This window comes from Aristolochia californica, unplaced genomic scaffold (assembly GCF_029961685.1).
Source record: "Aristolochia californica isolate CCGP_79_NKW_82.1479 unplaced genomic scaffold, dmAriCali1.0.hap1 SCAF_6, whole genome shotgun sequence".
NCBI lineage: Eukaryota > Viridiplantae > Streptophyta > Magnoliopsida > Piperales > Aristolochiaceae > Aristolochia > Aristolochia californica.
In genome coordinates, this window is record NW_027182257.1 from 37362303 (window position 1) to 37617681 (window position 255379).

General features: G+C 37.4%; 9 protein-coding genes and 1 non-coding gene across 13 annotated transcripts; 4 read left to right on the plus strand and 6 right to left on the minus strand.

The window, feature by feature from the left end:
* Positions 1–9216: 9216 nt before the first annotated feature.
* Positions 9217–12567, minus strand: LOC137935371 (protein-ribulosamine 3-kinase, chloroplastic). The gene is made up of 9 exons (XM_068780029.1): positions 12450–12567; positions 11859–12012; positions 11684–11774; positions 11516–11590; positions 11342–11430; positions 11145–11263; positions 10888–11028; positions 10144–10220; positions 9217–9719 (listed from the first exon to the last, which is right to left on the minus strand). Exons 1-9 carry the CDS (start codon positions 12565–12567, stop codon positions 9573–9575), a joined length of 1011 nt encoding a protein of 336 aa, XP_068636130.1. The 3' UTR covers positions 9217–9572.
* Positions 12568–14089: 1522 nt separating this feature from the next.
* LOC137967105 (RING-H2 finger protein ATL39-like) lies at positions 14090–15157 on the minus strand. The gene is made up of 3 exons (XM_068813541.1): positions 15008–15157; positions 14687–14784; positions 14090–14589 (listed from the first exon to the last, which is right to left on the minus strand). Exons 1-3 carry the CDS (start codon positions 15155–15157, stop codon positions 14235–14237), a joined length of 603 nt encoding a protein of 200 aa, XP_068669642.1. The 3' UTR covers positions 14090–14234.
* Positions 15158–17446: 2289 nt separating this feature from the next.
* LOC137935372 (large ribosomal subunit protein eL28y-like) lies at positions 17447–20522 on the minus strand. Its single transcript, XM_068780030.1, has 3 exons — positions 20375–20522; positions 20141–20304; positions 17447–17575 (listed from the first exon to the last, which is right to left on the minus strand). Exons 1-3 carry the CDS (start codon positions 20520–20522, stop codon positions 17447–17449), a joined length of 441 nt encoding a protein of 146 aa, XP_068636131.1.
* LOC137935565 (small nucleolar RNA R24) lies at positions 19625–19715 on the minus strand. The gene has a single exon (XR_011109267.1). It is a non-coding gene; the product is annotated as a small nucleolar RNA R24 (small nucleolar RNA).
* A 20398-nt stretch (positions 20523–40920) lies between the features above and the next one.
* On the plus strand, positions 40921–100477 carry LOC137934120 (DNA-directed RNA polymerase IV subunit 1). 3 transcript variants are annotated; one of them, XM_068778356.1, is made up of 19 exons: positions 40921–41119; positions 42624–42742; positions 43125–43248; positions 43597–43721; positions 47049–47114; positions 47208–47408; positions 47494–47643; positions 49134–49289; positions 49388–51211; positions 51397–51566; positions 53843–53909; positions 53995–54110; positions 68202–68344; positions 87177–87436; positions 87534–87707; positions 87859–87996; positions 92209–92444; positions 99252–99363; positions 99492–100477. In XM_068778356.1, the coding sequence occupies exons 2-19, from the start codon at positions 42656–42658 to the stop codon at positions 99657–99659; spliced, it is 4317 nt and encodes a 1438-aa protein (XP_068634457.1). In that variant the 5' UTR covers positions 40921–41119; positions 42624–42655; the 3' UTR covers positions 99660–100477. The 3 variants fall into 3 exon arrangements, with proteins under 3 accessions (XP_068634457.1, XP_068634456.1, XP_068634458.1); XM_068778355.1 differs by lacking the exon at positions 40921–41119 and adding an exon at positions 41842–41930; XM_068778357.1 differs by lacking the exons at positions 40921–41119; positions 51397–51566 and adding an exon at positions 41842–41930 and having other exon boundaries at positions 49388–49443.
* A 12823-nt stretch (positions 100478–113300) lies between these two features.
* LOC137935373 (ethylene-responsive transcription factor ERF027) lies at positions 113301–113918 on the minus strand. Its single transcript, XM_068780031.1, has one exon. The coding sequence runs from the start codon at positions 113916–113918 to the stop codon at positions 113301–113303; it is 618 nt and encodes a 205-aa protein (XP_068636132.1).
* A 13132-nt stretch (positions 113919–127050) lies between these two features.
* On the plus strand, positions 127051–130029 carry LOC137935035 (uncharacterized). Of its 2 annotated transcripts, XM_068779669.1 has the most exons (7): positions 127051–127553; positions 128121–128236; positions 128543–128631; positions 128728–128802; positions 128972–129082; positions 129164–129259; positions 129710–130029. In XM_068779669.1, the coding sequence occupies exons 1-7, from the start codon at positions 127138–127140 to the stop codon at positions 129971–129973; spliced, it is 1167 nt and encodes a 388-aa protein (XP_068635770.1). In that variant the 5' UTR covers positions 127051–127137; the 3' UTR covers positions 129974–130029. The 2 variants fall into 2 exon arrangements, with proteins under 2 accessions (XP_068635770.1, XP_068635771.1); XM_068779670.1 differs by lacking the exons at positions 128972–129082; positions 129164–129259.
* Positions 130030–148265: 18236 nt separating this feature from the next.
* LOC137934404 (dehydration-responsive element-binding protein 1E-like) lies at positions 148266–149042 on the plus strand. Its single transcript, XM_068778704.1, has one exon. It carries the CDS (start codon positions 148286–148288, stop codon positions 148961–148963), a length of 678 nt encoding a protein of 225 aa, XP_068634805.1. The 5' UTR covers positions 148266–148285; the 3' UTR covers positions 148964–149042.
* Positions 149043–158470: 9428 nt separating this feature from the next.
* Positions 158471–159091, plus strand: LOC137935374 (dehydration-responsive element-binding protein 1D-like). Its single transcript, XM_068780032.1, has one exon. The coding sequence runs from the start codon at positions 158471–158473 to the stop codon at positions 159089–159091; it is 621 nt and encodes a 206-aa protein (XP_068636133.1).
* An 18837-nt stretch (positions 159092–177928) lies between these two features.
* LOC137934752 (flap endonuclease GEN-like 1) lies at positions 177929–203615 on the minus strand. The gene is made up of 8 exons (XM_068779275.1): positions 203333–203615; positions 203069–203242; positions 202522–202692; positions 189729–189910; positions 189400–189649; positions 189157–189289; positions 180660–181138; positions 177929–178374 (listed from the first exon to the last, which is right to left on the minus strand). The coding sequence occupies exons 1-8, from the start codon at positions 203525–203527 to the stop codon at positions 178129–178131; spliced, it is 1830 nt and encodes a 609-aa protein (XP_068635376.1). The 5' UTR covers positions 203528–203615; the 3' UTR covers positions 177929–178128.
* Positions 203616–255379: the final 51764 nt, after the last annotated feature.

Sequence of the window (255379 nt, forward strand, 5' to 3'; positions counted from 1 at the left end):
TCTTAGGAAGTTAATTGTCTCCAGGGATGTAATATTTTTTAAAGATATATCTTTTTATTCCTCTAAGGATTTATCTCTGGGTCTTTTATTTGTTCCGACGGCTCCGAAGCCTATTGTGACCCTTGGTGCATGTTGAAACTTAGGAATCCATGATGTATAATCACAGTAAAAGAGGATTACAAGGTGAGAAGAAGAAGAAGAGTTGTAGAGAGAAGATTTTAGGTGGAGAAGAGGAAGAGGGACGAATTTGGAGAAAAGAGGAGGGAGATGAGGCTAATGGATTTGTCCACACCCTCCCCCTTAAGCAGTATTTATAGATACCAAAAGTACTAACTTTACAAGAATACTCATTACCTTGTAAGAGTGAATAAGAGACATAAATCATAAACTAATTACAACAATGCCATCTTTATGAGATGACTCTTTATTTATCATCATGCCACCATTGTGTGATCCTTTTCCTTGGTATGTGGCTTGAGCCCATCTTTCACACACTTGGATGTGAGGGCCTTCCTTGGTTGTGTGGACTTGGGCCCATCTTCCAACAATACAAATCTTTCTATTCATCCCCCTGAAGCATTAGCAAATACCACAACTATGGAGTTTACGGATCCTTCCGTGGTTAAAAGAAATCCCCTCTTGTATTTGGTCCACCATTTGATACTAGTCCCATAGCTCTTCGAAATGAACCTCAGACTTGTATTATGACCTCAACTTCTCATCCTATATCAAATTTTACTTCTCGCCATCGTTTGTCTTCTTCTTGCTATCAATTTCTTGCATTTATCTCTTTTATATCTATCTCCCAATCGTATCAGGAGGCTCTAAGACATCTAGGATGGAAGGCAGCAATGGAAGAGAAAATGAATGTCTTATATGAGAATCATACTTGGGCTTTGGTTCCACTTCCTCCTGGAAAGAAACTCGTGGGCCGTTAATGGGTTTTTACTATTAAGCACAATCCCGATGACTTCATAGCTCCCCCACAAGGCCCGTCTAGTAGCTAAGGGTTATACTCAATGCTATGGAGTTGATTGTGAGGAAATTTTCTCCCCAGTGGCCAAGTTATTAAGAATCTTATTATCACTCATTGTAAATTCCTCATGGTTGATATATCAATTAGATGTGAAGAATAACCTTTTTAAATGGTGATATTAAGGAAAATATTCATATGCATCAACCATTTGGCTTTGTGGTTCAGGGGGGGTCGGTATATAGATCGAATAAATCTTTATATGGATAAAATAGTCTCCTCGGGCTTGGTTCGACAAATTTAGCCAAGCAATGTTGCAGTTTGGATTCAACAGGTGCTCATTAGATCATTTTGTCTTTTTCAAGAATACCTTAAAGGGAAGAGTATTACTAGTGGTTTATGTGGATGATATTGTCTTAACTGGCAATGATGCAGACAATATAAAATAAGACAAAGAGAAGATATGCAAGGGATACAAAACGAAAGATCTTGGACATCTTAAATATTTCTTGGGTATTGAGGTCTTCCAATTAAAGCATAGGATCATCTTATCTCAAAGGAAGTATGATCTTGATCTACCTGAGGATACATAGACGATGGGATGTTGACCAACACATACTCCTATGGATGCTAACACAAAGTTATGTGCAAGCTAGCGAAGATGTTGATATTGGTAAATATCATAGACTTGTAGGAAAACTTATCTCCCAATGACCAAACTGGATATATCATATGCAGTAAATATGGTTAGTTAGTATATGCATAAACCACAACTAACCCATTGGCAAACTCTAGAGAAGATCCTTAAGTATTTAAAGGGATCTCCAGGGAAGAAACTTCTATATAAAAATATGCTAAATTTAACATTAAAGGATTTGCGGATGAAAATTGGATTGGATCACCTAATAACAAGAAGTCCACTTTCGAGTATTGTATTTCAGTTGAAGGAAACCTAGTTACATGGAGTAAAAGCAGAATGTTGTTACGAGATTTAGCGCCAAAGCAGAATACAGAGCTATGACCCATGCAGTCAGTGAGCTTCTATGGATCAAATCCCTCCTTACTGAATTATGGTTCCACAAAGAAGCCCCTATGGAACTATATTGTGAAAAATAAAACAACCATCCATTTTGGTTCAAATCCGGTCTTCCACGAGAGAAAAAAAACATATTAAGGTAGATTGCAACTTCATGCAGGAAAATTTTCAAGCCGATATTATATCCCTCGGACATGTTTCATCTCAAGGACATGTGGCAAACATACTTACAAAACCAATCACATCCAAGATCCAAACCCCTATATGCGGCAAGTTGGGTTTCAACGATATTTTTTTCTCCTTTCTTGAGGGGGATTGTTGGAAGATACAACTTATGTGTAATGGCAATGATGTAAATTATCATATATATTTATCCATTTTCATCCCTTCTTAGGGTAAAGGGTGTTGATGTAATTCTTGATATATCAATTGTTATAAATACATGTGAGGGAAGGATTAGGGATAAATTCATTTTCCTAATCCTTCTTTTCCCCTTCTCAAACTCTCTAGTTGTCCATCACGCTCTCTCTCTCTCTCTCTCTCTCTCTCTCTCTCTCTCTCTCTCTCTCTCTCTTTCTCTCTTATTTCTTCCCTTCGGCCTCTCATCTTCCCTTGACTGGTCACTTCACACTCTTCATCGTGGGATCCTAAATTTAAAAACCATTAATTTTTTATAGCATTAATTCATGAAAATCTAATAGGAGCTAAAATCTATATGAGTAATGTCCATCCTAGGATTCAATCTTGAATTTTCAAGTTTGAAATATTTTTTAATTCTTTTCAAGTTTTAAATTTATTTTTAATGGGGATACCCTTAACCATCACTAATCTAGATCTAGCTAGTCTAAGGAGGGTTGTTCATGCCTAATTCTCCTCCTAGGGTAGAGATTCAATCAACTCCAAAGGGCTTGTAAAAATGTCAGCTCACTTTTTTTTTGTGGCAACAAATTCAATTTTGATTGGCCTAATTTGTATCAATTCTCGAGTAAGGTATTGTCCTATTTTAATGTGTTTGCACTAAGATTGATGAGTCAGATTCTTTCTTAACCCGTAGAATTTAGGACTCCTTCATATTGATCACGAGCCAATGAAGGAGAGGAAAATGAGAAGAAGGAGAGGAAGAAGAGAAGAAGAGAGAAAGGAGAGAGAGTAGAGATCTGCTTCCCAGAGAAGGGAGAAGAGAGTTTGGACAAGTTTGAGAAGAGAGAAGAGAACTTAATGCTCTACCTCTTAGCCAAGGGCCTCTATTTATAGTTTTTTTAGTTTATGTTACAATTACTACAATGCCCTTAGGGCTACAACTTTACAAGAGCAGAGACCTAAATAGATAAGTAAATACATCTTTGTGCCATCTTTATGAGAAGTCTTCTTATTTACCAAGATACCCCCTCTTGGACGTGTGAGTTTGAGCGTGTCTTCTACCACTCCCCCTCAAGATGCATGAGAGAAAACATCATAAATACTCAGCTTGTCACATATAAAAGATAGAATCTTAGACGTAACCATTTTAGTAAGAATATCTGCTACTTCCTCTTGTGATGAAACATATTTGAGAGAGATTATACCCGCTCAAAATTTCTCTCGTATAAAGTGGCAGTCCACCTCAATGTGTTTCGTCCTTTCATGGAAGACTAGATTTGAAGTGGTATGAATAACTGTTTGGTTATCATAATATAGACCTACAAAACCTCCTTTATAAAATCCTAATTTTGTAAGAAGGAACCTGATCTATAGGAGTTCACTGATTGTGTGAGCCATAGCCTTGTATTATGCTTCTGCACTAGATCTCGCATCTACATTTTGCTTCTTGCTTCTCCATGTAACTAGGTTTCCTTTAATAAGAGTGCAATATCCTGAAGTAGACTTCCTATCATCAAATGATCCAGTCCAATCTGCATCTGAGAAACCTTCTATGTTGAAGTGACCATTTTTCTTATAAAGTAATCTTCTTCCTGGGGCTCCTTTTAAGTATCTTAATATTCTTTACAAGGTTTGCCAATGGGTATGTTGTGGTTTATGCACGTAATGAGTCACCATACTTACGGCATATGATATGTCTGGTCTAGTTAGCGTGAGGTTGACAAGTTTGCCCACATATCTTTGATACTTGCCAATATCAATATCTTCTCCAGAACTTGCACATAATTTAATATGTGCATCCATAGGTGTGTCAACTGGGCAGCACCCCATCATTCCCATTTCTTCGAGGAAGTCCAAAACATACTTCCTCCGAGATAATATTATCTCATACTGGGACTGAAAAACTTCTATGTCCAAAAAAAAATTAGAAGTCCAAGATCTTTAGTTTTAAATTTGTGATATATCACGTTTTTGACTTCTTGTATGCTATTAGCATCATTGCCGGTTAAGACAGTATCATCAACATACATGGCCAATAATATATTTCCTTCTAAGGTATTTTTAATAAATACTGAATGATCTACTGAGCACCGACGAAATCCAAACTGTAGTAGTGCTTGGCTAAATTTATCAAACCAGGCCTAAGGGGATTGTTTAAGCCCATATAAGGACTTCTTTAAGCGGCGTATGGACTCCTCCTCAACCACATAACCATGTGGTTGAATTATATAAATTTGGTCCCTTATATCACCATTTAAGAAAGCATTTTTTACATTGAGTTGATAGACGGGCCATGAATAGTTAGAGGCAAGTGATAACAGGATATGTACCGAATTTAACTTGGCAACAAGAGAGAAGATCCCCTCATAATCCACTCCATAACATTGAGTGTACACTTTAGCGACAAGGTGGGACTTAAGGTGAGCAACGGACCCATCCAAATTATTTTTCACAATAAAAACCCACCGGTTTCTTACTTGTCAGAAGCGGGGCTAAGTTCCATGTCTGATTTTCATATAAGGCTTGCATTTTCTCATCCATAGCTGTCTTCCATCTTGGATGTTTCAGGGCCTCCTAATAGGACTACGGAATAGAGATGGAAGAAAGAGATGCAAGGAACTTATAACATCTAGAAGACAACCGATGGTGAGACATGTTAAAGAATAATCCCACATGGATTAGTGAGTACAAAGATCTTGAGTTTATTAGTTGGAAATTTTTTTTCCTAAATTGGCTAGTCATTTTAGGATGGGTCTTGGACCCAACTTCACCTGGTATCAGAGTGGGAAATGATCTGAGATGCTACAGGAGAAGACGATTGAGACAAAGATTGAGAGGAAAGGGAGGAAAAAGAAAAAAAAAGTTTCTCATTTTTCCTTAATTTCAAAATTTCTATATTTCATTAGATATTTCACTCTCTTGCCATAGTTTTCATATAGCAAAGTATATACCATTAGAAAGTTATTTGAGTTTTGTTTTCAACTCAAAAAGAATCGTTGAAATCAATTTTTTCTAGAAAGATAAATCGACATCTGAAGCAGGAAAAGTACAGTAGCAAAAAAGTTTCATGCAGCAACATAAAGCTTTAACTTTCCAGTTGTTTTATGCATCAAAAATGATATTTTATATGGATAATTATATATCAAAATAAATATATGTAAATCTATTTTCTTACCTATTCAATTAATTCTCATTCTGAGTTTTTTAGATGGAGATATCAATCTTGGAAAAGTCAACGGTCATACTGGCCAATGAAGAAAAGAGTACTCTATCCACCAAATTATAGAGTCTGAAATCTATCAAAATATTTATCTCGAAATAAGTATGTTTTATGAAGAAAATTTATATTTGGTTGAAAGGTATTTAAGTCTAGTTTCATAAGGAGAAAATTTTATGTCAATTTGATTTATACTTAAGGAGATATTCGTATTTGAATAATCAAAGGTCATGTTGGTATTTTGTTGCATGCGAAGATTTGGATTTAAACAGATTTTTTTGTTTAACTTTTTGAGTTGTTGTTATTAATCAACAATATCAGGAAAATATCTTATGGCATACCCTTGGAAAGTTTATGTTTATTAACTAACAAAATCTGAAAAGAATCTTTATAAGATCATCTTATTTTGAAACTTTCTTTGATTTATTTGTCAAAGATTGCCTTGCCTAAAGATGTCAAGAAAAAAAAAGGCAAGGAAATGTGTATTCTTTGATTGCTAAGTTGACACCAATTGAAGCAAGAAACTACTTTATTTAGAATATTTTTCTAGCCACGAATTTTGTGAGATTTTGTTTTTATTTTGAAAGATTACAAAGAATTTGATTTGGTATCCTTGCCTAAAAAATTGAGTCAAGAAAAGATTGAAATATTTGGCTTGGCTTGAGTTACTTGGTTTACAATATTTGAGTTATTGAAGTTGTTGATACTAACCTTCTTTTACTTAATCATACAAGAGGTAGATTAGCACTTGAGCTTGCAAAATATTTGTTGACTTCAAGCTAGGATCATTGATATTATCTCTTAGCTTGAGGGGGAGAATAGAAGGAGAAGTATGAAGGATGAGCACATTGGTGATTGTTTGTTTACTGATTATCAGACAACACTTGTTCAACTTATTATTGGCAATCTATTACTCGGCTTGACTCACTCACTCACTGTCAAAGCTACTATATGCTATCTGCTACCAACTTGACTCCGACTTGATTATTACTCTGGATTATTACATTGGATTATCCTCAGCTTCCTTATTCAATGATGGACTTGCTGCATATTATTTATGTGTCCTTATTGCTCTTAAGGACTTTTACAATGTACCAGTTATCCGCTGCTAAATACCTGCCTGTTTGGGCCCAGACTCATTTCAACTGATGCTATTGTCTCACTTTGATTGAGACATTATTATTGAAGAACTTCTCAGTTGCTAATTGTTGTCAGCATTGATTATTGTGATGAAGAAGAATGCACATGGTGGCCCCATAATATTATCTTCCAGTGATTACGCCTTACCCCTTTATTAGCAATTTTACTCCTACCATTTGAGAGTCGGTGCCTTGTGTTGGGACACCATGATGGAGGAGTTTATTACTACATTTCTGAGCAAATCTTATAGACCCACTACCTACAAAGGATAGGAGTGTGCTCAATATCTCATGTGAGTCAAGTCTATTAATCACCCAAGAGGTGTTTTTGAGCTACTTTGAGAAAGTGGGTAGACTTTGTACCCCACAGTAGGGTTAGTTTTCTCCAGTGAAATTGAGTAGAAAATATTTTTTATTATGACCACTTGACTGGAGTATGGAGCAATGTCTAATGGCTAGGAGTGATTTTACTCTCTTATATTATGCCAGTTGGGTTCTTGAAAAATAACAAAGAGACAACCAGCTTGAGGGAGAGGGTTGGAAGATTTGGTGGACTGCATTTCATACGAGAAGATCTAATATACCATTTGCTACAAGTTGAGTATTCATGATTTTCTCTCACCCCCAGCTTGAGGGGGAGTATTGGAAGATGGGCCTAAGCCCACACAGCCAAGGAAGGTCCACACGTCTAAGTGTGTGGAAGATGGGTTCAAGCCCACAAACCCACACAGTGGTGGCATGGTGGTAAATAAAGAATCATCTCATAAAATTGAGCTAATGTAATTAGTTTATGATTTATGTCTCTTATTCCCTCTTACTAGGGTGAAGGGTATTCTTGTAATAGTAGTATTTTTGATATCTATAAATAATACTTAAGGGAGAGGGTTTGGACAAGTCCTTTATTTTAATTTTCCTCCTCTTTTCTCCAAATTCGTCACTCTTCCTCTCCTCCTCCTAAAACCTTTTCTCCACTACCTTTCTTCTTCTGCTCACCCCTTAATCCTCTTCTACTGTGATTATACATCATGGAATCCTAAGTTTCAACATAACTTCTTAAAGTTAACATATTATATCATTACCCTTGAATATAAGGATTGGAAATAAGACTAACTCATAAGATATTTTAAAATTGTGTCGCTCTTTTAACTTTATTTAAAGAATCGACCCATGTAGGAAAAGAGTAATGTGTAGGAGTTGATTACAACAAGAAGATTCAACCCCAATTGAAGATAAAGAACAAGGAGGATTCAAAGCCTACAAAAAGGAATTGACCCCTATAGGAAGCAGAAGACTTAGGAACCAAATGAGACAAAAGGATTCAACATCTAAAAGAGTCGTTAGAATAAAAAAAGTTTGACCTCGAACAAAATATTCAACCTCAAACTACATATATTGAAATCCAAGAGTTTTTAGAGGCCATAACTTTGGTTGTAAGTCTTCAATTTCAGTTAGTTACTTACGAAAATAATAAGTGGCATTAGAACTTTTTTGTTGTATTGAGATTGTATCCTATAAATACATAAATCTTTTCTAAACTAAACAACAACTCCAAACAAAACTTTCAAAGTTCCCTTGTAGTGTTGGATTTTGAAGTCTTAAGATTTGAAGGCAATTCGAGATTTAGTCTCAGATACTTAAGTATTCTTGTATTTATTTTCATATCTACTGAATACTTTTCAAAGTGACAAAAGTTTTGATTATATTTTCTATTAAAACTATTATTTTTTAAATTCAAACTTTTGTCAATTAACATTGGACTTTATTTTGATATATGATATAGTGCTACTAAATCACTTGGTTGTTTTACTGAGGAATTTGGTATAACTAGATTTTGTTTTCACATTGATATCTGCATACAAAGAGGCATTTATAAGATTTAATGTAAAAGCAAGTAATCTTTGCTCTTAAATCAATCAAATTAGATTGACCAATTGTATTCTAAATCCCTTTTAGGTCAAGGTACCTGTACCTAAAGCTGTGACCATAGGTCCAAAAGTGTTGGACAGGTACAGCAATTGAACTTTATGGTTATCAATTGTATATATCATTCAATAATTCATAGTAGAAGTTCTACTTCTAGGCTAATGACTCGGGAATAAAATAGTAACCTAAAATAGTGATTGTGAACCACTATAAAAATTCTAATGTAGTGGATGTACTTGTAAATTGCCCCCAAAAAGACAAGTCTATGAGCATACTTTTGACGTACACTATATATAAGAAAGGCTTTAGATAGCTAATACACTCTGCTCTTGGTCGATTCTCTTTCTGAAAAGGGACTCTTATCTATGGGCTGCTGCAGAACAGCTAGTTGGCAGCTGAAATTGGACCCACGGCACTGACATTGAGCAATCTTCAGTTCTTTAAAGTAGAAGTGCTTAAGCTGCCTCTGAACTCAAATTATCAAAACCTGGTTACTTCACTCCTCTAAGGCATCGTTCTCAGAAAAATAAGCACAAACATGACTAGGAAATAACTCTATGCCCTTATATACTGTATCATTATGTAGTACAAAGGATGAAGCTTCTGAATTTTCAGAATCACATCAGACCAGAAGCACTCCATATTTAGCATTTCAACAGACATTTTACAGTTTAAATAAATCATGTACAAGAGCCTACTCAAAGACACTTCGGCCTCACTGTAACTCACGATGTAGAGCTCCATGAGGTTCTCACTTTGCTTTCATCAGCTAAGTACCAGCATGCAGCACTTACCTTTTAAATGAAACATTAAGATAAGTTATGCCACACTGTAACTCACAAGAAGCACAAACAGAGACCCAAATTGTTTTATATCTTCTCCACATGCAATCTCAAAGAATTCCGAATAACCGTAGAGAAAAGCTTAAGCTTTTAACATCTGCAAATAGTCATCTATTATGGACATTGCCGATGACCTGTATCCGGAACCAAAGAGGTTATAGTGATTTAAATAATGATACAGCATATAGAGATCTCTCCTCTTCTCAAAACCTGGTTGTTTAGGCATCACCTGCACACAAACATGATGTGCTTCAATTGTTAAAGTAATTGATTTCTTTCATGCCAATAGCTAAGGTGATATTGTACAAAATTTGATTCTCAGTAATTGTCATATTGAACTTCAGATAAAACCACAATTATGCCTGAACCCCAGAGCCAAGCAAGTAGGAGAATTTGAACCCATACAGTTAACAACTAAAGCAGACTCAAGCATTAAATATATTGATTTAATAAAAAAAACTCTGCCAGGTTCAAGCACATCCTCTAAATTCAGTAAAACAATTTCAACATTTTGCCATAGTTCATATTACAATTTAAAATCCAGAACTATTTAGGTTACTTTACATGAAACCATCTAAGTATCTAGTCGTTTCAAAGAATATATGCTAAAGACTTCTGTCCTTTCTGTCCTAATAAAATGGGAGTGAGGATACCTCAAAATAGGCATTGTAGAATGCTCCACCAAACCCAGCACACCACGACATGCCAAATTCTGCCTCACTGTGTCCATCTATAGCAAGCCACCAATCATAAAAGTGAGTTTATTGTAGCTGCTTCCTTTTAGCCATCGTGTCTTACCACAAAAGGTAGAAAGCAAACGGAAAACAGAATAGAAAATTAGGTGCCATAAGAATGCCACACAGTATGAACTCTTAGTAAAAATATAGTTTTAAAGCTTCAACAACATCATATCTTACTGCCAACAGATAAACATGTTTGTACATTCATATCTTAACAGAAACTACTTCCTCCAACCAACCATCTCAGAACCATTTCTTTTTAACAGGATGCTTTCTTGCAAATGATGCCAAGCAGTCCATGGTCATCCATAGAGTTAACACAAGGACCTTAATGAACAAAGTAGGAAAGAGGTTTTGTAAACAACAAGTGTAAGTTTTGTTTTATTTAACAAACAAAAAAAAAGTGCAAGTACAAGGAAAAGAGAACAATGAGAGAGAGAAGAGAGAGTAAGAGTTTTAGACAAAAACTACATTTTAATGAAAGTTTAACATCATCATTAGAACCTTGTCCCTATTGTGCCAAGGTAGGTCAGCAAACTTGCACAGTTTCAGAAAGTAACTTATGTCTAATTATATAAGGCACCCAAACCAACAGCAACAGGCTGTAAAATTTTAGAAAGTAACTTGTGTCTAATTGTATAAGGCACCCAAACCTACAATAACAGGCAGGGTCCAGAATCACAGGCTCTCCTTTTGTGTCAGAGCTGATATTCCCACTCCATAGATCTCCATGAAGCAAGCATGGTTCGATTGGCACATCTTCGAAAAGTACTCTCATACTCTTCATCAGCCTTTGACCTGAACAAAAGAAAATCTAGAGAGTTTGTACTAGGCTAAACTACATGAGGGAATACTGAAAATAATGAAACTAAAATAATGGTTCCAACATTTCAGAGACTAAATTATTAAGCTACCTTTCTCATAGATGCTAGAATCCCCATACTGCTCCTTTGCTAACTTTAATTGGTAACACAATCTATGTTCTGCAAAGAACTCAACCCAGTCTGACATCCAAGTGTTTATCTGAGGAGTACTACAGACAAATATTATATACATATATGTTAGCACAGAATCTGACCTAGTGCGGAGCAAGGATGGAGCAATATCTAACCTGCCAATTGTGTTATTGACATCAAACCCAAATCCTTTTTCAGATTTTCCCGCTTTGTGCATTTCAGCCAGCTTCCTTCCAAGGAGTGCCTGATGGAAGAGCAAAACCATATCACATTTTGATGTCAATTTTAATAGGTTGGTATTAGGACAGCAATTTGTTCATTTGGATCACCTGATTTCCTCTGGAGGGGCCAAACTCGATGAACTCCATAATAATGTACGACCCACCAAGTGGTAGGGAACCCACCTACATTACTTAAGAAACAATTACATTTATTTTAACAGAAAGCACAAATTCTAAAGCATCTTAAAGATCAAACAAAGATGAAATCTCCCCAACCTTATAGGGTTTAGGTACACGGATTGACTTAGTTTCATACATTGCATTTAAACCGAGAGCCTCTCCCTCAAACATTGAAGGTCCAATGCTCCTAATTGCAAGGAAAAATATATGTTCCTTTACTCTCAAAGTAAAACAGTTTCAAGACTCATAGCTGTCAGATCATGGTTCATACCGATTAGTTTTAACAAAGAAAGAACCTGCATCTGTATCGTATCGACTGGCGAGGTTTATGCAACCGCCACCAACAGACCGGATTCCAGTAATTGTTTCGGCCTTTCCTTCTGTAAGTATCCATTCACGGATTGGGTCCTCACTGGGAGCGGCCACTGTTTGAGTAAATTACATTATTAGTGGAATCATCAAAGCCCAACAAGATCAGGGGATTCTTCTTTCAATTTACGGCGTAGCTGGCGGATTATCAGCGCAGGTTAGTGTTGGTAACAATGAAAATTATTCCCCTCATTCAGGAAAAAAGATTGTCGACTTTCTGTCGTAGAAAACAAGATGGAAATTTCCAAAAAGGAATTGAAAATATCTGCCGTTTAAGAGAGAAATACATGAATTTCGCTTAAAAGCCATCTAATAAGTTGAAAAACAGCAAATGACAGCAGCCTCTGGCAGCAAATATAGCAAAAATGGGAACAAAGTAAGACGCAGAAACGGAGATAAGCTCTTTCTTACTTGCAACCATCCGGTAAAGACGGGGCCTTACACGACGGAAACGGCGAAGACAAGGAGAAGCCAGAGGAGAAAGGACACCCACCTGCGACATTATCTCCAAGCTTCATCCACGCATCGGCATTCGGTAATATGCTTCCAGGTGCCAGTAATACAGCCACCATGTACTCAAGGATCCCGCGAGAACACCGCACGTGTGCCATTATTCATTACCTTATACCTGTAATTCCTCCGATTATTCTGAAGTTTTATTCACTATCTAGATGTAAGCACTTAACCAATATAATCCGAAAAGATAGTCGTTTAAAGTGCGGAAAGCAAGTTTTAACACAGACCACAAACACTATCACCTACCCCCCAAATACAAATACAAAATCCCCTCGTTAAACATACGAACACACAGGGATTCGGACATGGAACGTGGGACAAACCTGCTCCGATACCATATAAGTACCTAACTAATACAACCCGAAAAGACTAGTCGTTTAAGGTGCAAAAAGTTGACACAGACTACAAACACTAACACAAGACACCTAATATGAAATACCACTTGGATAAAAGGAATAAAAGAATTAATCAAGTTTGATATTCAGCGAACTTCTGATCTTTGCAAGTAGTTCCTAAACCATTATATAATATTTGTTAAAATATGGTTTTGAAATTATGAATGTCCTAATCTAAGTGTGCTTAAACAATTAAAGTTTGGTTGGTTATCGACTCACATGACTAGAGTTTTTGAGTTTTTTAATTTGACTTCTACCCTAATCTTAAAATCTTTGTTCTCCTTCTATTTAGTAAGTTTTTCTTCTCAGTAACACAGTCTTCAATGTTGTTTTGTTTCGGGTCTTAACTTGGCAACTTGATTAATCGTCATTTTGTCTTGAACTTTTGCCATAGACCTCATAATATACGTACTGGAAGGTATATGTTTAGAATACACTGATAACACCGTTAATAGCACACTTTCAAGTTATCCATTTTATTATCATCAAAATAGTGGAGAATGGAGATCAATATAATTGTACCATTGGTAGAACATTATAAATATGTTGTAATTTTTTATCATTGTAACCATACTCATGAAAAATTAGGGCTTCAAACCAAATCCAAACTCTAAATTTGAAATCGTTGAAATTAAATTCCAAATATATAGAGGAATGCTAGAGAAACTAACCTCCCATATATATGAATTTTAAAATCCTTCTTAATCTCTCCTCTCAGTTCTATCACGAGTTGGGCGATTTTGTTGTATTATCCTGTTTTAAATAGAATAAAACCAGACATGCGGCCAAAAACTGGATTTCGTATCTCTGGACATCCTCTTCCTATCTTTGATCTTTACTCTTGAACAGAATTTCAATACAGATGAGAGGGCAGGAAGTGTGCGACCGTCCCTTTTGTATTTTATTGGAAGCCGGTCACGTCGATCACTGCAAATCATCTTAATAGAAAACAAGACAAGCCAAGATTTAACGATGAAATCGAGAGTAATTTTCTTGCAGAAGTGGGAGATCTCTGGATATCTCATCTCGCCGTTTAGAGCTTAGGACATAAACACCATGCGGTTGTTCAGTTTATGATTTCACAGGCGAGATTTACCCAGACACCGAAAGAGGCGAATTCAATTTGATTGGACATGGAATGAATCGAAGACAACTGCTCAAAAACGAAACCAAGGCAATCACTGCTTGAGACGATCAAAATGGTCCGGAGTGTTCTGTAAAATGTCATTCGAGACGAGACTCGATGGTTAAGTTTGAAACAATTCCCAGCAGCTTGTCCTGGACCTTCAGGAACCTTATTATCCGCTTCGTTGCACAGGATGAAGTCTAGTTTCAGCACTCTCGGCCGGACTGTTTCCAAGCTCCGGCTATCTAACTCTTCTGTCTGCTCTGGTGAATGTAGCATCCAGGTTCAGGGCATCTGTCCTATCCAGCTCTAGGTTAATTATCATGCTCGATGTGAATTCACGGTTGGGCAAAAGGAATTGATTTGATCGGTCGTTCGTAACCTCAGGGCTGTCCATTGGACGAAGAACGGAGGAGAACATGGGAGATGTCGTGTGTTTGGCTTCGAACGAATCTTGCAAGGATAAACGACAAACTGGACAGGTTGATTGCTTTTGAAGCCATGTGTCGATGCAGGGAAGGTGAAAATTGTGGCCACAGATGGGCATGATTCGTAAGACATCCTTCTCTTCGTACTCCCCTAAACATATCGAACACCTGCAATTGGAAACACAATTAAATCTGCAAATCGTAGCCTCGGAGAAGAAGACCAGTATTGTCTGCCACCGAGACAGAAAATGGGAGCTCCACTTACTGGGCGCCTTCTGCAGAAGGAAAAGCTTCCCGACTGAACTTCATCGTTGGAAATGAAGCAACAACCATTGGCTCCAGGCCTTCGAGAGTCTGCTCCGGCTGCAGTCATATTTTCAAATAACAAGTAAGAGTCTGTACTCCGGAAGAAGATACACAGCCAGCTAGAATTCTCTTTCAGACCAACATCGAAGGAAAAATCAGACACCGATTCAATCACAAAACAAAAACCCACATTTTTAATTCAACGATCTATTATATATACCAGGACTTGGCTACAGATAAACCTTACGAAGAGGGGAACTGGGGCACCTGATCAACTCACCTCGGATCTGAATTCGATACCGGACTCAACCGGCGACTCCTCAGCTCGGACTCTCCAACAGATCAATCTGATACAAACAAACAAGATAAAGGTGATGCTCATCCCAAAACCAATCACTGACGTGATCAGATTCATACCGGGGCCAAACATGGTTACAGCTTAGATCCAACAACGGTAAACGGATCTATCTCTCACTCCCGACGTGAAACGAAAACAAAAACATGAACCAGGAAAGAAAACGAACTTGGTTACAACAAAATCAAAAGCACGATTACCAATTGCAGAGCTGAACTTACGCTGGGGAAAATGGGATATGGATGAGAATGAAAGAAGAAGAAGGACATCTTGTCTCTTTGTTATTGGAATCGCATTCGGGTGGTCGCTGTTGTATGGGACCCTTCAATTGCCTGCCGTTTAAGATTTGGTTCAGAGGGTGTGGAGTTTACTGATTTCTGAACAACCGCGGCAACTTTTTTAATCTATCTGAGAGACTTCTTTTCGAGTTTTAGCTTCTTCTTTAATCTCCTTTTACATTGGCGTGGGTACTTTTCAAAGTACAGACGATCCTGGAATCTTTATATAGTATTACTCGTTCGTTATTTCTGATGTGAAAAGTCAGACATGGTTTCTATGAGTCTACGAGTAGAATATCCTTCGTCCGATGGCTCCCAGAGACGAGCCACGAGGAGAAACCGGAAATTCCAGTTTGACCAAGTTTGACATAAAGAAAGTTTTCCCTGACCAAGTTGGAAGGCGGCAGGGAGGGCAAAAGCCCTCTCTTATCTCCTAGCAATGGCCCCTTCTCCTACATCACAACAACTATTTTTTTTTACAAAAACTGTCAAAAAAATGAAAATTCCACCCAACAATTTCATTAAAATTTTTATAATACTGATTTTTTATTTGGTGATAAAATATTCTACCAATAAAACTTGTTTTTTGTTTTTATTATATACCTATTTGAAACATTTAAACTAATAAAATATTCTGAAAAATAATAAAAAGTAACAAAGACAAAAAATTTAAGATAAATTTTATTGACACACCAAATGAGGATGAATATACAATATATATTCCAAAGTTATTTGTCCAAATAAAAAAAACATATATATAGAAAGCTGATCCAATACGAAAAACCATTTGGTACAAAACATGATCAACTCTTATCTCAATCCTCTTCCTTTTGTACCCTAAAAAAGCCATCATGATCAATAGCCATCTAATCAACGACTTTCTCAGTCATCCGATCAACGATTATCTCTATTGTCTGATCAATGACTATCTTAGCTATTCGATCATGATCGAACGTTGGAGATAGCCGCTTCACATATTTTGCACCAAATGATTTTTCGTATTAGATCAACCGTGTGTGTATATATATATATATATAAATATAGATAGAAAAATAAAGTGCGATACAAAAATTAAAGACAAAAAAGTAGACATGATATGCAAGAGTAGAAAGAAGATGTGCTATGGCATGAAAATGATGTACCATTAAATGTAGAAGGAAGAGTGCTACTCACAACCATGTATTGTGTTATATGAGTCAATCATGCCTCAAGTCAGAGGATTAGCTTGTTCTGCTAACTCATAGACCTTGTATGTGTTATCTTTCCTTTCATTTGTGTTAACTCTATATTTGTCTTCTCCAAGCCCGGTGCCCAAGCTTAAATGTTGTGTGAATATACTTAAAGATGTGGGAAGAAAGGGTGCACCAAGATTATCCCCTTCTCGTAGCCAATCCTAACATCCAATACCTAGTTTACTATCTCCTCATAGTCCAATTCAACATCTATTGCCTTACTGTCTATGATGTTCTCATGCATTTTTTTTTTTTTAAGTTTGTAAATTTATTTCAAAAACTACATAAATCAAGAAATGGACTCTACCCACATATGCAACTCTAGGGGCTTCAGAAGTTGCGTCCCTTTAGTGAGTGCTCTTGAAAATTGACTCTATCTACACCTTCCACTTCAAATATAGCATAAAATAAAGTTAAATCACATTGCAGCAAGGAAGAAATGTTAAACTTTGCTTTATATAACCAAACATTATATGTCATAGATAATGTTAAAGAACAATGTATATTTACTTCGATAGAAGAGAACAATGTATTCGTATTATCTCAAACGTTTAGGAATATACTACTCATAAAAGCTCCGACAAATATTTTGGTGTCTTTTACTTTTTCTATTCCAAGCTTTTTGCATGCATGAATCCATACAACTATCAATCACCAAGCACTTTTGTATAAAAAATGATTGGAGAATCCACCGAATCGACTGTGATAAGAACATCTAATTATCTAAAGAGACAAAAAAGAAATACAAAAATAGTATCGCATTCATCACTGATGGGATCATTAATAGATAGAAAGGAAAATTCCCATTTAATGAAAGCTACCTACAAACCGAACACAACTTATACTTTCTAACATCACTTCCTAACGGTTTGCCTGTTCCTCTTCTTGAGGCCGGATTTTGCAACTTTTAGACTATGATACATTGCACTTACCCTTGCAAGGGCGGCTAGCTTCAAGTCAGATATGTAGTAGATATCAACAACCTGAGTACAAACAAGGAACTAGGTGAGTTACAAGCATTGGAGAATATAAAGTCCCCATAGCTAGGTAATCTAATTTAAATTTGATGCATCTTCACTAATTGTCCATATCCGATACTCACTCAACATATAAGAGCAAATTTCATGAGTTTAAAGCATTTCATAATCCATATCAATATAACTATCACTTCTATCATTATTACTTCCTCCATCATCTCCAATTGCCTTCATCCTCTTATTTTTACTATTTTCTCTTTTCACAATCAAGAATTTGAGAGTCCCACTAAGAGCTACAATAATCACAACTGCTTATGTTGGAAGATGGGCCTAAACCCACATGACCAAGGAAGGCCCACATATCCAAGTGTGTTGGAAGATGGGCCCAAGCCCATAAGACCAAGGAAGACCCACACATTCAAGAGATGTGGAAGGTGGGCTCAAGGTCCATGGACCAAGGAGAAGGCTCACAGGCCCATACAATGATAACAAAAATTGAAGTCTTATTCTTGAGTTGGTATCAGAGCAGGAGAATCCTTCTCCTGTCGCCGAAGAACTGAGCAGCAACTCTGTCCCGTAGCCAAAGAACAGAGTTGCTACCTGATCACCACCGATCTTCTTGCATCATGTTGAAGGAACCAACACCGATTATTCACTTCAATCCGAAAATTCTGGTTTTATTGCCAGCATCATTATTACAAAAGTAAACTACGATGTATGGTCCTAGATCATGGAAATGCAAATTGCAGGACGTGAGAAGCTCGAATATATTACGGAAAAAACACCACTCCCACAAGAAACTGATGTTTCCTATATGAAATGGTATGCTGAAAATCAAAAGGTCAATGGGTGATTGCTAACCTCTATGTCACCAGATATTATAAAGTGCTATATTCGGCTGCGTACCGCACTCAAAATCTGGAATGCTCCGGCAAAAGCTTTCTACGATGGGTCAGATGAATCATAATTATTTTTATTGAATCAAGAACTTTCTCCACCAAACAGACTGGTCGCCCAATGTCAAAGTATTATGGTGATCTTGTGGAAATTTTCCAAGAATTTGATCATCGTGACAGGATTATAATAAAAGATCCTGATGATGTTATCGCCTATAGCAAATCCATTGAAAGATTGTGTATACACATTTTCTTAAACAGATTGGATACTGAATTTGAACAAATCCGAGGCAAAATTTTCATAAAGGACCCGATATTGGATCTTGAAGAAGCATATGCTTACGTACGTAATGACTCTATTCGCAGAACGACTTTAAATAGTGAAGTTGATCGTGTTGGGCTCATATTCCAATACACTCGGATATGTGGGCTTTCCTTGATCTTGGACTTGGGCCCACCTTCCAACAGTCACCCTCAAGCTGGGGTTGAAAGAACATCATGAACTCCCAGCTTGCTGCAAATGGTGTATGAAATCTTCTCATATAAAATGGTTATCGCCCATATCTTCCAACAACTTATTCCTAATTTAAAAGATAGTTTCTGTAACAATTGCCTGACCAAAAATGTGCCTTAACAAGCTAGTGATGAACAGAAGATTGCCTGATTTTTCAGTCACTAATATTGTATTTATACATTTAACTATAGTGTGCTTCACAAAGCAAAAACTTCAAGGAAATGGAAAGGGAGAAGGAAGAGAATGAACAAGTGAACACGAGCTTTTAAAAAAATGGAGGAAGAAAAAGAGGATGCCACCAAGGGAAAGAAAAAAAAAGAATGGAAATCATAATGAGCATATGTGAAGGCTATTTGCCCCTATAAATGGTTATGTACAAAATATAGCACAGTCGTTGATGACATATTCCTTAATGCATCTATTAATAAATTGAAATAAAATATTATTTTAATTACTCTATGAACGAAAATGCCATCCATGTGAAATCTTTAAAAAGTAGAAACTAAAAAGCATCAACAAACAAACAATACATTTAATAGAATAAAATAAGATTAAATTGCTCTAACTTGAGGCCATTTGACCACAAAATGTCAAACATAAATTGCATTGAAATCAAACAAAGATATAAATCCTCTTGCTTATGCAAATTCTTAGAAGCCAAGCGTAACAAAGGTATTTAATTGAAGACCCATTTTACAATGGTGTTTCTTACATGTTAGTTGCTCATCACTGCACAAGAACTTTTTTAACAATGAGAACAATAGGTTTCATCAAACCCACTCTATTTTAATTTGCATTTGTAAATCTCAACAATACAAGTTCCATGTAACCAACACCATAATCTAAACAAGACATCAATATCATGCTTTCACCAGCAGAGCCATCGAAGAGCAAACAAAATAATCTCATTTTGTTTATGCATTGTGGTTACATAAACTTAGTTTATCAAACATGATTATGTATTCATTCCAATGAAACTATTCAGACCACTGCAACGCAAGTTAGGACAACTAGACACTATAATTGGGCACAAAAAAAGTTATAGTATATGAAGATGAAAGAAAATTCAACCTAAATACGAATTTTATCATGGATTTCAAAACGAATAAAAGAAAAAGATGGAGAAGATGAAAGAGAATGCTCACAAATATGTAGATTTACTTGATCGATAACAAGCTTTGTCATGAGACGGAATTCCTTCATCATTACAACTTTATGGAAAAGTTTTACAGGTCGGTTATGCTTTTTTGTCTTGGTAGTTTCAAGCACAACAAAAAGATCTTTTCCATCCAGCCGAATAAAAATAGTCTTCATGTTTGACAAGCCTAAATATATTACCATTACTTCAAAAAACAAGAACAACAATTTAAAAAAACTAAGTTGCCAAGGACATACCAGGATTCTTGTAGGAATTCAAGTTGAAGAAATTTTTCTTCTCCTTGTTGAACAAAACCATTTGGTTGCCACTCCCGAATTCCTTCACAAGGAAGGAATTATTTTTCTTCATGATCTCCCAAATAATATCACCAGGGGCAGAAGCCATTGTACCTTTAGGAAGTAATCGTAGATTCAAAAAATATAAAAGTATAACAACATCGAGGAAAACAACTCCTAGAACAAAGCCATTACAGTCAAAGAGAAGTCTACATATGAGTACTATTATGTATAACTTGGATGCTAACAAGAATTTGAGCTTCTTGCACTTATCAAATAAAAGCCAAGTTCACGAGATGAAACTAGATCATGCACCAAACCGAACAATTCAAGAAGGACACATCTTGGAATCGAATGTAAAGACTCAACTAACAGAAAACACTTACCAAAGAGAAATGCTACCAGAGCCTCTGAATGTCCTCTTCGGCTAGAGTACAATACCTTTGGTGAGATGTGAGAGGTTTTTGAATTTCAAGTTACAAAAAATGAGAGAATTTTTGGGTGGGAATGATAGATTTAGGGTTTAGGTTAGAGAAATTTAGGGTTGATGGTCCAAAATAGGGGGCGGCCAAGATGAGATGAGAGAAATTAGAATCAGTGAGAGGGGCGACGAGGTTGCGATGCTAGGAATTTAGAGAGAGGGGCGGCGAGAGGAACTATGACTTGGGAAAATAGAGAAAACAGAAACGGTAGGAAAAAAAGGCGGTTGAAGAAGAGAGGAAGAAAAACAATTGCAAAGAGGAAGAGAAGACAAGGAGGGATGAGGACACAAAGGAGAACCAAAGAGAGGGTTAGCAAGAAGATGAGAGGCAACAGACAATGGGCAGATGGACAACTAGCAGATTGATGGACACTGAGCGCAGGTACAAGAGAGTGGACAGTGAGAGCCATAAGAGTGAAACTGTTGAGCGTCAAGTGAAATGACAAGTGAAAGTGAATTCACTTTCACTCATTTTGTCACATGATCGACTAAAAGTGAATTACTTGCATAATTCACTTTCATTCCCCACTTACACAATGCACTAACGTTTTTGGGGCCACTTTCTCCAATAAAAGTGAATTCACTTCACTTGCAAAGTGCACTAACATGCCCTCACTTTCCATTTTACTTTCACTTTAAAAGTACACTCTGAAAGTGAAAGTACTTTCACTAGTGAAAATTATCCAAAACCTATTATTGTGCACTGTAAGTGGTGACTGAAAGCGAGTTACCTAAGGGGGGTTAGTCAACTTGATGCAAAAGATGAACCTTCTGCACTTCAGTCGCATTACTCAATTCATCTTCTGACGTCGTTAGTGGAGCACTAGTGCCTGATTCATGTTGATGAATCAGATGAACCTAAAAATTATCTCCACGGTTTAATTTCGGGAATCCGAATTCTGCAGTATATTGAAAATTATTCGGATGAAGTGGGCAGGACGTCTAGAACCCTCGTCAAAATTTTTTTTTCAGTGTCTCTGTTGTCCCCTTCCGTCTCGGTCTCCTTCTTCTCTCATCTCTTCTTCTTCCGAATTTTTTTTCTTCCCTCTCGGCCTCCATCTCCCTTCTCCCTTCTCCCTCTTGCTTCTCTCCTCTCCCTCTCGGCCTCCTGCTCGCTTCTCCCTCTCCCTTATCCGGCCTTTCTCTCTTCTCCCTCTCAGTCTCCCACTCCCTTCTCCCTGTCGCTATTATCTTTTCCCCCAAAACACCTCCTGATTTTGTTCAATTTCCCCCATTTTGATTTCGGTTTTCTTCGATATTTTACATTTCAGTGTCGATTTCTTCAATTCGGCTTTGGTTTTTCCCAAATTTCAGAAGGTATGCCTAAACCCTAATTTTTTTATTAATTTACTGTTGTATTTGATTTAATTTTAATTTATGTGCATAATTTGTATTGATTTTTGCATAATTGTGGGATTTAGGGTTAGGGTTTATGGTATTTATGGTTCAATTTCGTCTTTATAGGGTTTGGTGCTTGGTATTTAAGAGTTTAGGGTTTAGAGTTTTTATTTTTATTTTTTTTAGGGTTCTTGGTTTTTGGGGTTTAGGGTTTAGGTTCTGGAATTAGGGTTTAGGGTTTAGGTTTTAAGGTTCTTTTAAATTTTTTTTGGGTTCTCGGTTAGGGTTTAGAGTTTGGGGCTAGTCTAGTTCAAACAAGGCTGAGTCGCCTAACGGATGTCCATTAGCCAACGAAACCTGACCCCCATCACTGACGAGGTACAGTTCGTCATGATTGCAAAGTCATATGGGGCTCTACCAGCGGTGTTCGATGAATTTGGACTTGATGTGTGTATTTTTGTCGTGTTTAGTGCATTTGCAATGGAAATAGTTTGATTATTTTTTAAATATTTTTGAATATTTTTAAAAAAAATTAAGTTCTATGGAATGATTTTTCCATGTGGTGAGGAGATTCGGGTGTTATAAATATCCACCACATGGTATTTTATTTTTTGTGGTTTATGTTTCTGTGACGGGTAATGGTTGTCTGATAAAGTTTTTTCCATAAGGACCATCTTGGATTTAGATTATAAATGATTGTAAGAAGACCACAAATTGCTCGATCTTATAACATTTGGACCTTCGAAGAAGACAGCAAAATGCTCGACCTCTTGGCCAAACAAGTCAATATAGGGAACAAGTTACCCAACGAGGTTTGGAAACATGAGGTATATATGGATTGTGTCAATAAGTTCAATGAAGGCGCAATCAATAAAAAAACTGTTGAGCAACTCAAGAATCGAACAAGATCATGGAAGAAAATATACCAAACGGTAATAAGTTGTCTCAACACTAGTGGGTTCGATTCAGATGCAACCACACAACAAGTTACTGTATGTCATTCTGTATGGCAAGACTACATAAAGCTTAGTAAATCATGATGTACTTTAAAACATTTTGTATATTTTCCGCATTACTATAACTCTATTCCAAGATGTCTAAATGATATTTTATTCTTGTAGGAGCATAGAGATACTGAAAAGTGTAGACGTGAAGGTTGCCCCTTTCCGACAAATTGGCAATTGTAGTAGAAACTCAATAACCATGGAGACAACAAGTATAACTCCTATATATCTGGGCGATGAACTCCTCCGTGAGTCAGAACATGTCCCGATGGACGAGCTCGAGGATGTGAATGTAGTTAATGAAACTCCATCACCATTCATTAGCGAAAATGAGTCTACAACTGAGCAATCTCGAAGAAGTAATTTGTCATCTTCAAGTCGTCGTAGAAAGAGAAGTGAATTGTCCGTTGCTGACACTGGTAGATTCATTGATTTAATTAAGGACATCACTCAGACATTGAATAATGTTAACAAGCCTAAAGAGGGAGATGTCAAAAGAGATTGGGGCAAAGTCCTCAAGGAAATCCCAGACCTGTCGGCCCACATGAAGTATTGCGCTCTTGAATGGTTGGATATGCCAGGTAAGAAGGTCATGTTTACGGAGATGATAGTGGAAGAGAGGGTTGAGTGGCTTAAATATTGTGCAACAAAATTTTTGTAATGCGTTTTAAGTACACTATCTTCGTTGGGAAGATTGTTATGTATTAATGACGATGTTTGAATTATTATGTTGCAATACTTATGAGTATGGTTAATAATTTTATTTTATATGATTGTTATGTTAATATATTATGTGGATGGATATGGTGGATGAGTATATATGTGGACAATTAAATGGATATGGTTGCGTAGGGTTGTGATTGAAGGTAGGATGTGTGAGCAACAATATGAATATGTGGGAATGTGGATGAATATGGTTGTGTAGAGCTGTGATTGAAAATAGGTTATGATTGAAGATTGATGTTTATTTGTGTTTATGACTTTTAGGAAGAAACATGACTTTTAGGCGATTGAATTTGTAGATTTCCATGGATATTTTTGTCGCCATAGAAAGACAAATTATTCGGTTCACATGTATTCTTGTCGCCATAGAAAGCTACTATCTATGCCATTGCCACGTTCTTATGGGATTAATGGTCTATTGTATTTGCAAAAGGCACTAGACAATTCACCTATTAAATTTTGAAAAGTTTATAGGATGAATCAAATTGTATTTTGCAAATTGGTAGAGATACTTAATAGTAGAGGATTTTTATCAGCCACAAAGACTATCTTTGTGGAAGAACAACTTGCATATTTCCTCATAACTGTTGGTCAATAACAATCCTATAGTGTCATAACAGAGATGTTTAATAGATCGAATTGGACCATAAGTAGGTATTTCAATAAGGTGTTGGATGTTATTTTCAAACTTCACTCTAATTACATCAAATAGCCTTCGGAACGCACACACTCGAAGATTTTAAACAGTTCAATGTTTTATCCACACTTGTAACATCACTTGCCCTCTAACTAAATAATTTTAGATTAATATACAAAGTTAGCCAATATTAATTGAAATGGTACAATTAGGATTGTATTGGGGCTATCGATGGAGCTCATATCAAAGTGAACATCCCACTTGAAGAAAAACAAAGGTTTTGGAACAAAAAGGGTTATCTCTCACAAAATGTGATGGCAACATGTACATTTGACATGCAATTCACGTATATACTTGCTAGATGGGAGGGATCAACAGTTGATTCCCGTGTACTGAAGGATGCATTAACTCGCCGAGATAGACTATTTGACCCTAAAGGTAAATAATATATTTTTATGCATTAATTTTTTTATCTATTTTATCTTCAATTATTTTATGTAGAATATAATTTCTATTGTAAATAAATATTATCTAGTCGATGTCGGTTATGCAAATCTTCCAGGATTTTTGGCTCCATATCAAGGAACATGGTATCATCTGCAAGAATTTGGAGATAATATTCCTAAAAATGAAAAAGAATTACTCAACCAAAGGCACTCATCTTTGCATAATACTATTGAGCGAAATTTTGGTGCGTTAAAAGCTCGATTTCAAATGTTGAAAGGCACTCCTTCATTTTCTTTTAAGATCCAGAAAAAAATTGTAATTGTTTGCTGCATATTGCACAATTATATATATGGAAAGGATTACAATGAAATATTTGAATTGAAAGATGATGATTCAGATGACGAGCTCGGTGGAGGAGGTGATGGGGTCCAATTAGTTGCAACAGATGATGCAGACAACGATGATAACGATGGCCTAGGAGATGAGGATACCCAATCAACAAGCATTCGGAGGTAGCCTACATTAGAATCCACAAGAGCCACACAATTTCAAGATGACATAGCGACTTGCATGTGGAATGATAAATGATGGTTGTATTTTATTACTTTGGAACATGTGTCATCCATATGTACTAAACTTGTAACTTGATGATTTTAATATTAAAGGCATGAACTCGTTATTTGAATAATCTTTCTTAGGTTATTAATAAAAATGCTTTTATATATATATATATATATATATATTATTTAAAATTATTACTATATTGAACAAGATATTTAAGTCTAGTAAATAAAATATAGTTAAAGTATGCATTTGATCAATTAATTATTTTTAATTTTGTGGAAATATATTATTAATTAATACCACAAAAATAATCCATCTTGTGTTATTAATAAAATATTTAATTATTTATTAAATTTAATTTTTTAATTACTGTATTATATTAGTGATTTAATAGTGGTAATTGAAATATTGTTAAATCAAGCATTTGATCAATTATTTAGCTTTAATTAACCCTTTTTTAATTAATAAAATCAATATTTTATAGTGTGTTAAAGTATATAAAGTATATAAAATATATAGTGTGTTATAGTTAGCATTTGATCAATTTTTCCTGTTTAATCATTCTTTTTTATGTTGAAGTATATCATATGTTATTAATAAATTAATAAGTGAAATTATTATATTTGTTTATGTTATTTTTATCGTTATTTTTTTATAATTAATCATGTGCACAGTTAATTGGATCATAATTATTGTATTAATTTATAATAAAATGCAATCATTAAATATTAATTAATTAGGATATTATATATTTTTAGTTTTACATTAAATTACTTATTCGTGTAGTAATCATGTTTGTTTGACCTAATTTGGGGTTTAAGTAGTATGCTTTAATTAAGTATACTGTTACAATTTACTCATTCTCTTATTTTTTATATTTTCTCATGTTGGAGCACTAACACTGGAAACTGTTTTCCAATGCACATGAACTCGTCCACACTAAAACCAAGTTTGAAGATGAAGTTCATGTAGATGAATGAAATGAATTTGAAGCAGGAGATAAATTTGGATTAGTGAGGGGCGGCGAGGTTGCGATGATAGGAATTTAGAGAAAGGGGCGGCGAGAGGAACTATGACTTGGGAAAATAGAGAAAAGAGAGATGGCAGGAAAAAAGGCGGTTGAAGCAGAGAGGAAGAAAAACAATTGCAGAGAGGAAGAGATGTCGAGGAGGGATGAGGACACATAGGAGAACCAAAGAGAGGATTAGCAGGAAGTTGAGAGGTGACCAACGACGGGTAGATGGACAACAAGTAGATTGATGGACGCCGAGCGTAGGTAGAGGAGAGCGGAGAGTGAGAGCCATAAGAGTGAAACTGTCGAGCGTCAAGTGAATTCACTTTCACTCATTTTTTTCACTTGATCGAGTAAAAGTGAATTACTTGCATAATTCAATTTCACTCGCCACTTACACAATGCACTAACGCTTTTGGGGCCACTTTCTCCAATAAAAGTGAATTCACTTCACTTGCAAAGTACACTAACATGCCCTCACTTTTCATTTTACTTTCACTTTAAAAATACACTCTGAAAGTGAAAGTACTTTCACTAGAGAAAATAATTCAAACATGTTAGTGTGCACTGTAAGTGGCGAGTGAAAGCAAGTCACCTTTCACGGCGCTGCGACGAAGAAGACGCTACGCCGGAGGCGCTGCAACAAAGGCACTCTGACCGGGAAAAGGGGCGTTACGAGGGCTGCGACGGAGGCCAAGAGGGAGAGCAAGTGCGAGACAGAAAGAGGTAGGCCGAGAGGATGTTCGTAGCGAGAGGGAGAAGGGAGAAGGAGGCCAAGAGGGAGAAGAAAATACGAGAGGAAGAAGAAACCGAGAGATGAAAAAGGAAACTGAGAGAGAAGAGTGTAGGAAATAGAGGAAAAAAAATTTTGGCCTCCCGCGACGACGCGTCCTGACACTTTATTCAGATGATTTCCAAAAAATTACAGAATCTTGAATCCGGAAATTAAACCTTGGGCATCATCTTCGGATTCATCTGGTTCGTCAACATGAATCAGGTGCTAGTCCACCACTAACAATGTCAAGAGATGAACTAAATAATGCTGCTAAAGTTCATCTCCTAATTCAAGGGGGGTTAGTCGACTTGAACATGAAGATGAACTTTAGCCACATTACTCAGTTCATCTCCTAACGTCGTGAGTGGAGTACCAGACTTCAAGTCATCTCGATGATTAAGATGAAGCAGAACATCATCTCCACGTTATAATTTATGGAATGTGGTTTTCGCCAATCATCCAGATGAAGTAAATGTCGGGGTTCGAACCCTCGACATTTTTTTCCCCTCTCTCTCGCCGCACACCCCTCTCTCGCTCTCTTCTCATTTTCATTTTTTTCTCCCTCTCTCCTGCACCCCCGAGGTCTGTGCTCCCTCTCTTCTCTCGGACTCGCTCTCCGGCCTCCATCTCTCGGTCTTCTCCTTTTCATTTTGTTCGCCCTCTCTCCTGCACCCCCTCTCTCATCTCCGTGCCTCCCTCTCTTCTCTCAGACTCGCTCTCCGGTCTCCCTCTCTCGCTTCCCCCTCTCTCTTATCCCTCTCAGCCTCCCTTTCTTCTGTCTCTCTTCTCCCTTTCGGCCTCCCACTCCCTTCTCTCTCTCGCTATTCTCTTTTCCCCCCAAAACACCTTCCGATTTCGTTCGATTTCCCCCATTTCGATTTCGATTTTCTTCGATTTTAACATTTGGGCATCGATTGTTTAATTTCTACTTCGATTAGGCATCGATTGCCCCATTCGGCTTCGATTTCACCCTTCGGCTTTGATTTTCCCCAAATTTCAGAAGGAATGACTAAACCCTAATTTTTTTCCATTAAATTAGTGTTTTATTTGATTTAATTTTAGTTTCCTTTCCAAATTTGGCGTTTTTTGGTGCATAATTGTGGGATTTAGGGTTACGATTTAGGGTCTAAATTCTTAATTCGGGTTAAGGTTTATTTTTAGGGTTTGGTGATCGGTATTTAAGGGACCTGGAATTAGGGTTTAGGGTTTATGGTTAAGGATTTATGCTATTTTTAGGGTTTAGGGTTTTTAAGGTTTAGGGTATTCAGGGTTTTTAAGGTTGTGGGGTTTTGTGTTTTTAAGGTCTGGGGTTTTTTGGGTTTAGGGTCTGGACTTAGGGTGTAGGGTTTAGGGTTTAGGGCTTTTAAGGTTTATGGGGTCTATGGTTTAGGGTTTTAAGTTCTGGAATTAGTGTTTAAGGTTTAGAGTTTAGTAGGTGATAGGGTTTAGGGTTTAGGGACTTTAGGGTTTGATGGTTTAGGGTTTAGGTTTTATTAGGGGTTTTTTAGTCCAATTCAAACAAGGCTGAGTTGCCTCCTTGGGCATCCATTGGCCAACGAAACCCGACCCCCATCACTGACGAGGTACAGTTCATAGTGACTGTGAATTCATATGGGTCTCTACAAGGGTGTTCGGTGATTTTGGACTTGATGTGTGTGTTGTTGCATTGTTTAGTGCATGTGCAGTAGTGAAAATAGTTTGATTAATTTTGAAATGTTTTAGAATGTCGTTGAGAATTTTTGAAGTGTTATGGAATGTTTTTGTCGTGTGGTGAGGAGATTCTAGTGTTATACATATCCACCACATGGTATTCTATTTTTTATGGTTTGTGTTTCCGTGACGGGTAAAGGTTGTTTGATAAAGTTTTTTCCATGAGAACCATCTCGGATTTAGATTATAAATGGTTGTAAGAAGACAACCAACTGCTCGACCATATGACATTTGGACCTTCGAAGATGACAGCAAAATGTTTGATCTATTGGTCGAGCAAGTCAATATAGGGAACAAGTTGCCTAATAGGGTTTGGAAGCGTGAGGTATATATGGAATGTGTTAATAAGTTCAATGAAGACGCAGTCAATAAAAAAATCGTTGAACAGCTAAAGAATCGAACAAGATCATGGAAGAAAACATACCAAACGGTAACGAGATGTATCAACACTAGTGGGTTCGGTTGGGATTCAACCACACAATGAGTTACTGCATGTAATTTTGTATGACTTGACTACATAAAAGTCAGTAAATCATGATGTCCTATAAAATATTTTTTATGTTTTTCGCGTTAGTATAACTCTATTCCAAGACGTCTAAATGATGTTTTATTCTTGTAGGAGCATAGAGATGCTGAGAAGTACAGACATGAAGGCTGCACCCTGTACTACAAATTAGTTGTGGTGGTGGGAAACACAACAGGGCGATGAACTCATCTGTGAGTCGGAACATGTCTAGATGGATGAGCCCGAGGATGTTGATATAGTTAGGGATATTCCATCGCCATTATTTAGTGGGAATGAGTCGACAGCTAATCAATCTCGAAGAAGTAATCGATCATCTTCAAGTTGTCATAGAAAGAGAAGCGGAATGTCCAGTTATGACACTAGTAGATTCATTGATGCAATGAATCAAATCGCTCAGACATTGAAAGATGGCTCAGACGTTGAAGGATGTCATCAAGCCTAAATAGGCAGATACTGAAAGAGATTGGGTCAAAGCTAGGGGTGGCTTCGAACCGATCTGGTTCGCGAGCCGATCGGTTCGAAGCCGGCTCGGTTCGATTCGTCATTTATCGAGCTTGAGCACTAAAATTGGCTCGTTTACCTTAATGAGTCGAGCTCAACCGAAGCTAGGTTTGGTTCGTCGGCTCGCGAGTCTGCTCGAAGTGAGTCAGATCGAAATGGATCGGTAACGGGATCGCGAACGAGCGGGGGAGCGGGAGCAGGAGCGAGAGCGAGGGGGGGGGGGAGGATTTTTCCTCCCCCCTCGTCACCACCGACCCCTCCCATCGGTTGTTGTCGCCGCCTCTACCATCGTCGTAGCTGTTCGCCAGCCGTCTATACCGCTGTCGCAGCTGCTCGCCGGCCGCCTCTGTGGCCGTCCGTTCGATTTCTTCCTCTCCTCGCCGTCGCCTCTGTTTCCGTCGCCGCCTATCATCCCCGACGATAGGTCCTCCCCGGCGCCGTAACCCCCTTCCCTCCGTGTCGTCTCGGCGGAAAACCAGAACAGGGGAGAAATAATCTCCCCCCTCCCTTGCGAGAATATGATCTCGCACGTGCGAGATCATAAAATAAAAAAATAAAAAATAAAATTTTTCCTCTGGAAAAAATTAAAAATAAATTTTATAGAAATAATTTTCTATAAACTATTAGTGTCTCATTTTTTTTAAACATTTTTCTAATTGAAATTTTTTATTAAAAATCATATAATTTTCTAAGTAAGATTTTTCGTACCAAGATGGGGTAGAAAACTGTATAGAAAATTTTTGAATAAGTATTTAACAGTTGATGCTGTAATACTTTTAGCATGAAGCAATTTTCATTGCAATTTTGTGTTCGATATTTTATTTAATTAAAAATTTATCGATAAGTATAATTATATATTAGATTGATTATTAATTTTTATTTATTTCCTTAGAAGAGACAATAAAGGTCCATTTAACTTTCCTAAGAAAATTTTAATATATTTCCTGTAATTTTCTAATAAGTCAGTAATAGTAATAAGATTTTATTTAAAGGTTTTTTTGGGAATACGTATCATAGGAAAAATATTTTTAGTTTTTCCTAGAATATAAATTTTTATCTAGGGGCACTAAGGAGGCCATAATAAAATATGGCCAGATTCAAAAATTACAAAACAAGCTAGACAACAATTGGAGTAAAAAATATTAATATTGGTGCATTTTAATCCATTATTGAAATTCAATCCTGAACTTCCCCTATCATTATATTTTTTTAAAATGTATGCATAATTTTATATATAATTTATTCAAAGCCACCCCTACATGCGAAATCATAAACAAGGGAAAAAAAAACTCTTTGTCCCTTCCTCATGGCTCTTAAATAAATTGAAAAGATTTTTTAGTAGAAATACATTTCTAGAGACTATTAGTGGTTTTTTCAATAAATGTTGAAAAAATATTTTTAATAGAAATATAGGGACCATTAGTGCTTCATGTTTTTTCAAAATATTTTTCTAATTATAAATTCTTTTTAAAAAATCATATAATTTTCTAAGTAAGATTTTCTTCCCAAGATGGGTTAGAAAACCATATAGAAAAATTTTGAATAAGTATTTGACAGTTGATGATATAATACTTTGAGCATGAGGCAATTTTCATAGCAATTTTGTGTTTAACATTTGATGTGATTAAAAATTTATCGATAAGTATAATAATATATTAGATTAATTATTAATTTTTATTTATTTCCTTAGAAAAGGCAATAAGAGGTCCATTTAACTTTCCTAAGAAAAATTTAAAATATTTTTTGTAATTTTCTAGTAAGTCTGTAATAGTAATAGGATTTTATTTAAAGGATTTATAGTTTTTATTTGGGTGATTGTAAATTGATAGTGATATTTTATTTAATTTTGTTGTGTTTGATTATTGTATGGAGTTTATTTATAATGTTATGCAGTATATGGAGTGTTTAGATTATTTTATGGAGTGTATAAACAATTTCATGAAGTGTTTATGGAATGTATAGACAATTTTACGGAGTGTTTATGGAGTGTTTATGCAGGTATTATGTATATTGATTATGCCCAATTTTAAGTAGAGGTTATGCCGAATTTAATATAAGTATTATATATATAGATTATGCTCAGTTTTAAGTAGAGGTTATGCCCAATCTTATACACATATTATATATATAAGTTATGCCCAATTTTATGTAGAGGTCATGCCCAATTTTATGCAAAATGTATGCATAATTTTATATACATTTTATTCGATATATATTTTTTGAAAAGTTTTAAATGTATGTTGAGGCTTGAGCTTGGTCGAAGCTCGGCTCGAACTCGTTGGGCTCGAGCTCGATAACAATTTTAGGCTCGAGACGAGGCTCGGCTCGAAGCTCGGCTCGGCTCGAAGCTCGGCTCGGCTCGATGCCACCCCTAGTCAAAGCCCTCAGGGAAATCCCCTACCTATTTGTAGACTTGAAGTTTTGTGCTCCTGTATGGTTGGATACACCAAGTAAGAAGGAGTATTTTACGGAGATGACAGTGGAAGAGCGGGTCGAGTGGCTTAAATATTGTGCAACAAACAATTTGTAAAGCGTTTTAAATACACTATCTTCTTTTGGAATATTGTTATGTATTAGGTATGATGTTTGAATTAAAACGTTGCAAGACTTATTATGCGTAGGGATGTGATTGAAGGTAGGATATGGGAATGTGGATGAATATGGTTGTGTATAGGTGTGATTGCAAATAGGTTATGATTGAAGATTGATGTTTATTTATGTTTATGACTTATAGGTGATTGAATTTGTAGATTTCCATGGACATTATGACAAACGAAGAAAAAATTGCAACTATGATTGCATTCACAACTTTCTTTATCGCCATGGGAAGATACTATCTCTACCAGTGCAACAAATGTGCACCACGTTCTTGTGGGATTAATGGTCCATTGTATTTTCAAAATGCACTAGACAAATCACCTGCTATATTTCGAAAAGTTTACAAGATGAATCAAATAGTATTTCGCAAATTGGCAAAGATACTTACTAGTAGAGGGTTTATATCAGCCACAAAGACCATCTCAGTTGAAGAACAATTTGCATATTTTCTCCTAATTGTTGGTCAACAACAATCTTATAGTGTTACAGCAGAGAAGTTTGATAGATCGAACTGGACCATAAGTAGGTATTTCAACAAGGTGTTGGATGCGATCCTCAAACTGCACTCTGATTATGTCATACGGCCTTCGGAGCGCACACACTCGAAGATTTTAACCAGTTCAATATTTTATCCGTACTTCAAGGTAACACCACTTCCTCTAAATAAACAATTTTAGATTAATATACAAAGTTAGTCAATATTAATTAATAATGTATAATTAGGATTGTATTGGGGCTATTGATGGAACTCATATCAAAGCGAACATTCCACTTGAAGAACAACCAAGGTTCTGGAATAGAAAGGGTTATCTCTCACAAAATGTGATGGCAGCATGTTCATTTAACATGCAATTCACTTATGTACTTACTGGATGGGAGGGATCAACAGCTGATTCCCGTGTACTGGAGGACTCATTGACTCGTTGAGATAAAATCTTTGTACCTCAAGGTAAATCATATATTTTTATGCAATCATTTTTTATCTATTTTAGCTTCTATTATTTTATGTGGAATATTGTTTCTATTATAAGTAAATATTATCTAAACGATGCTGGTTATGCAAATCTTCCGAGATTTTTGGCTCCATATCGAGGAACTCAGTATCATCTGCAAGAATTTTGAGATAATATTTCTAGAAATGAAAAAAAATTATTCAACCGAAGACACTCATCTTTGCGGAATACTATTGAGTGAACTTTTGGTGCTTTAAAAGCTCGATTTCAAATGTTGAAAGGCGCTCCTCCATTTTTTTTTAAGATTAAGACAAAAATTGTACTTGTTTGTTGTGTATTGCACAATTATATACGTCGAGAGGATTACGATGATCTATTTGAAGATGAAGATGATCATTCGGGTGGCGAGCTCGGTGGAGGAGGTGATGCGGTCCAATTAGGTGTAATGGATGATACAGACAACGACAACAACGATGGTCTTGAGGATGAGGGTAGCCAAGTAACAATCTTTCGGAGGCAACGTGCATTAGAATCCACAAGAGCCGCACAATTTCAAGATGTCATAGCCACTTCCATGTGGAATGATAAATGATGGTTGTATCTTATAGTTTTTGAACAAGTGTCGTTTATATATACTAAACTTGTAACTTGATGATTTTAATATTAAATGCACGTACTCGTTATTTGAATAATATTTTTTTTAGCTTATTAATAAAGTTTTATACGTATTTATTTAATTTTTTCAAAATTTTATTACTATATTAAACTTAAGATTTAAGTGTGGCAAATAAAATATAGTTAAATATACTTATTTATTTATTAATCATATTTTTTTATTTACTCTATTGTATTAGTGATTTAATAGTGGTAATTAAAATATTTTTAACTCAAGCACTTGGTTTAAGTAACTCATTTTTATAATTAATAAAATCAATGGTTTTAAATTTAATGGAAAATATTATTAAATAATAATATGTAAAAATATATAGAATGTTAAAGTTAGCATTTGATAGATTATTCCTGTTTAATCATGACTTTTTATGTTAACGAATACCATATATTATCAATAAATTAATAACTAATTGTATTATATTTTTTTATTTTTTTTTAACGTTATTTATTTATTTTTTATGAGTAACCATGTGCACAGTTAATTGGCTCACACAATTACTGTATTAATGTACAATAAAAAGTAATCATTAATTAATATAACATATAACTCAATTAATTAGTATATTAATATATCTTAGTTATACATTAAATTAGTTATTCGTGTAGTAATAATATTTATTTTACCTAATTTAATGTTTAAGTATTATATTTTAATTAAATATACTATTACAAGTTATTAATTCTCTTATTTTGCACGTTTTTCTCATTTGGGGGCACTAACACTGGAAACTGGTTTCCAATGCACATAAACTCATCCACACTAACACCCATTTCGAAGATCAAGTTCATATGGATGATTGAAATGAAGATGAAGATGAACTTCAAATTTTATGTTCGTTGACTAACCCCCCAAGTAATTCACTTTTAGTCATTCTTAAGAAAAACGAGTGAAAGTGAAATCACTCCCTAAGGCTAATGAATTCACTTTCACTCTTGTTATGCACATTCTGCCCTCTCACTCTTGCATTTTGATATAATAAAATTAAGTATATGTTTAATTATTTTATTTTATACATTTAATTAAGTTAAAAATCTTAATTTATTTTTAATTATTTATCAATTTAAACAAGTTAAAATTTATTTTAGTTCATTAATAGAATAGTTAAATAAAATTATCTTATAAAAATAAATCTATCAGAGTAATTGTATATAATTAAATTCCCTATTTTTATTTATATAAAATAATGATTTTAATATAATATTTGATTTCTAATTTAATAGCGAAAATTTAAATATTAAAAAAATAACAATTTGATAAAGAATTTGGATATTATAAAATTAATTATTTTTACGATCATTTTATTTTTCTATTTAACCAACAAAATAATTATTTTTAAAATTATTTATTAATTGAAAACAAGTTAAAATTTATTTTAGTTTTTTTTAACTAAAACTATCTAAAATAAAAGTTAAATCTATTAAATTAATTATATATAATAAAATATTATTTTCTATTTATTTATATTGCTTATTTTTAATATTATATTTAATGAATATTTCAAAAGTGAGAATTTAGATATTGTAAAGTAACAATTTGATTGACATTTATCTATATTATAATTATATGGATTTTTTTAATCATTTTATTAATCTTAATTTATTTTAATTATTTATTAATTTAAAAATTATTTTAGTTTAGTTAAATAAAACTATCTTATAAAATTAAATTTTGTGCAATAAAATGGCTTCTTTATTATTTTCATAAATTATATTTTTAATATTATTTTTAATTTATATTTTTTTAGTGAGAATTTAGATTTTAAAGAAGTAACAATTTGGTTAAGAATTTAGATATTATAAAAGTAAAATTTGATTAAGTATTTTATTTTTAATAAATAAATAAATTCATTTAATTTAATTTTTAATTATTTATTAAATTCATACGAGTTAAAATCTCTCTTAACCTTTTAATAGAAAATTTAAATAAAAAATATCTTGTAAAATTAAATCTATTAAAATATTTTATTAATAAATTTCTTTTCACTACACTTTATATATTTTATATATTTTCCACTACACTTTTCACTATACATTAACACAAAAAAATAATTTTTATTATATTTTTTATTATGCACATTAATTTAATTTAATTTTTAATTTTAAATAATTCTTTTATTTTCTCTCTGTTTTTACTTATATTTCATTTTTAATGCACTTTGAGGGGGGTTAGTCCACAATGAACTTGAATTGAAGTGAATAATTAAATTGAACATATATGAATTGATTCAACTTCAACTCATCCTTGGGTGTTAGTGTACACGAGTTCAAGGGCACTGGAAAACAGATTCCAGTGTTAGTACCCCCAAATGAAAAGCATGATATAAATAAGGGAATGAGTAATATTTTATAATATATTTAAATAAAACAAATATCTAAACAGATAATTAACCAAATAAACATGGTTACTACACTTATATTAATATCCTAATTAACGAAAAACTATATTATATTACTTAATGATTATATTTTAATATAAATTAATACAATAATTACATGTGACTAGAATAAATTATTAAAAATAAATAAATAAAAATAAAAATAACATAAGCGAATATAATAAATAAATAAATTATTTTTTAATAACATAAGATACGTTTTAACTTGAAAAACCACTAATTTAATACAATAATAAAAAAACTAATATAATAAATAAATATATATTTATCAATAACATAATATATATTTTTATGTATTATTAATTAATAATATATTGTCACAAAATTTAAAACCATTGGTTTAATTAATTATAGCAAAGGGATAATTAAACTAAAATAATTTATCAAATATATTTAAATAAATAAAATTAATTGTTTTATAAATAAAAATTCTAAATTATTATTTTAATGACGATGGTTTAATTTTTCCTAACTTAGAAAAAATTAAACCATCGTCTTCCTCAGCTGCAAGCCAGCCGACAACGGCTGCGGGCCACGACGGTACGCCAAGAGTGAAAAGACGGAGGCCGAGAGGCTCTACGATAGGGGCTCGACGTTTCGTACTCTACAACGGAGGACGAGAGGGAGGCCGAGAGGGAGGAACGACAGGGGCTCGACCTTTTGTACTCTGCAACGGAGGACGAGAGGGAGAGGAGAGGGAGGCCAGGAGAGGCCAGGAGGGAGAGGAGAGGGAGGCCAAGAGGGAGGATGGCCGACAGGAGAGAGGGAGGGAGAAAGAGAAAAAAAAAATTTGCACGCAACGCGCGCTTCAATTGGTTGATTCGAAAAATAGGTGTGAATCCAAATTCCCCAATTTTTGCCTGAGAGAATTAAGTGACATAATTCACTTGAAGAGTAATTCATTCTATACTAACCAATTTATCTAATAAACTAGGTAATGCGAAGGGAATTCATTCCACTTCATTTTTGCCTAAAGACTCTTTTAGGCCCTGTTAGTGCCCAATGTAAGTGAAATATTCACTTACGCTGGGTAAAATATGCCAAAAGCCGTTAGTGCCTAGGGTAAGTACAGGGGGAAAATAAAATACAAATGTATTTCACTTTCCCCTGTTTTAGGCATAATGAGAGGGAAAGTGAATTCAAAGGGGTCGAGCTCTGAATTCACTTTCCCTTTCTCAATTACATCGGGCTCGAGCTGTCGGGAAGGAAGGCTCTGTCGAACGAAGGTTTCGGAGAAAAAATAAATTTCTCTCTCGCTCGCGACCGACCTTCAGCGATTTCAATCGCCCTTTGTGTGATATATCTCTGGCGTTCGACTCCCTTCCTCTCGTCGTCCCCAACACCGACAACCTTTGATGACATCTCTCCCCTCTCTGCAATCTCTCCAACTCCTCCCTCGCTTGCGATCGTCGGCGATTTCAATCACCCCCTTTGCGACCTCTCCCCGACGCTTGACTCTCTTCCTCTCGCCGTCCCCAGCACCGACGACCGTCGGCCACTTCTCTCCCCTCTCTACAACCTCTCCAACTCTATTCGAAAGAAAATAGGGTAAAAATTTCTTTATTTAAATCGATGGTTAATTGGTCATTGTAGGTCTTTGCTTAGAGCATTAGCTATTAAAAATCATTATTAGTATTTAATAAAAGCAATATATTTTACATAGTTAAGCATGTATGGGGGTATGTCTCTAATTTACAATAACCTAATCCTCGTCCATGGTTGGCTTGACTGAACAAGGAATAAGGAGTTTCGCTGTGGTAACTTCTGTTTACTATAAGCTCTGCAACTTCTGTTTATAAGCTCTACAACTTCTGTTCTGGTGGAGAATATTGTGAAGATAACAATGAAAGTGAAAATGAAGATATCGATAGTAGTGATGATGTTGAGGATGATGTGGATACTCAAAGAAGTACTCAAAGATAATTGCAGTAAAATCTGCAAGAGCATCATATTATCAAGATGTTTTAGCAATTCAGATGTGGCAAAATTATTAAATATTATGTTTTAATGCCACTAAATATTTTTTGTGTTGTATTTTTTTATGTACAGTTGTAATTTTTTTATATTAAAAAGGTGATTGAGTTATATTTGTGTTATTTTTATTTTTATTATTATGATGTTTGTGTAGTACGCTCTGTAGTACGATATTTGTATAATTATTTCATATTTAGATATTACAAAATTAAAACTTGATTACAATTTTAATAATATAAAAGTAAGCATTTGTGTAATTGTTATATTTAATATATTTTAATTATTAAATAATACTAATTTAATTTTCTAAAAGTCAGATATATCAAAATATTTTATTTAATAAATAATCTATCTGCACTTTACATCACGCTTTCCATCGTGTACACTAACACAAACAAGTACTTTACACTATATTTTACATTGTGCACACTAACACAAACAAGTACTTTACAGGGGGGGGTGGGGGGTTAGTCTACAATGAACTTGAATTGAAGTGAAAAATTGAATTGAACTTAAATGAATTGATTCAACTTCAACTCATCCTTGGGTGTTAGTGTAGACGAGTTCAAGTGCACTAGAAAACAGATTCTTGTGTTAGTGCCCCCAAATGAAAAGTACAATATAAAGAAGAGAATGAGTAACCTTTTATAATATACTTAAATAGAACATATACCTAAACAGATAATTAACCAAAATAAACATGGATACTACACTTATAATATATTAAAATATATTAATATCCTAATTAATGAAAAATTATATTATATTACTTAATGATTATATTTTATTATAAATTAAAACAATAATTACGTGTGATTAGAAAAAAATATTAAAAATTAATAAAAAAAGTAAAAAATAACATAAGCGAATATAATAAATAAATAAATTATTTTTTAATAACATAAGATATATTTTAACATTAAAACTCACCATTTTAATACAAAATAAAAAATACATAATAAATAAAAAAATATATTAATTTATCAATAACATAATATATATTTTTATGTATTATTAATTAGTAATATATTGGCACAAAATGTAAAATCAATGGTTTAATTAATTATAGCAATTGGATAATTAAGCCAATTAATGATTACAATATATTATAAATTAATATACTAATTACGTGTGACTAGAATAAATTATTTAAAATAAATAAAATTTTAAAATAACATAAGAAAATATAATAAATAAATAAATCATTTTGTAATGACATAAGATATATTTTAAAATTAAAACTCTCTATTTTAATACAAAATAAAACATAATAAATAAATAAATATATTAATTTATCAAAAACATAATATATATTTTTGCGTATTATTAATTAATAATATATTAACACAAAATATAAATCCAGTGGTTTAATTAATTATAGTAATTGAATAATTAAACTAATTAATCATTAAAGTTTATTATAAATTAATATACTAATTACGTGTGATTAGAATAAATTTTTAAAAAGTGAAAAAAGTTAAAAATAAAAGTTGTCGTCATCGAAGAGCCCTGCCGCGAAAAAGCCCTTCGATTTCGGATTTCCCAGACGGCTCCGAGACCTTCAAAATTGCTATGAAATTCTGTTATCAACCTCACGGCAACAAATGTCGCTCCGCTGCTCTGCACAGATGCCGATGGTAGAAACCCTAGGTATTGCACAAAGAGAGAGATAGGATGAATGAAACTGGGGCAAACGGAGAAAGCATAGAGCAAAAATAAGAGATGACAAGAGAAAGCAAAGAAAGTAGAGAGAGCGAAGACGAGAGGAAGAAAAGGAGCAAAAAAAATCGTCGGGAGAGGGAGAGGAGAAACGAAAATGACAAGAAATTTTTCCTTTTGGAGGGGAGAGGGGGGGGGGGGGGGAGGGGGAGGGGGGGAGGGGGAGGGGGAAGAAGCAACGCGCGTCGCACGCTTCAAGTGGTTGATTCAGAAAATCGGGCTAAATTCAAATTCCCTGATTTTTGCCTGAGAGAATGAAGTGATATAATCTCACTTCAATATAATTCATCCTACACTGATGTAATTTAATGAACTAAGTAATACAGGGGGAATTTATTCAACTTCACTGTTGACTAACTCCCCCTACAGTACACTTTCCATTGCGCATACTTATAAAAACAAATACTTCACTTTCCCTCCCACTTTCCGTTCACTTTCACTCCCACTTTCCCCCGGCACTTTTACATCGTGCACTAACCCCCTAAAAGTGAAAGCCTGAAAGACTGTCTGCTCCTACCAGGCAAGCCCAACTACGGTTGGAGGAGGAAATCGACGTCGTGCTCTGTTTGTCTTTCGGCGTCCTGTTTCGTTTCCGTGTAATTGTGTCCTTTTCGTCTTCGTTATCGGTGGTTCGGTTCTTTGACTTCTGGAAAGAATCTTAACCCCAGTACCGAGGGTACGTAACAGAGAGCTCTTCTTTTGTGCTGTTAGTGTTATGTGTTCTTTGGCTTTTCTTCTCTCACTTATTGATTTTGGAAGACATTCTTGAATGTACTTTTTCCTTTTTCTGTTTATTCGACTGTTCAGTCTGCATGTTTCTTGTGTGTCACTTCTGCCTTTTGTATTTCTTCTTTCTGCAAGTGATAGTCTCTTGACTTGCATGCAACATGTTTTTGCTCTGTCTGTTCTTTATCCGTGTATTTTCGGTAGGTTTACTGAGAGCTTTCCTAGGTTTTGTTGATTCATGGGTTTACTGAGAGCATTATGGTTTTGGAAGACACGGAACGCGGTATTAGATAGTAAGGTGTCTTGATTGAGTTTGCTAGTGGTGTTGGCTGAGGTACTTATCACTAATCAAAGGGGGTTTATTTAGTCCAGACGTGTTCTACTAGTCCAATTAAAGGACTGCTACTAGTTTGGGTTTTAGCAGTTTGAATGTGAACGAAGCTCAGAATCTAATTCTCTTAAGGAATTCAAATTTAAATAATTCGGTTATATAAATATTGTTTCCACGTGTCAAAATTGGCTTCTCCTGGAATCTTGCATACGATGCTAATTTAAGAATTCTCAAGTTACAAATGTTTACAAATGGGTATTTGTGACTCTTGTGGAGACGGAACTTCATGCACTACTTCCTGGACTGTCTTTATCAGGAATATCTCTCATCCTTTCTTGTTGGTGAAGGAGACAGCGGTGGCGAGCAGTTGCTTCTCAGCTCTGTCAAGGTCTTCCTGGCGCTTGATGTCTGTTTATAATGAGATTTGGAGGTTGTGCTATTGTTTGGTTATCTGGCATTGCGTAGAGAAGTGCCAATTACATTGCTGATTCCCTAGCTAGAAATGGTCGCTTCTTTGTCGCATATTGTTGAGTGTGATTCCTATGTGCTGGATACGTGTTGATTTTTTTGTTTTTTGGTTTCTAGAGGCTTTGGGCCTCAGCCTTTCATGTATTGTCTTTATTTACTTTATTGCCCTGTTTGTTGACCTTGCATTTGTAATTTTGTGCATTCTTCTTCTTAATGAAATTTTCACCATTTTGAAACAAATGTCAGTCTCTTTCTGAAGGAATTCAAACTTAATAATCTGGTTTTAAAAATGTCATTTTCCATGTCTTCTTCAACCTGGAACTTGAATGAAATGGTACTTTAAAAATTCAGAAATTTTAAATGCTTTATCATATAAAACTGGAAGACAAAGTGCTCACTTTCAGAAGGTTATAGTACATGAAATTACTGGTCTCTGTCCATAATAGCTTGGTTTCCAATTATCATGAATATCATCAGTGTGTGAGTTGTGACAATGAATAATGATTAATTTTGAGAACTGAACCTCAATTGATGTTCTTGGTCTGTGGGTTAAGAGATTTGACCCCACTCAGAGCAGCCACTTAGCTAATAATTCTGCTTTTGCATCATCTTATATTATACTTACATTTTTGTGCGGGAGCATTTGAATTTGCAGGCTTGATTACAGTTAAAATTTTTGGTTTAAAAATGGATAATGGGAGAATTACAGAGCAACAGGTGCCGTCAGGAAATATAGCCGGTTTAAAACTTGAACTTTTGACTGCAGGCAGTATAGTAAGTTCACAGTTTCCATTTCTTTATTTCTCTCTCTCTCTCTCTCTCTTTCTCTCTCTCTCTTTCTTTTCTCTTTTATTTCCTGTTTACTATTGCCACCTAATGACACACAAACATTTTTTTTGCATTTTATGCTGTTTATTTCTGAAAAGTTTTTCTGGCAGTGGTTATACTATTAATATTCTGGTTTTTTTGGTAAGGTCATATTTCAAAAAATTATTGGTTGTTATACTGTTGATTAATGAGATATTACTCTAACTATCATAGATTAGTTTAATAATCTGTTCTGTTGTTTGGATACATTGTGTTTCACTTTCCTTTCAGATGTATTATGTTCCATTTGAGTTACTAATGGTGCATTTATTTTGTAAAATCTTTTCAGGACTTGTTTTCTAACATAGTAATTACTGAGAACAGTGATCTAACTGGTCCTAAATTAGGAGTGCCTAATGAGCTCTCATCCCATTGTTATACATGTGGTGCATCTGATACAAAACATTGTGATGGTGAGTGCATTTATTTCTCAGCCTCTCTAGGTTTTTCATTGATTAGCATAAATCTCCGAAGATTGGTTTGTTGGATAATATTACTTGTGGCTGATGGATCTGGTTGCTCTCCACACCCATGCCTTGGAATCACAAATTTATTATAATTTAGTCACTTGGATCTTTTTATATACTTATGGGCCTACCATTTTACATCCCTTTATGTTAAAATTTTGTTGCGTTAAGGCCTGATAATGTAGTTGGACCCATTTTTCTCTTATTACTGCATTGAAAAGGAAAGGGGAAGAATTGATGGGTTGGGCCTGAAAGTTAGATAGTTGGTCTGAAACACTAATTAAATTTTTGCAGGTCATTATGGATATATTGAATTGCCTGCTAACATTTGTCATCCATACAATGTTCCCAAAATTGTACAGCTTTTGAATAAGTTGTGTCCTGGATGTGGATCTGTAAAGTTGAGCAAGAAAACTAAGGTAAATGTCATTCATGCTATTTTTTTGATGCATTTGTTTTGGGTTCTAATGATTAAGCATGTAAAATATAAGAAAGAGTAGAAGAAATAGAAGGCTAAAAGCAGCAAGGATTGAAACAAGAAGAAGAGATGAGGGAAATAGATGCAAGAGGTCAGTAGCCTCCTCTGAGTTTGTACAATTAGGTAAGTAGAAGAGTAGAGAGACTATTTACAAGAGAGAAGAGAAAGAGTCAAGCATGAGGAACGAGTGTTTTCTGGTTCTTGACAGAAAGACTACACTCAATTAAGGGTCAGAAGTCGATCCCGACTAACTTGTGTTCCAATCAGGAAAAGTACAAACAGGCCTTTCTTACTAATATAGAATCTCTTATATCTCCTTGTTACGGAAAAACCAAAATATACCTAATATAAACATTCTTCTAAGTTAGCTAAGTGAGAGGGTGACTAAATTACTCATTCACCTGTAAGCATAAGGACTAAAATACCCCTGAAAGATACATTATTCAATGGAGTTTCTTCCTGTATGTTACTAATTCTGAAATAATAACATAAAAATCATTTAAAAATAATAACTTAAAATTACTATATGTCCCTACATCTTCAACTAAAGAAAATTATAAAGTGAAGGGACAGAACTACCCATCACACCAAAAATCACACTTCATCAATGTTGACAGTAGTTTCCACCTTAAAACAGTTAATGTCATAATTTCATTTCATACTATTTGAAAAAGTTCTCGTGTTTTCTGCTGTTTTTCGTTGATATTTCTAGAGAAATTAGAGGGAGCATTTCTGTTAGTCTATTTATATAGGCAGCATAGGTACTAGGAACCCTCTCGGAGGTAACTTACGATTTTAAAGAGGGTAGACACTTAACCATCATCCATTAAGGAGGAAGAGGCAGTTAGATCATTACCCTAACGGTGAAAGCACAAAAGGAATGCAACCTGGAAGGCTTTTGCAGTCACACATGACCTGGAGGACTGGCACAGGCCTGGGAAGAGGAAAGTGAGAAAGAAGGAAGAGAAAAATAAAGTGCATCTGATCAGATTGATTTTTTTTTTAATTGAAATACGCTTTGATACTGTGTACAATTGGAAAATTCAATATTTGGAGAAGAACTCGAAACCTGTCAACTTTGGTAGTTGCTGCAGTCTTTGATTAATTGAGAGAATTAGGGAAAAGCTCAATGCCTAGTCTCTTAAGCACCAGACAAAGTTCCCAATTACATAAATACCCCTCGACAAGTAAAATACCTCTAATTCATGCCACTCAATAAAAGAACATTATAATTGCAAAGTTACTCTAGAACCTTACAACTCTCAAAACTCACTTACTCAAACAAAAAAAAAAAAAAAAGGAAGAAAGCTCCTCCTCTCCCTTCCTCCTAAATACAACGGAAGAAAGAAGAAAATGGTAGTGAAAGAATATTGGATTTTTTTTTGTTTTTTTTTTTTTTTTTGGGGGGGGTGGGGGGGGAGGGGAGGGGGTGGCTGCTTGCTAATTGTTGAAGGGTTGAGTTTGATCTCCCAACCTAACCTGCCTGCTTCCAGTCTGAGTTGATGCAGGTGAGTCACAAAACCATGCTTATAATATGATATAAACTAAGAGGCAATGTCACTACTCTCGAAGCCAATTTAGCTGTCTGGGAAAGAATGGGGAGCACCGGAAGCCTTATAGACAATTATAACAAAGTGTTCCTCAACCAAAAATCTTGGAAAAAAGGATCACTGAAAACATTAAAACCTTGAAGGAGGGCTCCCAACTCAGCTTTAATCGAGTCAATGATAATGAAAGGAGTAGAGTATACAAATAAGACCATCCCCAAGTTATCATCAATCATTCCTCAACCACCTGTTGGACCTAGCTTATCTTTTAAGCTATCATTTCCTTTTTTGACAATGACTTTTTAAGCTATCATCAAAATTTAATATCAATTACCAATTCTTAAGAAAGGTCTTTTTATAAGCCACACCTTGCTGACAAGCTAATTATTATTTAAAATAGTGACTCCAAACGGACGAGAGATGGCAATGGAACATAGGCAGTAGACAATTTTGAGACTTGATAACAAAGCCAATTTCAACATTGCAAGGGGGGTTCAGGCAAAATTTGCAACGAAATGCACCTACCATAGTTTAACAACTCAAAAAGTTTTCCTAGTTTTTTGAGAACGAGAGATGGCAATGGAACATAGGCAGTAGACAATTTTGAGACTTGATAACAAAGCCAGTTGCAACATCGCAAGGGGGGTTCAGGCAAAATTTGCAACAAAATGCACCTACCATAGTTTAACAACTCAAAAAGTTTTCCTAGTTGTTTAGCTCTTTTATACTTGACCTTCCAAATTACTTCAAAAGAATCTTCAAAATTTTGGTAGAAAGGAAATTACACAACATATCCAAATAAGGACTTCCATATGAAGATATTTCGTTGTAGGAGGTCGTCACCTTGTGTGTGTGCTGCTAAAGATAAATTAATAATTTGAGTGTCCTCTAAGGAGTGAATAGCTGCTTGGATGGGGCGCCTCTGTGTGAGTTCATGGACTTATTTGCTTCCAAGTTTTGAAACATGTGCTCTATTTCAAAAAAATCTGCTGGTCCCTGAGAATGTTCAGCAATCCAAGTCCAAGCCCGAAAATTTGAACCCTTTGAGCTTGACCCATCTGACCTTCGGCACCTGTTCTACTGACACCTTCATCAAGACCTGTTGACAAGTTCTCTCATATCTGTCTGTTCCAATCTGGGAGTCCACAATATGTACTCTCCAACTTCAAGGGGGGTTGTTAGAGATGTCAGATAGAGTATTTCTGGTCGTGCAGAGTGAACAAGTCCTAGTTATAATGGAACATTTAATTATATTGAACTTAAAACGAGTGGATACAAACAATACAAGAACGGTCAACTGTTGTTGTCTTTTTTTTGTGTTGTTTGTATTGCTTAATGAAATTCTTATCATTTTTCACAAAAAAAATGTACTTAAAAAGTATACTGGTTGTATGTTAGTGTAGAAGTTGTTTGAGTATTTTAGTTAATAGTTGATATGCAAACCAGAATTGACTTGGAACCAACAAGTCATGTCCGAGTAGTAATCCTATGATCAGTCTATTTGGATTGTAATTTGAGTAGTTGTGCAGGGGGGTCAACCTGTCCAAGTACTAGTCTGAAAGATCCCCTATTTCTTTTCTTTCAGAACTGCCATCCTATTCTCTTCTCCCACTTTGTCTTCTTTATACTTTTGTTTCTTTAGATATCATTTTTTTACTTTCTGATGATTACCTCTATGGCACGCAGTGATTGTCTCATTGATCTTCTTGTGTTTGTGGTAGGATGTGGGCTTGAGTCCATTATTAAAGCAAAGGAAGTATAGGAATATGGGTTGTAAGTACTGCTCTGTAAGTCTTGATCTTTTCCTACACTTTGTTATTGTAATGTTCTTTTAATTGAATGTTTTTATATAATATATTTTGCTACATCTTCTTCAAAAGGGGAAATCCATTGAGAGGTACCCCCAACTGAAATATAAATACAGAAAGAGAACACTGGAAATATTTGCTATAGTCAATGAAGAGAAATTTCGGAGTAAATATGATTGTGAAAAGTTACCTGACGATTATTGGGATTTTGTCCCGAAAGTTCAACAACCACAAAGTGCTTCATCCTTTGAGATGACTTTCTCTCCTTACCAGGTAAGATAATTTATGCTAGTTCCTGAAATCTCTTCTTAATGGCATACATTTTGCAGTCATTAACCTTTTACTGTTCGTTCACTAGGTGTATTGCTTGATAAAAGATCTTCATCCAGATTTGCTTTCAAAATTTTCTTTGACGAAGGAGTTGATGTTTATTCGACGTTTTCCTGTTACTGCTAATTGCAGCCGTGTGATGGAGAAGATGGAAGATGGGTCTCAAGCTTGGCATTTTGTCTGTCTTTCTTTTCCTTTTCTTTTTTGCTGTATTCTTTCTTTTTATGTTCTTTCCATTTTATGCTCACGATCTTAAAGAATTTAACTTTCTTTCAATGTTATAAAGCATGACTTAGAAAGATGATTAGGTCCACTTGAACCTAGGTCAATTGGTCTACCTTTCGGTTGATCTGGTTCTGATATAAGCAGAGGTCATTAAAAAAAATATTTTAAACAATAATATAATTTTATTATTATGTAAATGATAAATTAATTTAAATATTATTTAAAATATCTTTTTATCCTGTAAAAACATATTTTTGGTAAAATTTAAGATAATTTTTTTTAAAAAATTTTTAAAAATCTAAATTTTGGTACTCAGCTCATTACTTACTCCGACCCTCTGGGAATTACAGATTCTACCACCACCGAGCTTTAGGCTCTCTTCATATCGAGGGTGACTCCGGGTGGTGGTCTCACATTCTAGGTCTGCTAATTCTGTTGCTGATTTGCTTGCTAAGCAGGAAGCTTCCCTCCAATCCCTTGTTGTAAAGGGAGTGCTCGTGTAGTTTGCTTGCTTGTTGTTTCTTTGTTTGTTGAATAAAACTTCACTTCCTCAAAAAAAAAAAAAAAAAAATAGAACAATAACTTGTGCAAACTCCTATGGGTCCCACTCTAATCAACTACTAGGGCACCTCATTACACTTCCAGCACCACAAATAGAGTACAGGATGCAAATAGACAAGTAAAAACAACCAAAATTACAACTATCCAACTTCTAATGGCTTTTGCAAGCACTACATGCAACCCAATACTGATGGCACAGGCATAGATCCGGTCCAGACCTTACTTCCACAATAGTTTTGACTCTCTAGGGACACAACCATACTTAACTACTGTTCAAGCAGTAGCACAAAGCCAATAACTCTTAGGCTATGGTACAAAAAGAGAAATCTGCCGAGGGCAGGTGTAGAACTCACTTTCCTAGCCTCGTAGATTGAGAAGAACAGGAAGAACAGCCTCCAAACTCCTCCATTATGGACTTATTGCTCTTATACCATGTTGGATTGAGTCTGCTTCAATCCCAAAAAGGCTAGCAACTAAGGGGGCTATTCCTTCACCTCATAAATCAATAATGTTTCTTAACATTTATCAGTGTGGGATTTTTCCTATTGTTCAAAAAAAAAAAAAAATTGGGATTTTTCCTACTCAACATTAAACAATTAATTGAAGATTATAAGAAATGAGAAACCCTATACTCCAACACGTTCATATGTGTCAATAACAGAGGAAAATAAAAGACTCTTATACTCTTGTCACTACTTGACTTCTATGTAAACTAGTGGGACAATGTAACGTGTGTAAAATGACAGTAATACCCTTAACTTCAACGTGCACAAAAAAACTGAAAATATTTCATATTAGTCTAAGACAGAAATAAAAGTGGAAGGGCGAAGGTAGGAACACAATCTGTATTATGTTTTCTAATTTCTTGTTAAATGGATGCAGGATGATCTAACAAAGGCATACAAACGATTAGTAGACATAAAGCGGCGTGTTGACGTTTTTGGGCCCAGGAGTGTTCAGTCTCTCTGTGTTGGCCAAGGTTCTTCAATTCCAACTGAAGTAGGAAATCGGCTTTGGGATTGCATAAAAGTGTCCAAGGCAAGCCAAGCTATAACTGCTAGATTCTTGAGACTGTTAGTGCCATATATTTCTTTTTGTCACAGCCAATTGTTAATGTCTGGATTTTATTGTTGCAGTTGTTTAATAGGAGCTCCTCTAGCACAAAAACCGATTCCCAAGGGTCTGGTTTGAGGTGGGTTAAGGATACTGTTCTTGGAAAGAGATCAGATAATACATTTCGTATGGTGGTTGTTGGTGACCCCAAGATTAGATTGGGGGAAATTGGAATACCAAATAATATTTCAGGAGAATTGGTAATTGCTGAGTATGTCAACTCTCAAAACATGGAAAAATTACAGGAGTTTGGCAAAAATGCATACGTGCTTAAAAAAGGTGGCATTTTTTCTCTGAGGGGTGTCAAAAACCTTCAATTAGGCGATAGAGTAGATAGACCTCTGCGAGATGGTGATATTGTATTGATAAACAGGCCTCCATCTGTTCATCACCATTCCCTACTTGCATTTTCTGTAAAGATCCTTCCCAAAGATTCTGTAGTTTCTATAAATCCTCTTTCTTGTGCTCCATTTAAAGGGGATTTTGATGGAGATTGCCTGCATGGATTTATTCCTCAATCAGTTGAATGCAGGGTAGAACTCTCAGAACTGCTCTCACTGAATCAACAATTGGCTAATGAACAAAATGGTCATGATCTACTATCTTTGACTCATGATAGTTTGACTGCAGCTTATTTGCTGACAAGTGACAATATCTTCTTAAACAAATTCCAAATTCAGCAGATGCAAATGTTAGGTCACCATTACTTCCTGGACCCTACCATTTATAGAACACCGGTGACTAACAAATTACTTTGGACTGGGAAACGGTTATTCAGCTTGGTCCTTCCCCAGAGCTTTAATTTTGTATTTCCATCTAATGGAGTCCATATCAAGGAAGGCCACTTACTTACCTCGTCTAATAGATCTGCTTGGCTGAGAAATACACAAGGTAGTCTTTTTTCAAGTTTGATCAAAAGCTATCCATGTCAAGGTCTTGAATTCCTGTTTATTGCTCAGGATATCCTTTGTGAGTGGATTTCATCAAGAGGATTGAGTGTATCATTGTTAGATTTTTACCTTATTCCTGATTCAAATGCAAGAAGGAAAATTATGGAAGAAGTTGGTTTAAGTTTAGGAGAAGTAGAAAGCATTTGCCATACACAAGACAGGATCATGGCTAGCGCAGAGCAACATCTTCTCATGCATGATGAAAGCGGTCAAGATCGATCTTTTGACTTCAAGTCTCATTTCAATAAACAGAAGGTGTGCTTCAACCTTGGTATTTCAGCCTACAAAGAAATGAATCAAGAATTCCAAAGTATGATCTGTGACTATGCATTCAAGGACAACTCAATACTGGCGATGGTAAATGCTGGTAGCAATGGTAATTTGACAAAACTCGTTCAGCAATCCTTGTGCCTTGGCTTGCAACAATCAACAACTCCATTATCTTTTAGGATCCCATCCAAGCTTGACTCCAGAATCCTGGATCAAGAAATGTTTGGGGGGTTGCATGAGAAGACTGCTTATTATGGATTTGTGAGGAGCTCATTTCTTGGTGGCTTGAATCCATTAGAGTGCTTTGTCCATGCCCTATCAAGTCGAGGTACACTTTTTAGTGATAATGCAGATCTTCCTGGCACTCTGACACGAAAACTAATGTTTTACATGCGGGACATATCTGTTGCATATGATGGTACAGTAAGAAGTGCTTATGGTAATAAGATAATACAGTTCTCTTATGGTACTTCTACGGATAACCCTGATAGTGAATGTTCAGTGGAATGTCGCGGGGCAGGTGGGCAACCTGTTGGTGCACTAGCTGCATGTTCCGTTTCTGAAGCTGCATATAGTGCTCTAGATCAACCTATAACGACAGAAACATCTCCACTGGTTAACCTGAAGGTGAATCTTCTTAATGCTTGTCCATCTGAATCTTTTGAGGAATTGCATTCATAAAATTTTAATGAAGTGTTTAGTTACTTTACGTGGACAGTTAAATATCACATTTTCAAAAAAAAAAAAAATCACATTTAAAAAAAAAAAAAAAAACAGCTGTATGTAGAATTAATACTTTGTGAGCTATGCAGAAGCTGATGGAATGTAGTGGGAAAGGATCTTCTGGACCTCAGACAATATCCATTTACCTCTCTGACAAATTAAGGAGATGGAATAATGGTCAGGAGCTTGGAGCTTTGGAAGTTAAGAGCCATCTTGAAAGAGTTTTATTTTCAGATATTGTAGCAACTGTCATGATTGTGTAAGTCGTTTATAATTTTTAATTTTTTAATTTTTTGTTTTAAAGATAGTGATAATTTTATTAGGAACAAAAGCCAAACAGCATTACATCCCAAAAGAGGGATAAATACAGCAGTACTATAAACCCAGAGTGGTCATTCATTTATGAAAGAATTAATAGAAAAAGGAAGGGATGACCATACACATCGAGATATTTCTGGTTAGCTTCCTGTTTAGCTAGCCTAGTTGCAAGATTCTTTGCAAACCTAGGAGTTTACAAATCATCATATTAGCCAATCTTTGTTCTTGTGAATTTCATCCAGAATGTTTGAATCTTCAGAGCAGTTGTGCTTTGGACTTGCACCAGCTGATAACTTCCAAGGAATTGCCTTCAATGACCCAAGGGGCCAGAAATTGCTTGAAAAAAGTGTAATTTCAGCAAGCATAGATCTCACCTCAGCTTCATTTGGGTCGATGGATTCTGATGAACTAAAATTAGTAGGAAGAATATTCTTTACTGACCTTCTAAAGACCATGCCACAATAAGCAGCTCCATGTTTTTCTTTGGAACTACTACCGAAGTATTGCTTGATGGGACTATCACCAAGGGGATTCCATGAAAGAATAGTTGGAGGTTGAGTAGGAGATATAATAGTAGAACTCCATTTCCTTCTCAAAAGAGCACCGTATCTCTTAAAACCCATCCATGAGCCCGATCATGAAACTGTAGCAGGAAGCTTCTCAGTGAAGCTGCCCATAGTTTTCTTGTTATTTGGAAACCATTTGATTCTTTTCCTTCCACATGTGCTGTAGAACCTTTTTTTTTTTTTTGTTTGAGAAAAGGTGTGAATATATTATTGAGAGAGAAAAAAAATACAAACCTTACTAAACAGGAACTTCCTCCACAACAAGATATTGGAGAAAAACTCCTGATTTAGCCCGACTATCCGCCAAGTGATTTGCGGATCTAGGAATACAATTCCACATACATTGTAATTGAGAAGTTAAAGTACATATATCATCAAAAAGATCCCAGTGATGCCAAGGAGGTTTACATGTCCTCTTACACCAATTGATGACAACTTGAGAATTGCCTTCGACATATAAAGGTCCTACCATCCTCCTATGAAACAGTTCCTGGCCATTAAACAACCCAGATAACTCGGCTGTAGTTGAGTTTGATATTCCAATTGGCATGGAAAAAGAAAGGAGCAAAGTTCCTTTATCGTCATGAATGACCCCTTCATATCCAGAAGGTCCCGGATAACCCAATGCACTTCCATCAAAATTTAGCTTAAAGAATCCAATTGGGGGAAGAGACCAAGTCTCCATAGTCAGTGGGCGTGGGAGATGAGACATTTTTGCAACAAGATCCCAATTCTCTCGAAAGTTGGTCCCTTCAAGACTTTTAAATTCTTTTCTCATACGAATCCAAGAGGTGACTTGCCCAACAATTTGATTGCTAAGAATATTGTCAGGAAGGGATTTTTTGTTAAACCTTCTGTTATTCCATTTTTTCCAAAGGGCCTAGATAATGTGACCGACGCTATAGGAGATTAATAACTTTCCAATTTTAGGGAGATTAACCTTTGTAATCGCGTGGATCGTAGATACGAGATTTTGGGAGGAACAGTATTGCAAGCCAATTTTGCTGATGAGTTTTGTCCATACCGAGTGCGCATAATTACAATGCAAAAGTATATGATCCGCAGTTTCAGTGGAGGACAGGCAGAACGGGCAAAGAGGGTCCAAAACATGCGTTCCCCGACGTATTAACGAATCTGATGTCAAAATTTTGAACCTAATCAGAACAAGTTTTCCACATGATTTTTTTGAGATTTGGAAGAGGCCAAAAGTTGTTTTAAATAATTTAGCTCCTTGAAGCTGGTGGGGAGCACCTTATTTTAAATCTTGATAAACCATACCCCAATCTTTATGAGCAAATGAATAATTGAGAAGAAGTTTGTGAATAGATTCATCCACCTTGTTATGAAGCTTGCAAGTAGGATTAACAGGAGTCATGCCCCTACTAGTAAGTTCTATCTTTTCCTGTTATGTAATGGATGTTTCCCACTTTTTTTTTTACATATATTATAGCGTCCTTATTGATTTAATATAGAACAATGTAACACAATGAGGTATTCCTGATTCAAATAATAAAATATTTAAATCCTTATTTAGATGATATAAGACAATATAGAGTTCCTGGTTGAAATTATCCAAGAGCTCTACTGCATCTTTTGCTGATTGACTTCTCAAATGTCATCGCTGACTGGTTCTTGTCTATTTGAATGTTAGTTTCTCTGAGCAGGAATTCTGTGATGTTGAATTAGGTCCATGGGTTGGTCATTTTCATATATGTCAGGTAGTATGCAGTGTGATATATAACTCTTTTTCTAACTTTCTATTTCCATCTCTTTGGTTGATTCTATTCAATGTTTTCTTTCCAGGAAATGATGAAGAAAAGAAGGTTGTCAATACAAGGAGTTGTAGATGCACTCATTAGAGTATATAAATCTTCAAGAAGAAAAACAAGATCACTTCCTAGTTTGCAGATCTGCAGTGGGTATGCTCATTACTCTCTTATAGAAAGGTTTTATTTTTGTGGTTTCCTAGTAAATATAATATATATATATATATATATAGAGAGAGAGAGAGAGAGAGAGAGAGAGAGAGAGAGAGCAGGTTTGCTGCCTTGGAATCCGAGCTAGAAAGACCTTCCAACTTCTTTATAATTAGGGTTTAAGTGAAAATTTACAAAAGGATAAAAATGCCCCTCAATACTTAAAATAAGAGATAAAATAAGACTTTCTCTATCTAACAGCCATACTATAAGAGAAAAATGTAATGTGGAAGATACGAGAAAATGTAATGTGGAAGATACGAGAAATGACCAAAATACTCTTGGACTTGTATTTTAACACTCCCCCTCAAACGGGAGAGTAGATATCAAACAATCCTAGTTTGTCACTAACGGATACATATTCACGTGTACCCAAATGCTTGGTAAATATATCTGCCAACTGGTCTGAAGACTTTACATAAGGAGTTACCACCTTCCCCGGCATAACTGCATCTCTAATAAAGTGGCAGTCAACCTCTATATGTTTTGTTTTCTCATGGAATATAGGGTTGCTGGCAATAAAAATGGCTGCCTGGTTATCACAATTCATAACCATAGGGTCAAGTAACGTAAAACAAAACTTAAGAAGCACGGACTTAATCCACATAAGCTCACTAACTATATGAGCCATTGCTCAATATTCGGCCTTTGCACTGGACCTAGTCACAACTATCTGTTTCTTAATTTTCCAGCTTACCCGGTTCCTTCCAACAAAACAATCGTAGCTTGACGTAGAATGTGTATCAATCTTACACCCAGTATAATCGGCAGTAGAAAACCCAAGTACATCAACTTTCCCATTCTGAGTATACAAAAGACCTTTTCTAGGTGCACCCTTCAAGTACTTCAAAATCCTCTTGAGAAGCTTTTAAATGGACTTTCTGAGGATTTTCTATGAATCGGCTTACAACTCCCACAACAAATGAGATATCTGGCCTGGTAGTTGTAGCATAGATTAGTTTACCTACTAACTGTCGGTATTGTGTTTTATCCTTGAGTGTAGGAACCTGGGTGCCATATAGATTATGATTAACTTCCATGAGGGTGTCTATGGGTTTAACACCTAATAAACCATACTCCTGTAACATATCCAATATATATTTTCTTTGAGAAAGAACAATACCTCGCTTACTACGAGCGACTTCAATGCCAAGGAAATACTTGAGAGAGCCCAAATCCTTTGTTTGAAAATGTGTGGCCAGATATTGTTTAACTTTTGTAATACCATCAAAATCATCACCAGATAACATAATGTCATCTCTATAGACAACTAAAACCACTATACCAGTCTTCCTTTTAAGTAGGAACATAGAATGATCACAATGACTCCTATAGTACCCAAACTGTAGTACCACATCACTAAAATTTTCAAACCAAGCCCGTGGACACTGTTTAAGTCCATAAATTGCCTTTAGCAACTTATACACCTTTCTTGTCTCCCCCTAAGCAACATACCCAAGAGGTTGCTCTATATACACAACCATTGTTAACAAGCACAAATATTAAGATAAGTACCGAACAAAGTTGAATCACACGAGAGAATATCTCAAAGGCATAAACTCCAAAAGTCTGCGTATATCCCTTCACCACCAGCTGAGCTTTGTACCGTTCAATAGAGCCATCAACATTATATTTGATAGTATAAACCTAACGATACCCTACAATAGCTGCACCTGCATGTGGATCACATAGTCGCTATATTTCCTGAGACACCAAAACACTTATCTCATCATTCATAGCTTTGTACATTCTGGAGAGCACAAGACTTCCTGTACTGAATGAGGTATATGGGAAGTAGACAATGATATAGTAAAGGACTTAAAGGATGGGGATAAAAAATCAAGAGGCACATATTTGGATGTCGGATGAGAAGTACAAGATCACTTACCTTTTCGTAAACTAATATGCAGGTCCAAATCAGAGACAACATGATCTGCAGGTAATGAGGAAGCTGGTGGATCATGATAAGATAGTTCTATAGAGGTAACTGTTGGAGGCACTCCAGGAGCATGAGAGCGACGACTGTAAACGCGAAGAGGCAATGAAGAACTTGATGAAGCTGGTACATCCAAAATTGCAACATGAATGAGACTATTGTAAGGAGATTCAAATGATAAAGGAAGCTCAATAGATGATGGAAAATATGGAGTATGTACAAAGAAGGTCACATTGGCTGACACATATGTCTTCCGTCGAACAAGATCATAACATTTGTTCCTTTTTTGTCCACGAGAATATCCCAGAAAAACACATTTGATAGACCGAGGTGACAACTTATCAACAAAAGTTCTAAACATATGAACAAAACAAGTAACATCCAAAAATAAGCTAAAATTGCATCTCCCCAAAAAGATTTAGGAACATTCATTTGCAGTAATAGTGTCCTTGTAACCTCAAGGAGATGTCTGTTTTTACGTTTAGCCATCCCATTTTGTTGTGGTGTATAAGGGCAATACGTTTGATGGGTAATAACCTGAGAAACACAAAATACTGAAAGTTTATGGTTAAGATATTCCAAACCATTGTCAATACGAAGCACAAGAACACAAACACCCAATTGGGTTTTTATTTCATTGAAAAAATTAAGGAATACATCAAATACTTCGAATTTCTCCCTAGGAGATACACCCAAGTGACTCTACTGAAATCATCAATGAACGACACAAATACTTAAAACCAAATGGGCTAGGAATCCGACATGGACCCCATACATCAGAGTGGACTAATTCAAACAACTTGGTGCTTAGACTAGAACTAACTCGAAAAATGGAGCGATGATGCTTTCCCAGCTGATAGGATTCACAATCAAATGAAATATCGGTTGACAAAGAAAGAAAATACTGACACAACTTAGCTGGTGAGGGTTGTCCCAAGTACAAATGCCACAAGTAAGAAGAATTTGCAGTAGTGAGAGCTATAACTTGAGAAGAAGATATATCATCCAGTATGTAGAGCCCTCCTTTCTCATGTCCTAAACCAATCGTCCTCTTCGTCTGTAGGTCTTGGAAAACACAAGAAGTTGGATAAAAGATTACTGAACAGTTTAAGGATTTAGTTATATGACTCACAAACAAGATATTAACTGGAAACTTTGGTACAAATAAAACATAATCTATGGATATTTATGGAGTAGTGTGAACTGTACCCTCCCCTTGAATGGGAGAGGTGGATCCATCAACTAAAGTAACTCGACGATATGAATGAGATGAACTAATGGATTGAAATAGGGAAGACATACTTGACATGTGTGTAGAGGCTCTTGAATCAATGATCCGAGAGGGGGAGTGAGACACATTCAGTGCATTCGTACTTGTACTAGCCATCGTGGCACTCAGTGAGGAAGGAGGAGTCTCGGTAGTCTGAGAAGTAGTAGATGAAGTAGTCAGTTGTCCTAGATGCTGTAATAATTGCTGAATTTCCTCATAGGATCCAGTGTGTGAGGAGGTGTCCTTATCTGTGACTATAGAGTTGGCCCCGGTAGGCTTACCAATTTTTTCCCAGTTTTCTCAGAAATATGATTAGTCCTACCACAATGAACACATTTTCGATCCCCCCGATCATTTCGGCCACGACCATAGGTAGAGTAAGAGTGACCTCTACCTCTACTATTACCACCATGAAACTGACCATCAGGCTTACTAGTAGAAGATTAAAGGTTAAGAGTAGCTGCTTTTGACAGAACTCCACCTGACTCATTCTTATTTACAACTGCACCTTTAACTCGAAGAACTCTATTAAAGGCTTGCTCAGGGGTGGTTACATCCTCATTGACCAACAACCGAGCTCTAATAGCATCATACTCAGGGCCTAAAACATCCAAAAATCGGGCTACTTGAATATGATTTTCTTTCTTATAAATACCTTTAATCTTATGTAGTAATATCCTCATCTCAGTGAAATAATCTGTCACTGATCTACCTCCAAGCTTCATATTAAAGAACTTTACATATAATTCATAGATCCTTGAAAAATTACTTTCTTTAGACAAAATGGAAGCCAAAGTAGTCCACAGCAGTACTGCAACTCAAAATCTGGTCACTAAATCTGGATTCCATACTATTGACTAACCAGGTCGTTACTAAATTATCTTTTGACACCCAATCTTCACTAACAGGCATCGAGGGATCATCGATTATATATTTTGCCATTCTTTTGGCCCTCAAATACATCAAAATTGATCTGGACTAGTTTACATAATTCTATCAATTGAACTGGATCGTAGTTATCTGAATAGACTGAGAGAATTTCACATCCGAGCTCTCAGTAGTCCTTTGGACAACAACTTGTGTGCTAGAATCAACCATTAAATATCACCAAACACCACAATTTAGTACACTAGAGCGTCAATTAACCAAAGGGAAACACTTTATCCAAATTTCTATGCTTGTGCAGTCAAGTGGGCCCCACACCAAACTCAATTAGGGCAATTCAGCACTCAATTCACTCAATTTTGAACCTATAGTGAGCAATTTCAGCAATTGAGACCATAAATCGATGAAAGAATGACGTAATTGCAAAAAACCAGGACGATGATGCAAATATTTGGTTAATGATGCAGGCAGATTTGAGAAATTTCCTCAAATTGAGATCATCAAACATTTGTAAATCCCAACAATAAATCAAATAGAAACAGTAATTATTAGCCACTAGGCTAAGATAGGCAGAAAAAGGAAAAAAATGGAATTTTTACCCTACCAGTCCAGAAATCTGGGAAAAATCTTAAAGGAGATTGCTGAAAATGGAGAGAAGATCTACAAAATCGAAAGGAACCTGCCTAAGACTTGCGTTACTGCTCTGATACCATAAAAATATGTGATTTGGAGAGAAAATAGAAAAGGAAAAAAAGTTCTGGAAGAGGAACAGGTTTGCTGCCTTGGAATCCTAGCCAGAAAGGCCTTCCAGGTTCTTTATAATCAGGGTTTAGGTGAAAATTTACAAAAGGACAAAAATGCCACTCAAAACTCAAAATTACATCTCCTAAATACATGTCTAAATTGAATGAAAATTTAACTAGAGATAAAATAAGACATTCTCTATCTAGTAGCCATACTATAAGAGAAAATGTAATGTGGAAAATATGGAAATTGACCAAAATACCCCTGCACTTGTATTTTAACAAGATGATTAGATGAGTAAAGAGGTCTTGTCCCAACTAATAAGCATAGGATTTTCAAGCCCACTCCAATATAGACTATTCTCCTATAGACAATGTGATTTACACTCTTAAGACAACTAGCTTGGGACATAGAACTAATTACAAATGTAGATTGGTTGACAGTTTTTACCACCAATCCTCCCCCTTCACATTTAGCAACCTAGCTTAAGACATGGGAACTTTCACACACGGGTCATAGATGACAAATTTTGGATTGAGCCCGGTTCCACCCAAAATGATTGACCAGTTAGGAAGCCTATTGCTCAATTGTTCAATCTTATAACCCATTAGCTTTGCTTAACAGTTTTCAGTGTGGGATTTTTTCACACTCAACAACAAACATAGGGGCCAAATAAAATAGAAACATAGGCTTTGGTCAGCTCTGATGCCTACTAATAAGCATGAGATATTTTCAGTTCAAACTAATGTTGGACTATTCTTCCCCACAGAATGACTCTCCCTCTCAGACAACTAGCTTGAGACGTAGAACACATGCACAACTACAGACCTCTGGATTTTTTTACTGATGCACAATTTTCATTCACTTAGCCCCTTTAACATTTCTTTGTGACTCTATAGGAGGTCCTTATATGAATACAAAAACTCAAATAACTAATCCTCTTTCAAAATAAGCCTAAACTTAATATCTTCCTTTGGGATCCTATGAAACTTGTGCTGTTTTGAAAAGAAAATTTCACTAAACAGTGGTATAGTATTGCATATAACAGAAATATTTTCTACATGAATATTACGTCTCTTTTCTATTTTCTTGCTACTTATTTTCTGCTCCTAGAAAAATTGTGTTAAATTGGGTCCAAGGCCCATCCCAAAATGACTTGCCACTTAGGAAACCTCTTTTGCCAAATAATAAACTCACGATCCTTGATCTCACTAATCCATGTGGAACTATTCTTTATCACTCCCCCTCACGTGTAGGCACGTGGATAATTTAGGTGGAATGCCCACATACGAGTACTTGCTCTGATACCTTGTTAATTGGGTCCAAGGCCCATCCCAAAATGATTAGCCACTTAGGAAACCTCTTCTACCAACTAATAAACTCAAGATCTTTGATTTCAATAATTCATGTGAGACAATTTGTATTGTTTCTCAGAAATCAGAATGGAAATTACATCAACTTGAATGTGCAGCTCTGGATGGTTGCATATTCATGCTAATGAGAGAATGGCTGGACGAGGGGTCGATCAAGGAGTAATTTCCTCCCACCAACCATCTGGGGAACGAAGTAACTCCCACTCAACGACCACTCCCTCTGATCCAGCACCTCTAGTCGGACAGCACCCAGGAAGAGGCGAAGATCGAACCAGTCTGGGGAAGCAGCACCGGCAGCAGCAGCAACGAAAAGGTAGACAACCGGAAGAAGAAGAAAAGAGGGAAAAGGAAGTTATTGACTCTGAAGATAGTTCAGGCGAGAGATGGCAAATTGTAATCTCGAAATCCTCACGCCGAAGGATCCTTGTGGAGGATCCGACCAGATACGAATTCCGGAATGGAAAAGCAAAGCTGACTTTTCGAAAGAGGAAGGAGAAGAGTGGGGAGGCCATCCAGATTCATGCACAAGAGGGGAAAAAAAATCATACATCTCCCTCCCGATCTCCGCAATCAGTTTTTTCCTAGACATTTTCAGGAAAGTCCAAGTAGGAAACACGGGAAGAAAATACAGCAGATCACTCCTCACCGGCGATCTGGAATTCCAAGTACACAGCCAGTATCATGGAGGACTTCTTCAATGCGTCATCCACCAAAGACGTGGCCAAATGATAATGGGTATGATTTTTCTCCCACAGCCCTCCACTTCTGGAATGGGTTGGAAACGCTTTGATCAAATTCTCCAGCAGCTAGCCACCCCACCAAAAATCCACTCACAACCCAGCGCTTCACACCAGACAATTCTGTCGCTCCCACCGGATCCTCCACCAGAGAAGACTCAGGTTTGCGAAACCAATTATCCAATGCCACCACCAACACCACTCCCCCAATTCTCACCCCAGAAAAACCAATTCTCTATATCCCTGCCAGCCCACATTGAAACTGAGGGCAAGCGCAAAATGTCCCTGGCAGTGCTTTTGGAAGACCCGGAAATTTTTTTCACCAGAAGACAACTCCAAGAATGGCTGCAAAAACGAAATATCACGTTCACAGCCATCATCAAAGCTCATGAGAGGAGTTGGATCATCAACTGCCATTCGGAGGAGGACCACAAGAGACTACATTCACTGAAGGCAGAGACTATTTCAACGATCCTCCACATGACCAATTGGAGCCCAGAACTCACAGTCCCCATCTCGGGGCAATGGGTGATCGTCAAAGGTCTTCCGGTGGAAATCCGATGCCGGCATACTCTGGAATGTCTCACAAAAGAATTTGGAGAGATTATTTGGGCCAAAAGCCAGCCAACGCAGCTTCACAAAGAAAAAAATTTCATCCGGCCAAAATCACCGGTAAGTGGTTTACAGTTTTTTCATATCTCCTGCGGAAAAACCATGATCTGGGTCTCCATGGAATTCGGAGATCTGGAAACCCTCCCGGCAGCCAACTCGGAAGAAAACAAAACCCAGACTCAGCCGATTTGCCAGTTGCTGACTCGGAAGCATCACTCGGAGTTCAATTGGACATGGGTTCCGAAAAAAAATAAAAAAATCCAACCACACAAAATCAATCCCCATATCCCGAAACAGTCCAATCACCACCAGTTCACAGTAACCCTCTTACTGCCTCCACCGAAAAAGATTCTATCCACATAAATGCCTCCGCAGACAAAATCCCATCTCTGAAATCGCCCTTGGCCACAGTGCCAATCCCCAATCCCAAAACATCTGCAATACACCACTCCCCAAATCCAAAATCTGACAGGATCTCTCAACCCGATCTACAGACACATCCTGACAAGGGGATTATTACCTCCCCATGCTCACATCCATCACTGTCAAACTCTACCTCACCTCGACACAAAAACCAAAAAAAGAAACACTTTCCCCCACATACCTACCTCTCCATTTACCAAAAACCATCATCACCCTCTCAAATCATTGACATTTCCCATGCCCCTCCGATCTGGCAACCTCGAGCCCCGCACCATACTTTTACACATAAAAAAAACACCTTTTCAACCATCAAATCCACAAACGTCGACCTCATCAACTTCCAGAGCCCCTCAGTCCACATCACGTCGTCGCCCCGTCATTTCCTTTCTACATCAACCCCTTCCCTACCGCCGCACCTCGATTCCCGAAGCAGTACCACTCGCTTGCCATACATCAACCTCCAACACCCTTCAGTTGACATCACACTGTCGCCCCGTACTTTTCTCTCTACATCACCCCCTTTCGCTCTGCCGCTCCTAGATTCCCAAACCATTACCACTCGCCTGCCATATGTCAATTTCCAAAACCCAGTCTACATCACGCCGTCGCCCCGTCCTTTCCTTTCTACATCAACCTTTTCACCTCCGCCGCTTCTCGTTTCCCGAAGCAGTACTACTCGCCTGCCATACGTCAACCCCTCAGTCCACATCACGCCACCTTCCCGTCCTTCCACTTTTAAATCCCTCCCCTCCCCTCTGCCGCCTAAATCTTCCTTTTCCTGAAGCCTGCCGTACGTCAACCCCTCAGTCCACATCACGCCACCCTCCCGTCCTTTCACTTTTAAATCCCTCCCCTCCCCTCCGCCGCCTAAATCTTCCTTTTCCCGAAGCCGCACCCCTCACCTGGCATTCCCGTCCCGCAACTTCTCTAACTCGATAAATCCCCTTTCCCCCCCACTTTCACCCACATTCTCGGCTCCTTATTGAGGATCTCCCTCTGCGACCCCCCCGACCTCAAACCTTCCACACCACCCATCCCATCCATCCCAGCATCCTGCTCCTCTCGCCGTCCCATCAGGCCCTCCCTCTCTGACTCAAATCTCCCCTTATACGGCCACCCCTCGAGCCCTGCTAAGGCCATCCCTCCTCTCTAATGAATCCATTTGGGATTTCGAACCCCCCTTTTACTCCCCTCCCCCCTTATATATTCACTCTCCCACTATCCTCTGCCCCACCCCCCTTCGTATTATCTTCCCCCACTCGGACACCATGGAAAACCCAAACCCCAAAGCCTTCACCCCTCCCTTCCACACCAATACTGGAAAACAAATTGCCAACACCCCTTTCCGGTATACCTACTCCAGGAAAAAAGAAGCAGGGAAAACTAAAGCCAAATTCGGTAACCCCGCACCTTCTGAAAAAAACACTGACAAAGATAAAATCAAAGACACTACCCCCCCACCTTCCCCCCCTCCAAGTCCCCCTCCTGTCCTTCCAATGGAATTTCCCCATGATTGGTACGATCTCCCCCCTGCTATAGCCTCTGGAATCCCTCCAATTTGGTCCGACCTCCCCCCAACTATAGCCTCTGAATCTACCCTAGCCAAGGCCTTCACTCCCAATCCACGGGATGAGCTCCTCCTGTTCCTGCTGGAACAGGAACAAGACTTTCCTCGAGAAGAATTTTCAGAAATGACGAAGCTTGCCAACATCTTTTGTGCAGGATACACTGAAGCTGGCGCTGTGGAGCGAAATATCAACTCCCACCGTTCCCCATGATCGTTCTATCATGGAATGTAAGAGGTCTCGGCTCTCTGGCCAAGCGTGCCCTCGTCAGAGCAGCGCTTTTTGATGTTAAACCAAAAATTGCTATACTTCTTGAAACGAAGATACAGTCTTTTGATTACTCAATTGTGTGTAATATATGGTATGACTCCAACCCAGCGTGGGCGCATGTGGGTGCAATTGGCCATTCTGGGGGCATTATTGTCATCTGGGATCCAACTGCTTTTGATGCTATTTCCGTCCTTCCGGGGCGATACTCAATCGGTATCCAGCTCCGGGATCACAACCTCGGTACTTCTTGGGCTCTAGCTGGCATATATGGGCCTACTCGTTACCGTGACCGAGCATCTTTCTGGGAGGAAATCTTTCAGCTTGTCCAATTGTGGGACCTCCCTTGGCTCATTGGAGGAGACTTCAATGCGACATTACTTTGCTCTGACAAAAGTCCTCCTGCCTCCCGAACCTCATCAACCATGAGAGCTTTTTCTGACTTTATCAATAGTGTTGCTCTTTCCGAGGTTCCTCTATTGGGGAAAAAATTCACTTGGACAAATTGTCAGAACCCCCCCATTTTGTCTAAATTGGACAGATTTTTTGCCAATATAGAATGAAACCTCCTTTTTCCCAACACCTCTGGCCAAGTCCTAAACAAAATAGGATCTGACCATTGGCCTATTCAACTCAATTCTCGGCCTGTTGCATGGGAAAGATCTCCCTTTCGGTTTGAGAATGCCTGGTTATTAACCAAGGCTTTCATCCCTTCTTTGAAATCATGGTGGCTCGAATTGAAAAATCATCCGAACTCGGGCTGGGCCCTCCCTCGGAAACTGAAAACCCTCAAGACAAAGATCAAAATGTGGGATAAAAATCACCGAGTTTCTGCTGCTTCCCAGAAAGATTCGATTCGTCGCCGCATTTCTGAGTTGGATCTACTGGAGGAACAAAGGTTAATCTCTCCTACTGATTTTTTGATTAGAAATAATTTAAATGCTGAATAGCGTACGTTTCTTCATTCTGATTCTGTCCGTTGGAAACAACGTTCAAGATTTCGTTGGATGGCTGAGGGTGATGGAAACACAAAGTTTTTCCGTTCCATCGCCTCGGCCAGGAGGAGGACTAACCGTATCACTGCTCTCTGTAACGGAGACCAAGTGGTAACGGATAGTGCCTCCATTTCTAACCTTTGGGTGAAGTATTTCTCAGAGCTATATTCAGAAATCTGTTTCAGAAGACCAAAAATCCATCAGCTCGATTTCGAGCGCATCTCAACTGAAGACGCTGTTGATCTTGAAAAACCATTCTCCTCAGAAGAAATTGAACGGGCTGTGCTTGGCCTTCCTAAAGATAAAGCCCTCGGACTAGATGGCTTTAATGGTGAGTTTTATCACTGTTTTTGGGATCTGTTAAAAAATGATGTATGTGCCTTCGTTCACAATTTTCACCAAGTGGGAATTACTCACTCTGGAATCGGCGCATCTTTTATTGCGCTTATTCCTAAAAAAACAAATTCGGAGGAGCCTAAAGATTTTCGGCCTATTAGTCTCACTTCCAGTTCATATAAAATTATTGGACGTCTATTGGCTAATTGGCTAAAAGCTGTCCTTTACAAGGTAATTAATCCTTGTCAAAGTGCTTTTATCCGAGACAGAAACATCTTGGATTCTTCTCTAACTACTCATGAACTTCTTGATTCGTTCAAAAAATCTTCCCTTCCTAGGTTTGTTCTGAAAATTGATTTTGAGAAAGCCTTTGACCGGGTTGATTGGAAACTGGTGGATTATCTTTTTGACCGTATGGGTTTTGGTACAAGATGGAAATTTTGGATGAGGAGCTGTATTTCCTCTCCTTCATATTCTGTTTTGGTAAATGGGAAACCCCGAGGATATTTCAAAGCCTCTAGGGGATCAGACAAGGAGACCCCATTTCTCCATTTATTTTTACTCTCATTGGAGAATACCTTACCTCTATGATCCGGTTTGCTAAACGTTCAGGTTGGCTCAGTCCTATTTTTTCTGATCCAATCCAAGACGTTCCCATTCTTCAGTTTGCAGATGATTCTATTTTTTTTGGAGAAGGGTCCATGAGACAAATAAAACACATGAAAGCAATCTTGAGCATCTTTGAAATGACGTCTGGTCAAAAGATAAGCTGGGAGAAAACAACAATCTTTGGATTTTATATTGACGCTTCTATTCTCAACTCAATGGCGAACTATCTGGGCTGTAAGGTAGCATCAGTTCCGAGTCCATATCTGGGCTTACTTTTGACTCCTTTCCTGCCTTCGAAAAATTCTTGGTTTCCGGTTGTTGAGAGGCTTGAGAAGCGTCTGGCTTCTTGGAAAGGAAAATTTTTATCCAAAGCTGGTAAACTGGTTCTAATTAAATCATGCCTTCATGGAATTCCATCCTATTTCTTATCTTTGTACCATTGTCCAACTTCTATTCGGGATAGAATTGAATTCTTGAAAAGAAGATTTTTATGGGATGGGCCAAATGGGGAAAAAAAGTTTAATCTTGTAAAATGGGTAGATGTTTGTAAACCAATTGTAATGGGGGGCCTCGGGATTCGCGACGTTGCTACCACCAACAAGTCTCTGCTATTAAAGTGGTTTTGGAAGTTCAACATGCAACCCAATCTACTGTGGCGCCGAATGGTTGCAATTAAATCCGGAAAAGAGAATGGCTGGTGGACGGATGGGGGAAGATTTTACAAGTTATCCCCTGTTTGGAAGAAAATTGCCAAACTCTTACCAACCTTCAAATCTGCCGTCAAATGCTATATTGGGAGTGGTACAAATACTCTTTTCTGGTCGGATTGGTGGATCGGGGCTAGTTGTTTAGAGGAAAGTTATCCTCTTTTATTCCAACTGTCAAGATCTCGTAGTTCAATGATTTCTGACCATTGGCAGTCTTCGGGTGGTTGGAATCTTCATCTCAGGCGGGCATTAAATGACTCTGAAGCTGTTGAAGCTACTGGTCTGATCAATTTACTTTCTGGTGTGGCCTTAAAAAATTCTGCCGATACACTCATCTGGACGCCCAACAAACAAGGTATGTTCTCTACAGCCTCAACGTACCATCATATGATTTCATACCCGCCTCTTCACGCAGAACATCCTGCTGCTTTTGCATGGTCGCTCCCGATTCCTCCTCGCATTAAATTTTTCATCTGGACGGTATGTCGTAAGAAAATCTTAACTTCTGACGCTTTGCAAAGACGAGGCATTAATATTTCCAATCCAGAATGCCCATTTTGCAACACATCTCCTGAAACAGCAGATCACGCGCTTCTACATTGCGAATATGCTCATAAGATTTGGACCGAATTAATGGACAAGATTGGTTTATTATATTGCCCTTCGCAAGATTTGCAAAACACTATTTTAACTTTGGTTAGCTCTCGTCTTCCGAAGTTAGGGAAAATCTTAATATCTTGTTGTGTTGGACACATTGCGTGGAATTTATGGAAAGAAAGAAATAATCGCAAATTCAATCAGAAAGCTATTCCTCGGAATATTCTTTGTGATCAAATAGTTGGTCAAGTTAGCTCTTGGGTTCTCCTTCGCAAAGAATTCTGTGATCTAAGAGCAACAAATATGAGGGAAAATTGGAGAAATGTTGCGAAAATGTCTCTTATTTCGAAGGTTCCTATTATGTTAGAATGGACTAGACCTCCTCTTGGACACTTTAAATTAAATTTTGATGGAAGTGCTTTAGGTTGTCCGGGCCTAGCTGGATTTGGTGGAGTAATTCACGATAATCAAGCGAATCTTCTCTTCACTTATGCGGGTCCAATTGGAGTATCAGACTCTACTTGTGCGGAATTACATGGCTTGCTCAACGGGCTGAAGCTCTTCAAACAAAAAAAGGACGGTGCTCTCTTGATTGAAGGGGATTCTCAAGTTATTATAAACCGGTGCTCCAAGCCATCAAAACCTCCTTGGCGTCATTGGAAGATTTTTGATGAAATTTGTAATTTAACTTCTGTTTTATTATGTACTTGGAAACATGTTCCAAGATCCGCTAATCATTTAGCCGATGTTCAAGCTAAAAAAGGCGTTACCCTCCAACATCTTGTTGTGGAGGAAATGTCTTTTTAGTCTCTAGGTTTGTATTTTTCTTTTTGAATACAATTACAACTCTTCTCAAAATAAAAATAGGAGGATCAAAGTCATCAAAAAAAATAATTCATGTGAGACTATTCCTTAACAAATTGCTTATTTATATAATCTATCTAATGAAGGGTCATGGTTTAAAATGTTCAACAACAGGGAGTGTTCCTTTATTGATTCATCAAAAGGTGATCCTAGGCTGGTTTGTATCTCAGCAGCAGTTGAAATCTCTGAGTTCAATGATAATTTGGGCACTCTAAGAGATGAGGTGCTACCAAACCTTCTCAGAACAACTATCAAAGGTACTCACCACAGTAACCTTTGTTGTTAAATTTGTCATAGTTGGAACAATTATCAAAGGTACTCACTGTAGTAACATTTGTTGTTAATTTTGTCATAATTGAGATATACTTCCATAACCTTTGTCATTTTATTGTAGTCTATGCACTTTGCTTATTGATTTAGTGTTTTGTGATACAATTTTCGGGTCTCCTATTATGTATTTCCTACAACAAAATGAAAGAAGAAGGGACTGTTTTGCAGTTACTGTGTGTGAGAAAGCAGTGATGAGAATACAATGGTTAAAAGAAGAAAGAGAGGAAAGAGAGCGTTTTACAGAAAGGGAAATCAAGAATTATCAAATTTGCTTGACCCATAATGACTTTGCTGACTTTTTGTTAGATAAGACTAAAAAGTTCTTTAGTCACTTAAAGTCAGGGTAATACAGTAATTAAGTAATTAGATACAACTACTAAATAAGACAGAACAACTGCTATTACACTTAATAAAATAAACAACTGTAATTTTAACACTACCCCTTAAGCAGGTGCATTTAAGTTATTGATGCCTAGCTTGCAACACACTTTTATAAACTTGTCTGGAGCCAACGCTTTGGTGAAGACATCTGCTCTTTGATTTATTTCATGAGATATACTCAGCGCAGATAACTCCATTTTTTTTTTTTTTTTTTTTGTAATGGTGCGAAAATTTATTAAGAGCAGCAAAAAGCGAACAAGATTTAGGGGGTCCTCTCTTAAGAATGAGAGATTGGAGGGAGGCCCCTCTCTTAGCTAGCTTATCAATAAAATAGTTAGCAGATCAAGGCACATGAGCCCAAAAACAAGAGATTACATAGGTAATGTAAAAAATAGAATACAAGTTTAGCCAGTGCCTTCAAGAAGGCAACACCGAGCTAGAGCACTAACCAATGATCACTATAGAATTGCTTTCAATGAACAAAGGGCTGGAGAGATGGTCTCTGAAAATGATAAGCTCTTGGAGGAGGGCAAATACTTCAGCCGACGTGGAGTCTGCAATTCCATAGGGCCCTAGTAAGTGATGAGAGCTGAGCCAATAGAATCTCTGAAAACGCTACCAAATCTAGCTATGTCGGGGCAGCCAAGAGCGCTACTATCAAAATTGAGTTTGATAATCCCTGGGGGTGGGGGAGACCACACAACCATGGCCGGGGGTCTAGGGGAGCTGACATTTGAGCGAGAATGCACCAATTGATTTGGAGGGGGACATATGCGAGGGTAGAGAACTCCTTGGTGTGGAGCCAAGAGGAGAGAGGCCAATGATGCTGTTGACAGTGTCATCCACATTGCCAGATTTGCAGTTGAACCGACGGTTATTTCTTTCGAGCCAGAGCCACTAAGGGATGTGAGCGAGACAAGCGGAGATGAGGAGCTTCCCAATTTTGGGGAGGGAGGTACCCAAAGCGAGCCGAAAGGTTCCAATGAGGTCTCTGTGGAGGCCGATTTGGATGCCGATGAACTGAAAGATAGCCATCCAAACTCTCCAGGAGTATGCACAATGGAGGAGGAGGTGATCAACGGTCATCATCATTATTGCAGAAGGGGCAAAGGCTGCATGGGCTGAGGTTGTCTTGCCTGTGAAGATTGTCCACAATGAGAATTTTATTCAGGATGACAGTCCAAATGAAGAATCTGATTTTATGGGGTATAGCATCCAAGCAATAGCCGCATCATGATTAGTGCTGCTCAGGGACCATCCTCCTATGAGGGAGAAAGCTGAAGAGACCGAAAAACATCCATTTTCCATAGGGTGCTAGATCAACTTATCGGTAGGCAAGGACTGATCTTAACAGATTCAAGTTTTGCCATGAGGCGGCACAAATCAGCAGTTTCATTATCATTAAGTCTGTGCTTGAAATGGAGGTTACATGCATTGAATCCTCGGGCTTCAACAATAAGCACGTCCTAGAGGAGGGTGATAGGAAAGAGAGCATTGATAGCATCCTTTATTGGTTTTTCTCCACACCACCAGTCGTTCCAGAATTGAATTTTGCGGCCATTACCAACAGAGAATCGCACTGCCGACTCAAAGATAGGAAGGAGAGGAGTGAGAGATCTCCAAATAGTTGACAACCTGTGATGTCTACCTACCCTAAGCCACCACTCACCCTGCCAATGAAGCTTAGGGGCGACCATGGGCTTTTGTAGATTGTTTGGGTAAGTATTGTGTTAGGAATTAAACGCCTTAATTCCAAACTAACGAGAGCAATAATAATAATCGTGGAAGAAGAAAAAAAAAAAAGCATGAGAATACAAACAAGATTTATATAGGTTCGCCTCAAGGTGAGACTATGTCCTGTCTTCCGCCACTGCAGTAATCTACTATGAAGATGGAATAGTTTACAAGAGAAATCACACACACTTACACGTGTTTTCCTCTAACCTCTTCTCGGCCGCCAACTGCGGATCTTACTCCGGGTGATGATAAAACCCTAATAGCGCCCTCCCCACGACGACCTTACCGCGAAGGTTGACCCACACACCAACTCGGCGTAAGACGTTAATTAAGCTCCACAACTTTGACATATTGAACTTCCAGAACCATTTGAGCAAGAGAGCATAGTTCATGTCTTTTGTAAGCTGAGTGCCTAGACCCCCAAGAGATCGAGGCCTATTAACCTCATTCCAACTGACAAGATGGTACCTGAATGTATCATCTGCGCCTATCCATAGGAATCTCTTTTTAGTGCTTTCAATGCGGTTGGATATTGAGGTCGGGCAAGAAATGAAGGAAAGGTAATAGTTTGGCAAACTCGTGACCGAAGAGTTGAGCAAAGTGAGCCTTTCAACATTAGTGAGAATCTTTCCATGCCATGTAGCAAGCCACTGCTCAGTGCCGTTCAACAAGAGGGGTCCAAAGATTATTTTGAGGCCTGAGGTTGAAGAGAGGTAGCCCAAGCTAGGTGGAAGGAATGGGAGGCCAAGGAGCTACTGAGATAGTCCGCCATTGATTGGAGGTTGACGGGGTCTATGTGATATTTGATAAGGGTAGTTTTACTCCAATTGATCAACTGTCTAGAAGATAGCTCAAAGAGGCCAAGCAAGGCCCTCAATTTCTGAATTTTATTCATAGTAACTTCTCCAAAGCAGATAGTGTCGTTGGTGAACCTGGAGGATGGGGATATCGAACTCAGTCAGAGAAGCAATAGGACAGATCCAACCAATATCCTTAAATAGCATGGGGGAGAGGGGGTCGCCTTGATGAATACCACGGGTGCCCTTGAAGTAGCCGCAGACTGTGCCGTTAATGAGGATGGAGTATGATGTCGAGGATATACAACTGTTAATCCAAAACCTCCATTTCTAACCAAATCTCATTCTCTTAAGAAGATTATCAATGAGGCACCAATTGACTCTGACAAAAGCCTTTTTGAAGTTCAGTTTGAGTGCAAATTTAGGCAAGCTAGATCTCTTAAAGAAGTCAATGAGCTCATGGGCAGCCATGGCCGAGTCGAGAATGTTTCTCCCCTTGATAAACCCACATTGGCCTTGATGAATCACCAGGGGTAAAACCGCTTTGAGACTATGGACTAAGAGGCAAGTAATGATCTTGTATGTGCTCGTTACGAGGCAGATAGGGCGTAAATCCGTTGGCTGTTCCACATTGGCTTTTTTTGGACCAACGCAATGGATGATGCTCCCATACTTTTGTATTTTAGGCCCTTGTGATGAAAATTGCGAATCATAGCAATAACATCATCTCGAATGACATGCCATCTCCTCCTATAAAATTTCCCATTATACTTTTCCATGTTTATTGTATTAGTGATTAATTCAGACACCAAACCGAGAGCTAGCCATATTAAACCAACTAATTAGCAGCCAATGACATAAGTGTTCTATTTCTGAATATAGTTCACGCTTAGAGATGTAATTACAGAATGAAACCGATTCTGAAAGGCAAGATAAAAAACCAAAGGCAAAACTTGAGGCTAGACTAGTTATAGCTTGAAAAGATTTCACCAAGTGATAGGTTGAGTGAAGGCAATGATAAACAAGAAATTGACGACCCCCTTTCCCCCTTGCTCTTCAATGTGGTAGTAGAATATCTATCCTCCTTGATCTACCCAGCCAAGAACATTGCGTGGCTCCTCTCCGTGACAGATTGCACAAGCTTTGATATTCCGATCCTCCAGTTTGCAGATGATACTATTTGCTTCGGGGTTGGTACTATGGATCAGATAAAAAAACTGCATATTGTTTTGGGATTATTTAAATTGGCTTCTAGTTAGAACATAAATTGGGGAAAAATCACTCTTCTTGGATACCACATCGATCGAGCTGAGCTTGGGGATATGGCGGACTACTTGAGATGCTTTGTGCAAAATTTGCTAGCTACATATCTTGGGCTCCCACTTTTTGATTCTCGGCCTTCGGCGTCACTATGGTCCCCCCTCATTGAGAAATTTGAAAAGAGGTTAGCCACTTGGAGGGGTAAGCTCTTATCTACAACGCGGCGTCTCACTCTCCTCAAGTCTTGTCTAGCAGGGCTGCCAAATTATCTGTTATTATTTATGCACTGTCTGGCCTTCGTTTGCTCCAAAATTGACGCCATCCGTCGACGATTTCTCTAAAGAGGATCAGAAGACACCTTCAGATACCATTCAGTTAGTTGGAAGGGTATTTGCTTGCCTCATAATAGGGGAGGATTAGGCATCCGGCCTACGAGGGAAATGAACAAAGCTCTTATGCTAAAATGGATTTGGAACTTCCAACGCCAGGCATACAAGTCTATGGAGGAATATGGTCAAATTCTACCTTTAGTTTTCAGGTGCCTGGTGGAGAGAGGGTGGTGCCGCTCGCCTCCTATCCTCGATATGGAAATCAATTTATAAGCTCCTCTCAATATTCAGAGATGCTACCTAGTTTCACACGGGCAATGGAAGGACCATACTCTTCTGGTTGGATGAATAGTGTGCCTGCTCCATCTCGGAGGACTTCCCGAGACTCTATAGGGTGGCTAACTCTTGCTTAGTGGCTGATTCTTGGAGGGGTCAGTCGTGGAGTCTCCCGTTCTGTCGGGGACTAAATGATGAGGAATCTTCGGCAGTTTGCTCTCTTCTTACCAAACTCAACAACACTATTATCCGGGAGCATTCAATTGATAAACTGACTTGGAAGCCCAACATTAATGGCTAATTCACGGTTGTCTCTGTTTACTCTCATATTAGAAAGCTAGACTACAATATACATGAGCACAAGGCAAATCTGGCTTGGAAACTCTCGGTGCCAAGCAAAATCGTGTGGTCGGCCATCAGAGAATAGATCCTTACATCTAACAACCTTCATAGAAGAGGCTTCACTGCCCCTGATCTTTCTTGTCCCCTTTGTGGTGAGTGCGACGAGACAGTCCAGCATGTCCTCTTGCACTGTGGATTTTCGTGGCAAGTCAGGATGAAGATTTTTTAGAAAATTGGGCTCCAAATGGGGCTACATCAGGACCTATTTGACACCTTTGATATGGTTAGAGGGATTCACCTTCCTCGATTGAGCAAGTTAATACTTTCAGCTTGTCTTGCGTATGTTCCATGGTGCATTTGGCTCGAGCAAAATAATCGGAGATTCAACTCCAAAGCTTGTACTCTGGACAACACGGCTTCACATGTCGTTGGCCTCATCTCAAGTTGGCTTCATACAAGGAAGGAATTTGCCGCTCTATCGAGTGTTTCCCTTCGGGAAAATTGGAGCTTGATTGCCCATATGACTGGTCCTGCAAGATCCCGATTATGGCCATATGGGAACCTCCCCCTTGTGACAACATTAAACTCAATTTTGATGGTAGTGCTATTGGCTGTCCTAGGCAGGCTAGAGAATGCGGTGTTTTCAGAGGTCACAATGAAGACCCTATTCGATCGTATGCTGGACCGGTGGGCATTGTTGATGCTAATACTGCTGAAGTTAGTGCTCTTCTATTCGGCCTCCAAATTTTCAAGGATCGTCTCCATGGCAAGTTAATCATTGAAGGAGACTCGAAGACTGTCATCAGTTGGTGTTCCAAAGACAATTCCCCCCTGGCGCCACTGGCCCATCATAGATTGTATTGCTGACATTGTATCTTCTATCCATTGTAATTGGAATCTCATTCTTAGATCAGCAAACTCTTTGGCTGATAAATTGGCAAAATTCGAAACTTCCCAGCAATCTCTCATTGTTTGGGAAGGCTTCCCTCTTTGTAATTTGCTCTTTTGAGCCTTTGTCTTAATAAAAATCAGCATCATTTAAAAAAAAAGAAAGAAATTGAAGTAGTAAAAGTACATCTACTAAATATTTTCAGACTAAAGACTTAGGGTCACTGAGATATTTTTTGGGCATTGAGGTTGGTAGGAGTAAAACAGGAACAATGTTAACTCAATGGAAATAAGTGATAGATATGTTAAAGAAATATGGGGCTACAAGGGGCAAAACCTGCAGAAACTCCTATAGAGGTCGGTCATAATCTCCATGAAAACAACAGTGTAGAACTCAGGGACAAGACTATGTATTGAAAACTGTAGATTATCTTATTTATGCTACTATCACACATTTAGATATATAATTTGATTTGTATGGTTAGTAATTTATGGAATGTTCCTGTAAGATTCATTTGGAGGCAACTCGAAGAATTTTACGATATTTTAAAGGGTGCACGAGGAAAAGGTTTATTCTATGAGTCCCATGTTAAGTTGTGGAGCCTAATTAACGTCTCTACGCTAAGTCGGTACACAGGTCAACCTTCACGGTAAGGTCGCCGTGGGGGGTGGAAAGAGGAGAGGAGCCCTCCCCCCCCTGATGGTGTGGGGGCAGAGCCCCCACTAGATCCACGATATATTGACTGTTGTTTCATTAAGAGTAGTTTGGGGATTTCACACTTGTAATCCAGTTGCCCTAATTTTCTCTTTATATTTCACACTTGTAATCCAATTTTATCACCCGAAGTAAGATCATCATCGTGGAGAATCATCTGTTGCGACCCGAGAGAGTGGTTAGAGAAAAACACTTGTAAGTGTGTGTGATTTATCTAGTAAACTATTTCATCTTCATAGTGGATTACTGCAGCGGCAGAAGACAGGACTTAGTCTCACCTTGAGGCGAACCTGTATAAATCTTGTTATTTTTTCGTGCTTGTTTTTCCTTCTTTTGCGTTTAATATTATTGCTCTCATTAGTTAGGAATTAGGGCGTCTAATTCCTAACACCCCATGGTCACTGAAAATTGAGGCATATTCAGATGCAAATTATAAAGGATCAATATTGGACAAAACACTTATTATAGTGTACTGTGTATTTATTGGTGGAAACTTAGTGAGTTGGAAGAGTAAAAATCACAATATAGTGGCTCGCTCAAGTACAGAAGCTGAGAACACAGTAATGGCACATACCATCAGTGAACTTTTATGACTTAGATCAATACTACAAGATTTGAGATTTCATACTACAATCTCAGCGTTTCATGAAAGAACAAAATATGTCAAAGTTGATAACCATTTTATACGTGATGTTGATGTTTTTATATAAATATACATCTTTAGCAAAAAAAAAAAAAAAATTATACGTGATGTTGTTGTTTTTATATAAATATACATCTTCATTTCAAAAAAAATATATACTATTTTACTTGTCGCAAGAGCCATGATTATATGTTCGTCCTTGACATTAGAACTTCCACAACATTGTTTCTTAGTGGGCCAGATTACCGAATTTTACAATAAATGACAGTAGATTTCTTGTCATCTTGAGATTCTGCCCAATTTGTATCTACAAAGCCTTCTATATGAATATGCCCTTGTGACTTATATAACAACCCTTATCTTGGAGACTTCTTAATAAACCTCAAAATATTTTCCAATTCCTACTGATGAGAAACCCGAGGCTATGCATATAATGACTACGACATTCAACTTTCCTACTAATCTTCTAAAATTATTAGGATCCTAATTTTTTTGTATTTCCATCAGACATTGCGGTCATCTAACATTAGGATGCATAGGTGTAACTATTGGTCAACAACCTAAATCATTGTCTCAGTTTAGGATAAAACTGTACCAAATTGTGCTTACACCACTTTAATTTTGAGAAAACATTTGGCAAATCCCTAGTCCTTTTGTTAAATTTCAAGTAAGGGTATTTTGGTCATTTTACATATTCCGTATTAGTCTGTAAGAGTGTCAGCAAGATTAGGTTTTTGTTAGAAGTATATGGTCCAGATTACATGTTGTTCTGATGTGTAGTTAGAGAGTTATAGAGTGTTTGAGTAGTGAGGGATAGTTATGTAAATTGACATCAAGTCAATTAATAAGTGATTAACAAAAAGGGAAAGGGGGTCAATTTTTACCCCATCGAGTGCCTCTCTCAATGCACTCTTCTCTTCTTGCATTCTCTTTCTTCCTTCTTTCTCCTTTCTTAACCTTTTTTTGCATCTTTTTACACTTATTTCGAGTAAGAGAGGGAATCACACCTGACTAATCACTGCTACTACGATACTATGAAGAAATTGAGAAGTTGAAGCAAAGGGAGAAAGAGACGAGAGAAGCAGGAGAGAAGACCTGAGTCAATTCATTAAATGCTGGATTAGGGTATTGATGGACCCTTCTCCTCAAGTACAGAAACTTGTCTAAAAGACATATATACTCTTTTAAACAAAGCAAATGAACTACTCTTTATTCAATGCATATAAGAAAGAAAAAATAATTTGATATTAAATTATAAGACTGCCCCTCTATAGCTCTTGTCACTCAACAGGTCATTTACTTTTGGGTAGTTATGTCATTTGGCTTCCCTCTCGTAGATTTAAGAGTAGAGAAGATAAAAAGGAGATTAAAGAAAGAGAAGTAGAGAGAGAGAATTGGGAGAATTTTGGTTCTTGGCATGAGAGACCAGAATTTAAATTGTTGGAAGAAAAGCTCAAGCCCACATGACCAAGGAAGGCCCACATATCTAAGATTATTATAAGATGGGCCACACGACCAAAGAAGGCCCACAAGATGGGCCCAAACCCATAAGAAGTAGGACCCACAATGATTACCATGAGCTAGCATCCATATCACATCAGTTGGAAGATCAAGAAGGACTCACAAAAGAATCTTATCTTATGGTCACGTCAAAGAAGAGTTTTAGTTTGAGTTATGTTTGTCTTTTATCTATATTGAGTTATTTAATTATGTTAGGACTTGTCTTTAAGTGTTAGAGTTTGGGTGTAATTGGGACAAGGGTAGTTTTATTGTAATTGGACTCTACTATCTTCCTCTATTATAAATAGAGGTTCATGTACTCTGATTACAACAAGTTATTGATGTCAATGAAGTATTTCACTTTTCCATAAATCAACATGGTATCAGAGCAGGTTCTGTGAGTTGACTTGGTCAACTCACGGAGGTAATGTGATCCTTTTCTCTAAACCCTAAACCCTAGGTCTAGGTTCGTAGTTATTATTTTTCAGTCCCTACACCCGTAGTTTTCTTTGCGATTTTCACCTTTATACGTAGTTTTCATATTGCAAGTTATATATTGACAGAAAGATATTTGAGTTTACTTTCCAAAGAAAAAGGATTTGTTCCAATCGGAGTTATCTACAGAGAGATATCGATATTTGAAGGAGCGAAGGTCCGATTGAAAAAAAGGTTCGAGCAGCAGCAACAATCTTCGGATTCCGAGTATTTTTTCCTATCAAGAACTAAACTTTATATGGAGAAATATATATCAAAAGAAATATCTATAAGTCTATTCTTTTACCTATTCAACCAATTTTTTTATCTGAGTTATCTACAAAGAGAAATCGATATTTGAAGCAGCAAAGGTCAGATTGAAAAAGAGGCTCGAGCGGTAGTCAGAAGCCTCAAATTCCGAGGTATTTTGTGCTATCAAGAAAGAGACTTTATATGGAGTATTATATATCAAAAGAAAGATACGTAAGTCTATTTTCTTACCTATTCAACCAATTCTCGGTATGATTTTTTTGTAAGGAGATATTGATCTTGGAAGAGTCAATGGTCGTTCTGGAAAAACAGAGGAAACAAAACTTAGTTCGACCAGATGACAGAGACCGAAACCTATCAGATTATTTATCTACTGATAATTATATTTTATGAAGAGATGTTATACATGGAAGAAACGTATTTAAGTCTACTTTCAGAAGGAAAACATTTCATGTCAATCTGATCTATGTTGAAAGATATATTCGAATTGGAATAATCAAAGGTCATGCTGGTATTCTGTTGTATTGAAAAATCCGAAATTTATGCCAATTGTTTTGTGTCACTTTTTGAGTTGATTAGGAAAATATCTCACTTCTCCCTGGTTTGAGGGCTTATTTATAAATCTCTGTTATTTGGGTTTATTGCTACATCTATGATATTTGGTTCAAGCTGGGATCACTGCCATTACCTCCCAGCTTGAGGGGGAGAAGTAGAAGAAGTACAAGAAAAAGATATTTTATTCCTTATGTTGTGGATAAGTTTATGTGACCAAAATATTCAAAAAAGGTGGAGCACAAAAGATGAAGCTAGTGCATCAATGACGAACATTTTATATCGGATTATTTCATGGGTTCTTTTACAAAGTTTATTATTTGGTTCGTGTTATATGTGTTGGAAGATGGTCGTGTTATATTCCACTGCAGCTATTATGTCTCTTTGGGGACATTATTATTGAAAAAGAGGTGGCCTCATGTCATCATTTATTTTACCCGTCAAAAAGATGAAAATTATTTGTGGTTGGGGACTTCCATGACGGAGGAACTTCATCCCCGTCAAAAAGATCAAAATTATTTGTGGTTGGAAGTCCATGACGGAGGAACTTCATCCCCGTAAAAAAGATTAAAATTATTTGTGGTTGGAAGTCCATGACGGAGGAACTTCATCCCCGTCAAAAAGATCAAAATTATTGGTGGTTGGAAGTCCATGACGGAGGAACTTATTATTACATCTATGTTATCCTCCCCCTGTCATGGCTTTTATGTCTCCTACCACTTGAGAGTCATTGTCCTATGGAGGGACACGGTGGTGGACACTTAAGAGCAATGCCGATAGACACATTACCGATAGAAGTGGAGTGTGTCCTACATCCAGCATTAGGACTGGTGTATGAAGCAATGGCTTACTGGCTAGGAGTGATTTTTACTCTCACTTATATAATGCCGCAGGGCCTCAATGAAGGACGCAACTCCACTTCTATCGGTAATGTGAGGGGGAGTATTGGAAGATGAAGGCATATTGGAAGATGTGCAATTTTATACAAAAATATTCTATATATCATTTGCAGCAAGTTGGGAGTTCATGTTGTTCTCTCACCCCTAGCTTGAGGGGGAGTGTTGGAAGAAAAACTCAAACCCACACGACCAAGAAAGACCCACATATCTACGATTATTATAAGATGGGCCACACGACCAAGGAAGGCCCACAAGATGGGCCCAAGCCCATAAAAAGTAGGACCCACAATGATTACCATGAGTTGGCAACCTTATCACATCAGTTGGAAGATCAAGGACTCACAAAAGTATCTTATCTTATGGTCACGTCAAAGAAGAGTTTTAGTTTGAGTTATGTTTGTCTTTTATCTATATTGAGTTATTTAATTATGTTAGGACTTATCTTTAAGTGTTAGAGTTTGGGTGTAATTGGGATAAAGGTAGTTTTATTATAATTGGACTCTACTACCTTCCTCTATTATAAATAGAGGTTCATGTACTCTGATTACAACAAGTTATTGATGTCAATGAAGTATTTCACTTTTCCATAAATTCAACAGGGGAAAAATATTGATCCCTAATTATCTTGTAACCTTCACTTAAGTTACAATAAGAGAATCCCCTAAATACCCTTTAAAAGTAAGAAATTAGAAGAAGGAAAGAGAGACAGAAAACAGAGAGAAGACAAAAGTATGTGTGCTAGAGGCAGAATACCTTGAGGAGAGAAATCGAGCCCTCCGCTCCTTTTATTAACTTAAGTGAGTTATATTACAAAAGTACAATAATGCCCCCTGTAGCTCCTTTCTTCATAACTTAAGTAGTACTACAAATCTCACCAAACTTGGAACATAAACTCCTAACATGAAATATAGCCTATAACTATCTCTATATACATATACCAGAAGGCGAAAATGACCAAAATACCCTCACAAAGACTTTTAACTCTCCCCCTCAAGTTGGAGTATATATATCAAGAAGTCTCAGTTTGTTAACAAAAACCAACTCTTTCTTGCCCAAGGCAGAACCAATATATGGTGTTGCCATGTTCCATTCATCACAACATCACGTATAATTTTTTTTTTTTGTTTTTGATAAAGATGTATATTTATATAAAAACATCAACATCATGTATAAAATGATTATCAACTTTGACATTTTGTTCTTTCATGAAACGTTGGGTTGCTAGCCATGAAACACTGGGTTTCTAGCAATGAAGGTAGCTTGCCTGATTACCAAGTCATGGGTTTTGCAGTATGAAAACTCAAATCTTGTAGTATTGATCTGAGTCATAAAAGTTCACTGATGGTATGTGCCATTGCTGTGTTCTCAGCTTCTGTACTTGAGCGAGCCACTATATTGTGATTTTTACTCTTCCAACTCACTAAGTTTCCACCAATAAATACACAGTACACTATAATGAGTTTTTGGTCCAATATTGATCCTTTATAATTTGCATATGAATATGCCTCAATTTTCAGTGACCATGGGGTGTCCTCAATTTTCAGTGACCATGGGGTGTTAGGAATTAGATGCCCTAATTCCAAACTAATGAGAGCAATAATAATAAATGCAAAAGAAGGAAAAACAAGCACAAAAAAATAACAAGATTTATACAGGTTCGCCTCAAGGTAAGACTAGGTCTTTGTTTTCTGCCGCTGCAGTAATCCACTATGAAGATGAAATAGTTTACTAGAGAAATCGCATACACTAACAAGTGTTTTTCTCTAACCACTCTCTCGGGTCGCAACAGATGATTCTCCACGATGATGATTTTACTCCGGGTGATAAAACTGAATTACAAGTATGAAATATAAAGAGAAAATTAGGGCAACTGGATTACAAGTGTGAAATCCCAAACTACTCTTAATGAAACAACAGTCAATATATCGTGGATCTGGTGGGGGCTCTGCCCCCACACCCCAGGGAGGGGGCTCCTCTCCCCTTTCCACCCCACGACGACTTTACTGTGAAGGATTACCTATGTACCGACTTAGCGTAGAGATGTTAATTAGGCTCCACAACTTAACATGGGACTCATAGAATAAACCTTTTCCTAGTGCACCCTTTAAAATATCGTAAAATTCTTCGAGTTGCCTCCAAATGAATCTTACGGGAACATTCCATAAATTGACTAACCATACAAATCAAATTATATATCTAGATGTGTGATAGTAGCATAAATAAGATAATCTACAGTTTTCAATACATAGTTTTGTCCCTGAGTTCTACACTGTTGTTTTCATGGAGATTATGACCGACCTCTATAGGAGTTTTTGCAGGTTTTGCCCCTTGTAGCCCCATATTTCTTTAACATATCTATCACATATTTCCATTGAATTAACACCGTTCCTGTTTTACTCCTACTAACCTCAATGCCCAAAAAATATCTCAGTGACCCTATGTCTTTAGTCTGAAAATATTTAGTAGATGTACTTTTACTACTTCAATTTCTTTCTTTTTTTTGAAATGATGCTGATTTTTATTAAGACAAAGGCTCAAAAGAGCAAATTACAAAGAGGGAAGCCTTTCCAAACAATGAGAGATTGTTGGGAAGTTCTGAATTTTGCCAATTTATCAGCCAAAGAGTTTGCTGATCTAGGAATGAAATTCCAATTACAATGGATAGAAGATACAATGTCAGCAATACAATCTATAATGGTCCAGTGGCGCTAGGGGGGAATTGTCTTTGGAACACCAACTGATGACAGTCTTCGAGTCTCCTTCAATGGTTAACTTGCCATGGAGACGATCCTTGAAAATTTGGAGGCCGAATAGAAGAGCACTAACTTCAACGGTATTAGTATCAGCAATGCCCACCGGTCTAGCATACGATCGAATAGGGTTTCCATTGTGACCTCTGAAAACACCGCATACTCTAGCCTGCCCAAGACAACCAATAACACTACCATCAAAATTGAGTTTCATGCTGTCACAAGGGGGAGGATCCCATATGGCCATAATCGGGGTCTTGCAGGGGCCAGTCATATGGGCGATCAAGCTCCAATTTTCCCAAAGGAAAACACTCGATAGAGCGAAAAATTCCTTCCTTGTATGAAGCCAACTCGAGATGAGGCCAACAACATGTGAAGCTGTGTTGTCCGGGGTGCAAACTTTGGAGTTGAATCTCCAGTTATTTTGCTCGAGCCAAATGCACCATGGAATATGCACAAGACAGGCCGAAAGTATTAACTTGCCCAACCGAGGAAGGCGAATCCCTCTAACCATCTCAAATGTGTCAAATAGGTCCTAATGTAGCCCCATTTGGGGCCCGATTTTATGAAAAATCTTCATCCAGACTTAGCCACAAAAATCCACAGTGCAAGAGGACATGCTGGACTGTCTCGTCGCACTCACCACAAAGGGGACAAAAAAGATCAGGGGCAGTGAAACCTCTTCTATGAAGGTTGTTAGATGTAAGGATCTATTCTCTGATGGCTGACCACACGATTTTGCTTGGCGCCGAGAGTTTCCAAGCCAGATTTGCCTTGTGCTCATGTATATTGTAGTCTAGCTTCCTGATATGAGAGTAAACAGAGACAACCGTGAATTAGCCATTAATGCTGGGCTTCCAAGTCAGTTTATCAATTGAATGCTCCCGGATAATAGTGTTGTTGAGTTTGGTAAGGAAAGAGCAAAAAGCCGAAGATTCCTCATCATTTAGTCCCCGACGGAATGAAAGACTCCACGACTGATCCCTCCAAGAATCAGCCACTGAGCAAGAGAGGTCACTAGCCACCCTATACAGTCTCGGGAAGTCCTCCGAGATGGAGCAAGGGCCACACTATTCATCCAACTAGAAGAGTATGGTCCTTCCATTGACCATATTCCTCCATTGAGTGTTTTGCCTGACGTTGGAAGTTCCAAATCCATTTTAGCATAAGAGCTTTGTTCATTTCTCTCGTAGGCTGGATGCCTTATCATCCGCTATTATGAGGCAAGCAAATACTTTTCCAACTAACCGAGTGGTATTTGAAGGTGTCTTTTGATCCTCTCCAAAGAAATCGTCGATGGATGGTGTCAATTTTGGAGCAAACGAAGGCTGGACAGTGCATAAATAATTGCAGATAATTTGGCAGCCTTGCTAGACAAGACTTGAGGAGAGTGAGACGCTGCGTTGTAGATATGAGCTTACCCCTCCAAGTGGCTAGCCCTTTTCAAATTTCTCAATGAGGGGGGGACCATAGTGATGCCGAAGGCCGAGAATAAAAAAGTGGGAGCCCAAGATATGTAGCTGGCAGATTTCGCACAGAGCATCTCAAGTAGTCCGCCATATCACGAAGCTCAGCTCGATTGATGTGGTAGCCAAGAAGAGTGGTTTTTCCCCAGTTTATGTTCTAACTAGAAGCCAATTTAAATAATCCCAAAACAATATGCAGTTTTTTGATATGATCCATAGTACCAACCCCGAAGCAAATAGTATCATCTACAAACTGGAGGATCGGAATATCAAAGCCTGTGCAATTTGTCGTGGGGAGGAGTCATCCCATGTTCTTGGCCGGGTAGATCAAGGAGGATAGATATTTTGCTACCACATTGAAGAGCAAGGGGGAAAGGGGGTTTTCAATTTCTTGTTTATCATTGCCTTCACTCAACCTATCACTTGGTGAAATCCTTTCAAGCTATAACTAGTCTAGCCTCAAGCTTTGCCTTTGGTTTTTTATCTTGCCTTTCAGAATCGGTTTCATTATGTAATTACATCTCTAAGCGTGAACTATATTCAGAAATAGAACACTTATGTCATTGGCTGCTAATTAGTCTGTTTAATATGGCTAGCTCTCGGTTTGGTGTCTGAATTAATCACTAATACAATAAACATGGAAACAACATCCATTACTGTTTTATTCACTCTTCTCTATTTTTGAGAAGACCTTGCAACTGCTCTTGGAACCTGCTACACTTAGTTCAGTTATTCATTTTGAGAAGATTAACAACACTTGGTTCAACTTATAGGCAACTTATTACTCGATTCCAACTTATTATTTGGTGCACATCTTCCTTATTCAAGGATGGACTTGTTGCAGATTATCTCATGCGTCCTTATTACTCTTAAGGATTTTTACTATTTACCAGTTATCTGTTGCTATATAACAATATATTTGGTATGTGTTATTTGGGCATTGGCTCATTACCATAGCTGCTATTGTGTCTCTTTGATTGAGACATTATCTTCCTTTGATTCCCATTACTCTCTTATTATTTTTTAAAATCACTTTAGAGCAATGCCTATGGACCCACTACCTAAAAAGTATAGGAGTGCCCAACATCCAACTTGAGTCAAGTCTATTATTCACCTAAGAGGTGTTTTTTGAGCTACCCTTAGAGAGTGATTAGTGTTTTTGTTGTGCCCCACAATTGGGCTACTTTTCCGCCTTTGAAATTGAGTGAAGTGTGTTTCAGACTATGACCATTTTGACTAGAGTATGGAGCTTTGTCATACGGCTAGGAACGATTTTTCTTCTCTTGCGATTATATTGTGCACGCTGGGTTTCTTGGTAAAGAACAAAGAGATCACCAACTTGAGGGGGAGTATTGGAAGATATGATGTAATTGAGGTGGACTGCCATTTTATACAGGAAAATCCTATCCACCTTTTGCAGTAAGCTGGGCGTTTATGATATTCTCTCACCTCCAACTTGAGGGGGAGTGTTAGAAGATGAGTTCAATCCCACTCGACCAAGGAAGACCCACATGTCTAGGAGAGGTGTGTTAGAAGATGGGTTCAAGCCCACACGTCCAAGAGAGGTGGCATGATGGTAAATAAGATGTCATCTCATAAAGATGGCACTAATGTAATTAGTTTAAGTTTCTTGTCTTTTCTTCACCTTTTAAGGTGAAGGGCATAATTGTAATATTGTACCTTTATTCATTTATAAATAGAGCTTCAGGGGGAGGGTTAAAAAAAAGTCCATTACCTTATTCTTCCTCCTCTTTTCTCAAAATTAGTCACTCTTCCTCTTCTCCTCCTAAAGCCTTATTTCCACAACTCTTTTTCTTCTTCTAACCCCTTAATCCTCTTCTATTGTGATTATACATCAAGGAATCCTAAGTTTCAATAGTATGTTTGAGATAAAATATGATTCAAGTATCTTTTTTATAAGGATTGTTTAATATTCTTTTAAGGATTTTGTTATACATTAGAATGACCTAGTTCTTAGGCTTCTGGGTATATGATAATATGATTTTCATACTTTTTATGATTTGATAAATTTATTAGTCATTTTTGTTATAAATAAATAAATAAACAGTATATGGAACAACTTATTCAATATATTGATAATAAAGTATACTAATATACAGAATATTAAACAGAATAATATGGAATAGCATATTCTATTCCATTTATATACTGTTTACAACCCTAGCCCCAACTTGAGGGTGATTGTTCTTGCATATGTGTTTTAATAGTGTAGGAGTCTCAAGAGCATAGATTTTATTGTAATTAGGATTTGTAGTCTAGATCCCAATAAATTAATGTTTAATTCCATATTATCTCTTTTTGCTGTGATTACTGAAGAATTATTAGAGCTTTAACAAAAAGAAGAAGAACCCCCAAAACTAAACACACCTTAAAGCTGTAATTACAGGTCAGAGTAAGCTGAAAATTGAACCTACTAAATACTACTGGAAACAGAATGCTCTCCTACTTTAAGAGGGATGATATGCAGAAAGTAAAAAGCCCATATTATCTTTAGCCATAATTCAACAGTAAACAATGACAAACTTGCCATAATGTTTTTACTCCCTTTACACCCTAAGAAATAAGATTCTATAAAAAAAATACTTTTCCTAGGAACCTAAGTAGATAGAAATTACATCTTTTAACAATTACCCTTTTCCAAAGAAAAATGAGATTATGATGTTGACCAGGACAAACATTTAAGTACTTCTGTTCAGTTAATTAAACACTTGTGACATTGTAAGGGACCATACAGGGTCTATCCTTCTCGCATTTCTTGGTCCCATTGGTATTAGTGATTCTGCTGGAAATCAGAGCTCTCCTGCAAGGCCATCTCTGTAGGCAAAGATTTTCAGCTCTGGTTATTGTAGAAAGAAATTCAAAGATGGTGATTAGCTGACTCCTTGGCTGATAGATCAGTTAAATTTGGAACCTCCCAACAATCTTTCATTGTTTGGGACGGTTCCTCCCCTCCCCCCCTTTAATCTTCCTCTTCTGAGCCTTTTAATATAATTCAGCATCATTTCAAGAAAAGAGATTACATGGTGATTAGCTGAATGTCGGATAAGGCCTCCCCTTCATAGTGTTTTAGTTATATTTGTGATGAAATTGGAGGCTTCTGTGCGTCAATTGTTGCATCATGGCAGCTCCTCCCCAGGGCTTCCAATAAAGAGTCTTGACTCCCCGGTGAAGGAAGCTGTTCTCCCTTGACTCTATTTGCGAAATTCCTTGTTTTTTTTACCTTAGGCCCCCCTGCCCCTAGTTTATCTTATTCTTCCACAGTAAAAAACAGCTAATCATTATTTCGAAAAAAAGATTTTTTTTTTAATCTAAGATTTGTAGTTACCAAATTCATTTTAGAAAATGATTTTTATCTTGATGAGCACTAGTCACCTTTGCAAAGCACAATCAGGTAAGACTCATTAGGTGTTAAGTCCTATCTTTATTAGCTGACAATAACTGATACTTTATTTTTTTCAGGGTTTTTGGACTTCAAGAAAGTGGAGATTCTGTGGGAGGATCACTGTAAAGCATCAAGGCTTGTAAATAACTCTATGGGCGAACTTCTGATAAAGGTTCACAGATCAGAAAGTTGTAATCAGACAAAGTTCTGGAGTTCTCTTCTGGATGCATGCATCCCAATAAAAGACTTGATTAATTGGGAGAAGAGTCATCCGGACAATCTCTGCGATATATTTAGTGCCTTTGGAGTGGATGCTGCTTGGAAACATTTTTTTAGAGTGAGGATTTTCTCCTTCAATCTCATTTAAATTTAGTGAAAATAATAGTAGATAGTTAGTTCTATTGGTAACACTCTTTTTGGTATTGGACATGCAGACTATGAAGTCCACAATTTCTGACATAGGGAGGAATATCTGCCAGGACCATCTGCTTCTCATTGCAGACTGCCTTTCGGTCACAGGAGAGTTCCATGGATTAAATGCAAAAGGGATTGAAAAACAAATGGATCAAATGGCTATTTCATCGCCCTTTATGCAAGCCTGCTTTTCTGTTAGTCTTTTCTCATTTGCATTTTCATATCTGAAACTACATTTTTGTCATTATTTTTTTGGAATGTTACTCATTTAACTTTCACAGTTGCTTTATCTTTTTGAAAATGTTTACAATCTAAATCTTGTCAATCTCTTAAAACTTACTGGAGAATCCAAGCAAGCAATTCATCAAATCTGCCAAAAAAGGGGCCAAGGATGATCTTTTGGGGGCACTAGACGCTGCAGCATGGGGAAAAGAAGCCCCTCTAGGGTCTGGTGGACCATTTGAAATTTTATATTCTGGAAAGGTAGTCACCCTTACCTTCGTTATCATGGATTATGGAGTTTGATCACAAGTCTTCATTACTATAATGTGCTAGAACAATTCCTCCAAGGATACCTGCACAGAGGTACCCTCAGTGTTTAGTCGGCATGTCAGATTTTTTAACATCCTAATATGTCATATTTTATCTTGGAGATGTTACTTATCTTCTCCATTGTGCTTCAGAAAAAAACTCCTTTCCTCTGTTTTTTGTCCTGTAACTGCATTGGATGCTCATGACCTTACTTTTTTTTCTTTTTTGAAGATGTTGAGTGTAGAAGTTAGGGACTGAAATGTGGAAAGAGAAAGAAAGAGAAAAGAAGAGGAAAAGAAAGCTGCATGAGATGTGCAGCACCTGTTAGGGGTCCGAACTCGACCCCTAGCCCTCTTTCTTAATTACTTAAGCAGACTTTTGGTAGAAAGTCCAAAATACCCCTCTTATCTAAACACTATTTAACTGCATGATGACATATTAACCAGCTAAAAACTGGACCAATTTAACCCTAACAAAAATTTTACATTCTCCTAACCTTAAAGGGTAATTCATGCATAATGAAATGAACATAATACCCTTTAATACAGAATTTAACATTGTTGCTCAAGCTGGAGTTATATATTAAGAGCCACAACTTGTTACAAAAATAACTAAATTCACAGAGATAATGTAATCCTTTTATGATTTATTATTGCTATTAGTTTAGGTTCGTATTTTACCTTATTTATTTCCTGTCCCTGTATCCGTTGTTTCCTTGGCATTCACACATCTGCACTGAACTTTTCATATTGCAATATATATATATAATATTTGAGTGTATTTTTCAATGCAAAAAGAATTTTCGTAATAGGAATTTTCTGCAAAGAGAAATCAATATTTGAAGCAGCAAAGGTCAGATAGGAAGAGAGGTTCGAGCAATTGCATAAAACTTTAATTTTTGAGGCATTTTATGGCATTAAGAACGAGACTTTATATGGGGAATTACATGTCAAAAGAAATATTTGTAAGTCTATTTTCTAACCTATCAAACCAATTCTCAATCTGATATCAATATCAATATCTGAAGACTCAATGGTCATGTTGGCCAAAGGAGTACTCATTCGGCCAGAGTGCAGAGTTCGAAATTTATTAGATTCTTTATCTCAAAAGAAGTATATTTTATGAAGAAATATTATACTTGAGTAAAAGATATCAAAGTCTAGTTTCAGAAGGATCAACTTTCTTGTCAATCTGATTTATATGGAAAGAGATATTCTCATTGAAGTCAACAATGGTCATTCTCAAGAACGAAACAAATCAAGTGGTATAAGAGACTCAAGAACGAAGCTTGTTATGTCAAATTGGGTGTCAAACTAAAGTTATTTGAATCTAGTTTCTTGACCAACAAACTATTTGTGATTCTGGGTTATATTTTGAAAGATATCGATATCAAAAGTACCAAAGGTCAGTTCTGCCAAAAATTTCTCATTTTCCATTTTTCTCTTCCATTATCTCTCCATGCATTGACGTGAATTGAGTTTCCTTTTCTCCTAGAATCCTTATGTTTTAGTTAAATTTCTCTTCTAATTAGAGAGTTTTAGTTAGACTTAAATCACTCCATGACGTACTCGTTCAAGGAATGTAGTATCCTGCTTCGATGTTGGTTTCAAATTTTTCGTTTTTGTTACTTGGTTGTGTATCTTCCGTATTGCCAACTTCAAAAAATCTGGGATGGAAACATGAGCTACAGATGCTGAGGTTGAAGCAACAAAAATCTGGCCCATGCGCTGAGCAATCTGCTGTTGATATTGTATCAATTGTTGCATCTCATCTGGTGCACCTGGTGTAATCGACAGAGAAGAATTTAAACTCCTAGTTTCACTATCAGGAGTTGTAGAATTAGCTCATGCGGGCTTCCCAAACTTAACATAGCATCTGTCATAATAATGATTATTTCTGCCACAATGAACGCACTTCCTTTTTGACTTACCATCACCACGTCCTCGACCTCTGCCTAGGCCCTCTCTACCTTGGCCTCTAATACCTCTAGAGGAATCTGTAGGGGCTGATGTAGTGTTGGAAGTATTAAGAGCAATGACTTCCATTATCTTACCTCCTTTACCTGTTCCAGGTACAATAGTTTTCTCAATCCTCATAGTCCAATTAAAAGTGGTAGAGAGAGTAGGGATTTCATCTGAAGCTGGCACCTGGGCTTTAATAACATTAAATTTAGCGCCTAAACCATCCAAATTTTTTGCAACAAGCAGCTGATTTTGTTGTTTTTTCAAATCATTTTCATTCGTAGTAAACGGATGATACACATTGATCTCTTGCCATATGCCAAGGAATGCACTATCATATTTTGTAACTGTTCAATTTCCTCTTTTCAACCCTAAAAAGTCTGTATACAGCTCATACACTCGAGAGAGATTACTCTCCTGTGCATATAAAGGATTCTAGAGACAGCCACGTAGCCTTTGCTGTCTCATAGTTCATCACCTAATTTCTAAGAGTAGAATCAATATTATTGACAATTCGGGTCATAACCTGACTGTCCTTTAGCTCCCATTCATCATCTGGAGGCACTGGAGGATCATCTCGGATAAATTTCAACTTCTTTCTATCCTTAAGATACATTTGAAAAATTTAGCCTAATTAAGATAATTAAGCCCTATCAATTTTTCCGAAGTAATCATGATGGTATCCTTTCCATCAAACCATAATTTACTCTAGCTGGGGTATAAACTTCTCCTGTCTCAGCTATAATATTGATATTTAATCACAAAAGTAACCAATTTAAGCTTCTAGACAATTTCCAGATTTATCACCAAGGTGGGCCACACTCACAAAATTAGGGTTAGGACACAGAGAGGATATGTGCACTTCAACAATCTAATAACCAGCAATCCACAACTATTTCAACTAATATCATGTAAAAGTGGTAGCAATTAGGGCTGATGTCATCAATTGGGTGATGATGTAGGCATCCGACACTAGATTGGGTGACACAGATCTCAAAAAAACCCAATTAGGGCAATCAAAGTGTAGAGAATCTTTCAATGATTCATAAAGACCAGTAACCCTAAGGTTATGGCAGAGAAAAGAAGAAAAATAACTTAACTTTCATGAACCATCATCAAAACCCTGTAGTTTTTCTCATTCCAACAGGTTGTCCTCTTAAAAATAGCTAGAATCTGCAGTAGAATGCTTCCAGCAACGTTCTATTGCTTTGATACCATGTAAAAATCCAGATTTGGGTGAAGGAAGAGTAGAAAATTGAGAGAAAAAGGAGAAAACAAGAAGAAGAAATTTCTGAAGAGTCTGAAAGGCTTCATTGGGAACAGTGCATGTATTCCCAGACTTCTTAAATAGGTGTTTTGAGTTACAAATTACAAAAATGCCTCTATACACTTAATAAACCTTAATCTCCTTATATCTTACTAACTACACATCCTATGTACATGAAAATTTAACCACTGATATAATTTAACATGCAGAACAAGATTACATAAAGAAAATTAACCACCGAAGTGTTAAAATGACCAAAATACCCCTGGATGTATTTTCTAACAGTTACATATTATAACAAGCTAAAAACTGGACTGAATGTAAGACTTTCCTAAACTTAAAGGTGTAATACGTACCTAATGAAATGACTTTAATATCATTTAATACATAATTCAACATTGAGAATTTCGTTAAAAACAGAGAAGAAAACCCAGTCCCAAAACATGGAAAGAGTCAGAAAAATGCAGAAAAAACAATAAAATGAATGAAAAATCGGAGGGGATTGTGTCCCCAACTAACAATTCAGGCAAAGAATAACCTTGTCTACCTTGAACTTGAGGATCCAACTCTTTCCAATGTGCTGTTTTTTTTAATTTTGATTGTTGATTGTTGATTACACGCATGTACACACAACACACACACACACACACAAACCAATACTATTAATCAGATTTTAACCAAAGACCACACACTGGAAACCCTTCCTCATGTGGCCGTAAGCCAAAGGCCCCATCCACAATGTTTTACCACTTGTATGTTATTTTTTGAATGTTGGTTAGACATGCATACACACCCTTTACTGCTGGTGAGACTTGAATCCCAGATCTCACATGAAACATTTGACCACTGAGCCAATGACCCAAGTGGAACTCTGCCACTAATATTTTCTTTACCTAATTGTCTACTGAATGAAGTTGTTCTCTTTGCTACTTCCAGGGGCAAAATCTTGTCAACCCTTTTGAAGTGTATGATAAGTTGTTGTTGAGCCATTCAGCTTCTTGTAAAAATATTCCATTAAATTGTGGAGACAAGATATTGGGCCCAGAAGATAACTACTCATTTGAAGAAGCGGCTGAATGTTTAGAACTTGATGAAGATTTTAGTTTGGTGGATATGTCTTCTCCTGTAGATGTCGTGGGTATGCTCAGCAAATTTAGGGAGATGCTACATAAGTAAGTTATATTCTACTTCAGATTTTTTACTTTTCCAACTTCAAAGTTGTAGTTATACTTTTAGATCATGTAAATGAATGTATTTGTTTCAACTTGAAGGAGCAGTGATGATGTGACTACACTTGATCAAAGTTAGACTTTTATTTCACTTTTAGATCAAAATTGTAGTTATACCTTCCATCTCTTAGCTAATGATGATGTGACTATACTTGATCAAACTTTTAATCGAGTCATGGGGTCCAAGGAGCAGTGCTGATAAAAGTGAGAAGGATGCAAGGCTTTGATGCAACTGCTTTTAATCTCCACTCATCATTTAATAAGTCTGAGATTCGTGGTCGTGGGAGCAATAGTAGAGGTCGTAGCAGAGATTTCTCTACTCAAGGCCGTGGTCGTAGTGGTATGGTGGGATAGAAAGTGTGTTCCCTGTGGCCAAACAAACCACATCTTTGATAAATGCCGGAAGAAATTTGGCAAACCAGCATGGGGGAACTCTATGATAGGCAAAGAAAGTGCTTCATATTTTGGTCCACAAGAGGAGAATCAGTAGTTTTTATTTTTATTTTTTTTGAAAATGATGTATATATTAACAAATAGAGAAGAACAATACAAAATAAGGGGAGCGAAACCCTAACAACAAGGGATTAGAGGGTTTCTCCTTGCTTAGCAAGCACATCAATTGCCGAATTAGTGGATCTCGGAATGTGAGGCCAAATACAAGATAAATGAGAGGCAATATCTAGAATCTCCAGGAAGGCGTCCCCAGTGGCGCCACGCGCGGGGAGGGGGGGGGGAGGATGTTCGATCACTCCATCCAATGACCACCTTGGAAATCTCCTTCAATGTGAAGAAGGCTCCCACAATTGTCTCGAGAAATATGGAGTCCATTGAGAAGGCAATACAGTTCAACCGATGTTGAGTCAGAAATACCTAGTGGGCCCGCATAGGAGAGACACTGATTACCAGAGGAATCAGAGATTACACGCCCAAAGTCAACAATCCCGGGATTACCGAGAGAATAACCATCAAGATTCAACTTGAGGAAACCACGCTTTGGTGGGGTCCATGACTGCATGATAGGGGCTTTATTGCCAATCCGCATCTGAGCCAAGTAACTCCAGTTATCGCGGATAGAGGAGCCCACTAAAGAGGAGAAGGCCTTTTTAGTAAGGAGCCAAGAAGAAATTTGGCTTGGCACATGATCCGCAACTCTCTCCGCGGATTTACATTTAGCATCAAAACGCTTGAGGTTGCGTTCATTCCAAAAGCCCCACGGAATAAAAGCAGTACAATCATAGAGCATTAGCTTTTCTAGCCTTGGGATGGAAACACTAGTGAGCATTTTACTGAAAGCGATCATGTCCGCCGGCATACAAAATTGCCACCCGACCTTGCAAAGGATGGAGGTCCACACTATCTATGAGAAAGAGCACTGAAGGAGGATATGGCTGGTAGTTTCATACTCCGTATTGTAGAAAGGACAAAGGGGGTCAATAGAAGGGTGGCCTTTCTATTTAAGCGCATCTGCCATGAGGATTTTATTGAGGTAAGCACTCCACATGAAGAATTTCACTTTTGGCAGGGCACAAAGGCGCCACGAGAAATACACCTTGTTCTCCACTTGATTCGAGTGCCAACCATTGATGAATCTATAAGCGGAGGTCACAGAGAAGACACCGCTTTTGTCAGGCCACCAAATGAGCTTATCCGACAAGGAAGACCGTAGACGAAAGGATTGAATAGATTCCATTAGCCGACATTCCTCCAGGGCCTTTGTATCTGAAAGCCTCCTTCAGGGTGCAAGTTTCAATCTTTTCAACCACAGGATTCCAGAGGCTTTGATTGATGTGACCATTAAAGAGGGGGAGCCCAAGGTAAGTGGTCGGGATGCTGGATGCAATACGGCCAAAAAGACTTGCCATATCAGCTAGAAGCTCAGAGTTAACGTTGAAACCCATAAGAGATGTTTTTCCCCAATTAACTTTCTGCCCCGAAGCTAATTCAAACAGACCCAAAACTGCTTTGATCCTTCTAGCTCATTCCATGCTTCCGATCCCAAATATGATAGTATCATCCGCATACTAGAGGATAGGGACATTAAAAGTCTGCATGTGACAAGTAGGAGATACCCAGTTGAGTTCTACAATCGAGTAGAACATGGAGGAGAGGAATTCCACCACAGTGTTGAAAAGAAATGGGGAAAGCGGGTCACCCTATCTAAGCCCTCTGGTTCCTTTGAAATATCCGCAAACCGAACCTTTGAGAATGAGGGAGTAGGAAGCCGAGTCCACAGAACTTCTGATCCAAAATCTCCATTTTGCACTGAAACCCATTCTTTCCATTAGCTCGTCTAAAAGGTCCCAGTTTACTCAGTCGAAAGGTCTTTCCAATCGAGTTTGAGGGCAATTCTCAGATCCTTGATGCGGCTAAAATGATCGATGAGTTCATGTGCTGCCACAGTGGAGTCGAGGATATTCCTCCCCTTGAGGAAAGCGCCTTGCCTACGGTGGATGATGGTCGGGAGAAAAGCCTTTAGCCGATGGGCTAGAATTCTTGCAATTATTTTGTATGCACTTGTGATGAGGCTGATTGCAAACTATTGGAAAAACCCTATTACACAACGGGGAAGCTTGGGGAGAAACAACAACTCGATCGTTCACGAGATCCCCTGTTCCGTCCCGAGCAGCTCGGGAAATCAAGTCCCATAAATAATAAAACAATAGGAAATTACAAAAATACCCTTCCCCACTTAAACAACTATGAATATATATGATAACATCCCCCCTCAAATTGATGCCGGTAAGTCAACCAGCAACAATTTGCCGACCAAAAATTGATGCCGTTGTCGAGTCATAGCTTTGGTGAAGACGTTGGCGAATTGAAGATCCGAAGAAATGTAAGGAAGAGATATCACCCAACTCTCTAAGGTATCTTGGATAGAATGACAATCAACCTCAATGTGCTTGGTGTGTTCATGGAAAACGGGATTGGTGGCAATCTGAATAGCACTAGTGTTATTAGCATGAAGAGGAGTAGAAGTAGCCTGAGGAAACTCAAGCTCCGCAATAAGACCACGTAGCCATACAATCTCAGAACAAGCAGTAGACATGGCACGATACTCGGCCTCAGTAGAGGATTTAGAAACCCGATTTTGTTTCTTACATTTCCAAGAAATTAAGGCATCACATAAAAACATACACCAACCCGTAGTAGATCGACGTGTATCCGGACACCCAGCCCAATCAGCATCACTATAAGCAACAAGTTGAAGGGATGAGCCTATAGGAAAGAATAACTCACGAGTAGGAGAACCTCGAAGATAGCGGATGATGCCTTGAACTGCAGCAATATGGAGATGCCGAAGAGAAGACATAAACTAACTGACTTGATGAACTGCATAGGAGATATCGGGGGGAGTAGTGGTCAAGTAGATGAGACTCCCAACCAGGCACCGATAGAGAGTAGGGTCATTTAGAAGGGCCCCTTCATCTTTCCTATATTTGACATTCACCTCCATAGGAGTATCAACAGAAGAAGTGTCCTCCAAACCAGCTAGGGTAATAATATCTTGAATATACTTATGCTGGTTTAAGAAAATACCATTGGCCCGATGATGTACTTCTAGTCCTAAGAAGTTGGTGAGTTGGCCAAGATCTTTCATATGGAAAGTGGCATGCAACAGCTGATGAACCTTAGTAATCAAACCACAGTTAGTGCCAATAATGATAATGTCATCCACATAAACCAAGAGAAGGACTATACCCGAGGCAGACTTTTGGAAGAAGAGAGAAGAATCATACTGACTCTGTGTAAACCTGAAGGTAAGAAGTGTACTGCGAAGCTTCTCAAACCAAGCCCGAGGAGCTTGCTTGAGTCCATACAGAGAACGCCGTAGTTTACAGACATTATGAGGAGAAGTAGTCATACCAGAGGGAAGCTTCATGTAGATCTCTTCTTGAAGATCACTGTGAAGAAAGACGTTCTTCACATCCATCTGATTCAGTTGCTACGACTGGGAAGCAGCAATAACTAAGATGGTTCGAACCATGGCCAAATTGGCAACAGGAGCAAATTTATCTTCAGAATCAATCCCATATTCCTGTTTGTTGTTCAGAGCGACTAGGCGAGCTTTATACCGATCCAAAGAGCCATCAGAGCGAACCTTGACAGAGAAAACCCATTTATTCCCAAGAGGCTTGATTGTAGGGGGGCAAGGAACAATATCCCAAGTGTGATTCTCCTTAAGTGCTCGAAGTTCTGTTTGCATTGCATTTTGCCAACACTCATGTTCCATGGCCTGTTTGTAGCAAGAGGGAATGGAAATAGAGGATAAAATAACCATAGGAGAGACAGTAGAGGAGAAACCATATCAATGAGGGGGCCGAGAAGGGCGAGTAGACCGGCGAAGAGTGGTGGAAGCAGGAGTAGGAGTAGGAACAGGCGCCAGGTCAAGATCGTGAGGGGGCACAGAGGAAGTGGAACCAGATTCATGTCGACCATGTCTTCCATACACAAAACCAGGTTTGAACCTTTCCACAATTGTTGGGGAATCAGAAAAAGTCGGCAAAAGAGATAAAGATGCAGATGACAGCTCAACATGAGAAATCAAGTCCCGTAAATGATAAAACAATAGGAAATTACAAAAATACCCTTCACCACTTAAACAACTATGAATATATATGATAACAGCTGATAGGCTGAAAATTTTTCGGCTTCTCAACGCTATGACTTCTTTGGAAACAAAGTGATGAAAGAAGCCCCGATGCGTGGAAGTTGATGCCATTCTTATAGAAATTATGTATCATTGTAGTGATATCTTCCTTGATGTTTGACCAGAACTTCTTGAAAAACTCCCCATTGAAGCCATCTGGGCCTGGGGCCCTATCACTCTCCATACCTAACACCGCACGCTCGATTTCCCCAACAGAGAAAGGGGATTCTATTAGGGAGGTGGCTGCTGGAGAAAGATGGGAGAAATTGATGTGCTGAATTTTTGGCCGATTTAAGCATTCATCCGAATATAGGTCTGTGAAAAACTGAATCAACACATTAGTGATAGAAGTCTGACACGATGTTACCTCATTATTGATGCATAATGAGGTAATTCGGTTGGATCTCCTTCTCGCCGAAGCAAGGTATTTGCATCACCATCCTTCAACTACTTAAATTGAGCTCTTTGCTTCCACCGAATCCGTTCTTGATGCAAAATTGCATTGAGATTGATAGTGAGAAAAATACGAGATGAAAACTCAGCAGGGGATAAATACCTTTGTTCCTCCACCGAGTCCAGATCAGCGATCCGCGAGAGAAGAGAGGCCTTCTCAGCACCCAGCGAGGCACGATGACTTGAGGCCCATTCCTTAATGTTTCCTTTTCGGAAACGGAGTTTCAAAGAAAAAGCCCACTCCCTTCTACCATTAATTGGGCCCTCAAACCACCAACCATTAATAAGAGAGTCGAAATTTTTCTCAAGCAACCACGAGTTTTCAAAGCGGAAAAGGGCTGGCCCCCATTTCTTAAAGGAAGTGGAGAGCATGATAGGCCATTGATCTGACCCAACCTTATTGAGCACCCTACTAGTGATGTTTCCAAAAAGTTGCAGCCAATCTGGACAGGCCAGAAAGCGGTCAAACTTAGATAGAATTGGTTGCTGTTGGCCGTTTGACCAGGTAACTTTTTCTTGACAGTGTGATCTCGTCCAAACCACAGACCGGGTTTGGTTGATTGGTGTATTTGGAAGAAATAAAGAGAAACATCTATGCCCACAGACTGGGGTGCCCCCTTATATAACTTTAATCTCTCCTAATGACAGAAATGTCCTCTGCACCCCTTGTACTGTTCATAAATAAATATGATAAAAATACCCCCCTCTTCTTTACCTATTATAATAATCTGACTAAAATAAATTTGACGCCTAACAAGGCGACTTTAGAAAGGATATTAAGATATTTGAATAATTCTCTAGGTAAAAGTTTGTTTAACAAATCTCATCATCATGTGTATGATGAATGCTTTGCTAATGCAGATTGGGGTGGTTCCCTAGATGAAAGGAAGTCTACATTTGATTATTGTATCTTAGTAAGAGAAAACTTGGTTACCTAGCACAGCAAAAATAGAACATGGTGACAAGATTAAGTGCCGAAGTATGAAGCCTCTGCAAGTTGATGTAGATTGAAATTGTGATAACAACTCCCCCTGGAGTTAGGATTGTGAGATCCTCCTACAGACATAAAACTATAATTTAGTGCTTGGCAGTCAAGAACAGCTATCAGTGACTCTTCTTTCTTCTTCTTTCTTCATCCACTATCACTATGTATTCTGTTTTCCCTCTTTCATATCTCAGGTCAGCCTAAACCTTCCTTATTATGGGACTCAAGGATTTAACACACTCCCTCTTTCTCTACTAACCTCTTCCCTCCTAACTATCTGCTTGTCCAAGGATCCCACTACTGGAAGAGTTTAGAGCCTCAGGCTTTAATGATCTCTGGACACAACAGGAAAGAGTGAAGAAAATAAGATAAATAATTTCAATTTAACTTTGGCAAGCCTGTGCCCTGGCTTTTCATAAAACTTAAATTAACTAGAACAAAAATGGATAAGTTCCATATTTTGATCATAATTTGAGTTGTGCTTCTTGAAAAGCAAAGAGTAATACTCAAAATTAAGCATTCAACTACTTGACCACCTTCAAAGAGTATGGAGATATTATTCGCAAATAGGTAACTGCTTTTCTCTTAAACAGGTAGTATGAAGGATTACTGGCATTCATATGACTGTTATCCTTATGGAATGTGCTTACTCTTGTTGCAGGTATCCTGTGAATGTCCATCTGAACAAAACTGATAGATCCTTACTAATGAAGGCTTTATCCTACCATCCTCAGGGAAATGCAAAGTTAGGGGCAGGAGTAAAAGCAATTAAGGTAATACATGGAGGAAAGGAATAGAAGAAAGTGTTGTACTGGATAAGTAGTTCTTCAGACCACATAATTAACAATGATATTAATTGCATGCCTTACGAATGTTGTTAATGTTAGCTTGTATTTGACAGGTTGGACGCCATCCATTACATCCATCCAAATGTTTCATGATTGTACGGAAGGATGGCACCGAAGAAGATTTCTCGTATCTCAAATGTGTTATGGGTGCAGCGAAGCAAATTTCACCTGATCTGGAAAATGCGTTCCGTAAGGAACTATATAAAGGAAAATCAAGGTGAAGCTTCTAGCCAGATATATTGTTGTTGAGGGCCTTTGATCCAATAGTTCAGATTCTTATGCTAAAAAATAGTGGCTAGGAAACTGAAAGAAAAGTTGAAGCTCGTCCCTACTACATTCTTCTGCTTGTCAGCATGTATTTAGCTTAGTATTTAATGGCAAAGGATGATGATGAAGCAAGGGAACAAAAACCATCTGGGGTCGCTGATCATGTACTTCAAGCTAATTCATGCAATCCTAGGCTGTAAATATTGGGGCCTTCTGTGTCCACTTCATAAATCGGCTTCTCTGTTGGCAGTCAATGTACTGTCGGTCTGTTGTATATAACTGGCAATGGAGACTGTAGTTTGCCTGGATATGCTTATTTAGAAAGAGTGATTTCTTGTCTATGACTCTTTCTACAAATCTTCAGTTGATAACATTTATAGTTTTTTCTTTTCTGTATTATTATTATTTTTTTGTAATGGGTCAAAGCTATAACTTTGACATTTATGAATCAGGTCGGGGATTCAATTTTGCGCCACTCTAAGGGTCTGTTTGGAAACCCCTTGTAAAAGAAAAGAAAAAAAAATGAGAATTTGACAATTATTGTTCCAAAAAGTAATGAGTAAGAATTTGATAATTATCTCATTTTTATTAACTATTTTTGGGAATAATAATGATCAATTTTTTTTTTTTTTTTTTCCTAATAGGTTCCAAACAGACCCTAAGGGGAGGCATAGGGGTTGTTTTACTATTATGCCACGAGTATTATCGGAAATATGTGATATATTATGGGAATGATTTGTAACCATTCTTAAGTTATATAAATAAAAGAGAAGTTTAAGGGATGATTCATATATGGCCCCATAAATATATCTCTATTTGTTCTTTTGTTTATACACTAAAATGTCTTTCTCGTCCAGACTCTATTTCTTTCTATGGAAAGTTGCAGTTTTATTTCCTTTCAAGACTTTCATCTCAATGGAAAAAAAAAAAAAAAAAAAAAAAACTTTTTGAATCTCCTAGAATTTTCAGTTGAGATTCTCATTGTAAGAAAAAGTTTTGAATCCCTTGTTATTCCTTCTTTGACAACATGGAAGTTTGATAGTTATCTAGTTGTGTCGTGGCTGATATTGAGCCCCAGAGGGAATAGATTGGTTTAGTTCCTCCGTGGTCAGTTCCTCCATGGCTTGGGATCAAAATTTGAGTCTAATAGAGCCCAAATTTAGCCAACAAAGACAACCCACCCTTTGAAGATGTATCATCTCAGGTCATGCAATGAGAGCTATCCATCCTTACTCCTACTATCAAAGGTGAGAATTCAACCTTTTAGAATTAGAAAAACCAAGTTTTGAAGAACTTTCAATAAACCAACACCTGTAGTTGTCATCAATTACTATTATTGGGAGAGTTAGGGTTAAAAGTCAACCCCTCCTATCTTAAGTTTGAAGTAGGGTTATAAGTACCCTTAGACATCTAATATAAATAACTTTTAGTTGTATGATAAAACACTGCTAGTTGTCACCACTTAATAAGCAATATTGCCATTATAGAATTGCCCCTAGAACCTTACACCTCTCGACACTCCCCTTCAAGTTGGGTTTAGATGTTAAATAACCCCGACAAGTTATAAGATATTGTAAATTCTTTATTTGGAAGTGCCTTAGTCAACATATCTCTAAGTTGATTTGAAGACTTCACATGTAGCCAACATATATTTCTACACAACACAATTTTTTTTGGATAAAATGATAAACCACAAGTTTATTTCATTCTTTCATGTAAATAGAATTCTAGTAACAAAAATACTCTATTATTACATAGCATCTTCATAGGTTTCCGAATAGGTAACGATCCAAATTTAGGCATAAAACATGTGATCTACATTAATTTACAAGCAATTAATGCCATAGCTATATATATTTTGTCTCTGTACTAGATTTTGCTACTATAATTTATTTTTTATTCTTCTGTGTTACAAGATTTCAACTAATAAACATGCATGTTGTAGCTATTAGTAATTTTTTTACCAAACTTGGAGCCAGTGAAACAACATTTGAATAGCCAAGTTTAATTAAGTGTTGATGAGGAGTATACTTTAAGCCCTTTCTTGGAGCACCTTTTAAATACTTCAAAATTTACTGTTGCACCATAATGAACTTGTCTAGGGTCTTTTGTAAATTGACCTTCCACACCAACAATATATTGAAATGGCCAACACATGTAGTTGTCATCAATTACTATTATTGGGAGAGTTACGGTTAAAAGTCAATTAATGATTATCTACTGGCTAATTATTATTGCATGGGAAGGGGTCTGCTCATACCCATGATTGCACGAGAATCCTTGAGCTCTTAAGTTCTCCCATTACTCTTGTTTTTCAGCAAGTGCTTTATTTACTTATAGTTAACTTATTACTCAGTTCCAACTTATTACTTGGTACATAATTTCCTTATTCACGATTGGATTTGCTACAGATTATTTCATGTGTTCTTATTACACTTAAGGATGTTAATTATTTACATGTTATCCGCAACTATATAACATCAAATATGATATGTGCTATTTGGGCATTGGCTCACCACAACTGCTATTATGTCTCTTTGATTGAGACATTATTATTGAAGAAATGAACCCTCGGTTGATTACCCCGGGTTTATTATTTGTTGAATGTTGTCAGCTTGATTTAACTTAGAAAATTTGGTTGGTTCAAAGAGTTTAGTTCCACGATGGCTCTTATCAGAGGCAAGATGACCATCTCTTCAGTGGAGTTGGAATTACTCTGGAAGATAAAGCATATGAAGACGTCTACCCTCATGCAGAATTTGAATTACTTTGAAAAATAAATCACATGATGGCCCCAACTTATTTACCTTCTCTTCCTTTAATTCCCCATTAAGCTTTTACTTGGCAACCTTTCTCCTACCATATTTTTTTTACTCTCGTTTTTCCTCTTTGATGAACTCTTTGGTTGATCCTTTTTTTTTTTACATATATAAGTGTTTTAAAGTTCATTGAGACTTATTTATTGGTACCCTAGTATTTTTATCACCGTTTTGTGAGTGACAGACATTACCTACTTTAGTAATTATTATCACTATTTTGTTCAAAATCCTTTTAGGTTGGTTTTGACTTATGTTTTATCACCCACTTTTTACCTTTTGAGAGTCTGTATCTGATTTCATACTTATCCTTGGGACAACCTTGATGGAGGAGATCATTACAACAAATATTTTATTTGTTTTAATTTGGGATCATTGTCATTACCTCCCAGCTTGAGACGGAGTGTTAAAAGATATTTTTAGAAGATATAGGCAAGCTCGGGTGTCATTGACGTAATTATCTTATAATCTTTGTCCCTTATTTACTCCTTCTAGGGTGAATGGTATACTTGTGATTTTTGAATATTTGACATCTATAAATACAACTTAAGGGGGATGGTTAAGAGTTACATCCATAATCATATTCTTACTCTCCTTTCCTCCCAATGTGCTCTCTCTCTCTCTCTCTCTCTCTCTCTCTCTCCTTGGACATCTCTTTTGGTTCTTCTTTCTCTCTTCCCTCTCCTTCTTCTCCCCTCTCTCCTTCATTACCAAAGATCTTATGGCTATGGAATCCTGAAAATCAACATAGTATCAGAGCAGTGATTGATTTTTTAGGATTCCAAGTTTTTTTTTTGTGTTCAACTTACGGTAAGACTGCATGGAACGAGTTGAAAAGTGGTGCTGAATTCTTTCAGAATAGATAAGTTGTTCTTTTTATCTTTTGCTACTCTACCATGACTTATATTGAGGATACATTGCTTGAAAATTCTACTTCAGAATATGCTTGAGTGGTAGCATATTGCTTGTAGTCAAACTTCGTCAAAGAAGCTCTTCAAAATTCTGAAATCCAAAATATGCTTCAGAGTATGTTGTTGGTAGCGTATTGGTATAATTTAATTATGTTGTAAGTGAATTCTACTTGATATTTTCATATTATTGCTTGTGTTGTTTGGTGAATTATTTAAGATACTTTACGTTTGGATTGTTGTTCAGAAACTCTGGCAAGGAAAGTTTCCATTTTTGGAAACTCTATTCATCTGATTGAATACTAGATTGATCTTTGTGACTCTTATGACAAAAAGGACGATGAAGGTTTACCTGTTGCTATCAAAACGATTGAGAAAGTAGAATATTTACAGTAGCCGTTGGGTAGTAGCAGAGTAAGGGAGTTTATTTATTTATTTGAGTTCTCTTGATTCACCGACAGATGAGGTTATCATGTTTTTAAACTAGCAACCTTTCTTAATTACATGATATCAGATCCTTGGCAAACATTCTGATGATTAGCTCAGCCTCAGAGCCTGAGTTCTTCTTAATTTTCTTGAAGAAATACTTGTAGTAGAATAAAGAACTCGGTTGAGTTCTAGTTCGTTACAGCAGCAAAAGTGATTATCATTCAGCTACACTTGGTCTAGCAACACTCGATTTAGTTTATTACTGGGCTCAATCTTCCATATTCTCAGTTGAATGGGTTGTAGATTATTTCATGTGTCCTTATAACACTTAAGGACTCTCATTATTTATATGTTATTTGCTGCTATATAACAACAAATATGCTATGTGCTATTTGGGCATTGGCTCATTACAACAGCTACTATTGTGTCTCTCTGATTGAAACATTATGTTTTTTTTAAGAAAGAAATCTTCAGTTGATTACCCTAGGCTCATTATTAGTTGACTTTTTTTAGTTTGATATAACTACAAGGACTCAACTAGTTCAAAGAGCTTAGTCATATAATGGTTCTTAAACTCCCCAAAGGCAAGAAGACTATCTCTGTAGAGGAGTTTGAATTACTCTAAAAAATAAAACATATGATGGTGTCTACCCGCAGGAAAATAGTTTTTAAATAAGAATTTGAATTGCTTCAGAAGATAAAGCACATTACCAATCAAGCTTCCCCAAACGAGGTTTCTTCTAGTACAATTACTACTATAACATGTATGGTTTCAACTACTTCTCCATCTTGGATCAATGACTTTGGGGCCTTCGAGTACTTGACAGGTAATGGTACCCTCTTAAGCTCTACATCTCCTTGTTTGACTGAAAAATTTGTTTTTATAGTAGATGGATCCCAAACCAAGGTATGTGGGGTGGGTCCATATTTGCTACACCTCCCTTCATTTGAAATATGTCATTTTTGTTCCTGAGTTTTCCTTGAATCTTTTATCTGCCACTCAACTAACTATTAGATTTAGGATCCCATGATCAGGACCCTGACCAAGATGGTGAGAGAGGAGAGAAAGAGGAAGAGGAGAAGAAAAGAGAGGAGGAAGGAAGAGAGGAGAAAGGAGAGAGGGACGAGTAAAGAGATGGAGAGAGAGAGTTTGAGAGAAAAGTCTACTAAAGAATTTGAGAGAGAAGAGGGGAGACTTAATGATCTACCCCATGCCTTGAGTCTCTATTTATAGTTAGGGAAGTTACATTGACTACAATGCCCTTAGGGCTAAAAGCTCTCAAAAAGAAAATATATAAGTAGACATACTTCATCTTCTTTAATTACACCCTTGTGCCATCCTTATCAGAAGACCTTTAAATTACATCCTTTGTCGCTCCTTAGTGTGGGAAAAGTATTTATTTTAATGCCACTTCGAGATATCTTCCAACACTCCCCCTTAACTTGGGAGAGAGAAAAATCGTAGATACCCAGTTTGCCAGATATAGTGTTTAAAATCTTGAATGTGACTGGTTTCGTAAGAATATCTGCCACCTGACCTTGTGATGAAACATGTTTGAGAGATAAGATACCAACCTAAATAATCCCCCTTTAAAGTATTAATCTACCTCATTGTGTTTTGTCCCCTTGTGGAAGACATGATTCGAAGTGATATGAATGGTTGTTTGGTTGTCGCAATATAATTCCATGGAAGCTTCTTTATAGAATCCCAATTCAATAAGAAGGGATATGATCCATAGAAGTTCACTGATTGTGTGGGCCATAGCTCTGTACTTTGCTTATGCACTTGACGTTGCAACAATATTCTACTTTATGTTTATCCATGTAATAAGGTTACCTCCAACTAAGGTACAATACTCTGAAGTGGACTTCCTGTCATCAAGTGATCCAACCCAAACTACATATGAGAAACCTTATGTGTTGAAGTGGGCATGATTCTTGTTGAATTTTGGATCCCATGACTAGGTTGAGACCAAGGTAGTTAAAGGGGAGAGGAAGAGAAGTAAGAGAAGAAAGAAGAAGAGAGAAAGAAGAGAGAACTTGGCTAGAGAGATGGAGATAGATAGCTTAGGAGAGGAAACAATTTGTAAAGGAAGAATTTGAGAGGGAAGAGGGGAAACTTAATTATCTACCCCCATGCCTTGAGTCTCTATTTATAGTTGTGGAATGAAGTTTACAATATTACAATGCCCTTAGGGCTATAAACTTAGAAAAGGAAAAAGACATAAGTAGACATATATCTTCTTAGATAATTATACCATTGTGCCATCCTTATGAGAAGACTTCTAAATTACCTCCATTGCCACCTCCTTGATGTGGGGAAGATAATTAGAATGATGAGACTTTGAGGTGTCTTCCAACAATTCTTATAGAGAAGTCCTTTCCTCGGAGCTCCTTTTAAATATATCAGTATCCTCTCCAAGGCTTGCCAATGGGTAAGTTGTGGTTTGTGCATATATTGACTCACATCACTTACTATATATAATATATCTGGTTTAGTCACTGTGAGGTAAATAAGCTTACCCACAAACCTCTGATATTTACCTATATCAACATCTTCTCCAGAGCTTGCACATAGTTTTCCATTGGCATCCTCAGGAGTGTTTGTAGATTGACACTCCATTATCCATGTGTCCTCTAGTAGATCAAAGACGTACTTTCTCTGAGATAATACAATCTCATGCTTTGACTGAAATACCTCAATACCCAGAAAATATTTCAGAAGTCCAAGGTCCTTCGTTTTAAATTCTTGGCATATCTTCTCTTTGACTTTTTTTATGTTATCTTAATCACTACCGGTTAAGATGATATCATCCACATAAACTGCTAGTAATACTTTTCCCTTCAGGGTATTCTTGATAAAAACAGAATAAACTAGCTAAATCAAACCTAACTTAGCTCGAATCGCTGAGGAGAACCGAGTCACTCATGAGTCTGTGGTTCTGAATTACCCGATTCGATCCGAGTTCCGAGTTCCGAGTTCCGAGTTCACAACTATGCAACCAAGTCAATTACTTTACCAAGAACGTTTCTGCATCTACCAAACTTAGCTGTAGGGCATTCGTCTGCGTTCCTTCTTCTGCGTTCATGAACCAGAGCCAGGAAACTCTTCGCCCTTGAATATACGGGAAACATAGGCTACCGAGGAACCATGAACAATCGTCGGGCGGACAACTTCATGGCAATCAACTCTAAAATGATTTCGCGGTGACCGTCACAATTCGTTCCTTTGTTTCTCTCCGTCCAGTGCGCCTCATCCAATATATTCCAGACGGGACTGGCACTTGTCAACGTTGGGAGGGAGAGCGATCCAGGCTGGGAGCCTAGGACTTTACAAATCCTTTCTCGGAACCAAATAAACGTCGATTCATGAATGATAAGTTTGCAGATACGGAAATGCTCCTCTCTCGATTTCTATCTTTTTTCTTTTCTAGGTAAGATGGTACACGACAAATTCATGGCAAGCAATTCGAAAATGATTTCCAGAGAACAATCCATTCCCCCGTTCCGCGAGATCGGAAAGTCCCTGTAGGTCGCACTCAAGATATTCCAGTTGTCCGCGGTGGGCGAGCGATCGAGGAAAAAACTTTCCAGATTTCCAGAAAGAGAGCAAATATAGATGTTATCAACTGTTGTTAAAGATAACATCTATAATTATAGTTTCAAGAATCAAACTTATTTCTTCCATTGGAGGGAGACTCAGGAGAAAGGGGGTCCCGTACCAGTTAACAAATACAGTTTTCTCTTACATTACTCTCTCTTTTCTTTTATTATCTGCTGCAAGCCTGCAACTGCCGACATGTTGGCATTTTTTTTTTCTTGGCCAAAGAGCCGACACTTGATTCCCTTCCAGTCTAATCAATCTAAGCTTAGCTTTTGGTCCCCTTGCATAATTTTGCCAAACTGAATCTCTCCCACGAAAGTGCTGCTAACAACACCTCCGTCACCTCTGACTTCAATTAAATATATGAAAAGGTTCCGAAAAAGGAGTCGGCCATGACGGAAAGTGTAGGGTTCATAGCCAGCCATTGGAGAGAACTTTAAGAGTGATTTTCAGTTCTCTTCGAGTTTGAGCAATTCTTTGTTACTTTATTTTTCAGTCAATAGAAACGGAAATGCAATCCTGCTTTCATGGAATGGATTGTGACAGAAGGATTGAATGAACCGCTTGAGTTACAATGAATGGTTTCTAAGACATGGAGATGGAAAGCAAAGTCTTGCTAGTGGATGAGTGATGACTAGAATTATTATTATAAGAATGTCTCAAGCTTAATATTTACAATTATTTGTGGTCCTTTTTGTTCTACACGATTTACCATACAATGAATAAGATGAATTCACTTAAAATCATTGTGTGAGGACTAATGGGTCAACATCCATCAAAGCAGATTTAGCATATCAAATCCTGTAATGGATGAATATTGAAAGAGCAATCAACAAGGGCCATTACCTTTGTGTCGTTTTGTCTTTAGCATACTTACTCGAAATGCTTTATGGAGGTAGCAAACTTGTTTTCTTGGAAATAAATAGGAAATTTTCTTAAATTTGATAGTTAGAAGCTAATTTTTTGAAATTTTAAAATAATTAGAAACACTAGTCACTGAAAATTTTGGAAAATTAACTAAGCTCCTTATAAAATTTTATTGAAAAACTATTCAAACTATCTATATATAAATCATAGGGGTGGCATCGAGTCGAACCGAACCCGAACCTGCCTATGTTCGAGCCGAGTTTGATTTAAATATTTCGAACTCGAGCCTAAAATTGTTATCGAGCTCGAGCCTAATAATTTTAACCGAGTTCGAGCCGAGTTCGAGTCGAGCTCAAGCTTCAACATTCATTTAAAACTTTTCAAAAAATACATGTATCGAGTTCGTGCTCCAACATACATTTAAAATTTTTCAAAAAATACATGTCAAATAAATTGTATATAAAATTATGCATACATTTTACATAAAATTGGGAATCACCTCTACTTAAAATTTGGCATAAGGGTGGCATCGAATCCAGTTGAGTTTGAACCTTGTTCAAGTCGAGTTTGATTTAAATATTTCAAACTCGAGCTTGAGCCGACCCTAGACTCGAACTTAAAATTTTAATCGAACTTGAGCCTAATAATTTTAACCGAGTTCGAGCTTAACCTACATTTAATACTCTATATAAAATATAAGTCAAATAAATTATATATAAAATTATGCATACATTTTAAAAAAAGAATGAGAGGGGAGGTTCAGGATTGAATTTTAATAATGGATTAAAACTCATCAATATTAATCTTTTTTACTCCAAATGTTGTCTAGCTTGTTTTGTAATTTTTGAATCTGGCCATAAATTTACTATAGCCTCTTTAGTGCCCCTGGTTGAAAAGTTATATTCTAGGAAAAACTAGAAATGTTTGTCCTATGATACATATTTCCAAAAAAAACTTTAAATAAAATCCTATTACTATTAGTGACTTATTAGAAAATTACAAGAAATATTTTAAAATTTTCTTAGGAAAGTTAAATGGACCTCTTATTGCCTCTTTTAGGGAAATAAATAAAAATTAATAATCAATCTAATATATTACTATACTTATCGATAAATTTTTAATCAAATAAAATGTCAAACGCAAAATTGCAATGAAAATTGTCTCATGCTAAAAGTATTACAGCATCAACTGTCAAATACTTATTCAAAAATTTTCTATACGGTTTTCTAGCCCATCTTGGCAAGAAAATCTTACTTAGAAAATTATATGATTTTTTAATAAGAATTTTCAATTAGAAAAATGTTTAAAAAAACATGAGACACTAATAGAAAGTCGCACGTGCGAAATCATCTTTGAGTAGGGGGGGAGGGGGGATGAATATGGATTATTTCTCCTTTGAACTTAGGGGAGAATGGTTCTACTTTTTCACCAAGACAACGCGGAGGGAAGGGGGTTACGGCGACGGAAGTGGCGGTGATGGAAGCGACGACGACGACGAAAACAGAGGTGAAGGCTAGGGGCAGAAGAATTCGAACGGACAACTACAGAGGCAGCCGACGAGTAGCTGTCGACGATGACAACAACGGATGGGAGGGGCTCAACGGTGACGAGGGGAGGAAGAATTTTTTCCCCCGGCGCTTGTGCTCCCCCGCTCCCGGTTCTGACTTGGCCCGAGTTGGCTCGCGAGCAATCGAGCCGAACCTAGATTCGGTCTAGCTCGGCTCGTTAATTTAAAAGAGCCGATCCCGGATTTCGAACTCGACTGGAAATCCAGGGATACCGTATCGAACCTAGCCGAGCTCGAGCCGGCTCGGTTCGAAGCCACCCCTAATAATTCAGATAAGACATTTAAGGACATGATCAATATCACCAAAAACCATACTTTCCCATTTGTAGTGACATCTTAAGTAGAGGAGACATGGGGCTCTTTATAATTCTCTGGAGGCCTTGATTCCTGCTCTAGGAAGGCGGAGAGGAGGATTCAGAAAATATTTGTAAGTAGCCTCCAAAGTTTTATATTGCTAATAGGAATTGTTGTTACTCATTTCTTTACATTACTGGCAATATAATCTATTCGAATCTTTATATTATTTTCTTCTTGTCCATTTTTTCACAAGTTTCTAAATTATTTTTTATTTATCCAATATATATTTCTTAGAAGCCTCTTGAATAATTCTCATTTGTTTCTCGGTATTATACTTCCTTTAGGCTGTGTTTGGAACACATAAAGTGGGGAGAAAACAAAAGAGAAAGAAAAAATGTTTATTTTCTCTTGTTTGGATGCCCATGGAAATGAGAGAGAAAATGAAAGTGAAATATAGTTCCTCTTATTTGAATATACATGGAAAATAAAAAAGAAAAGAAAAGAAAATGATCAATATTTTAAATTTTTGATAATTAAATTTTTCTGTCAAGTTTCTATTTATTTTCTTTTCTCCCCGAATTCCATCATTTTGTAAGAGAGAAATTATTAACTGATTTTCTCTGTTATTTTCTTTTTGTTGAATGAATCTCTGTTGCCGAACAACAGAAAATACCTATTTATCCTCTTTTTTTTTTTTTTTGTGGTTTCCAAACAAGCCCTTAAAGTTTTTGTTAACACGGTTTTGATTCAGTTTTCCATTTCATTTCCAAACTCGATTTGGTATTTGTGGGAATCATGGGTTGTAACAAATTCAGGGATACAAACTTATGAAGGCCATGATGTGCTAGACCGAATTCTAGAAACATGATTCATCCCTTCTCGTTTACATATGGAAATGAGTCTAGCAAATCACGAACTTCATAGCTTGCCCAAGAGAAAGTGGAAAGGAGAAACTTTTTAGGGTTTTGTTGTTTAGCTGACTCCATTATATTTTGTCTGAGCCAATTGGTAGAAAGTAGGGTCATGTGGACGAGGTAGCATGATGAGAAAGATCAGGTAGGCAGAATTGGTTCCCTATTTATTCGACCAAAATCTTTTTGAGATTCTCCCTCCTCTGGGCACTAATCCTCAGAGAGATGGTAAGAAAAGAACTACTTTCACTACTGAAATTTGAGAAACAGAGCAGCGTTAACCGTCGGACAGAAGTGGGAAGAAGGAGAGCTCGGAAGTCGGAAAGATAAATCTTACCAGGTGTTCTTTGCTGTGCTGTAGCATTTGTTAACGATTTTCAATTTACAGGTTAGTAATTAGTTGCATTGAATGAGAAATACGGATGGGTGTGTGAAACCATGAATGCCAAGTACTCGGAACTGCTTGGGAATTAATTCAGAAATGAAAAACGGTTAACGGACGCTCAGAGCCGCAAGAACCGACGCGGATTTCCAGGATTCGCACCTGTAACTATGAGGGTCATTGGTCTTGTTACAGTCCGGAGATGTGGATGTTTGTATAATTTTACAGCAACTGGATTGTCTGGCTGTAAGATTTGAGAACTGAAATGAGGGGAAGAGATTCAACATTTACATGAGTTACAGTACTAGCATATATCAAGCTGACATCTCTCCTACTTCCAGCTCAAAAGGGACCATTTGGATCTATTTAATGAGTTGATCGAGTTCACCTCAGATGTGACTTGGGATTTCTCGACTAGTCCTCCCTAAGGCAATCGAAACTTCCCATGTAAAGAAATTCTTCCTTCTCGTTTCCATAGAAACAAAAAAAAAAAAAAAGGAAGAAGAAGAGAAAAGGAAACGTCTGTGAGAACACCTGCATGTCTATGTTATCAGGTCAGTTCAATAATCAGCAGAGACGAGTAACTCATAATAGAACGGTGGAATAGAGGATGCGGGAAAGGTCCGTGGTTGCCAGCCAAGCAGACAATCAGCATCTTACAGACAACCGAGTTGCGATAAATTCAGACTTTCGACGTTCAGATTTCACATCCAGATATCACATCCGGAATTGGGTCCAACATGTGACTTAGAGATGTGAATTGTGTGGCTCAGCCACGTTGAAACCAAAATCACGACGTGATATCTTGATGTCAACTTTGAATGTCCGTGCTGTATTGGCTTGAGCTGTCTCTGTAAATTTTGCTATTTAACTCCATTAAAGGTCCGAGGTGGAAGCGAATACCCTTCTGCACTGCATATATATAAGGTAGGTAGTGAGTAACACAAGACATTCATCCCTTCTACTCTGGGATGCTTCGCTTAATGCAGTGCAGAACCATTAGAAAGGTGCGCATCCATCCCGGAGGGTCCGTGGATTCAAACACGATAAAAAAACTTGAAGATAATGAGATCTGTTCCTAGACTTAATTAACGGGTATTGCTGGAAAAGGGATTATTTAGGGTTTTCACTTCTTCTCTTCCACAAGTAAATGATTCGGCTTCAAGTCTGAGACAATATTTTTCAGGTAAACTGTGATGGATTCACATGACAGGAAATATAAAAAAAATGCGATAAGAACTATTGCTTCGCCCTGATTCTAGCTGCAGGAGATAAAGAGTAAGAAAGCGTACCTTAATCTATCCCGTGCATTAAACCTACCTCATGACTAAAGCAGAGTTCGATGAGATGAAAGAGGAAGGAAGACGGAAGAGAATCCTAACTCAAAATGTAAGAAAGGAAGTAATATTTCTGGAAACGTCATTTACATACAATCACTCTTCCTCCGCAGCTGTTTGAAAATGCCAAAACTTTGATGAGAAAACTAAACGAACAAACCTTGAAGACTAATTTCAGGATCATCGAAGAAATTCTCTTATATCTGGATGTACACCCAAGCCTTCTGTAAATGAACTTAGATACACGTTCGAGAGTGGGTGGACATTGCAATGGGGATTTCTGTCTTGCAGAGGCAATTAAAAAACAACCATTTTTTTTTCTGCTCACTACGTATTAACTCAGCTGTACCGTTCGCTCCCTTCCATTATTATTAAGGAGATGGAGTAAAAACAATTCCTGCTTGGACTCTGGTGGCGACCTTTTGTGTGCGTGGCTGCAGCCTACTGGCAGTAGGAAGACCGAGCCACTTTTCTTCACTAGTCGTAACTCCAAAGACTTTCCGCGTCGGAGTTGGCCGGAGAATCGTCGGTTTCCGAAGCGTTTAACCTCGGGGGGCTGACAAGCATTCCTTCCGCCATATTCACCAGGAGCTTGGGCATGTCAAACAACGCTTCCTCGTCCACGAATTCAGGGTAGGAACCCGAGTAGTCCTGATTCTGAGACCGCGAAGCGGCGGCCGCCTCGGCGTAAGCAGGGGGCTTGGGAAGTCTGGCAGCAGCAGCGGCGGCGGCAGCTGATCGAATGTCAGCTGGCGAAGAGGAAGCGGGAAGCGGCTGGGAGAGAACAGAATCAGGGAAGTTGAAAACAGAGTTAGAGCCCTTGAGAGCAAAAGAAGCGACGTCGTAAGCAGCGGCAGCCATCTCCGGGGTGGGATAAGTGCCGAGCCAGATGCGGGTGGTCTTCCTGGGCTCCCGAATCTCAGAAACCCATTTCCCGCTCCGGCACCGGATTCCTCGATAGAGGGGATGCTTTCCGGGAGGCGATCGCGTTCGAGGGAGGCGAGAGTTGTGGGTCGTGCCAGGAAAAGAAGATGGCAGTTGTTCAGTTGTGTGCATGTACGAAGGTGGGCCCCGTGTGTGGCGAGGGTCGGCCATCGAGAATAGCAAAAAACGAAAAGAACGTAAATAGAAAGAAATAGGTTTGGGCTCCTGTCCTGTTAGTGTTTCGAGAATTGTGAAGTAGAGTGGAGTCTGGGGAGAGGTTTGGGCGTGCGATCGTGTGAGGGGTCTGGAGACGGGAGGTATTTAAGGGCAAGGAAAACCGCGGGAGTTTCGCGGAGAGTGGGTGATTTTAATTGTGGGATTTACACGCTTTTGGGCGCTCGACTTGCACTTAGCTGGAGCCCAAAGAGAAAATGCTTGTCCACTCCTTAAGTGGATTTTGTTAGATTGGAGTGGCCTGTGGGGGGATTTGATTGGTAGAGTGTGGCGAGTGTACCTTCCCATATGATGAGAAGTATGGAAATACCTCTTCCTCCCACTGCCCTTTGATTGCAAATCAAGCTACACCCGACACCTCCCAACTCACTCAAATCTTTCCAACCATCTCAGACTCGCTATGTCTATTCAAAATAACCTCACTTTTGCACCCTACTTGTCAGAACAGTACTTGTCTAATTATGTGAGCATTCACAAATGCAACATATTGATTAATATAAAATAACTAATACACTCTTCTAATCAAATAATATATAGTATCAATGAGAAATAATATTTACAAAATCAATATGTCTAAGGGATAGAGTTCATGTCCATATAAGCATACTTCATGTAATGTACCATAAGATGACTTAGTATACCAAACGTTAACCTCAATTGCATCAAAGTATGATAATAATAGAAATATTGGATAAGATCCTATTAGATTTATCGCATGTTGTATTTATCATCTCCTGTAAAACTTATTTTTTCTATTATAAAGTGTACAAATAGCACCCTTGTATCAATTGTAAAGGTGTGGTTTAGTTCATCCTTTTATGTGGTTTAGTTCAATATCTAACATGGTATCAGAGCATATAGATTCTTTCTGCCATCCTCGGAATATTTTTTGGTCCTCCGCCTCTTTGCCCATCACTCCCTCCCTTCAATGCCCTCCAACAATTCAAGTTGAACCACCGGCAATGACCACAAACAATTCTTTGCCACTCAAAAAAAAAAAAAAAAACTCCCCACAAACCTTGGGCCCGACCTTGGCAGCACCACTTCGCGAACCCCTGGCCTGACCTCGGCTACACCACTCCCCAAAACTCTTTCTTCCTTCTGTTGTTCTTAAGACTTCCCGTTGACGACACATCCCTCACCACCGACCAGCCATTGTCGTCGCCTCCACCGGGCCCGACCTCTATCCATCGCACCTCCAGAACGATAGCTCCACCGTGTGGCTCACCAGTACGTACATACGCGTAGAATCAACCGCCACCGTCTCCTCCTCCACAATCTCCAGCCTTCACCTTCGCCATCGCCATCGCCATTGCCGCTCTCTGTCAGCAGTGAAAATGTTGTGCCCCTTTCACACCTTTCTCCCTCTTCTCCGTCTCTGTCTCTCTCAATCCCTCCTGAAATTTCAGTGAAATCTTCGTTGAAGCCGCAACATGCCATCACCTTTATTGCCACTATCGGCCAAAGCCTTCACTCAGTTCTCCTGTCGTCGATTTTTTGCCGAAATCCCTCCACCCCGATGCCGCCACCAGTAGTCATCACAGTCGCCACTGTCACCACGCCCACTCCCTACCGTAGTCATCACGACCACCCCCTACCGCCACCATCTGTCGGCAACCACCCTTGTCGGCGCCGCACCAAACTCCCCTTGTGTCGTCTCAGTAAAACAAGCACAAAAGACCTAAGTTCTCTCTCATTTTCCATGGGCATCCAAACAAGAGAAAATAATTTTATTTTATTCTCTTCTCTTTTTCTTTATCTTTATTTTCTCTTCCTTTTTTTTTCTCTCCACTTTCTATGTTCCAAACATAGCTTTAATTCCATGGTGTAGATTGATAAGGGATAAACATAATTTCTTTAGTTATTACATAAGAACCTATTAGATTTATACTATGTTGTATTTATCTTCTCATGTAAAGCTTATCTTTTCTATTCTAAAGTGTATAAATACCAACCTTAATCAATTGTAAAGGTGTGGTTTAGTTTCTCCACTAATATGATTCAGTTCAATATCTAACATGGTATCAGAGCATATCAATTCTTCTGCATCTGCCATCCTCGGAATTTGTTTTTGGTCCTCCACCTCTTCGCCCGTCACTCCCTCCCTTCAACGCCCTCCAACAATTCAAGTTGAACCACCAACAATGATGACAAACAATCATTTGCCACTCAAAAAAAAAAAAAAAAAACTATCCACAAACCCTGGGCCCGACAATGGCAGGACAACTCCCTGAAACTCTTTGTCATTCTTCTTTTCGTTGTGCTTAAGACTTCCTATTGATGATGCATGCCTCACTGCCAACCAGCCATTGTCGTTGCCTCCACCAAGCTCGACCTTCGTCCGTCGCACCTCCAGAACAACAGCTCTACCACGTAGCTCACCAACACGTACACACGCTCAGAATCAACTGCCACTGTCTCCTCCTCACTATCTCTAGCCTTCACCTTCGCCATCGCCATCACCATCGCCGCTCCCTATCAACGGTGAAGACGTTTTGCCCTTTTTGCACCTTTCTCTCCCTCTTCTCCGTCTCTGTCTCTCTCAATTCCTCCCAAAATTTTAGTGAAATCTTCATTGAAGCCGCAACATGCCATCACCTTCATTGCCACCATCGGCCAGAGCCTTTGCTCAGTTCTCCAGTTGCCGATTTTCTACCGGAATTCCTCCACCCCGTTGCTGCCACCCGTAGTCATCGCAGTTGCCACTGTCATCACGCCCACCCCTACAGTCCCCTACCGCCGCCATCTACCGACAACCACCCTCACCGGCACTGTACCAGACTCCCCCCCTCCTCTCCCAGCGCCCATGTCTGCGCACAATGTGTGAACTCACGCTTGCAAATTTGCATGTGCGAGGCAAAACAACCCTCTTTACGAACCATGCCTTCTCTTCGATTCCGTCAACCCCACCACTACCAATGCCACTACTCTTCCACATCTTTTCACTGGACGGTGCGTGCTCTCTATTTCTGTCCACCCCAGTAGCTACCAATGTCGCTGCTCTTCTACATCTCTTCACCGTACGATGCGTTCTCTTCAATTTTGTCCGCCCTAGTTGCTACCAATGTCACTGCTCCTCCACATCTCTTCACCAGATGATGCATTCTCTCTGAGTCTTTCTGCCCCAACCGCTACCAATGTCGCTGCTCCTCCACATCTCTTCACCAGTGTTCTCTCCGATTTCGTCTGCCCCAACCGCTACCAGTGCCACTGTTCTTCCTGTCTTTTTGCTTCGAAGAGCCCCTGAAACAAATCTCCTAACATGGCCAGTGCCAAGTTCACAATTTGAGTTGCTAAGAGACAAGATTGGCCTCTCTAGCCTATCTTGAGGGGGCATAATAAGGGATATGCATAATCTCTTCAGTTATTGGATAAGATTCTATTGGATTTATCCCATGTTGTATTTATCTTCTCATGTAAAGTTTATCTTTTCTATTCTAAAGTGTATAAAAGTTATAAAAACCACCCTTAATCAATTTTAAAGGTGTGTTTCAGTTCATCCTCTAATGTAGTTCGGTTCAATATCTAACATAGATGTTGTAGAAAATTTCTTGATGCTAAGTATTCTAAAGTATTATACTTTCTCTTTCGAATGAACTTCAATAGGAAATTAGTTATGTATGATTTTACCTCGTAGAAAATTTTACTGTAAGGAAGTTGAAAAAATCAAAATAAATATATTTGACCATTTGAATCAGTTGCAATTGTATACAAAAAAAGGAAAAATAGAAAGTAGTTTCTTAAAACCTTATTGACATTGAGATTAATCATTTTGGGTTTGCTTGTGCCACTAAAAATAGAATGGTGAAAAATATTCTCTATGACCAATTTTCTCTTTGAATTTTTTCTATTGGAAAATAAACTCTCTTATTTGATGGGTTTATTTGTCCCAATATGTCCTCTTGGGGCAATAGAAAACTTATTGCCTCATACCCTTTTAGCATTTCTAAGATAAGATGGATTGCTGTAAAAAAATTCTCGAAAATTTTGGTTGAATAAAATTTTGGTCTAATAAAATAAATGCCAGAAAATTTTGGTCTAATAATTTTTCCTCTTTTACGTTTCATCTAAAATTTTTTAGTAGTAAAAACATACCCCTAGTGTGTGACATGAGGTATAACAAGGCATTAGAATATAGAAATAACTCAGTAAAGCAGATGGTTCAAATTTTATATATATGGTTGATCTAATACTCAAGATTATTTGATGTGAAACGGCTATGTCAGCCGTCCGATCATGATCAACAGCGCGAAATGCTCCTGCTCCTCGCTCCCCTTTCTTTCCCTCTCTTTTCATTTCTCGCCTTATCCCTCACTGTCACCGTCGACTCCCTATGCACTTCCTCCTTCACCATTGCCCTCGCCCTCACCTTGCCCTGCCTTCGCCCAGATTTTGCACCATTGATCATGATCGGACGACTAAGATAGTCATTCACATGTTTCACAACAAATAGTTTTTTGGATTGGATGTTCCCTCTATGTATATAAATATATAGTGGGGTAGACAATCAAGTCTCAAGCATTTTGTTTAACGGAACACCTAGTCTAGATAAATTGGTTTATTTGTCTCTTAAAAATTCATACATATATACATACATATATATATATATATATATTATCGCCAGTAGGCATGACAAACTAGAATAGTAGTATGGGACTAATGTTTTTAAAGAATAGTTTTAAGTATATAGATTAATAGAAAAATCTTGAGTTTATTAACTGGTTTTTTCTTTAACTTGGCTATTTATTTTAGGATAGACCAACTTGGACCCAAATTCCACGCTAAAAGAGCAAATACTTGTACGGAGGGTATCTACTAAAAAAATGGCTATGCATGAGAGGGAATATTAAAAAAATAGTCTCACATGAATCAATGAATAGAAAAATCTTGAGATTATTGGTTTAGAAAAAAAAGTTACCAAAGAGTGAAAAATTTTTAGTCTTCTTTTCTCTCCTTCTTTTTCATTTGAATCTTTTCATTCTAAGTTAAATATTCTCTTTCACTAAGCAGTATAAATTCAAAAATCGGCAAATCCCATCCCAGGGGCCGGAACACGCACACTGCGCATTATAGAGGAAAGCCCTTTTCCTCTCTGAGTTTCTTAACAGTGACATGTCCGTGTCCGTGTCCGGCGTCCTTTTTAAAAGGACAAGTGCCATACAAAGGACATACAAAGGACTTAATTATTAGTCAAAGAAAGCAGAATTACACGTGTCTCTCTCTCAATCACATGTCAGGTCGGCCAATGGCAACCTGAGGTTACCCAAGTTGGTCCCTTTAAATGAAGAAGCTTTCGCAGGCCTCAGGGTGGTACGGTAAATACATAAGAAGGCCCCACGACCTATCAAGTAGTCGTGGAAGTCGATTTCGACCTTTTGAAGGGTGGTCATGATCTTATAAAACCACGAAAGCATTATTGATCCCATTACCTTTGCTTTTCGCTTATCACTTGTGTCCAAACTACTTCAGCGGCCTAGATCACATGCTATGAAAAAACATGTGTACCTGATTAAAGCCACCGATGTCACTTCAAGGGGGCCATGACCTTCATTTTTCATTTGCTTATATGAAAGGTTTAGAGTACCTTTAATACATTCTCTTCATGATGTTTCCATTTAGATTTTTATTTATTTTTTATATTTTTATTTAATATTTATTCTTGATATTCTTGTTTATGTCCACAAATGTGTTTACATGAAGCCAAATACCTAACCCAGGTGGACCAGGGGTGGACGGAACCTAACCCAGGTGGACCAGAACCACCTAGCTCTGACACCCACCGTTCCCGTTCATTACCGTTTCACCCGGGATTCAAACGTGGAACGTTTTGCCTAACTCTGATACCATGTCAAACGCTTAGCCGATATAACTCAACAGACCGGCCTGCTAAGTGCGGAAAGCCAAGTACCTAACCCATCAGTGAACCAGGGGTGGACGGAACCTAACCCAGGTAGACTGGAACGACCTAGCTATGACACTACGGCTATTATAAAAACTATAATAGGTGGACTAGAACCACCTAGCTATGACACTAAGGGTATTATAAAAACTATAAATAGAGTTAGTATTGGTAAACTATAAAAACACAGTTAGTAGCACAATTTCAAGCTATCCATTTTTTTTTATCATTCAAATTATGCAGACCAACATGATTTCACCATTGGTCTAATAATCTCCACCTTTTGATGATGACAGAATTCCCACCTTGAAGTTTATATGCATTAAAAACACATGTTGATAATTTTTTAAAAATGGTATGAATTGGAAAAAATAATATCTCTATGAATGTCCAAAAATTTGTCAACCATGTGAAATGAGTCCCAAATGTATATCTCTATGAATGTCCAAAAATTTGTCAACCATGTGAAATGAGTCCCAAATGTTCTAGCATTGCACCAAAAGGACTTTAACTCCCTAAGTATGAGCTCTCCCTAGATTTGTATATGCATGGTAATTAAATCCTCTTTATTTATGCGTGCATGAGTCTGTATTCTAATATATTCCTATTTGGTGTAGACTCCCCCTTAATCTATGCAACACTTTTTTCTCCCCATTTTTGTCATACATAAAAAAAAGATAATGTTCAAGTAAGACACAAGTAGAGACAAAGGTAGGGAAAAGTCCATTTTAGGTTTCACTCTAGAATTTTTAAGTTTCTTAATTCTTTTCAAATTCTAAATTCATTTTTAATTGGGGTACTTTAACCATTACTAATCTTCAATTCCTAAGGGCTTGTAGAAATGTCCCTTCATTGTTTTTTGGTAGGTACTACTCCAATTTTAATTGGCCTAATATTGAACCGGTTATTGAGTAAAGTATTGTCCAATTTTAATGTGTTTGGACGGAGATTAGTCAGTCAGGTTATGCTTTAAGTTAATAGCACTCATATTATTACGATAGATAAGACGTGGTTGAATGTTGAGTACCAATTATTAAAGGCAAAAAGAAATATTCTTACAACTACTAGATGTCGTTCTCTAGGATTGGATTGAAATCAAGCGCATAGGCACTAGATGCCAAGAAAGGTAGAGACCCTATTATATTTCTATATAATTTTGGATTCTATGGGTCTACCAGAATCAACTTAGTCAACTTTCAAGGATGCACTCATGGGTGTGCTAATAAATTTCATATTCTATTTCTTTAAAAAGTTGTTTTGTGTGCTTGAACTAATTCATGAATATTCTATTTTCAATTTGAACCAATTAAGTCCAAGGAAGAAAGGAAGTTTACCCGTCAACTTCATTCTTCATGACGTAAGAAAATTGTTCACAAAAGGAGGTGATAGTAGAGCTAGAAATGATATCATTCACATAGATTTGTACAATAATCAAATCTTGTTCATGACTCATAGTGAATAAGGTTTTATTTGCACCTCATTTCTACCCATTTTGTTTTAAAAATTCGATAAGTCTTGAGCTCTAAGAGCTTGCTTCAAACCAAACAAAACTTTATACAAATTGCATATATGTTTTGGATTGCTCAATGTATCGATGAGTAGTAAAGAATTAACTAATATGACTTCATACTCAAAGAAGAAGATTTGTTGAGACTCAAAAGAGGGTCTCACGGCTCTAAGCACGACAACATGATTTAAAATTTTATCATGGTCCATATTTATAAGGTTTATCATCTACTTATAGACCTGTGTGCTTTTATGAAGATCATTTGCACGCATCTATACTATTTTTCATCAAGATCTTCACAACTCTAGGGAGAGTGAATTTTAAAATTTCTATTTAGCATAAGTAGGCAAACTTAAATTGCACTAACCAAATTTAAGATACTCATTAAACTATTGTAGCCAATGAGGCAAGAATTGCTTATTTTCAAGTTTCTATGCAAGTATAAGAATCAAATATTAACAATCATTCATAGAATCAAATTCTCAACTGAAAATTGATTCATAGCCATTAAATGAGATTCTCAAGATCTTGATACAGATTTTAAAAAACAACACATTAATTCCATAGTAAAGGCTACCGAAGTAATAGTAACTAATATGCATTTTTTTAAAAGACACCCACATGTGTAGGGGTGACATGGCTAATAAATAAGGAGAACTTCTATAGAACTGGCATAAATTTGTAATTATGCAAATTCGTTCATCCCATGGTTTCCTCTTTCCATTCTCCCAAGTGCTGGAATTCCTCTCTGCTCTCCTTCCTTTGAGATCTCTTGTATTCATGTCTTGTCCCTAGAAATCAACATGGTATTAGAGTGGGCAATTATTTGACATGGAAAAAGGAGAAGAAAGGGAGGAAGAAGAAGGAGAAGAAAAAAAAAACTTTCTCGTTTTTCATTAAGTCTTCTTTCGAAATTCATTTTTTTCATTAGATATTTCAGTCTTGTAACATATATTTCATATATAAAATTATAAATAATTAAAAATATCATTAAGTCTATTTTCCAGCTAAAAAAAGAAACATTGAAATTATATTTTTCTAGAAAAAGAAATTGATATATGAAGCAACAATGGTCTAGCAACAGAAAAGTTTCATGTAGTATTAGAAAGCCTCAACTTCTTGAATGGTTTGTACCAATGCTACTAAGAATTTATATTGAGAATTATATCTCGATAGAAAGATATGTGACTCTGGTTTCAATCCCAATAAACTATATCTCAATATGATCTTTCTTGAGAGATATATACATTGGTAGAATCTAAGGCCATGTTGGTATCCTATTGCATGCAAAAATCTGAATTTAAGCCAATTTTTTTGCTTCAATTTTTGAGTTGGTAATTTTGGTTTTTCGATTTGTTTTCAAAATCTACTCAATATTTTACCAATTTGAGTTTTTTTTCTTCCTTAAAAGTTTCTTTTGTTTGATTTCACATTACATTAGTTTCTTTAAGGGGGGGTTAGTCCCCCAAATAGATTTTTCAAGTTCAAGTTCATGTCCAATATGAAGATCATCTTCACACTTGGTGTTAGTGTTGACGACTTCATGTGCACTGGAAAACAGTTTCCAGTGTTACTGCCCCAACATGAGAAAAACATAAAAAATAAGAGAATCTCTAAACCTTTATAGTGCACTTAATTACAACATAATCCTTAAATCCCAAATTAGGTAAAACAACCATTATTACTACACGAATAAGTTATTTAATGTATAATTAAATATATTAATATATTTATTAATTGAATTAGATATTTTATTGTGCATTAATATGGTAATTACATGAGCCAATGAAATACGTATATGATTAATTAAAAATAATAAATAAATAACGTTATAAATAAAAAAACGAAAGTAATACGTTGAGTTATTAATAACATATGATATACTTTAACCTAAAAATGAATAATTTAAGAGAAAAAATTGATTTAATCATAACTTTAACACACTATATATTTGTACATAATATATTTTATGTATTATTAATTAATAATATATTATCACAAAATTTAAAACCATTGGTTTAATTAACTATAGCAATCGGATAATTATGTAAAAATAATTTATCAAATATTTATTTTAAAAATATTTTAATTATGACTATTAAATCACTATTTTAATAGATTAATTGTAAAATAAAAATAATTATTTTATAAATAAAAATAATTATTTTATAAATAAAAATTATAAATTAATGATTTTTATGAAGATAGTCTAATTTTTCCTAACTTAGGAAAAATTAAACCATCTTCGTCTTCCTTAGCAGCGAGCCAACGGGGAACGGTGATGGCGACGGGGACGGGCTAGTAGGCAAAGGTGACGGCTGCGGGCAATGCCGACAGAGGCAGCGCTCCGACGGTACGCCGAGAGGGAGAAGAGAGGGAGGCTGAGAAGCTCTGCAACCAATGCTCGACCTCCCGTGCTCTGTGACAGAGGTCAAGAGGGAGAGGAGAGGGAGGATGGCTGTTAAACCAAAGCTAATGGCTGAAATCAAAGCCGAATGGGGAAATCGATGATGAATCGAAGTAGAAATTAAAAAAATCGAAGCCCAAATGTCAAAATCGAGTAGGAGGTTCAGAGGGAGAGCGAGTCCGAGATGGAGAGCAAGACGCCAAAAGGATGTTCGCAGCGAGATGGACGTCGTAGAGAGGGAGACCGGAGAGGGCCGGTGGAGACGAGAGAGGGTGCAGAGAACGAGAGAGGGCTGCGGGAATGAGAGAGGACTGCGGGAATGAAATGGCAGAGAGGGTGTGCGGCAGAGAGAGCCCCGAGAGACAGCCCCGCGCGAGAGTCATGTAGATGATTCTCAAAATCAGGTGGAAAACACTTTTCACCGTTTACTCTTGGGACATGAACTCCTGAGTCATGTATGTTCATGTACATGACATGAATTTCGGCGCTCCCTAACGACACCAGGACATGAACTGCGTAATGCGCATGAAGATCATGTCCTGATTCATGTGCACTAACCCCCCCTAAGAGAAGTCTTTCCTATTATGAGTTTAGTTTCCTTTTTGACAAAGTCTGAAATTTTTTATTTAGAATGTTTTGTTTCCTAATTCTAGATTCTAAATAAGTGTTCTAAATCTCTCTCATTTAAAAAATTACCTCTTGAATATATTATTTGCAAATTGGTCAAGTTGTGTTCCATCTCAAAACTTTCTTATTGGAGTTTTTATTTAAGTTTCTTTGATTATCATGTTAATAGAAGAATTATTTTTTATCTCCCTCTTGAGTAAAACCTGGTCCTTTTTTATCTATCTATTGGTCTAAAGCGCCTCTTTCGTACTTGGAATTATGAAGAATTGCATTGTGCACCTCCTTCATTTTGAAGTATGAGATCTGGTATCTTTTTATTCACACCCTTAATTTCTCAAAGTACTTTCTCAATTAGTGTTTCTTAAAATTACTTCATACCAATGCTTGTAGACCCACAACCTAAAAGTATAGAAGTGTGCCCAACATCCAACTTGAACCAAGTCTTTTATTCTTCACCCAAGGGGTGATTTGTGTTTGAGCTACCCTTAAAAAGTGAGTAGTCTTTTTATTGTACTCTAAAGTTGGGCTATTTTTCCACCTTTGAAATTGAGCAGTGTGTGTTTCAGACAATGACCATTTTAACTGGTGTATGGAGCTTTGTCGTGCGGTTAGGATTGAGTTTTTTTTTTCTCACCATTATGTTGTGCAAGTTGAGTTTCTTAGTAAAGAACACAGTTAGAAGAAGAAATACAAGATATAGATAACCAACAATGAAGAATTCCACATGTTGTGGTAATCAACTTTTATGTGGCTAGAATATCCAAGTAAGGGGGAGACAAAATGAGGAAAAAACTGAAGATTATAAAAATTTCCTTTTCAAGCACACGTTTCTTGACCAAGATTGTTTGCAAGTTTAGTTACAAACACCAGCTTGAGGGGGACTACTAAAAGACACCCACGTAGGGTTGGCATGACTGGTAATTAAGAAGAACTTCCATTGAGTTAGAAGATGGGCCCAAGCCCACATGAGTATGGAGAAGGCCCTTACGTCCAAAATGGGTGGCATGATTTTAAATAAGTTGTAATTTTTTAAAAAATGGCACAATGGTGCAATTAGTCAAGGTGAACATGTCTACTTATGTCTTTTTTCATGTAAAGCTTATAACCCTAAGGGTATTGTAAGCATTGTAATTTCCTCTAAAAAAATATCAATAGAGGCCCTTGGCTTCGGGTAGAGCATCAATTCTCTCTCCCCTTCTCCAAATTCATCCAAACTCTCTTACCCTAAAGGCTCTCTCCCTTTTCTCTCTTTCTCCCTTCTTTACCCGAATTCCCTTTCTTCTTCTCTTCTTATCTTCTTCTCTCCCTGTCTTACTTTGCTCGCAGTTCAAATCATGTGATCCTAAATTCAACACAGAGATAACATAAAGTTTAATTTATGCAAGCTGGTATATGTTGTCTTATATCATTATTTTTAAGCATGTAGCCCTAAGGGCATTCTAGTCTTTGTAAACACATTCACACAACTATAAATACAACCTCAAAGCATAGGGTAGAACATTCAAACTTCTTCCTCTTGGCTCAAATTCATCCACACACCTCTTTGTCTTTATCTCTTCCTTCTCAGCCATGGTTTCTTCTCTCCCCTCTCCCCTAAGCACACTGACTGCAAGATATATATTTGGTCTAGTCACTATGAGATAAATAAGATTTCCAACTAGCCTCTGGTACTTGCCTACATCAACTTTTTCTCCCGAACCAACATATAATTTTGTATTTGTCTCTCCATAGGGGTGTTAACAGGGAATGAGAGGCGATTGAGAGGGATTTTTGAGGAAGAGGTAAGGGCGGGTGAAGGGTTTTGAACAATGATAATGGGAATCAAAGGCGACAATGAACAACAATGAACAATGATAGGGCTGATGTAGGAGGTTCTCTATCTCTTTCCTCTTCGTTCTGATGTGCATGAGAAAGAGGGATACAAATTTCATTATTTAAAGAGTAGTTGTGTGGGAAGCTTTAAACATCACCATTTATCAAGATTGAAAAGTCAGAAACTCATTTTTGAAAGTTTCACACGAAATAGAGTTTTGTATCTCTCACGATTTCTCTCTCTCTCTCTCTCTCTCTCTCTCTCTCTCTCTCTCTCTCTCTCTCTCTCTCTCTCTCTCTCTCTCTCTCTCTCTCTCTCTCTCTCTATATATATATATATATATATATATATATATATATATATACATACACACTAAGAAGGAGATTGAAGGGCATTCAAGAGATTCTATTGTCGAATTTTTGATTCAACCAAAAGAGCATTATGTACTTCTTCTGGAGATATATATATACACACACTAAGAAGGAGATTGAAGGACATTCAAGAGATTTTAATATCGAATGTTTTGATTCAACCAAAAGAGTATCTTGTACTTTTTCTGGAGATTTTTTTTCTTTTTTAAAGTTTGATATTATTTTTATTTGCATGTTCATATTTTTCGACAAATTTCTTCCAATAAGTAAAAAATATGAATAAATTTATGGTATACTTGGCCTCCACCACTGAAATTCTGGCCACTCCCTCGGATTGAAGCTTTCGCTGATATTTTTATGATTTTAATAAAAAGGTATCATTATGATGTTATACTTTGATCCGTAACCGGTCATTGCATCGGAAACCACAGGCTTCTTCTGTTCCTGGTTTCCCTCTGAAGTTTAAACTAGTCAATTGGAAACTGATTTCCCTTATCCAACCAGAGCATCTTTCGCGCCCGTATCGACGGACATGAAAATATTGCCTTCTCCTTCCCCGCTCTTCTCGCAAATCCCTAGTTTTCGTGGTCTTTCACTTCTCGGAAGTCCCTCCAATCCTTCAAAACCTCCATCTTTCAAAGTTGCTTCGGTCTCCGTCAAGCCTCCACCTCCGGGATTCGATTACCGAAAAGAAGTCTTTAATGCCTCCCGCGCCGCAATATCAGTCTTGTATCCGGAGCTCTTGGATTTGGCCGACAACGGGAGCATAGTCTTGATCGAGAAAAGCCAGTTCGGTCCGGTTCCGGTTTGGAGAACAGCATTTGTTGAACCGGAGGAAATCTGGTTGGTCGGAACATCACATATATCGGAGGAATCAGCTAAAAATGTGGAGCGTGTAGTGAGAGCTGTGAAGCCGGACAGAGTCGTCGTAGAGCTTTGCCGAAGCAGGTAACTGTAACTTTATCGTAGTCCGTTCCGCCGGAGCTTATCTCAGAAATGAGAGCCTCAAATGAAGAGTCAATCAAACACCTCAAATATGTCCTTACTTCAAACAATATTCTTGTCACCGGAGTCTAGATGAAAAACTTCAATACGATGGATAACGTTATAGTTCCTGTAAAAGAAAGCTGAGGTCGATGAACCCAGCTTAAATTGCATAATCAATTCCATCAGATCCACATATAAGCTATTAGAGGGTTACAGGAAACTGGAGAGGTGGAACCTATGTGAGGGTTGTAGGAAAATGGAGAGGTGGAACCTATGAGAGGGTTATAGGAAAATGGAGAGGTGGAACCTATGAGAGGTTTTTAGGAAAATGGATAGGCGGGGCCTCTTGTGTTGGTTTCTTCTAGCAATTGTGTAATCACTGACTACCAAAACTGTATGTAGAGATATATATTCAGCAGTAAATTGCTGTCAATGTGAAAATTTACTAAATGTGGAGTGTATTGTGTTGGTTTCCTGTTTTTCTCAATCCTGGAATGCGGTTGAATTTTATTCTGATTTCATTTTCAGAGCTGGAATAATGTACACTGCTGCTGATGGTGAGAATTCCTCTCTTTTGAAGTCGAACATGTTCTCTTTGAGCGGGCCTAGGTTTTTCGGTGCTGTTAGTCGCAGCATAAATTTGGGTATGTTTCTAGTATTTTTGCTTGGGAAACTTCACTGAACAGATTTGTTTTTGGTGGATGTGGAATAGTCTGTCAGTAGAGAAGTTGCCTGTTGTTACCAGTCATTGATTTTCCTTGGATTTTTCCCCCTTCCGATACACAGCAACTAGCATTAGGAGCAGTCCTTCAGTAGTACTGCCATGGTAATGTCACTTGAATCAAAACTTGATGATGTAGTTATGGACAAACTTCAGTATGACTCATCTGCATCAAGTCAAATTGAAATTTAGGCAAGATGTTACAATTGCGGTGACTCTGCAATGACAGGAGGCCAAACTGCCCTTGCACTCCGATTGCTTCTGGCAGTTTACTCTTCTAAAATATCAGCAGATACCAACAGATCTTTTGGTGATGAGGTAGTAAATATAACATCATTAAAATGTTAAATTACTGTTTCTAGTGTTATGTATGCTAAATCATTGGGTCTTCCTTCTGTTTTCAAATATATTCAGTTTCGGTCTGCACGGAAGGCTTCTGAAGAGGTTGGTGCTCAGATAGTTTTGGGGGATCGACCTATTGAAATAACTGTATGTACTCTACTCAAGCAAAATATGCAGATACTGCTTTCTTGTGACTATTAATTCAACTTATCAAACTGGGCTGTATGTATGGGTCATTGAAGGTTATAGATGGTCGTTTCTCTAATGTGTTTGTCATTGATACAGTTATCAAATGTTGATTTCTTATTTTATTCAGCTTGGTAGGGCCTGGAGCTCTCTCAAATGGAGGGAGAAACTGAATTTTGTTGTTTCTCTTCTTCGTGGCATAAAATCACCATCATTTGATGCATCTAGCAGTGACCTGAAGGTTCTTATTTATCTTGTCAAAACTTATTCGACCTCGAAGCAATCAAACAAAACGCCAAACTAAATTAATTTTTTTATGCAGGATCAAGAAAAGGGTGGTGACCCATTTCAGCTGTATGAGCAGCTGAGCTCCTCATTTCCCTCACTCCTTCTGCCTCTAGTACATGAGAGAGATACTGTATAGTAGTATTCTCTGTTCTCAACATCTGAATCATAGCAAGTTATTCTCATTGTGAAAATCGGAGTTAAAATTTTCTTGATTTTTATTCACCACGAAGTGCAAAAGGCTATTCCTTTTCCAGTATGTTAGAACTGTTTAAATACCACAGCCAGCCAATATAAAATTAGTTAGCAAAACTAGGAGGAATGTTGAAATAATTTGTAGTTTGTATACACACCTTACAAGGGTTGTTTTCATCTATCAAAGAAGTCATGGTCATCTTGTTGTAAAATTCAGGTTTCCAGTATTAGGTAAGGTTTCTAGAAAAAAAGACAACAGTTCAGTGATATTACTTGCCAGATATTGGGAAAGGTCATGCATTCTCCTGCTTTATAAACTTACATTAATGTGTTTGTTTTGCTGCCAAATATAATATGCTGAAACCCATGATGTTGCTTTTTGTTTTAGTATCTTGCGTGGTCTCTAAAGAGGAGTAAAGCAGTGAACAACATGAAGAGAGTAGTGGGAGTCATTGGAAAGGGTCACATGAATGGAGTTATACATGCCTTAATGGCAGATCAGGGGGACTTGCGGTTTCGTGATCTTACAGGCCGAAGACCAGAAAGTTCAAATGGTTGGGTTAACTCCATCATCAAAGGTCTCGTTCGTGATACACTAATTGGATTCATTTTGTGGATTTTCTATGAACAGGTGAGGACTATGATACAATGACAAATTTTTATTTCTGGTATTGATTGAGAATTCCGTATAAATTCCTTTTGTTCCAACATGACTTTGACAAATTTTATAAATGTATTTTATTGGTTAATAAATTGTTTTAAGTAGTAAAAACTAAAGAATAAAAGGCATGGTCTAGTTTAATTATATTTTACAAACCATTTCAGTCTAATTTTGCTCTTTTGATCAGTTTGTTCCTAGTGTCAAACCCGAATCTGACCCTTTTTATTATTCAAGCTATAGGTCCTATTCACAAAGCTTAGATAACATATATGTTCCTTGTCTTTTCTGTAATATAATACCTTTTCAAAATGAAAAATAAGAATGTAAGGACTACGTTAGAGTAGTTTAAGAAAAGAAAATTCTAATCCTATGTTAGTGAATTTTGTTAGTGCTCTTAATTATTAAACAAAGTAAAACGAAACAAAACCATTTTTTTTTAAAATACTTTTTGAAAGAGTAAATGAAAGTTTTATGGCATAAGATTGAGTCCATAAGGACGAGCCAAGGATAGGCTAAGGGTTTATTTTGGAACCCCATGGAAAAGAAAATAAAATAAAATAAGAATTTGACCATTATTATTCCCAAAAATAGTTAGTGAAAAAAAAGAATTTGATAATTTGATAATTTTCTCATTTTCAATGACTATTTTTAGGAATAATAATGGTCAAATTCTCATTTTCTTTTCTTTTATTCTCTAGGAGTTCCAAACAGACCCTAAAGGAGAAGTTTGGGGATAGGCTGGTAGAGTAGGATAGAGATGGAAATTCAATCCAATGAGAGGGTTTAGATGGGGATAGGGTGGTAGCATAGGAGGGGGTTGAAAATCCAATACAATGAGTTATTTGGATGGGATAAAGTAACGGTGCATATTTTGAATTTCACAAAATCTGACCTTGTTATGACACATTGCCATTGCTAATTGGGTAACTAAATATGAAGTAAAAATGAAACTTACCCTTAGTTGGGGTCCTAAGGCATACCTAGAAGAGGGTGAATAGGTTTATGCACACAAATTATTAGAGTTTAAAAACTCTTAGCTCAATTTAGTCTAAATTTCAAACAAGCACACAATTAACTGTACAACCACATTCAATAATCAAATAACACTTAGAAACCATTGAAGATGCAAGAGAGCTTTGAAAGTTTTATGTTTGAAGTTGTTGTTTAGGCTAGAAAAGATTTGGGTGTTTATAGGACACCCAAAGCCTATAATATCTAAATCCTTTCTAATATAAACAACAACTCGATGCAAAGAAAAAATCAAAGCTCTTTGTGGTTTTGAATTGCTAGTTTTTGAAATAAGAAAGTTAAAGTCTCCCACTCAAGTTTTTTGTCATAAAAATGAGCTAAATATTTTTTGTCTTAAATTTTCATTGGCTAAAATTTTTTCATAGATGTTAAATCTTTCTCATTTGTTCTCTTTTTTTCTGAATATTTTGGTCACAAAAAATTACCACAACAAGTGGAACAAAATACCTCTCTTTTACGTCTCCCCCTCGAGCTAGGGATGAAAAGGACATAGAGACCCAACTTGGACAAAACACAATGTGGGAGAAGATAAACACTCCTAACTGTACAACAAAGCTCCATACACCAGTTAAAACGGTCATAATCTAAATCACACTCTGCTCAATTTTAAAAGCAGAAAAATGGCCCAACTTTAGGGCTTAACAAAGAAACTACCCACTTTTTAAGGGGTATCTCAAACACAAATTGTTGATTTCTCCATAGATTTAACTCATAGAGAAAAAGAGAGAGGGACTCTTTAGGAGAAAGCAAGATAAAGAAAGAGGTTATGGACTTGTTTCCTAACCCTTTCCCTGAAGCTCAATTTATAGATTAATAATTTTATAATATTATATTTATACCCTTGAAAGTTAAACTAATTACATAAGTGTCATCTTTATGAGATGACTCTTTATTTACCATCTTCCCATCACTTGTGGGCCCGTGGGCCTTCTCCTTGGTCTGTAGGCCTTCAATTTTACAGTGTAGAATGAAGGGGAGGAAGTGACACTCAAGACTAAGATTAACACGGCCAAAATCATGGGCACCGTAGTAGACAACAATCCTCTTGTGGCTTACACATTGGAGAATGTTTTCTGCCGAGGGAGTTGTTTAAGGTGGAGGCTCTAGCGCCAGCACCAGCTCCAGAGGCGGAGTCACCAAAGAAGGCCAAGAAGGCGAAGGCAAACTCACCGTCGACCCCGGATGACGTAGACACACAAGAACCTCATGGCAGAGGGCAAGGCTTCCATTCCACGGGGTTCCAATTTACCAGTTGATGGCCATGTGAGTGAAAAAAAAAAAAAACAGAGATCGCCTTTGGTAAGCACAAATAGTCGTAACCTCTTTGTTGGTTCGGACAATGCACAACTTGTAGGCATGTGTAAGACATTCCGCTGCATTGGACGAGACCGTAAACACGATCAAGGCCTGATAGAAATAATTGTTTTGGCCGATATGCGGAGGAGAACTTTCAGCACTAGGATCTGGCAATGGGGCACCCATCTATTACAGACCATAACGGTCAAACAAATTCTATGCTAGTTGTGAGGCAAAACCAGAGCTATTTCACTTTCTCTTGCATGAAACACCCCAAGGCATACGTACAATGTGATTGTTATTCAGAGCTCTCCTTGTTGGGCACATTTACAAGGGAATAGATGTTGCCAACTGCGAACCTTCGGCGTCTATCAATCGTCGGGGATAGAGGCGGTAAAAGGAAGAAGAATGCCAAGTGATACCAAAAATATCATGCTAAGAATTTGAAGAAAAATAAAATAAGGAGACATGTGGAGGCAAGTGCCCAATATAAAAAACTGGGAATTCTCAAAACCATAGCTACGAGTCTTGAAAATCAATATTCTGGTACCATGTGAAGTTGGGTCTAAGGTCATCCCAAAATTATTAGCCAACTTAGGCAACCTCTTTCCTATTCTTTAACACTCCCCCTCAAGTGTAGGCCCTCTTTTTGTGGCTCTAAAAGTAAATAATTTGGGTAGATGCCCACATACGAGTACCTACTCTGATACCATGTGAAGTTGGGTCCAATGCCCATCAACAAAATGACTAGCCAACTTAGGAAACCTCTTTTCCAACTAATAAACTCAACTTCTTTCTACTCACTAATATATGTGGGATTATTCCTTAACACTCACCATCATGTGTAGTGGTGGCATCGAACCGAGCCAATTCGCGAGTGGTTCGAGTTCAAGTTCCAGATCAGGCTCGTTTAAGTTAACGAGCAGAGGTCAACCGAACCATGGTTTGGTTTGAAAGCTTGCGAGCTGACTCGTTAACTTCACGAGGGCCCGAGCGTGGAGAGAGAGGTCTTCTTCATTCTTCGGAAGAATCAAAAGGGGGGGGGGGAACCATGGTTCGAAAGCTTGCGAGCTAACTCGTTAACTTCACGAGGGCCCGAGCGTGGAGAGAGAGGTCTTCTTCATTCTTCAGATGAATCAAAAGTGGGGGGGTAGGGGTGTTTAGGGAAAGATTGAGCAAAAATGGGGATTTGGGTGGAAGATTGGAAGGAAATCGCTTGCAATTTGCTCCTTTAGGTAAGTTTTTATTTTTTGATTTCGTCTTCTTATTCTTCGTTCTTCCTCTCCGATTTCTTCCTCTTTGATTTCTTCCTCTCCGATCTTCTTCTTCTTCGATTTCTTCCTCCGAACTTCTTCTTCGTCGATTGAAGTAATGATTCAAATTGACTTGCTACACCGCAAAAGGAGATGGATTTGGAGCAATGAGGAAGAACATAAATGAATCCATTTTTGTTGAGTCCAACAAGCCAAATATCTCTTCTTTTGAGACATTAGATGCAGAAATAATGCATGAGACTGTTGATTTCTTTGTTAGTGATGCAGAGGGTGACCTTGACTGTCCTACAGAGGGTTTCTCCTCCATTGATGAGGCATTGGAATCTTTACATCGTGGGCAGGCCTACGACTTTGCATATTTCAGATATTTTGCATTTATCGCTTGAGCAGTTGGACCGTTCTTATAGAAATTAACTTTCATCATAGACATTTGGTTGCTTCTTATCTTGGTCTTTCATTGGTTGTTGTTGTTGTTGTCTCGTAGCTGTATCGTAGCTTCATAGGTGTTTCTGGAAGACGAAGACTCTGCTCGACGACTGCTCTCTGTTACCGCCGAGTTACCTACTGTTGATTTATTTATCTCCTTTTTCGCTTTCTCCGCGGAGTTTGAATTTAATCAGCCGGGTTCATTGCTAGCTTCGTTGTTGTAAGTTCTTTACCTTTTGAGTTTTGACACTCCAAGTGAACCAATTGGAAGTGCATTTGATAAGTATATGGACCACTGGGTTTGGCTTTCTTGGATACCACAATTGCTACTTTCCTTGCAAAGAATAGAGGCACCTCGTGCCAAACTTGTTCTGTCACAGATTGCTGCCATTTTTTCCGCCGGTAACAATCAATTGTATAGATTGTTTACTTCAATTTCAAGGATTGAATGATTTATATTTATGGTCCAAATTGCTACGCTTGTGTATGACAGGATGAGCATTCTGTCATTTTTTGGCCTAAGCATCACCCTGTTCATTAATCATATTACTACTGGAGCTGGGGAAATTATTGTCCTCTGCTCTATAAGATTGTTTGGTGGCATGAGAGGTTGATTGTATGGTGTTTTTGAAAATGCGAATTCAAATCCATTCCTGCAAGCCCTTTACCACCGGTTGTGGACATATTTACTGGAATGAAGAGATGTTTCTAGTAAGTTTGAACTTGGAAGGAATCTAGCAATGGCCCAGCAACAGATGCAACAACAAAATATATCAGGTGCTGCAAGTACATGGCTTGGCATAGCAGATTCAAATGCCAGATGTGCCAATCATGGTGGCAGTACTGTGCCATCTGAATCTCAAGCTTCAGATCACTTTCTAGATCAGTTCTTATGAAATCTGAATCACCTCTATCCTGTAGTTTGTGATTGTTGTAGACGATGAAAATGGTGAAGCGGAAGGAAACATTATTATGGCAACATGGTTTACGACACCTCAAGCTGTGGCTTTTATGATCAAGCATGGTTCTGGGATTGTCTCGGTAGGATGAAATAGGAGGATCTTGAGAGGCTAAACATTCCGATGATGAATTTTATGCAAAGTTTTAAATGTAGGTTAGAGCTCGTACTCGAGCTCGAACTCGAACTCGGTTAAAATTATTGGACTCGAGCTCGAGTTCGAAATATCTAAATCAAACCCGGCTTGAACATAGGCAGGTTTGGGCTCGATTCGATTCGATGCCACTCCGTGTCACGTGTAGGCTCTTTTTGTGGCTCTACATGTGGATAATTTGGATGGAAGCCCACATATGAATACTTGCTTTGATACCATGTTGATTTTCAAGATTCCATGGATTTAACTCATGGAGAAAAAGAGAGGGACTCATTAGGAGAAAATAGGAGGAAGAAAGAGGTTATGGACTTGTTTCTTAACCATTTCTCTGAAGCTCAATTTATAGATTAATAATCCTTTAATATTAGAATTATGCTTCTGAAACTTACACTAAGTACATCAGTGCTATCTGTATGAGATGACTCTTTATTTATCATCATGCCATCACTTGTGGGCATGTGACCCTTTTCCTTGGTCTATGGACATTGGGCCCATCTTTCACATCTCTTGGATGTGTAGGCCTTCCTTGATCCTATGGGTTTGAGCCCATCTTCTAACACAAACCACCTCTTCGATGAAGAATAAAAGACTTGACTCAAGTTGGTTGTTGGACATACTCCTATACTTTTTAGGTAGTGGCTCTAGGCATTACTCTGAAGTGATGAAAATACAAGAAGATAAATGAAAGAAATACTATGAGAAAATAACTTCAACCGTAAAGAAGCGACTATGCAACACCCATACTTCCAAACTTCCTAACGTATCTAGAGTATGATTTTTTTTAAAAAACTAGGGGAGACTATAACGATAGAACTTAATAAATTTGATCAAGTATAACTTTTTTTTTTCTTGGGTGGGGGAAGGAGGGGAGGGGAGGGGAGGGGTGGGGAGGGGTGGGGACCACAATTTTTGGAGTTGACGATGCATAAGATAGGCAACTAAGTAACAAAACACAAACCTTGAAAACAACATTGAAGAAAATTTTTTTGTTTACCTTGAATGAGCACAACATAAAATGATTAGTTGTGACCAAAACTCTCTAATTGGAAGAGAAATTTGGAAACTAGGACTCAAGGAGAATAAGATGCTTCATTCACGCCAATGCATGCAGAGATAATAGGAGAGAAAATAGAAAAAATTAGAGATTTTTAGCAGAACTGACCTTTAGTACTTCTGATATCAATATGACTCATAATATAAATCATAATCACAAAAAAAATTATATCTTAAGAAACTAGATTCAAAAAGATTTAATTTGATTCCAAATTCAACATAAAAAGCTTCATTCTTGAATCTATTATAACCTCTTTATTTTCTTTGTTCTGTAGTTTGACAATTGTCGACTCCAATGCGAATATCTCCTTATATATAGATCAAATTGACATAAAAAATTTTCCTTCTAAAATTAGACTTTAATAACTTTCATTAATGTATAATTTTTCTTCATAAAATATACTTATTTTGAGAGAAAGAATCTAATAGATTTGGGACTCTATAATCTGGCCAAACTGGGTACTCTGTCTTTTTGGTTAGCATGACCATTGACTCTTCCAAAATTGATATGTCCCTCTACAAAACTCAGATTGAGAATTGGTTTAATAGGTAAGGGAATAAACTTAAAGATATATGTTTTGACATATAATTCCCCATAAAAAATTTCTTTCTTAATGGTATAAAATGTCTCGAAAGTTGAAGTTTTTTTCTGCTACTCAAACTTCTCTTGTAGTCTGACCTTTTCTGCTTCAAATATCGATTTCTCTTTGTAGAAAACTCTGATTGTTAAACATCCTTTTGATTTGGAAGGTAAAATCAAAGATATTTATGTCAATATATAATTCTAAATATGAAAAGTTTATATGAAGGTGAAAATGCCAAAAACATAACGGGTATGGGATAGGAATGAAAGAAAAAAGATATAATATAAACCTAAACTACTAGAGATGATATATCATAAAATGATCACATTATCTTTGTGGGTTGATCGAATCAACTCACAAAACCCATTCTAATACCATGTTGAATTTTTAGAAAGAAAAAAACTAACTAACTTATTGTAATTTGAATACATGAACCTTATTTATAATAGAGGAAACAAATATAATCCAATTACAATTATACTACCTTTGTCCCAATTATACCCAAAGTTAAACTCTAAAACATAAATCTTAGAACAATTGAACAACTGAACATAAATAGAAGAGTAACATAACTAAAATACATTTAATTAAAATTCTTCTATGAGACTTCCTTCTATGAGACTCTTGTAAGAATCTACCATATTAATTTTGGCTCTGTGAGACTTCTTATTGTGATAGTCATATAAATTTTTTTTATATCTACTCTTAAACAATACATCAGTCAAATGAATATGTATTAAGAAATGTTCTTTGAAGCTTTTGAGCTAAAAATCAATATAAGTGCACTTCATTAATAATTTGAGTGTTTGTTATCATAAAATTCTCTTCATAAGATCTTGAGCCCAACACATTAAACTTCTTGATCCCTCCCACTCTTTGTTTCTTTGACCGCCTAAAATTTCTTTTTTGGTATTTGACCTCTTGATTTTTTTTCCAACTCGTTACTTCATTGATCTATTGTTGTTTTCTAAGCATTATCATCAAAATTAGGTCAAAATGAAGATCTTGAAACTACATCTATCCAACAACAACTCAAATCACCTTCATTATGATGTGAAACTAGTTGAAGAACAAAAAAAAATGGTTTTTTCACTACACCAAAGTGAGCCAAAAAAAAAAAAAAAAAAAAAATTTAATTCTTATGGTTATATAGTAGCTCTCTTTCTTTGGCAAATGGTATTGGTAGGCCATTTGGGACATGAATTACTTGCTTCTCTCTTTATGTGAGACATTTAATTGATCATGTGTTGGTCAAACGAATATATATTAAAAAACAGAGCTTTTCAGCTTCAAATCAATATTAATGCACTTCATTAATAAATTGAGTGTTTGTTATCATAAAAATTATCTTCATAGAGATCTCGAGTCCAACACATTCATCTTTTTGAAAACTCCTACTTTTGGTTTTTTTGCTTGCCAATTGTTGCTTTTTGGGTATTTTGTTGGTCCATGTGTCTTCTAAAAAAGGAAGTAAATTGAGTTTTTATAAATTTTAACTTAACTGTGCAAGAATTTAAGTAAATAAAAATATAATTATTGAAACCAAAATTAAACACCAAATATTTTGTTATCGTTGCTCCTCTATTGGTTTCACCACCGAAGAACCCGTGCCTTGGAAATTTCACTAATATCAGCTCTGTTAGCTTGGAATTAAAAAAAAAAAAATATTACGACTCACCTTGAAGCTACGTTATGCTCAAATACACGATTATAACACAATCTCTCCAAGAGATTAGCTAAATTCTAGCTCTAACAAGCCTTTCTATCTAGATTGAGTATGATTCTAGATAAATCTATCAAGAAAATGAAAAATTACACAAGAAAAAAAAAACTTACACCCTTTGATTTGTGGAGAGACAACTTTCTCCTTGAAATGTCCAAGTCCCCAACATTTGATGCACAATGGGATGGGTAGGAGTTTGGCTAGAATGTATGCGAGGAGTGGAATTTGAGAAATGAATAGAGTAGATTTGCAAAGTATTCTCTTTCTTTCTCAAAAAGGACTTAGGAAGGAATTTTCAAAAGATTGAGTCTAAAATGTAGTGGCTATGCTAATAAAAGCTCATTAACTTATGAAAATGATGTTTGGTGAGGTATTTATAAGTTTCACAAACCAAACTAGTTATTTTTTACGCGTTTGGAAAATAGTGACTTTACATTGATCGATCAGTGTAAGGTGTTGATTGATCAATCATGTGTAATAACTATATTTTTTTTTTCCAAAAAATGATTTACTGATCGATGGTGTGATCAATCAACATCCTCCCATTGGGTCTGATAATTTAAGTTGATCGATTATTGTACAAGGTATCAATCAATCAAAATTCCTACTGGTAGTGCATAAAAAGTATGATCGATCAATATTTTTGCTATGATCGATCATGTTTTATGTCCTTGCTTGGCAAAGTTTTTTTATGATCGATTAATCTATGGAGGTTGATCGATCATGCTTTATACCACAGTTTGGCCATGTTTTGGATGATCGATCAATTGGCCCTAATTGATCGATCATGCTTTATATTTTTGGCCTAAGCACTTCTGGTCGATCGATCATTATGAGATATTGCTTGATCAATCCAATGTCAGTTCACTATGTGGATTTTTTAAAGCATGAATAAAAGTGATCTTAAGTGACTCTAATATGTATGGAATGTATATATGCTTTGGTAAAACATATATAAATGCATATATGACCTAAGGTCCAAAAGTTTCCATTGTACCTCAAGTTTGGAAGTTTTGGGACTACTTTTACATAGACTGAGTTTTAAGATTTTCTTGACTTCCTAAACTCTAGTCTTCAATGTTTTGCTTCTTCTTTCTAGGGTGTTTCTTAAAAAACACTTTGACATTATTGTGAAACTCGAGGTTTTTGAGAAGCTTGTGTCGATTCATTACATAGACCTTGAACTTTTGTATCTCTTGAAGTAAATGCATCTAAAATGTTTGAATTTCAATTTTTAGATCAATTAAGTTTTGTTATCATCAAAATAAAAAAAAAAGAATCAACACTTGATCATCATATTTGCCTACTTGATAATTTTTCCAACTCTTTGTTACTTTACGGGTCAACATTTTTGTGTTATGGGCATTATCGCTAGTTAAGTGCTTCACTCCAAAGGTGATTTATTGAGTTTTGGCATTTGGCTGCTAACTCAGTAGTCCACTGTAGAGCTTCTCTAAGCTGTAAAAACTTTCCAACTTCTATAAAAAAAAAGTAACTTAAATAACAAAATTAGATTTCTTAGTATGCTATTATCAAAATTAAGTCAAACAGGGATCTTGAAACTACATTTATCCAACAACAACTTCTTCAACAGCTTAAATCACCTTCAATATGAACTGAAACTAGTCGAAGAACCAAAAAAATTGCAGAAAAAATATTTTTAATTCTTCTGGCTTCTACAGCTGTAATGTAGCACAATTGAAGAGCAAAGACACTCAAACATGGAGAATACAACTTAAATTACCTTTTAATCTCACTTAAACAAATCAAAGGACCAAAAATTTCATTTGATGTCAATCTCCTCTTCTTTTACTACTAAGGCACTTAAAACTCTCTTTTGCTTTCCTGCCAAGGACTACGTACCTTTTCTGTGAGGAAAATGAAACAGAAGAATAAACTGGACTACTGGTTTGATTTCTTCATTTGAGAACACTTTAATGGGAGTGAGAGGAGGAGAGAAAATAAACTTAGTGATAAAAAGAAGAGAGAAAATCGGGGAAGAGAAGCAGTTTAGGATTATACTCGCCAATTTTGACGGTTTGCTCTCTCTGGGATCATAACGGTAAGGACCGATTAATTCGTCTGTAAAAATGAAATATAAGCAATAAAAGCGTTTTTTTTTTAAAACAATTTCCTGATTAAAAATCTAAAAGAAACGAAGTGAAAGTTGCAATTTGGAAACTGAAACTGGAGCCATATTCGCATTATAACCTCTATCAAGGCTGAAACGGTTCTCAGTTTCATTTTGCTGCGCCGTAAAATAAAATAGCATTTTCAGATACTCTCTGTAAAACATTCAATCATCAACTTCAGAATAAATGAAACTTGTCAAACAATTTGTAATTGGCACATTAGGTTGTTATCTATGACCGTAAATTCCAGCAGCATTTCAATCCAAAAACCAAATCAAGCAGCAATATTAAACCTTTTAATGATTCAATTAAAACAAAGAAAAAGATTATTAATGGTTCAAGAGGAAACTTGGAAATACCTAATAGAGGATGAGATCAAACCAGAAATAGTGATATGAAGTCTGAACAATCGGCCACAAAATTGCTGGAATTATGGTTTCAAATATATTATTTATAAAATAAAATTACCATGATATTAGAGGCGTGGGGCCCACTTTTAGATGTTTTGTCATTGAATGTTCAGTACAGAGAATAATGGCCAGCACATCCCCCTGTAGAGGTAGATTCATTGAATGCATTGACTGGACACATCCCTTGGGCATAAAGAGATGTATCTCTCCTTAGAAGATGTATATCCTTATGAATAGTCATTAATGTCACACCCTTTGGAAATCTATAAATTCCTCTATGGTCTTACCCAGTTTGGCTTAACGGGAGCAAGCTTATCACTTGTAAACGAATTATCAAAGGTTATCTTGTGCACTTCAAGTTCTATTTATATTCTTCAAGATGAAAGGTACACTCTCTTTATTCTTCTTATTTCAATCCTATGATATATGTATGACTTTCATGATAATGGAATTATGGAGGATTTAATATTTTATTTCTATGATGTTTATTTTATTATTATTAGACATCAAGTCTAACAAATACAAGTGAATAATGCCTCTGCTGGTATCATAGAGATAAATTCTACTTTTCTATATTTTTTCCATATTGTTTTTGTATTTTTTGGCTATTTATTTGTGAATGGAAATAAGCCTAAGCTTATTGGGTTCTGGCGCCGCAGGCGGGCCTGTTGGTGTGGGCTACTGTGCGCGGGCCTGCTATTGCAGGCTTGTCCGGTCCGGGTTGGTAATGACCCAGAACCATTAGCCAAACCAGGTTTTGCTAATATAATGAGCTAGAATATGTTTTAAGGGTTTTTTTACCCATAATTGTATTTTGAATAGAATTTCCATGTTATTTGGAATTTATTTGGCTATTTGAAGATATATTTGTTGATATTTTAAAAATAGTTCATATCTAATTGGTTTAGTTTGTTGTTTGTTTTTAATTATTTCTTTGCTACAATTTCTTGAAGTATTTATAATTTGTATGTGAAAATTAACTTAATTATATAATTTTCAAAATCCCCAAAGGGTAATGCATTTTGTATAGATTAAATTAATTTTATGTGTGTTTATTTTGAGTATAATTTGTTTTATGAGTTATATTAATTTTATTATACGATTAGCAAAATCCCCAAAGGGTAATGCGAATTGTATAATTAGATTAATATATTGTAAATTAATTCATATGAATCCCCAAAGGGTAAGTATGAATTTATTTATTTGTTTGTTTGTTTGTTTGTGATATTGTTGGTTGTTTATCATGTGTGGAATGATTTGCCTAGTAACTCTCATGAATCCCCAAAGGGTAAATGGGAGTACTAGATGACTTAAATGATTGTATAATTATATATGTTCTCCCAAATATTGAAATATTTTCTGGATGACAGGAAAATCCAGTAGTAGACATAATCTTGCTGAGTCTCTAAAGAAAAATGTACTTGATGGGACTAATTATGTGAACTGGTCACAACGGGTTGACTTAATGCTACGAGGTTATAGGTTTGATAAGATTGTCAAAGTGGATACTCCTCCTCAAAGACCTTCCCGATTAAACTACCCCGATAATCTGAAATAGTATAAGAAGGACCTTAGAAAATTCAAGGAATTGGATAATGCTAATGAAATTTCTAGGTCACATATTCTTGGGGCTCTAAGTGAGACTATCTTGATGACTTATTTTCATGTCCCCACTACAAAAGAGATTCTCGACCAGATTGAGGCTAAATATGGTAAAAAGTCGTCTACTCACATCAATAACTTATGGCAAAAGTTCCCTCGTGCCAAATGCGTAGAAAATATTGATGTGAGAAAACATGTAAATGACATGCTTGCCATGGCAGATGAGTTACAATATTATGGTAGACCAATGGATGAAGAAACTAAAGTGGTCACCATTATCAACTCTTTACCCAAATTTCTCAAATATATTCAAGACTCTTTTATTCTTTGTCCAAGACAAAGTGGACTATATTTGATTTGGTTAATATGATTGACCACCAGTCCGATAGACTCAATCCAAGTATTGAGTTAGATAAACCTTCACCTAGCGCTAACGTAGTTTTGAAGCCGAAGAAGAAGAATTTTAAGGAAAAGGGATAGAACTTTCGATTTCAAAACTTCAAGGACAAAAAGGTCAATCAACAAAGGGTTGAAGTACATGCAAATCAACGTGTTTGTTCTTCTGTAATAAGCCAGGACATAAAAAAAAGTATTGTAGGGCTTCAAAAACCATGCAAGAAGGGCAATAGGAGAACACCAGTGAGTCCTTATCTCTTGAAACTTGTACTATTTATATCAAGCCTTTTAGTTGGTGGGCTGATTCTGGTGCAACTGTTCATGTATCGAATAATTTGCAGGGCTTCAAGGAGCTAAGAAAAATTGAGGACAAAGCAAACTTTATTTACGTGGGAAATGATGAAAAGGCCATTGTGGAAGGTGTGGGAACTTACCGGCTAAAACTTGTCGATAATAAGTTTTTTGATTTAGAAGATTGTCTTTATGTTCTTTCTATGAGAAGAAGTCTATTATTTATATCTTGTCTTGAGAAACTTGGATTTACATTTTACTTTGGAAGTGGAAAGTTTCTTATGTTACAAGATGATAAAGTTATTTTGAGAGGTTTTCGAAATTCTGGTCTATATCAATTGCAACTTAGTGGAAATATAGTGTTTAATGTTTCTACTTCTTCGGATATTAAAGAAAATGAATTGTATTTGTGACATTTACGACTAGGGCATATAAACAAGGATAGAATTACAAGACTTTTCACAAGGATTATTGAAAAATCTTTCATATGATGATTTTCCTATTTGTGAGTGTTGTATATATGGGAAAATGACAAAGATACCCTTTCCATCCAAAGGCTCAAGAAGTTCTCATGTTTTGGATATTATTCATTCTGATATATGTGGACCTATGAATGTGAATACTCGTAATGGTCATTCGTATTTTCTCACATTTATAGATGATTTCCCAAGATATGGAAGAGTATATTTACTGCATAGAAAAACTGAGGCCTTAGATTATTTCAAAACCTTCAAATTGGAGGTAGAAAATTCCATAGGAAAGAACATCAAAACATTGCACACCAACAGAGGTGGAGAGTATTGTTCGGAGTTATTCGCTGATTTTGCAAGTCAAATGGGATTATCCATATATTTAGCATGCCTTATACACCTAAACAGAATGGTATTGCTGATAAGAGAAATCGAACCTTACTAGACATGGTAAGATCTATGATGGCACTTGCAAATTTGCCAATATCCTTTTGGGGCGAAACACTATTGACAGCTACCTATATCTCAAATAGAGTGCCTTCAAAGTTGGTTGAGAAAACACCTTATGAGGTATGGTCAGGCAAAACTCCTAGTCTTAACCATTTTAAAGTATGGGGATGTGTTGCTCATGTTTTAAAACTTGATCATAAGGACAAATTGAAGGCTAAGACTCGAAGATGTTTATTCGTTGAGTACTCTGAACATTCGAAATGATATAGGTTATATGATCCCAAGGAGAAGGTGATTATTGAAAGTAGACATGTAAAATTCATTGATGATAGATTTGATTGTGATGAAGATTTAGGTACGAAGTCTCACTTGGAAGAATATGTTGAAATATCTTCTTCTGAATTTCCTTCTAATATAGAGAATTCCACCACCCAAACGGATATTCGAAGAGGGACTAGAGAAAGAAAGCCTAGTCAACTCCTATCATCTTCAGATTTTTATACCTATGCTGGAGAAACTTATGAAAGAACAAGGTTGAATGAAGATGTTACTGATCCTAACACTTAGGAGGAAGCACTCCTTGATGTGGATTTCGACAAGTGGAAGTTGGCAATAGAAGAAGAGATGGACTCTATGTATAAAAATGAAGTTTGGAAACTTGTTGATCCACCTACATCGGTTAAGCCCATTAAGTGCAAGTGGATTTTTACAAGGAAGAGAAATGTTGAAGGTAAATTTGAAAGATTCAAAACTCGTCTAGTTGCCAAGGGTTTTACTCAACAATACGGGATTGATTATGATGAAACATTCTCTCCTGTTGCAAGAATATAGTCTATTCGAGCTCTCATGGCATTGGTTGCATATTATGACTATGAGTTGTTCCAAATGGATGTTAAAACCGCTTTTCTAAATGGAAATTTGGATGAGAAGATTTATATGGAACAACCACCACGTGGATTTGTTAAACCTAGAACTGAAACAAAGGTGTGTAAGTTGGACAAGTCTATTTACGGTTTGAAACAAGCCTCAAGATTATGGAATATCAAGTTCAATGAAGCAATTACAGCGTATGGTTTTACTCAGTATCCAGAAGATCACTGTGTTTATATGAAAACAGTGGGAGATCGCATTGTTTTTCTTACTTTATCCGTAGATGATATTTTATTAGCCGGGAATGATATTTAGTTACTCCAAGGTATAAAGACATGGTTGTTTCTGACATTTGATATGAAAGACCTTGGGGAAGCTTCTTATATTTTTGGCATTAAAATTCTACGGGATAGATCTTTGTAAAAATTGAGTTTGTCTCAAAAGAAGTATATTGACACTCTTCTGGATCGGTTTCACATGTCTAACTGTATACAAGGTAAAGTACCTTATGATAGCACTAAAAAGATAAGCCAGGTGGATTGTCCTTCTCGCCTCAAAGATAAGTTGGACGAATTTAAGTATCCATACTCTTCTGCTGTGGGGAGTTTTATGTATGCTCTTATATGTACAATACCTGATCTTGCTTATACTGTTGGGATTCTTAGCCAGTTTCAGGCTAATCCAGGTTTCACTCACTGGGAAGGGGTAAAATGGGTAATGCGCTATCTAAAACGAACAAAGTCATATGCTTTGACTTATCAAGTGGACAAGTTGGAATTGGTTGGTTATTCCAACTCAGATTATCAAGGATGTATTGATACCCGAAAGTCTACTTTTGGTTTTATCTTTATGTTTGGCGGATGTGCCATTTCTTGGAAAAGCAAGAAGCAAGACTGTGTCGTACAATCAACCATGGAGGCAGAATATGTGGCTATGAACTTAGCTACAAGGGAGGTTGTTTATCTTCGCAAATTCTTGCGAAATCTTCTAGTGGTAGACTGTGTGGAGCGACCTATTCCTCTCTTTTGTGATAATGCATCTGCTATTACTACCACTTTCCATGTGGGGAACATGGGTTTGATTTATTTATAATTGATGAGACCAAGTGGGAGAACATTGTTTTGTATGCATTGTGGTCTCAATGATTTGTAATACTATGTGTATCATGACATTGTAATTTATATTTCATGGAATGATTTTGAAAGAATGCATATGCTTTTGTGTGATAATATGACTACTCAGTGTATGCCTTGAGATTCAGCTTCCCTATTAGGTATGCACTTGTACGTGTATATGTGAGGGTCTCAATAGGGAATGACGGTTGAGTCTCTAAATTGTCGAGGCCAAAGGGACTGCATAGGCACAGTTTCCTTTACGGCTAATACTCATGTTGGTATAAAGCTTTACCCTGAGATCCTCAAGTACTGAGTATGCTATGGAAGGTGAGATACCTTGATGTCCAGCTTTTCTATTAGGTATATACTTGTATGTATATACGGAAGGGTCTCAATAGGAAGGTAGGGTTGGATGTCTAAATTATTCAGGTCTATCGTACTGATTAGGCACAGTTACGTTAGTGGCTAATACTCGAACTGGCACAGAGTTTTACCTTGAGTTCAGGTCCGAGTATGCTATGAATGGAGACCGCTGAACTGGCAAATTTGACAAGTATGGATTTGGTTTATTCCCTAGCCTTGGATACCTAAGATATATATTGTGTAGGCCCGGGTTAACTACACATGTATATTAAAGTGTTTAAGGTAATGCCTATGGTCATGGTATGGTTTTATGTGTCAAGATTAATTTTTCATGTTTTTTCGAAAATTGGAATTTGAAATGGATTTGAAACCAAGTGGGAGTTTGTTGGAATTATGGTTTCAAATATATTATTTATAAAATAAAATTACCATGATATTATAGGTATGGGGCCCACTTCTAGATGTTTTGTCATTGAATATTCAGTACAGGGAATAATGGCCAGCACATCCCCTTGTAGAGGTAGATTCATTGGGTGCATTGACTAGACACATCCCTTGGGGCATAAGGAGATATATTTCTCATAAGGAGATGTATCTCTCCTTAGGGGATGTATACTTATGAATAGTCATTATTGCCACACCATTTAGAAATCTATAAATTCCTCCATGGTCTTATAAGTGAGGCTAAGGCAATTTGCACACCCAGTCTGGCTGAACGGGAGCAAACTTATCACTTGTAAACGAATTATCAAAGGTTATCTTGTACACTTCAAGTTTTATTTATATTCTTGAAGATGAAATGTACGCTCTCTTTATTCTTCTTATTTCAATTCTATGATAAATGTATGGTTTTCATGATAATAGAATTATGGAGGATTTAATATCTATTTCTATGATATTTATTTTATTATTATTAGACATCAAGTCTAACAAAACCTCTCCGGATCGACCATAAAGGACTAGAACGAGATCCGGAGTTCAGTAGCTTACTCTAGTGGGAACAAGCCATATGGATTTTGCCATCTTCAGCCCCGATCTGGTGGATTGGTCAGGGCATGAAAGACGAAGATCAGCCCGAACGGCTGCCCCGCAGGCGGTTCAAGAAGAGGGAAGATCCAGTAGGGACAGAGATGAGAGAAGATGAAATTCCTTGAATAATACAAAAATGAGATGAGAGAGATGATACGGATTTGGGCGAGTCGAATTCATAACGCAAGTGTGCCATCCAGTAGACGAAGTTGACATGTTAGACACGAGAAGGCACCAAAAGTCCCCGTAACTGGCAGGGACTGTCTCAGAAAAAGAGAGCAGTGCTTGTAGAGAGAGCTGATGGGGACACCAGTCGATTTCGTAAGATGGATAAAAAGCTGTCCAGGTGTTGTTGGCCTTTTTAACTTCAATTCTTGGGAACAAGGGAAAGCACCCCGAAAGTGGAAAATGTAGGGAAACTCGTGTCCAGAAACGCTCCAGTCAAATGTTGGTCCAACTTTAGGACGTCAGGCTTGCCAGCATGAGCCAACTCAACCTTCTTTATACAGCCTGGGATCGGCTCACGATGCCGTGTTCGCGTACAAACCGGATAAGAGACACTCGCTCCCGGTCCCACCCTCTTTCTTCTTTATAAATCCCCCTTTCTCTTTCCAAATCCCCAAATCGAACTTCACACACTGCTAAGCCTTCAGGTGTCCAACTTTTCTCGAAGGGAAAATGGAAAAGGAAATCTTCGGGAGCAGCGACGACGGCGCTTACCTGCGATCAGCGAATCCTACCTCGCCCTCCGTTAGCAGCCCCGACGAGGACGGGCATACTCTCAGATTGGCTTCCGATTGTCCCAAGAAGCGCGCCGGACGGAAGAAGTTCCGGGAGACTCGACACCCGGTCTATCGCGGCGTTAGGCGCCGGAATGGCGGGAAATGGGTTTGCGAAGTCCGGGAACCTAATACGAAGAAGAGGATTTGGCTGGGGACGCATCCAACGCCTGAGATGGCAGCGCGAGCGGCCGACGTCGCCGCCATGGCATTCCGTGGTCGATCCGCTTGCCTCAATTTCGCGGACTCAGCATGGCTTCTGCCGATTCCTGATACCAGCGATGCAGTGGACATAAGGAGGGCTGCTACGGAGGCGGCGGAGATGTTCCGGGCGGTAGAAGAAGCAGAGAGCATGTCGGAAAGTGATGGTTCGCCGGAGAGTTTGACACAGTCGCCGGAGTTCGAGGATTGCACGGAGATGGAGCAAGCCGTGTTTAGCTTGCCGATGTCGCTGGAGAGTATAGATGAGTTCTTGCTCTTTTCCCGGTCTCAGCCACTGTGTTTTGAGAGTGGATTCCACTGGGACGACCAGCTCGACTGCAATCTTGACATGTCGCTTTGGAATTTCACCTTTTGACCCGGGACGCTCGATCTTTGCTTGCTCTTTGTAAATACTATATATAATGTTGTTGTAGTTAATCCAAATTTTCAAATATTAAAAGCCCTTTCCGTCATTCCCCTAGCTTGATTCTTGACTGCTCTAAGGCGATAAAAAAACACGGATGCGTCAGTCGTCAAACCGACCGATCTCGAATCCAACTACCAACAGACAAAACCGTGAACTCTCTCTCCTCTGGTGACTGCCGTTTTTCAATAGATAATCTTTACAAGGCCAATGACGGTGCCGCCGGATCGACAAAAGTTGAAAGATTGAAGTCGAGTCAGACAATATAAAAAGCAGTAGACAGATGTCTGTGGGAATGTCAATTTTTGCTTATAACAAAAAAGGCAAATGTACTTGCATGTACTGATTGATTTATGCTTCAAGTGCCTTTCTTAAATGTTTTTAATATACCTTTAATTATTTAGTTATACATTATAATGCATTGCTCTTTGGCATATTTTTTTTTATAAAATATATGATTTTTTTAAAAAAAATTGTTATTATTTCACTTTATACCCTATTACTGTTTTGTTAATAGATAAATAAGAAAATAAATGGTATATTGAATAACTTATTATAAATAAATAATATGATATACCAAAATCTAGAGGCAAGAAAACCTATCCCTACTTGCCAGGTGAAGCGGGTGGGAAAACCCATTTGTGTCCCATATTTGCACTAGAGTTTTGTCTTAATCCCCATCTCTAGTTTGCGAGGTAAAGGGGAAACCATGTGTTAACCAAAATCAAGTGAGGTCGCATTCTTGACTAACCCACTCTTAGAAGTGAACAATTGTTTATTAAATTTTAATATTAAAATAAAGACTGGTGCAAAAACTAGGAGGTAGAGAACTCTCTTCAAGCTCCAAGTGACCCCAGTTATCTAAGTGTCAAATACCTATTTATTTATTTTTTGTGTTATTTATTGAATAGAACAAAAATATGATAAAAATTATTTCCTAATAGATATTTGGGTCATTGTACTCAATTACCTGTTAACCGTTTACTAACTTGAATGAAAATTCGTAAAGGTTATTTTATACCTAAAAACTTATTATATTTTGCTTTTGTTTATTAGCAGATTTTTTTTTCATAAGGTACAAGCTTTCTAGGATATCACAATTTTTTTAACCAAACATAAAAGCTCTCAAAATAGTATTTTTTAGAACTTCATACAAGAATATCATATATTATTTATATAAATTACATCATGGTGTAGTTTATTTGAGAAATAATTTATTGTGATTTATATTTTTATTTTTTCATGGGTTTAGTCTGATAAGGGATTATCTTCCCTTCACTTCAAGAGATAAAATTTCTTATCTTCCCTTCGGTTTAGGAGATAAAATCTCCATGATTGTATTTATCCTTTGTTAAGTTGTGGAGCCTAATTAACACCTTATGTTGAATCGGTACACGAATTGACCTTTGCGGTAAGGTCACCGTGGGGGTTGGAAGGGGGCAGAGCCCCCGCAAAATCCACGATATATTGACTGTTATTTCATTAAAGGCAGTTTGGGGATTTCACACTTGTAATACGATTTCCCTAATTTTCCCTTTATATTTGGGGGCGTCGTTGTTAGAGTTTTATCACCTGGAGTAAGATATCAGTTGCGAGTGAGAGGCTAGAGAAAAACCACCTGTAAGTATGTGTAATTTCTCTTGTAGCAGTAGAAGATAGGACGTAGTCTCACCTTGAGGCGAACCTATATAAATCTTGTTGTATTTTCATGCTTGCTTTTTCCTTTTTTAACGATTATTATTATTGCTATCCTTAGTCTGGAAATAGGGCATCTAATTCCTAACATCCTTTATGTTTTAAATTTTATAAATACCACTATTAATCAATGCAAAGATGTGTTTCAATTCAATATTTCACATGGTATCAGAGCAAACCTATCAATCCTTTGCATATTCCGTCTTCTATTTTTTTTTTGTTCGAAATTCTCTCCATCCATCACTCCCTCTATGCAACACCCTCTCCAGCAGAAACTTGCACTTGATGAGTTTTCATGTGCCTCCAATAATTCAAGCTGAACCATCGGCCACACTTCTCTGAGCCATGCGCATGCATCACCCCTCCTCTGATGTACCACTACCAAGGGCAACCACACATTTCTCCTCCACGCAGTTCTCCTCTATTTTCCTCTTTGCTTCCATTGCCCTCCAATGTCCTAGCTTCTCTGCTCTTTCTCTCAATATCATTTCTCTAAACTTGGCTTAAACAACCTCTTGCTCGACAACCCATGTCTTCGCAACAACAACCTTCTTAGCCTTCCTGACCCTCGCCAGATTCGCACTGATGTCGTCGCCATTGACCTTCACCTCTTTGTCTTCATCGCCAAAGACCATCACCTCTGTCACTTGACTTCGTCGTAGCCTCTCAACTACGTTTGGATTGTCAAGCATAAGTTAAAATAAATTATCTCTAGGGCTAATTACAATGTTGCCCTAATAGGAAATTTCACCACTCAATTAATCATAACCTAAATAAGCTCATTCTCACATAGGATTATAAAAATAAACTAAACTCACAACCTAAACCACAAATGGATTTTCAAGTAGTTAATTAGGCTACACAAGCTGAAACCCTCAAAAGATTTGCAATATTTCACTTAGTATAGGCCTAAACCCACAAGGGATTTTTTAGCATTGGCTTCCTACACAAGGGCTTATGGTTCACATGTGATTAGTAAGGCTTTTCAGCCTTTACCCTCAGAAATGTATTAGCTAACAATACAACAATTTAGGTCCACATGGGATTTTGAAGAACTAATCCTTAGCCACACATGCTTCTCTCAATGAAATTTTCTTACACATGGCAAGATCAATTCTTGCAAGGGTTACTTGTTGTTGGAAGACAGGGCCTAAGCCCACATGACCAAGGAAGGGTCACATATCCAAGTGTATTAGAAGATGAGTCCAAGCCCATAAGACTAAGGAAGATCTATGCAACCAAAAGATAGAGAAGACAGGCTCAAGGCCCACAGATCAAGGAGAAGGCCCATAAACCCGCATACATTGATGGCAAGATGGTAAATAAAGGGCCATCTCATAGAGATGACATTCATGTAATTAAGTTAAAGTTCCAGGGTTAAAACCCTAAGTTTAGGGGTATTACTGTAATATAGTAGTTTCATAAATATATAAATAGAGCTTCAGGGGGAGGGTTAAGATCAATCAAGTCCATAACCATTCTTCCTTCGGTTTTCTCCCAATGGGTTTCTCTCCTTTTTTCTCTATGAGCCAAATCCATGGTAGCAGAGCATTGATTTTCAGGACTCACATCTATGGTTTTTTAGGATACAAAACCCATCAATTTTTTTCTTTTGCTCATAGTATTCCTTAGTTTTTTTTCTTCATATTGTTGTTAGTTTTTTCTCTAGTAGACTTGCTTCGGCAGATTGCTCAGCGGCAAGCTGAGCCAGCATACTGCCTCTCATGTGTTTTCCTTTCAACAATCTTCCCGACCCATCTCTCAGCGAGCAGAGTATCCTTCTGCAAATAACTCCGGTGACCCTTCAGAGGTAAGGATCCAGTTGGCTTCGTTATTGCACTAGCCACATTATTGCTCTCCTTGGAAATATTATGTAAAAAATAATAGCTTCTTCTCGGCATGCGGCAAACTCAAGAGCCAGAGGAAGCTTCACAAAATCTTTCTGGCGAGGCCGGTCTTCTCTCCGTCCCACAGATCGGTTCGTTGCTGCTGTCAGAAGTTACTATTGCTCTTCGACGCTTGCATCCATGGAGTCCTAAAAATCAGCACTTGCTTTGCAGCTCAAACCTTTACAATAGCCTTGAAAATAACAAGTTTCATAATTCAAGTACAATGATTAGATATACCAATTCAGAGTAATTATTATATATGATAGCAATTCAAACAGTCCTTAATGACTTGATTCAAAATTTGAAGTATGAAAGTGAATCAAATTAATTTTCAGATAGGGGGTATCACAAAAGAAGATGGCTTAAATAGACTATTGATTTCACAATACTAGCCCACAAGCAATTTTCTGAGCAACTTAGAAGATTTCAAAGTAAAACTTCTTATATTCAAACACACTTAACCAATACCAATCAAAGACTTCAAAGTACATGCACATTGATGATTGGATTTTTTTCAATTCATCCCACAAATATTTGATACTATGCAAAACCCCTTTTGAATGCCTGAACAAATGAATATGTTGTTCGAAATTAGACGCCCTAATTTCAAACTAACGAGATAAATAATAATAATCAAAGAAGAATGAAAAAGCAAGTACAAGAATACAAACAAGATTTATACAGGTTTGCCTCAAGGTGAGAGTATGTCTTGTCTTTTGTAGCTACAGTAATCCACTATAAAGATGAAATAGCTTACAAGAGAGATTGCACACACTTACATATGTTTTTCTCTAACCTCTCTTGGGCGGCCATCGATGCTCCTCGAATGATAAAACCCTAATAGCAGTGCCCCAAATATAAACAGGAAACTTGGCCAACTGTGATACAATAGTAAAAATCCCAATTTGCCCTTAATGAAACAACAGTTAATATATCTTGGACTGGGTGGGGGCTCCGCCCCCTTCCAACTCCCATGATGACCATACCGCAAAGGTCAATCCGTTTACCAACTCAGTGTAGGGCGTTGATTAGGCCCCACAACTTAAAAATCTCCCACTTGGAGACTAATCCATCATCAATATCTCCTCTACAGCAGCAACAACTTCTCAGTCCTCAGAGAGAAGTCCACACAACTTCAGTTTCTCAATCGTAACAGTCTTTGTCAACATATCAGCTAGAATCTGACTTCTTTGAATCTTCTCAAGTTCTAATACTCCATCTTCATGAGCCGATCTAATGAAGTGATAACGTACCTGTATGTTCTTTTTTCTAGCATGTTAATCAGGGTTCGTCGTTAAATGAATAGCATTCTGATTGTCACAATACAACACATTATTCCCAGAAAGACTGCAGTCATACCATCTCTTTGCTGGCTTCAGTCAGGACGACATATTCTCCCTCAGTAGTGGGAAGAGCAACTATCTTCTGTAACTTAGAGACCCCACTAACTGTTGTACCACCCAATGTAAATACATATCCAGTGGTACTCTTCCTGACATTAATGTCTCCAGCCATGTCAGTTATGTTATGGTAAGTTTTATGTGACCAAAATATTCAAGAAAGGGGGTGCACAAAAGATGAAGTTTTTTCTTCTGAATTGTATTTGTTAAGAATTTTTTTTCAGCAAAAAAAAATAAAAAATTGAAGACCAAGAATTCTTTTCGTTGTAAGTTGAAGTTATAAACTCCACCTTGAGGGGGATGTTGACGAGAAAATATGGAAGAGTCTTACATGACTCTCACAATAAGAAGCCTTATAGAGCCACTATTATTATGGAAGAAGGTCTCACAGAAGAGTTTTAGTTTAAAGGTATTTTAATTATGTTAATATTTTATTTATATTGAGTTATTTAATTATGCTAGGACTTATCTTTAAGTGTTAGAGATTTGTTGTAATTGGGACAAGGGTAGTTTAATTATAATTTTACTCTACTACTTTTCTCTATTATAAATAGGGGTTCATGTACTCTGATTACAGAAAGTCAATGAAGTATTTCTCTTTTCCATAAATTCAACATGTCGTTTACAGTTTTCAACCCTAGTAGCTTCCCTTTGGACTTAAGCACTTTCATTCCCTACTCACTGATGTGAATGAGCTTATAATACCACAAGTCAGAATTAGTAAGAACATCAGCAACTGCAACCGTGTCTCTGCAACTGGAAGTCATGTAAGCAGTTCCAGTTTTAACTTCTCATGTAACAACCATGACTCCCTTAGTGACTTTCCAAGTAGCACTATTAAAAGTTACATTATGACCTTCATCATCAAGTTGCCCTACTGAGATTAGATTTTGCGTCAGTTTTGTTACATGTCTTACCTTGTGAATTTTTCACACTGTCCCGTTTGACATCCTCAAACTGGCATTACCAATACCGACAATATCCAAAGGTTTTTCATAAGCAATATACACCTTCCCATGATCTCCAACAACATAATTCTCCATGATCTCACGGTGTGTGGTGGTGTGAAAAGAAACTCCTAAATCTAACACCCAAGAGTTAATAGGGCTATCAACTTACAAAAGTAAAACATCTTGTACCTCTTCAGTCACTGCATTTGCAACATCACTTTTCTTTTCATCCTTCTTTAGTGCGTTGCAGTTCTTCTTTATGTGACCAAACTTGCCACAATTCTGGCATTCCACATTCCTTTCGAATTTGGACTTGCTTCTACCATTCCCCGACTTCTCTCTACCATTGCGCTTGTTGAAATTCCTCTCAAAGTTCCTGCCCCTAGTATCGACATTTAGGGTAGAATTTGATGTCGATGATTCCCCGGAGTCCTTTCAACGAACATCCTCCACTAGAATGGTTTCTCGAACATCATTAAAAATCAACTTTCCATTGCCTACGGAATTGCTGACTGCATCCCTCTTAGGCTCTCAATAATTTGGCAGAGACGCCAAAAGAATTAAAGCATGAACCTCATCATCGAATTTAATTTGAAAGGAAGTCAATTGATTGACAATCGTGCTAAACTCATTCAAATGCGATGCCACTGATGTATTTTTTGTCATATTTAAATTGAAGATTTTTTTCATGAGTTGTACCTTATTATTTGTGGAAGGTTTCTTATACATGTCGAACAAAATATTCATCATCCCCACTATGATTTTCTTTGACACCACGTTGTGAGCAACATTCTTCGACAATGTTCACTAGACTACTCCTAATACTTGTCTATCAAGGAGATTTCACTCATCATCTTTTATACCTTCTGGTTTCATATCCAGAAGTGAAGCTTGCAGCTTTTTTCTGTAAAGATAATCTTCGATCTGTATCATCTAGAACTCAAAATTCATACCATCAAACTTGTTGATTCCAAGTGTTGATCCTTCTCTGCAAGCCATTGCTCTCAATCATGAACCAAAACTCTGATACGACTTGTTAGGAATTAAACGCCCTAATTCCAAACTAACGAGAGCAATAATAATAATCGTAGAAGAAAGAAAAAAGCAAGTACGAGAATACAAACAAGATTTATACAATTTCGTCTTCAGGTGAGACTACATCCTATCTTTCGCCGCTGCAGTAATCCACTATAAAGATGAAATAGTTTACAAGAGAGATCACACACACTGACAGGTGTTTTTCTCTGACCTCCCTTGGTCTGCCATTGATGCTCCTCAGATGATAAAACCCTATTAGCGGCACCACCCCAAATATAAAGAGTAAACTAGGGCAACCTCGATACAAGAATAGAATTCCCAAACTGCCCTTAATGAAACAACAGTTAATAGGTTGTGGACCAGACAGGGGCTCCACCCCCACACCTCAGCGAGGGGGGTTTCCCGCTCCCCTTCCAACCCACATGACGACCTTACCGCGAAGGTCAATCCGTGTACCGACTTAGCGTATAGCGTTGATTAGGCTCCACAACTTAAAATATGTCATATTATAAATGATTTCAAAGTGTGTGATCAAAAGATGTTAAATGTAGATTTCAAAATAAAAGTACAAGAAGTAGTTTTGCTCTTTAGGGTATTGCCTTTTTGAAAGCATACATTAAATTTCCAATTGTGATATCGAAGTATAGAGCACTTGAAAGATATTGTGGAAAGAAGTTGAGAGCAATGTTGTTTGAATGAAAATAATCTAAATAGACGAGTTCTCAACATTTTCAAATTGAGCCATTGTCCTTTTGCTATTTTAATCAAATAATTAATATTTTTTGTGAGAAATATTAAAAATACTCTTTATGAGTTGTTAATCACATAGATAAGTCACTTACAAAATTTAAAAATTTATCTTCGCAAAAATTTCCCTAATATTTTTTATTATTATGTTGATCTCATTATGAACAACATCGATTCAATAAACGGTTAGACCTAGTTGAGCTAGACCTGATTACATCATTAGGTTAGTAATTGGGGTTGGGTTTTATAACATCAGAATGACAATGGGTTGGGTCAAGGTCCAATTTAGGGAAACACACTCTACACCACCAACCTACCCTGTGAACTTGTCCTCGCAAATCCTGCTCCATCCCTATTTGTCCTGTATTACCCTCCCAAAATGTTTCATTTCATTTTTTTACCTTTTGTATTATCATGTACTTATAGTAAGATAAAGACTATATTTTTAAAGTAATATATATATATATATATATACACACATATACCTTGGTTTGCATGGTTTTTTGGGGCTAATCCCATTTGGCCACACGCAAGGCTCTTTAAAGAAATTCATCTTTGGCCTATGGGGCACTATGAGAACCCCATTTCCACCTCAAGTGTGTTAAGTTAGGGTGGATTCCCTATTTAACACATTAGTAGCTATTCCTTCCCATTTATTAAATGGTAAAATGGGTAATTAGGTAAATATATAAATAATTAAAGAAAATATTTAAAATTATAAAAATTAGCACAATATAAAAAAAGGTTATAACAATGCAACAGTAACCACTAATAGAAATTTATAAAATTATCTAATGTCATTATGATGTCATCATCAGTTCAATCGATAGTTAAACCTAGTTAAACTAGACCTGATTACCTTGGGTTGGATGTGCATTTTGGGGGCTAACCCCATCCTCGACCCATTTGACTTGATGTGGGTTTTTTTTTAAGAGAAATCCCACCTTGCTACCTCAAGTGGATTGGGTAGAGGTGGATTTCCTATATAACTTGTTTCTTTGTCTTTCATTCCCATTTATTAAATGGTAAAATAGGTAATTAGGTAAATTTATAAAATTTTTAAAAAATTATAACAATTTAATTCTAACTATTAATATGGAAGAATATTTATATAGCTTATAGTAGAGACATTGAAGTTGAGTAGGTTTGAGAAGTTGGGCCCCATGGTTTCCACCAGTTTTTGAAGCGCAAGGACGGGCTGACCTCTTCCCGGAAACTTCAACGGACAAAATCACAAGCAATCTTTCTTCTTTCCAGTGGTGCTATCAGTCCTGACCTGGCACTCTGTTTTCACGCGGTCCCTACACGGGTGATACGAAGAGATTAGTTTTTCCTTTATTTCGATTTCGGCTTCCACGGATGATACAAGAGATCAGTCAGAAGCGACGCAATGTGACTTTCCGGGAAAGGTTCCGCTTGGCTGCATCTGTTGTTCATACCCTGAATCTGGTCACTGGCTCCTGCAAGCGCGAAGAAATAAATCTACTCCGTCAAGAAAAGATGATGCGAGTTGGACGAAGACCAGTCATGCATTTTTAATAAGTGACGTTCTCACCGTCCTCTGACTTTCCTCATCTGAACAGATTCCATGTTGTCCAGCAGCCTTCCAGCTCACGACAGTCTCGCGTAGTGTCGAAAAGTCTCTCGCCATGCCGGCGTAACGTCAAAACCCAACCCCCCCCCAGAGATCCGGCTTATAAACGAACAGATTCGTTTCACCACTCCAGATTCTAGAGAACCATGGAAGATCTCAACCTCCATGAGAGCTCTTCGCCATGCGGAACCAGCACTGGAAGCGATGATCAGGCTGCGCCGTTCCAGTGCGGTCGGCAGAAGAAGCGCGCAGGACGAACCAAGTTCCGCGAGATGCGACATCCGGTCTACTGGGGTGTGAGGCAAAGGGGTAGCGACAAATGGGTATGCGAGATACGGGAGCCAAACAAGAAGACGAGAATATGGCTGGGAACCTATCCCACGCCGGACATGGCTGCCAGGGCCCACGACGTCGCCGCCTTGGCATTGAGAGGTAAGTCCGCTTCTCTCAACTTTCCCGACTCCGCTTGGAGTTTGCGGGTGCCGGAGTCAGATAGCGCCAAGGACATTCAGAAGGCCGCTGCCCATGCCGCGGAGGCTTTTCAGCCGTCGGACTCGATAAAAATCGGCAAGCAGGAGGGAGAAGCGGAGAACCGGAGTAGCTCAACCGGAATGGAGGACGAGGAGGATAAGGGCATGCCGAGAATGCTGGCGGACATGGCGGAGGGGTTACTGTTATATCCGCCGCCGAGTGGAACTGGTGAGGGTGGCTGCCTCTGGAACGAGTGCGATGAAGAGGAAACGGCCTTTTCACTATGGAACTACTAATTTCTTTCACGACTGTTTGGATTGGATTTCCTTTCCGTGGTTGACCTTTTTTCGTGCCGGTAATTGGCCCTGGAGGGATTATCCACGAGTTGATCTAGCCTACCAGAAATTGTGCGGTCAACTTAGATTTAAGAAGTACAAAAATCAAACTGTTACAGTTTTTCTAGTTTTTCGGACAAAAAACGGAATTGCACACACGGATCATAGTTTATAAGTAACAGATCACCTCAACTTTCTACCGCTTGTGTCCGACACAGAGAATATCGGCCAATTATTCTATTGGAGCCCAAAGAAAGTCAAATATTACTTTGCCTTAAATGACCACGTGTTTGAGATCAGGGTTTTCCTGACCCGACCTGGGTTGGCAAACCAAAGATAAGTAGAAGAATACTGAGACTAAGCTCAGGCATGAGCCTAATAGGATTAGGTAGTAATTTAGAACTCTTTTAGAAAATCATTTATATTAAGTAGAAGTCCAAGGTAAAGCTGAACACCAACAACGAAGAGGAGACAAGTGGCACCGGAGAGGAGGGGGCAAAATCAACAAAACTTGTTCTAGAAAAGAGGTGCAACGTAGACAAAAGAGTCAAAGAAGACTCCAGAAGAGAAGGAACCCACTTGCCTAAGGGCAAAAAAGTCCAAGCGATTTTCTCAAAGGTGACGTCAACCAAGAGAATGCTCTAGAAGGGGCACCCATCAGCCAAGGGGCAGAATTTTCAAGAGACTCTCCAAAAAGGGTGCCGACTCAACATAAAATCTAAGGAGAATCTAGAGTTTGCTTGACACCTAAGAAAGGGGACATCTAGCACTTGGTCCCACATAAGAGAAATTATAGAAGTTGCTCTAGTATCCATTGTATAAATAGAGAGCTCTATAAGTCTTAAAACCGTCCAATTCAATGCAATCTCGTTTAGTTACAACTAACGTGTCCATATAGTTTTTGTCAAACACTTCTAATTATCATACTTGGAAAGGAAAGAAAAAATGGAAGACCTTTTATTTGAAAAGCAATTTCTACTGGTGTTTGTTACTGAGAACTGAAAATAAATTTAATGATGAATGGACCCACATGAGTGTTTGCTTATTCTTAGAGATGTCAAACACATTCCTGATATTCGTTTGAACTTGATTTTTACAAGTAAACTTTGATGATGAAGAGTATTGCAACACCTTTTATAATGGGCAATGAAAGTTTTCAAAGGGTATTATGGTTATAGCTTAAGGTAAGAAAGTTTCAAATTTGTACATGCTACATACAAGGCTCTCCAGTAGCATTATTAATGTTATGGAGAATGAGCTCACAATACAATTGTGACATAAAAAACTTGCCCACATGAGTGAGAAAGGCTTAACAATATTGGCTAAAAAGATTTTTTTGTATGGAATGAAGAGTGCATCTTTGAAAAAGTGTATTCACTATTTGGCAAGGAAGCAAAATAGAGTCACTTTCAAAAGTTCTCCTCTTTCAAGAAAGTTAGGTATACTTGATCTAATTCATTCAGATGTTTGTGGTCCTATGAAGACAATAACACTTAGCGGTTCTTTGTATTTTGTGACCTTCATAGATGATCATTCAAGGAAGTCTTAGGTGTATACCTTGAAAAGAAAGGATCAAGTATTGGAAATGTTTAAACAGTTTCAGGCCTTAGTTGAGAGGCAAACTGGAAAGAAGCTGAAGTGCATTTGAACTGATAATAGGGGAGAGTATTGAGACCCATTTGATGATTATTGTAGAGAACAAGGTATTTGGCATCAAAAGACACCTATGAAGACTCCTTAGTTGAATGGCTTGGCTGAAAGGGTAAATAGAACATTGATTGAGAGAGTGAGATGTTTTCTTTCACAGGCACAGTTGCCTGGATCTTTTTGGGGTGAGGCTTTGAATACAGTTGTACATGTTCTTAATATGACACCATGCGTTCCACTTCAGTTTGATGTACTAGACAGAGTTTGGACTGGTAAGAATGTTACCTATGATCACTGGTTTTAAAGCATTTGTGCATATTCCAAAGGATGAGAGGTCTAAGCTCGATGTGAAGACCCGACAGTGTATCTTTCTAGGTTATGGCCTGGATGAGTTTGGGTACAGATTATATGATCCAATTGATAAGAAACTAGTGGGAAACCGAGACGTTGTGTTTATTAAAGTTCAAACCATACAATATGTTGAGAAAACAGAAAAAGTAGTGATACGGTGCAATGATGGTGCAATTGACTAGGAACCAATGCCATTGACCGATATGTCAGTGCAGGTTGAACATGCTACTTAAGATGACCAACAAAGTCCAAGTGCTGCAGTTGCCCTCTTATAGAATGAGACCCTTGATCAGTTGCCAGAATCAAAGATGCTACCAAATGTTCCACTCAGGAGGTCTATCAGAGACCGACATCCTTCCACTCGGTATTCTACAGACGAGTATGTGTTAATGACTGGGGAGAGCCCAAGTGTTATGCAGAAGTCATGGAAGATGAACATAAGGCAGAATGGGTTGATGCCATGCAAGATGTGATGCAGTCATTGCATGACAATTACACTTTTGAATTGGTAGAGTTGCCTTAAGACAAAAGAGCTTTGAAGAACAAGTGGGTTTATAGATTGAAGCAAGATGAACCCACTTCCCGACCACGATACAAAACTAGATTGGTTGTTAAAGGATTTAGTCAACGAAAAGGTATCGACTTTGATAAGATCTTCTCTCCAGTTGTGAATATGTCCTCCATCCGTGTGGTTCTTGGTTTAGTAGCTAGCCTAGACTTAGAAATTGAACAGATGGATGTGAAAACCGCCTTCCTACATGGTGGTTTAGAGGAAGAGATTTATATGGAGCAACTAGAGGGTTTTAGGGTGAAAGGAAAAGAAGATTGTATGTGTTGTCTAAAGAAAAGTTTATATGGTCTAAAGAAATTTGAGTCACTTATGGAAGAGCAAGGCTATAAGAAGACTACCTCAGACCATTGTGTATTTTTGAAAAAAAATTGTGATGATGATTTCATAATATTACTGCTGTATGTGGATGACATGTTGCTTGTTGGTAGGAATTCTTCAAGAATTGAAAATCTGAAGAAGCAGTTAAAATAGTCATTTGCTATGAAGGACTTGGGGCTAGTAAGGCAAATTCTTGTTTTCCTAATTTATTGAGATAGAAAAGAAAAGAAGTTGAGTGTGTCATAGGAGCGATATATTGAAAAAGTACTAAGCAAATTCAATATGAATAAAGCTAAGACAGTTAGCTCTCCTCTTGTTACTCATTTTAAGTTGAGCACGAAGCAAAATCCTTCTACAAATAGTGAGAAGGAAGATATGGCAAGAGTCCCATGTGCCTCAATAGTGGGTAGCCTAATGTATGCAATGGTATGCACAAGGCCAGATATAGCTCATGCAGTTGGAGTAGTAAATCGCTTCCTCTCAAATCCATGAAAAGAGCATTGGAATACAGTTCAGTGGATTTTGAGATACCTCAGAGGTACTTCCTAGGTATGCTTGTACTTTGGAAATGGTAAACCTATACTTGAAGGGTTTACAGATGCAGATATGGCTGGTAACATTGATTCCAGAAAGTCCACTTCAAGGTTCTAGATTACTTAGGGGAGTAGTGTCCTAGCAATCCGAACTACAGAAATGTGTTGCTTTGTCTACCACAGAAACTGAGTATATTGTCATAACTAAAACAAGCAAAGAGTTGATATTGATGAAGAAGTTCTTAGAAGAACTAGGTCAGAAACAAGAGAAGTATACTCTCTATTGTGACAGTCAGAGTGTCATCCATCTCAGTAAGAACTCAACCTTTCATTCAAGATCCAAGTATATTGATATGAGGTATCACTGGATTCGTAATACATTGGATATGAAGTTGTTACAGATTGAAAAAATCCATACTGATGAGAATGGGTTAGATATGATGACAAAACCACTTTCTATGTAAAAACTTGGTATGCAGAGCAAAATCAGTTATTGTGAGTCCCTCCACATAGTCGGTAAGGGGGAGATTTGTTGTGTGGGTTCCATCCTATATGGAGGATGACCCATGTGGCTCCATTAAGCCCACATGGAGAGAGGGTTTAGGCCCAACTAATTTTAGGTTTACTAAAACCAAAGTGTTGTTGTCATTATGAAAAGAAGAAAACGTGTGAGAGAAGGTGGAGAAGAAGGAAAAATAAAAGAGGCCGTCAAAACAGAGCAGTCCGTACAGTTTCCGTCAAATGCTCTGATCGGTGTCTTATGTGGTTTGATCAAGCTAAAAATTTTCAGAAACGTTAACGAGTAAGAGTTATACAATCTGAATGGTGAAGATCATATTTAGAGTAGTATTTATGGTGTTTATAGCCATGAAAAGTACCACATTTTCTTAGGTCAAATCTCTTCTATCACATTGTTTTGGTTGCCAAGAAAGTTTTTTTCTTGAGATTATTGTTGATTACATGCCTCTAGTGTTATCTAGAGAGAAAATTTGTGTACACATCAGTGTTGATAGTGGAAGTTTTAACTGGACTTGGTTTCGTGGTTTTTTCCCTTTGCTTTGAAGGGTTTTCCACGTAAAAAATCTTGACTCTTTGTGTGTGTGTGGTTTTTCTCTATTAAATTACTTCTCAAAAGATTCACACAAAGTGGGAGAGTATCATTTCTCCCAACACGATGATATGAAGTGACCATGACCCGTAAAGTACTTGATAATACTTACTGAATAGGATATATCCAGACTTGTAGTTGTAATATAAATAAGTTTTTCTAACTAACTGCTAAAATCGCCCAACCTCAACATCATTGCTACCTTCAACACAAAATTTAACATTTGGCTCCATATGTGTGACTTGGTTTACACCCGAGCATTCTTGTTTTTTGTAACAAATTGAGAACATTTTTTTCTTTGTGACAATACTATACCGTGACTGGATTGAAGAACTTCTATACCTAAGAAATATTTGAGTCATAAATCTTTTGTTTGGATCTCCCTTTTTAAATCCTCCTTGACTTGCTGAATACTCATTGCCCATACTAATAATTTTATCAAGATATACAACCATGAGGATCTTCCCTCGAGTGGTTTTTCTAATGAGTACAAAATGATCACTTTCACATATTTGGAGCCCAAGTCGAGTAACAATCTTGGTGAAATTATCAAACCAGGCCCGCATAGATTGTTTGAGCCCATAAATGACCTTTTTTAATCGACATACCTTCTCCCATTTTACCACATAATCAAATGGTTGAATCATATATACCTCTTTTGAAAGGTCACCATGTAGAAAAACCTTTTTTTTTACATCCAACTGATATAATGCCCATTTAAAATTAGCCTCAAGAGATATAAGGACTCAAACAAAAGAGAATGTCTCATCATAATCAATGCCATAAGATTGCGTTAACCCTTATCAACTAGCCTTTGTTTATACCAAGCAACAGTCCCATTAGAATTATACTTCAATGTGAACACCCACTTGCACCCTACGACATTCTTGCCGGTTGAGAGAGAGGTCAAATCCCAGGTGCAATTCTTATACATAGCTTGGATCTCTTCATCTATGGCCTTTTTCCACCTTGGATCTTTTGAGGCCTTTTCATAAGTACTAGGAACATGAGAAGATGAAACAATAGACAAAAATGAAACACAACTGAAAGATAACCGGTGAGTGGAAATATAATTGGAGATTGGGTGTGAAGTAGAGAGTAGTCAAGTTGTAGTGGTTCATGGTTCTTTTTGAAGGGCGATAGGTCATGCGTCATATGATGGACCAAACATAACTGGAGAGGATGGAGGAAAAACTACCTCAAGAGCATCAAGAGACTGCACATGTGAGTGGTTGGTAGAAGGTGAGAAAGTGCCCTCATGTGGCTGCTCATCTTGTAGAAATTGGTGATCAAGATGCACACTTTGCTTGGGTATACCTATAGAAAGTGTAAATTTGGGAGGAGAACTAGTTGAGAAGTATGGCAGGTCCTCAAAGAACGTGACATCAGTGGAGAGGAATGTTTTCTTTAGGATTGGTTAGTAATATACATACTTTTTTGAGTTTTTGAGTACCCCAAGAAAATAAACTTAATAGCTCTAGGAAAAATATTATTTTGGTGAGGCTTCGTATTATGAACAAAGGAGGTACACCCAAACACACGTGCTATCAATGGAATTGTGATAGATCATGAAATAATTTAGAGAAAGGTGTCTAACCATGTAGGATGCTAGTGGCCATCTGATAATTTAAAAACATGTCATAAGAACTGCATAAGGCCAATAAAATTGTGGGATATTCATAGAGAACATGCTTGTTCCGACAACTTCAACCATATGCTTGTTTTTTCTTTCAGACACACCATTCTGCTGTGGGGAGTCAACACATTAGAACTAGTGGATAATTACCCTTTTATGACAGGGATTGGAACTGAGAGGAGAAATATTCCTTTGGAACTGAGGGATTGGAACCTTTGTATGAACTTGAGTCTCCATGATTGTTTGGACCTATCTTTCATTAAGAATAACCATGTAACTCCTGTATGATCATAAAAAAATCATGAAATATTTAGTTTGAGAAATATTTGGGACATTACCTGGTCCCCCACACATCATAATGAATTAAAGCAAATGGACTAGAAACAACATTGTTTTGCCTGAGCTAAAATGTAGTCCTGTTATGTTTTCCAAGCTCACAAAAGTTACATGATAATATAGAAAGAGAACTAAGGGAAAGAAGTAATAAATTCAAATTTGGTAAAGAAGGATGGGCGAAGCCTATTGTGCCATTCACTTGCTTCTTTATTTGTAGCTACGACAATTGTCAAGCTTGGAAGATCCATATAAAAAAGACCTCCTCACTCATGGCCTCCGCCGATCACCTGCTTTGTCTTGATGTCCTGAAAAACACAATTTGATGGAAAAAAAAGTAAAAAAGTAATTAACTCATTTCACTAATTGACCGACAGACATAAGACTAAGTGGAAATTGAGGTAAAATTAAAACTTCAATAAGTGAGAGAGATGGAGACAAAGTTGATGTACTAATGCCTTCAATTTGGTTTGGAAACCATCTGCAATGGATACAAACCGGTTTGTAATACATGATGACACAATTAACAACTAATGTATGTGACTAGTGAGGTGTTCAGAAGCACCAAAATCAACAATCCAAGATGAAGAGTTACCACTAGAATTTGAGTCCAAGGAGAACACACCTGTAGTGGCAGTAGTGGTTATAGTAGCATTCTGAGGGGCTGCTGACATGTTTTTTAACTTCTAAAATATAACAAAGACTTCTTCTAACAGTGTCTTCCCTTTTAACTGGACATTTCATTGGGAAATTATATGGTAAGGGCCCAATTGGCCATAAAATAATCAGGTTTTCCATGTATAATCCAACACCTTTTAACTAGGTGATTATTCATACCACAGAAAGTTCACTTTCTTTTCTACCAATGGTAGAGGAATTAAGGCCGGTTTCACTACCTCCTTTTGCTCTACCTTCACCATATAACCTACCACCTCTAGCTTTGCCACCTCTTCCTTTTCCTCCACCAAAATTGTTACTCCCTCTTCCTTGGGAGAACAATGCTAAATTCTCAGTTTGATTAGTTGGAGGAGCAGATAGTTTAACTGGTATCCTAAGCATTGTTTCTCACACATTATTAAAAGAGGGTTTGGCTAAGAAGTTGAGTATCTAATTTTTTGCAACATCCAAGTAAGATTGTAAATTAGCAAGGCATATGGCAGATACAAAATCTTCCCTCTTTTTTGCTTGATATGCAATGTTAGTTGAATATGTTTGAGCGACTATCCATTCTTGAAGTAGACCTCAGAACCTGGCAAAAGATTCATGAATATTTCCTTCATACTTTGTCCTATACGTCTCCTGGAATATGTTATAAATTTTAGAAGGCTGCCAGTGTAGAATATAATTGAAAACATATATCCTAGATATCCTTGGTTGTATTCAAATTAATAAATTTTTTAACAACTACTTCTTCCACGCTATTAATGAATAAACTTATCATCAATGTATCTTCCTTTAACCACTTATGATAAGAAGCATCATCCGCATGGGTAGGTAGTTGGTCCAAGTGTTTAGCAAGGTCCCTTGTTACCAAAAACCTTTTAATAGATTGAGACTAAAACACAGTTTCTCAAACCCTTGAGAGGAATAGTACTAATTCTCAAGGGATCATGTTTTATAAAATCAACATAACTTGAGGAGGATGTTGAATTACTTGAAATTTCAGAAATTGAAAACAAAACCTCGAGGACTTCCCTTTAAAGAAGACACACAAACACACATTGGACTAACCCTTACGGTAAAAGATCAATCTTTTTTAATCAACTAAATAAGTAAATAATTTATAGATTGAATTCATGAACTAACACAAAGCCATATGTGTGCAAGACTTATCAATCTAAGGGCACAAGCATGACTTGACTTTAAAAAAATTATACTATTATACCAACACTCTAAAAAGCCTTAGAACATTGATAATTAGGTTGAATATTTCATTAAAATTTGCTGATTTTTAAGGTAATTCCAAACATACCATGAATAAGGAAACTTTATAAAAAAACTTCAAACCCCAACTTAGGGTTTCATGAAACTAAGGAGCAAATAACTTGAACAACAGGTGGAAATTTAATCCAGAATTTTAAAGGAAGTTTTGAATTTATCAAAGTGAATTTATGATATGCTAAACGAATCAAAACCAGGCAGCAACAAGGACTTTAAAAAAAAAAATCTAATTCAGCCAAGATTTTGGCCAAATTGCAGTCTATTTTGCATAGCTTGAAGAATTTATTCTAAACATGAATTGATTCTAACATGAAAATGAACGAGTTTATGCAATAAAAATTAGATTTAACACATATTTAATGTAGGACCTTGCTAAAACTTGAATAAAACAGGAACTTTACTTTCTCTAATGGCTGGAATAAGATCTCATTTGCACGCTTCAACACCTTTGAGCAACTTTGCTTTAAGAACCCTAGAATTATTGCTCTAATACCATGTTAAACTCTAGGTTCCATCACTAGAAAGTCTAAGTTTAAGGAGGAGGAGAGAGAAAGAAGAGAATAGAGTGAAAGGGGAGGAGATGAGTGTGAGATAACTAGGGTTTCAAGAGGGGCATAGTGAGAGCACAATTTTGAGCTCTTGCCCTCTCCTCTTATTTGTAGTTTGAGAGGGTAAAAATCCTAAAACATGAATAAAGAAAAAGAACTTAAGTTATTGTATAATTACATCCCATTCCACTCACTCACTTAATTACATATAATGCCATTGTCTTCTTTAACAACATACTCTACCTTTACCCCTTCATGTGTTTAGGTTAGTTTCTTTTGGGCTTAATAATTTGAACATCAAAAATAAATTAAGTCCTAAAACTGTTAAATGTATCTTCCTTGGTTACTCTAAAACTAAAATTGGTATGTTTGTTATTCTTCATCTTCGAGGAAAACATTTATTTCAGTAGATGTAACATTTTTTTAAGAACAACCCTTCTATTCTAATTTTTTCATCCTAGTTTTGAGTCTTTAATGGGGATGCCAAGACCTTTTACTCTACCATATCAACCTATTATACATGATGAGCAGAGTTTTGAGATGTCCTCTCCAATTGTTGATCACTCTGCTGTGCAGTCCTTTGATGTTCATGAGGTAAGTTCCCCATTTTCTTTTCGTGTTGTGTTTAGCCACCATGCTATTACCCTCTTAAAGGATCTCCACTCCACTACCTCTCATCATCTTCCACAATTTTTATCCACTCATTGATCATCTTCTACTTGTATCACTTTTTTTTTTGCAGCCTTGTCTACTTCTAGTAAGGTTTAGTGTGAGATAACTAGGGTTTCAAGAGGGGAATAGTGAGAGCACGATTTTGATTTCTGCTTTCAGTTTTAAGACATGCACGTACGTCTGTATAAAACGATTATAAGTCGAGACTAAATAACTAATGGACAATCAACTTATTTAGTGATTTCATTCACCAAGTTCATAACTTCTAGAAAAAAGAAGAAAACCAGAAACAAATTTATCGAAAAATTGTAAGGATCCATCCGTCGAACAGTTTAGGTTAACCCTTTTTAGATTCATGTCATTTATCGCATCTATTTTTGGTTTCTGTTAACCCTAAACTCTAAACCAAACTGACGGATCATGAACCGTATAGGTGACGGTTCGTGAACCGTCTTACATTTCTACCACTTATGGAAAGGTTTCTCATGATCCAAGGTGGAAAGCTGCCATGGATGAGAAAATACAAGCTATGTATCATAATAACATTTGTTAATTATCCTTACTTCCATCCACAAAGAAAGCAGTGAGTTACGAATGGGTATTTCCTTTAAAATATAATCCAGATGGAACGATTGTTCAGTACAAACCACAGTTAGTGGCATAATCAATCATATGAGGTTGACTATGATGAAATCTTTTCACCGGTGGCTAAGTTGAATTTAATATGTGTTATAATATCCTTTACCTATAAAATGGCCAATATTTTAGTTCAAAGTTAAAAATGTCTTTCTTAAAGGTGATTTATCTGAGGAAGTCTAAGGGAAAATCTCATGTTTAAAATGAATTTAACTTGATTAATTAATCAAATGAAGTAATTTGTAATTTGTAGTTGATTTCTGCTTTCAGTTTTAAGGCATGCACGTACGTCTGTATAAAACGATTCTAAGTCCAGACTCAATAACTGATGGACGATCAACTTGTTTAGTGATTTCATTCACCAAGTTCATAACTTCCTGAAAAAGAAGAAAACCAGAAACAGATTTATCGGAATTGATAGCCTTTTTCTTTATGATAAGCGGAAAACGGATACGTTGGCGTTTCATCCGGTATAGTAAAAGTCATGGAGCAAGTCTGCAACTGAGATTTCCGTCTTTTGAGCCTTGAATTCTAAATGCGTTGAAACGCGGAAGCAACACGGGATCGGAATTCCAAATAAAAAACGTTTCTTTCCCGTCCCATCATCTTTTGCCTTATCCACCTCGACGTGTCGTGAGTTGGAGTCCATGCAAAGTACAAAGTCTTCTTCGTCTTCCAAGCGCTCCTGTCAACCTCTGTTTCTCCTGAGAAAGCACTACACTGACAAGGGCATCAACAAAGTAGACTCCAACGAGGATTCCTCGTTTTTTCTCTACTTCCTATTCGAACTCAAATTCTAACTAGATGAGACATCTCCTAGCAAAAAAGTTTGATCAAAACTAAACATGACACCCAATACGTGTGGATCAACTAGGCCCAATTTTGTCAAGTTTAAGACAAAAATTAATTTTTAGAAAATATTTATTTATAACCCCAATTATAGAAAATAAAATTATATATTAAGGGTACAATCAATAATTTATTGAGCGCATTAATATCTATCAAAATTACATTTGTGCCCCCAATGATGAGTTTTATTTTATTTTTTTTTTGTCAAAAAATACCTCCCAACTCATTGCAAAATGTGAATTTTCAAACAGGTTAGATAAATCAAAGATCTCATGCAATATAAGAAGGTGATCTGGATCATGGAGCCAAAGCCCAACTAATGATCCAATCAAGTGGCCATCATCTTATGTGTTGCACTGGCCTATTATTATATAGTGATGTGACATCTCGCTAGTGCATGATCCAACACCTAGTACTACACATGCAATCATCAAACATACAAAGACCTAAGTGCACTACCCCTAATTGTAATTACTAGCTACTTGAATGAAATTTTGAGTACTAGCCTCCATAACATAACGTGAATTCCACATGCATATCCCCAATGATAACAACAAAAAAGATGAACTCCATGCATAAATTAATGAAAAAATACTCGGAGTAGGTTGTTGGTCTCAAGACCTCTATTGAGATAATTTTGATGATAACAAACACTTAAATTACTAATAATATAAATTAATAGTGTTTTGTAGCTCAAAAAGGCCCTAGAGAAAATTTCTAGCAACCTATATGTTCGACCGACAAAGGATAGACTAAACAGTTCACACAAAAATGGAAGCAAGCAACTCGTGACATAAAGCACACTACACGGATGGCCTAGCTAAACTATTTCATCGAGCAAGAGAACTCATCACAATTGGCAAAACACATATTTTTGACCCAACACCCTTTGTATGATCAAACGAAAAAAATAAAAACCTTGTTGAAGAAAAAAAAAGAAAAAAACAAGGCCAAGTAAAGAAGGTCATCCAACCATATCAACACCATCCAAATTACATGACAAAGAAAGGATTCTAAGTACTCATTTTGTCATTCAATCACACCAAAGAAAAAAGTAAATTCAGTATTATGAAGGTCAACCAATCAAACCACCATCAACAAGATGCCCATGAAAATAGGCCATGAGTAGTTTTTGAACATCAACTTGTTGACCTACCTTCAACCAAATGACCCTGCACGTAGGAATGAAGGATTTTATGAAGGTCAACCAGTCGAAAAATACTCGATCAGTCAACATGAAAGAGAAAATTCTTTATTGGCACTTCAATGATCTGACCCATGTGTTGGCCCAAGTGGCTTGTCAAAAGAGGGGTAAATTGAGAATTTCAAATTAAACCTTACTACGAGTAATAAAAAATTCATGCAAGTTTGTATTATTCACCACTCAAGAACGCTTACTTAGAAAATTCCACTATTTCAAAGCTCTAATAGCTGAAATTTACACAAAAGAATTGGTGCTAGATTGTAGCTCTAGTTGGCCATTTCTATCTAGATTGAATAGGTTCTAGATGAGCCTTTGACAAGTAGAAAATGAAATAAAGCAAAACTTAAACCCTTTACTCAGGAGAGTTCATTATCCTAGAGAGATTCAAGTTTCACTTTTTTGGTAGGACAATATGGATTGAGGGAGTTAGTCTAGAATGCAATACAAGGAAAAGAATGGAAAGAGTAGTGGATTTTCAAGGATGACTCTCACTCTTTCACTCTAAAGCACTTTTGAGAAGTTTTTCAAGTTTAAGAAGGTTTTCCCAATAAATGCTAATTAACTTCTCAATGCATGGTTTGGTGGGGGTATTTATGACTTGCCCAAGCTAAGGGGTATTTTGTATAAGTACTCTAACATGATCTAAGGGATGTTTATGATGTTCCTAAACATGTTTATATGCAATGTATAACCTAAAGCTCCATATACACTATTGTACATAAAGAAGGGAGTGTAGGGATTCTCTATTACATTTGTGACTGAGTTTTGACATATGACTTTTACATTTGAACTCTAGTCTTCTCGTTGTCTTCTTCCTTGTGGGTGTTTCTTCAAGAGATGTCCTTCAATGATGCTTGAAGTCTTGAGTAGACTTGATCTTTTTGAAGCTTTAGACCTTGAGATGCATTGACTCTTGAAGGTAGTATCTGAAATACTTGGTTTTACAAATTATCATATCTATTAAGTTTTTTTGTATCATCAAAAGCAATAAGGAAGTCAATCTATGGTCAACAACATGCACACAGGAAAGAATAATTTATGAAGGTCAACCAATAGATAACTATTTGACCAGTCAACTTGAAAAAGAAAAGTCTTTGTTGGCACTTCAACGACCCATTAGCCAGACGACTTGAAGAGATAGAAGCAATTTACTATCGTCAACCCAACAACTTGTAGCACAAAGATGGAAGCAATTTACAAGGTCAACTAGTTGGTCTACCATCATACGGATGACCCCGTCGAAGATAGAAATGTAATAATGCTTCTTAGATTCGATTTGGCAAAGACATGTGTCAAAAATTAATTTTAAGTGACCTATCTATGTGATTAACAACTCATAGTGAGAATTTTAAGTATTTTCTCATGAATTTTTGTCAAGATTTGATCAATTTGTTCAAAAGGACAAGATCTTTTCCACATCCAATGGTTTGAAATTTGAACTTTGAGAAATTGCCTATTTGTGTTAATCTTGCCCCAATGTTTGCTCTCTCAATTGCTAAGGCAAAAATGACCACTCCTAAGTGTTCTCATACTTTGAAACCATAGTTGGAGATTGGATTAGCAATTCGAATAGTCACGAGATAAAGAACTAAATACTTCTTGCTAGATTTCATGTATTATTAGATATGCTTAGCCCAATTCTTGCTTGTACTTTGAAATTGTATCTGCTTAGCCTGTATTATTAATTTGAAAACATGTTTGATTGTTCTAAAATACAAATTTGATGTGCTATTTTCACCAGTTTAAAATTACCTGGGGCATTTACAAAGTTGTAATTATTTTGGGTTTTTTTTTTTTACAAACTCCTTGTATTATTGGACCTACACTTTGAAATATTTTGATTGATCTTGGTCTAACAAATCTAAATTTAAGCTCCTATACTTTGAGATCAAATTTTCTAGTTCAGATCACTGACTAGTGAGCTTATATCTTGAAATTAGTATTAAACCAACCTACTCCAGTGTTGTCCTTGTATTTCAAAACCAATCCAAACTATTTGAGCTTAAATTTTGAAATTTGGTCATTAAGGACCTTGTTGAGTTGCTATTTATATTGAGTTGGTACTTAGGATTAGTATGCCTATTTTTTTGTGTTTAAACTGTGAAACCTACCTATTATATAGGTATTTACATGTATTGAAGTGTAACCAAGTAAACCTTGCAAGTTGGGTCAAGCCTTGGCAAGGCAAGATAACTCTGAACTCAATTTGATTGTGAGCAAACTGTTTGGCTTTGGAGAAGATGTTGTAAAATCTTTTCTTGATCTAAGTTGTTGCTTAGTTACCTAGTATATTCCTGAGGGAAATAGTATGAAGTTGTATTGTTGCTGTTGTTGACTGTAAGGGCTTGAGAGGACAAGAGGAGCTAAAAATCAAAGTCTTAAGTCTCTAATGTGCCCATTGAATTGTTGCTACAAATCCTTGTTTTGATTTAATATATAAATCAATTTGAGAAGAGTGGAGCAACTTGAACTCAAATAGTATGCACCATAAATCGTTTAACCAAGAGAAGTCCAAGTGTTGTCTCATAGAAGATAGATCTCATACTTTTATCACACATGAACTCAAAATCGGATTGGAGAAGGGTCTTCAACCTAGAGAGAATAGGTAAGTTACTATCTTGTTTTAAACAAGCACTAAAATAGGAATGGGAGGCTAATCAAGTTGCTCATGCCAATTAGAGAGGATTACAATCTTCCACAATTAGGAGATTATCTCAAATAAAATCAGATCTAGAATTAAACTTGAATCAAATCAGAATCCAGATCTGAAATCAAATCAAATCTTTCAAAGTTGCCTTCTTTATCAAATGTTCCACCTAGCAAGCAAAAAATAGTACAATCTCTTATTCTTCTTTCCTTAAACTGATTAGGAAACAAATACCACTAAATCTTTTAATAAAGGAAAGCATCAAATCAACCAAAATAGTGGTACTTTCTTTTCTTAAAACAAAAAATTCTCATATGGCTATAAGAAGGAAACTTCCCTTCTCTAAGTATGTGTCTGCTTTGGATGATAGAATTATGTCTTCTTTGGCCTTTTTTTTTTTTTTTTTTTTTTGTCCCTCAAATATTTTTGGTAAGATACCAGAGAGGATAAGACAACCAATTAAATACCAAAAAACCATGGCAAAGACCAGCAACCTTATAAAAAACCAATCCTTCTTGGTACCCTCTCAAACAATATTTTTTTGAGCTCTTTGGGAAGAGTCAAGAGAAGTAGCAACTTAATCAATATAATAACTCAAAAAATGGTAGATCAGGAAGTTAACTCATAGTAAACTTGGATGCCAATAACAGATACGGTGAACCTCGATTCATACAAAAATTCCAGCCACAAACATCAGCATAATAGACCAGAGAGAAATAACATAATCGGTCTTGCATGGGGAATAAAAATTGAGCATTATCACCATGGATGAGCCGCTTTCAAAACCAAGAATATAATCACCAGCTTCTCATTCAGATTAGACAAAAAAACCATCCATAAACCATCTTATAGAGATAAAGAACTATCAACAATAATCGCATAAGAAAAAAACTTATCTTGGTACACCTTCGAAAGAAAACTACTTCATCAACAAGAAGAACTCTACATGAAGCTTGATCAATAGAGTCTTTAAAATTACCATGTTGAATTTAGGATACCGAGAAAAGGTCCTCGACTAAGGTAGCGAAAGAGGAGATGAATAAAAGGAAGAAAAGAAAGGAGAAGAGAGAAAGAAGAGAGAACTTGGCTAGAGAGATGGAGAGAGCTTGGGAGAGGAGACAATTCTAAGCACAAGTTTGAGAGAGGAGAGGAGAGACTTAATGATCTACCCCATGCCTTGAGCACCTATTTATTGTTGTGGAAGGAAGTTTACAATGATAATAATTCCCTTAGGGCTACAAGCTTTGAAAAGGAAAAGACATAAGTAGACATACATCTTCTTAGATAATTATACCCTTGTGTCATACTTATGAGATGAACTTTAAATTACCTCCTTTGCCACCTTCTTGACATGGGGAAGGTAATTAAATTGATGCCACTTCGAGGTGTCTTCCAACACCCCTCAAGTTAGTGATGCAAAGACATCATATATCCCCAGCTTGGTGCATGCCGTGGAGAGAACTTTTGAGCTAACTGATTTTGTGAGTATATCAAAAGGTCGTTTGTGAGACGAGACACATTTAAGACATATAATACCTGCTTGTAGCTTTTCTCTCACAAAGTGATAGTCCAATTTGATATGCTTAGTTCTCTCGTGAAAGACCGAGTTGGAGGCAATGTGGATTTCAACTTGATTGTCACAATGGAGTTCCATTGGACCTTTTTTGTTGAATCCCACGTCTGCTACAAGGTACTTAATCCATAGGAGCTCGATTACCGCTTGTGTCGTGGCTTTATATTTTGTTTCTACACTGGATCTTGCAACTACAATTTGTTTTTTTACTTTTTATGTAACAAGATTGCCTTCAACTAGAGTACAATTCCCTATAGTTGATTTTCTATCATCTAGGGATCTAACCCAACCTACATTGGCAAAGATTTCAATTTTGAAATGACCATGACATTTATATAAAAGCCCTGGTGCATTTTTCAAGTACCTGAGGTTTCTTTCCAATGCTGGCTAATGAGAAATTTGGGGTTTATGTATATATTGACTAACCATACTAATTGCAAAAGAAATATTCGACCTAGTCATAGTGAGATAAATCAACTTCCCAACCAAACTTTGGTACTTGCCCACATCAATGTCTTCTCCAAAACCAACACATAATTTTGTATTTATATCAATAGGGGTATTAGTAGGGCAACATCCCATCATTCTTGTGTCTTTGGGCAAGTCAAGCACATATTTCCTTTGTCATAGAATAACGTCATGCTTGGACTGAATAACCCAAGGAAGTACTTAAGGAGTCCCATGTTATTTGTCTTGAATTCACTGCATATGTTGTGTTTGACTTGAGTAATGCTATTGATATCACTATATATCAAAATAATATCATCCACATACACATCAATTAGAACCACACCTTTATTAATGTGCTTGACAGATACAGAATGGTCCACGGAGCACTTTGTGAACCCAAATCAAAGCATAGTTTGACTAAAATTGTCAAACCAAGCTCGCAGAGATTGCTTCAAACCATATAAAGATTTTTGTAAGTGGCATACCAACTTCCCTCAACCACATATTCAGGTTTTTATTGCATATAAATTTTCTCCTTAATATCGTCGTTGAGAAAGACATTCCTCACATCAAGCTGAAAAATAAGTCATCAAGAGTTAGCAGCAAGAGATAATAGAAGATGTACGAAGTTGAGTTTGGTGACAGGTGAAAAGGTGGCACTAGCTAGGGAGAGGCAAAAGAGTCAAAGAAGCTTTTAGAAGAAGAGGAACTAGCTTGTCTAGGGGGAAAATATTTCAAGAATACTCTCAAGGAAGCACAAGTCAAGCAAGGGAAAAATTATCCTCAGAAGGCTCTAGTAAAGTGGCACTGACTCAGCCAAAGAAAAATAGGGGAAGCTTGCTTGCCTCCCAAGCAAAGACACACTGAACTCATAGTCCCACATAGGAAGAATTTTAGAATTAACTATTCTTTCCTATATGGGAGCTTCACAAACGTTGTTGTAATCATCTTTTATCAATACAAATCACTTTTAGTTTCAGCCAACCAACGCGTCATGACCAAGAATATAAAGGTCATATAGGTGGTTAGCCCCTGATGAATGGGTATCTATCTTCCCAATGAGGTTCTACCATGGACAAAGGTAAAGCAAATCGGTCTTCTATCCCTTTCTCAAGCCAAATCGATTTTCTATCCCTTCGTCTTTAGTTTTACTTTGGTCTTGTTAAGTTAGAGATAGTTCTAGTTAGATTTTGCAATAACTTCAATGGGATATCTGAGGTTTTAATCCTTTTATCAATGATAGTATCTTGAATTGAATGATCTAGTGGTCCAAAGGCGTTAGTCTTAAGTGAATGAAGCTTAGAAGAACTTGTCACTCTAGCCAAGTCTCTCGCAAGAGTTGACACTAAAGTAATTTAGATTTTCTTAGTTAAGAGCTATTCTTAATGGAGACTTGTTAGTGTCCATCTCATTTAGAAAACCATTGAAGGGGTCTTTGTTTGTCTTCCTTAGTGTCCTTTACCCTATAGATTATGTCACCTAGATCCCAAAATAAGCTCTCCCACCTTAGCCTATAATCAGGATCATATCATAATTGATTTTCAAGAGGATAAAGAGCAATTCTTTTTTATTTTTCAAGGAATTGATTGTAATTGCTCTAACGTTTTTTGAAAGGAAAAAAAGGAGTTGTGTTTGAAGGAGACCTGTATCTCGTTAAGTGCTGTTTAGATCGGAACTTCCATTACGATGTATCTGCCTACAGGAATATTTTCAGAAGATGGAATTGGAAGCAAGTAGGTGTTAGCCTGCATCTTTTAATCTTAAGCCAAAAGCTTCAGGATTCAGAGTGGACTTGCCTGAAGTAAAAAGTATTGGAAGGATCTGACTATTCACAAACTACAACATCCTTAACAGACTTGGAAAATAGAATTACATTTTGCACGTTAGATGCAAATAAAGTTTATGGGTATTATTTACAACATCCTCTTGTTCCAAATTGCAAAGAGCTGAAGGATGGCAAACAGATCTCAGTGAAAACGAACTAGTCAAAAAGTCGCCGTTTAACGGACCTGGAAAGGTTTGAAGGTGAAGGTGAACGAGCATTCTTGCTCTCTCTGTGAAAGTCCCCCATGTCACTTTCAGAAACCACCATTGGATCCTCTCCCTGCTTTGCCTGTGACGAACCCTTATTACACCTGAAGAAATCAGTAATGCTACGCTGGGTACCACTTGACTTGTCCCCAGAATGAACTTCAATTTTCTTTCGTGCCTTTGATTCCTTCAACTCCTAGATCAACACAAAGAAAACAACAACAACAACACAGTCCATGAATATTTTCTGCATTTAAACACTTGGAAACCATGGAGAACAGCACTCCATTCATCAAGTAAATCGACAATCTTAAATGGTGCATAATATTGTTGGTAGAGCTAAAGTCAGTCCATTCTCTTCCATCCATGGACAATTTATTTTTCTTTCACTCAGTTTATCCAAACAGACAGTCATAACCTAAAGTAACAGCAGTAGAAAAGGATGACGGTAAAATCAGTGATATGTTTCAGCAAGGCTTTCTAATCTGATGATCCAAGAGAGTAGTTGAGCTAGATTTGATGTTCAACTTAGCTTAAGAGAGCAATCACCCTATTTATGTATAAAACAAGAGAATAAAATTCCACTCAAAGCCAATTAATGCACTTGGAAATTCAAACTAGAAAGTGAAATCACCAGGTAAAGAGTCACAAATTTGTGTTAGTGCAAAGGGAATGTTGGGATAGAAAACAGATCACTTGGAGAATCTACGACTGACAAGGAGGAACAGGAGAAGGAGAAGGAGCTAAGAGAGCCCTTCATCGCTCTTGCTGTCCTTTCCACACCTCCTCCTTCCCTCATTTATTTGGATAGCATAAATTCTTAATTTGGGTATTTTAATTATCTATTTAAATAAATTAAATTTAATAAAATATTTATTTAAAGTGAATAAAATAATGATTCATTTAGTTCATAATTATTTAAAAATAAAAAAGTAATCCTTGTCTAAAATTCATAATTGTGCAATAATATCTTAAGCTCTTTTATATTCAATACTTTTAGCATATAATATTAAAATTTTAAATATAAAAAAGCACAACTTTTGTTAGTTTTTGAGCTAAAGGTATCAATTGTGCCTGAGCTCCACATTTCAACTTCTTACATTTTGTATAATCACACTAACACAAAAAAGTACATTCTAGAATTCACTATTGTTTTTCCTTTTCCTGGGTAATCTATTTTTCAAATGCATTAACTGTAAATTTCATGTTTAAGCATGAAATGTCCTGTTTTCTATAAGTGAAATGAGGTGAGATGATACATCCTCCATCCCAACTTAAATTTGACATTCTGCGTTCCATTAAACACAATAGTTACTGAAAAAGCCACTTTCACAAGAGAAAATGGGTCACCTTGGAATGGACTTTTATTTTCCTCTTCCTAAGTGATCTACTTTCATTGATCACTAATTCCCCCTAGGATAATCTTTTATTTGTACTTGACTGGCTCAATGACTACTTTTCTTGGTCGTTACTTGACTTACAGTTCACTTGTTCCATAAACTAGGGCTTATTAACTCCAAGGTTACAAGAAGCATCAAAATCCTCAATCATTTTAGCAGAAAATATTTCAAAGAAACAAATACAACAAAGAAAAATCAAAAGACAGGTAATATCCAATGTCTCAGCCTGTACTTGGATGTCTAAACAATTCTTACCCTGTCAAAATTATATCTTAGTAACAAAGATATGAATTTGATTCAAATAACAATCTGTTACTACATAATTATTTCAAATCCAAGCAGATATATCTATTGGACAAATTAGTTGAATGAGAAATCCAGTATTCAGTAATACAATTTTTTTAAAAGAAAAAATTATATAACAGATTTCCTACTAAATACGCTGCAAGAAACGTGGGTGAAACCGATAGTAAATGGCTTCAGAGTGGCAGGTTTTGGTCGGAAGACGACATGAAATATCACATACTTCATAAGATGCATCAAAATCCCAGGTCATTTAGTAGAAAAATAGTTCAAAGAAACAAATGGAACAAAGGAAAAATCAAAAGACAGGTAATATTTAATCAACTGTTACTTGGATGTCTAAACAATTTTTACCCTCTCAAATTTTTTACCCTGTAAAAATACGAATGTGATTCAAACAACAATCTGCTACACCACAATTTTTTCGTTTCCAGGCAGGTATATCTATTGTGCAAATTAGTTAAATGAGAAGTACAGGATCCAGTACATACAATTTTTTTAGACGATAAAATATATAACAGACTTCTCATTAAAAATGTTGCAATAAAATTGGGTGTTTGCATTGTGTGGTCTACAACATATACATCTAAATTGTGCACTGCTGATGGTAAATTGGCTTCAGAATAGCAGGTTTTGGTGGCCATAGAGTTTTCTTCTACCATTGTTGATCAACAGAATCATAATAAAATATTGGAAGTATATGGCTATAACGATGTCCTACACATAAAATTCACATAGAGAGGCAGAAGAAGAAGAAGAAGAGCTATGACAAACATACCTTTTTTCTTAAGAACCCATCGACCTTCTCTGGGAAAGCAATCCGTACAAGATTCATGTTTTCATCAGTCAACAAAAACATGGATCCATCATCAACGAGAATCTGAGGAACATCTGATTCATCTAACTTCGTCGACTCATCCACTACCAAAGGCTCCATTTGCTGGATTTCAGCCGCTTCAATTGAGTTTGAATTGACAAGTGTATTGGTGCCTAGAGAGGCTCTCTTCCATTTAACTGAGTAAAATTGATGCCCACATTTTATTTTCACCCTTTGAATAGAATGAAAAGCATATTGGCCATACAAAAGTAGAGCTTTCCTTGGCTCTAAAGCTATTTTTCTTAATAAAATAGTAGACAACATTGGAAGAATTCTTTGTCGTATAAAAGCAGGTTGCCAATTCTGATGGAAGCCTAAGAAGTCAACTAGAGCATCTGTTTGAGGTTCTCTCCACAAAAGGGAAGAGCCATCAAATTCCTCTGCACAATAGAATGACAAATAAAAGAACAAATAAGCATGATAAAAACCACAAGTCTATCACCTATTCAGTTGAAAACCATCTCAAAAGACAAAAAACAAAAAAAGAATCAGAGCTTGTATACCAACTCACTTATAAACATCTTACTTGAGAGCTTTCATGGCTCATCTACAGTTCCAAAGGGAGACCACTTCAAGTGAAGTAACCAAAAGCCTAACTATATAATGTGTGTCACTGATCCAATGACCTATCCTTTACCTTGATCTTTCAGATTTGTTATCTTAGTTGTGGGTTCACAATTTGAAAAAAAAAAGTGCAATTATCAAGTGCAATTATCAATTAAAGAGAAGAAAACTCGTGAAATTAGATAATAGAAAAGAAAAGAAGAAAAATAGAAGAAGAAAGAGATCAAGAGGATGAATGAGGGACAGGCGTCTGTCAAGTGTGTCAAGTTGCCATACTTGACTTCCTAGTCTCATATTTGTAATAATATAACCTCAGCAGTAGTCCCAACAAGAACAGAATGAGACTTTTATAAACATATTAAGTGGGGTTCAAGTAACTTACTAATTGATGAAAGTGCTTCTAAAAACACTCCTACTGACCATCTAGTAAACTTGAATAGATATAAAATATCTAATAAAGTCCTGATTATAGAAAGTAAATAATGAAGTAACACAGATTTCTTCTAAATCAAGCGACCTAGTCATGCCTAACTCAACTGGCAACCTTGTCACATTCTAACTCTTCCAACAATATTAATAAAAAAAGCAGAAACAGGTTGAAATCTGCATCTAAAAAGCAACCTAGTCATGAATAGTTATAAAGTTTCTGTGAAAAAACATAATGTAAAATTTTGAAATCGAGTAGGAGGGAGAGAGAAATAGAGAAGAGAGAAACAATTGAGAGAGAGACGTGAATTTCAGACTCCTTGGGATTCATGCTTGACCCCCAGCCTTTTTATCAAGTGAAATCAATGCAATTTACAAGAATGCCCCTCTACACTTAAAACTAACTTAACACCTTATATCTCCTATAATACACATCCAAAATACATAAAAATAGAACCATAGATACAATTAAAGATGTTTTAAGAACTACAGCAGTGTAAAATAACCAAAATATCCTTCTACTAGTTTCTTAACACTCCCCCTCAAACTGGGGTATATATATCCATAATACTCAACTTGGTGTAAAAGACTCCAAATTCTCGTTTCAGTATTTTGGTAAAAACTGTCAGAGTGGTTCCATCCACTCTTATCAAGGTTAAGTAGGCTATGCTTTCCGCACCTAACAGGTTGGCCTTTTCGGTGTATTGGCTAGGCGCTTGACATGGTATCAGAGCTAGGCACGCCACGTCCCGCATTCAAATCCCGTGAGAGACGACTCCAGAATGGGCGGGGTGGGTATCAGAGTGGTTTCGTCTACTCTTATCAGGGTTAAGTAGGCTATGTTTTCCACACCTAACAGGTCGGCTTTTTCGGTGTATTGGCTAGGCACGCCACGTCCCGCATTCAAATCCCGTGAGAGACGACTCCAGAATGGGCGGGGTGGGTATCAGAGTGGTTTCGTCTACTCTTATCAGGGTTAAGTAGGCTATGTTTTCCACACCTAACAGGTCGGCTTTTTCGGTGTATTGGCTAGGCACTTGACAAAAACATCTCCAATTTTCTCCCCAGACTGTAGATACAGAGTAACAACTTCTTTCTTCACGACAACATCTTGAATAAAGTGACAATCCACTTCATTGTGTTGAATCTTCTTATGGAATACAGGATTCCCTACATGAAAATGGCTACTTGATTATCCCAATACATTATCATGGGCTCATCCAAGTGCAATCCAGTTCTCTGACCATAGACCTTACCCACATCAACTCGCTAAAGGTATGAACCATGACTTTATACTCAATTTCAGCACTCTAGCTACAACATTCTGCTTCTTGCTCTTCCAACTTAACAAGGTTCCTCCCAAAAAGACATAATAGTCTGTAATAGATTTCTTGTCAAGCTTGGAGTTTGCATAAAAAAATGTTTCTATCTTCAAGTGATCATAAGGTCTGAATAACAAACCCTTTCCAAGTGATCCTCTCAAATATTGTAGAATTCTATGTGCTCTCTCCAAATGATTCTTGCAAGGACAATGCATAAACTGGCTCACAACATTGACAACAAATGATATATCAGAATGAGTCATAGTAGCATATAAAACCTAAGATAAATTGTCTTATCATGAAGTTTGTAACTTTGGGCGTCGTGGAGATTGTCTTGTTTCCATTGGAGTATCAATAGGTTTGGCACCCAACAACCCATATTCTTTTTAGCATATTTGTGACATATTTTCTCTGTCTCAATATAAGACTTGTCTTGCTTCTAGCTACTTCAATACCCAAAAAGTATTTTACGGAACCCAAACCTTTAGTTTGAAAATGCTTTTCCAGATATATCTTTACCTCCTCAATACCAGCAACATCACTACCAAACGAGATGATGTCATCAACAAACAAGGAGCACCACAATACCAAAAGACCTCTTCAAAACAAAAAGAGAATGGTCACAGTGACTTCTAGAAAAATCAATAGACATAAGTACTTGACTAAACTTTTCAAACCATGCTCAAGGGTTTTGTTTGAGTCCATATATAGCTTTCTTAAACCTACAAACCTTGTCAGTCACCCCCTGAACAACATACTCAAGAGGTTGTTCCATATACACCTCCTCATCAAGATCAACAGACAAGAAAGTGTTCTTAATGTTCAGTTGACATAACTTCCACCCCAAATTAAATTCTATAGGAATCAACATCCGGACAGATGATAATCTAGACATAGGACAAAAAGTCTCGAAGACATCAATACCATAAGTCTGTGTGTAGCTTTGGCTATGAGCCAAGCTTTGTAACACTCAACTTACCCATCTGCCTTATATTTCATCGTGTAGACCCATCAACACCCAACAATTATAGCACCAGGGTAACTCGCATAACTGCACATGACTACCAAGTGCCTTTTGACCAACAGTGTTTCCATCTCAACATCCATATCTTGCTTCCACATAGGAGACGAAAGGGCATCCTATACAGACGAAGGAATAGTGCAAGATGGCAGTGACAAAGCAATTTGTTTGTATTTTTCAGATAGATAATCAAAGGACACAAAGTTCGATATAGGATATTGAATACCTTTAAGAACACCCTGTCGAAGAGTAATAGGAAGGTGAAGATCACTTACTTCAAGATCACAAGATGAAGGAGGGTCATGGTCCGATGAGACTGAAGGAAAGGATTTGTGTTGGAGTCACTCGTCGGCTATGATATACTTGTGTAGTGGTTTTTCAACAGTGACATCAAAAGAAGAACCGGGAACATCCTCGATGGGAGTAGGAGCACAACTGCAGGACCTGTGGCAGGGGGAAACACACTCAATTGAGGACGGGGTAAAGAATGGAGTATCCTGAAACAATGTAACATCTGGCGATACAGATGTCTTCTTAGTTGATGGACAGAAACACTTGTATCATTTTTTGTGTACGAGAATACCCCAGAAAGACACACTTAACTACTTGTAGTGACAACTTGTATCTAGAAGGACCAAAGATACAAGAAAAACAAACACAACCAAAAACATGAGGAGACAACAGAAACAATGGAGTAGAAGGCATTAATACTTAAATTGGTAGTTTTACCTCCTAGAACAAATGAAGACAACCTGTTAATGAGAAAATATGCAGTATGAATTGCATCACCCTAATATGGTTTAGGTACATTCATATGCAAAAGTATTGTACGAGCTACCTCTAACAAGTGGCAATTTTTATGCTCAGTAACTCCATTTTGTTGTGGAGTAAACACACAGGATGACTAATGGATAATCCCCTTACTCTGATAGAACAAATCAAAATTTTGATTCATGAATTCCAAACGTTATCAGTACGAAGCACACGAATTGAAATATCAAACTGATTCCTTATTTCAGCATAAAAGTTTCAGAATACATAAAAAAATCAGATTTCTCTGTAAGAGATAGATCCCAAGCACCTACTAAAGTCATCAATAAATGAAAGAAAATACTTACAACCAAAAGCATTAGTAATTGGACATTAGTGAACAATATATCAACTACTCTTGGACTGACTAGAAGGAAATGGTGTCCCATGATGCTTACCCAACTGACAGGAATCACAAAGGAAAGACTCAAGAAACAGTTGAATTAGTTTAGCTGGAGAAGAATGAACTAATCGGTCGTGCCACTGTAGAGGTGATATTGTAGTATGCAAGGCTTGTAATTTATTCTATTGCAAGTCACCCTCCAGAATGTATAATCCGCCTTTCTCATGTACGGGACCAATCGTCTTCCTCGTCATGAGATCCTGAAAAAATACAATTGATATAGATGGAAAGTTAAAGAACAATTCATAGACTTGGTAAGTTGAGTTACAGACCACAAATTCATAGGAAATTTAAGAACGAACAAAACTCATTGTGGAGACAAGAAAGAAGATGGAATTAAGGACAAGGATCCATCAGCTAAGGTAACAAGTTTAATGGATGAGAATTGTTTTCAATCTGAAAACAAAGAAGACATACCTGACATATTTGTAGTGGCTTCTGAGTCTACAATCCAGGTGGATTGTTGAATTTAGGATCCCTTTTCCAATATTCCGAGCAAGGGAAAGGAGAAAAGGGGATGAAAACTCTCGAGTAGAGAGAAGGAAAGAAGAGGAACAAGGTGTGCACCAAGCAAAGAGAGAGATTTACTCAAGAGAGAATTGTAGAACTTGATTAATTCCGAATTACAACACCTCTATTTATAGTAGAGGAAGTGATAGAGTCCTTATACAATTAACCTTTAAATCTCCTAATTACATTCCAACTCTAACTCTCTAAGATAAGTCTATCATGAAAGGATAACACAATCCAATAAAGTTCTAATATAAGTTGAACTATAACTCTTCTTCAAGAACGTGGAGATAAAGGAGGCCAGCTCATGGCCTTATCCTTGTGGGTCCCACATGATCTTCCAGCTCATATTGATAAGATTCTAGCTCATGGTATCTTTGTTGGTCCCATTTGATCTTCAAGTCTTCTAACTCATTTCAGCTTGTGCTTCTTATCTTCTTAACTCGTGCTCGCTTGGGTGAGGACTCTTCTTGGCATCCCACGTCCTCATGGTGGATCCCACCAGCTCGTGCACCATGGTGGGTCCCACATTGTAACATGGATGAACGGCACGTATGAAAGGCAGGAGTACCTGAGTGGCTATGGGAGTAGAAGTTTGAGCTATGGATGCAAATGAGGATGTAGTTGTCAACTAAGAAGTTTGAGCTATGGATTAACAAGTTGTTGCATATCATTAGGTGCCCAATGTACAATACTTCCTAGCACACTAGTAGAGGTCTCAACACCCTCATGAACAATAGAGTTTACTGTGGGCTTACCAAATTTAGCCCAACATTTATCGGAGAAGTGGTTAGAACAACCACAATGACTGCATTTCCTTTCAGATTTACCATCATTTCTGCCTCGACCTCTATAAGACTCTTTAAGTAGTTAACAATATTAAGTGTAGAGGCATCAGTAGATTTAAAAATTTTACTTCCCTTGGAGACTACAACATTTTCAGCATGCATTATCCAATTAAATGCAGTGGATAGAGAAGGCCCATCATCTGAAGCAAGCACCTATGCCCTTACTACATCGAACTTAGATCCTAGACCATCAAGAAATCTGGCCACAAGTAATTGACCTTGTTGTTTTCTTAGTTCCGCTCATCAGTAATAAAGGGATGATACAGATTTATCTCCAGCCATACCCTTAGAAAATCATTGCAATACTCAGTAACTGGTTTATCACTTCTTTTAAGGCTAAAAAACATATAATTCGTAGACATGAGATAGATTGCTCTCATGTACATATAATGACTCAAGAAACATCCGCATTTCTTTGGAAGTCTCATAATTCATAATCTGATTCCTCAATTTGGAATCAACAATGTTCATCAGCCAAATCATAAATTGACTATCTTCTGCTTCTCAATCTTCATTTGGAGGCACTGGGAGCATGATCTCTGAGAAAATTTAATTTCCTTTTGGCCTTTCAGATAAGCACGCACAGACTTTGACCAATTGAGAAATTTTGCCCATAAAACTTCTCAATCGTAATCAAAATGGATTCATTTCCCTCAGTGTTCATTGATTCCCTTGAGTATAGATTTCACAAGAATCAGCCATAAATTTTATAGAAAAATCACAATCCAACAACACTTCAATCAACAATTCTGGTGCACAAGGTAGGTGGGCCCCACCTCGAACAAATCAGGGTTAGGGAAAACAGTAGTATGTGTCAGCCAATAATCAACCACAATCCAACTTCTCTGAGATCAAGTAAAATCAAGACAAAATCACCAAAAATAGGGCTGACATCGGCATCCAAGATGACGCAGTCACAAGACAATATTGGTGCTGCGCGTAGGGTAGATGGATCAAATCCAAGTCAAAGAACCCCTCTTGGGCAGTAATCAATTATGTAGACTGCTCAATCAGCAATAGAGGCCATCAACCTAGGAGGTTATGGCAGAAAAGAGAAGAAAAAACAACCTTTTATCACCAAAGAACACAAACCTTCAAAAAATCCCCCTTTTGAAAAGGCTTCAAAATGGAGGAAGGAGGATGAAGGTTGAAAGCTTCCAACTAGGATTAGTGCTTTGATACCGTGTAAAAACTTGAAATCGAGAGAGAAGAAATTGAGAGAGAGACGTAAATTTCAGTTTCTTTGGGGGTTGTGGTCAACCTCCAGCCTTTTTATTAAGTGAAATCAATGCAATTTACAAGAACGCCCCTCAACACTTAAAACAAACTTAACACCTTATATCTCCTACAATACATATCCAAATACTTGAAAATAAAACCATAGATACAATTAAAGATGCTGAACAAGAAGATGTAAAATGTAAGAACTACAACAGTATAAAATGACCAAAATACCCTTCTGCTCATTTCTTAGCACATAAAATTGAAGTAATAAAGAAGAAAAGAGACAAAAGAAAGAAAAAGAAAGAAGAAGGGGATAATCAAAGCAGCATAAGGGTGGCTGCTTGTTTATGGGTTGAACTCAATCCAAACTTCTCTTAAATCACTCAAGTAAAAAATAGATAAAAGGAGAAACATGCCCCTATAGTACACGATCTCCTAATACACTCAATATCTGAATAAAAAAAGAAAAAAAGAAAAACATATCTGACTTAGTAACTAATGTCCTAACTCTTTGAGCACACAGATAGAATTACCAAAATAACCTTAAAACATAGCATGAAAAAGGCTTTATAGCAAGGCATGAAAAAAGAAAATTAGCCAAGAATTCTTTTTTTTTTAATTGTAAGCATTCTGGTAACCACCCAGTTTGTTCAAGAGTAGGGAGACAGCTAAAAGGCTTTTTGTTCCAAATCACCCAAACAAACTAAGGGTATCAATGTAATTTTTTCTTCTGAATAAACATCGCTAATGTACATCACCCTTCTATACACAAGTCATGATAAACATGAGCAATCACAAGTTCTCTCTCTACAGTAAAGATTTAAATATACATATATATATATATATATATATATATATATATAGAGAGAGAGAGAGAGAGAGAGAGAGAGAAATTTTAAGTTGCCTCCATGTTTTACACAAACAGCTTGATTAGGACAATTTTAGAAACCTGTCAGATCATCAGGGTCAATAAGTGTTTCGACCTGGGACATTAAATTTTCTTCTTTTTTCTTTAGCCCTCTCATTAAATTACTCTTTTCACCTTAGAAATTCTGATTCCATCACTAATTATTGACCAAAACATGAGCCCCTCCAATTCCTGTCAGATGGTTAATAGATTAAACAACGGGACTGGAAATATCCACTGCTTGGCAATATGTGAGGTCCCACCACATATCCTAGTACAAAACATATATGTGAATATCCCAAGTTTTTCAAGAAAACAAAAATATCCTCAAGCACAAAATTTTAAGATGTGATGAGAAAGTACCACTGCACACTGTATTAGAGCTTAGATACATGTCAATAATCTTGTTGTTTGGGAAATTCGGTTCAGCAGCAATCTTTTGACAAACTTTGATCCTCCAAGTCTCATGCCTCTTCTGCTCTTTGCTACATCTCTCCTGTCACCGAATCACATAAATTGCTACTAGTTGAAAGAAACAGAATATGTTCAATGTGCAAAATCACATCTTCATATCCTATATCTTGTTACAATACCAAACATGTTTACCTTAATGCAGTAAGGACATTCACATTTGAAACCGACTGGCTTTTGGGTGCAAGTTTCTCTATCATAGGCATTGCAATACTCGCATGGAACCTTAAGGTGATCTCTCTTACTGCCAGGATGGCCACAATGTGAGCAATGGGGCGATCTTGTCATCACAGCAGTCTCATCAGAGGCACTCCCACAGCAATCTAGTGCTTCTTTTGAAATAGTATTGACAGACAAGATACCCCTTTTACCTACTTCATATAACCTATATAACATATGCGACAAAGTCAAATAAAGTAATAAAAGCCTGGATAAACTGCAGCTGCATACATTAAGAAACGAACCAATTTAAAACCTCATCTTCAGAAAACAATTTGATAAAGCGAAGAGCTGTATCAGTCCCTATGCCTGGCACTCCTTGCAAATCATGGTCATTTCCGACCAACAGAGAGATGGCCACCATCTGTTTTCTTCCAAGTCCAAGACCAGCTTCAATATCTGACATATGATAGCACTCAATTGGCTCCTACATAAAATGGGATTCTCATGTCTTGCTAGGGAAGTAAGATCAATTAGATGGAACTTAAACTAGTAAGCAATATTCAATAACTCACATTACTGAAAATCAAGACCATGTTTGAAAGTTTGAAGAATAGAAAGAGAGATAATTCACATAAAACATTGAAACTAAGCAGCAAAATGTCAGTCGCACTTTCTCCAGTGTTTAACCATCAGTAGACAAGAGCTAGTGAAAGACAAGATGAGGTTATTTTCATACAGACACTTTCCATTCACTTGTACAAAATGCAATCAAGTCTTGATGTAGGACAGCAAGGTATTCAATTCATAAGGTTCAAGAAGGACAACAGTTAACCTATAGATAAGGGTGATATGATCACTTTATTTAGGCTTGAAAATTTTTTATTTGTTCATTTAGGCTTGAACAAATTTTTACTTCATACTAAGTTCATAAAATTCAACTTAAACCACTCCAATTAACTTTACCAACAAGTTCAACAACAACAACAACAAAAAAAAAAAAAAACCACAAAAATTAAACTAAAAAACCACATGGCAACTAAGACCATACTAGACAAGAATACTTTACATTTAAGAATCTTTATTCCATGTAATAGGTCAAAGGATTCTTTGGTTTGAAAAGGCTTTAGAAATTATAGTTTAGGTAAAAAGAGCAAGAATTTAGAAACCCAAGGTCTGTCCCCTTTGATTTTAAGCACCAAACAAAAATATAAAGAAGAGTAAAAATTAAGAAAAAGAGTGTAAAAGAGAAAATGATGTTGCAATTAGAGAAAAAAGATTGAAAAGAAAAGGGAAAAAAAAAACTATAGATCATTCTGCAATAGTTCTGCTATAATTTGCACAAATTAACACTAATAATGGCTATAACAACTGCAACTAGTAAATACTTGCCTTATCGTACCGTGCACTATGCGATTTTAAAATCACTAACGTGCGCCTAACATCAACATGTGCGAGAGTCTCCCCGACAGTCATCGTCCCCACGGCCGGCGACCGGACTGCACCCGACCGTCGCAGCCACTCTGGCAGGGCCACCGCAACCATCTTTGAAGCCGGTAGAAGACACGATGAAGCAGCAATGAGAAGAACCGCAAAAGATTTCCTCCACGGCAAGGAAGAAAATCCATCAGACGGTCGGACTCGTTGAACCACCGCTCCGGCGAGCCTTCAGAGGCTCCGACAGAGGACCACGAAGCCTACTGGATGACGGTCTTCCGATGGAAAAAGCGAAATAACCTTTTCCACTTCAGATACGGAAAATGCAGAGTTACCATTGAGAGAGTCGTCCGAAAAACTAGTTCGATGATCCGCATCTCTTCAGCTAACAGATCAAAACTCTCCTTCATCTACGTTCCAATAGAAGCAATCCATAGCTTCAAACTTCAATTCTAGAGAGCGACCACGAAAACGGAAAAATCCCGTGAACTCTGGTCACGGGATTTGATCTTCCGTGGTCGTCGGGAATGTCGAGTCACCCACAAAAGAGAAACTTTGGCCAGATTGTTCATCCCTAAGGCCACAAAATTGGATTTTGGCTGGAAAGAGCTAGCTATTGCTCTCCAATGCTTCTCCCCGATGATCGATTCAGCAGAAGCGTCAATCCTCCCCAGCAATGCCAGAGAAAGATTCCCACCACTCCTCCACGAGACCCAGCAACACCTAAATTGCCCCTAAACCACACCTCAGTCCCCCTGCTCCCACAGAAACCTCTGAAATCATCCAAATCCCACCAAACCTTCTCCATGACGGGCACAGAATTTTGACTCACTCCATTCTCGTCCAAACATCCCCTAACGTCGTCAAATCCAGCATTCTTCAGTGACTGATTGACGAACTTCACCTCCCTTACACTCCCATAATCTCTTACCTCAGCCCCCAAACTTGGCTTGTTCATTTCGGAACCCAACAAGAGTCTTATGCGGATCTTGCTCTCATACCCTACACCACCTCAGGCATCACCAGGGTCTCATAGTGGCTCCCCTCGGCACGCTCCAGCCAGTACGGCCAATGGGTTACTGTTACCGAGCTTCCTGTTGAGCTCTAGCAGAACGCGGTTTTCTCGAGAGTCGTCTCTGAGTTTGGCTTCATCATTGCTTTGGATCCACTTACGGAGCACTGGCACCGTCTGAATCTCCTACCTCATCCCCCAAACTTGGCTTGTTCATTTCGGAACCCAACATGAGTCTTATGCGGATCTTGCTCGCATACCCTACACCACCTCAGGCATCACCGGGGTCTCATAGTGGCTCCATCTCAGCACGCTTCAGCCAGTATGGCCAATGGGTTACTGTTACCAAGCTTCCTGTTGAGCTCTAGCCGAATGCGGTTTTCTCGAGAGTCGTCTCTGAGTTTGGCTTCATCATTGCTTTGGATCCACTTACGGAGCACTGGCACCGTCTTGATGAGGCCTGGATCCTCAGCAACCCAGTTCACCCTTGTGAAGGGCAATATTTCAGATGCATTATGGTGGACAAAGTGCTCCCCCCCCCCCCCCCCCCCCCCCAAAGGCAGCTTTATAGCTGGCACGGGATCTATTCTTGCTTAACCCCCTGGCTTTCCCTCCCATCAATCCGACACATCACTCACCCACCCCAGTCCCCAATAGAAAATATCCCTGGCGCAGACAGAACCTACTCCAAACTTTCAACTGCCATCCCAACCCCTATCTTAACCCCAGAATTAACCTCGCCCTCACTTTCCCCTCCCATTGAGACCCCCACATGCTCCCCTATAAATTGTCCCCATAGCCCTCACACCCCTCAAGCTTACCCCCGAATAATGGACCCCCCCCTCCCTCACCTCCAAGAAATGCCCACCCTGAAAAATTACCTCTCCGACGCAGAGTCCGGAACTAGAGAGCGTGCTCCCCGTAGTCATAGCCAAAACTTTTCTCCCCCTCCCATTGTCACCTACTAGTGCTGAGCTAGAGGCCAGCCGAGACAGCTTCTCCAGGGAGGACCTAATGCCCCCACTCGAAACCCCTGCAACCCAAAGACGGGAGATTTCATCCTTCCAGAGCCGGGTAAAAGAGCTCAAAAGTTTGAGGCTGCTCTCCAGACAAAACAACATAAATACGACCCAGAAACCTGGGCCTAGATAGTGGAACTTGCCAATGTGATGGGCACCTTCTTCATGGAGTCTCTCCCGAGAAACAATCACCCATCTAAGAAGTCAAAGAAGAAGAAAAATGACCAATGATTATTCTCTCCTGGAATGTTCGTGGAATTGGGTCCTTGCGTCATCGCGCCCCCATTCGGGACATCCTTGCCTCTACCAAGGCAAATATTGTTGTTCTTCAAGAAACCAAGGCGGCATCTCTTCCCCTTGGATATATCCAAGTGTTGCGACCCCACAAGAAACCCGGCTAGGCTTCAATGGATGCAGTGGGATCGGCTGGCGGCATCCTATTGATGTGGGACACCAGTTCTATTGAGGTGTTTGATCGTTGTTGTGGCTCTTACTCCCTTGGCATCAAGCTATGAGACAAAGGTTTGGGAAACATTTGGTGCCTAGTAGGTGTCTACGGCCCTACCAGACACCACGAGCGCCACCTTTTTTGGGATGACCTATTGAGGACCTGTCAGATGTGGCCTATTCCTCTGATGCTTGCGGCCGACTTTAATGTTATTCGTTTCTGCCATGAGACCACCTCGGACAGAATCCTTATTTCAGACTCACTGGTGAAGTTTTTTGCAAATTTATACTCTGATCACCAGCCAGTCCACCCTTTCTTCCAAAAGGTTCACCTCCAGGTTATTCCATTAGTTGTAGCAAGCCTCGTTGAGCTCCCCTTCTCCAGCTGGGAAATTGAAATTGCAGCCCTTGGTCTTCCTCTGGATCGCGCTCCGGGCCCAAACGGATTCAACGGGGAATTTTATCGTCGCTGCTAGCCCTTCATCAGAGACGACATTTCCGGCATGGCCCGCTCCTTTTATCAGCATGGCATCAGATATAGGAGCATTGGGGCCTCGTTCATTGCCCTCATCCCTAAAAAAGATGGGGCAGAGCTCCCATCCAACTTCCGGCCGATCAGTCTCACCACCAGTGCATATAAGGTGATTGCGTGCCTCCTTGCTAATCGCCTCAAGGCGGTTCTCCCTATTGCCATTCACCATGGCCAGAGTGTTTTTATTAAGAGAAGGAACATTTTCTATTCGGCCATGGCATGTCACGAACTTATCCACCATTTCAAGGTTCTCAAACTCCCCAAATTCATCCTCAAGCTTGACTTCAAAAAAGCATTTAACAGAGTTAACTTGAAGTTTCTGGACACCCTCCTGGGGAAGATGGGATTAGGGGAAACATGGCGCTTCTGGATCCAAAGCTGCATCTCCTCTGCAAGCTACTCCGTCCTTCTTAACGGAACAGTTTGTGGGTATTTTAAGGGAACTAGGGGAATCAGACAGGGAGACCCCCTTTCCCCCTTGCTCTTCAATGTGGTAGCAGAATATCTATCTTCCTTGATCAACTCGACCAAGAACATGGGATGGCTCCTCCCCACAACAGATTGCACAGCCTTTGATATTCCGATCCTCCAGTTTGCAGATGATACTATTTGCTTCAGGGATGGTACTATGGATCAGATCAGAAAACTGCATGCTGTTTTGTGATTATTTGAATTGGCTTCTCGTCAGAACATAAACAGGGGAAAAAACACTCTTCTTGGCTACCACATCGATCCAGTTGGGCTTCGGGATATGGTGGACTACTTGGGATGCTCTGTGGGAAATTTGCTAGCTATATATCTTGGGCTCCCACTTTTTGATTCTTGGCCTTAAGCGTCACTATGGTCCCCCCTCATTGAGAAATTTGAAAAGAGGCTAGCCACTTAGAGGGGTAAGCTCTTATCTACAACGAGGCGTCTCACTCTCCTCAGTCTTGTCTGGCAGGGCTGCCAAATTATCTACTATCATTTATATACTGTCCGGCCTCCGTTTGCTCCAAAATTAACGTCATCCACCGGCGATTTCTCTGGAGAGGATCAAAAGACACCTTTAGATACCACTTGGTTAGTTGGAAGGATATTTGCATGCCTCATAATAGGGGAGGATTAGGCATCCGGCCTATGAGGGAAATGAACAAACCTCTTACGCTCAAATGGATTTGGAACTTCAACATCAAGCATAACAATCTATGGAGGAAATATGGTTAAATTCTACCTTCAGTTTTCGGGTGCTTGGTGGAGAGAGGGTGGTATCGCTCGCCTCCTATCCCCTATATGGAAATCAATTTATAAGCTCCTCCCGGTATTCAAAAATGCTACCTTGTTTTACACAGGCAATGGAAGGACCCTACTCTTCTGGTGTGATGAATGGTGTAGCCCCCCGCTCCCTCTAGGAGGGCTTCCCGGGGCTGTATAGGGTAGCTAGAGACCTCTCATGCTCAGTGGCCGATTCATGGAGGGATCAGTTGTGGAGTCTCCCGTTTCGTCGGGGACTAAATGATGAGGAATCTTCGGCTTTTTGCTCCCTCCTTACCAGACTCAATAGTACTACTATCCGGGAGCATTCAGTTGATAAACTGACTTGGAAGCCCGACATTAATGGCCGATTCACTGTTGCTTTTGCTTACTCTCATATCATAAAGCAAGACTTTAGTATACATGAGCACAAGGCAAATCTGGCTTGGAAGCTCTCAGTGCCAAGCAAAATCAAATTTTTCGTCTAGTCGGCCATCAAAGAACAGATCTTTACTTCTGACAACCTTCACAGAAGAGGTTTCACCGCCCCTGATCTTTCTTGTCCCCTTTGTGGTGAGTGTGATGAGACAGTCCAACATGTCCTCTTACACTGTGGATTTTCTTGGTAAGTCTGGATGAAGATTTTTCAAAAGATTGGGCTCCCAATGGGGCTACATCAGGACCTCTTCGACACCTTTGAGATGGTTAGAGGGATTTTCGCCTTCCTCGACTGACAAGTTAATACTTTCGGCTTGTCTTGCGCATGTTCCATGGTGTATTTGGCTCAAGCAAAATAACCGGAGATTTAACTCCAAAGCTTGCACCCCGAACAACACGGCTTCATATGCCATTGGCCTCATCTCGAGTTGGCTTCATACAAGGAAGGAATTTGCCACTCTATTGGGTGTTTCCCTTCAGGAGAATTGGAGTTTGATCGCTCGTATCACTGGCCCATGCAAGACTCCGATTATGGCCATTTGGGATTTTCCCCCTTGCGACTGCATTAAACTCAATTTTGATGGTAGCGATATTGACTGTCCTGGACCGACTGGAGCAAGCGGTGTTTTCAGAGGTCACAATGAAGACGTTATTCTTTCTTATGCTGGACCGGTGGGCATTGCTGATTCTAATACTGCTGAAGTTAGTACTCTTCTATTCGGCCTCCAAGTTTTCAAGGTTTCCCTCCATGGCAAATTAATCATTGAAGGAGACTCGAAGACTGTCATTAGTTGGTGTTCCAAAGACAGCTCCCCCCTTGGCACCACTGGCCTATCACAAATTGTATTGCTGACATTGTATCTTCTATCCATTGTAATTGGAATCTTATTCCTAGATCAGCAAACTATTTGGCTAATAAATTGGCAAAATTCGGAACTTCCCAGCAATCTCTCATTGTTTGGGAAGGCTTCCCTCCATTGTAATTTGCTCTTTTAAGTTTTTGTCTTAATAAAAAATAGCATCATTTCAAAAAAAAAAAAAAATAATAATAATAATGGCTATAGCAGCTATGAAAAAAATCCTCCTTTCTTATTTGTATGAAATTTAGGGAGGAACACTAGGAAATTTGAGATAAAAGAGAATATAATAAATTAAGAAGAGAGATTCAGACAGGAAAAAAGGAAGATGTCACACCTTAGTATGGAATCGATTCCAATGAACTTCATATCCAATGCCAAAAGTAAATACCGTTGTTTTCATTTGTGCACCAATTTGATAATTACAAAAAAAAAAAAAACTCTTGTAGCTTATGTAGCCAAAATCCTAAAATTCAACAACCCAAATTAAAGCTATAACAATTAAAAATTAAGAGGCAAGATTAAAACATTAAGAAATGGGCCCTAAAGTTAACCAAAATAAGACCAGACTAAAAAAAAAACTATACTATAAAAAAGGATAGTTATTATAACCAAACATATTCCTAAACTTCAATTCTTGGATCTAACTAAAATTATACAAACTCAAATTTTGGGCTCATCATCGAACTAAATAGCCAAGCTTTTATTTTCCTTTCTCGAGTAATATTGAAATTTTTAATCCCCATCATTTCTCCCAGACTTGGAAAGATTCACCTTCGGTAACTAAGAGTTTTGTTATTGATTATAAAGCTCTTGATCAAGTTTTTGGAGTTCCATCTCCTTATTCCATGCATTACCAGACTCTTCCTTGCTAACTTACAAAATACTTTCTATATCCTCAAATACAAATGATAACTATATACTCACTAAGTAAATTTTCAATCTTGTCTTTCCACTGAGGGTGGAAGCGAATCTATGACGGGGTGGAGCATTCAAAGAAGAAAACGTATCAAGATCTCCAGCACACCAAAAAACAAATATAGAAGTAGACCTATGTTAAAATATATATTGAGGGGCATTTTTGGTCATTTCCAATTACTAGTATTTACTTCTAGAGTTAGCAGTAGGTTATATACCATGTTGAGAACCTATGGTTCAATTTTGGTTTAATGCCAATGTACATGAAGTTATATGTATAGAAGGTAAGAGGGCCATTGCTGTAATTTTACTCTTGTAATGACTTAAAATGAAATAAAAGGAAGAGGAGGTCGACTTTTTGAGCCTCCAAGGAATGTGTCACCTGCAGTCTCTCCCTTCATCTCTCTATTTCTCTTTTCTGCATTTTTTTCCTCAATTTCTTCCTTTTTACATGGTATTAGAACGCTAAGATCGGGTTTCAGGACTTTGTAAGGATTCTTCCTCCATCTTCTTGAAGTTTGTCTTTTCCAGAAAAAGGGATTTTCAGATTTTCATCTAATTGAAGCTAAAGGTTTGATCTTTTTTGTTTATTTCTGCCATAACTCAAGGTTAATGGTTTCTACTGCTGATTAAGTCAGTCCTATGCAAGATTTGTGCCCTCAAGGGTTATACTATTGGAAATCCTCCAACCCTAGCCTACGGAGGTCTTGTACTGTTTGCGTCATACTTCAGGAAGGTGACAACATCCAGAATTTGCCCTAATTGAAGAGTTGTTTCTTGGTTTTAGGGCTATTGGTGCAGGAATTGATCTATTATACCTCTCCATGTTATTGTTCTTGCCCTAATTGTCTGTGTGGGGCTCATATAACCTGCGCATATACCTATTACTGTAATTTGGGTGGTTTACACCTAGACAGACAAGTTATTCGGACGGGAAAGACAGATGATCCTCCACTACCATTGAATGATGACTGGGAAGCTGAAGAGAGCCAAGCCATGACTTGGTTACTGAATAGTATGGATGCTAAGCTACGACATCAATTTATGAATTGTGAGACTACCAATGAGATCTGGGTTGCCCAAGAGTCCATGTATGCACAAGAAAGTAATTTGTCAAGGATCTATGAATTATATTTTCGGTTGTTTGGCTGAAAAAGGGGTAAAAGGAAATTTCTTGACTATAGTGACTTACAAAGCATTCAACAGGAAATCAGTATTTATCAGCCATTTACTACTGATGAGAAAGAGTTGAGGAAACAACAAGGACAAATCTATGTTGCAAAGTTTTTGGAAGGTCTTGACCCAAAATACAACACAGTACAAGCCCAGCACTTGCGTCAAACGAGGTACCCTCCCTTCCTAATGGATTCAACAGGATGCTCCGTGCAAAGAAAGTTGTGAGATCACATGGTATAAGGAACAATCTATGTTGATGATGTTGCCCTTAGGATTCATCATGGGTCTACTTGGATAGGAGTTACTTGTGGTCATTGTAGTAGTAACAAAGGCCAAAGCCGAAATGGCTCAGGTCCTGGCGGAGGCAAAGGTGATCGTAGGTGTACTCATTGTGGGCATACCAACCATGTTTCTGACGGATGTTGAGAGAAGTTTGGTAAACCATCATGGGCAAATACTGGTGTTTTGGGGAGTAATGAAACTGTGAAGTTGAGTCCAAGGCCTATCCCAAAAATGACTAATCACCTTAGGAAACCTTTTTCCCAACTAATAAACTCAAGATCTTTGTACTCATTAATCCAAGTGGGATTATTCCTTAACACTCCCCCTCACATGACGGCCCTCTTTTATGACTCTACTAGTGGATAGTTTAGGTTTAGGCCCTTTTTTTGTGGCTCTACAAATAGATAGTTTACGTGTAGGCCCTCTCGTTGTGGCTCTACAAGTGGATAGTTATAGGTGTAGGCCCTCTTTTGTGGCTCTAAAAGTGGATAGTTTAGGTGCAAGCCCACATATGAGTACCTGCTCTGATACCATGTGAAGTTAGGTCCAAGGCCTATCCCAAAATGACTAGTCACCTTAGGAAACCTCTTTCCCAGCTAATAAACTCAAATATTTTTGTACTCATTAATCCATGTGGGATTATTCCTTGACAGAAACCACTACAATTCCTTTGAGTGATATTGTTCATGGGGCACAAGATGAGATGCAACAGTTAATTTAGAGCATGGACCAGTTGACTTCTGCTTCTACGTCTATGCCTTAATCCATTTCCACTGCTACAACTACAATAGCTAAATTAGGTGAGTCTGCTTTACATGTGCGTCCAGTGTCCACATGGGTTATTGATTCTGATGCATCGTCACATATGCCATGTCTTCATTGTTTTTTAATCTTAGTCATTCTATGCCATGTAAACAAATAACACTTGCAGATTGCTCGTCTTCATTAGTTCATGGAGTAGGTTCCATTAAACCTACTTCTTCTTTGTGCCTTGACTCAATCTTGTTGGTCCCCAAATTTCCTATTAATGTTCTCTTGGTTAGCCAAGTTACAAAATCTTTGAACGATTTTGTAACTTTCAACCCTTCTCATTGTGTGTTTAAAGACCTCCAAAGGAAGGAGACGATTTGTTCAGAGCTTGAGAGAGCTGGATTGTATCACCTGGAGGGCTCATCATCACCTTTGCCCCATGTGCTTTATATTTAGGGTACACCCTTCCAGTGACACCTTTGTCTCGGTCATCCATCTGAAGCTAAATTATCACAAGTATTTCTTGCATTGCCCTCTTCATCTCACTTCCATTGTGAGTCTTGTCAGCTTGGAAAGCGCTGGCAAGCATCCTTTCCTTCTAGTCAGTCTTCTAGTCATAACCTTTTTTAATTGTCCATTCTAATGTATGGGGACAGTGTCCTACGGTGTGTACTTTTAGTGTAAGTATTTTTTTGTCATTCATTGATGATTTTAAATGTACTTGGGTATACCTTCTACGGGAAAAATCAAAAGTTATTCATGTATTTCAAAAAATTTATAATGAAATAAAAACTCAGTTCTGCTTCACTTCATGTTTTGCGTATAAACAATGGGTTTGAATGTAACTATAAATTTCATTTTTTTTGTCAATCTACAGGCAAATACATCAGTCGACATGTGTCTATACTCCACAGCAAAATGGTGTTGATGGAAGAAAAATTGTCATTTGCTTGAAGTTGCATGCACGTTGTTACTTCATATGCATTTCCCTAAATCTACATGAGTCTAAGAGTCATAAACAAGGTATGGAGGACGTAAATACTCATCCGCAACAAACTTTCAAACCAAAGATTTAGAGTCTCTGAAATACTTTCTAGATATTGAGGTTGCTAAGAGTAAAGCAGGAGTTGTGTTAACTCAAAGAAAATATGTGATAAATATGCTCCATGAGTATGGACTACTATGGGCAAAGCCTGCAAAACATCCTTTGGAAGTTGGTCATAACCTACATGAAGATGACAATTTAGAACTCAGGGATAATACCAGGTATAGGAGGCTTGCAGGTAAACTGCTATCACTCGCCCAAGTTTATCATTTGCAGTCCGTATAGTTATCTAGTTCATGAAATGCCCTCGTAAGATTCATTTAGAGGCAACCCAAAGGATTTTATGATACTTGAAGGGAGCACAGGAAAATGGTTGTTTTATGCACCCCATGGTCACTTAAAGATTGAGGCATACACAAATGCAGATTATGTAGGGTCAAAACTAGATATCAAAGGCTATTGTTTATTTGTTGGTAGAAAATTGGGTTAGCTGGAAGAGTAAGAAACAGAATGTAGTGGCACATTCAAGTGCATAAACTGAGTACAGAACAATGGCTCATATAGTAAGTGAACTCATAAGGGTCAGATCAGTATTACAAAAGAGGGATTTTACAGCTACAGAAGCCATGACCATGCACTATGATAATCAGGTTGCAATCTTCATTGCTAGCAACATAGTTTTCCTTGAACTTATAAAACTTGTTGAGGTTGATTCACATCATCCATAATGCAATTATGAGTGGGAAGGTAGTAACACCATATGTTAGATCAGTTGATCAAACTGGTGACATTTTCACTAAATTTTTGGGCAAGAAAGAGTGAGAAATTTTCTGTAACAAACTAGAACTTTTTGATATATATGATCCAGCTAAAGGGGAAGTGTTAAAAATTATATTAAGGGGCATTTTGATCATTTTCATTTACTAGTATTTACTTCTGGTGTTAGCAATAGGTTATATATCATGTTGGGAACCTATGGTTCAATTTTGGTTATATTTCAATTTGTATACATGAAGTTATATGTATAGAAGCAATAAGGGTCAATGTTGTAATTTTAATCTTGTAATGACTTACACGAAATAAAAGGAAGAGGGGGTCGACTTTTTGAGCCTCTAAGGAGTGTGTCACCTGCAATCTCTCCCCCTCATCTCTCTTTCTCTCTTTTCTCCATTCTTTCTTCCTAAATTTCTTCCTTTTTACATCCTAAAAATAAATCGAAGTTGAAGAAGGTAAAGGGTGGTAGTGAAGATACAAATTTAGAGGAACCCAAAAGGCTCAGGCCAGTTCTTGTACATAACAAGATAATCCTCTGCACTACAATTATGACACAAAAATTATTCTTGTGTAGCTTCATAACGGCTCCTTTCAGAAATCTCTGAAGTATTCTCACAGTACTATGTCTCCTTCTTGAAACTCCGGTACCAGCTATACAAATCAGCAGAAGCATTGTTTATTCACAGTTTAAAGAAACCTCTTAATGAATATTAGTAAGTGAACCTATTAGTTTAAAAATGAAGATTTGGAGGTACTGGGATGAATTTGATAGGTTTCAAGGTTTACATTGTGAAATAATTTTAAAAGGGGCTAAAGACTTGTGGATCAATTGAGAGAACTATATGTAGATTCAACCAAGTGGAGCACTTGATCCCATTTTTTTATGTATTCAACAATCAAACACCTCAAAACATACACATTTCCTCGACTGTGCATCTAAAGGTAAAATCTCAGCCATTTATTGCTTACTCTTAGAGTCAAAAAGTACAAAATGTTTATGAGTATTTAAAATTTTGAATGAGTCTACAGATCGAATTTGCATCTTTGCCCTTTCTCTTACATTATCCGAGGCGCCTTATCAAAAACTTGCCTCTCAATGTTGTTTCCTGTATCCCCATTCAATTGTTGAATATAGAGAAAATATATATATATATATATATTGGAACTGCAAAACTTACTCTAGAGTTGGGTAGAAGGCTTCTTATCACACATTTGGCTCCATAGAGGAAAGCATCACTATCACCTGTTATGCATGCATCCACACAACCCAGACTATTTAATTGTGCACAAAGGGCTTCAGCCTCACCATTTGCTCTTAGTATTGGCATTCCCAAAAGTTCAAGTAATTCCTGTCATGATTAGCAACTGTAGAATCAGGTATAATAAACTATTCCAAAAAACTTCATAGATAAAATTACAAAAGAAAGTAACCAAAAATTATAAAATGAAATTAGTAAAACGAAAAAACCAATTGCAACTGCACTTTGGAAGTGTAATCAGTTTCATGTATTAGTTGAGACGCATCAGTCCGTCTGCCCCAAACAAAAAAACTAAGGACTAAAAATGTCAGCACAGCAGTTTCCTTTGCCTATCAGCAAAAGAGCAAGTAAACACATGTACACCAACAGACACTTAATTACATTTTTCAGTTGCTTCCGGCTAATAATAAGAAGATCATTCCAAACATATCATTACAGAAATGCAACTCCAAAAAGAAAAACTCACCACGCACTCTTGAATGTGTTTAGTGAAAACCGGATTTCTCTCGACAGAGACACCTTCCGCTTTCGACAGACTCGACGTGTCAAATCCTGTAGCACGGTAGAACCGCGCAGCCCTTGCCTGCGCCTTCAAAGGCGACGGTACCCCATCCACGACAAAGACGGGATACGCCCCAAACTGCGATAGTTTCGTACTTCATTCTCAAGTTGCCAATTTGAGAAGAAAGACAAAGTTGGTTGAAGAAAATAGTAAAGTAAGAATCATGACCTTGGAGAAAAGATTGATGGTTCTGAAAAATATGAGCCTGAGATGGGGATTTCTCACATGCCCCTTAATGGCGGTTTCGTTCTGAACTACCCAAAATGAAAGGTCGACGGCCACTTTCTTGTCTCTCAGGAAATCAACATCTTCGATCCGGCAGCAGGGTTTTAGAAGATCCCAGAAATGCCCACCAACTCCCATTGTCGTAGGATGGCAGAGATACAGAGGGGGGAAGATATCAGATGGACAGAGAGAAATTCTCTGAAAAACTAGTCGTTACTATAAGATGATTGCGTCTGTCGTCTCCGTGCGTTTTCAGGTGTGTTAGAAGGTGCCGTTTTATTTAGTTTTTAGTTTTTATTTCGAAAATTGAGGCTTGGGTTCAAGTTTTGGTGTTTCAAAAACTTGCTTCTGCCCAACCTGAGAGGCATAAGAGATTTTATTTTGCTTGCAAAAGTATGGAGTAGGAAGCTATATCATGAATAAATTTCAACTACGAAGTTTTATTTTCAATAAATACTTTAACTTCTCGTTTCGATCTGCATTCCTTGAAAAATTGGCTTAACGTACGAACAAGAGGTAGGAATATATGCTCTCGCACATTGTTTTTCATTTTTATCAGTCAAATGAAGAAAAACAAATTAAGACCAATGTGGTTCCGGCGGGGGGCTCGAACCGCGGCTCATAAGACCAACGCTCTAACCAACTGAGCTACGGGACCAAACATTCTTTTTTTATTTTAATAAAATAAAAGAGTTATTCAACGACATTCAATAGTCTTTACCTATTGAATAAACAATTTATTTGTCGATTATATTTCATTACCTTCTATTTATTGTAATAAAATATAAATTTTGTATATATATTATTAAAAACATTTCTTTAAAAAATGAATATCAAAGGCTATAAATATCTTTTGGAGGACAAATATGTTTGATCATGGTTTGAGGAAATTTTATGCAAATATACTGCTAAAGAGAGTGAGTAAGACCCTAAACAATGCAATATATCCAATAAATGATGGAAAAATGAACTAAAGTGTACCTCACATTGTTCTAGTAAAGGTAACATTCATCTTCAAGAAAAGTCAAAGTATTTTTATATAGAAGCAATTAACCATATCAAAAATAGTTTCCTAAGCAATGGAGTTACAATCAAATGAACAATTGGTAAGAATGTAAATTTGGTACTACGAACATAGTTGTCAGACAGTACCACCACAAAAAATTTAAAAACAGATTTATGCAACTATCCAAATTTAACATGTCTTTAGGCATCGTCTAACAAATTTTGAAAAGACAAAAATGTGTCCATATCCACCCGGAATATAGAACAGCCTAGTAACTATGACAGACACAACAAAGCATAAATAGCCTATCCAAACTCAGCCCATGAGAACAACTCAGCCTAGTTTGAATTGGACCGAACCCATTGTTCATACCCACTAGTCCTATTTATGCAAAACACTACCTAAGCACAAACTCACCAAATACCCCTAACAGAGCCCCGTATGACTAGTCCTATTCATGCAAGAAACTGCTTAAGTCCAAATTTGTATGACTAGTCCTATTTATATAAAAACTTACCTAAGTCCAAATTCACTACATATCCCTCGTAGAGCCCCCACATGACTTTATAGTCACTACGAACCATACCTTGTTAGTGATAGAGGTTGGGTTTCGTTGGCTAATGGACGCCTGTGTAAACGACTTCAGCTTCGTTTGAATTGCACCGTACCCACCCTCCATACTCACTAGCCCTATTTATGCAAAAAACTACCTAAGTCCTATTCACTAGAGTATAGAATTACACAAGTATCCCACACTTGTTTAGCAGTCTCAAGATGCACCACATTATTTGTAATAGTCTCTTCCATGCTATTAATCAACCAATTAAGGACAAGTGTATCCTCCTTAAGCCACTCGGTGTATATACTATCTTCCTCATCCAGAAGAGGAGGTGACTTATTCAAGTGACTCAACAAGTTGCGAGTGATGAGAACCCCTTAAGAAGAATTGTGGTAGAGTCCAATTACAATTAAACTACCCTTGTCCCAATTACACCTAAACTCTAACACTTAAAGATAAGTCCAAGCATAATTAAATAACTCAACATACATGGAAGAGTAACATAAGTAAAACACCTTTAAATTGAAACTCTTCTATGATACCTCCTTCCGTAATAATTTTAGCTTTGTAAAACTTCTTATTGTGAAAGTCATGTAAGACTATTCCATATTTTCTCTTCAACATTCCCCCTCAAGTTAGAGTTTATAACTTCAGCTTGCAATGAAAAAGATTCTTGGTCTTCAATTTTCTTTTACTGAAAAAAAATTCTTCACAAATACAATTCTTCGCAGATGCAAAATTTTCGTCTTTTGTGTTCCCCCTTTCTTGAATATTTTGGTCACATAAAAATTACCACAACATATGGAATAAAATACTTCTTTCTTGTACTTCTTCTTCTACTTCTCCAACTCAAGCTTGAAGTTAATGGCAGTGAGCCCAGCTTGATATAGATGTAGTAATAATGTCCTCCATCATGGTGTCCCAAGGATAAGTACAAAACTGGACACAAACTCTCAAAAGGTAAAAATGGGTAATAAAACATAAGTCGAATCTTACATCAAAGAATTTTGAAAAAAAATAGTGACAACAATCACTAAAGTGGGTAATGCCTATCATTTACAAGACAGCAATAAAAAACCCAAGGGTACCAATAAAAAGTCTCAATGGACTTAAAAACACCCATATATATAAAAAGGTAAACCAACCAAAGGAACACATAAGAGGTTGGCCCAAAGGGGTATGTGAGAGACAAAAAAGGATGGTACAAGAAAGGTAACCGATAAAAAGGGTTAATTCAGATATTTCCCTGATATTGTTGATCAATAACAACTCAAAAAAGTGATGCAAAAAAATCAGCTTAAAATTGGATTTTTCAATGCAACAAGATACCAACATGACCTTTGATTCTTCCAATGTGAATATATCCTTAAATATAGATCAAATTTACATGAAATTTTCTCCTTATGAAACTAGACTTAAATAAATTTCATCCAAGTATAACTTCACTTCATAAAATATACTTATTTTGAGATAAATAATCTAATAGATTTCAATCTTTATAATCTGGTTGCCTTTCTCCTCTAGCCAGCATGACCATTGACTCTTCCAAGATCAATATCTCCAAACGAAAAACTCAGATCAAGAATTGGTTGAATAGGTAAGAAAATAGACTTATTTATCTTTCTTTTGATATATAATTCTCCATATAAAGTCAAGTTCTTGTTAACATAAAATAGCTCAGGAGTTGAAGCTTTCTACTACTACTCAAACCGCTCTTGCATTTTGACCTTTGTTGATTAAAATATCAATTTATTTTTTAGAAAACTCCGATTGCCAAAATTCATTATGTATTGGAAATTAGATTCAAATATATTTCTATAAATATATATAATATACAATAGGAAAAGCTCAGTATAGAGGTGAAAACGCAAAAAAAAAAAAACAACGGGTACAGGGACTGAAAAGAAAAAAAAATAAATACAAACCTAAACTGCTAAAGATAAGAGATCAAAACATTATCTCTATGGGTTCACTGAATCAACTCACAGAACCTGCTCTGATACCATGTTGAATTTATGGAAAAGAGAAAAACTTTATTGGTTTGATGTAATCAAAGTACATGAACTCCTATTTATAATAGAGGAAATAGTAGAGTCCAATTACAATTAAACTACCCTTGTCCCAATTACACCCACACTCTAACACTTAAAGATAAGTCCTAGCATAATTAAATAATTCAACATAAATAGAAGACTAACATAACTAAAATACCTTTAAACTAAAACTCTTCTATGAGACCTCCTTCCATACAAATTTTGGCTCTCTAAGACTTCTTATTGTAAGAGTCATGTAAGAATCTTCCATATTTGCTCTTCAACAGATAAAAAATAACATTAAGATATAAAAAAACTGCTCCAAAATTGAAACTTGTACGAATGAGAGGAAAATGAATAAAAAACCTTAAGTTGATTCATACAAAGTAGCTTCACTTAATCTTCATGAAAATAAGAGGAGAAAACTCATTCTCCAACCTTCTTCATGACGTTAATCATCTCAGAGAAAAAACAGAGAGAGAGAGAGAAGAATGTTTATCTTGGATGAGCATGAGTTGGTCAATTTTGCTTCAACCGAAACTCCAACTTGGCATGCTTGATAAAATTGTATGATTAACACCTTAACCGAGGGACTTGGAATCCTAAAATCTGCCCCTAATTCTAGTGAGAATTTAGGATTCCATGGTGGAAGGTCTCGGTAAAGGTGGTGGACAAAGAGAGGAGGAAGAAGAAGAGAAGAAAGGAAGAAGAGAGGAAAAGATAAGAGGAATAGAGGGATGGTTGGTTGAGAAAAAAGGAGAGAGCTCTTGGGAGAAGAGAGGATAGTTAGGGATGAATTTGAGAAGGGGAGAGGCTTGATGCTCTACCTCATGCCTTGAGACTCTTATTTATAGTTGTGGGAGGAGGTTTTCAATGACTACATTTCCCTTAGGGCTACAAACTTTATGAAAGAAAACACATAAGTGGACATACATCATCTAACATAATTACACCCTTATATTATCCATATGAAAACCAATTTCTTTACCACATTTGCCACCTCTAGACATGGGTGAGGAGTTCTTCCTTTGTACCAGTTGTGTCACCCTTCACATGGATGCCTTCTAACACTTTCTTACCAACACCTAGGAATTTTTTCCCTTTTTTAAATCACCATTGGTTATTGGGTGATTAGAATACTGGTTTAGAATCTCAAAGAGCCAAAAAAAAAAAAAATCGAAAAGGGGTCATGATCGTATGATCTATTAGCTTTTCTTGCTTGTTACTTGCTAAATTTTATTACTTGATATTACATAGTTTTGCATTCCATATCTTCAAATATTTGTTAGTTTTGATAAAGTCTTGTTTTCTTTCCTCCTAAGTTAACCTAAAGGTGTTGATTTTCTGGAAAAAAAAAATATTTCGTAAGTTATAATGTCTTAATGGTCAAATACTTCTTCTTTCTCTGCATATACTAATTTCAGCAAAGGTGATCCTTTAAGGATTACTACAATTCCACTTAAAGGCTTGAGTAATTACTTGTTTTGGTCTCAATGTGTGAAACATTTTCTGATTACTAGAGACCTTGTTGAGCATATAACTCAGTCACCTATGCTTGTGGATCACCCCTCTTACCATTAGAGGTTTAGGGAAGACGCACTAGTTATTAACTGGTTGATTAATAGTATGCAGGAACATATGACAAACAATGTGGTTCACCTAGAGACAACCAAAGCAATCTCAGACAAATGTTTTGAATTATATTCTACCACTGATAGTTTACAAAAGATTTATGACTTTTTTTCAAGAGATGTGCAATACAAAGTGTAAATACAATCTTCTTGAGTACTTTGCCAAATTCAGAGGGCTGCTACAAGAGTGGAAGGTTACACAACCATATGCACTTGATGTTGCCACATAGAAAAAAGAAAAGGGAAGACCTGGTCTCAGTTATATGTCTTGTTAATCTACCACCCTATTTGGATTTTTTCAAGTCATAGGTACTTAGCTCTACTACAAAACCTTCTTTTAATGATGTATGTACAACCATGATATGGATTCCAGTTAAGGAGTCCAACAATCAACCAAAACAAGTCGAAAACTCATCTATGTTCTCCCAAGGGAGAGGGAACAATGGTTCTAGTAGAGGCAAAGGAAGAGGTGGAAAGACACTTGGTAGAGGAAGAGGTAGACATGGGAATGCTCCTACCTCTACCACTAGTGGTCAACAAAGCAAGTGAACCTCTGTGGGCTCAACAACCATCTTGTTGAAAATTGTTGGAACCTACATGACAAACACTTTACTTTTAAGGTTAATCAAGAATCAACTTTTATTACATCTACCAACATTGAAGCACCCTCAAAGTCCTTCAGAGGAATATTGACTCTATTAGAAGAAGAACATGAATTGTTTCAGAAGTTTTTAAGTATGAAGATTGCTTCACAAAGTAACACAACGACCGTAGTTGCTACTACTGGTATACATTCCTTTCTCTCATGCACTAGCAATTTACCTTGGATCATTGATTTTGGAGCCTCTAAGCACCTCACAAGTAAAATTAAAAATTTGTCCTCTATGACACCATGCATTTTAGATCAATTTATCTCAATATGTGGATCACGAACTAGGATTTAGGGCACTTGTATATCCACCATTTTACCATAATTTTCACTATCAAATGTCATGTTTTTCCATCAATTTCCATTGAGTCTTATTTTGGTGAGTCAACTAACTAAAAGACTAAATTGTTTTGTTACCTTTTTCCGTCTCATTGTGTGTTTTAGGACATCAAGATGAAGCAAGTGATTGGTAGCGGCCATGAGAAAAGGGGCATTTACTATATGAACCATACTATATTGACAGCAATAACAACAACCACAACAGAAGAGGCTTCCAAATGGCATAAAAGGCTTGTTCATCCCTCATTAGCAAATTTTAAAAGTTTAGCTCATTCTCTTGATTTGGTTTCATAGTTGTCATATGCCATAGATCGGTTTTTCAACCCAGGCAAAACAATATTGCTTCTAGTCCTTTTACTTTATTTCATTCAAATGTGTGGGGAATATATTTCAATCTAAGTTTTTTTTGGATGATTACTTGAGAGTTACATGGTTATATTTTATGAAGGATAGGGCTGAGGTATTTCCTATTTTCAGCTCCTTTTGTGCTATGGTGGAAAATCAATTTAAAACCATGGTCAAAATCTTTCGGTTTCATAACACGAAAGAGTATTTTTCCTCTACCTTTCAAAAATTTTGCAAGGAAAAATGGATCATTCATCAATCATCTTGTGTTTATATACCTTAATAAAATGGTGTTTTCGAAATCTGAGTAAGGGATGATGATTCTAATTTAACCTGGATAGAAATCTTGAAAGTTACATCTCTTTCTTTGGTGATAACTCTTTCTTAGCTTTTTTTATACTTGGTTTGCAAAATTTGATTCAATTGATCAAGCTCGGATATGTTGCTATTTTTTTGAATGAAAAGTAGATTTTGTTTCTTGGAAAATAAATGTGAATGAGCTCTTATGATTAATATAATCAAAGCTCATTGATCTAGTGTGTTTTTTGAGTTGTTGATTTTTTTATATGTTGCTCATCCATGAGGAACTTAGTATGCTGGAAAGGAGGATGGCGAGACCTTCGAAGGTAGATGTCATTTTTTTTGTTTCATGATTATGGAATGCTGAATGATATTTGATTGAATCTAGGCTCATTTATCATTGGTTTCATGAGTATATGATTTAAATAAGCCAAACACATGTGATTAAGATTTCTTGAAGTTTCATTTTTTGATGATGACGAGTTGATATTCAAAATTGAACTCTTGAATAATAGAGGAACATGCTGGTGTTTTTCCTCTTATTGGGAAGTATTCCAAGTTGAGATAAAGGGTGGATTGACTTACCCAAATATTCAAGGAAATAAAATAAAATAAAAGGTTGTCTTTTGGATGGTAGTTGGCGCTTAAAACATAGAAAGAAAGTTTCATCTCTTGAAAAATCCTCTAACTTGCGCAAGATCCCTTGTTTTTGGTATGATTATTACTTGCCTTGCTTAATTATCCTCTTGCCTAAAATAATTAAGGCAAGTGAAGTGGCATCATAACTCAAAAGGAAAGTTTCCTTTGTTATTTTTGGAAGTAGCTGATTTAGTGGAAGATCTTCCATGCTTTGATTTAGTGGATGAGTTGATTTGATTAAGTCCTTGAATATTAATCCGTGATAAAAAAAAGACATGTGTTGCCTATTTTATCTAATACATCATAAAGTTTTCTTACTTAATACATAATTGATTGAGATCTCGGGTTGGTTTAGTTAGCTTGAGCCTTGATTAAGATCTCGGGTTGTTTTGATTCTTCCCTTGGATTGGTTCATATTTGGGTCAACTCGTTGGAGTTATTTCACTTATTCATATAAGTAGTGCATTAATACTTTGTGAAGACTTGCTAAGGCTCGGATATTAAGCCTTGAATTATTGCAACTCCTTCTACATATATTGTGTTACAATGTGGGACCCACCATGAGCTCAAGAGGTGTCAACAAGAGTCCTCATAGAAAGTGGGTCTAACTAAGAGATACGGAACATGTGCTGGAATTAAATAGAAGATTTGAAGATCAAGTGGGACACATAAAGATACCACAAGTTGGTATCTCTATCTACATGAGCTGGAAGATCATGTGGGACCCACAAGATAAGACCAAGAGCTGGCTCTCTAGCTTTGGAAAGGCAGAAAGACTGTAATCAATGATGATTATGAGTTATAAACTCTGATGGTATCTTCCCCTACATCTTCTACAACTATTGCTACCACCACTACTTTAGGTATTGTCTCTGCCCCTTCTTCCTCTTCATCCAAGATCATCGACTCAGGAGCCTTCAAACATCTTACAGGTAATAAGAGTATGTTACATTACATTCCATGTCTCCATGTTTACCAGACAAGTTTGTTACCATAGCAGACAGATTCCAAACCAAAGTTCTTGGAAAATGATCCTCCTCTATTACGCCCTCACTTCCGCTTACTGATGTCTTCTTTATCCCTCAATTTCCCCTAAATTTATTGTTTGTTAGCCGATTAACAAAATGGTTTAATTAGTCCATCACCTTCTCACCTTCTTCTTGTGTTTTCTAGGATCTAACAAAAAAACAGGTAATTGGTGGAGGGGGTGGGGGGTATCTGTATTACTTGGAATTGTCTTCAGTGACTGCGGTTTTCACTTCTCAGATAGTGGCTAGATTATGGCACAATCGGTTTGGACATCTATCTGCAGCATCGCTACAACATTTATTTCCATCTTTGTAAACATAGTCTAATTTAAATTGTGAAATCTATTAGTTGAGCAAACACCAAAGGACAACATATTTTCTTCGAGCTGAACTTAAACGTGTTGCTCCATTTTCCTTAATTCACTCAAATGTATGAGAACCCTTAAGTGTCTCAAACATATTTGAAGTTAAGTATTTTGTTACTTTTGTTGCTGACATCACTCGAGTCACATGGCCATTTCTATTCAAATATTAGTCTAATTTTTTTTCCATATTTATATTCTTTCATGCCATGTTGAACTCTCAGTTTGGAAAAAAAATACATTAGGTTTAGTCAGATAATGCCATATAATACTTATCTTTTGAATTTCAGTCCTTATGTCGATATAATGGCATTATCCATCAGACATTTGTTACATCTTGAGGTAGCTCGTGGCCCACTCTACTCTATGAAGGTTCCCTATTTTTACTGACCTCATGCCATTCTTATAGCATGTTTTCTTTTTAATATGCTATCATCTTTAGTACTTTTGCCATAAATTTCCATACGAATAGTCCTTTCTGGATGTAGATCCCTTCTCCCTTCCCCGGAAGGACTTTGATTGCACATGTTTTATTCATGTCACATCGCCTTAGAAGAGTAAGTTTGATGCTAAGTCTCTTAGGTGTATTTTTTTGGGTTACCCTCATACCCAAAAATGTTATGTCTATTATAATCCTTCTCTTCGAAAGTTAATTGTTTCTAGGGATGTCACCTTTTTTTAGGACACATATTTTTATTCATCAAAAGATGCTCCTCTAGGTCTTTCATTTGTTCAGGCAGCTTCGACGCCTGTTGTGTCACTTGATGCAGATCTACTTCAGCTTCGACGCCTGTTGTGTCACTTGATGCATAAACCACCTGGTTTTGTGGTTGAGGGTGAGTTGGAATGCAGATTGAGGAATTCTTTATATGGGTTTAAATAGTCTCCTCGGGATGGTTCAATAACTTCAGCCAAACAATGTTTCATTTAGGATTCAGCTAGTGCATAGTAGATTTTTTTTTTTTTTTGCCAATAATACCTTAAAGGGAAAAATATTACTATCAGTTTTTGTGGCTGATATCATCGTAACTGGCAGTGATATAGACAACATAAAAGAAGTCAAAGAGAAGATATGCAAAGAATTTCAAACGAAGGATCTTGGACTTCTAAAATATTTTTTGGGTATTGAGGTATTCTAGTCAAAACATTGGATTGTATTATCTCAAAGAAAGTATGTTTTGGATTTACTTGAGGACAAAAGGATGATGGGGTATCGACTAATAAACACTCCTATGGATGCCAATACAAAACTATGTGCAAGCTTAGGAGAAGATGTTGATATAGGTAAATATCTGAGGCTTGTGGGAAAACTTATTTACCTCATAGTGACAAGATCAAATATATCATATGCAGTAAGTGTGGTATATGCACAAATCACAACTTACCCATTGGCAAGCCTCGGAGAGGATACTAAGATATTTAAAAGGAGCTCCGAGGAAAGGGCTTCTTTATTAGAATCATGGCCACTTCAACATAGAAGGTATTTTTGGATGTAGCTTGGGTTGGATGACTTGATGACAGGAAGTCCACTTTTCGATATTGTACCTTAGTTGGAGGTAACCTGGTTACATGAAGAAGTAAAAAGCAGAATGTTGTTGGGAGATCTAGAGCAAAATCATAGTACAATGTTATGCCCCACATATTCAGTAAACTTCTATGGATCAGATCCCTTCTTACTGAATTGGGTTTCTATAAAGGAGCTTCTATGGAACTATATTGTGACAACTATATGGATATTCATATCAATTCAAAATATGGTCTTCCACAAGAGGACAAAACACATTGAGGTAGACTGCCACTTTATACAGGAGAAATTTCAGGCCGATATCTTTATTTCGTAGACATGTTTTATCACAAGGACAACTGACACACGTTCTTATGAAACCAGTCACATTCAAGATTTTAACCACTATATGCGGCAAGCTAGGAATCTTCGATGTTTTCTCTCCCCCAGCTTGAGGGGTAATGTTCGAAGACATCTTGAAATGGCATCAATGTAAATACCAAACGAATAGCACAATGGTGTAATTAAAAAAGATGATGTATGTCTACTTATGTCTTTTCCTTTTCAAATGTTGTAGCCCTAAGGGCATTGTAGTCAATGTGAACCTCCTTACATAACTATAAATAGATGCTCAAGGCATGAGGTAGATCATTAAAGTCTCTCCTCTTTCTCTCAAATTCGTCCCTAGCTTCCATTCTTCTCCCAAGCTCTCTCTTTCTTCATCTCTCTAGACGTCTCTTTCCTTTAGCTCTCTTCTTCTTTCTTCTTCTTCCTTTCTCCTCCTCTTCTTCTTCCTCTCCTCTCTCACTACTTTGGTCGAGGACCTTGGCATGGGATCCTAAACCTAGCAATTATGGGTAGTGACCTTAGTGGTATTCAACAGGTAAAGCAAAACCTTAATATGGAGCTCCAAACCAAGGACCTCATGATTTCCAAGTACTTCCTTGGGATTAAAGTTTTTCAATCCAAATGTGGTACAATCCTATCATAAAGGAAGTACATACTTGATTGTTGAAGGAGACCGGATGCTTGGATGAGGGCCTACGAACACACCTATGGGAACCAATGTTAAGTTGTGTGTAGGAATTGGTAGTGATGTTGATGTTGGTCTGTTTCAACAGTTAGTTGGGAAGCTAATCTATCTCACAGTTACAAGACTAAATATTTCCTATTTGGTCAGTGTTATCATATGCATCAACTACAACAATCACATTGGTAAGCTTTGGAAAGAATCCTACGGTATCTTCAGAAAAGTCTAGGTCAAGGGCTGCTATATAAATATAGTGGTCACTCAGAAATTGAAGGCTTTGGTGATGCTGATTGGGTTGGGTCCCCAAATGATAAAAAAAAATCCATTTCTGGTTACTACACTACTGTTGGGCCTAATATAGTCACGTGGAGAAGAAAAAAGTAAGATAAAGTGGCTAGATCGAGTGTGCAAGCGGAATATCGAGCTATGACAATTGCAGTAAGTGAATTATTATGGTTAAAATCAATCATGACTGAGCTTGGTTCCAGATAACCTAGCCTATACAACCCCACTGTGATAATTAGGTTGCAATCCATATTGCGACTAATCCAGTCATTCATGAGAGAACCAAGCACATTGAGATAGATTGTCATTTCATACGAGAAAAACTTCAAGCCAGAATAATATCTATGTAGTATTTCTCTTTAAAAAATCAATTGGCAGATATCTTCACGGAGGCTATTGCTGCAAAATCACTCACAGATACCTACTCCAAGCTAGGAATATTTGATGTTTTCACCCCAACTTGAGGAGTGAATGGCATAAGCTATAATTAGTAGTTAGTTTAGGTGTTATTTTTTTATTCTTATGTATTAGGGCATCCATCCCCCACCTATATAAATAAGAAAGAGAGGGGGAGGAGCTCATTTCATGTGCTCTCTCTTAACCCCTAAAGTTTCTCTCCTCAATTCGTGCTCTTGTATTCTCCTTCTCATCTTCTTTTCTCTTCTTCCTTCTTTCTTCTTCTTTCTTCTTCTTCTTCTCAAACCAAGTTATCCATGGATTAAATCATAGAATTCAACAAGTAGGAAGCTATTTTACATGCTTCTTAGCATGGTTGGTACATTGAGACCTTTGATGGAGCAGTTGCTCCTTCCTCTTTAGTGGGGAGGTGCGGGCGGCTGCATCATTAGTCAAAAAAGACACATCACTCGTTGATATTCTCTTCCTTTCTACTTTGTATTCGATACACTTGCTAAGGCCCTGACACTTACCTACCTCTATTGGTTAATTACTTCAGTGCAAGTTAGCTAGGTCAACATCAAGGTCGATTCAAAAGTGATTGTGAAGTGCCTCAAGCAGAACTATGGGAGCCCTTGGGAGATCCAGCATGTGATTAGTGATTGTCACACTCCATTGTAGCCATGCACCTCTTTAGTTATTCAACATATACCTTAAAAATCCATTACATATGCTGTAAAATTCTTTATTTTTGATGTGAAAAAATACATTCAGAATATGTTTACATATAAGGGAACGAATCCCGTTTGAAATTAAAATTACAGATCCATTATTGTCGGATCATGACCAATTAATCTCGGATCGTAAGACCCGTTAAGTTCGGATCTTCAACACTCCCCCTCAAGTTGGAATATATGTTAATGATACCCAACTTGCCGATTAATGCCTCAAATTGGGACGAACTCAACGCCTTAGTAAATAAGTCTGTGGTTCGTATGTGGGCTGTCTTAATTATCCCTGCTTGAATCTTTTCACGAACTAAGTGACAATCGATTTCGATGTGCTTGGTTCGCTCATGGAAGACCGGATTTGAAGCGATGTGTAGAGCAACTTGGTTGTCACAATACAACATGGCTGGTTGAGTATGTGTGATTTTCAAGTCTTTCAAAATATTTTTCAGCCAAGTAATTTCGCAACATGTAGCAGCCATAGAACGATACTCTGCTTCGGCAGTTGATCGAGCCACCGTTGTTTGCTTCTTTGTTTTCCACGAAATGGGTGATTGTCCAAGAAATATACAATACCCTATTACTGACCTTCTTGTGTCCCTGCAATGAGCCCAATCTGCATCGTAAAATGCATTTAACTGGAGTGTACCCGTAGAGGATAATAGAATACCCTGTCCTGGAGTTTGTTTCAGGTACCAAAGAACTCTATGTGCTGCCTCAAGGTGTAGTGTACGTGGTTTTTCCATAAATTGGCTTATAACATGGACAACATAGACCATATCTGGCCTAGTGATGGTCAAGTAGATCAATCTTCCCACAAGGCGCCTGTATGATGAAGGATCAATTAGGAGTTCACCATCGGATTGTGTAACAGCCAAATTTTGCTCCATTGGGAACCTTGTAGGTTTTTCTCCTAGAAATCCAGCATCTTCTAATATCTCCAATGCATATTTCCTTTGGGAGAGGGTAATCCCCTTTGAAGACCTTGCTACTTCTATACCCAAGAAGTATTTGAGCTGACCAAGATCCTTAATTTTGAACTGCTTGGATAATAACTGTTTCACATCTTCAATATGTTGCAGATTGTTACCTGCCAAAATCACGTCATCAACGTACAAGTATTGCTATAAAACTGCCTTTGTGGGATTGGACAAATAAAGAATAATCTGCCTTTGACTGATGAAACCCAGCAATCTTGAGGGCTGTGGAAAACTTTAAAAACCACTATCTAGAAGCTTGTTTCAAGCCGTATAGGGACTTGTTAAGTTTGCACACTCGAGTCTCCCCCTTTCGTCCAAAACCAGGTGGTAGTGACATGTAGACATCTTCATCAAGATCACCATGTAAGAACGCATTGTTAACATCGAGTTGGTAAAGATGCCATCCTTGAATAACAGAAACACTGAGTAGGACACGGACAGTAACCAGCTTGGCAACTGGGGCGAATGTCTCTTGATAGTCAAGTCCTTCAATCTAGTTGTCTCCTTTGGCGACTAGGCGAGCTTTGTAACGCTCAACGGTGCCATCAGATTTGAGCTTGACTTTGTATACCCATTTACATCCAATGGGTTTCTTGACAGGTGGAAGAGATGTGAGTGTCCATGTCTGGTTAGCCTGGAGGGCTTGAATTTCATCATGCATTGCTTGACACTATTTAGGATCCTTCATGGCCTGTAAGAAACTAGTTGGTTCTTGTGTAATGGTTAATGAAGAGGTAAAAACTTTATGAGATGGGGATAACCGGGCATAAGAAAGAACGTGAGAGAGGTCATAAGGTGTACCTGATGTGGTGACCACGTTGGAGGCAGAAGATTGTTCAGGTCGTGACGGTAGGGTCGCTTCCACATGAAAATCCTGAAGGAAACTCGGTCGCTTAATGGGCCTGGTAGAGGGGCGACGAGTAGGAGGCGGTATGGTAGTAGGAGAAGGTATTTGGGGGGAAAAAGTATGATCAACATGGGAAATGTCAAGATTTGGTGACGGAGGAGGTGTGTCTGATAAAGGTATGTCTGGTAGAGGGTCATCATAAATAGCAGACATTATAGGAGGAGGAAACATAAAACTCTTATTTGCAGCAAAAAAAATGTTTAAGAGGGAATTCATTTTCAAAGAAGGTAACATCTCGGGAGATAAATATTTTATTGAGTTGGAGATCATAAACCCTATATCCCTTTTGTCCATAAGGGTACCCAAGAAAAATGCAACGGATGGCACGTGCATCAAATTTGGATGGTTTGTGGGCGTGAGAAGAGGCAAAACATAAACATCCAAAAACTCGTAAATGAGAGTAAGTGAGGATAATGTGAAATAACTATTCATAAGGTGTTTTACCTTGCTAGACTGGGGTAGCTATCCGATTTATGAGATAAGCAGCTATTAAAATGGCATCTCCCCAAAATCGTTTAGGAAGGTGTGCTTGAAAAAGTAAGGCTCTGGCCATGTTAAGAAGGTGTCGATGTTTGCGTTCAACTATCCAGTTTTGTTGTGGGGTGTGAACACAACTGGTTTGGTGGATAATGCCTTTGGACAAGTAGTAAGTGGCAGGAGTGAATTCAGGGCCATTATCACTACGCACAATTTTCACCTTGGAAGCAAATTGGGTTTCTACCATACTAATAAAATTAGTTAGGTGAGTTCAAGTGTCAGATTTGTGATGCATCAAATAAATCCATGTGCATCTAGTAAAGTCATCAACTATAGTAAGGAAATATCGAGCCCCAAAAATCGATGCAACACGGTAACCCCCCCAGATATCAACATGCAATTTTTCAAAAGATGATGTGCTAGAAATTGTGCTCAAAGGAAATAACAATCTAGTTTGTTTAGCCAAGGGACAAACTAGACAATTGTTTGAACTACAAGAATTTTTATTCAAAAATGGAAATGAGACAGATACTTGATGTGATGGATGTCCGAGACGTTGATGCCAAATACCAGATGGAGAATGTACGAAATAACATGATGATGGTTTTGGACGATCAAGGTAGTAGAGACCCTGCCATTTAGTTCCCGTCCCAATCATCTTCCCCGAGCGTAGGTCCTGTATGGCACAAAAATGGGTAAAAAACACAGTGATGCAAAGAGAATGATGAAGAAGCTTGCTGATAGAAATGAGGTTTAATTGGAAAATTGGGACATATAAAACATTGTGAAGAACCAAACTAGAAGAGAAAACGACTTGACCAACATGTGTGACATTAGCATGAGAACCATCTGGTAATTCCACTATTTTGTTCGTAACGGCTCGCCAAGACGTAAGCAATGTATGATAGCAAACAATATGGTCAGTGGCACCACTATCTAGGATCCATGTGGCTTGCTTATTGGGAGAGGAAAAGTAAAGTGCTTTACCTGAAAGTTCGTCGTGAGTAGAGGAATTACCCACATGATTTGCCATTGATGGCTTGTTATGACTGAGCATTTGTAATATTTGTTGGCATTGTTCCTGAGTAAAAGGAAAGGAGTTGGATATGTTCTTCTTCTCTGTGGCCTTAGTGAATTCTGTAAACTTGAGTCTTCGACAGAAATCAATGGTGTGACCCTTCAAATTGCAATAAGTGCATTTCAAATGTGCCTGACAATTTCCAGCATGGTGACCGTCTTTGTGACATTTTGTACAGGTGGAGGAGCCACCTTTCTTGAATGAATTTCTAACAGCGAAAGCTGCTGCCTCAGGTTGAATGATGCTCCGTTTATCAGATACATCTTTTTGTCGTTCATGTCTGAGTACTAGAGAATAAACCTTGCTAATCTTAGGCAAAGGGTCCATTGTCAATATTTGTCCACGTACGGTAGTAAAAGATTCACTTAATCCCATGAGAAACTTGATGATTTTCTATGTTTCTCAATAGGATAGTTCCTCTTTCATAGAGCCACAATGACAGTGTGAGATAGGACAAATAGAATCTCTCTCATCCCACAGTCCTTTGAGTTTTGTAAAATATGAGCTAACAGACATATTATTCTGTACGCAATCATATATTTCATTCTCAATGTGAAATAATTGGACGTTGTTTACCTGAGAAAAGCGGTCGCACAACTCATTCCAAACTGTTTGTGCTCCATTACCATAAAATACGCTTGCTGCAATATCTCTAGAGATTGAACTCAATAACCAAGTTTTGACAAGGCTATCACAACGAATCCACTGTTGTAATTCATTGTCTGTTGTAATTCATTGTCGGTATTGTTGTCTGGTCGTTGAAGAGATCCATCAACAAACCCAAATTTGTTTTTCACTGTGAGGGCCATAGTCATGGAACGACGTCATGTGTTGTAATTATCCTCAGTGAGAAGTTGTGGCACGAGAACCAACCTAGGTTGATCTGAATGGTGAAGATACAGTGGGTGATTCAGATTAGTAAAGTTGGATGTCATACTAGCGATATCCTTTGTTAGAAGTTGGTGTGCGCAGACTGGGACGCTGGCTTCGGCTCAGGACTTCAAGCTAGACTCCTTAAGTCCGAGTTGACTCGGCAGAAAACTGGTTCGGCTCGGCTCGGCTCAACTCGGCTCAGTATATCGACTTAGATGATATTGGTTCGGCTTGGCTCGGCTCAAACTTTGGCTCGAACCATAAAGCGTTGATTTAATTCAACGCGTAAATATTTCTTTCTCGTCTCTGTCTCTGCAGATAGAGAGCAACGCAAATTAAACTGGCCATCGGAAGGCGCAGTAGCGGGACGGCGCAAATCGGAGCGCGGTTTGCCAGCGTCGTCTGCGGCAGAGGAAGGCCGGAAGGCGATGGCTGGGACGGCGCAGTGGCCGGATCTAGGAGACCTTTGGTGGACAATAAAGAGCTCCTGTTGCGTCTCTTAATGATAGACGCAGGTTTTTCTCCGTTCGTCGAACGAGGGTTTAGACCTCGACGGAAACGTCGCCAGAATCAGAAGCGGCAACGAGACAAACGGGAAGAAAAAAAAAATAGAAAGAGCAATCTCAAGATCGTCGCTCTGATACCATGTAAAATTCTTTATTTTCGATGTGAAAAAATACATTCAGAATATGTTTACATATAAGGGAACGAATCCCGTTTGAAATTAAAATTACAGATCCGTTATTATCGGATCATGACCAATTAATCTCGAATCGTAAGACCCGTTAAGTTTGAATCTTCAACATATGCCATCTTGGAGGATGCTACAATGTATGCTGGTATAGGTTATTTTAGGAGCATTATTTGGCAATAGAGAGCCCCAAATTTTGTGATCAAACATCTCAGTCCTTTTTTGGTTGTATCGCGACCAATCTCTCTAGTATTGTTGTTTTGACTCTCCATTTAATTTCTAAATCACATCTCCTTTGCACAAAAAAATTCTTTCATAAATTTAAATGGAATTTACTTTATTATATCAAAATTAAATTTATGTCCTTTAATTAAAAATATATATAATCAATTTAAATTAACTTAAATTATTATTTTATTTTAAACTTATTTTATTAATAATTAGATAAATACTTTTGAAAAGTTAACTAATACAGAAATTACATTCCTCTACACTAACATAAAGGAGTATGTCCTCTATTAAGCTTTGAATAAGTCTATAAGACACACTAGCACTCATAAATACATAAGTAATTCACTTCACTCTTTACTTTTCACTTTGTAACACTTCCCCTCTTCTCATCCCATGAGTCAACAGCCTTAATACGGATTTGAGTTGTTGAGTCGAACCCAACCAGTCGCTGGCCTTTCGACTGCAGCAGGCACGCTGCTGGTAGAGTTGCGGTTGACGAAGACGGGCTGCGGATAGGGTGGCGGCCTCGAAGGCCCTGCTTCATTGACTGCTCTCGCGTTCTGTGCGTGAGCTCTGGTGGGACCGTAGCTGTCCGTCTTCGGAACCTTGGGAGGTCTCCCGGGCCTCCTCCGAGGAGGACCGGCCTGAGCGTTAGTCTCGTCGCTCCCTGCTATCGCTATGGGGAAGAAGCACTTACCTGATTCATCGATCCAAGCGATGGATCTCTGAGTGCCTCTAGTCAGATCAATCTGCATCATCCTGAGGAAATCGATCAGGTAATGAATTCCATCTATATCGATCTCGACAGCCGGATGACGGGCGGCGAATCCCTGGCGCATAGCATCCGGAGCATTGCCACCAAAGTCAGTCCACTCTTTGTTCGAGTAAAACATGAAGCGAGCCGGACGGCCACTCTTTTCGAAGTTGTGGCGGTTGCTCAACAGGTGAAAACAGTCCCCTGTAACCGGAGCGGTAGATTTTAGTAGACCACTGCGACTCATTGTCGGAATGGGGACGGTTTCCGGATGAAATTGAGGGACTAGCTCGAAGAGAGGTAGTAAGACCACCAGAGTTTGAGATAAGGTCTTTACAGATTGAGAATCAAAAGGCCAAGGCGGTAGGGATACAGGAAAGATATAGAGTCTAGAGCAAAGGCCCGGTGAAGATGCAAATTACTATGGAAGAAGGAAGGAGAGACAATAATAAATTGGAAAGGGCAGGTATTACAGGATTGAGAGTAAGGGAGGAGGTTCCCGGTGAAGAGAGGCAGCGACTGGAATACTGGCGGAAGGAGGAGGAGCAGAATGAAGAGAAGCGAGCATTTTCTCTGCTCGGTGGGTGCTGCGGCAAGCCGCTGAGAGTAATCCCCCCACCACCTCAGTAGAGATCTTATAGGTCACGTAGTTAATGTTCGACCCTAATGTTTTCGCTAATTACAGATTCACCATCCCTCCTAACTTCGAACGGCTTGTGCGTAGACGAAAATACCCTTCCATATGAATAACAAAATGAAGTATAAAATGCAAGTTTTAGAAAAAAAGAAAAAGGAAGAGGTTATTTACTGATAACACCCAGAAGACTTTGTAAATAATTCTAGCCTCCTTTGGGACATTTTTAATTACTGTAAGGGACTCAATTTTCATGATTTTGTTCAAATATGTTAAAAATTACTTCTTCTTTTTTCAAAACTAGGTGTCAAGTAGTGGCCTCTCAAGAGGGGGGAAATTGATAAATGTAAAATAAAATTTTGAGTCTTGAATGTGCAAGATAAATTAAAGAATTTAAGCAAAAATGCTCACACATCAAGGAGACCAAGATTTTTTTATTTTCGATGTTCCCCTAGTGGTAATCACAAGAAGAACCCTTGCTCGAGAAACTTTCGCTAATAAGATCTATTAGATGAAATTACAAGTATAGATATTTTTACTCTCCTTAAGCAAAGTCCAACGCCCTATTACACAAGCCAAATTGTTTCCAAAGAGAATGGATACAACTAGATTCTAACTCAATTTTCCTTCTAAATTTAACGGCTCTAGAAAAAACCTTTTATTTGAAAGTAAAAATATAAAAGAGAAATAAAAAATTTACACCTTCAATGGAGAGAAAACCACTCCTAGAGTGTTTCCAACCTTTCAACACTTCACCCACAAAGTTGAAATAATTTTGGACCTGAGAGATCTAAGAGTGCCAAGTGAATGCGAGAGGTCTGAAGAAATTTGAGTAAAAACTGAAATTTCTATTGCAAATGGAAGAATACACTTGAAAATGATCTTTGTGTGAAGGATTTGGGACAAAACAAATGCTCATGAACTATTAAGAGACAAGTTGGCATCCCTATTTATAAGTTTCTTTAATAAAATAGCCATTTTAGACTGTCATCACAAAGCTACATAGGTGATTGATCGATCATTCATTTTCATTGATCAATCAATTGACATCCATTGACTAGATTTTTAGTCTTATAATCAATCAAGCATAGTCGGTTGATCAATCAATATCATGGGTTGATCGTTTTCACGCATCGAAAAGAAACTGGTGAACCGTTCGTCTGAATAGATTAAAGAAAAGAGGTGATGCCTTATGAAGACCATTCAATAAGACCAAATGTCATGTTCCATGAAAGCTGCAAAAGAAGATTTGAACATTCGATTTGATATCTACTAGACCTCCCAATTTATAAGGGGCATATATTTGTTGAATAATAGCTCATGAAGAAAGTTTGAGTATTTTCTTGAGAATCACAAAGATTTGTTAAAGGCCAGTGTCACTTTAGGAGCTCAATGACTACTTTTGAATGTGAAGAATTCATCTATGTATGTTATTTTTCTCCCCAAAACAATGACTTCTAGATTCACATTGAAAAAATGAGCACTCCAAAGCGTTTTATATTTTGAAATCAAATTTGAGGGTTGAATATTTGAAAAGTCATTTCCCAAGAGCAAAGTGTTTCTATGCCATTATTTTGAAATCATTATTTACTTAGCATTATCCCTATTAGATTTATTGTTTATTTATTTGATGAATTAAATTTTAAAGGGTCACATATAGCAAGTGATACTCACAGTGTGAAACATATCTTTGCTAATTAATCGTAGTTCTCTTAAAGGCTATTTTAGTGTACTATCTAGTGTCATAATTAAGTATTGCACTATTTACTTGAGTGATTAACACACATATAGAGAGTAACACATTAATGAAGTATCTCTCATAGTGTGTCTCTTACACAAGTTATGCATTAAGTGCACTTAGTCTCTTTGTGTCCATTCTATCATAAAAAAAATACATAAAAAATGTCATAGTATTTTCTACCCTAGTGTATTCGAGTTGAGAGTCCATATCGGAAAAGTATATAGGGGGAAAAAGTTGGCACTTTCTTGCATTAGTCCTGATTTCAAAATACTTAACTTTCAAACTTCCACCCTTCACCCCCAACAAAAATTATACCATTATATTCCCAACTCCTCAAAATAAAAAACTGAAGTCTTAAAAGTAAACAACCGTAACCCTAATTCGCAATTCTGCAAACCACCACTTTTCCAAAATTTAACCCATCCATTAGGTCCATTAGGATCCAAAATAAGCCCTCCTAGTGTGGGTCTAGGTTATGTAACTTAGTGAGTGGTTAAAAAATCATTTTATAGATCCAGATTGGAGTGCCTAGTTTGTTGCTATAACTCTATGTGAGGATGTAAATCTTGATTGGAGTGCTTAGTTTATTGCTATAAATCTATGTCAGGGTGTTCACTATAAATTCGTTGTTGTGGTCAATTGAATGGTATGAATCCATATGTAGGCAGTATTATAATTAATCCTTGTAGTTGTTTGTTTTACGTGCCATTTGGTAGCCCGAACATAGTGACTTAACTTTGCTGTGCAAACGCCTAAGAAATAGATATGGAAAAGAACCATTACAAATTCTTGTACTTTTATTGTAATTTTTTACTTGTGTATGTTGTTTGACTTTGAAATTACCATTGCATATTGGTATTTCCAAAAGATGAACACACATAAGTTCTTTGACTTTTTAAATAGGTTTTCTCATGGGATCTAACACCAAGTTGGTCTAGTTTGAGTTATTATTATTGGGTGAAATTTATTATTTTCTAGATGAAATTAGGTATAATTAATTTAAGGCCAAAATTAAGAATAACTTATACTATCATCAATCTCGGATCATGCAAATTACATGTAGCAACTATTTAAAAAGAGTTACACATGCAATTTCCTTCACAAGTGTTCATAGACATTGCAACCAAATCAAAATTATTGATTGAAGAAGCTAAACATGGTATAACTAAAAATTTTAGATAATGAGTAACTTTATTTTAGATCAAGAGATATATAAGTTAAATAAGCAACCCGACAAAAATGCACACTACTCCATTTTTTAGCCAAAATCCAGTTCGCTCGGCTCAGCTCTAGTACAATCGACTTTGAGAACAAGCCAAACCTATTGCATATATTTTTAGCGACATAAAGGTTCATAAAATTACCTAAATTGCCACTCATTTAGTTTTGCTTTGAATCATTGAGAACTCATGATATCAAAGTAGTGTATAACATAGTAACGATTATTCTAATAATACCAAAACAAATTAGGCAAGCAATATACTTTCAGTTCTTCTATGCAATACCCACTATAAGATCGAACTTAAATATTGAACAAAGCAAAAAAAAAAAAATCTTCTCGCTTTATAAAAATAAAGAACAAATTTATGTCAAATATTTTTACATAAGAACAAATATATTTGCTAGCCGATGTTATTTTTACGAGAGAAACTTATTTATATGACGAGAAAAAAATCCTGGTAGATTTAGAGCATACTTAAAAAAAAAGAAAAAAAAAGTAAGAGTATAGTGTACTATTGGAAAGTAACATGTGCATGGTAAAATCTTATATAGGAATTTTGGGAAAAAGAGAAGCCAAGGGCAAACTCGTCAGTTCAAGCGTGAGGAAAGCCGTTACCTTAAATTTCTTCAGAAAGGGTACTTATGTAGTTTCGTCAATGTACGAGGGTGAGCTTAACTAGCTAGCAGATGACGAGCCGCATAAGCCGGGTACGCCGTCTACACCAACCCAGGTTACGTGGGCATCGTCACTGCAAGTGTCAAAGGTTTCTAAAGGGAGCCCCTTTTTAGAAAATATTGCCGAGTGTCTACCTGCTTTCAGAGGCTCGTCCTGTTCCTACCGAGAAACGCGATATCGCCATTAAAGCACTCCTCGCTCCTTAGCGGAGTTAAAAAAGAGTAAACTGGTCTAATTTTTACGAAACTGTTTCTTTTAAGAATCGAAACAACGAAAATCAAGAATCCGAATTCATTAAAAAAAGTTTTGAAGGGTTGTGATGTTCATTTCAGCTGATCATACACCCAGAAAAGCTGATCAGTCGAAGCTCAAGCATGCGAGTCTGTTTCAGAAAATCGGACACGTGAATGACACATCTCACACCAACCAGGCAGCAGGATTAGTGAAGATAAGGACGGAGTAAGCAGAGTCTCACTTTTGCGTTGTCAATGGACGGACACCACGCATGCAGGGTAAGCCAGACCATTTATGCGATCAGTCCGCTATTCACACCCACTGGTTTCGCATGCAAATCCGGATTTTCCAGTCTGATTCTCAAGAGCCTTTTCTTCCGACTTTTCACCTGGCAAATATTACATTTGCCAAATGCTCGTCTTTGTTTTTGGTAACCGACAAATGCATATGCTAAAGCCCTAAATTTGGCGTAGTCTTCATCCTGTTTAACGCTCAAATACACTTGGCATTTGGCAAGGTAATTCTTATCCTCACATTTATGACCATTTTTTTGTTCTTGGCAAGTTCTTGACATCTAGCTTGCCTAGATACCACAATTGGTAGGGAAAAGTCTGGCAATATCGTGCAACTTTCAGGAGTTCCCCACCCCCCTTCCAACCCCCACAAGGACCGTACCGTGAAGGTCGATCTGTGTACCGACTCAGCATAAGGTGTTGATTAGGTTCCACAACTTAACATTCTCCCACTTGAAGACTAATCCATCATCAATATCTCCTCTACAATGGCAACAACTTCTCAATCCTCAGAGATAAGTTCAACTGAAGTTGTACACGACTTCAATTTCTCAATTGTAACAGTCTGGGTCAACATATCAGCCAAATTTTGACTTCCTTGAATCTTCTCAAGTACTAATACTCCATCCTCAAGAGCCAATCTAATAAAGTAGTAATGCACTTGTATGTGCTTTGTCCTGGCATGATTAACATGGTTCTTTGTTAAATGAATAACACTTTGACTGTCACAATACAACACATTCTTCCCATGCTTGAGACCTAATTCTTCCCAGAAGGACTGCAACCATACCATCTCTTTGTTGGCTGCTGTTGAATTTAGGACCCACCCCATTAATAATATCTCGAGCAACGGGAGAGAACAAAAAAAAAAGAAAAAAAAAAAAAAAAAGAAGAGCTCTCTGGTAGAGAGAAGGGAAGATGGAAAAGATAAAGAGACGTCAAGAGGGAGAGCTTTACATGAGAATGAGAGAAGAGGAGAACTTGATTGAATGCTTCAACCAACACCTCCTATTTATACTATTTCCAGGACATAATTAGGGAAACTCCTTGATCAATTAGGATTCCTACTTTCCCTTATAAAACATCAATCTAAGGAAGATAAATTAATCATATAAATCAAGGAAGATCTTCAAATCTTTGCAACTCATGTTGGGAAAGATACCAGCACATGGTATATTTGTGGGTCCCACTTGATCCTCAAATCTTCCAATGTATTTCAGCTCATTCCAGCTCATTTGATGACTCCTCTTGGCTGACGTGCTCATGGTGGGTCCCACATTGTAATACTCCCCCTCAAGCTAGGGGTGAGAAATCATCGTAGATGCCCAGCTTGCTGCAGATGGTGGACAAAAAATTATGAGTGACTGGTTTGGTGAGAATGTCTTCAACCTGGTTCTGTGAAGATATATGCTTGAGAGATAAGATGCTTGCAATGAATTTTTCTCGTATGAAGTGGCAGTCTACTTCAATATGCTTTGTTCTCTCATGGAAGACTGTATTTGATGTGATGTATATTGTGGCCTGATTATTGCAATATAGGTCCATAAGAGCTTCTTTGTAGAATCCTAGTTCAATAAGAAGAGATATAATCCATAGGAGTTCACTAACCGTGTGTGTCATGACTCTGTATTCTGCTTCTGCACTAGACCTTGCAATTACATTATATTTCTTGCTTCTTGATGTATAATTTTAGTTACATCGGCTTTAATACCTCGCAAGCGTACGAATCGTTCATGTAATCTAGTAGTAAGCGAGGGTCATATCCACAGGGAGGATTGAATTTTGTGTATTCTTCAGTCAACTAGCCTAACCAAATATGATGAATTAATCTGAACTAAACACTAATTATATCCTAAATTATCAAGCAATAATTTAATTAACTACTTCCTAAATTATCAAGCAATAATTTAATTAACTACTTGCACAACAGGAAACGTCAACTCTGGATTTTACCGTGATTCGTGCCTCTCTCGAGCGCCACGTAACCACGAATCCGGATTCTCAATCCTTGCGTCTAGCCCCTCTCGGGCGCCTAGAGTTAAAGACAGAAATCGGATTAAAATACCAAAATCCAACCTCAATTATAATCTTACCCTAATTAGCTAGTTTAATCAAATATCAAGAAAACAAATCTTAAATAAACCTTAATTATCAAATCAGATTCAATTAACTTTCAAAACCTAAGTTCAAACTATATGAAAAATTAAATTCAATAATGACGGATTACTCCCCTTCTTCCTCCTCTCGCTCGGGCAGCAACTCGTTCTCACGGGTGCTGCAATTTCCGGAAATTGGTGGCGTCGGGTAGCAATAGTGAGTGGCCGGAGGTAGAGACGATGCCGGCGACGACGGTTAGAAGCCGACGGATGGAGGTAACGTCCGGCGAAGAGCGAAACAGAGCTGACGTTCTCTAACCGGCTCTCTCGAGTCTCGGTTGGAGTCGGAATGGCTCCGGGACTGGTCGGAATATGTAAACGACGCCGGAGGATGGTCGAAAAGCGGAGTTGGCACCGGAGAAGCCCTCTCGGATCACTTCTCGGCCTGGCGAGCGACGACTGTCGAACTCACCTCGACGGAGACTCTCTCGAGCTCTCCTCGGGTTTGTTCTCGGTTGCTAGACGGCAGTGGGCGGCAGTGGACGACGGTGGCGCGGCGGAAGGTATTGGCCCGGCGAATGACGGTGGGGAACTCCTCTCGGGTCCTCCCCTGTTTCCGGTCAAAAAACCTCTGTTTTGGTCTCCGTTTTTCTTTCTCTTCACGCTGCCTCCTCCCTCGTTCGACGCTTCTCTCCTTTAAATAGGATTTTTCTTATTTTAAAATGATTTGCCCTAGAAATTACCTCCATTTCACTAAGGGCATTTTGGTAAATATCTTCTTCTCCACCCAAATTCTCCTGAAATTCCATAGTTGAATCTATAAAAAGTATTTTAGGAAGAAATAAGACTAAAAAAATAATGAAATATAATTCAGGAGAGAGAAATATGCAATATCGACAGTGATTAATGCCAAATTCAATAAATGCTCATTTCATTTGAAAACCGATAAGTAACCACCTATAACACAATTATAAAGGTTATTCTATTATAATTAACCTAGTTCTCATGTCAGAATATGGCATCTATCACTTCTCCATGTAACCAAGTTCCCTCCAACCATCGTACAATATCTCCAAGTAGATTTCTGTCATCTGGAGATCTGGCCCAATCCGCATCTGAGAATCCTTCGATGTTGAAGTGACCATGATTTTTATAGAGAAACCCTCTTCTTGGTGCTCTTTTCAAATATTGCAATACCCTTTCTAGTGTTTGTCAATGGCAGAGTTGTGGGTTGTGCGTATATTGACTTACCACACAAACTGCATATGAAATATCTGGCCTCATTACACAAAGGTATATTAGTTTTCCTACCAATCTTTGATATTTTCCGATATTTACCTCTTCTCCAATACCTGCACATAATTTTGTATTTGAGTCCATAAGAGTTTCTATTGGTTTGTATCCCATCATTTCGGTCTCCTCTAGTAGGTCAAGGACATATGTCCTTTGAGATAATACAATTCCATGTTTGGATTGTAGTACTTCAATACCCAAAAAATATTTGAGTAGTCCAAGATCCTTGGTCTTGAATTCAGCACATATCCTTTCTTTTGTTTTCTAGATGCCCTCGGGATCACTACCGATTATAATAATATCATCAACATATACTGCCAGAATCACCTTGCCCTTCGATGTGTCTTTAAGAAATACAGAATAATCTCTAGAGCATCTATGAAATCCGATCTGTATGAGTGCTTGGATAAAATTTTCAAACCATGCACTCGGAGACTATTTCAGACCAAAAAGAGATTTTTTCACTCAACATACGGACTCCCCCTCAACCACATACTCAGGTGGTTGCTGCATATGAATTTTCTCTTTGATATCCCCATTCATAAAAGCATTTTTGACATCAAGTTGATATATCTGCCAGAGATAATAACACACGTATTGAGTTCATTTTTGCCACTAGAGAGAATGTTTCCTCATAATCAATGTCATAACATTGTGTATAGCCTTTAGCAACAGGGCAAGCCTTCAGCCAAGCCACGGACCAATCCGGATTGTGTTTCATAGTAAACACCCGTTTGCAACCGACGAGTTTCTTATCTGATGGAAGTGGGACTAGAGGCCATGTCTGATTTTCATAAAGTGCCTGCATTTCTTCATCCATTGTCGTCTTCCACCCTGGACATTTGAGAACCTCCTGAGAGGACTGTGGTACAGATATTGAGGAAATAGCAGAGAGAAATTGACAACATATAGGGGACAGATGATGATGACACAAAAAATATGTTATGGGATGAGAAGTAGAGGGCATGGTACATGATCTGGGTTCTTTTCTAATTGCAATAGGATGAGTATCATATTGTGGACCAAAAATAACTGGAGAAGATGAACTTACCTCAGTCGGATCCGTAAACTCAACAAGTGTGGTATCAGCAAGTGTTTTGGGGGGCTGAGTAGTTTTAGTAGCCCGGGGCACAATCGGTCAAAGAGAACCTGGTACTGAAGATAAACCTAGAGAAGCATTGTCAGAATAATATGGAGAGTCTTCAAAAAATGTGACATCCCTCAACACAAGTAAACATTGAAGAGTTAGATTATAGCAAACATAACCCTTTTGTGTGCGAGAGTATCCTAAAAGGATACAATTGATATATTTGGGATCAAGTTTACAGTGTTTTGGAGGGGAAATATGCACAAAACATTGATACCCGAAGAGTTTCGAGGGCAGTGAAAAAATATCATCATTGGGTAATAATAGAGAGTAAGGGGATTTATTACCAACAATGGAAGAGGGTAACCGATTTATAAGGAAACATGCAGTAAGGATTGCATGCGGCCAATAAAAGTATGGAGCTTTCATGGCATATAGTAAACTACGAGCTACCTCAAGAATATGACAGTTCTTTCGTTTGGCTACACCATTTTGTTGAGGGGTGTAGGCACATGATGTTTGATGAATAATGTCATTTTCTTGACAAAAAGAGTCAAGGTTTTGGAGGTGTATTCTTTGGCATTATCAGACCAGAGTATTTTAATTTTCTGACCAAACTGAGTAAGTACCATAGCATGAAAATATTTAAAAATCAATGGTATTTCAGTACGCTCTTTTAAACAGAAATAACCAAGTGGTACGAGTGAAGTCATCAATAAATGTAATAAAATATTTGACTTGAGAAATGTTCGAGATGCTCAAGGGTCCCCATACATCAGTATGAAATAATAAAAAAGGAGTGACACTTTTAACTTCTGGAATAGGTGAGTATGTAGACCTCTGATGTATACTCATTTGAAAGACTTCACAATGAAACTCTGACCTTGCTTTAAGAGTAGGAAAAATATGATGAAGAGATTGTGCGGACGGATGTCCCAACCGATTGTGCCATAACCTGGTCTCAGTTTCACTAGTGGAAATAGTATTTATTTTTGTCACATCTAGGTAGTAGAACCTCCTTTTTTCACGGCCTCCACCAATTACCTGCTTCGTTGTAAGATCCTGAAACACACATGATGTGGGTGAGAAGGTGAAAGAGCAATTAAAATGTTTGGTGAGCTGACTAACAGATAAAATATTTAAAGGGGAGGTAGGAACAAAAAAGATATCAATGAGCGGAAGTGATGTTGTAACAGAAGTGAATCTTTTCCCTTGAACTTTAGTTTGTGAACCGTCAGCTATAGTAACAAATTTATGTGAAAGACACGGAGAAATTGAGTGTTATAAATTTCTTTTAACTGTAAGATGCTCGGAGGCTCCTGAGTTAATTATCCAGGATGAAGAGGAGGCAGATAACATACCTGAAGTGGTGGTGGCAGCGGTAGTTGAGGAAGTACTTGGAGAGGACCCCATCATAGTTTTCTTTTTCTGGAACAACTCATAGTCTTCATCAGTAAGTGCTTTCTTTGTTGTTGATGTGGTAGATTGATCCTCTTTTGTATCACTCACTAAGGCTTAGTTAGCGTTATTTTCGTCTAGTCTGCCATTGGCTTTATAACATCTTTCTCTAGAGTGACCATATATTCCACAGTAGGAGCATTCTTTCAAATGGAAGCATGTGCCTCTAGTGTGGCCATATTCCTTACAATAAGTGCATTCCTTCCCATATGTTATGTCAAACCCATTCCTTCCACCTCTTCCTCGTCCTCCTCTATAATTTCTACCATGGCCTCGGCCTTGGTCAGATGATGTTCCCCTATGTCCAGAGTACATAGCGGATGATACTTCAATATTAGAGGAAGAAACATCTAGAATATGGAGAAGTGTGGCACATACATCATCAAAAGTGGGAACCGCAAAAGAGGTAAGAAGTTGACTCTTGTTGGAATACATGATGTAATTAGGGTGACACTGATGTAATTAGTTTATGTTTCCTGTCTCTTCTGCACTCATATTAGGGTGAAAGGTATACTTATAATATTGGTAGTTTTGATACCTATAAATATACCTTATGGGGGAGGGTTTGGATCAAGTCCATAACCTCTTCTCCTCCATTTTTCTCCCAATGGTGTCTCTCTCCTTTTTATCCATGGCCTAAATTCATGGAGTCCTGAAAATCAACAAGGTATCAAAGCATGCATGCCCACAACTCTTTGTTTCTTGGTATTATTAGAGAAGGCATTTGAGTGTTCCGGTGATTGTATTTGATCTATGATGTGAAACTCTTCATAATGGAGTTGAGCAGAGTAGAACTCCGACTCCGCCAATCTCTTCTAGAGCATGGAGTTCTAGTGATTCTTATGGCAATCTGTTCTTCCGGCGAGAAGCTTGGCGATGGCAGCCTACTTGTTGCCATGCGTGGCGTACACCGATATGATGAAATCACCCTCTCTCGTGGAGAAGGGGAGGTGCTACACAGATCCAGAAGTGAGCAAATTGTTCTACAACACGGCATCGAGCTCCGACAAGACCTTGAATATGTATCCCGTAATTTTTTCACTACTGCAGTTGTTGCTGCTCCAGAGGAAGTTTCCGTTAAACATTGGATGTTGGTTGGACGTTATTTATCTTGTAAAGTTATATCATGGGTCGTTGAATATATCTTGATTGAATTCTCATTTTGTTCGAAAGCCAACATCTAGAAACATTTTCTCCGCTGCTTCTCCGAGATCTCCGGCTATCTATTCCGATGTATCACATCTCGCTGGCTCCTTGTCGGCACTGACTCTCTTGCTGTTGCTCCGCTGCAAAAATCGGAGCTCTGGCCACTTATAGAGAGAGATTTTTTTGGAACCTCTCTGCTCTCGCTACTGTCCCGCCCTATTCGGAAGCGAGTGGAGAAAAGGAGCCATCGGCTCTCTGCTACTAAGTTGGTTAATAGAAGATTTCAAAAACTCTTTTCTACTGCCATTGGCATTTTCATTCCAAGAAACAGATCCCGTAAGTTTTCAAAAAAAAATTATCTTGCTCTACTGGACTTCTTTTTATTTGGATGAGTTTATTCATGAAGTCATACTGATGGACTATCTATTCTGATATTTATCTCGGCGCAACTCAGTTCTTTTTCTCCAGTTGGATTATTATTGTGGATTATTACCCAGATTTGGTACAACTTCCTTATTTACTGATGGACTCATTGCGGACTATTTCTTATGTCTTTATTACTCTTAAGGACTTCTATTATTTATTGGTTATCTGCTACTATATAACTGCACATATGGTGCATGTTATTTGGGCATAGGCCCATTTCCATTGATACTATTGTGTTTCTTTGATTGAGACATTATTTCTGAAGAAGAACTCCTCGGTTGCTTGCCTTGGGTTCATTATTTGCTAATTGTTGTTGGCATTGGTACAGTTGATGCAAAATTTGAATTTCTTAGAAAAATAAATCACATGGTGGCCATAGCATCGTAGCTTCCCCTTTACCCATTACCCATTACCCTTTCATAGTCTTTCTCTTACCATCCTTTATTTGACTCTCATTTACCTTTATTGGCCAAACCTTTTAAAGCATTGCTTTGGTTGTCCCTTTTATTCATATGGGTGTTTTAAGTCCATTGACACTTTTTATTGGTACCCGTGGGTCTTTTATCGCCGTCTTGTGAATGACAGGCATTACCCACTTTAGTGATTATTTTCACTATGGTCATTTGAAATCCTTGAGTTTGGTTTCGACTTATGTTTTATCATCCATTTTTACCTTATGAGAGTTTGTGTCCTGTTTCTTACTTATCCATGGGACACCGAGATGGAGGAGATTATTACTACATTTATGTTATTTGGTTCAAGATGAGATCACTGCCATTACCTCCAATCTTGAGGGGGGAGAGGGGGTGTTGGAATATATGATGTAATTAGGTTGGCACTAATGTAATTAGTTTACGTTTCTTGTCTCTTTTGCACTCGTATTAGGGTGAAGGGTATACTTGTAAGATTGATAGTTTTAAGTCCATAACCTCTTCTCCTCCATTTTTCTCCCAATGGTGTCTGTATCCTTTTTCTCCATGACCTAAATTCACGGAGTCCTGAAAATCAACAACTCTTAGAAACTTCAAGAAACAGTTTAATGTTAACAAGGCATATGACAGTGACTAAGGCTTCTTTCTGTTTGTCTTGGACAGAGATGTCTGTGGAGGTAGGTTGGGCTATCTTCCATTATTGAAGAAGACCTCGAAAGCATGCCAAATATTCATGGATATTGTCTCCTTGTTTGGTGGCAAGCATCCGTTGGAGAATATCATATGGCATGTGTAAGTTGTTAGAGCTAGAATACAGCTTAGCACATGTCTCCCAAATTTGTTTACCGTATCAAGATGAATAACATTGTTAGAGACATGTTCTTTCATACTGTTGAAAAGCCAATTGATAACCAATGTATGATTCTTTAACCACTTAGTATAAAAAATATCCTCTTCATAAATACATGGTACATGGTTAGTGAGGTGGCCAAGGAGGTCTTTTGTGATAAGAAACCGACGAACCGATGTGGACCAGCTCATAAAATTTGATACCTCCACAAGGGTACTGTGGTAATTCTGAGTATGTCACTCTTGTGACTCATGCTTTCTTTAGCCATAATAGGCAATTCAAATTGAAAGAGAATTCTCCAATCAATTAATCAAAAAACAAAACCAAGTAGAGGTCTTTAACCAACTCGATTAATGGAGAGGCTTAGCATAAAAGCTAAGTAATCATATTTAATGAACAATCACTAATAAACATTCTTCTTTATCCGGGAATCTTGTTCCCATAGAGTTGTAAGAAAATCTCAACTTGAACTGGTGTTAGTCAAAAAATTTCCAAACCGACAAAACTGCCTTGATAACTTCTTCTAATCCAAGTTGCATATATTTTCATAATCTCATAAGATGAAGGCATGCATAAAAATATATCTAAAAATGCATAAAAATATCTCTAAACCATCTTCTTATATTAAAAACTAGTAGCATTTAATCAATAATATCATAAACCAACACTTGTCTCATGAGCTTCAATCTTGCTTCATTAGGAGCTTTCTATGAGTAGTTTTAATCATATCTTCAAAGAGCAATCCTTTGACGTGGGTATCCTCAATTGGTTGCTCTAATACCATGTTGAATTTAGGACCCCATTAATAATATCTCGAGCAAGGGGAGAGAGAAAGAAAAAAAAGAGAAAGAAAGAAGAGCTCTCGGGTAGAGAGAAGGGAAGACGAAAAAGATAAAGAGACTTCAAGAGGGAGAGCTTTACATGAGAATGAGAGAAGAGGAGAGCTTGAATGAATGCATCAACCAAGACCCCCTATTTATACTATTTCCAATACATAATTAGGGAAACTCTTTAATCAATTAGGATTCCTACTTTCCCTTATAATACATCAATCTAAGGAAGATAAATCAATCATATAAATCAAGGAAGCTCTTCAAATCTTTGTAACTCATGTTGGGAAAGATACCAACTCGTGGTATATTTGTGGGTCCCACTTGATCCTCAAATCTTCCAATTGATTCCAGCTCATTCCAGCTCATGTGATGACTCCTCTTGCCTAACGTCCTCATGGTGGGTACGAGCTCGTGCAACCATGGTGGGTCCCATATTGTAATAGCTTCGGACATTGTGACACATTCTGTCTCAGTGGTGGAAAGAGCAGCTATCTTCTACGACATAGAGACCCTGCTAACTGTTGTACCACCCAATATGTATATAGATCCAGTGGTACTCTTCCTGCCAATAATGTCTCCAGTCATGTCAGCATATACATAACCCTATAATCCCAAGTCTGACTTTCTGAAACAGAAGGTTGAGTCTGTAGTGCCTCTCAAATAACTAAGAATCCACTTCATTGCTTCTCAATGTTTTTTACCAGGATTACTCATATATCTGCTCACAACTCCCACTGCTTGAGTTATGTCTGGTCTAGTATGGCATACACGAGATTGCTAATAGCAGAAGCATAAGGCACATTGGCCATGTGGGATCGCTTCTGTTCTGTAGAAGGTGACTGCTCCTTAGATAGCCTAAAGTGACTAGCCAAAGGAGTATTCACTGTTTTTGCATCATTCATGTTAAACCTGCTCATCACCTTCTTCACATATTCTTCTTGTTATAGTTTCAAGACATCAGTATCCCTAGTAATCCTTATCCCAAAGATTTGTTTTGCAGCACCCAACTCCTTCATTGCAAACTTCTTGGACAACTCCCTTTGCAACTTATCTATTTCCTATTTGCAAGCACTTGTTATCAACATGTAATCAACATACAACAATAGAATAATGTAAGAGTCATCAAGCCTCTTCACATAACAACAATGATCTGCCTAGCACCTCAAGAAACCAATACTACTCATGAAGATATCAAACTTCTTATACCACTGTCTTGGAGCCTATTTAAGACCATACAAGCTCTTTTGAAGTTTGCATACCATTTTTTTCTTTCCTTGTGCTTTGAAACCCTATGGTTGCATCATGTAAATTTCTTTCTCCAAATTGTCATGAAGAAAATTTGTCTTTACATCCAACTGCTCTAAGTGCAAGTCTTCATTTGCCACTAGTCCAAGTAATGTTCTAATAGTAGTCAATTTCACTATTGGAGAGAAAATATCAGTGTAGTCAATGCCTTCTATTGAAGTCCTTTACAACCAGTATTGCCTTGTACCGTTTGCTGCCATCATCTTCATCTTTTATTTGGTACACCCATTTATTCTGCAAGGCCTTCTTCCCTTTTGATAACTCTGTCAACTACCATATCTGCTTGGATTACAGTGAATCCATCTCATCCCTCATGGTCAACACCCACTTGATTGATTCATCAACTTGCATGGCTTCCCCATAACTCTCTGGTTCACCTTTATCAGTCAACATAATATAATTCAATGCAAGGGAGTACCTTTGTGGTGGTCTGCTAGTTCTGGCAAATCTCTCAAGTTCAGTCACATGAATGTTCTGGTTTATTTTTGGAGGTATGTTTTCCTGGTCTTCCTGAGCAATATTCTCCATTTAAATAACTGGAAGATCTCTCAACTGAATGACTTCAAGCTTCTTGGCTTCAACACTTGTGCTCTCAGACTCTATTCTCAACCTGTCTTTATACAAGGCACCTTCAATAATTTCAAGAAAGAAAGGTTTGCCTTTTTTCCGCTTCAAACCACTTATGGTATTTAGCAATCCAATGGTGTTGAAGGACCTCTGTTGATCAAATAGGCAATGGTGCTAATAGCCTTAGACCATAACATCTTTGGCAATCTTGCATTTAATCTCATACTCCTAGCATGCTCGTTCAAGGTCATGTTCATTCTCTCAGCTACACCATTCTATTGAGGTTTTCCAGGAATGATCTTCTTCATCTTGATTCCATTAACAACATAGTACCGCTTAAAATCATAATCAATGTATTCTTCCCTATTATATGACTACAGGCACTTCAACTTCAACTTTGTCTCATTCTCAACCATTGTTCTCCATCTCATCAAGGTATCAAAGACATTAATTGTTTTTTTTAGGAAATAAACCCATACCTTTGTGCTTGCATCATCAATACATGTCACATAGTAATTTGAACCACCAAGGGAGGTAACAGTTGAAGGCCCCACACATTAGTGTGAACCAACTCCAATTTTATTGTCTTTTACTCCTTTCTAGAATTAAAAAAGCTAACCATTTTTTTCTTGCAAAAAATACAACCTTCACACAAATTGTTCTTTACAGTTTTCAAGCCTGGTGGCTTCTCTTTGGACTAAAGCATTTTCATTCCCTTATCACTCATGTGGCTGAGCCTATAATACCCCAAATCAGAATCAATAATAGCACTAGCAACTGCAACCATGTCACTGCAACTGGAAGTGATGTAAAGAGTTCCAGTTCTAACTCCTCGTGCAAAAACCAAGTCTCCCTTAGTGACTTTCCAGGCAGCACCATTAAAAGTCACATTATGACCTCATCATCAAGTTGTCCTACTAAGATCAAATTAAGCATTAGTTTTGATACATGTCTCACTTTGTGAATTTCCACACTGAATGGTTTGACATCCTAAACTAACATTACCCATACCGACAATATCCAAAAGTTCTCCATCAACAAGATACACCTTCCCATGATCTCTAGCATTATAATTCTCCAAGATCTCGCGGTGGGTAGTGGTGTGAAAAGAAGTTCCTGAATCTAACAACCAAGAGTCAATAGGGCTATCAACCGACAAGAGTAAAGCATCATGTACTTTTTCAGTCACCGCATTTGTAACATCATTTTTCTTTTCATCCTTCTTCGGTATTCTACAGTTATTCTTTATGTGGCCAGATTTGCCACAATTCTAGCATTCCACATTCCTTCCGAATTTGGACTTGTTTCTTCCTTTTCTTGACTTCCCTTTACTGTTGCCCTTGTTAGAATTCCCCTTGAAGTTCTTGCCCCTAGTATCGACATTTAGGGAAGAACTAGATATCGACAATTCTTCAGAGTCCTTTCTATGATCTTCCTCAACAAGAATAGTATCCCAAACATCATTAAAGATCAACTTTCATTGCCTACAGAGTTTCTAACTACAACCCTCATAGGTTCCCAACAATTTGGCAAAGACGCCAAAAGAATTAAAGCACAAACCTCGTCATCAAATTTAATTTGAACAAAGGTCAATTCATTGACAATCGTGCTAAACTCATTCAAATGTGTTGCCATTGATGTATTTTCTGTCATCCTTAAATTGAAGAGTTTTTCATGAGATGTACCTTATTATTTGCGGAAGGCTTCTCATACATGTCGGACAAAATCTTTATCATTCTCGTTGTGGTTCTCTCTAACGCCTTGTTGTGAACGACGTTTTTTTACAGTGTTAATCAAGGAGATTCCTCTCATCATCTTTCATACCTTATAGTTTCATATCCAGAAGTGGTAAGTGCACCTTTTTACTGTTCAGATAATCTTCGATCTGTCTCCTCCAGAACACAAAATCCATACCATCAAACTTGTTGATTCCAAGTGCTGATCCTTCTCAACAACCATTTCTCTGAATCACGAACCAAAGTTCTGAAACCACTTGTTAGGAATTAGATGCCCTAATTAACGAGAGAAATTAATCGCAAAAGAAAGGAAAAACAAGCACGAAAAAAGACGAGATTTATATAGGTTCGCCTCAAGGTGAGACTATGCCCTATCTTTTGCCTTTGTAGTAATTCACTACGAAGATGAAATAGTTTACAAGAGAAATCGTGCACACTTACAAGTGTTTTTCTCTAACTTCTCTCTGGTCGCAACTCAAGATCCTTCTCTAATGATAAACCCTAATAGCAGTGCCCCAAATATAAAGAGAAAACTAAGGCAACCATAATACAAGAGTAAAATCCACAAATTGCCCTTAATGAAACAATAGTCAATATATTGTGGACCTTTCAAGGGTTCCCTGCCCCTCTTCCAACCCCCACGACGACCTTACCGCGAAGTTGATCTGCGTACCGACTCAGCAACTTAACAGAATAGTCATCTACTACCAATAAGGAGAGATGCTTTCCACTTAAGCTTAAGTTTTGAGTAGGTCCAACTAAATCTATGTAGATTAGTTGAAGAGGTCGAGAGGTTGAAACTATGTTCTTAGCCTTGAAACAATGTTTATATTGCTTTCCAACTTGGAAAACATCACAAGGTTTTTCTCTTGCAAATTTTGTGTTTGGTAGTCTTTTCATTAGTTTTTTTTCACTAATTTATTCAAGGAATTTATTCCTATGTATCCTAGCCTCTTATGCCATTACCAAGATTCATCAATATTTACAACCAAACAAATGACACTAGTTGACGGTAAAATCAATCATGTTCACAACATAGAGGTTTCTATTTTTTTGACTCTCTAGAACTAGTTCATCTTTTTCATTCTTTATTAAGCATTTGTCCTTTTCAAGTGACACTTTGTTTCCTTTGTTGTAAAATTGACTAATGTTAAGTAAATCATGCATCAACCCATCAACATAATAGACATCAAATATGAAAGAGTAGGAGGTGCCTATTTTGTCAATTCCTTTGATGGTACCTTTGCTATTGTCTCCAAATTTTGTTCACTAAGAAACATCCAAACACATTTGGGACACTTGTACAAAGTTATAGTATGAAAATTTTACAAAATTTATATGATGTGTTACAAAACATGCATAATACTAAGCAAGGGAACAATCTTCATGAATATTTGGCTCGATTTTTTAGTTTAATACAAGAGTGGAAGATCACTCAACCATATTCCATCGCCATCTTGGTTCAAGAAAAGCAAAGGGAAGCTTTAGTGGCAGCCATTTATTTGACAAATATCAATCCTTACCTTGAAGTTGCCCAGAATCAACTTCTTTGCTCTTTCGCACTTTCATCTTTAGATGATATAAGTGCCACTTTGCTACGAATCCAAATACTTCCCCCACCTCAAATAATGGTGTCTCATCTGCTATTTATTAAGGTAATAGAGGTGTCTCATCCTCCAATTGAGGTTGTAGTAGAAATTATAAAGGAGGATGGACAAGAGGTGGTAGAAGCGGTTCTAGCACTTCTAGAACATAGACTCGGGTATGTACTTATTGTGGTGGTCAAAACCACCATGTGGAAACTTGTTGGAAGCTCTATGGTAAACCGGAATGGGCCACGACTACTCTAGCTTCCATTATCAATGAAAAATGGATAGAAAAGGCTGAGTCCCAAACGTGAAAGATGGTGTCTTCCCTTACACCTTCTCCCACAATGGTTGCCACCATTGCTTCAGGTATCTTTTCTTCCACTTGTTCCTCTTCATCTTGGATAATAGACTCAGGGGTCTCCGAACATCTCATGGGTAATAAGCATATATTACAATCTTTATCTTCATGCCTAAAAAGTTTGTTTCTATAGCTAATGGCTCCCAAACCAAAGTCCTTGGGAAGGGATCATCTTTCATTATACCCTCTATTCCACTTCTTGATTGTTCCGTTACATTCTCACCCACTTCTTGTGTTTTTCAGGATTTAACAATGAAGCAGGTGATTGGTGGAGGCCGTGAACAAGGGGGTTTGTATTGCTTGGACTTGCCTCCATTAGTTGCAATTTCATCCTCTCCATCTAAGGCACACTTATGGCACAACTAGCTTGGCCATCCTTCTACATCTTCTCATCGGCATTTATTTCCTTCCTTAAAGTCTTTATCTACGTTAAATTGAGAAGTTTGTCAGTTAAGCAAATACCAAAGGAGTACATATTCTCCTAGCTCTACAAATAAGAGTGTTGCTCCTTTATCTTTAGTACACTCAAAGGTATGGGGGGACCTTTGAGTATCTCAAACATTTCACAAGTTAAATACTTTGTTACCTTTGTTGACGATTTTACCCGGGTTACTTGGCTATTTTTATTAAAGAGAAATCTGAATTTTTTTCTATATGTAAGTCTTTTCATGTTATGGTGTTAACTCGGTTTGGCAAGAAAATTCAAGTACTTCGATTTGATAATGCTAAGGAGTACTTTTCTGGTGAATTTCTATCCTTCTGTCAAAATAATGGCCTTATCCATCAAACATCTTGTGCTTACACGCCTCAACAGAATGGAGTTGTTGAATTAAAGAACGCCATCTTCTTGAGTTTGCCAAGGACCTCCTCTACTTCATGAAGGTACCTTATTTTTATTAGCCTTATGTCATACTTATGACCTACTTTCTTATAAAAAGGCTACCTTCATCCGTAATTGGTCATAAGACTCCATATTTTGTACTATTTCCTAGTGAAGACCCATTTTTTGTTCTCGTGAAGGTCTTTGGGTGCACTTATTTTGTCCATCTCACATCTCCTCAGAAAAGTAAACTTGCTCCTCACATTTTGAAGTGCATTTTCTTGGGTTACTTTGAGACCCAAAAAGGTTATATCTATTACAATCTTACTCTTTGGTAGTTACTTGTGTCTAGGGATGTGACCTTTTTTAGGACACCTCAATTTATTCCTCGAATGACGCTCCTTTGGGTCTTTTATTTCTTCCAGTCACTCCAAATCCATTGGTGCCCAATAATGCTGATATCACTCAGCCCCCCGAAGCATCGGTCGATACCACACCTACGGAGTTTTTAGATCCTACTGAGGTAAATCTTTCTTCCCCTAATCCATTTGGTCCACAGTTTGATACTCGACCCATTGCTCTCAGAAAAGAACCTCGAACTTGCACTACTTCTCACCCTATCTCCAAATTTATGTCTCATCATAGGTTGTCTTGTGCATGTTGCTATTTTTTTTACTCGCTTTCTTCCATCTCTATTCTGTAGTCATATCAGGAGGCCTTGAAATATCCAAGATGGAAGGCAGCTATGGATGAAGAAATGCATTCCTTAAATAAGAATCATACATGAACCTTAAAACCTCTTCCAAAAGGCAAGAAACTGGTGGGTTATAAATGGGGTTTTACGATCAAACATAATCTGGATGGGTACATTGCTCACCTTAAGGCCCACGTCATTGACAAAGGGTACACTCAATGTTACGGACAGGATTATGAAGAAACCTTTTCTCCCGTTGCCAAATTAAATTTGCTACATATTTTGTTATAACTTGCCTCTAACTCTTCATGACATGTCTATCAACTAGATGTGAAAAAAGTTTTCTTAAATGGTGATATATGCAAGAAAATTTATATGATTCAATCACCTAGTTATGTAGTTGAGGGGGAGTCCATCTGTCGCTTAAAAAAGTCCTTATATGGGCTTAAACAGTCTCATCGGTCCTGGTTTGATAAATTTAGCCAAACACTACTACAGTTTGGATTTCGTTGGTGCTCCATAGTGTTAAGTTGTGGATCCTAATCAACGCCTTACACTGAGTCGGTACGTGGATCGACCTTCGCAGTAAGGTCGCCATGGGGGTTGGAAAGGGGGCGGGGAGCCCCGAAAGGTCCATGATATATTGACTGTTGTTTAATTAAGGGCAGTTAGGGAATTTCACTCTTGTAAAGTGGTTGCCCTAGTTTTTGTACTTTCGTGCTTGATTTTCCTTTCTTCCATGATTATTATTATTGCTCTCATTAGTTTGGTATTAGGGTGTCTAATTCCTAGCACATAGATCATTCGGTACTTTTTAAAGATACCTCGAAAGGAAAGGTATTATTGGTTGTGTATGTTGATGATATTGTCTTAACTAGAAATAATGCAAATAACATACAAGAAATCAAAGAAATGACATGTCATGAATTTAAAACAAAAGATCTTGGACTTCTTAAGTATTTTTAGGGCAATGAGGTTCTTCAGTCCAAACATGGGATAGTATTGTCTCATAGGAAGTACATCTTAGACCTTATTGAATTCACAAGAATTATGGGGTGTCGTCCGCCTGACACACCTATGGATGCCAATATTAAATTATGTCCAAGTTCCGGAGACGATATTGATATTTTTAAATATCAAAGACTTGTGGACAAACTTATCTACCTCACGGTAACTAAACCATACATATCATATGTCATAAGTGTGGTGAGTTAGTATTTGCTTAAACCACAACTTACCATTGGCATAGCTTGGAGAGGATATTACAATATTTAAAATGAAATCCAGGGCCACTTCAACATAGATGGTTCTCAGATGCAGATTGGGATGGATCACCTGATGACCGAAAGTCTACCTTTGGATATTGCACTTGTTGGAGGGAACCTGGTTACATGGAAAAACAAGAAACAGAATGTGGTTTCGAGATATAGTATGGAAGCAGAATACAGGGCTATGGCTCACACAGTCAGTGAACTGCTATGGATTAGGTCTCTTTTTACTGAATTGGGATTCTATAAAGGAGGTTTTATGGGTCTATGTTGTGATAATCAAACAATTATTCATATCACTTCGATTCTACTCTTCCATGAAAAGACAAAACACATTGAGGTGGACTGCCATTATATACAGTAGAAATTTCAAGCTGGTATAATATCTCTCAAATATGTTTCATCATAAGAGCAAGTAATAGATATTCTTGAAAAATCAGTTACATCTAAAATCCAATCTTTTATCTGTGACATGTTGGGTATTTATGATGTTTTTTCACCTCCAGCTTGAGGGGGGAGTTAGAACATGAGCTCAACCCCACACGTCCAAGAGGTCACATCTTGGTAATAAGAAGACTTCTCATAAAGATGGCATGAAAATGTAATAAGTTGAAGAGGTACATGTCTATTTATTTCTTTTCTTTTGAAAAGCTTGTATCCCTAAGGGCATTCTAGTCATTGTAATGCACTCTCTAAAACTATAAATAGTGGCCCTTGGATAAGAGGTAGAGGTTAGAGCATCAAGTTCTCTCCTCTCTTCTCAAAATCGTCCAAGTTGTCTCCCTCTTTCTTTGGTAGTCGAGCTCTCTTTTAAGCTCTCCTTTGTCTTCTCTTCTCCTTCTTCTTCTTCCTCTTCTTCCCTTCTTCTTCTTACTTTGGCCAAGTTTCTTATCATGGGATCCTAAATTCTACAGACACTATTTTCCATAGTTTCAAGAGTTATTCTTCTAGTTGCAAGTTTCCTTCAAGGTCACCAATGATTTGATACATTGGGAGAACATCAATGGACCTATAGTTTTTGGCTCCATAGGTGGTTCTTCATGGTTATTCGAGTCAGTTGGTTTTCTTCAACATTTTGTTTTTTTGGTTAAGATCCCTGGGACGAATCAAAGGGGTTTCTCTCTTTGTCATAAAAAATTGAGTTGGGTTATAATTGAAGAATCAGATTCATGAAACTCAACATTCACTGACTCCTCTACTCTCATAGATGTCTTGTTATGAAATCTATATGCCTTAATGTAAGATTAATAACTCAAGAAAATTCTTGTATCAGCCCTAGACTCAAACTTTCCTAGTTTTTCCTTTGGTTATTTTAATATGAACATTTTGCATCCACATGTCCTCAAGTAGGTAATGTTGGGAAGGGTGCTTCTATACAATTCATTAGGACTTTTGCTGAGAAGGGGCCTTATGATTACTCGATTTATGATTTAGCAATCAATATTTGCGACTTTTGCCCAAAATCTATGCGACAAATTGTATACATGTAGCACAGGCTTTTCCATCTAAATTAAGGTTACTTTTCTTCTATCGACTACACCATCTTGTTGAGGATTTCAAGGAGCTTAGAAAGTGTGGTCTATACCATGCCTTGTGCAATATTCCTCGAAACGTAAATTTTTAAATTGTCCTCCATGGTCACTCCTAATTTTGATAATACTATCACATTGCACCTTCTGAACTTTTTTCACATAAATTTTCAACGACAAAAAAAACATCTTCCTTGTGTGCTTGGGAATCTACCCATGTGAACCTATAATAGTCATCTGCCACCATTATGGTGAGATGCTTTCCGTTTAGGCTTTATGTTTGAGTAGGTCCAACAAAATCCATGTGGATTAGTTGAAGCGGCATAGAGATTAAAACAATATTCTTTGACTTGAAAGGACTTTTGTGTTGCTTTCCAAGTTGGCAAACATTACTAGGTTTCTCTCTTACAAATTTTTTATCTGGTAGTCCTCTCAGTAAATTTTTCTTAGCTAACTTGTTGAAGGAATATATTCCTATGTGTCCTACCTTCCTATGCCATAACAAAGATTCATCAATTTTTTCATTCAAACAGATGGCACTCATTGAGGGTAAATCAACTATGTTAACAACATAGATGTTTCTATTTATATGCCCCTCAAGAACTAGTTCATCATTTTCAATTTTTTACTACGCATTTGTCCTTTTCAAATGAGACTTTGTTCCTTTGTCAAAAAAGTAAATCATGCATGAACCCCCCTACATAATAGACATTGGATATGAAAGACGTTGAGGCACTGATTTAACCAATTCCTTTGATGGTACATGTGCTATTATCTCCAAATGTTACATGATTACCATTTTTTTGTTTGAGTTCTAGGAACTTCTTCTTATCTTCTCTCATGTGCCTCGAGCACCCACTATTCAAAATCCAAACATTTTTGGGTGTCTTGGCTCATAAACAAACTTGCATCACATGACATTTAACCCTTAATGATTTGGTTTAAGTTGGGTACCTTTGGGATAACAATCGAAGCGTTAGGTGATCTGGGCAATAGGATATGTTTCCCTAGGTTTTGGAGGTTGTTGGAAGATGGGCCCAAGCCCACACAACCAAGGAAGGTTCACATATCCAAGTATGTTGGAAGATGGGCCAAAGCCCATAAGACCAAGGAAGGCTCACATATCCAAGTGTATTGGAAGATGAACCCAAGCCCATATGATATGGACCCACCATGATCACACGAGTTGGTGGAACCCACCATGGTCACATGAGGTGGCATTATGAGTCTTACACAATAGGAAGTCTTACACAAGAAGAAGTCTTACAGAGCCACAATTATTATAGAAGGAGGTCTCACAGAAGAGTTTTAGTTTAAAGGTATTTTAGTCATGTTAGTCTTCTATTTATATTTGGTTATTTAATTATGCTATGACTTATCTTTAAGTATTAGAGTTTGGGTGAACAAAGATAGTTTTATTGTAATTGGACTCTACTACCTTCCTCTATTATAAATAGAGGTTCATGTACTCTGATTATAAAGTCAATGATGTATTTCTATTTTTCATAAATTCAACATGGTATCAGAGCAGGTTCTGTGAGTTGACTCGGTCAACCCATAGAGGTAATGTGATCTTTTCTGATTTATTGTCTCTAACAGTTTAGGTTCGTATTTATCTTTTTTTCAGTCCATATACATGTTATTTGTTTTACGTTTTCACCTCTATACTGAGATTTTCATATTGCAAAGTATATATTGAAGGAAAGATATTCGAATCTAATTTCCAAGGAAAAATGATTTTTTTCCAATCAAAGTCATCTACAAAGAGAAATTGATATTTGAAGTAGCAAAGGTCAGATTGCAAAAGAGGTTCAAGCAGCATTAGACAACTTCAACTTTCGATCTATTTTATGCTATCAAGTACGAGACTTTATATGGAGAATTATATATCACAAAAAAGATCTCTAAGTCTATTCTCTTACCTATTCAACCAATTCTTGATCTGAGTTTTTTATATAGAGATATTGATCTTGGAAGAGTCAATGGTTTTGCTGGAAAAAGGAGAATGAGTACTTAGTTTGGCCAGATTACAGAAACCAAAATCTATCAGATTATATATCTCAATAGAAGTATATTTTATGAATAAAAGTTTTACTTTGGTGAAATGTATTTAAGTCTATTTTCTAAAGGATAAAGTTTCATATCAATCTGATCTATATTTAAGGATATATTCGCATTGGAAGAATCAAAGGTCATGTTGGTATGTTGTTGCATTGAAAAAGCCGAATTTAAGCCGAATTATTTTATGTGTCCCTATTATTCTTAAGGAGTTTCATTATTTACCAGTTATCAACTGCTATACTACTGCAAATTTTGTACATGTTATTTGGGTATTGGCCCATTTTCGATGCTGCTATTGTGTCTCTTGGACTGAGATATTATTATGAAAGAAGGACTCCTCGGTTGCTATCTATTATCAGCATTGGTTATCCTGATGAAGATTTGAATAAAGAACATTGTGGCCCCATCATCTTATCTTCCTTTGATTCTCATTATTATGTTATTATTATTGTTAATACTATATCTATGTTATTTGGTTCAAGTTGGGATCACTGCCATTACCTCCTAGCTTGAGGTAGAGAAGTACAAGAAGTACAAGAAATAGGTATTTTATATGTTGTGGTAATTTTAATGCGGCAAAAATATTCAACAAAAGGGGCAGCTCAAAGATGAAGTTTTTACATCTAAGAAGAAAATTTTCCAACAAATAAAATTGAAGACCAAGAATCCTTACTCGCAATCATAATTGTAGTAATTATTGGTGATACCTAACTCGGCTCGACTCGATTCTATTTCTCAAGTTAGATTATTATTTTGAGGTATTCACAACATATTCCTTGGTCAACATATTATTTGGTGCAAATGCTCGCATTAGATTATTTTATGGGTCATTTTACAAGGGTTTTTATTATTTTGGTTTGTGTTATATGGGCACGGGCCCATTTCAGTTGTAGCTATTTTGTCTCTTTAGATGAGACATTATTTTTGAACAAGTGGTGGCCTCAGCACCCTATCTTCCTGTTTACCCATTACCTATTGGTTATTTGACAACCTTACTCCTACCATCCTTTATTTGACTCTCACATATATCTTTGGGCCAACTTTTTGCTTGTTGCTTCAATTAGGAGTTTAAGTCCATTGAGAATTTTTTAAGTACCCGTGGGTCATTTATTGTCATTTTGTGAATGACAGGTATTTATCACATATCACGTCATCATCTTGTGAATTGTTACAATGTGGGACCACCATGGTGCTCGACCTGTTGGGACCTACCATAAGGACGTAGGTCATCAAGAAGAGTCCCAGAGGACGTGGGACACCAAGAATAATCCTCTCCCAATGCAAGCACGAGTTAAGGAAGCAAGAAGCACAAGCTGAATTGATTTAGAAGACTTGAAGATCAAGTGGGACCCACAAAGATCTCACGAGCTGGCACTCTTATCAAGGTGCGTTGGGAGATCATGAGGGCCCATAAGGATAAGGCTACGAGCTGGCTTATCCATTCCCCTCACGTGAATAATAAAGGACTCCTAGTTCTACTCAAGTTGGTGTTCTAGTTGTTTAGTTTAAATAGACTTACTTATATTGAAGAGTTAGAGTTGGAATGTAATTAGGATTGAATGATAAGTTGTATATGGACTCTGCCTCCTCCTCTACTATAAAGAGAGGTCTTGTAAGTCGAAATTAATCTAGTCACACATTCAATCCCAAGTTGGTTCTCTCTCTCCCTCTCCTTGTTTGGCGCAGCTCACTCTTTTCCTTTTTATTTTTTGTGCCCTACCCGAGAGCTTTTCTCCCCTTTTCTCCTTTTTCCTTTCTTCTTATTCTTGTTTTTGATCTGGGAAAAGGGATCCTAAATTCAACATGGTATCAGAGCAACATATTTAGGATCCCTCGACAAAGGAATGCTCAAGAGAAGTGATGATCAACACCACTCAAAGAAGGCTCTTGTATGAAGGAAGAACACCAGCCGAGAGATAAGTGTTCAAAAATATATTTTTATGCTACTGGTTCTCTTTTTTAGATGATGATTCAAGGATGAATATGTGAATGCTTTCATCTTATTATTTTATGAATATGCATGACCCTCTATATAGAAGGAGCTATCAAAACAATTTTATCGGTTTGGAAATTCTGTTTACCGAGACCAGTCCATACTCAGATTATTGAATTTTTTTTTGGTGGGATAAGATTTCCTTGATAATAGAAGATTTCTATTGAGCCTCTTATGAGTGGTTTTCTGAAAAAAAAAATATTTAGCATTGATGATATATTTACATATATCGAGTTGATTGAAGAAGTGCTACTTGGTGATATTATTTGAAGTTTTTTGAAGAAGAAGAGCCTATCATGGCTGATAAGAATATGAATATCAAAGGTGATATACTAAAAATTACCACCATACCCTTACGTGGGTATCAAATTTTATGAGTTGGTCCACCTCGGTTAGGAGGTTTCTCATAACCAAAGACCTACTTGGTCACCTCACTACCCGATGACCACCTATTGATGAAGCTGATATTTTTTATATGAAATGGCTGAAGAATGATACTTTGGTAATTGGTTGGCTGATAAATAGCATGGAAGAACATGTCTCTAGTAAGTTATTCATCTTGACACTGCTAAATATATTTGGGAGACATGTACTAATGCCCTGATACACTGCATAGACCCTATAGTGCTGGCAGATTAGATGATATTAAATGCACTCATTGTAAATTTCCAGGCCACACTATAGACCAATGTCGTTATAGGGCATGCACTTATTGTGGTAGATATGGCCACTATAAAAAAATATGCTATAAGGCTAATGACAAGTCATAATCAACAAGGGTTAATCAAGCCCTCATAAGTGATGCGCAAGCAGACCATCCACCAACACCAGCTGGACAGAAAATTATTACTGATGAAGAGTATTAATTATTTCAGAAAATGAAGACCATGCTAGGGTCTTGAACTTGTCCCTCTCCCACTACTACTTCAGGTATGCTATCTGCCTCCTCTTCCTCCTGGATAATTGATTCAGGAGCCTCCGAACATCTTACAGGTAACAAAATGTTATTACGTTCTTTATCTCTGAGTCTTTCACACAAGTTTGTTACCATAGTTGATGGTTCTCAAACCAAAGTCCAAGGAAAAGGTTCCACTTTTGTCACCCCATCACTTCCGCTCAATGATATTCTTTTTGTTCCTTCCTTTCATTTAAACTTGCTCTCTGTGAGTCAGCTTACAAAATATTTTAATTGATCAGTTACCTTCTCACCTATTTCATGTGTTTTTCAGGATCTTATAACAAAGCAGGTGATTGGTGGAGGCCATGAACAAGGGGAGCTTTACTACTTGGACGTGCCAAAGGTCAATATGGTTTCTACTACTGAGAATGAGACACGATTATGGCACAATCGGTTGGGACATCCTTCCATACAATCTCTTCATCATATGTTTCCATCTCTTAAGATAAAGTTAGAATTCAGTTGTGAGGTGTGTCAGTTAAGTAAACATCAAAGTAGTACATACTCTCCTCGTTCAGAAGTCAAAAGTAACATTCCTTTTTCATTGATTCATACTGATGTTTGGGGGCCTTTGAATGACTCTAATATTTCCAGCGCCAAATATTTTATCACTTTTATTGATGATTTCACTCGCACAACTTGGTTGTTTATTTTTAAAGAGCGTTCTGAGATACCATCTATTTTTAAATCTTTTTATGCGATGGTACTCACACAATTTGGTCAGAGGATAAAAATCCTCTGGTCTGATAATGCCAAAGAGTATATTTCAAAAGACCACGACTCCTTTTGTCAAGAGAATGGCATTATCCATCACTCATCATGTGCCTACACTCCTCAACAAAATGGGGTAGCCGAACGGAAAAATCATCATATTCTTGAGGTAGCTTGAGGTCCATTATATGCTATGAATGTTCCATATTTTTATTGGCCCCATGCTGTCCTTCCAGCGTGTTTTCTTATAAATCGTCTACCGTCTATTGTTCTTGGGAATAAATCCCCCTACTCTAAACTATTACCACATGATGATTCGTTTGCATTACCATTGAAAGTTTTTGATTGACAAATATTTTGTTCATAATACTTTACCTAGACACAGCAAACTTGACCCTAAATCTATAAAGTGTATCTTTTGGGATACTCTCGCACACAAAAGGGTTATGTTTGTTATAGTCCCTCTTTGCAATGTTTATTTGTGTCCAGGGATGTAACATTCTTTGAAGACTCCTCATATTATTCTAATATCGCTCCACCTGGTATGTCATCAGTACCAAGTTCTCCTCGACTAGTTGTGCCTCGTGATATAGAAATTGTTCAACCCCCAGAGACAATGGCCGATACCACACCTGTCGAGTTGTTGGATCCACCAGAGGTAAGTCCTTCATCACCAGTTGTTTTTGCTCCTGAATTTGATACTTGTCCTATTGCTATAAGAAAGAACCTCGTTCATGCACTCAACCTTCTACTTCTCATCCTATCTCAAATTTTTTGTTTCATCATCGCCTCTCACCTTTATGTTGTCAGTTTCTTTCTTCTATTTCCTCCATATATGTTCCACAGTCATATCAGGAGGCTCTCCAACATCCAGGGTGGAAGGCAGCAATGGATGAAGAAATTAAGGCACTCAATGATAATCATACATGGTCACTGGTTCCTCTACCTACAGATAAAAAACCCGTTGGTTGCAAGTGGGTTTATACAGTAAAACATAATCCAGATGGGACTATTGCACGACTGAAGGCTCGACAGGTTGCAAAAAGATACACTCAATGCTATGGCATTAATTATGATGAGACATTCTCTACAGTGGCAAAAATGACCTCGGTACGTATATTATTATCTTTAGCAGCTAATTCATCATGGCCAACATATCAACTGGATGTAAAAAACGCATTTCTTAATGGTGATATCAAAGAAGAGATTTATATGCAACAACCACCTGGATATGTGGTTGAGGGGGACTCCGTATGTCATCTTAAAAAATCTCTATATGGACTGAAACAATCCTCACGGGCATGGTTTGAGAAATTTAGTCAAGTGATCATACAATCAGGTTTTTATAGATGCTTTGCAAACTACTCAGTATTTATTGAGAACACAACAAGAGGTAAGGTGATTCTAGTTGTTTATGTTAATGATATTATTTTAACTGGGAGTGATTCTGAGGGCATTCGGAAAATAAAAGAGAGAATATGTGCTGAATTCAAGACAAAGGATCTTGGATTAAAGAAATATTTTTTGGGTATTGAGGTCTTACAATCCAAACATGGGATTATTCTATCCCAAAGAAAATATTCCCTTGATCTACTAGAAGAAACAAATGTGATGGGATGCAAACCGGTAGACACTCCTATGGATGCAAATAAAAAATTATGTGGAAGCACTGGAGAAGATGTTGATATTGGTAAATATCAAAGATTAGTAGGACGGCTTATTTACCTATGTGTAACGAGGCCAGACATTTCATATGCAGTAAGTGTGGTAAGTCAGAATATACACAAGCCACAACTTAGTCATTGGCAAGCACTTGAGAGGATACTACGTTATCTAAAAGGGGCTCCTAGACGGGGGCTTTTCTATAAAAAACATGGTCACTTCAACATTGAGGGATTCGCAGATGCAGACTGGGTTGGATCCCTAGATGATAGAAAATCTACTTCTGGTTTTTGCACGATGGTTGGAGGAAATCTGGTTAAATGGAAAAGGAAAAAACAAAATAGTAGCACGATCGAGTGCAGAAACAGAATACAGAGCCATGGCACACACTGTAAGAGAACTCTTATGGATAAGGTTTCTTCTCACTGAATTGGGATTTTATAAAAAAGCTCCAATGGATCTATACTGTGATAATCAAGCAGCAATACATATTGCATCTAATCCAATCTCCCAAGAGAGGACAAAACACATTGAGGTAGACTGACACTTTATACGAGAAAAATTCCAAGCTGGTCTCTTAGCCCTGAAGCACATCCCATCACAAAATCAAGTTGCAGACATCCTCACAAAACCAGACACTCACAAGATTATGTCTAGCATATGCAGCAAGTTGGGCATTTATGATGTCTTCTCACCCCAGCTTGAGGGGGAGTGTTACAATGTGGGACCCACTATAAGGACGTAGGTCATCAAGAAGAGTCCCAGAGGACGTGGGACACTAAGAAGAGTCATCTCCCAAAGCAAGCACGAGTTAAGGAATCAAGAAGCACAAGCTGGATTGATTTAGAAAACTTGAAGATCAAGTGGGACCCACAAAGATCTCACGAGTTGGAACTCTTATCAAGGTGCGCTAGGAGATCATGAGGGGTCCATAAGGATAAGGCTACGTGCTAGCTTGTCCATTCCCATCATATGAATAATAAAGGACTCCTAGTTCTACTCAAGTTGGTGTTCTAGTTGTTTAATTTAAATAGACTTAATTATATTGAAGAGTTAGAGTTGGAATGTAATTAGGATTGAATGCTAAGATGTATAAGTACTCTACCTCCTCCTCTACTATAAAGAGAGGTCTTGTAAGTTGAAATTAATCAAGTCACACATTCAATCCCGAGTTCGTTCTTTATCTCCCTCCTTGCTTGGCGCAACTCACTCTTTTCCTTTTTATTTTTTCTGCTCTACCCGAGAGCTTTTCTCCCCTTTTCTCTTTTTTCCTTTCTTCTTTCTCTTGTTCGCGATCATGGAAAAGGGATCCTAAATTCAACATTAATGATAGGCATTTATCACCCATTTCTACCTGTGAGAGTCGGTACCCAGGTTGGGACACCGTGATGGAGGAGCTTATTACTACATATATGTTACCCCCCTTAATTGGCATTTACTACTCCTACCACTTGAGAGTCGTTGTCCTGTGGAGGGACACAATGATGGAGGAATT

What these genes read in the sequence shown, in the direction of transcription:
- LOC137934752 (XM_068779275.1), bottom strand. Translation starts at nt 203,527, where the DNA reads ATGGGAGTTGGTGGGCATTTCTGGGATCTTCTAAAACCCTGCTGCCGG. An exon ending in CTCTAATACAGTGTGCAGTG is followed by an intron (nt 181,139 to 189,156) that starts GTACTTTCTCAT and finishes TCTATTGTGCAG; the next exon opens with AGGAATTTGATGGCTCTTCC. An exon ending in ATGGGTTCTTAAGAAAAAAG is followed by an intron (nt 178,375 to 180,659) that starts GTATGTTTGTCA and finishes GTGTTGATCTAG; the next exon opens with GAGTTGAAGGAATCAAAGGC.
- LOC137935372 (XM_068780030.1), bottom strand. Translation starts at nt 20,522, where the DNA reads ATGGCTTCTGCCCCTGGTGATATTATTTGGGAGATCATGAAGAAAAAT. An exon ending in GAATTCCTACAAGAATCCTG is followed by an intron (nt 20,305 to 20,374) that starts GTATGTCCTTGG and finishes TAATATATTTAG; the next exon opens with GCTTGTCAAACATGAAGACT. An exon ending in CAAAGCTTGTTATCGATCAA is followed by an intron (nt 17,576 to 20,140) that starts GTAAATCTACAT and finishes GTTTGTACTCAG; the next exon opens with GTTGTTGATATCTACTACAT.
- LOC137935035 (XM_068779669.1), top strand. Translation starts at nt 127,138, where the DNA reads ATGAAAATATTGCCTTCTCCTTCCCCGCTCTTCTCGCAAATCCCTAGT. An exon ending in GTAGAGCTTTGCCGAAGCAG is followed by an intron (nt 127,554 to 128,120) that starts GTAACTGTAACT and finishes TTTCATTTTCAG; the next exon opens with AGCTGGAATAATGTACACTG. An exon ending in ATCGACCTATTGAAATAACT is followed by an intron (nt 128,803 to 128,971) that starts GTATGTACTCTA and finishes TATTTTATTCAG; the next exon opens with CTTGGTAGGGCCTGGAGCTC.
- LOC137935373 (XM_068780031.1), bottom strand. Translation starts at nt 113,918, where the DNA reads ATGGCCGACCCTCGCCACACACGGGGCCCACCTTCGTACATGCACACA.
- LOC137934120 (XM_068778355.1), top strand. An exon ending in GGTCTCAAGCTTGGCATTTT is followed by an intron (nt 47,644 to 49,133) that starts GTCTGTCTTTCT and finishes AAATGGATGCAG; the next exon opens with GATGATCTAACAAAGGCATA. An exon ending in GTCATTTTCATATATGTCAG is followed by an intron (nt 53,910 to 53,994) that starts GTAGTATGCAGT and finishes TTTTCTTTCCAG; the next exon opens with GAAATGATGAAGAAAAGAAG.
- LOC137934404 (XM_068778704.1), top strand. Translation starts at nt 148,286, where the DNA reads ATGGAAAAGGAAATCTTCGGGAGCAGCGACGACGGCGCTTACCTGCGA.
- LOC137967105 (XM_068813541.1), bottom strand. Translation starts at nt 15,157, where the DNA reads ATGTTTGGCCCCGGTATGAATCTGATCACGTCAGTGATTGGTTTTGGG. An exon ending in GTATCGAATTCAGATCCGAG is followed by an intron (nt 14,785 to 15,007) that starts GTGAGTTGATCA and finishes ATATGACTGCAG; the next exon opens with CCGGAGCAGACTCTCGAAGG. An exon ending in CCTTCTGCAGAAGGCGCCCA is followed by an intron (nt 14,590 to 14,686) that starts GTAAGTGGAGCT and finishes TTCCAATTGCAG; the next exon opens with GTGTTCGATATGTTTAGGGG.
- LOC137935374 (XM_068780032.1), top strand. Translation starts at nt 158,471, where the DNA reads ATGGAAGATCTCAACCTCCATGAGAGCTCTTCGCCATGCGGAACCAGC.
- LOC137935371 (XM_068780029.1), bottom strand. Translation starts at nt 12,567, where the DNA reads ATGGCACACGTGCGGTGTTCTCGCGGGATCCTTGAGTACATGGTGGCT. An exon ending in TTCTTTGTTAAAACTAATCG is followed by an intron (nt 11,775 to 11,858) that starts GTATGAACCATG and finishes CCTTGCAATTAG; the next exon opens with GAGCATTGGACCTTCAATGT. An exon ending in TCTACAATGCCTATTTTGAG is followed by an intron (nt 9,720 to 10,143) that starts GTATCCTCACTC and finishes GTTTGTGTGCAG; the next exon opens with GTGATGCCTAAACAACCAGG.